Raw genomic sequence first — 288,358 nt, 5'->3', positions numbered from 1 at the left:
CTGTCTTCCAGAGTCAGAGATGGACATCAATGACATCTTGTATCACAAGAACACATTCACACAGAGGATCTGCATCATGTTCTTCTCATGCAAACAAAATGTGCCCAGTAAGACAATGGTTTAAAATAATATAATAATATATGATATATCATAATATAATATTAAAATATGAGTAAATGCAATAATGCAAACTGCTGACTGTACTGTCTATGGCTGTGTCCAAAAGCTTAGACCTGTATTTCTCCACCAGGGGGCCGGGGCCCACTATGGTGCCGCAGCAAACTTCAAAAGGGGCCTCAAGATGATTTACACAAATACAAGACATCAAATAAGCATCAAAATAAGCTAAAAAAAAAAAAAAATCATGATATTTCTTAATTTAATACAACCCCTCAAAAATATTATTTTCTATAAAAAAAGAACCAGGATTCCCACTGTCTAGAAAAACATGGATAAGTCTAGGCCTGGAAAAATAATGTCAATTAATCTAAATCTTAATAAATCGTATAACTCCATAGGGGGTTTTCATAATAATAAAAAAAAAATATTATTTCATTCTGAGGAGAAATCTTTTCTCATTTATCGTGCCTGATTTAAAGGGTGATGGACATTGCTGCGTGTAGATCGCCTATTAATGGACTAAAGTGTATCAAATGAGTTTCACATTTAAGGGTGATGTTTCAGTACATGTGGTTAAAGTGAATTTGCTGAACATACTTTATTCACATTTACCATTCAAGTTAATTTCAATAATGTTATGTAATTTGGTGAACTGCAAATGTAAGACAAAATGTCAAAATCAGATGCAGGTGCAAAGGAGGCAGATAGGCAAACTGATAGCCATCATGCAGAAACTCAAAATGAGAGTACACGCTGTTTAAAGCGCACATGTCCCTACTGAGAAAATTTTTTGCGTATCAGCAAGAAGATCTACAAAAGAAGAATAAAAGGATTGTATCTTTATATAATCAATGGAAAATAGAAGCTCGTAGTGCACTTGAACACCTTAAATCAGATGCACTGGGGACTCAATTAGCAATTTTGGTTGATACTTTGGAGGCGGCCAAAAACAAAGTTTTAAGTGCTTACAATGTATTCAGAGAGCGTGTATCACCTGCTGTTGAAATGAGAAGAAAAATGGATGCATGTGAAGCAGTTACAGCTGACATCATTAAAATCATTTATGAAAGAATAATGGGTGTAGATGGAGATTTTGATGGTTAAAGGGAGAGAAGCCGACTCGTACTACTTAGACCATCAATATGCCCATTCAATCTTTGGTTCAACGTTTTATGAGTTAGTCAGAAAACTAGTAATTACTCTAGTCATCGCTCTGTTGTATCAAGCTTAGAAGCCAAACGTGTAGATGCTGCAGCAGAAGGGGCAGCCAAGCAAGCTGCATATAATGTTCTACTAGAAGAAACAAAGCAAAAAGAAAAGATAAAGCAGTTAGAAGAACAACATAAAAGGGTTCTTGATGCCGAGTTGAAGGAACTAGAGCGAATTCAAGTGCAAAAGGATCTGAAAGCAGCTCAAGCTAAACTAGACATCTACAATCAAGAGGTTGAGAAAGAAAAGACTAATTTGTACAAAGATTGTAGCAGTACAGATCAGAATCAGATATCTCTCAAGCAAATATGAAAAGGCAAGAAACGTTTCAAAAGGTGTGTCATGAAACCAAAAAGGAGACAGTTAAAGCATCAGTGACTGATATACAGTAGGCCTACCTCTTCTTGTTCAAGTATTTCAAGATGGCCTGACCATGCTGGTGCCAGAGCCTCCTGTTTTTGCTGGTGACCTCATTCATTTCATTGAGTTTGAACAATCCTTTGCGGTGCTTATTGACAAGCAAACCATTTCTGCTGCTGATAAGATGTTTTATCTCAAGAAATATGTGAGTGGTCCTGCTAGAAAAGCTCTAGAAGGAACTTTCTTCAGAACAGATGATGAAGCCTATCAAGATGCGTGGTGCAGACTGAACAATTGTTATAGCCAACCATTCGTGATACAAAAGGCATTCAGAGAAAAGCTGGCAAGCTGGCCTAAAATTCACCCAAAGGATGCCATTGGTCTTCAAACTTTCTCTGACTTTTTAAATGCATGCCAAGGTGTCATGCCACATGTTAAAGGCCTTCTAATTTTAAATGATTACCAAGAAAATCAGAAACTTGTGCTGAAATGACCCGATTGGGCAATTGGCAGATGGAATCGTAAAGTCACGAAATCTGTTTCTGAAAATCACGAGTATCCCACTTTTAAAGAATTTGCTGCTTTTGTGTCCACTGAAGCAGAGATTGCTTGCAACCAAGTTACCTCATTGTATGCTCTTCATGTTGCAGAACCTGTCAAAAAAGGCAAATCTGAAAGAGACCACGAGAAACACAGCTAGAGTTTTCACTACTCAAACGAACATAGAGAGTTGAAAAGTTGTTAAACCAGTGAACACAATTCTTTGCCATAAAGATAACCATCAACCAGTCTGGCCACAGTGCAAAGGAGTGTTGTTATCGTCTCACTTGTAATACTTGCAAAAGGAAGCATCCAACTAGTTTACATGATGACAACTTTGTGAAAATGGTCAAAACTTTATCTTCTGCAGTTCAGACTCAAAGTGATCCTGAAAGTACAATGAACTGCATACCAGTTAATCGTAGCCACATTCCTACTTGTAAAGTTGCTAAAAACTGGAATAATCTTACAGTCATTGGACAAGATACCTCCATTGCAGGACTGTGATGTCGCTCTTTTAATAGGCTACAATTGTTCAAGGTCAATGACTCCCAGATAAGTAATAGTAGGAGGAGATGATGAACCCTACGCCATTTCGGACAGACTCAGGATGGAGTATAGTAGGTTGTTCTTCACCACACTCTGATTTACCTGGAGTCAGTAGATAGTGTGTTAAGGAGCTTCCTTCCATCACACCAGGTGATGTCATTCGTGTCTTTGAGAGTGATTTTAAAGACATTGAAGAAGAGAGCGCAAAGGTTTCCCAGGATGATGTTCTTTTTCTTGAGAAATTAAAGGAAGTTATACAGAGGAATGTTCAATGGCCATTATCAAATGCCACTTCCTTTTAAAGTGAGGCCCAACTTACCAAGCAACAAACAATGTGTTATGGTTAGACTCAACCATCTCAAAAGAAAGATAGCAAAGGATTAGTTGTATAAGAAAAGTTATAATGAATTCATGAGTGAGATCTTGCAGAGAGGAGATGCTGAGGAGGTACACAATGACGGCAAGGAAGGAGAAATATGGTACTTGCCTCACCACTGTGTTTTCCATCCGAAGAAGGCCGACAGATTGCGTGTGGTCTTTGATTGCTCTGAGGGTTAGTCCTTAAACGATTACTTACTTCAAGGTCCTGATTTGATAAACAGTTTAAATGGCATCTTAATTCGATTTTGTCAACACCCCATCGCACTTACATGTGATGTAGAGAAAATGTACCATCCGTCTCATGTCAACGAATCTGATAGAGACTTTCTGTGCTTCCTATGGTGTAAGGATGGCAATTTCAGCCAGCCTGCAAGTGAGTTTCGTATGAAAGTTCTATATGGATTGATGGAGTGATTAGTGTAGAAAATGCTGAAGAAGCTATTAAAGTTGCAGATGAGGGACGAAAGCTCTGTGCTATGGGTGGCTTACGGCTCCACAAATTTGTGTCAAACAGTAAAATAGTGCTGGACAGCTATCCCACTTCAAAAAAAGATCTCTGACGTGAAAAATGTTGATCTTTGATTTGATGAGTTGCCCCTAGAAAGAACTCTTGGTATACAATTGGAAAGAGAATACAACAGGAATTACAGTATGTAAGCTTGGCAGTGGATGGGACGATCCTCTACCAGATGCACTTAACCTAAGGTGGGAGCGATGGAGACCAGATTTAAATGATCTGCAGAAAATATACCTAGTAGCGAAATATGCAAACTCCAAAGTAGTATTGGGATATATAAGTAATGAGGCATGCAGATTTCATACTTTTATCGCTAATCGAGTAGAAAGAATACACCTCAGTACAACTCCCCAGCAGTGGAAGGATGTTCCAGCGGAGGAAAACCCTGCTAATCATGCATCCAGGGGTTTGACAGTGAAGGAGTTACTTGCATCATAATCTATTCACTTACCTGTCCAATGAAAAAGAAGCAACTTGGGATCTGTCCTCCTTGTGAATGCTGTAGGATGTTTAATTTAAATATATATATATATATACTGTATATATATATTTTTGTCTTTTATCAGTCTTTCACCCTACAGGTAGCCTACTGATTCTCCGATGTCCGCAGGTTAAACACGATGATAAGTATGTTAAGTATGTAATTCTCACTCTTCACATCACCAAACAACATTACGCTACAAGCGCATCTACAGAGGCAGCAGCCAATGAGAGAGCGGATTTGCTCAGACGTTTAGTGAAACACAGCGGGTCACGTCATTTCAAATGGCAGATTACATTAAATACAAAATACAGAAGGTGGACCCTCACCTTTTTTTTTTTAAGTCGTCGTATTCATCTCATGTAACTTTGTCTCAGAAGTGAAAGTGACATGTGAAGGCCAAGTATGGTACCCATCCTCTTCATTTAACCCATCCAAGTTAATACACACCCACACACAGTAGTGAACACACACATAGACACAGACACACACAGAGATTAGGGGTTTGGTGCCAAGGTCACCTCAGTCATCTCCTGCCGGTACTGGAATCAAACCAGCAACCTTACCAGTTGGACTCTCTAACCATCAGGTCACAACTGCCCCCGACTCTACACAAAACACAATTTATTTCTTAATCTGTGTAAAGCTTTTTAAATAAGCAACAAAATATTAAATGCACATTTAATTAAAAAAAAAAAAAAAAAAAAAAATATGTCATAAAATGTCACAATTTTCATTGAGGGGGGCCAAGATGGCGGCATAAGAAGTGGATGCTTTTGCTGATGCTCCTGCCTCACTCAATATAAAACTCATCATTTGTTCAGTTGAGTGCGTAATTTAATGCATGTTGGCAATGTAACCTGAGGTACTATGTCATTAGAAACTTTTTGGCCTGATTCTTTTGTGAAAATGCCGAAACCATCGAAGAAACTCGAGAAAAAGGATCTACCTGAGGGCGCAGCTAGCGAGGATTGCCACACGAGCGACGATGTTGGCCAACTTGATCCAGCGTTATCTAGGGCGCTACAGGAGATGACTGATAAAATCACAAAGGTGATTGACGAAAGGCTTGGGTCGCTTGCGCAGACTATTCAAGCCCATTCGCAACAACTTGAGCAAACGACGGGTAGACTTAATGAAGCCGAGAACAGAATTGCTGAGGCCGAGTCGTCGGTTGATACCGCGAACGCGCGGCTTCAGTCTCTCGCGCGCCAAGTTTCGTCACTCGCCGAACACCTGGATGATATAGAAAATCGAGGGCGGAGGAAAAATTTACGTATCATTGGCCTCCCTGAAAATGCTGAAGGAACTAATCCGACCGCATTTCTTCAGACCTGGATCCCAGAGTTCCTCGGCATTGAGACAAAGTCGGGGGATGCTTAAGCTGGAGAGAGCCCATCGCATCTCTATGCCGAAAGCCGACGCCAAGGGTAGGCCTCGTCCGCTTATTGTTCGCTTCCACAACTTTCAAGATAAGCAGCGGGTTGTGGATGCCAGCAGACGCGAGGCACAAAAGGGAGATCTGATGTACAACAGCTGTAAAATATCGTTTTATCAGGATTTTTCCGCTGATGTTCAACGCAAGCGAAAGGAGTTTTATGCGGCGCGGCAAAAGCTACAGCAGATGGGAGCTCAATATGTCATGCTTTACCCAGCCAAACTCCGAGTTACCATCGGTAAAGTTACTAAAGTTTGTGAGTCCCCTGATGAAGTTCTGGCCTTTATTGACTCGACAAAGTGATCATTTTGTCTTGAATGGAGGTGGACTGTACCTGATGGTTTTAGGTAGGCTTAAATAATTTTATGGATCGTTTTGTTTCCCGCCTGCCTTAGTGGTATGTCTAAAAAAGTAGGCCTATCCTAATTTTTGTGCTTGATTTCGTACTCTCTAATCTGTCAATGAGTGAGACAGGTTGCGTTAAAGTGCATGGTTTCTTGAGTTGTTCAGTGTTTATCAAGTAGCCATATCTCTTTGAGGTTTGCAAGAGCCTTTTGCGCTGAACGGCGCTTTGTTGGTGCGCATCGTTCCCCTTGTTATGGGGGAAATACCCCTTGTAAAAGTATTGTTCACTGTTTTTTCTGTTTTTTTTTGTTTCTTTTTGTTTTTTGATGATATTTGTTATAATGTTCACTGTTGAAGCTTGGGCAGGCTCTTTTTCATTTGAGTACTTAATCTGTTACTTTATATAGAGGGAGGAGCACTTCCATATATCTGCATTTGCTCTATACATTAAAATTTGCTCTATAGATTAATGTTGGGTAGTAAATTAAGAATATGCACTTGGAATGTTAGGGGTTTGCATGGAACACTAAAATTAAGGAGGGTTATGTCTGTTCTTGTTAAGGAAAGGGTAGATATTGCTCTACTACAGGAAACACATCTGGATGATGAGGCACATTTAAAGTTAAAACACAATTGGATTGGCCAAATCTTTTTTTCATCATTCACAACTAGTAGTAGAGGGGTTGCTATACTTATTAATAAGAACATCCCTTTTAATGTTGTAAAGAGTGACAAAGACCGATTTGGTAGATATGTTTATCTTAATGGGGTTCTTTATGGGGAAGAGGTATCGCTGCTAAATGTGTATTTTCCTCCAAATTTTTCCCCTGAATTTATCATCTCAACCCTTGTTAAATTCTCTGTATATCCCTCTGAAACACTTATAATAGGAGGGGATTTTAACTGCCTGATGAACCCTTTGATGGACAAATGGCCTGTTAGAAATCCCTTTCATACTAAGCAGTCAAAGGCATTAGTAGCTATCTGTGAAGAACTAGACTATTTGGATGTTTGGCGAACTTTAAACCCGACACAAAGGGACTTTACCTTCTATTCTGCCCCGCACAAATGCCATACAAGAATTGACTATTTTCTAATTAATAAGCTGTTTTTGCAATCGGTCGCTTGCTGTGAGCTGGGTAACATTCTGGTATCAGATCATGCCGCTGTATATTTAGATCTATTAGTTCAGGGAGCCCCACAACGAACAAGAAGGTGGCGTTTCAACACTAGCTTACTTAAGGACTCGGCTTTTCTCTCTTTTTTCTGTACAGAACTCAAAATTTTTCTTTCAATTAACTCTACTGATTCAGTGAGCCCATCTTTAGTATGGGAAACTTGTAAAGCATATATTAGAGGGCTGATTATTTCATATTTGTCTAGCAAGCGACACAGACAATTGGCAAAACAAAAACTTCTTGAAACTGAACTTGATAATACTAAGAAGGAATTTAATGCAACTTCAGATTCTAAAATGCTTGAAAAAATATCTAACATTAGGACCTCTTTGGATTTGTTATTAACACAAAAAGCTAATACAAATTATTTATTTTCGAAGCAGAAATTGTATGAGCATGGTAACAAACCAAGTAAATATCTTGCTCAGCTGACCAAGGTTAGGGCAAAACAACAATTAATTACCTCTGTGTTGGACACATCTGGCAAACGACATTTTGATAATCCTTCAATTAATGATGTGTTCAGGGAATTTTATTCAGATTTATATAAATCTGAAAAATGTGTGGACAGTGCAGAGCGAATGTATTCATTTTTTAATAATTTACCCTTGAAAACTCTCCCACAAACTTATAAGGACCTTCTTGATGCCCCAATCAGTAGAGAAGAGGCTATGCAGGCACTTCAGAGTCTCCAGGCCGGTAAAGCACCTGGCCCGGATGGCATAAGTTCTGAATTATATAAGGAATTCCATTATGTCCTGCGGGATCCCTTTCTTGAGATGTTAAACCACTCTTTTGAAAAAGGATTGCTACCTGATTCACTAAGAGAGGCTGATATCTCACTAATTTTAAAAAAAGGGAAAGATCCAGAGGACTGTGGATCTTACAGGCCGATAGCACTGCTCAATTCGGATTTGAAACTGTTATCCAAAATACTTGCACTTAGATTAGAGCAGGTATTGCCAATATTAGTCTGTGAGGACCAGACTGGTTTTATTAAAGGAAGGAGTTCTAGCCACAATGTCAGAAGGCTTTTAAACATAATTAATATCTCACAAAATCCAAAAACTTGATACTTTAGTTATTTCATTAGATGCCGAAAAGGCTTTTGATCGTGTTGAGTGGCCCTATTTAGTTTACACTTTGCAGAAATTTGGGTTTGGAGATACGTTTTTGAGGTGGGTGCAGCTGCTCTATAATAAACCCTCATCTGCTGTCATCACTAACAGCATTAGATCTAAAACATTTCTTCTGGGTAGAGGCACTAGGCAAGGCTGCCCACTTTCACCATTATTGTTTGCCCTTGCCATTGAACCCTTGGCAGAAGCAATAAGATATGATTCGGTGATTAGAGGGGTTACAATAAATGACAGACAACATAAGATTTCACAATTTTCATTGAAATTTGCTGATTTGGTTCTAAAACGCTTTTATAGGTTATAAGTATGTTGGACTGCAAGTTAACCCTTTCATGCATGAATTATGATAACCTCAGTCAGGATTTTTTTTCCTATGTGTTTTTATCGCTCTTAGGGCATGAAAAACAAGAATTGATTTTATTTTTTTTACAAATTTTTCAAAGAGATTTTCAGATGTCCACTTGAGTGGACAGTATGCGGTTATGGTTTAAACTGAAGATATACTGTATTAAATATAAGACAATAATCAAGTAAAGTATGTCAATAATCAAGTATCAGATAAAGTATGTGAATTTAACAAACTAATCAATACAATAATATCAAATCATGTGAAAACTATAAAATATATACAAAAAAATAAATGCGAAATATTGCAAAGGCTTCATACAAGTTGCACTTCGCGTATCTTTGGTATCAGACCATGAGGACGTGATTCCATCAGAATTTTCTACAGTCTGTCAAGGTACAACTGTGGAAACCACTCAGATGCTCCCTCCAGTGCACCAGAGTATAGAGATTTACCCTTTTTAGCTGATAATTCTGATTATGTTCAAGATGGACATGCACATTTCTATCATAGCCCTCCTCTGTGAAAACCTAGCGATACGTTTTTTCAATCTCATCTGAAATGATCAGTGTTGGGGGTAACACATTACAAGTAACATGCATAACGCATTCAGATTACTTTTTTGATGTTACAAGTAAAGTAATGTGTTAAAAGTAACATGCATTATACCTAATCAGATTACTTTTTGATCAAACAAGTAATTAATAACTACAAGTAATGTGCATTACCTAATCAGATTACTATTTGATGTAACGAGTAAAGAAACGCATTACAAGTAACATGCAGTACGTAATCAGATTACTTTTTGAAGTTATGAGTAAAGAAACGCATTACAAGTAACATGCATTACGTAATCAGATTACTTTTTAATGTTATGAGTAAAAAAACGCATTACAATAACATGCATTATAAAATCAGATTACTTTTTGATCTAACAAGTAAAGTAATGCATTACAAGTGTCATAAATTATGTAATCACATGACTTTTTTCGATGTCAATGAAAATTACATTCTAATAATACAAATACATTTATTTACAGTAAAAAAGTCACTGCAGATTAAGTTTTTAAGTTTTAAGTTTCAAAAACAATATTCATATTATAATTATGAATTGTAGCTGAAATATAGCAATTGATGCATGACGTCCACTACAGTGGACATGTGATTAATCAGAGTTTTCTCTCAATCTAAAATCAAAACTTGGAAAATTTTACTGTGATATGACTCATTAGATATTGCTTTATGCTGCAATATTTTTTTTTACCTACAAGAATCTTCTAGGATAGAAGGAATGTGTGGATATTCCGGAGCATTATGTAATCTGACTGACCCTTGGCCATCTTGGTTTGGAGCGGGAAAAAATCGAAACACAACGGCTTGTCACTTGGTTGCAATTTATAGGATGATGCACCAGGGTCCAATGAAGAGGCTGATGTGCAACTTTGCCAATAAAACCCGTGCAAATTTAAGAAAATGCTTTTTTGATAGCTGTCCACTGTAGTGACCACTATGCATGAAAGGGTTAATGGTTTATATTGTTTTGCTTGCTAAATTTCCTGAATTTGTTAAATGCAAATGTAAAAGTTGTTTATCGTCACAAATTATTGTTCACTCACTTTGTACAACAAATCAAAACACACTTAAATTCATTATCTGAAGCTTGTTGACCCTTTTCTGATGCAAAATGTGTAATACATCAAAGTCACCAATGGAGGGCTCCCTCATCACAGATTTGATGAACGGTTAACAAGACATTAGTGCTTTTTACAATGAGCTTTGGTTAAGTAAAACAAGTGTAAGGGAGAGCAGGGCAACCTAATGCTTTTTGACTTTCTCAGTTTGTGTTAACCTATACTTAGGGTTCAGAGTACTTATTTTTTCCAGCATTCATTTCACACGTCTAGTACAATTATGTGGTTTTGTTTCATTAATACAGTGTATTCTTTTTTCTTGATATACCCCGAAAGAATGGAAGTGAAATGTGACAACATGCCCCATAGCATGTTGTAACATGTAACATGTGAGGGGCACATTGTAACATGACCATGTAACAGATTAAAAAATATACAAGACAAACTAAAATATTTTGTCAATAAAATACAATGATTATCTTGTTCATTTAAAATAATGGCATTTTTTTAATAATTAAAAAGAAAATTTGAAAAACATTTTCAGTTTGACAATAAACCTGCAGGGCTGCCAACTCTCACGCATTGAGCGTCAGACTCACGCAATTGACACTTTTCACACGCTCTCACGCCGCACATCCATTTTCTCACGCACAGAAAAATTGCGGAGCAAAGAGGTACTTTTAATATTAAACTAATTCTCAGCTCTTAGATTCCGTCAATTTTATTACGAAATTCAGAATAAAATACGTTTGGCGCTAAATGTGACATGACAGATTGCTGAGCGCCTCAGTTCAAGTGCACGAGAACCGATCATCTGTTACTTTTTTTATTTAAAGATGCAGTACAACTTACCGAAAGTATACATAATATCGACCAATTAGTGTTTTTCAACCACGGAAAGAGGTCAATATTACAGCAGGAGAGCAATTATGTCACATAACGTTACATTTACCTCAGGAAAGCCATTTAATGACCATAGCATATTGAATAGAAAATATAGAGAGGAGATTTTGCTGAGCACTATATTGCATATTTATTATATTTTTACTTATGTCATTAAATAATTGTTATTATAACAAAAACTGCATTATATTTAATTTAATTTGTTATTTTTAACCTTTAATAATACCAGCAGAGTGGGCCCTCTATGTTTACAGCATTAGGTGAGATTATTTTTTTAAATAAAATTTCAAATAAACATGTATCCAAATTAGTCAATATTGAATAAAAAAATCACAAGAATGGAATTGACCCCCAGATTTGTATAACAGATAGTTATATCAGATTTGTATAACTTTAAATAAACACAAAAAAACAGATGAAAAATGAAAGTAAGAAATTTACTTTTGTTTAAATAAATATTCAGTGATATCTTCCAAAGAGTTTTGGCCAAAAAAAAAAAAAAGTCTACAGTATATAGTGTTGATATGGCTGCTACTGCTAGTATACACTAAGTTTCGTCATGCTAGCATGTGTGGAAGTATTTAAAACGTGTGTTACAACTAGCCCCGTGTTAGGTTGTCCCCGCTCACCCCTACTGGCCAGGGCTGCGTTTCGTAGAACAACTGCCACCCATGGTGCTTTACGATGCTTTTGGAAAAAGCAGCCCAGGTTTGTGGCATATGAATATATAAAAAAAATATATAGCCTACTAAGTATAATCAAGTAACCATTATTGTTAAAAGTAACATTGCTTTAGTTTTGTAGAGTTTTTTTATTATTAATATAAGGTATATTACATTCATTGTGTGTTCTGTAATTAACTAACTGGTGTACTTAACATACTGTATATTTTGTGGTTAACAGGCAAAAGAGCAAAGTGTTGCAGATAACAGTGTCTGTTTATGTGTTTTACTACACAGGCACTGTAATTAAACTACCTTAGGCACGACCAGAGTTTAAGTAATCTAGTTAGTCAAACAGAAAAAACAGAAAAAATTGCACACATTTAGAAAAACGTTCATATACATGATAATGTTCAACCATGGCTAAAGCTAGTGTTAACGTTAGCTAACTTAAAAAAGCGCTAATTTTGCTTTTAAAACAATGTTGCTCAATATGACTAGTAGCCTACAAACAAACCTTTACTTGAGGGAAAATGTACACATTTAAATGGGCTATTCTCTACTCTCAATTGCATTTTAGTTATACGTTTTAATTACCTTCACAGTGTAGAGCTCCATATCCTCAGCAAGAGACAAAATGGCAATTGCAGCAGTTGGGCGTTCCCTCGCAAAGCGTTTATTCCCAGGGGCGGAGTTTTCGGAGAAAACATATTTAGTTTTAACGTTACCAATTTTATATGGTTGAACATCCTAAACAATAAATATATTGAACAAGATTAAAGTATGTTTTGATGAGAAACATAACGTAATTGTGTCAGAAATAAAAAATGCAGATATTAGAAATTGAACAACCTCACCATTACCATTTTTTCAGTGTAAGTTTTCATCTTGAAATATTATTAAAAATATAACTAGAGTTATTTACCTTCTAAAAATCTGTGAAGATTTCACAACATAAAGACACATGAAGCACGAGCTGAAGGGGGACGTTTTGTACAATCATACTAAATGACTGTTTACTTGTTAAAAAAAAAAGTCTAAACAATCAATCAGACAATAGAAGGCATGGAGTAGATTGTGTGCAACAGGGTTTCAGCAAAGTTTTGATCATGTTGATCATTTACAGTAAATTGGAGTAGCCTATCAAAAATATGAAATAATAGGGTAAATCTACACAAATTACCTGATGCATATCAGTTGAGCTGGGTTTAGTCCAAATGATGGTATAAGAGTGTAATTTTGCATTCATTATAATTATTTAATCATCTAGTATTTCCCGAAAATTTGATTTAGCAACATTAAACTGGTCCTGCAGTTCCCATAAAATCCCAGCATTTCCAACAGATCTCAATTAGTCAGAGAGAGTGGGATTCAGAGAGGTGTGAAGTGTGGCAGATGTGTATGATACATCTCCAGGGATGATGTAATCCTCAGATGAGAGTCCTTCTAGAGTGCCTGCTAATTCTCCTCGTCTTCATGGAGGACACTGGCACCATATCATTATCATTATTACTCACATTTACTGTGTGCGCAACTGTATAGTTCAGTCTGAGCTGTTCAGTACTGATTAAAGATCTGTGTCTGACCTCACGATGTTTCTGCTTCCCTACCGATCAGCAGGACTGAAAGACCTCTCCTCTCCTCATGCCGCTGTGATGAAATACACCGTAACCTCACAGCAGTGTAGAGAGACTTCCTCCCTTGGTTAATTATCTTGAGCATATTTGAAGCAGATAAAGTGATTATGTGGCTGGAATAGAATTACAGCGAGACACTGAGTGGGAGAGATAGAGGTAGAGAGATATGTCAGCATGCTCACTAACAGAATGAGACTCAAAATCATCATCAAAAGGTGAATGTCTGGGAATAATCAAGTAAACCTGAGTTGCTTCAGTCCAGCAAGTGTAAAATATTCTGAGCAATATAACATTTATTCTTGTGTTGTCTTCATAAAAATCAGTGCAGATTTCACAGCAGAAAGACACATGAACCATGAGCTGAACATTCACATTTATGCTAAAAGAGTCTAAAGTATCAATCAGACGACAGAAGGAATGTAGTAGATTGTGTGCAGCAGGTTTTTCGGCTAAGTTTTGATCATTTAGAGACCTTAAAGGGTGGATATCTGTGAAAATGCACTTCTGATTGAGTTGTCTTGCCATTTTTAATAACAGCATTTCTAATCGCAATTTCACACCAATGGAGGCTGCACTAGTTCTTTGGTGCCACCTCATGAGCAACTGTGGTGAAAAAGGTTTTGGAGGGCAACAGTATTTTACATGTTTTTTTTGTTTTGTTTTTTCAGGCAATCAAAAACAGCGTCTGCTTTCACTTCCCATTCCCATAGAGACGCTAATGTCATCATGTTGCTAATTAGGCTCATTTGCGTCGGCATCTGCAGGCGGCTCATAGCTGCAGTCTGAGAGCACAACCTTCACCCTGAAACTCCATTTGAATTATCCTGTAGATTTCCCGTATGTTCCTTTACTAGCCAACAGATGTGAACGCAGTTTGCCTCCCGCTCACACCCATATGAATCCAACTAGTATGGATAGGTGGATTGATCTTTTTCTCCTAAGGATCAAATCTCACATAATATTAACCTATAAAGCCTACTGTATCATGTTTGATGAGCAAATTTCTAAGAACGTGTTAAAAACGTTGCTGAAAAACCTTTTGCACCCAATGTTGCACATGCCTTCTGTCGTCTGATTGATAGTTTAGACTTTTTTAGCAAGTAAAAGGTCTTTTAGTTTAATTCAGCTTTAGCTTGTGGTTCACATGTCCTTCTGCTGTGAAATCTTTACTGATTTCCTGGTCGTTCAGCGGTGGTACAGCAATTGTGGCGAAAGGACGTAGTAACCTTGACATTCTCTTTCAGTCAGTCATGTTCAACGTTACTTCAGAACGACTGACGAATTGGGATCCCTACCAAAGCACTACTATTGTTGCCCCTTCCAGTGCTCCACACCTACTGGGGCTGAAGATGGGACATGGCTTTACACAGAGAAGGTCAATCACTGCTGTTACGTCTGACCCACTCAGTGAGACTATTGGGTAAACACTGGGAAAGCTACCTATGGAGAGGGACATTACGGAGACCACATCCTGCCCCTAGGGAGGTATTATGTGGGAACTTAAACATATGGAATGGCCAAGAGGACAGTGCTACATATGGAAGGTCTCTGTGGTAGATCCAGACTAGTTAAGGTGAAGTCAATACTGACAGACTGCAGAGCAGGCCCTGCCAAGGCAAGTTTATTTATAAAGCACATTTTATACACTTTTGCAATTCAAAGTGCTTTACATAGAGAGGAATAAAAATAATCACAAAATAAAAGCAAGGAAAATTCAAACAGTTATAAAAGGAATTAAAAGAGATAAATGATACAGTTATAAAATGAATTGGAGTAAAATGAATTAAAATAGTAAAAAGATGATACATAGAATAAACTTCTCATCTGGCAAAACACCGGTGCATCTTATTTTGACTCTGAGATTTCCCCATGACGGTCAGTATTCTTCTGTGGATTTTCATATACCGTGGATTATCTGAGCCCAACAGATTAGTAATCTGTACCAATCCAGATCAGTAGTCTGTACTAGTCACCATAGTGTTCTCTTGATAATCCCTACCAGACTAGTAATCTGTACTAGTCACCAGTCACAGTGTACGAGTCAATCCCTCTCAAACTCCACCACAGAAAGGTGAGCACTTGCTCACAAATTTGGTCATCAGGACCATCGGGGTTTCCCCCACTACTACAGTACCCTTCACAAAACACTGGTTATCAATCAGTGCCATTTGAGTTCAGTTTAGAATCAAAGGGAAAAATACAGTAGTTTAGAATCAAAAGGAGAATGCAGAGATAAAATACAGTGTAATCAGTCGGACGAAAAGTGGCACAGTGCTCATTAATTTAAATGCACAGCTAAACAGATGTGTTTTGAATATGGATTTGAATGTGACTACTGTAGGAGCACATCTGATCTCCTCTGGAAGCTGGTTCCAGCTGCGGCTGGCATAATAGCTAAAAGCGGACTCGCCATGTTTAGAGTGAACCCTTGGTATTCCTAGTTGATGTGATCCTAATGATCTGAGTGATCTGTTGGGTTTATATTCAGTGAGTATATCTGCAATGTTTTGAGGTCCTATGCCATTGAATGATTTATATACCAGTAATAATACTTTAAAATCAATCCTAAATGTAACTGGGAGCCAGTGTAAAGACCTGAGGACTGGTGTGATATGTTCATATTTTCTGGATCTGCTCAGAATCCTGGCAGCAGCGTTCTGTATGAGCTGCAACTGTCTTATGGTCTTTTTGGGAAGGCCAGTGAGGAGTCACAATAATTACAATAATCCACCCTGATGGTGATTTAGTTATTGTTTTGACATGGCTACTGAAGCAAAGGTCTGACTCCAGAATCACACCAAGATTCCTGACTTTATTTTTAGTTGTTTGATCCCCAGAGTGAAGGTATGCGTTCACCTTGAGAACTTGATCTTTGTTTCCAAACGCAATGACTTCAGTTTTGTCTTTGTTTAGCTGAAGAAAGTTTTGGCACATCCAACTGTTGACTTCATCAATGCATTGGCATAGGGAGTCAATTGGGCTGTAATCGTTAGGCGATAGGGCGAAGTAGAGCTGTGTGTCGTCTGCATAGCTGTGGTAAGCAATTTGGTTCTTTCTCATTATTTGGCTCAATGGGAGCATATATAGGTTGAACAGGAGTGGCGCAAGAATTGAGCCTTGAGGGACTCCGCATGTCATGGATGTCCACTCAGACTCATATAATAACCTCTCCCTTCTAAGTATGACCTGAACCATTTTAGGACTATCCCAGAAAGCTCCTCCCAGTTTTCCAGCCTGTCAAGAAGTATATTGTGATCGACAGTGTCAAATGCAGCACTGAGGTCGAGTAGTACCAGCACTGATAATTTGCCTGAATCAGTATTTAAGCGAATATCGTTTATCTTTGAACGCTGTTTCTGTGCTGTGGTGTGGTCGGAAACCAGATTGAAAATGGTCAAAGTATCCATTCGAGATTAAGAATTTGTTCAGCTGATTGAAGACAACTTTTTCAATGATCTTGCCTATGAAAGGAAGATTTGAGATTGGTCTATAGTTGCTTAATATGGTCTTATTCAGATTGCTCTTTTTCAGGAGGGGCTTGACAACTGCAGTTTTAAGGGAGTTTGGAAAACTCCCAGAGAGAAGTGAGGCATTTACCACTTCTAGGAGATCTGCTTCTAAACAGTTTAACACACTTTTGAAAAAAGATGTGGGAAGTGCGTCAAGGGCGCAGGTTGATGTTTTAAGGTGCTGTACGGTTTCTTCCAAAATTTTGCCATCAATTTCTTCGAAATCAGACATAGTAACTACTTTCTCAGGTTGTGGTCTGATCTGTTTGACCCCAGCGGAACTCAAGGATGTGCTGATCACCTTTCTGATATTATTGATTTTCTCAGAAAAGGAAGCAAACTCACTGCATTTGCTGTCTGAGAGCAATTCATTGGGAATCTGGCTTGGGGGATTTGTCAGTCTCCCTACAGTAGCAAACAGAGTGCATGTGTTGTTTAAGTTGGTGTTTATAATATTCGAGAAGAAAGTCTGCCAAGCTTTGCCTAGTTCCATATTGAAAGCATTGATGCTGTCTTTGTAGATGTTATGATGGACTACAAAGTTTTGTCTTCCGCCACATGTGCTCTGCTTTTCTGCATTGTCTTTTCATCGGACAATGCAGGCCCGCAGGCTTTGGTGTTTGTGGGGCCTGACGTTTCTGGTTGATATCTGAGGGCTCGCAACAAAAGAGTGGGATAGTTTGGTTCCAGCATACACCAGTTCTTCCATTTTCTCTGAGAAGCACAGAAGTGGAGATGCTGGAGAGAGGGATAATGTGTCTGGTGAGAGGGGCTGTTGCTCTGGTATTATCGGAGGCTGTGATATGTTGTCCTGGTTTTCCTGGCTGTTTTCCAGGAAGTCGTCCAGGAAGTCCTGTGGTCATTCATACTGTGTCCAGGTGTGTGTGTGTGCCATTCAGATTGAGTGGATTGGCATACACTGCAGAAGGATGATGGAGGGAGAAGTAGATATTGTCGTTTAGCACTCTTGAACCAAGTTTGTTTGGGTGGTGGCCATCCTTTTGAAAGTTTTCAATGAAGTTCACTCCTTTTACATTGCAGGTTTTTTGCAGCCATGTATTAAGCCCAAGCAACTGTGAAAACCTGTTTGTTCCTTTTGCTGGGAGTGGTCCACTGATGAATGCCTGAACTTTCAGTTTTTTAGTGTTTCAAAAAGTTCATTGAAATCCTCCTTAAGGGGTTCTGACTGCTCTTTATGAATATCATTCTTCCCCACATGAATGATAAGTCGATTTGCAGTCTTATGTTCTGAAGTTCCCTGTTTACATCGGAAGTTGTTGCTTGTGGAAGGCAGCACGTAGTTGTATCCCTGCTGCTAATGTTTCTGATTATGGAGTCACCCACTATCAGAGTCCTGTGCTCGGCTGCGCTCTGAGCTGAGTGCCGCTGTCTGCTCAACCTTGAGCGCCAGTTAGCATCAGTGTTAGCTAATGGCTGATTCAATCTTTGTTTGATCGCATTCATCACATTTGGGGATTCCACATCTACATTCATTAATACTTCAAATCTGTTCTCAAACAGTAGCTGAGCAGGAAGTGCTCGGAAAGACACAGGCTCGCAGACAGGGAAACCGTACGGTGGAAGAATACAGATTGCCGTAGGAATCACAACATATGGGTACCTAGCCTAGCACAGGGATTGACCAAATGGGCATACTCACGAGTGCTAGGCCTAGCGTTGGATGTCTCCACTACATCTGACTGCCGAGGGTGCTGGAGGAACTCCATGCAGGATTCGCCAATTAAAATAAGCGCACATATCCAGACTTAGGAGGGCAATGGCGCTGCAAGCAAGACACCGAGCAGGTCCCCAGGGTCTACTGGCTACTTGTGGCGAGTAGCCAGTATCCGTACAGGAGGATACGGAGGTGGTAAAACCTTGCGAATGTGTTGGGTGTCGCCCAGATCGCAGCTCTACAAATGTCTGCTAATGAGACGTCTTGCCCCAACGCCCAGGAGGAGGCCACACTCTGAGTGGAATGAGCCCTCACCCCCAGGGGGAACAGCTGATCTTGGGCTTGGTATGGAAAGACTATGAAGTCCACTATCCAGTGGGGCAACCTCTGCTTGGATACAGCCTTTCCCCTTTGCTGTCCTCCATAAAAGACAAAGAGCTGTTCTGAGGTCCTGAAGCTCTGCGTTTGGTCTACGCACAGGCTCAAGGCGCAGATGGGACAGAGCAAGGGCTTAGTCTGCCTCATTCGAGGGCAGCGCTTGCAGGTTCACCACCTGATCACTAAAAGGAGTGGTGGGAACCTTGGGCACAAAGTGGGTACAAGGTGAGGGCGGGGAGGATTTAACCTTCTCGCGCCCCACAGGAACCTGATGATCAGGTCGTGCTTAACCACAGACTTACCATCTACTGCATCGTGATGTGCGGCAATAGCAGCAACATACACTTTCAGGGTGGAGGGAGACAGCCTTCGCTCCATCCCTTCTTGCAGAAAGGAAAGCACAGCTTTGATCAGGTTTAGCCAGGGGGAACTTCTGGACCACCATGGTAGATATCGTCCGGCTAAGGGCCTCCGCTGTGACTTCATCACTGTCAGTCATCATGTGCAGTTCCTGGCATAGTAGGCTTGCAGGGTGCCATCGCATGCAGGGCGGAGGTGGCCTGACCAGCAGCACTGTAAGCTCCAGCAGCGAGAGCCCTCAGTTTTCACAAGTTTTTTGACCTACATTACACCACATTGCTTGTTTTGGAAGGAGAGTTTTGTTTTTAAGTTTTCACCTTTTTGTTACAATAAAGTTCAAGTCTTGCTAAACAGGTTCATAGCGTCAAAGATACTTTCCATCACGGTTGTGGCTGAAAAGGAAAGGAAGCCACTACATTAAGTCAAAAAACTCCCAAGAAGGACATGTAGGCATGTGGTAGGCCCAATCAAGGCCTACATTTGGAATGATCAAGCCATGTGGCATGCATCAACAGCTTTCAAAGGATTCTGAAACTCATCCAATGCTTGAGTAAACATGGGTGAACTTATTTCTGCGAAGAGCTGCGGTTGAGAATTTTGGCTTTTATCAACGCATGGGACAAGAAGCTGATGCTTATGTGTTCATTGTGGACTGTTGATTCTACGGAAAGCTGGATACTTGATTGTGCTTGTTTGTGTCAAACATGGCTGATGAAATGTCCAAAAATTAAAAGGATGAAGTTGAACAAAGCATTGCATCCCTCAGTTCTATACGTTGGGGAAGGCTTGGTGTGTGCACACGTAGGATGAATGAAGTAAAGATGGTGATGTGGTGATTCTGATGGTGGTGATGTGGAATCAATAAAAAGAAGTACAGAGGCATTTTTTGTCACTTGGAGAATTTAAGACTGCTCAAAGGCTCGTGCAAGAACAACTATATGATGATATCAGAGAAAATGAGCGCATTGACTGGTTTGAGCCTAAAATGGCTACATTTGAGAAATTTATGAGTGAATATGAGATGTGGAAATGTTCAAAAGGATCCACAAACACTTATCAAGTCAAATTATAGTGTTTCGAAATGTGTCCAAAAGATCATATACATCTCAAAGTTCTTACAGTTCAAGTATATCATCATCGGTATCGTCAGTGAGGATAAAAGTAACTGCTGATAAAGCAGCCCTTCTTGCTCGCAAAGCTGCATTAAAACAAAAACATGTCCTAGAAATGGAAAAGGTTGCTTTGAATATGAGACTGGAAACAGTAAATTTGGAATGTGACATAGCTGCAAACGAAGCTAAACTGAAGGTTTTTGAAAACTCTGCAACAACAGCAAGCCCAAGTCTACAAGTTCAATCTGTTAATTCCCAGCAATTTTATGAACCTAAAGATGAAATGAATGAGTATCTTGAAAAGTATGGCGCCGAAAATTCTAAGACATCAACGAAACAGGATCAGACATCACCAGGACCATCGCCATCTTTTGAATTTGTTCAACTTGGAGCTATCCCGAAAACACCATTGCAAAGAATGTTTCAACCTCTAAAACTCAACCAAGTAGCCCACAGAAAGTCCAATGCTGAGGATGCAACAGCAACATCTGATAATCCTGCTACAACTTTTCAAAATCCATCTGTTAGTTGCACAGACGTGGGGCTTACAAATATGAATCTTTCGAATGTGGTGCGGAGGCAAAATGAAATTGCTGGACTTCTGGTTTTGCAGCAAAAACACAATTTACTCCCCTCTAGAAAGATTCCAGTGTTTGACGGAGATCCACAAAATTTTTGTCCTTTCATGCAAGCCTTTGAACATGGCATAGAAGATAATACCGACAATAGTAGGGATAGACTTTACTATCTGGAACAATTTACTTCTGGCCAGTCAAAGGAACTTGTCCGAAGCTGCTTACATATGGATGGGAGCTTGGAAGGGATTATGTTGAAGCTAAGAAGCTCCTAAAATGTAATTTTTGTGATGAAGTGACAATCACCAGTGCTTCTATGGAAAAGGCCCTGAGTTGGAGTAATATCAAGGCTGATGATGGAAAGGCTCATAATGCTTATGCATTTTATTTGAGAGGCTGTTGCAATGCTGCAGAAGATCTTCCTAACATGTTTGATCTTGATTTACCTTCCAATCTTAAACAGATTAAATCCAAACTCTCATATAAACTACGTGAGTAAAGTGGAGAAACACAGCATGTGACATTCTTGAAAGAACACACAGCAGAGCCAAATTCCAGGACATGGTTGCCTTTATTGAAAAACAGGCAAAGATACTTCAAATAATAATAATAATAATAAGTTTTATTTATATAGCACCTTTCCAGGGCTCAATGATGCTTTACAATGAACAATGATGGCAATGGACAATGAAAACAAACAAACAACAGTAGGTAGATTAGAGTAAAAGTACAGTAAAGGATAATTATGTAGACGGGGCAGCATACAGCAGAATACAATCAGATACAACAAAATGTAATACAACTTAAGAATGGGAATATTCAGAAATTAATTGGGTTTTGAGCACTTTTAAATTCAGAAATAGTTTTTAATACAACAGAGTGATTGGGGGAGAGAGTTCCATAGTTTGGGTGCAACAACACTAAATAATCTGCCCCCCATGGAAGCTAGGCGATGCCAAGTAACAACGAGAAGGCTTGAGTCAGAGGATCGTAGAGAGCAAGTCAGGGTGGAGGGGTGGAGCAGGTTACAAAGATAGGGGGGAGCCAAGTTGTGCAGAGATTTAAAAGTGAGCTGGAGTATTTTGAATTTAATATGATGAGCCACTGGAAGCCAGTGAAGATCGTACAAAATTGGGGTGATATGAGCAGACCGTTTGGTGTGGGTAAATGCGAAACAGTGTGAACTAACACAAACAGTCACCGACAATGAACTGAACACAAGCAGGAACTAAATACACAGAAGATAACGAGACAACAGCTGATGACAATGACGATGATGACTGGCAGGTGCGGGTAATGATGAAAGACTTGCAGGTGTGGGACAAGGAGGATGCTGGGAACTGTAGTGCAAATGACAGTGATGATGACGATGACGGTGACGATGACATTGACAGTGACAGTGATCGTGACAGACGGAGGTCCAGTAAAAATGATCTCAGTTTTGTCCATATTAAGTTTTAGAAAATTTGAATGAAGCCAATCTTTTATTGCATGCACACAAGCAGAGAATTTGTCGGTTGTGACGGATAGAGCAGGGGTACAGATGGTATATAATTGGATGTCATCAGTGTAAAAATGATAATTAAAACCATGACGGTGGAAGATCTGACCAAGAGGTAATATGTAAATTATGAATAATGATGGCCCAAGAACGGATCCCTGGGGGACACCTTGCTTCAGTAGGTGAGCGAAAATCTTGTACTGAAATGTAGAATTGAATGTCAGAGAGATAGGGAAAAAAAAACAAGAAAGAGCAGCACCAGAAATACCCACATCCGAAAGGCGAGAAATAAGTAGTTCATGGGAGACAGTATCAAAGGCAGAGCTGAGGTCGAGCGGCAGGAGTGTAGACCGAGAACCAGAGTCACCAGAAAGAAGTAGATCATTCAGTACCTTGACAAGTGCAGTTTCAGTTCTATGAAGTGGGCGAAATCCAGATTGAAAGGTATCAAAGATATTATATCTAATATTTGTAGCATCATTAGAGAAGCACTGGTGGACGGCATCTGTCTTTTCTAACAAGTGATTCAGGAATGAACAGCAAAGTTCATCTGAAGCTAGAGCAACCTGAGATGGAGATTTGGTTAGCTTATGTATTGTGTTAAATAATGCTTTTGGCCTGTTGCTCGACTTGTTAATTGTGGCAGATACAAAACTAGAACGAGCCAAGTTCAGGGCAGATTTGTAATTTTTTAGATGTTCAATAAAAGCTAAATAGTGAACAGTCAGGCTGGTTTTCCTGTAAAGACGCTCAAGCTGTCTACCAGTGGCATTTAGGATACGAAGCTTAGGAGTGTACCAAGGAGAAGAATGGACGGAAGGGATGCTTCTGGTCTTAACAGGAGCATGCTTTTGTAAGATTTCTGAAATTATGGAGTGATAGTTAGATAATACCAGGGAGGGAGAAGAGATATCAAATACAGATCAAATCAAGGGTAGGACCATGCATATGAGTAGGAAAATTAACATGCAGAGTCAGATTAAAACATTCAAAAATAGAAAGTAACTGATTAGTGTTAGAGCAAACAGCATTAACATTAATATTAAAGTCACCGGGCAGGAGAATGGGAAATGACAATGAACTGGCAAGGGTCAACAGTTCACTGAGTTCAGAGAAAAAGTTGGACAGGGCCTTAGGGGGACGATAGAGCAAGATAATTATAAGAGAGTCCGGCTTTAATACCATCTATTCAAATGTATTGGTGATGTGCAAGTCAAGTTGCTTGAGTCGAAGGTTATCACGATGGATGATAGCGAGACCACCCCCTTTACCGTGTAGTCGAGGTCTAGACAGATACTGGTGTAAGTAGATTTAACTGCAGAAAATCTTTTCGAACTTGCCAAGTTTCAGTGAGAAGAAAATGTCAAGCTTATTGTCAATAATTATTTCATTGAGATAAGGGGCTTTGTCTGAGATTGATCGACAGTTCAAAAGTGCAAAGTGATGATGCAAGACATTCAGGTCTGTTTCTGATTGCTACTAATGAGATAGATCAGAGAGCGCTGAATAGTGTGACCGGCAGGCAATTGTCTAGGTATGGACGACAATCTGTAGTTGATCCAGATGCATGGAAGAGCATCAGGCTGAGCAAAAGGTACGCTTGAGTGCACGCCACAAGCGGTGTGTGTATCGTGGGCGACAGAGAATCCCTAGTTTCTGACAGCATTTATGCGTCATAGGATCAAGACGCGGGCAGCAGTTCAAGGTCCTTAGTTGTGATGGTAAATATCCAATATCCATTACAGATGCGAGACAAAAAATAGGCAAAAGAAAAAAGAAGAAACAAAATGTTTTGCACAAGGCATGTTGATACTGAGCAAATGAGCAAAAATCACATTAGCCAGACCCTGAACGTCACAAAAACAGCAGACTAAATAGGAGACAATGCACCCAGATAGTAAGCAGTAAACAAACAGCGCAACCGACTGAGAGAGCAGTAACTCACCCATCTGAAGAGACAAGCGTGGTAGAGACGTAACAGGGTAGAGAGCTTGCAGCAGCCCGATGGCAAACGTATAGACAGCAAAGATTTCTAGTGACAACAGTCAGTTCAGAGATCAGCAGTGTAAAATGGAGTAATCCAACTAGGTGCGAAGCGGCTGGACAGACGCACACAGCATTCTAGAGGTCAAACTTACAGACAGCAGAGGTAGCTAGTGACAACAGTCCAGTTCAGAGATCATCAGTGAGAAACCGAGTAATCCACACAGAGTTCTGATTAAAATTATCCGAACAGAACAAGACCCTCTCTTCTGCAATATTCTAGATTTCAAGTCTGAAGTAAGAAAAGCTTTGCTACTTCCAGTATGAAAGAAATAAAGAGCCATGAGGCTACAGGTGTTGCATCACAGGCCCCCAGCTTGTTCTGTTCTGGCAATCATGCATTGGAAGCATGCCATCAGAGAGCGTTAAAGCCTCATGGAGAGAAAGTCGATTTTCTAAAGGGAAAAGGACTATGCTTTGCATGTCTTCTAAAGGGGTATATGAGCAAAGCGTGTAGAAAAAGTCTGGATTGTAAGACTTGTCACAAAAGGCACCCAACAATTCTCCATGTTGAAAGCATGCCCCCCAAACAGCAACACACTTCCCAGAAGGATAAAGGTGGCAGTAACTTAATTACAGTTGCCATGGTGTCAGCCGAACAGAATGGAGGTTGGTTCTTTAGACTACAAACTTGCTATTTTGCCAGTGAAGATTAAGGCCTGCAACAGGAGTAACATAATACAAACTTATGCTTTTCTTGATCCTGGATGTTCCGCAACTTTCTGTACAGAAAGTCTAATGGAAAAGCTGCATGTGAGAGGGAGGAGAACAGAATTTCTACTCAGGACTATGGGACAAGAAAGACCAATATGTACATACAGATTGGATGGGTTGGAAGTAAGTAGCCTCGACAGTAACAACTTTTTGTCCCTGCCAGAAGTTTTTACTCAAGCTTCTATACCAGTTGGTAAAGAGAACATTCCTACTCAAGAGGACATTCAGGACTGGCCATATTTCAAAAAGGTCAGTTTGAATACCATTGAAGCAGAAGTCGGTATGTTGATTGGAGTTAATGCTCCAAAGCTTATAGAGCCATGGAGGGTCATTACTAGTCAAGGAGATGGACCCTATGCAGTCCTAACTCAATTAGGATGGCTTATTAATGGACCATTGGGCAGAAGCCCATCTATAAGCTGAAATGAACGACTAAAGGTCTCCTGTAATAGGATTTCAATTTCCAGCATGGAAGAACTTCTCCTGAGTCAGCTAAATCATTATTTTCCGAAAAGATGACACTAGATCAGCTGTCAGGAAAATTCGGAAGAGTATGGTACATACCCCATCACAGCGTGAAAAAGAAAATTAGGGTTGTATTTGATTGCGGGTCCTCATTTCAAGGAACATCCTTAAATAAAGAGCTTCTACAGGGACCTGGTCTCTCAAACAGTCTCCTCGGAGTTATCCTTCGATTCCGTCAAGAACCCGTGGCAGTCATGGCGGATATCGAAGGAAGGTTTCATCAGGTTAAAGTCACACCTGAGGATGTTGACTTTCTGCGGTTCTTATGGTGGCCTAACGGTGACATTAGCCAACCACTGGCACAGTATCGGATGTTAGTTCACCTCTTCGGTGCAGTCTCTTCACTTAGTTGTTCAAACAATGCACGCAAGAAAATGGCAGAGGATAACGAGGGCAGCGTTGGTAAAGAGCTTCTTAGTACCATTCGAAGGAACTTCTATGTTGACGACTACCTAACTTCCCTACCCAATGAGCAGGGCCGCATTAAGAGCTCACTGGGCCCCGGGGCTATGAGTTACTGCAGGCCCCCCCCCCCCCCCACCACTTTAGGTCACCAACTATATATATATATATATATATAGAGAGAGAGAGAGAGAGAGAGAGAGAGAGAGAGAGAGAGAGAGAGAGAGAGAGACAGAGAGACAGAGAGAGAGAGAGAGGCATTTTTCTAAAACACAGCAAAGTTGTTTTACATAAATATAATCTAGAATCATTCAGAATAACAGTTGCCAATTAATTTAATATATACAATTAAGAAAATAGCTTACCTTAAAATCTTTTTTTCCTGCTTTTGCGGAAAGAGAAGTCCTTGATAATGTCACTGAAGTCAAGGGATCGGAGAATGTCATTTTCCAGGGACATCAAAGTAAGATGGTTTAGTCTCTCTTGTAACATGGATGAACGAAGACGGTTTTTGACCAAAGACAGTTTGGAAAAAGAATGCTCTCCACTGGCGTTAGTTACAGGCAAAGTCAAGAAAATACGAAGAGCTATGTCCATATTAGGGAACACAGACTGCAGGTTTTTCTTCCTCAGGAGCTGAAGCAAGGCTACAGCACTTTTGTTTTTCTCATTTTTGGTAAAGTCCTTGAATTGAGCAATTTCATCAGGGAAATCGTCTTGCAAATCCATGTGGTATTTCTTCTGAAGACACATAGCATTAGAATGTAGTTCCTCAGAGGTGATTGAATGCATGTTGCTCAGAAATCCAAAACTTTGCTCAAGATCTTTGTATGATTTGTAGCGCCGATCAAGCTGAGCCACAAGTTTGTCAATTATGACATTAAACACACAAACTTGAAACTTCTGTCTTCCTGACATTGTACTCCGTGAATCTGCCACAGATGACTCATCTGGTTGCTTTTTACGTCGTCTCTCCCTTTGTATGTCACTTTTGTATGTCTGAGATACACATGACGACATGTTTTTGGCTGTTGACTCAAACCTCTCAAACTGATCACGGAGATCTGCAATAAAATCTCTCAATGAACCCACCAGAGCAACAGCATTAGACAGGTCAAGGGCAACCATCTGAAGTTGTGTGCTTGTTTTTTGAACACGCTGCAGCACTGTGTTCCACACACTGCACAGAATGGCAACTTCAAGCTTCTCCATCTGCCTAGAGAGAGATGTGGCCTCATTGCGAGTGGTCAGGTTTTGATGATCATCTTCTGCTATTGTTTGAAGGGACTGGAAAATGTTGTCATAATTTAGACAAAGGGTGCTGGTTGCTTGTGCATGCGCACTCCACCTGGTGTTTGACAAGGATTTCAGAGTTTGAACACGGCCCTTCTCATTTTCTTCTAGGTTGGATGTAACAAACTGCCACCTCCACGTGGATTTTGAGCAGAAGTTAAAAAGACACTGTACAAATGAGAAAAACTCCTCAGTCTCAAGACAACAGTTTACAGCATTTACCCCAACTAAGTTCAGAGTATGTGCCGCACAGGGAACCCATTCAGCTAACGGGTTGACTTCACGTATGCGAGATTGCACACCTTTATAAGCACCAGACATATTACTGGCGTTGTCAAAGCACTGTCCACGGCAATTCTCTATGTTTATGTTCATCTCCGTCAGAACTGATATAACTGAATTGTACAGTGACTCACCAGTGTGACTGCTTATGGGTAGAAACTTAAGAAAACGCTCCTCTGTGTTTCCTTCTTCAGATACATATCGGACAATAAAAGTGAGCTGGTCTGAATGTGAAATGTCTGGGGTGGAGTCAACGATTATCGAAAAATATTTAGCCATCCTGATTTTATCCAGGATTACAGAGAGCAGCTTGTCACCCATCAAATCAATTAACTCCTCACACACAGTAGAAGAAAGATATGAAGGAGTCCCCTTGCCTGCATTGCCAAATCGTGCAATATGCTCTCTAAGAAATGGATCAAATTGACTGATTAGTTCAAGGCAACCCAAGTAGTTTCCATTCTGGGGTGATCCAAACTGTTGGTTGTCTCCTCTAAAAGCAAGTCCTCGCTCAGATATAAATTTAATAACAGCAACTACTCTTTTAAGAACCTCTGACCAGTACTGGCTCTCTGTTTCATACTGGCGTTTCAATTCATTGTCAATTTTACCCTGCTCTGCAGTTCTTGAAATCCACACAAGCATGCATTTGCGATGCGACTCAGATCCCTTGTGCTCGACAATCCGTTCATTTGCATGCTTCCAATCGTTAAAGCCATCAGCACATCCAAATTTTGAATGGCCGTTCTTGTCATTTACACCAAACAGCCGGCACACAAAACAATACACGGCTCCCTTGGATGGGGAATAGAGCAGCCAATCTCGTCTGACATTTTCACCATTCACTAGTCTGCGATTAAAAAGACTTTTTGAAAATCTTCTCTTTTGATTTTTATATTGTTGTTCTGATGCAGAGAAATCAGCAGTCATATTTTGACAAAGCTGTGGTCCTCTATCAGCCCAGTACGCCCGAACCTCGTCATTGATCTCTCCCCAAGTTCCAGGATCAGTGCTTGTGTGCGCTGGGGTATCAGAGGCGTGCAGGGTAGGAGAGGAAGCCGATGCAAGGCCGCTGATCTCAGGTTGATCTGCAGAAGGTGGTCTCAGTTCATTAATATTTGCATCAACCTCAACCGAAACGTTATCTCCTTGCTCAGTCTCATTATCTCCAGCAGCAGATGAAGTCGATGTTTCATCTTTCTGGTAATCTGGCCAGGATAAGCATGAAACACATTTTTACACATAAGCTGTTAGATTAACACTAACCTGTCAACATGGCTTGCTAATAGCAAATAGGGGTGGGCGATGAGCTAAATGTTATGTCATTATACGAGTCATTTTATCTATCTATGATATACTTCACAGTCAAGTTATATTACTTTTAATAAGATTTTTATCATATCAAAATTTAATGCCACTAAAATTTCATAATTTCAATATCACAATAAAATAATAGTAGCTTAAGAAAAGAATCTCAAGCTTACTGATGACAAGAGTCACAAATAACAATAGAACAAAGGCACATAAGAAATCAACCTACTTGAAAAACTTAAAGCACTGAATAATATTATATTGTATAAAGTAATCAAATACACAATACATAGTTTTCACTATAAATTCAACATTCATTCTTATTTTACAAAAGTGATTCAGTCAAGGGCAGTAAATTACTGTTGGAGCCAGTATTAATGTATATGTATTTCGGGCTGTCACCAGGTGGGGGCAGTATGTGCACAGAGTGTTTTTAAACCGGTGTTTTACACGTAGAGTTAGTTGGGCTTGGTGGGGGAACGCATACAGTTTTTACCACACACAGGGTGGGATGTTTACCGTCTCGAGTATGTTTAATGTTTGTATTTGATAAATAAAGAAACAGAAAAGAAGAAATGGACAACAAGACTGTTGATGTGCGTAAAAAGTGCGTTGTTTAACCAAGCCGTCGGCAGCTATAGGAGCTGCTGTAACATTAGTAAAAACTGTGTTCCCGTTGGATCGCGCCGAGGCGTTGAATGGATTATACGTGGAGCACTATTTGGACTGGTTTCCTGTTTTAACTCCAAACAAAGGGCGGTGAATGAGGATTAAAGGAATCCTGCTCGCTGTAAGTTTGCAACGTGGACATAGGACGGAAACCAAGGAAGGCCGGTGGGTGCTGTTTACTTTGTTTAAAAGGCTTCATCTAATGGAATTTGAAGTTCGAATTAATCAGAGACATGCCGTGCTGATATTACGTGCTGGTTGTATTGTTGTTCATGGATGGAAAGGAGAAATCAGACTTTGAGATGGCTGCTGGTGTTGATGTTGGAGATGTTGTTCGGAAAAAGGTTGCAAATAATGATTGTGCTGTTGATGAAAATGAGTCGCAAAAAAGAGTGAGAAAAATGACCGCTAAGGGGGTTACTCTGTTATTCGAAAATTTGCAAAGGACTAGAAAACAGAAGTTAAATCAAGTAAACAAGATCAAACAAAAGGTGAACGATCTGTTTTCTCTCAAAATCACATGTCAAACTGTAACCGATGTTGAAAGGCAAATTAATAAGTTTGACAAGTATTGCAAAGAAGCCGAAGAACTGCATAATTCAATCGTTGAAATGCCGATACCTCAGGATGAGTCTGACAAACAAAACAAATGGTTCTGTGCTAAAATGACTGAAAACCAGGAATTTTATAAAGATGTCAGAGAATGGTTGGCTGATACTGGAAAATCGTTGAATGTGAATAAAACTTGCGATGCTTCATCTATAACAAGCAGTGAAATAGGACCTGATGACAGCATTTCAAATGTGTCCACAAAACGATCTCATCATTGCAAAGCATCAAAAGGTTCAACTACTACTTCAAGTTCAAATCTTCTGCACGGATAAAGGCCATGGCAGAAAAGGCTGCATTATTACAACATGCTGCTGCTATGGAGAGGAGACATGTTTTGGAGGAAGAAGAAGAGAGACTTCGCATACAAAGTGAAAGACTCAAAAAACAAAAGGAACAACTTATGATGAATGCAAAAATAGCAGCCAACGATGCAAAGTTGTCAGTTTTAACAACCATGCATGATGGAAGTAGTAGAAGGGCACTTTCTGATGATTCAAAATGTAAAAGATCACATTCACTGAATGTACAACTACAGTTGCCTGAGAATTCTACTCAAATTCCAAAGCACTGTTCAACCACACAACAAACTTCAGATATGCAGAATTTGGCAGCTGCTGTTCAAAATAATCCAGTTTCTCAATGTCAATCACAAGTTCATTCTTCACAATCTTCTCCGCAAACTAATACTGGACAAAATATCTTGTACAACATCATGCAGCAACAGGCAAATATAACAGCCCAGCTTGCTCATCGGGGGGACATGGCTTCTTTACCTCCTCGAGTTATTCCAATCTTCGATGGAGATCCATTACAGTTTACTGCTTTTATTCAAACTTTTGAGCATGGAATTGAAAGAAAGACCACCAATTCAAAGGATTGCTTGTATTATCTAGAACAGTAGACTAGAGGACAACCGAAAGAACTGGTGAGAAGCTGTCAGCATATGCCAGCTGAACAAGGATTCAAAAAGGCCAAGGATTTGTTAAAGGAGCACTTCGGCCATGAGTTGAAAATTACAGCAGCCTATATGGAAAAGGCTTTGAATTGGCCTGTAATAAAACCTGATGACATCAATGGTTTGCAAGCGTATGCTTTGTTTCTAAGAGGGTATTGCAATGTGATGATAAACTTGCAGTATATGGATGAGATTAATGTTTCATCGAATCTTAAGAACATCATGTTGAAACTGCCTTACCGACTTAGGGAAAAATGGAGAGCCATAGCCTGTGAGTTACAAGAACGCAATGGTTGTAGGATTAAGATTACAGATATGGTGGACTTCATTGAACATCAGGTTAAGGTTCTCACAGATCCTCTCTTTGGAGATATTAAAGATATACAACCACTTATATCACATAAAATCAAATCTGCTCCTCCTTTCAGTGGTAAAGGGCAGCGTTCAGCTACAGTGGCTATGGTAAACACTGTTGAAGGGTTTCAGCCTAAAGTCCATTCATCACAGCATAGCTCTTCATCTTGCTGCTATGCATGCAAAGAAAACCATGTTCTGGAAAAATGCCCTTTGATTCAGAAGATGGCTCACAGTCAAAAGATTGAGGTTTTGAAGAATCATGGTTGTTGCTTTGCTTGTTTGAAAACTGGACACCTTACTAAAGATTGCACAAGTCGACAGACTTGTTGTGTGTGTGATCAGAAGCATCCTACTATACTGCATATCTCAGCTAAGAGTAAAACCTTTGAAGAAAAACCAGTGAGTAAGGCTCTTGTTACTCTGCAGACCTGTGCTCATACTGGGGCCGGAGAACAAGACTGTTCATTGTCTATTGTGCCAGTTAAGGTGAAGTCTAGGCTTGGAGACTTTACAGTAACAACATATGCCTTCTTGGATCCAGGGAGTACAGCCACTTTTTGTACTGAAGGGCTTATGCGGAAGCTGAAGATGAATGGGACAAAGAAGTGCATATTGCTGCGAACAATGGGACACGAAAATGTGGTAAATACATCTGTGCTCACTGGATTAGAGATATCAGGAATGTCGGAGGATAAATTCTTGGATTTGCCAGAAGTCTTTACTCAGAAGACAATACCTGTAAACAAAAGCAATGTAATTGATCAAAGGGATCTAAGCAGATGGAAATATTTGGATGTTGTCAATATTCCCAAACTGGATGCTGAAGTTGAATTGTTAATCGGTACAAATGCTCCAAAACTCTTGGAACCATGGGAGATCATCAATAGTGAAGGTCAAGGACCCTATGCCGTTAAGACCCTATTGGGGTGGGTCATAAACGGTCTTGTAAAAGAAGCAGATGATGGAAGGAAGACTGGCTTTCAAACAATCACTGCTAATAGGATCTCTGTTGCCAAGATAGAAGAATTACTGGTGGCACAGTACAATCACGATTTCAATGAGAAATCTTTAGAAGATGACTTCAAACCGTCCAGAGAGGATCAACGTTTTATGGAGATAATGGATCAGTCAATTACCACCGAAAATGGTCATTACTGTATTGACATGCCATTTAGGAAGCATGATGTTATCATGCCTAATAACAGATGCCTTGTGGAACAGCGTTTAATGACCTTGAAAAGAAAGTTCACTAAGAACCAGGAGTTTCAAGAACAATACTCAGCCTTCGTCACTGATGTTATCGACAAGGGGTATGCTGAAGTAGTACCACAAGATCAGTTACAGTGGGATGATGGAAAGGTGTGGTATATCCCACATCACGGGGTATACCCTCCTAAAAAAAGGAAGATTAGAGTTGTGTTTGACTGTAGTGCAGTCTTTAAAGGAATGTCCTTGAATTCACAATTACTGCAAGGCCCAAATCTTACCAACACATTGTTGGGGGTTTTGACCAGGTTCAGGCAAGATCATGTGACTTTGATGGCGGACATTGAGGCTATGTACCATCAAGTAAAGGTGTCACAGAAGAATGTGGATTTTCTTCGTTTTCTGTGGTGGCCAAATGGCGACATTACGCAAAGCGTTAAAGAATATAGAATGAAAGTCCATTTGTTTGGGGCAATTTCATCACCAAGCTGTAGCAATTATGCTTTGAGAAAACTTGCGGAGGATTACAAAGATTGCTTTCCAAACAGAGTCTTGAATACCATCTTGCATAACTTCTATGTTGATGACTGTTTAACATCTGTTCACACTGAAGAGGAGGCACTTCACATGGTTAAAGATTTAACTGCAGTTTGTTCTAAAGGAGGATTCCAGTTATCCAAATGGATGAGTAATAGTCGTAAGGTACTAGCAAGTATTCCAGAAAAACACCTGTCAAAATCAACAAAAGATCTCAACCTGGATAAAGACAACTTACCTGTGGAAAGAGCGCTTGGGTTACACTGGTGTGTGGAATCTGATGCATTCATGTTCAAGATTGCCGTAAGTGAAAGACCATACACAAGACGAGGCATTTTGTCTGTTGTCAGTTCTATTTACGATCCTTTGGGATTTCTTTCACCATTAATTCTGCCTTCTAAGTTACTATTACAGGAACTATGTAAAAGACACATCGGATGGGATGATGAAATGCCACAGATTTTTGCATGTCAGTGGTCAGAGTGGCTGCAAGATCTCAAAAAGGTAGTTATGGTGAAAGTAGACAGATGCATTATGCCAAAGGATTTTGGAAAGATCAGAATGGCTCAATTGCATCACTTTTCAGATGCAAGTGAGTGTGGTTATGGAACCGTTTCTTACTTGCGTCTGGAAGATGGAAACAAAAAGGTACGACTTTCCTTTATGCTTGGAAAGTCCAGAGTCACTCCTTTAAAACAGATAACTATACCTATACTTGAACTTGCAGCTGCTGTTTTAGCTGTTCGAGTTGACGAGATGCTCAAGAAGGAACTTCAAATGGATTTGGACAAATCAATGTTTTGGACAGACAGTCAAACTGTCTTGAAGTATATTGCTAATGATGCAAAGAGATTCCATACGTTTGTGGCAAACAGAGTGGCAGTCATCAGGGACGCAACAGACGTTGTACAATGGAGACATGTTGGAACAAAATTGAATCCTGCTGATGATGCCTCTAGAGGCATGTCCGTTGAAAATTTCTTGAAAGCCAACAGATGGATACAGGGTCCAGATTTCCTGTTGGAAGCCTTAGAAGAATGGCAACCATCCTATTGTGACCAGGTCTTAAAGGATGATCCAGAGGTTAAAAAGGACACAGTAGTAATTGCTACCATTTCCAAATGTGTCGACACTGCTACTAATCAACTTCTGAACTATTTTTCTGATTGGAAAAAATTGAAAATTGCAGTAGCATGGATTCTAAGGTTCAAGGATGTGCTCTGGAGGCTCAAGCAACACAGGAAACATATTCAGTCCTCTGTTACTTCTGGAACGAGTAATTTTATATTAGAACATGACAGAGTTAAAGAGGAAATGAAAAAGTTCCGAACTGGATTCCGTTGTCAAGGTCTTACACCACATGATCTTTCTCAAGCAGACTCAGCAATTATTGGATTTTCTCAACGTGGTTCATTCAAACAGGAAATTTCTTCTCTGCAAAGTGGAACATCTGGAGTTAAAAGGAGTAGTAACATCTACAAGCTTGATCCAGTATTGATTGATGGTTTACTTAGAGTGGGTGGAAGACTTAGTAGATCAGCAATGCCTGAGGAGATTAAATGTCCGGTTATCCTGCCAAAGGAACATCATATATCTAAACTTATCATGCAGCACGTTCATAAACAACTAGGTCATGCAGGGAGAAACCACATGCTGTCAACATTGCGGAAAAGGTACTGGATTATTAAAGCAAACTCTGCCTGTAGGAAAGTAATCTCTGAGTGTGTCGTATGTCGACGTTTTCAAGGCAAATTTGGAGAACAAAAAATGTCTGACCTACCAAAGGAAAGGATTGTGCCAGATTTGCCTCCTTTTACTAATACTGGTGTAGACTACTTTGGACCGATTGATGTGAAAAGAGGTCGCAGTGTTGTGAAAAGGTATGGAGTTCTGTTTACCTGTATGACTAGTCGAGCAGTACACCTTGAAGTAGCCTACTCTCTGGATACAAATTCTTGTATAAATTGCATTCGTCGTTTCATGTGTCATCGTGGGCAAGTAGTGCATTTAAGGTCCGATAATGGAACAAATTTTATTGGAGCAGAGAGGGAGCTTAGGGAAGCTTTGAAAACGTTGAACCATGATGAAATTCAGCGTACCTTTCTATCAGAAGGCATAAAATGGACCTTTAATCCTCCTGCAGGATCCCATCATGGAGGTGTGTGGGAAAGGCTCATTCGCCTTGTAAAGAAAGTTTTGTACTCCACTCTTCGTCAACAATGCTTGGATGATGAGAGCTTTCACACTATTCTTTGTGAAGCTGAAGTCATCCTTAATGACCGACCAATCACAAAGCTTTCAGACGATCCAAACGATTTGGAAGCTCTCACGCCCAACCATGTCCTACAATTAAGATCAAAACCACTTCTTCCACCAGGACTTTTTCAAGAGAGTGACTCGTATATCAGGCGTAGATGGCGACAAGTCCAATATCTGTCTGATCTTTTCTGGAAAAGGTGATAAGGGAGTATCTTCCATTGCTTCAGGAACGCCAAAAGTGGATGAAACCACGTAGAAACTTTGTTGTCGGTGATATAGTAGTCATCATGGATCCAACAGCTCCACGTGGCTCATGGTCATTAGGCAAAATCATCCAGACATATCCTGACAAAAAGGGATTTGTTCGCTCCGTACAGTTGAAGACAAAAACAGGACTACTGGATAGACCGGTTTCTAAGATCTGTTTGCTGGTTGAAGATACAAAGGACTGATCTTCATCAACAAGAAATACACATACACCTTTTTTGGCTCCTTTGATAATTTAAGAAATAATTGTAGTTACACCAACAATTATGGGGCCGGTGTGTTGGAGCCAGTATTAATGTATATGTATTTCGGGCTGTCACCAGGTGGGGGCAGTATGTGCACAGAGTGTTTTTAAACCGGTGTTTTACACGTAGAGTTAGTTGGGCTTGGTGGGGGAACGCATACAGTTTTTACCACACACAAGGTGGGATGTTTACCGTCTCGAGTATGTTTAATGTTTGTATTTGATAAATAAAGAAACAGAAAAGAAGAAATGGACAACAAGACTGTTGATGTGCGTAAAAAGTGCGTTGTTTAACCAAGCCGTCGGCAGCTATAGGAGCTGCTGTAACAATTACTTTCTTTCTGATGTTTGATTAACATTATTGACACAATGGCGACAGCAGCTTTATTAGCAGCTTCTGTCACTTTAAGACCTCAGGCTCGGAACTCATGTGCCCTGTGTTTCAAGTTCACCATGGTCTCAAAACGAGCATTTACAAAATGAATTCTCTCCCGCTGCTTACTGTGCCTGAGCAGTTTTAAATAGTTTGTATCTAAACCACAATGCTTAAAAAAAAAAAACGCGTTTAAATTATAAACTTACATCATGATGGCGCAGCACAATTGACATATTTATACCAGATATATTATTGCCACTTTTGCCACCCCTTTAGGCGAATATAGAGTTTGATCAAACACAAAAAGCAATATCATACATCAAGTTAATAATTGAACTTACCGAAAATTGGTTGGGTCGATGTCGATGATGACGCTGTGTCTTTATCTGCTCCAACATGTGCCCGGGCCACTTGCTGTTCCACAACTTCTCCGTGATCATCAGCTTTATTAGTAAAATAACCCGATAGCTTGGGGATTTTACTGAGTAATTCATGTTTCCTCTGCTGTTTAGCTTTTAAAAAATTCCTTTTTTGGGCCCCACTCGCACATGTTTTTTTTAAAGATGACATTTTTTAGCTATGCTATCGAAGACGATGATAATGCGTGACAGTTTTAAGAATAGTCTAGAATGAAGTGAAGAGTGGAGGCGATTGATTGGTTGATGCATATATTCTAATAAGGCGTAGGCAGGCATCATCTGATAGGCCTACTTGTAGCAGCAGGTCGGTCGTTCACAAGTTAAATATAGAATAAATGCATTTGATTGGTATATCAAATTAAAACGTGACGTTTCAATTCACCATGCCCTGCTGCCCACGATGGTTTGATTGACAGGCGACCTGACCAATCATAACGCTGAATAAGCAATTTTGTCCGACAACAAAGCAGTCAGTAGATTAACGTGGACTTGAAAACCGGTAATGTTTAAATTACTTAAATGACAATATTTTAAAGTTGAGACTTTGTTTCATATCAACAGTAAACTGCTCTGAGCTCTCTTGTATGTTGGCGCGTATAGTCACTCAGTGTAAAGTTAGTCTTTGCCCCACGTCCGCAATGTATTTTTCACTGCGTGAGTGAGAACGAACATGATGTGCGTGACTCGTGAGAGCGCCCTGGCTTGTTGTCACACAGTAACTAAACGAGGCGGGTCTTTGCAAACGGTCACTATAATATTAATGATAATGATTCCATGATAATGCATGGAATATACGGCAAAGCGCCACTAAATAACAGGACTAATTTGTGGGGGGTGTGGTAAGACTTAAAATTTACCACGTCCCCCACAAATTAGAGATGAGATGGCTAGTAATAGTCAATCTGCTCCACAGCCAATCACGGGCCCCCTCAATGCTCGGGCCCCGGGGCTTAAGCCCCGCCTAGCCCTATTGTTAATGCGGCCGTGCCAATGAGGATGCAGCCTTTGCCCTCATTCGAGACTTAAGAGCAGTCTGTGCAACCGGCGGATTTAGACTGACGAAGTGGACAAGTAATAGTCGCTCTGTCCTAGCTTCAATTCCAGTAGAGGAGAAGGCCAAAGAAGTGAAGGAGTTAGATCTTTATATAGATAAACTCCCTGTGGAAAGAGCTCTCGGAATTAAGTGGAGCACTGAAACAGACTCCTTTTTCTTTAAGGTTAACTTAAAATAGCAACAGTCCACCAAGAGGACTATTCTTTCCACTATGAATTCCATTTACAATCCGATTAGGTTTCTTGCCCCATTGATTCTTCCTGCAAAAAGAATCCAACAGGAACTTTGCAGAATCAGCTGTGGTTGGGATGATAAGATTCCAGACAAGTTAAACAAAATACTGGGAGGAATGGCTTGAGGGTTTGGAGAAACTTAACAACCTAAGCATTCACAGATGTTTCAAACCAGCAAATTACGGCAAAATAAAAACTGCCCAGCTACATCACTTTAGTGATGCGAGTGAATCAGGGTATGGTATTGCTAGTTACCTGCGACTTACCAACATCAGTGGTGATGTTCGTGTTGCCTTTGTATTGGGCAAGACCAGAGTTGCTCCATTAAAACCTGTAACTATCCCCAAGGCTTGAGTCGGCAGCCGCTGCTGTTTATACATGTGTTGACAGGATGCTCAAGAGAGAGATTGAAATTCCTCTCACAAAATCCGTTTTCTGGACAGATAGCACATCTGTCTTAAAATACATCTTTAATGACACAACACGATTCAAAACATGCGTTGCAAATAGAGTCGGCAAAATACGCGATATGTCTGATAAATCCCAGTGGTGTTATGTGAATGGCTCACTAAACCCTGCAGATGCTGCATCACACGGCCTTTCGATTGATTCCTTCCTTGGTTCAGAAAGATGGTTGAATGGTCCAGAATTCCTTTCACTACCTGAATCAAACTGGCCATGCAAATTATCATATCTTGTGACGACTTCGAGATAAAGAAAAAGGCTATGGCTTTCACTACAGTTTTAACAGGAGTCTCTGATACTATTAACAAATTCATAGAGCACTTCTCTTCTTGGAATAGCCTTAAAAGGTCTACTGCATGGATCCTGAAGTTTAAAAGGATGCTTTGGATGTCGAGCCAAAAGCAAAAAAATGCTCACTCAATTCTTCATCTACAAAGCACTGATCCTCATTATTCTGCCAGGTCCAATGACAGGAAAACTGAATTCAAAACTTAATTTGGAGATAAAGTGCTTTCAGTAGAGGATCTTAAACAAGCAGAGAAGGCGTTAGTAGACTTTATCCAGCAATAGGCATTTCAACCGAAAATTACGTCTCTGAGAAAAGGACATACTGTTAAGAAAGCTAGCAGTATTTACAAAATCGACCCTTTTCTGATGGATGGTATCTTAAGAGTTGGAGGGAGGCTGCATAAAATGTCAGTGCCTGAAGATTTGAAACGTCAAGTAATTTAGACAAAGAACAGTTATCTGTCCACATTAATTTTAGACCATATTCATCAATCAGCAGTTCATTGTGGAAAAAATCAGATACTCTCAAAGCTTCGCCAGAGATACTGGATAGTTCATGCCAATTCCGCTGCTTGGAAGCTAGTCAGAAACTGCCTGCCATGCAGACATTGGAATGCACCAGTAATGGAGCAAAAAATGGCAGATCTATCTCTAAGTCGTCTTGCTTGTGACTCCCCTCCATTTACAGTACATGTGTAGGTATTATTATTGTCACGGTTGGTAGATCCACTGTCTCATTCTTGTCTTGTGTGTTTGTGTGTGTGGGGTGTCTCGTTACACTGATTGTTTTATGTGGGCGTTACCGCTGATTATCAGTGATAATGTTTGTCAGATGGTTGTTGAAGCTTCCCGTGTTCGTGCCTGTTCCTGTTTTCCTTGTGTTTCCTGTTTACCGGATTGCTTCACTCCCGTTCTCACCTCTGGTTCACCGTCATCTTCGTCAGTCACCTCAGGATCGTCCATCTCAGTCCCTGTGTCACGCTCTCCTGCTGTCTGTGTTCCTGGTCTGACCCGCTCTCGCGGAAAGACTGCCTGCCTACACTGAGTTCTGCATTTATGCATCTGACATTTCTGAGTTTCCTGAGTGAACCATTGTTAATAAACACCATTGCACTTGCTATTGCTTCCGTCCTGTTTATCATTACAATTATAGATTATTTTGGCCCATTTGAGGTAAAAAGGGTCCGGAGCCTGGTAAAGGGATACGGTGTCTTTTTTACATGTTTGGCAAGCAGAGCAATCCATCTTGAAATGGCGTAATCATTGGATACAGATTCCTGCATTTTGGCCTTAAGAAGGTTCATTATGTAGAAGAGGTCAAGTTCAAGAAATTATATCAGACAACAGAACTAATTATGTAGGAGCCGAACGAGAGCTTAGAGATTGTCTCGCTCCACTAGATAACAGCAAGATCAAACGTGCAATGCTGTACGAGGGAATCAAATAGAGTTTCAATCCTCCCTTAGGGGCTTATCACGGAGGCGCATGAGAAAGGCTTGTCCGCATCAAGAAGTCTCTGTATTCCGTTTTAAAACAAGCCTTAGATGAAGAGGGATTACAGACAGCACAGAGGTAGAGGCTATAGTCAATGATCGCTCTATTACCACCATATCTGATGATATCACCAATCCCGAGCCTCTTACACATAATCATCTCCTACTGCAGAATGGAAAACCTATTCTGCCATCTGGACTGTTCATAAAAAATACTTGTATTCAAGACAGAGATGGAGACAAGTCAGAAATGGCATGAAGTGAGAAAAAATCTTAAGCCGGGAGACATAGTTCTTATAGTGGACGATACATCACCCAGGAACTCTTGGCCTATCGGACGGATCACAAAGACCTGGCTTGACAAAGAGGACATGTTCGTAGTGTTTTGGTTAAAACGAAGTCCAACATACTGGAAAGACCTATTAATAAGTTATGTCTTCTTCAAGATTAACCTTAATAGTAAATTCAGTTGTTTGCAGAGTTGACAAGCTCTTTTGATGAAGGTAACGATTGCTTTTTTTTTTCTTCATTGGACTATTTTTGAATCTTTTTCTTTGTTTGTTTCTCCATTAGACTATTTTGGACACCTTTTTTGTGCATGAACAGATTTAAAAATCTTGAGGTACATTGTAATATGTATTTATATGGCTCCTCAATATATGTATATTTTATATTAAATTGCCTTAACATCGTCAATTAAGGGGCCGGGATGTAGGAGCCATAAGGCTATTAATTATGTTACTCAAATGTCATTGCTGTATGTAACTATTTTCTGTACTCCCCCTGTGGTAAAGGGAAAGAATTGTACCCCTTTTGGGGATTTCCTGAAGGTAGCCATCTTAAACAGGAAGTTATGTGGCAAGGAGCACGGGGGAAGAGAGACAATTTTTTGACCTACATTACACCACACTGCTTGTTTTGGAAGGAGAGTTTTGTCTTTAATTTTTCACCTTTTTGTTACAATAAAGTTCAAGTCTTGCTTAAACTGGTTTGTAGCGTCAAATATACTTTCCCTCACAGAAGTGGCTAAAAAGGAAAGTGGCCGTCGGTGCAGAAGGGCCTCAGTCTGCTTCTGGGCGGTTGAAAACTGTTGGGCGCAGTCCTCAACCACACCACCGAAGAGCCCAGCCTGGGACATGGGGTAGCTGGGAAACGAGTTCTCGGACTCCTGCACATAAACCTGGTTGAGCCCTAATGGTGTTCCTGGACCACACATGTGGGCATCACCTGACCCAGGGATCACGCAGTGACCAACGTCGCCCGTAGAGCAAGGTCGGTAAAGTGCACAGCGGATCGACCAGCCCGGACATGGGAGGCATAGCGTCCTGGCGTGGGGGTGTGGTCAGATTCCGCGTTCTGACAGTGTAGGCCAGGGAAGGACGAGCGTTCCGCGGGGGCCTGGTCTGACAGAAGTACCGGGTCAGCACTGCCTCGGAGGCGCAGGCGAACCACAGCTCCATTTACCCACTCTACCCACACGGACTCTACCCACACGGAGATCATTGAGACTCTATCTATAAACACTGCGATGGTCATGTTCCCGCAATGAAAACATGACTCATCCACGAGCACTGCAGAGCGTGATTAAGCCCAGATGTGACCGTAAGGCGATCTCGCTGGAATGCGCCGTCGCACCAACACACTGAAGAGCCGCTCATCTCGTAGAGGGAAGATGATTCAGAATGGCTTGTGGGATTGAAGAGAACTCTTGGCTCCAAAGCGAAAACATATCTGCATGCTGCCAGCGTACTTCCTTATATACCCACGAGGTAAGGCGGAGTTACACAATGCAAATTCCGCAGACGCATGGCATTTCTTTGCCATTGGCTCGTTTTATTTCTCGAAGATGAGAGGCTTTCTAAGCGAAACCCCATTCGTCGTCACAACATAACTCGTAGTGACCACGAAAGGGAACTAAGGTTTACTTGATTATCCATACATAATTTTTTTGAAAAATCAGCATCTGCATGAAAAGTATTATTTTTATATAGTTTTTGCTCAGTTTGGGCCTCTGAATAAAACTGAGGTGTTTTTTCCTCTTTGAGAATGAGCTCCATATTCTCATTATATTATGATACTAGTTTCGGCATCAGGCCCGATCCTGAAGTCATGTACTCATACTCATTTAATGCTCCAATACCACGCAGCATGTACAGTCAGTGCTTGTGACAAAGAAACACAGATAACAGAGCAAACAGACAGTAGAATGGATATACTGTATCAATCAAGTCACATTTATTTATATAGCGGTTTTTACAATATAGATTGTTTCAAAGCAGCTTTACAGAGATAACAGGAAAATAATGCAACAAAGTTTGTTTCCAGACGAATGTTTCCAGAATGTTTCATTTTTGTTGTAAAACCGTGATGTCATCATCCAGCTCGGTTCAGTTCTCATATAATGGTGTCAATGCAGGCAGATTTTTATTGTTTAAAATTATTGTTGAATATTAAATTAAATGTTAAATTGAATGTCCCCAACTAAGCAAGCCGTGGGGTAAATCTGGACTGACGACTGTCAGGCAAGTAAATATATCGAATTAATAGAATGTTAAAGAACTTAAATATTTACGCCTATATAGCTGCTGTACACTAGCCTGGCAAGCCAGACCTACATCAAGATGTTAGGTCTGGCAACTCTCCATAGACACGGCTCAATCCGAGGGGCGGGATAAACGGCTGTCTTTCAAATTCACTCTGCACGCAATAGGACAGCGCTGCAACCAACCAGAGCGTTTTCCCAACAGCGGAGCTAACGTTAGTTGATAGATGCAACTTTTGAATCTGGCCGGCAAAACTACGAACACATCTTCCTTTTTTAAGAATGACTTAAGTGCCGTTCTTTGCTCTTTTCTCAAAGAAAAACTTAACTCCAAATCCTCCAGAGTCGCGGCCAAAGCCGATTCGAAAGACTGTTCGCCAGCAGCAGCAGCCATTCTTTGTTTTCAAGTAGCAGGGAACCGTCGCAACTCTGTCGTCATTATGTTAAGCCCGCCCCGCCTACTCTGTACACCAGGGATGGGCAACTTCGGTACTGGAGGGCCACTGTCCTACAGAGTTTAGCTTCAACCCTGATCAAACACACCTGAACAAGCTAATCAAGGTATTCAGGATTACTAGAAAATTACTGGCAGGTGATTTTTTCAGGGTTGGAGCTAAACTCTGTAGGACAGTGGCCCTCCAGGACCGAAGTTGCCCATCCCTGCTGTACACAATGTGATTGGCCTGACCCAATTTAGGTTTTTACAGCTCCGAAAGTCAACGGAGAGTTGCTAGACTACCCTGGCTGCAAAATACATTTTGCTGCCGCTAGGGTGCGTCAAGATTTCTAGGCTAGCTGTGCGCGAGCTGATTAATGAAACGCGGAGTGGATTGAGCGTGCAGCGGCACAGACACAGCTCGTCGAGCACATCCCTTTTTCACAGACATCGCTGGAAAGAAGGTAAAACGAGGAGCATATTACCATTGTTAACTAATGGTAAAGATAAAGCACACTTTTGTTGCATGCTCTTGATTGCTGATCGCTCACTAAGCACACATGCTTCAGTTACTTACAGGACAAGAAGTTTACTGTGCACAAACATCCAAAGCACGTGCCCAGAAATCCACGTCTCAGACAGCGCTTGAATACTGAATTGAATTCTCTTTCACGTTTTCTTGTGCTTGAACTGACGAATTCACACAAAATTATGAAGGAAACTAAAGAAAATATAGGCTAAACGAATTAAATCAACAAATATGATTCGTATTCTTTTGGTTTCTCTACCAAATGTATTTAAAAATGACAAATGCAGTGAAAATACAGGTAACGGTCTCGGTATCGGCGAGTACCAAAAATGGAAGTGGTAAAAAAAGTGGTATTGTGCATCCCTACTTAAAAGCATATAATGTATTTTCCCCAGTGTCCAGCCACAAATCATGAAAGCGCAAGATCGTCACCAGTGAAGGTTTTAGAGGACTTGTGCATGTTCTTGTGTTGCCATCAGCTAAACAGTGTTGTCAGGACTTCCTGCAGCTCCAGCTTGATTAGTCAGATGCCATCTATGGCTCAGGTGACTTATTTACAAAAATTGGGAATATACGTAAACCAGGGCTGCGTTCGAAACCGCATACTTCCCTATTATATAGTAGGGAAAAAGCAGTAGGCGAGTGAAAAAGTATGTACGAATCCTTACTAATTCTCGCGAGATTCGGACGCACGTACACTAATAGTGTGTTCGAATATGCCTACTTTCCTACTATATAGTAGGAGAAAACAGTATGTGAAAGAAGTAGTACGTTCAAAACATCAGTATTCAAAAAAGAGTAAGCGAGATGTCCCCGGATGGCTTACTCCTTCCACCCAGATTCTCGAGTGCTCATCCGATGGATACTTTCTATCCCAGGAGGCTACGGGAGAGGAAACGTCATAATCGAACATCGCGGAGATCAGCGATGCGGATGTTTTCAAATGTGAGTAAACATGATTCGTTTTGTTAAAATTGCATGTTTGTGTTGAACTACTGTTGAGTAAACTGTTGAACTGTTGAAGGTGTAATATAGTATAGTTGTGATTTTGCAGTAAAAACACATTTTATTATGTATAGCTAACAGGGGAACTCCAGTAAGGACACGTACATCTCTAAAGTGGACTTACACAGACCATATACATCTTAAAGATGCTTATTTCAAATGTCTATTTACATCTGACAGGAAAATCTTAAATAAGTATTGCAGATGAGCACATCACACCATGAAATAGACATCTGAGAATTAAACATATCATGTGTGCTATTATGTAATATAATTCACTTCACTGCTTACATTAGATAAATATGCTGTAAGTAAATAAACAAATCTATAAAGAAACTTAATATAAGTTATCTAATTAATTTGTCCATTAGTGCTGTTGATAAATTGAGGAACATTTGTGTTGGATAAAAACTGAATTAAAGCTGATTTTTAGTAAAAAACACTTTGTTCTTTCAAAATTAAACGTTCTCATTAATGTGTAATTACTTCTACCAACTAATCAAGTATTCTCGTAAGCGTAGAATCTGCCATTTAGAATACATACGACCAAGTCGCTCGAATGGCGGAAGCCATGTTGCGCATCCATCTTGAAAATATATTAGACAAAGAGGGACATACCCGGAAATTCAAGCTTCGCCTTTCGCATTTTTACACTCAGTGGCTCCGTGACGAATGCGAGGGGGAGATTACTCGTGATTTGAAATAATACAGCCACCGTAGGAGTTAAAACGCCCTCGGAATGGGAGGGGCTAGAAAGTAATATTCTCTTGGTAGTCATAAACAATTTCACCGCTAGATGGGAGAAAATCCTACACAATGTAGCTTTAACACATCAGCAACAACTTCAACATGTAAATGTAGCATAGGCGTCGATTTCGGGGGGGGGGGGGGGCGCGCGTACCCACCAGATTTCGTCATGAGTCATTTTCTACCCACCACTTTTAACTTCCGTCCATATTAATTCGACTTTTGGTTCGATTTTTTTTACCGTTTTCAGTGGTTATGAGGAGCAATATAAGAGAGAAATTTGGTAATCATTGTCTGACCCAACAAAAAAACATTATAATATTAATTTTATTTAATTTTTCGTGTTCGCATTTATGAGGGAAAAAGCAACCTGTCAGTCCTCGGGTACGGAGGTGAGCGCTCTGAAAGACCTCAAACAGAACAGCTGCCTTTCTTTAATTGAATTTCGTTTTGTATTAATTATATCTTAATTTTAATAAATGTTTCATGAACCAATTGCCTGGATTTAATAGTCTTTAATAGTAAATATAGCAGAATCACGACATGGAGGCGCCAGCGAGTGAACTGGAGTTCGTCTCATAAATGAACCGAAACTCGGCGTATAATGCACATTCACATTCACAGCGTATTTAGACACATTTAGACGCATTCATAATCATTACTTTTACCGGTTCTTTGTGGCAAGCTTTATGCGTGCGGTCGTGCGCTTGAGTGCGAAGTTTTGGGTGGGCCTGTTGAAAAGTGGGGCCGTGCCTGAGCTACATGACATCGTCTTTCAAAACAAAGGCAGAACAGGAACAGAACAGAACAGGCACTTTTCTGATTCTTGATTTCTGTGCATTTGATGCAGATCTTTTGTGGTAGAGCAGAGGATGCAAGGAAAAATGATGGCGGCATTTGTGGGGGGAAAAAAGGGTTTTAGGGATCTTACTCTATGTAAAGTAAGATCGTTTTGTTACTATTGTGTTACTATGTGCTGTTAAAATGACTGATTTTGTAATATGTTTGTGTATTTTTGTAGGATCTGAAATGTCTGCAGACTGGTGTGAGCACTGAGGATGGAGAGCCACAGCTGAATCCTGGAAATGGTATACTGCCATCCCTCCACCGGCCCTTATTGCCTCAGATTGTGAAGCGCATCGCAGCACGCAACGACCTCCGGCACAGAGGAACGGCTCACCTCTGGCGGTCAGCTGATTCATCAGAATAAAGCCACAGAATGGGAACCGCTGTGTTGCGATGGAAGTAGGATGATTGTTAGAACAATAAGTTTGAATAAAGCTTTGTTTCATGTGCTGTTGACTTGTATTATGCATTTGTTTATTGTGATGGTTACTTTTATTCATTCTTTTACTAATTTATTCATATTTCTTATTGTTGTCGGTATATAAAATATAATTATTTAATTAATGTAGGCCTATGCATTAATTCATTGCTTGACTGAAAATTTAGATATGTTCACTGCACTTATCTAGTGTGTATTCATGCCTAGCTATGTCATATGACATAACAAATTACATTTTGTTTGCTTTATTGAATTATATCATTTTCAGTAAAAAGTAATATAATTAAGTATTGGTCAGCATTTATCATTATTATTGTATGTTTTGGGGTAGACTAGCAATGCAATTCATTCTGGGGTAATATTAATGAACCTTAAAGTTTTCGAGTATAAAATCAACAGTTTTCTCCAAAGGCGAGATACTCGAGCAGCTGTCCGTCTCCTTTGTGCAGACATTACAAACATTACAAACGCTGTGGAAAACCATTCAGGGCTGCCGAGTTACTGATGTTATGAGGTGTCAGTGCACCTGTCGCTCACATCATTTTTTAATTTTTTTTTATTGCAGAACTTATACAAGATCAGGGAAATATATCCAGGTTGTATCTTTAACAATAAACAAACATATTGACAAAAAAAAAAAAAAAACATAAATATCATGGGTATGTGTACATCATAATATGAGATTTTATGAGAATAATTCATTATAATATATATATATATATATATATATATATATATATATATATATATATATATATATATATTTTTTTTTTTTTTTTTTTTATGCATTCTTTGCTATTTATAAGCCTGAGGGATGAAACGAGAGTTAAATTAAACAAGAAAGAGACGAAAACATAAAGAAGATTTAAGCCACTTTTGCTTGTGGGTGAAACATTTTGGATTTAAAATAAAGAAATTAAAAACATATTCAAGAGATGACGACTTTGGGATTTCGTAATAAAAAAATTACAGTGTAAGGATACAACTATGGGTCACATTAGAAGGGTTAAAGAACTTAAATCAACCCTAAATGTATTCACAAAATAAATGGGCAGCAGTTTCTTTAACAAGACCACAAAATGAGCAAGTTTAATCAATATCAAGATATTTACAGATAGATGAATTAAACGTGTCGTTCATATCTTTTAGGCTAAGTTGTTGCGCTTGTGATAACGTCATAGGTCACATGATAACGTCAACAAGGCAGATGTCTGGTTCGCATTCATACTTAACGTGATCAGGCTATACTATTTTAGCACTCGTTAAGTACTTATTCAAATTAAGGACCTACTCATTGAATTTGCGTTCGAACGCAGCCCAGGTATTATTATACACCTCACTGGTATTGGATCCCCACCCAGCATGTTTTTCACCACTAGGTGGCGCCACTCCCAAAAGACTGATGTCACTCTGCCTGCACCATCTCTTCAGTGTAAATCTCAGACCCAAAGCTTTTCACAATAAACCAGGCTACATTTTTCCATGAATCTGAAAGCAGATTGGCATTTGTTGTACCGTTCATGCTGATTTTATTGTAAATCCATATGTAAATAACTATTTTGTGCAAGTGTTATGTCTTCACCCACTGTTAAATAATGTAATGTTAATAAGAAAGGGTGTATCTGAGGTGTATCTTATGAGATTGCTTTTTTTATAGGCAGTAAGCAGGGACAGTGGGCAACCGGTGAAAAGGCTGAGTTAAGCCAGTGCGAGGAGGTAAATGTCATGCACTGCTTGTTTTTATTGGAGGTTCTGCCGCAATCTGCCCTTTTCCGTTCCTGGGACCTATTGTTTAAATAGGAGCTTTAATTGCAGGGCACCAGATGGGCCCTCAAACAAGTGTGGATAGAGGCATGTTTACCGGTCAGCGGTGTGTGCAGAGCAGGTGAAAATATTGAATACCCCGCACCAATGGCTGTGAGGCAGACGTGACACTTTTGCTTGTAAAGCTTTATTAGGCATATGCAATTGTGGAGAGGATATTATCATACAGGAGGGAGGATATGAGAGCAGATATGTGCAGCGATTTGAAAACACATTTAACGGCAGGTGAAGTTGTTCCTGCACTAGGCGGGATGCATGATTACTGTATTAAATAAATAAGAGAGTGCCAAATTAGCATAAATGTCTGAAGGCGAAGGTTTTATCCATCTTATTTTGCAACGTGGAAGTAAGCAATTTTTCTGTTTTGTGCAAGACTTCTGATTCATTAGCCGCCATAGGTAAATAACTAGAAGAATAAAAGTACAGTCAACACTACAACTATTTGATAACAAATACCAGTTTGCAAGTTTGCAAGACTGTTTTTGTACATCCAAAATAATAAGCATCTGACACCAGAAGCCTCACACATTCAAGTTACTAATGGCCACGTCTGCTCTTAAAGGGGTCATAAGATGCTTTTTAATGTTTTCATTTAGTGTGCAATCAATGTATCTGTTGTGCATGTATATAAGATCTGCAAAGTTACAAAGCTCATAGTTCCCACAAAGAGATTTATTCTGTCTAACAGAGAACAGCTGCAAACCTGCCTAAAACACCTCAATCAAAGTCCATATCACTTCCTCAAACGTCACAATGTGAGATATTAGCATAATGCCGCCCAAAGCCTTACGCAAAGAAAGAGGGCGAGGCTTCAGTGAACTGTAGTGTTGTCGTCATGTTGCGGAGACACACAGTGTGTTTGGATGCGAAAGCAAAACCTCTTTGTTAGGAATCAGTGGTTAAGATTTATATCTAACACTGTTCCAGAGCTGTATAAGCCAAAAGTTTGCTTGTGCACAGGGCATTTTACAGAGGACAGCTTCCTGAACCTGGGAGAGTACATTCCCGGCTATACACACCTAAATAAATGAGAAATATACACTTCAGAATATAGTTTACTATTTGATGTTGTCCCTTCAGAACAAAAAGTTGTTACAGTGAAGAAGATAAATTAAGCCATTATAAAATGCATCTGAAAGGTAAGAGAGTTACAAAATAAAAACTTACCGCTGTGAAATGCGAAACGTTCTGCTCAAGTCGCGCTTGCAAAGTTGGTTCCACTGGTCAATCTGCTTGATCATCCGCATTTTCAGACTCTTACTTGGGCCTGAGCTGATACTTTAGTACTGACAACATTATTAACTGTAGCTGAAGCTCACGAATTTAACAAGGGGCGTTACATTTCCAACACACGCTTGAGGTGTTTGGCCAATCACAACGCAATCAGAGCACTCAGAGCTTTTCGGAAGGAGGGGATTTGTAGAGATGTGTTTCAGACTGGGAATAGAGGAGCTGCAATAATGTACAGTATGTGAAAAAGAATCTGTTTCTTGAGCATTAATGCATGCTAACCTATTCTATTACACCCAATATAGAAAATAATGAACTGTTAAAATAGCATCATAATGTGTGATGTTTGTGATCTGCAGTGTTAATTTAACAGTGATGCATATTCCCGGAACAGACACGTCACATTTTTTGAAAGCGCTCATAAATAACACTATTATCTTTCTCTGTGAAGAATGCATTTCATATTACTGTGACATTTCATATAATCAGGGCGGCTCTGAAAAAGGGGTGGAATGCCCCAATTACTGTCCTGTGTTATATAGGACGTGTGTCGTGGATTGTGTGTGTTTGAGCACCTGGCTCTCTGTCAACACAGGATCAGGTCACTGTGTACATTACGCCGCTCACAACGACAAAGGCTGCTCGGTTTCCTGTGATTAAAACTGAAGGCCAATACTGACCACACCGGGCCTTTGATTAACTGCCTCGCTTTTCTTTCTTCTGTGGATCTTTTGAGAGTTTGTCCATACAATGAACGTCAATGGTAACCAAAACTGTTTGGATCCCAACATTCTTCAAAATGTCTTCTTTTGTGTTCCTCAGAAGAAAGAAAACATCATACAGGTTTGGAATGCCATGAAGGTGAGTAAATGATGACAGAATGAACTATCCCTTTAATGATGAAGCTGTGCTATAAACATCTAGGCAATAATGCACATGCTCTAACACCATGACCAGACCCCTCAAAGCCCCGATCCAGACCCAAGAACCAGGCTCTCCAGATTAATAACCAAAATAGAGAAAACTATGAACTTATTTCTTTCAAAAATGGATCTGTTTGGTACAGTTGTTGGCCACGGTTGAGAGCTTTACATAGTTTTACATGTATGCATCTGACAGACATTTTTTTTATCCAAAATGTCTTGTAGTGCATTCAAGTCAAATGTATTTGCGTTTGCCACAGCACTCATTGTTTCAAAGCAGCTTTACAGAACATTACATACTGGTAATGTCAATAATGCCATAGTGCGTCAACACAGAGTAAGTTTTAGGGCTGGCTTAAATCATGTCCCTTTCAAGCAAAGTCTGGTCATAGTGGCCATAGTTGCAGTTCCTCTGAATTTATTCCTCAAATAGTGTTAAAAAAGCTTATATTTCAGACTGGACCCGCCAATGCAAATGTGCTAAGCTTGAGTCACAAGACATTGGCTGCATCTGAAATCACATACTTCCCTACTATATATATGTGAAAAACAGTGTGTGACAAAAGTATGTCCAAAAGTATGGACATTGAACTATCCCACGAGGCCATCAGAGAAAGATTTGACAACATGGTGAATGTAGTACTTCTGGATTACATTCATAATACACACATTCATGTACTTTTTTAGTGGCCATGAAGTCATTACTTATTGTAAATAAGTTCCTACTCAAAAAAAGGATGTGATTTCGGATGCAGCCGCTGACTGTTTCTATGCTAACCAGATGCATGTCAATCCCTCACAGCCTCACTTTCATTCCCATAAAAAATTAAAGATGGCGCTGCTGTGAATAAGGTCAATTGGGGATTGGCGCTTTTATTTAGAAGGCGGGACTTATTCTGCCACTTCCACACTTTCTCCCATTCGTAGTAATACACCATATTGGTTTATCTTGGTTAGTCTTTGTCAATACGACAATATAAAACAGATATAAGATATAAGTGATCCTCTGGATTTAGATCTTATAGTGTTATCTAGCACATCTATCAGGCAATTATTAGATTTAAATATTGGTCAGTATTGTTCTATTAAGAGGTTTCAATTTAGGTTAAAATCTTCGGTTGAAAATATTTTGGTCATATTGCCAACCTCTAAGTAATTTTAAGAGGGATCTGCTCGAAAGTCAACATATAATGCTTTAGTTCCCTACTGAGTTGGCCTGAGGCGACTGTGGCAAGAAATGAAAAACTCAATTTTGGTGGTCACAACAGATGTCTTGGAGGCTGGTCTCTGATATACTGATGATCCATTCACAGGGAAATATTCTCTCAGGATGTGTGTTCCCTGGAAATCAAAGGTGGGATTAAAACCACAAGATCAGCTTATTTCTCATGCAAGTTCAGTATTAGATCATTTTGAGAATTAATCAGGATGCTCATCCTAACACACAGAGAGCCACCACCTTCTCCTCTGGCCTTACCAGCTGCCCTTTGACCGATGGCCTTTTATACTGGCCATGTGCTGCAAGACAGAAGGGTCTCCTCACATTACTCACAGGGACAGCCAAAGAATCCTCCCCGAAACCCCTCGGACAGAGACGGATGATGAGCAGGAGCCGTGTCCCTTCAGTGGCTGTCGGCATGGGCGTCCGTCACCAGCTAATAATGAGGAGAGTCAGTGGAGCAGGGCTCGGGTCAAGTTTGGAGACAGCAACGTGGGATTGTCATCCAGCAATCAAATCAATCATATTCCACATCAGGAGCCAATATCTCGAATGGTGAAGCTCTAATGGGATGCAGAGATCGGATGGACACTATATACGTGTGATGGCTATAGTTTGTGAAAAGACAATGGGTGAAAGGGTGAGTACAGACAACAAGATTTACAACACAAGCTCAAGGGTCAATAAGAACAGACACAATGACCATCACAACGCCCAAATGTAACGCCTTCTTGCCATCGCACAATAGAAAGAAATATTCACACACAAGAACATAGTATTGCTCAGAGGTTGCTCTTTGCACATTTATCATCCATGTGATCTCAGATGTTTCGAACAAAGGTCAGGAAAATAAAGGGAGGTACAAATTAGACTTTTTTTACATATAACTTTTTTTTTCTAAACACGATAGCCTGTGGCACCACCATTTCGGAATATCAGCTTTCTTATGAAAGTTAGTTCTCCTTTGTGAGCACTGAATGAGACGCAGCTCTAAATAATGATTTTTCAAAGTCGTACATAAAACAAAGAATATGTTTTACAGGAAATAATGTGAAATACTATTTCATACTTTATACTTTATATGTTTAATTCAATGTTTCTAATTATTATTTTCAGTGCATTTTTATTTCCCCAAAGAAGATTTCATGGAACAGACTCACTTTTAATAATCTAAAGAATGTATTTTTTCCACTATAAAGAACCTTTTGTGCAATGGAAAGGTTCCGTGGATGTTAAAGGTTCTTCATGGAACCATTTATTAACCAAAATAATCTTTTTTTTTTAAAAGTGTTTCTCATTCATTCTTTTTGTCAGGTCACAGAGCGTCTTTCACCTCCGCTGGCGATGCTGAAGGAATGCGGCCTCGGATTCGAGACACCTGTCATGTGAAATACCAGAGCCCATTGACATTTCAACATGACATTTGAGATCCACTCCATCTCACTGAGGGAGACCGTGAAATACACCTTCCTTTTGCATTGCCCCATTATGTGCAAAAGAACATTTACAGGAGAAAAGAATTGGCCATTGTGTTGATCACATTAACTGGGTAACCTTTAATATGCAACTGGCGCTTGAGCTTCAGTTTCCATTTTGTTCATTTCATGACCGTAAAAATGATCATAATTTTAACGGTAAAAGAATGTAAAAGTTCTATGGTAAAAAGCTATTAAAAGTTGTTGACAGTATATGTATGGTGAAATTTTTAAATAAACTAATGGGACATTTCATGTAATTTTACAGTAAAATACTGTTAAATTTACCGTTTTTGGAAGTGAAAAAGTCATCTTAAAATTTACTGTGAAAAAAACACCCAGAATTCCTGTGCGACACTTTCCATTTGATGGATTTTCATTGAAATGAACTGTTTCTTAGTTTTTTCTTATCATTTATGTAAATGAGGGTTTTATATTCCATTTTATGTTGTTAAATTAATGTTTATTGCATTATTTTAGTGTCATGTTTGTTACCATGATGATGTTTGTGTCACCCACATTTATATAACAAAATTGGTCCTGTAAATGAACAATAATTAGGCTACTGTTAATTGTACAGTTTACAGCATGTTTCTGTAATATTACCATGCACTGAATTAAAACCTGAGTTAACTCATTTAACTCAACCGATTGCCTTAAATTAAACTGCCTTAAAACTATTTATACTGTGTTAGTAATGTGAGTATATTAGAACTGTGAACTTATTTCATTTGATAAAATAAAATAGCACTTCAGTTCAACATTTACTCTCATTATCAGTGATTTAGTTCACTTTTTTTTTCTATTAAGTACAATGAAATGTAACTAATATTTGAGAGAAATGAACTTGTTTTGTTTAGTAAATTTGGCTGTAAGTTTTACAGCATATTGCTGTATTTTCTTAATTTTACAGTAAACTACTGGCAACCAGAACCAAGTTGCCAGTAATTAACTGTTAATTTACAGGAGAATTCTTTACAGTTACTTGTGATGAATATCAGATCATGTGGCTTTCTGTACTAGTTATAAACGTTATATGTTATAAACCGTTAGACCCGTGTAAACTTCAACATGGGAGCGTAGTCTTTCTTTACAAAGTGACATGCAGTCTGGCATGTAGTGTTTTTAGTCGTATCCGCGGACCCGTGTGAACGGGGAGTCGTTTAAGTTTTTAAATTGTAAAATTAACCAAAAAAGTTGTAACATATGTTTTACGGTAAGGCTCTGGCAACAAAAGCTGTTTTTTGTTGTTGTTTTTTTATCATACATTTTTTCCCCTTTTTTTATAGTGTTGAAAGCTTTTGTCTTTAGTAACTCTTTTGGAAAGAAGCAACTGCCCATTGATGCAGTTTTTTTTTTTGTGTGTGTGTGTGAAGCAGATGCTAAAAGTGGTATTTAATCAAATGTACACTTTACAATTTGTTTTGCAAATTTTGAAGTTTATAAGGCCTCTGAAGATATAAGATATGAATGGTTTTAGGCAATGGCACACCATAGACCCATTGAGGCAGAGATTGGGGGTGGGCTGCTCCGCTGACCTTTTAACCTTTTGACCGGTAAGCCACTATCATGCTAACCAACTAGAACACTCTAGCAATCATCTAGCAACACTCTAGCAACCACTCAGAGCACCTATGTGACTTATGAATGGGCAAATTACCACACACACATATAATATTAAAAATCTACTTTTTAAGTTTTGCAGAAAGCAAAATTACATTTCTGGTTTCTTGCGTCCTTGTTCATTATTTACCATTCTTCATCATAAAGCAGTAATTTTGAAACTTACAATAAGATACAATATAACATAATTCAAATTTTGAACTGCAACAAACAACATCAGCCGAATGACAGTGGGCTTTGGATTTGATTATCTAATCACATTCCTTGTAATCTCCATCAGTCCTCTCAGACCCTTCCACACGGCTCATCACGGATGATCATGTGATTGTGATTGAGAATCTAGAGCAGCGGATAGAGAATACTGGTGATTAATGTGCCCATCATGTGTTGGAGAATTGATTTCTGCACAATTAGCATATCACAGATTGTCTCAGATCACAGCTTGTTCAGCTCTCAAGGGTCACAGCACGGTGATCATGAAGAATTCAGTCGTGTAAAAACATAAAAATAATCGAAACTGGACAGACAGAGAGGCAGATAGATAGAGCCAGACTGACAAATATAAATAGATAGATAGATAGATAGATAGATAGATAGATAGATAGATAGATAGATAGATAGATAGATAGATAGATAGATAGATAGATAGATAGATAGATAGATAGAGCCAGACTGACAAATATAGATAGATAGATAGATAGATAGATAGATAGATAGATAGATAGATAGATAGATAGATAGATAGATAGATAGATAGATAGATAGATAGAGCCAGACTGACAAATATAGATAGATAGATAGATAGATAGATAGATAGATAGATAGATAGATAGATAGATAGATAGATAGATAGATAGATAGATAGATAGATAGATAGATAGATCCAGACTGACAAATATAGATAGATAGATAGATAGATAGATAGATAGATAGATAGATAGATAGATAGATAGATAGATAGATAGATAGATAGATAGATAGATAGATAGATAGATAGATAGATAGATAGATAGATAGATAGATAGATAGATAGATAGATAGATAGATAGATAGAGCCAGACTGACAAATATAGATAGATAGATAGATAGATAGATAGATAGATAGATAGATAGATAGATAGATAGATAGATAGATAGATAGATAGATAGATAGATAGATAGATAGATAGATAGATAGATAGATGGATGGATGGATGGATGGATGGATGGATGGATGGATGGATGGATGGATGGATGGATAGATAGAGCCAGACTGAGAAATATAGACTATAGATAGATAGATAGATAGATAGATAGATAGATAGATAGATAGATAGATAGATAGATAGATAGATAGATAGATAGATAGATAGATAGATAGATAGATTTTACTGCAATTGACAAGTTTTTCCAGCATGTTTTCGCTGTTATACGGTTATGTTAGACGTTATACGCTCTCACAGATCTTCTGAAATTGTACTGCACATACATTTGTTATTGCGGTGCATTGTGGGATTGAATGAGTGCACTTGATAACATCCACTACGGTTTCAGACAGCATTACAAATGGCTGTTCCCTCAAACAGTGCCCTAGGGAATAGTGATTTCAGACACAGCCCAGGAGCGGATCTTCCTGATCTACGTTTAGATCATCGCTCTCTGCTTTTTCTTTGAAACATGTTGATAACACGCATGAAGCGAGAATAAAATGTTTTCTTTGTTGTTGTTTGTTTAAAGGCAGAGGCTTTGCTCTTTGTGCCCTGAGTTTATATTGAACAGTCCTGATTCCAGCTTGACTAATTGGTTTTATCGAGATGGAAATGAGCTTGAACACGACTGCTCAGCGGATATCCTGCAAATGCTGCATCGCAATCCTTCAACACACACACACGTCATCCGCACCACGGCCCGCGGTGTCAGGAGACCTGTGCTAAGCGAGGGTCAAACTCTGTGTCGGTCCAGTTTAAGCGACATGTAAAGGCATTGCCTTCAGCTCAGCGTCTGATCTCATTTACAGGGTCTTATTATGCAAACCACTCCCTGACGCCCACTGGCTAATTAGGCCTAAATTAATTTGAGTCCAATCTTTTGTGTCTCTGGCCCAGGCTGTACCACTTCCCTCCATTTGCAGAATCATATTAATGTTCGTGTGGGAGCACTACTCCTGCAGATGAAAAGACTGATACAATTAATTAAGTCCTGCCTCTGTTCTGGCCTCCTCTCGGCAGAGAAACGATAAGTGCAATGAGCTGCCTCTTATTAACCCAATTATATGGGCTAATAAGGAAGATCATATACAAATCAAGGATGATTCACAATTATACGGGAATGCAAATGATGGCAGCTAACGAGCTGTGTGTGTCAATGTTGGAAATGCTTTGTTTGGGAAACGCGACATTCGGCATTCTTAACACGGACTCGTTTATTTTCACCAGTTGGAACGTGTTCCTGGATCGGCATCTTTGTTGATCCTTGAACAACATTTCAGTCAACCAATCAGATGATGAAATGAGGGACGAGTATAAAGTGTATGTCAAGTTTAGGCTTACAACCAGGGTTAGGTGCTTCTACATCAGTGCTATTCACCTCTCATTTCCCTCTGATTTCAGGGATAAGTTATGGGCAGGGTCAGGACTAAAGGAATGTTGATCCGTGAACATGTCTTACTTGGCATAATCATGGTGACGGTGAACATCTGTAGTTGTGTATGCATGCCAACGAGTGCTTGATGTTCTTCTCACATCTTTATTAAGTGTCAATGCAGTCAGGAAACGTGAGAGAACAGTGTTAATACACTCTGAGAAGCAAAGGCTGTGTTCAGAACCATGGACAGCAGCCAGCGAGTCTCCGTGTGGAAAACTGTGCAGCGCTCCAATGGATTTAGCTTTGCTTCACAATATGTTGCATTGGCAATATGGCTATCATGTTCTTACACCGACACAAATGTATGCACTGTGTGCACAATTTATCATAGCATATGAACATGCTTTGCTCATCCTATACGTCCTTCACATGAGCCAGAAACGGAACATTTTGCTTTTCTGATTTAAAGATGATTAAAGATGTATAGAAAACAAAATGCTCAAGTAGTGTTTTGATTGGCTGGTGCAGTGGCATGTGCCAGTCTGTAGGTGGAGCAGTGCCAATGACCCTATCACACACTTCACTAATACTAAACCAGTAAACATTTAGATGTGTTCAGTTATTTGACCTGTTTAGGCTGTGCATGTCTGTTTATGGTATGAATAACGTTCTTTTGAAACTCTCCACCACAAACAATAGTAAAACACAATGCTCACACAGATGCGATAAAGCCCTCGTATAGTCTTCTTTTGCCTTTGAACCCCGGAGCTTGTAAACAATGCCGTATTCGTTAAATGGCCACATTTGACATGTTATGGGTTTTGGAGTAATATGTTGATAAGTCTTTACTGTGATCCTCGTATTGAGAGGGGGCTCGTGGCCAGCAGGGGAGGGGCGCGCGCCGGCGAGCAGCTGTATGCAAATGAGACGCGACAAGCACGCGCCACACAACAAACACGCGCACAAGCGGCCGGGGCGCGCGCGCACAATCTCATTAAAATGCCATCGAAGTGCATTGTCCTGGGTAAGACCTAGATAAACAAACTTCAGAGAATGTTAACACAGAGGAAAACATGTTCTGATGATGAAAGGAAAACGAGTGAAGAATCAGAACTTCAGATTAGACGTGCGCACATGCATGATTTAAGCAAAACTTTAGACGATTTTGGGAACAAGCGACTGTGTGTTAATAACATTAATTAAAGAACATTTCAGTTAAAGTCCGCTGGCCATGCAATATTCCTGAAACTGCAGTGAAGGACGGTGGCAGTCGCATATCTGAATGCTTGAGCAATTATTTGACTCGGTCATACAGCAGCTTTATGCTAATGAGGGGAACAATGGATGAATGCAAACCCGTGCAACACGTCTGTCCAATTATGCGCGCAAAAGAGAATCTAAAGCAACTGTTTCACAGAGTAAAAATAAGATCTTTCTTTAGTAACCATTACTGTGCGTTCGCTGACAGTAAACAATTATTGAAATCAAGCGCAGTTTAATCATTTTGAATGCAGTATTTCTTCTGTGCTTATGGCCCAAAATGTACGACTGATGATTTTATTTAAAAGTAAACGAACACATTATGTAGAAGTGAAGGTTAAACACTGTGCAATTACTAACTGCACTGACTTTGTACGTGTTGTTCTTTACGATTGCAGCTCATTATATTTACAGGAAATGTGTGCAGTTGGCATTGCTCAGTACAAAAGCTCGAATGTCTGAGGTTGTCAGTGGTCACGGTGGTTTGAAGAAATGCAGTGCTGCCTGACCCTTGGCTTGACCTCGAGGTCAGCGCTCATCTTTGATGGCGTCCAGCACGCGTCTCTCTTTTGGCCAGATTGCTCGTGTATCCCTGTAGAGGTCAATTTGCTTTTCAAAGGCAGAAAAGCCTGTGACGGCTGTCCAGACGCGCCATTGTGTTCAGAGATGAGCCTCTTCTGATGACTTATGCATGCGTTAGCCAGCTGATTTATACTGCGCTCAGACAGACGCGTGGCCTTACAAATCGCCCCTATAATGTCCAGATCTGCAAGCTTTCGACAGACATGTTCGGATTTCATAAGTAGCTACTAATTAATCACATGCTTTGTGTAATTACTTTGTGGAGCTTCTTGAAAATACTCAGTTCGTTTTTAGTAGCCTATTCTAATCCCACTTATAGTCTACGCGTGAAACAACACAAAAAACAAGCCCAGCATCCAAATTGTTTATTACATTTTTTTTTATCCTACATAATATTCCATCTTTTACAAAAATGACAACGTTAATAAAACTCTTTTTCTTCTCGTCTACATTCACTTCTGTTCGCGCTTGTGTAAATAACTTGCATTGTTTACTGCAAATTATTGAATTAATGCAATTGTAATGTAATCACTTGTACATTTAAAGTAGAGAAAAAAGAAAAATATTATATCTAAATGTAGTTCATAGTCTAAATCTGCAGTCTGCAACAGTTATCGTCCCGCAATCATTTGTGGATCCAATTTTAAACATGCATTACAAAGAAATGCATCAATATTTAAGTTAAGACATTCACAGATCTAAACGAAGCATTCAGAAAGAACTTTCTTTGTTGTCGGTCATTCGGAATTCTGACGATGGCGGTGAGTGACATTTCCTTGTGTTTCCCTATAGCCGCGGCACGCGCTCCTCCATACATCTCCATCAGACCGTGAACGGAGCGCAGCGCGCATTACTACAATAAAAGCCAGGTACATCTGCTCTGTAGCGCCCGGTCCGAGTCTCTCAGCCCTCCCACGGGCAATTCCACAGAGATCCGCGCTCGTCCCTGATTGGATGAGGATGGAGCGGCGAGGGGCGAGAACAATAACATCATTCCAGCTTAAAAAGAGTGCAGCTATGCGTTGAGAAGCAAAAGCATCTCTCAGAGGGAGGGAGGCGGACGGCGTGTTTGTGGCTCTGGATCTCGTCTTGTTGTGCCTTGTCATCCTCGCCTCATCCATCCGCCGACATGCCCAAAGGATTCCTAGTGAAACGAAACAAGAAAGCATCGCTCGTTTCGTACCGGATACGCTCGGACGAGGATGGAGGATTCGCTCCGGAATGTCAGATCGCGCAGATCGCCGCGTACTCGCCCGCGCCCAGCGCATCCAAGCCGGACAGCATCATCTCTGCGCTCCCGTCGGACGGGGCAGAGGCGCCGGTGCCGGTCCACAAGCCGGTGCAGTTCGGCAACCCGGAGGCGGTGTACCAAGCGCTGTACAGCCCCACCCGGCCCATCAGCAAGGAGCACGACAGGAAATATTTCGAGAGAAGCCTCAATCTCGGCTCGCCCGTCTCTGCCGAATCCTTCCCAACTGCCGCCTCACTCACCAGCCTAGACCATCATCTTCTGTTCGCGCCGGTCGACTTGAAAATCGGCACCAGCAACAGTAACCGGAGCGGCGCGCACTCCTCCGCCATCCGACCCGGCGTTAAAAGACCTTCCTCTGACGCAGCCGAGCGTAAAAGCGGCAAAAGCGCCAAGAAACCCAAAGCCATACGCAAACTCAACTTCGAGGATGAGGTAACGACTTCCCCGGTGCTGGGCCTGAAAATCAAAGAGGGGCCCGTGGACCCGAAGCCCCGGGCGGCCTCGGGCAGCTCCAACAAGCCCCTGGGAGAGTTCATCTGCCAGCTTTGCAAAGAAGAATACTCGGACCCGTTCTCTTTGGCACAGCACAAGTGCTCCCGGATAGTGCGGGTGGAGTACAGGTGTCCCGAGTGCGAGAAGGTGTTCAGCTGTCCGGCAAACCTGGCCTCCCACCGGCGCTGGCACAAACCGCGCGTCCCGAGCGCGCCCAAACAACCCCTCCAACCCGCCAAACCTTTCCCCGAAGACCTGAGAGCAGAGTTCCCCAGCGACAGAGACTCCCCGAGCCCGGGTCTGTCAGAATCCGGCTCGGAAGACGGGCTCTATGATTGCCAGCACTGCGGGAAGAGATTCAAGCGCCAGGCGTACTTGAGGAAGCACATCCTGGGACACCAAGCGCTCCAAAATCAAATCATCGGAGAGGCTTTTCGCAACACAGAGAGCCCAGACATGGTGCCGAGGGAGGACAGCCAGAGCCCGGGTCCGCTCAATCTAAGCCCCGCGGACTGTCTCACGTGTCCGGCCTGCGGAGAGAAGCTTCCCAACCGGGCGAGTCTGGAGCGGCACCTGCGTCTCCTGCACGACGATGCCCAGGCGTTTCCCTGCAAGTTCTGCCAGGCCACTTTCTACAGCTCGCCGGGTCTCACCAGGCACATCAACAAATGCCACCCCACCGAAAACAGGCAAGTCATCCTCCTCCAGGTGCCCGTGCGTAACGCCTGCTGAAGAAGAACACACTCCAATCTGGCCTTTTAGAACGCTCTATTTTCTTCATCCAATCCCTCAACTAGAAAAGTCTGGAGAAAAGTATTAGTTTGGTCCTTACAAAGGTATTTTTCTAGAACCTTGCACACATGGTAATGTAATAGCTCCTAGACCTAAGATATGTTCCTGTACCTCTGCCTTGAATTCACATGCTGTGCGTTTCGCGTCTGTAGCTTTAATCTAGTGTGTGAATTACAGGACTGAAAATGTTCTCTCTCTCTCTCTCTCTCTCTTTCTTCGTACTCAAAAAACAACTACAACAAATCTTGAAAAGTTTCCCTTTAGTAGCCAGAAATGCCTTTAGAGAAATACATCAAACTACTGCCTTAAGAACTCTTCAGTGTAATGATTGTTTTTTGAATGTCGGCACACAATTACAACTTACTATCATGATGTAAAATTATTGTAATATGTTTATTCGTAATATTTTATTTATTTATGTATTTATTTATTTTCAATGGCTTTGTATAATTTATTGTGCGATTTTTTTCCTGTGTCACATGTTGCCGTCTAATCGTTGTGTCGAGATCATCTTGTCTTGGGTTTTGTGCGCTCCCTTGAAACGTGAAGCTCTTATAGATGCAATCTTTTTCTACGTATACAGCTTATTTTCCTAAATGTTTGCTACCTATCGCTTTATATGTGCGTCCGTGTTGTCTACTCAAATAAAATATTTTCAAAATGAAAAAAAAAAAGCAGCAGCTTTTTGTTCGTGCATATTTACCACAATATCAACAAAAAAGTGTAGGCTACTACTTGTGCAGTAGTTTATATGAATGAAAAAGGAAGTTCATTTCGCTCAGTCTCAGTCACTGTGTGTGAACTGTAGATGGCAACTCATCCCTTTCATATGAACCTTTAAACACAACATAACTGAGAACTATCCTCCATACATTAATGTTCTTCACTGTATTTATCTACAGACTTATACAAAGGTAAGAAAGACATAGTTGTTTTTTGTGATTGTGTGTGCGCAGCCTTTGCTACTGCAAAGTTAATGTGCGGCTGAGCAACTACAAGGTGTTTTTCTACAGGTGTCAGATGATATGAGATGATATAGAGCGGTCAGACAACCTCTGGCAGTTCACTTCTACAGTTTCTGTCCTAAACCCTTGTTCGTTCTGTAAAGTGCAGCAGTATTGATTTTATATTTGTCAGGTCGTTCTGAAGTCACCATGTAGCTCTGCTTGATCAGGGAAATAATGGATTTGGCCCTCTGTAAATCCAGCTGAAATCATTTAAAGGGTGACAACAGCCTTTGTGATTATGAACTCAGAAATGTACAAGGACATTAAGCCAGTAATGCATTTCACCACTGCCGTTATTGATTCTCCATTTTTCTATTGGTGCCATTTTTGTAAGATGTTTTTTTTTTTTTTTGGACAATAGTAACAAACACCTCTAGAAAAAGTGCTGTACAAGAGCAACTTGTGCTCCATTTACATAATAGGTTGCTGAGAGATTCAGATAACGAGCTGATACAGATGAAAAATAATGCATTATCAGCCATTAAATACAAATCACTAAAGAGGAAGGGAACAAGTTTGCAAAATGAGCATCGGATTGTTTCAGCAAACTAATTAGTGCACATTATAGTCATGTTTAAAGCTCTCACTGTGTTCTGCAATTGGCAATAAATGTAAAAAAAAAAAAAAAATCCTAAAAAGAGTTTTGGTCAGATTTAGAGCACACACACACACACACACACACACACACACACACGTTTAATTACTGACTCTGTGTGTGTGTGTGTGTGACGGAGGCCACCTGCAGGAGCTGTAGGTGTTGGAGTGTGTGCACCTGTACTCAGAGACTCATGGAGCAGCAGGAGAGACAGATGGAACGAGGGTCAGGTTACACTCTTATTCCCTCAGCTCCAGCAACACAACAACCTCTAACCCCGAGCATCACTTACACACACTCGCTCCAACACACAATATGTCCACGCATTCTCTCACAAGAGCACAAAGTCATGGATGGTTTCAGACAGATATAAAACAGTTCTTTAGTTCAGAAGCGTCCCAAAGTCAACGTCTTATTTTATGCATGAAACAGGGTTTCAGTAAAGACAAAATACTTACTTTCTTCTGTGGAACACAAATGGATTTGGACTCCAAATGACTTGCATTGTGTATGTTTGTGTGTGTGTGTGTATATATATATATATATATATATATATATATATATATATATATATATATAAGCACTTGAGGGTGAGTAAAACCCTTTAGAGGGTATAGTAATAGAATATTCAATAACTTTTTTTTTGTCAACAATAAACATTTAGGCTAACATTTTATTTTTGGTGTAACTGGACATTTTTGATTACTCGTTTTGCATTTTACTTAAAGGGATAGTTCACCCAAAAATGCTAATTCTGTCATCATTTGCTCCCCCTCAAGTTGTTCCAAACGTTTATGAAGTCCTTTCTTCTGCAGAACACAAAGGAAGATATTTAGAAGAATGTTTGAAAGCAAAAAGCTGACGGTAGCCATTGATCTAGTTTTTTCTACCGTCAACTGTTTGGTAAATTACCAACATTCTTTAACATATCTTCTTTTGTGTTTAGCAGAAGAAACTCATACAGGTTTGGAATGACATGAGGGTGAGTAAATGATGACAGAATTGTCCTTTTTTGGGTGAACTATCCCTTTAAATACACTGTAAAAAAAAAAAAAAACCTTTTCAAAGTGGCTATTAAAACAAATAATATTGGAGTGTGTTTTACAGGAAACAACTTTTTCAGTGAAAATTCTTTCTAAGTAAATCCTACAGCATTTTTGTCTTTTTCCAGTGCAGTGCTGCAGTGAGATTTGTGGGTTGTTCCATCAGTCTCTTTCTCTATCAGTGGTCAAAATAATCAGAAACATTGCTTAAATAAACCATAAACGTGCAGGACACTGCTGACGTCATGGCAACAACCCAATGAGAGCAAGAGACAATGAATAAAACAGAGCAAACAAATGCATCTAAACATGAACTTTAAATCGATTTAATGAAATGTTTCGACTTCTTCACATTTCTAGTAAAGATAAAGCGATTACTTTTTCTATTAAAAACAGTCTGATATGTTAACAAGTCATGATGAAATCTTCAAGCTTCCTTATCAATGTCTTTTACAAAGATTATATTACAGGCATTATTATATTTATATCCTTCAGAATTTAGAACATTCAAAAAACAAAAACAAAAAAGAGACACAATATACAGGGCTAGCAACAAAGTCTACAATAAACATATCGTCCTCAAACGGAAGTCAGGCTAGTTGCAGTATTTCAAAATCCGTATCAATCTGGGATTAAGCTGGGATTCGGGCCGTCGGTTTGCATACATTCGTCAGCTTTTTCATTCAGTGCACTCAGAGAATGCCTCCTACGTTACTTAGCGTTTGGGAGAGAGGGGGAAAGTGTCAGGCAAAGCAAGACTACAAAGACAAGTGTTCAGGTAAGGCAAAGTAGTGCAACATGTGTCCTGTTGCAGCGTGGGCGGAGCTTGCAGTGTGTAACACCTGGTCTCCATGGCAACCAGGCCGGTCTCTACGGCGACAGAGAGGGGCGGCAGGGCGTTGGCGAGCGAGAGAGAGATAGAGAAAGGGAGAGAGCGAGATGTAGAGAGAGAGAGAGTGAGCGAGAGAGATGTAGAGATAGAGATGTAGAGAGAGGTAGAGAGAGAGCGAGAGAGATGTAGAGAGATAGAGAGAGCGAGAGATAGAGATGGAGAGAGAGAGAGAGAGAGAGAGAGAGAGAGAGAGAGAGAGAGAGAGAGAGAGAGAGAGAGAGAGAGAGAGAGAGATGCTGCTGGTATGGTAAAGGGCACTCGGAGAGGCACGTGGGAATCGGGGAAGCAGGTGGAAAAGATCCCCATCCAGCATCTAATCTCACAGAAGCAGCTCTCACAAAACACAGACAATCTCATTCAATTTACTCCAGTGAAACGCAAGACTCGTGCGGATCTTTCTCTCGTCTGCTCTCCATCCAGGAAGTGTGGGATCAGTTAAAGTCGTGAAGGGGAAACACAAAGAAAAAAACCCCAGACTGGTTCCAGTTGGCCAAAGAGAAGCAGCGGACAGGCACTGTGAGGATCGCTTCATTCACAGCCAGAGTTCGGGTTTACCTGAGGCGCTTCCTCGGGCCAGTCTGCTACAACACGCCAGATCCTGCTCCGTATATACAGCATGACACAAATATATATCATCCAATCCAATCAAATCAAATCAAATCGAATCAAAATGAAAGCAATGTACAGTACATTCAAACACAGAGGGAAGAAAAGAAGAAACCACGGCATCTTCACCACCGAGAGAGTGCAAAAACGTTGGAATGTTAGAGTAGATTCACATGACAGGAACGGGAGCAAATCCCAAATTAAGAAGCACATTCATGCTACACCTCGACAGAATCACAAACGACAGGTGCCTTTTCAGTTCGGCACCTTGCATTGATCAGCTCCATAAAACAATCAAACCAGTTGCTTAAAAGTAATAATAACGAGAAAAAAGAAAAGAAAACATGATTTCATTGCTTTGAAAGACGTCACTGGTTACACGTTACTAAAGTAGTAAAAGCTGACGCTCTCTCTTTCCACGATTCAAGAGTGTCAGTGTTCTCTCAGACTGGCCAAAAGCGTGGCAGTGCCGGGACGACACGAAAGTCTCTCCCACATTCATCAATGCTTGGGTTTTCAGTGTTTGACATGAAGAAAAGTGAGTGTTCTGAACTAGATAAAGCCTCGGCCGTTTTATAGCATTATTCGAGTTCTGAATGCGGCATTTCTATGAAAGTCCTTTTCTTCAGCATACATTATTCTCTTGGTTTTTCTTTCTTTATAGTGACGACAATGCTACAAGGCTTCAACACATACACACACAAACAAAAGTTACAGGTGAAAGACATTCCAGTCAAATAATACATTCAAGCACAGGTTTAAGGACGCTGCAGTGTTCGGGCCGGAGGAAGAGCTCAGTTTGAGGATTTGCTGATGGCGCTGGCCGAGCGGCGGAGCTTCCCGGACACCCGGTGTTTGGATGCCCGTGGTATCGTGGGAGAGACCTGGTCACCGGTGTCGATGGTCATCACGGTAACACTGAGGTCAGCGCTCGTGCTGCCACTGAGGGAACCTGGGAAATGAGGACATATTACACGCAGAGTCAAGCATCGGCAAACACGGCATTAATAAGCTGATAGCATGCCATTCCTGAAGCAGAAACCCCTCTGATGGAGACGGATGTGAATGGTGCTCAAGTAAATCAGCCATTTTACTGTTATCGCCAATTACTGTCGTTCTACAAACTCAGGCGTTTAGATGTGAAAAGCAGTTCCTCTCTGCTGCAGGAAAGAAACAGAAATGCAAAAAAAATATGGAGACACTGGTACTCAAGAAAGCATCTAAATTAAACAAGCTTCCTGCTTTGTCAAGATGGCATCTGCTTGGCTATTTTCTTTCTTTTCGACCGTTTTCCTTTTTTTTTTTTTTTTACGGGCATCTCAAGTTTCTGAGAGCAGATGGTGTGGGGAACATGGACCTCCACTCCAGGGCTTCTCTGAAAGAGGGGGAGGAGAGCGGAGAACAACAGCCTCAGCATGTGAAAGGAGTCGGGGAGGAGTGAACGAGCGCGGGCGGTGTCCGTTCCACTCGTCCACACACACACCACCTCGGGATGCCAGCAGAGAGGACACACACTTATCCACAGGTCCCTCCTCTCCGATGCTGATTTCATCATTTATTGATCTAAGAGATGACTGTTTCCACACTGGAGCTGAGCTGAGAGCGTACCGACCCAACAGTGCTCTTCATCACAGTGATTGATCCGATCATCTTCAGAATTAACTAGGTGAGGTGTGTGAATCAAGTCAGTCATGCAAACCCTGAGAGTTTCTGTCTTCATCAGCACCTCTCATGTGTGCGGTTTCATGAAGTGCACTCAAAATTAAAAATAAGAGTGCACTGTGTTGCTTGTGAAAAGAAAAGCGTGAGTGAGAACAGCATATAAATATTACATGGGGCCAAACACAAAATAACTATATATAAATGTATAATTCATTTCATTATATTCTAATACATACATTTTTTTTATAATACATTTTAATTAATTATATATTAATTATTATCAAAAATACACACATTCTGAAAATAAAGTTGTAAATGCCAAAATGTTCAACATCACAGATGTATATTCTTTCTTAATACTGTTCATTACAATCAAAAGTTTAGACACATAATAATAATAATCATTTAAAAAAGTTCTCATATAGGAAGGAAGGAAGGAAGGAAGAAAGAAAGGTAGGAAGGAAGAAAGGAAGGAAGAAGGAAAGAAAGAAAGGTAGGAAGAAAGAAAGAAAAAGAAGGAAAGAAAGGAGGGAAGAAATGAAGGAAGGAAAAAGGAAGGAAAAAAGGAAAAAGGAAGAAAGGAAGGAAGAAAGAAAGAAAGGAAGAAAGAAAGAAATGAAGAAAGAAAGAAAGAAAGAAGAAAGAAAGGAATAAGGAAATAAAGAAAGAAAAGAAAGGAAGGAAAGAAAGGAAAGAAAGGTAGGAAGAAAGAAAGAAAAGGACGGAAGAAAGAAGGACGAAAGAAGGAAAGAAAGAAAGAAAGAAAGAAAGAAAGAAAGAAAGAAAGAAAGGAGGGAAGAAATGAAGGAAGGAAAAAAGGAAAAAGTAAGAAAGGAAGGAAGGAAGAAAGAAATGAAGAAAGAAAGAAGAAAGAAAGAAAGAAAGAAGGAAGAAAGAAAGGAATAAGGAAATAAAGAAAGGAAAGAAAGAAAGGAAAGAAAGGAAGGAAAGAAAGAAAGGAAGAAGAAAGAAAGAAGGAAAGAAAGAAAGAAAGGAAAGAAAGGAAGGAAAGAAAGAAAGGAAAGAAAGAAGAAAGGAAGAAGAAAGGAAGAAGGAAAGAAAGAAAGGAAAGAAAGAAGAAAGGAAGAAGGAAATAAAGAAAGGTAGGATGAAAGAAAGAAAGAAAGAAAGAAAGAAGGAAAGAAATGAAGGAAGGAAAAAGGAAGGAAAAAAAGGAAAAAGGAAGGAAAAAAGGAAAAAGGAAGAAAGAATATATTTGTGAAAATACTGTTGTGAAGTGAGACTGTAAAATTCAGTGTAACGTGTATATCCACATCCTGCAAATTTAAATGTATACAATTATTTCCTGTTTGGCCTCTATAATATATATATAGAGAAATATATATCCCAGCATATTTCTATATAAAGTAAGTGTCCCTCATTCCCAGTTGCTCCCCCAGCAGTCCAAACAAAAGCGTAAGTGACAAAGACATGTTCCAGTAGGGCAGGTGTTAGTGTCAGATGTGGCCTCAGGCAAACACACACACGCCAAAGGACAAAGACGAGGAGAAAAGAGGGAATAAAGCGGAGACATGCAGGAGAGGAGGAGAGATGGAGAGCATTCATGCTGCTACTGTGTTACGATTACTGCGCTTGAGTCCATAATCAGAACGGCCTCGCTGTTGCTCCAGAGGGAATAGAGAGGGGAAGATGAGTAGACGAGAGGAAAAGAGAGGGATCTCTGGGACAGACACCAGGCTTCCGCTCAGACCGAGACTCTTACCTTCAGTTACTGAACTCACACCTGTAACACACTTAATCTGAAGAGGAGAGAAGACAATAGAGCAACACGTAAGCTGTGCACCGTCACGAGTGTGTGTGTGTGTGTGTGTGTGTGTGTGTGTGAGAACGCTGTGGAAAAAGTGTGTTAGAAGTTACTCCTGAGGGGTGAAGGAAGGACAACACAAAATGTTCAAATACACACACAACAGTGATGAACTGAAAGGAATGTTTCAGACTGAAATAGGAGGTTTTATTCAGCCGAAAACAACGTTTATTTCATCGTTTGCATTTAAACATTTTTGGTAACACTTTAAAATAAGGTTCATTAATTAATATTAGTTAACACGAACCAAGAATGAACAATACTTCCTCAGCATTTATTAATCTTAGTTAATATTAATTTCAACATTTACTAATACATTATTAAAATCAAAGGATGTATTTGTTAACATTAGTTAATGTGAACTAACATGAACAATGAACAGCTGGATTTTTATTAACTAACATTAACAAAGATTAATAAATACTGTAACAAATGTATTGCTCATGGTTAGTTCACGTTAGTTAATATATTAACAAATGAACCTTCTTGTAAAGTATCACCACATTTTTATATCGACTTCTTAATAATATTATATTTCTACTCCAGTTGTTGTTGAAATATAAACATTTAAATTCAAAAACGTATTCTCATGAATTATTTATCCAAACATTTATTAAATAATGAAGTTAAGGTTAACTAACTATAATAAATGTAATACAGTGCATACATTTAGCAAAATGCTCTCTACATTTTTTTACATTGGCTTTTCTGATGTGAATGTAAGATCGCATTAAAGGAGAACTCCGGTCAATTTTAACATTGAGCTCATTTTTTTGTACATTTGGAGTGCTGTCAATACAGAGAACAACGACAAAAATCGGTGTTGCCTACACCGTGTTATCCTCTTTTTAAAATTTGCACCCTGTTGACTTCAATAGGGCAAGTACTAAACCTGCTTTTAGGCTCTTAACATCCTTGATGTGTCATTACAAGTGTACAGAAAATGTGAGTGATTCCTTCTGAGTGAACACGAGTGAATCTGATTGCAGTAGATGTGCACGATATGTATAAAAATGATGTTATTTAAGCCAGCGCAAATACCTGTTTACATCCTGTTTTTCGGTTGAAGTCCAAAGTAGTCGATTGCCGAGTTCACGCGCATAGGTTTAGTTACCTATGATCACGCGCGTGAACTCGGCAATCGATTACTTTGGACTTCAACCGAAAACAGGAAGAAAATACAGGTATGTGCGCTGGCTGAAATAACATCATTTTTATACATATCGTGCACATCTACTGCAATCAGATTCACCCGTGTTCACTCAGAAGGAATCACTCACATTTTCTGTACACTTGTAATGACACATCAAGGATGTTAAGAGCCTAAAAGCAGGTTTAGTACTTGCCCTATTGAAGTCAACAGGGTGCAAATTTTAAAAATAGAATAACTCGGTGTAGGCAACACCGATTTTTGTCGTTGTTCTCTGTATTGACAGCACTCCAAATGTACAAAAAAATGAGCTCAATGTTAAAATTGACCGGAGTTCTCCTTTAATGGAACTCTTCATCAATACACTGATTTTTGTCGTTGTTCTCTGTATTGACAGCACTCCAAATGTACAAAAAAATGAGCTCAATGTTAAAATTGACCGGAGTTCTCCTTTAAGACATTGTTTACAAGCGGAGTTATGGACATGTTTCGCCGTTACAGAACCTTAGGTTAATTTTCCACCCAATGTTTGCGGTTGCTGAAACTTCAGCGCATCACTGACACACAACATACAGTGCTCATGACAGACAAGCAGAAGGTGGAACATTTCTATTCACACCGTGTGTTTTCTGAGAATGAAAGAATGTTTAACATGGGAAAAGCTGTGGGATGCCAGACATGGAAGTGGAAATAGATGAATGTTCAAAACATGTGCATCAAACTTGTGTTCACCGAAATGAGTTTCGTTTAAACCCGAGCACAAGGCTATTTCTGAACAAAGATGATCAGGTTCGGTGTTTGTGCTGGAATAATGACGTAATCATATATAATATATGTGTGTTTTATATGAGGGAGGGTGTAAATGATATCAGTTCCTGGCCTACGTCTGTAATGAGACGATATATCTCAGAGCTCTTGTCCACCAACTATCATATTAAACAACAATTTAACTCAATCCTCAATTCCTGTCAATCCTCAATCAAAGAACTGAAAGGCCCAAACCAAACCCTGCATGGATACAACCAGAGATTTCTATGCTCTCACGTTTAGTTTGCCCTGTTCCAAAACCTAGTGAGCGTCCTACCTGGACATTGCTGATCCGAGGATCAAGAAACATTTCTGATTATTATCAGATTATTAAAAAAATTTCAGCACTTCAACTGAAAAAAATTGTAACAATTTAAAAGTATTTACCGTCACTTTTCTCAAATGAAAGCATCCTTGTTGAATAAAAATAAAAATCTTACTGACCCCAAATCTTAGAACGGTAGTTTACTTCGCTTTGACATTACATGATGTACAGTATCCTTCACAGATGAGGCAATCCCAGAATACACAGCAATGAGCTTCGAAAAAATAAATTGGCAGACAGTGTTGAGAGATACATCACTTATATCATCAATCAAAAACAGCTCAATCTGATACACAAAGTAAGGTTCATTCCAGTCTCCTAGAATGCTGCCTTTGAAGCTTTAGCTGCTTATCTGGTAGTGAACTAGGTTTTGGAACAGAGGTAACGTTTTTTTAAAATAATGAAATATGTGCCTATCCATGAGCTCACATGATCCACTGCGCTTTCCACAAGTACAACTCACATTTTTGTTTTTTAAAGTGCCTCTATTATGCTATATTAAAGGTCCCTAATTCAGTTTCGCAGGTCCCCTATAACAGGTTTACATGCATTCAGGATTAAAATACAATTTCTTTTTCTCAATGTTTATTGCAGCATCATGTCTTTTCGTTTTGGGGCTGTTTACACCTGGTCACTTCATATGTTTTCTGTGATCGGATAGCTATCCGATGGTGAAAAGACCAGGCGTAAATGCCCTCCGAAACACATTCGAGACGGATTAAACTCTGATCGCTCAAGCCACATCAGGAGGAGGTCTGGGCCGTATACCAGACCAAACTGGACAAGTGTAAACGCATCTGGTTGTTGAAACCACAAATGTAAATTTGACTAAATGCTAAAAATGCTAAAAATCCAACGCATTCTCATCCTAGGGCGTCATATACTGACGCTTTTGACATTTCGTCTACATCCAACGCACATGGCACCCTTTAGCGTCAATATGAGACGCACAGAGCTTTGTTCGGTTATGGGTAGGTTTAGGTCTGGTGTAGGGTTAGGGTTAGACCGCTAGGAGGCGCCTTCTGGCCCATATCTATCTGCGTCTCATATTGACGCTAAAGGGTGCCATGTGCGTTCGATGTAGACGAAATGTCAAAAGCGTCAGTATATGACGCCTTGGGATGAGAACGGGCTGTAAAAATCAATGCTAAAAAAATAAACGTGTGAGAGCGTGTTATATGTCATGTTATAGTCAGATATGACGACGCTACTGCAACACGCATCGCCACAGATGAGCAGCTGAGCATCTCTTCATCAACCCAACGCACAAACTATCGCAAATCAAAGTCACAGACGCTTAACACACAATCATCTTCATTAAAAGTAAATGAAGCGGCCTCCTATTCTCTAATCACGGTCTTTGATTTTGAAATTAGCTGATGATCAATAAAATGCAGCTCATATCTGTTGCTTTCGGTGACGTGAACTCCATTAAATCTGCATATAGTGCAGGAACTGAAGATCAGATTTATATCCGTTATACGAAAAACACATTTATGTGAGCAGGTGTAAATGGAATCGTTTTGATAAATCAGTAAACACTCATGAAGTGACCAGGTGTAAACAGGCCCTAAGTGTCTGAGACGGTTCGATCAAGGATTTGGTCTCTCTAACCCTTCCTGTCTGAGAGCCTGCTCTGCTCTGATGCGATTGGTCGAACGCTTACTGTGACATTGTGCATGACGGAAACGAACTGGCCATTAGCATCTCTGAATTTCAGCTCTTCCTCAGGACTTGATACACAGTGATATGAACAGTAACGATGGTGCCAGTTTTTCCATATCGACTTGAGCTTGAGTCCTCATCTGTTGGAAGAGCATGTGCTTTAACAGCGCAGAAACCAGCGTCTCGAATAAAACTCTTCCAGTCTCAGCTACAACTACAGTGTTTGAGGGCGGGTCAAAGTAGGCTTTGTTCGCGGACAGCCAATGAAAACCATAGGCGGGCATTATGCAAATGAGCTATAAACCTACAGGTTGGTGCAGGAAAGTGAGACTGGAATTGCTGACAGTTTTGACAGTTCAGAATCGATTCTTTCTTTTAGGAGACTTTAACTTTATTTGACGTGCACTTAGGTCTTTAAAACTTTGCAGATATTTTACACTCTACCAACAGCTATATTACACACGGCACAAAGGGTAATATAAAAAAAACAAACATAATAGGGCACTTTAAAAGAAACCGCTCCGGGAAAACAAGGAGGAAATTCAATGTACTCGATTGACTGTCATAAAAAGGGAACATGCAGGGTATTATTGAAAACGGAGAGAAGAAGAGTGAAAAAGACAGGTTTGTGTAACAGACGTGTGGGGCCACATGCCTAATGGAGGAAGCAGGCAGAAAGGCTTACAGTCCAGCTTGGCCCAGAGGTAGTCCACGTCCCAAACCATCCCTGGCCAACGCCTGCCTGCTGTCATGGGTGAGATGGTGGTGAAACATGGAGCAGGTCAAGAGACCGTCAGCCACACAACAGCTAAAGTCCTACTGGGTGAGGAGGTGTTTGAAATGAACTGCACTGGACGGTAGTTTAAGCATCTGTGAGTCTGAACATGTTAGTGTGAGTGAATCTGTGGCTCTGCTCCAGAATGCAGTGAGCTGTCTAATTGTCGCTGTCTACATAGGCAGTTATCTCATAAAAGTGTCAAAACTACTATGGCTTGATGTAGATGTCATGTCAGAATATAAAACAAAGAAAGTGGGTAAATTACTACTCTAACGTTCTTAAGTTTGGGTCTGTAAGATTTTTTTATGCTCATATGCTCAGCAAGGATGCATTTATTGGATCAAAAATGCAGTAAAAACAGCAATATTGTGAAATATTACTACAATTTAAAATAACTGTTTTCTATGTGAATATATTTGTGAATATATGTAATTTATTCCTGTGATCAAAGCTGAATTTCAACATCATTACTCCAGTCTTCAGTGTCACATGATCTTTCAGAGAAATATTTATTATTATTAATGTTAAAAATGCAAAACTTTATATTTTTCTTCAGCAAGGATGCATTCAATTAAATTATTTTGATCAAAAGTGACAGTCAAGATTTCAGTTTCAAATAAATGCTGTTCTTTCGAACTTTCTATTAAACAAATAATAATTAAAACACGTATAATGTTTTTCACAAAAAAATTAAGCAGCACAACTGTTTTCAGCATTGATAATAATCAGAAATGTTTCATGAGCAGCAAATCATCATATTAAGAGTGATTTCTGATGGATCAGGTGACACTGAAGACTGGAGTAATGATGCTCAAGCTTCAGATTTGATCACTGGAATAATTTTTTTTTTAAAATATATTCACATAGAAAACAGTTGTTTTGCACTATAATAATATTTCACAATATATGCATTTATCAAATAAATGCAGCCTTGATGAGCAGAAGAGGAGACTTCTTTCAAAAACATAAAAAATAAAATAAAATTCTTACTAACCCCAAACTTTTGAATGGTAGTGTTATGTCTCAACTTTATTTTCAAAGGAAATCCATAAGTGTAAATAATTAGAGTATATAATTACTACAACATTAGTTTTACAGAATCAAGAATTCAACAGACTCATGGTACAATCAAATGATGGTGTACCAGCCTTTGCTATGAACATCTGATGTCTCTAAAACGCTCTTAAACTGGACGGATCTCTAGGCTTTGGAACAGAGCTTGCATGTCTTGTATAGATACACAGAATCACCTCTTTCCATCTTAAGGCTACATTTTATGGGTATATTATTAATTTAAGTGTTAATTAGTAAATAAATATTGAATTTGTAATTTGGTTTTGGCGACACAAACAGATGGATTTGTGTTTGATGGAGGTACAACAAGAAACCCTGAGATGCAAAACAAGAGAAATTCAGAGAGATGGAGTTTGAAGTGTCTAATAGGGTCGGTCTCCCTCCCTCTCTCTCTCTCTCTCTGGGTTCAGTGGGTGTGTCTGTGAGCCGCTCTGTATGCAGCTTTTGTCATGAGTCAATAGAGGTCACCATAGCGATTTTCAACACCTTTCTAGGAAATAAATGGGCGTCGCTATAGAAATCAAAACGTTCAGAGGATTATTCTGCAAAATGATGTAAAAGAGAGAGTCCTGTACAGTGCACTCCACACCAGACCTGCTGCATTCAGGGACGGGGGAATTACCGTCCACTTGAAGAACAGAGTGCACATATTAAACAACTATTTAAATAACAAAGAAAAGTAAATAAACTCGGCAAAATGCACTACATGTCCAGCCAAACAAACACAACCGCTTTTGCCATTCTGTAAATGTAATAAAAAAAAAAAAAAAATCTAAAATTCTAAATCCTGAAAAACTGACGAAAATGAAGATACAATGTTTGTTTTGTTTTTAAAGAAAAAGGGAATGTCATGACTGTAGTATATGAGACAGGGTTACTATCATGAACTTAAACTAAAACCATAAAAAACATTTTCATTACGTGAAAAAAAAAACATTAACTGCAATAAAACAAAAAATATAAAAAGCTAATTTTATTAACTTATTTCATTTCAGTTAGTTGCAACATCTCATTTTCGTTTAGTTTAAGCTGAAGTACTAAAAAAAGCTAAAACTAAATAAATTTTACTTTTCAAAAACTAAACAGACATATTCACTACAGATATGTCCGTGATTGTTAAGATTAGATTCATTCTCATGACACCCTGGTTCTTTAAATAGAGTTATGGCCACATCAATTTCTCCTTTTCAGGTGTGTGGTTCATTAAGCTGTACAGCCGTGCAATTGTGGTTTGACATACTGCTTTCACAATCGTAGGCAGTATTGATTTTATTTTTGCAGTCATAAAATGTCGAGCCTGTACGGTCAGTTCAGGGACCTCATGGTTTCATCTAGACCTGTGCATTGCACACATCCATAGTCTTACACCACATGTGAAATGCAATAAGCAACCGTACCAGACAACCTATCCATTTTAGTGATTTCCCAATTTTGTAAACGGGGATGGAAGAGGAATTACTGAACAGCAAAATGAAAACTGCACTTTATTTTGCAGTACGTGCACTTAAAGTTTATTTACGCAAGAAAGTACTGACTAAAATAAGTTAAAGGAATAGTTCACTTGAAAATTTAAATTCTGTCATCATTTATGGACCCCAGTTACAATGGAAGTCAACGGGGTGCATCGACTGTTGTTGCTCATATTCTTCAAAATATCTTCCTTTGAGTTCAACAGAAGAAAGAAATTCATACAGGTTTGGAACAACTTGAGAGTGAGTAAATGATGACACAATTTAGATTTTTTAAGTGAAACTATTCCTTACATGGATTTAACATGGGTTAAGTTGTTAGGTTTAGGTTCTGGGTTAGTACAGTACCAATCATTAAAAGAAGGAAAATAAAAGGCTAGCGGTGGTGTCTCACCTGCTCCTCCCGTTGGCCAGTAGCTGGGGGAAGGAGAGAAGACCTGGGCAGCAAAGTCCTCGAAGGTCATGTTCTCCTTGTGGTTCTGAATGATGGCCTCCAGGTAGAGAGCTCTCTCCTCATAACTGACGGCCCATCAAGGAAAATTACATTCACATGACAGAAGATCATCACAGGGTTCACAAATACCCAGGAACAACGACTGAACAGTGAATACAGCACAGAAAAAAAGAGTTATAATGCTGTCAGCATCTAAAAAGTGATTCATGAAATCATCACAAAGTAGAAATGTTGTGTGAGGAAATGTATGCACGCATATTCAAAACCGGTGAATCAAGATGTTTGCACCATTTTTACGCCAATGATGCCAAATGCAACTGGTTCTCATGAGTTTTGTTGCCAACCAAATCTGAATATGCAAAAGTGCAAGGAAGCTTTATGAGATCTAACAGTAGATCTAACACATATATATGTTTTTAAAAGATGTCTCTTGTGCTCAGCAAATCTGCATTTATTTAATAATAAATAAATAAAAACTAAAAAAAACCTTATCCCCAAAGTTAAACATAACCGCTTAAAAAAACAAACATAAAAAACAATGCTGTCAATATGTTAGTACTGTATGTATACATATAAATACTCATAAGATCACGTTAAAATGCATCAGTTAGGGTTAGTGTATAGAATATACAGACTGCACAGTATTAAAAAAAATCATTATTTCTATGGAAAGTCCACATAACACATGGAAAAATGTATTTGTGTGTGTTTGTGCTTACTGTTTTTGTAAAACAAATAAGGAACACTTGATACTAATGCACCTTAATGTCCAGCAAAGGTTGGTTTAAAGCACTTAATTAATGACATTTTCTGATTTTCTGTGACCTAATGTAAAGTGAGTACTATTTACAGTTAATATGTTAACAAAGCATTATCTAACTCTTTATATATGAGCTAATTAAACAATAATAATTTGTTAATTGCATGAAGAACTCACTATATATATTTATATATATATATATATATAAAGCGCGTCTCTGCACTACCTGAGCGTGAACATAAAGGCTCCTCTGGCTACGGCGCTTGAAGTATTGATCCGATCTATGGGTCAAAGAAAAGGGCTTGTTGGCATAGAGTGAGAATGTAGAGAGGTTAACAGTATACAATATATAAACTATTAATTAACTATACACTAATAGTTTGCAAATGATTTGTAAGTACTTTATTACTGTATACTTTTTATAAAGTGTTACCAATGTCATTTATTAGTCCAGTTTTCATTGATCCTTTAGAAATCATTCTAAAGGTACAGTCACGTTTACCGCAGCTCTGCAAAATATCACAGGCGAAATCCAGTCATTCCAATGGGAATAGATTTGTGGAAACCATGATCACAATTTTTAAGAGACTTTGGTGAATAGAAAGTTCGAAAGAACAGCATTTGTTTAAAAAAGTTGTTTTTGTAACAATGAACAATGAAAAAGTTCTGATCTAAATAAAATAATCAATTTACAAAGAATCTCCTCAAAAAAGACCTCACATTCTTTAATGGTTCATAGAGAGTATTGTAATGTACATGTCTTGGTGAAAGTGCATTATTTTCGTGCATGGGCGGCAGCAGTGTGAACATACTGCTAAACTTCTCCTTTTGTGTTCCACAGAAGAAAGAAAGTCACACAGGTTAAGTAACACAGCGCTCAGTAAACGAGTTTTAATCTTTTTTTTTTGCACAGGCAGCTAAAAGTAAATCAAGGGAAGTAAATTAAAAAGGAGATGTAGTGGAAGACTTTTAGGTCTTTAGGAAAAAGGACAGTTAAAATTACAGTTTGCTTTAATCACAATCTAGCTTCAGGATCCGGCACATTCCACTTGGCATTTCAGAGCAAATGGAAACTTCATGTAATAGGTTGGGCACTGGTACTACGGCAGACGAAACAAATCAAATCTTCCTGAAGCCATTTGCACCGCAGTCATTACACACATGGTGAGCGTGGCCTGTTCAGTTACAGCCACAGTCCGTTAACCGTCCAAACAAACGCATGAGCAGGTGTTTCTGCCCTAACGTCCACATACACACCAACACAAGCCAGGCAATCACTCAAGAGCTAATACACGTATACAATCAGTGTGCATTGCTGTATGTATATGTGTGTGTGTGTGTGTGTGTGTGTGTGTGTGTGTGTGTGTGTGTGTGCGTGCGTGCTCTAATGTGTAATGAATATGTTGAGGAGTGGAGGCACATGCTTGCCTGCTGAAATTCTGGAGGGCCCGACTGATGCCATTCCCATCTCATTAGGGAGGCTGCTTATTCCGCCAGGCGCTAGGCTGTTGCCAAGGCCTTTGCACTCCATCATGACCACGCTGGCTTCGCCACACCAGTGTGTGTGTGTGTGTGTGTGCCACGTGCCGGCGCAGCAGGAGCTGAGGCAACCGTGACAAATTGTTGAAAAGGTCCGACTGAACCCAATGCTGACAAGCACCTGAGCCTGAGGGCTGCACACAAGGAGGGAGCGATCGGCTTCACTTCTGCATGCTTTCTGCTCAAAACACACAGCGGGAAGGGAGGGGGCGCGGATCTGGTGAAAAACTTATAGCTTAGCCTCGAAATAAAACCGACTGATCAGCAACAGACGGCACGCGGTGTTATCAATGCGTCCGTACAAATCTGAGTATTACAGGGGTATTATCTAAAAATGAAAGGTTTTGCTGGTATGGAAACATGGGCAACGTTATAGGAAAGAGCCTTTGTATCAGGAAGAAACACCTTATGCACAATATATCTTAGTCTCGAAATAAAACTGATAAATACAGCATGCATATACATAAACATAAAATCTAAAGATTGCTATTATGGAAACACAGTAAAGAGCCTTTATGGTTCATCAGGAAAGAAAACTTAACAGTGAGTACTGAAAACACAACTGAGATGTAAAGCACATTAAGTAATGGGTGCGAATGAAAAGTGTATGTGCGTGAAATAGAGGACAGAGGGAGGGAGGGAGGGAGGGGAAGAGAGGAATGAGAATAAGGGATAATAAGCCTGATCCCACTAGGTCAACAGAGCCATATGGCGTGCCATTATCAGAGATGCAGATGACTTAAGCGTGGCTCAGCTATTGAGATTCCTAAAACAAATATTGACCTCAGCCAGAGTCACTGCTGCCATCAGCCAACCTGCACTCCCACTTCCTGAGGATGGAAAAAAAAAAATCCTAACCTCCCATCTATTGAACACATTTATGCTGCAGTCACAGCACATTACATATCATGCATTCATCTGCGCCTAAGCGATGTTTGCGGCTTCGCCTCAGTTCTGGCACACCTCAGATTTACGTGATACTGCTCCCTCCGGCAGCTGTTTACATAAATGCACGCTGGTCTTTAGAAATAGGATTTGTGCTTTATTGTTCCTTGTATGCTTGAAATTATAGTATAAAAAAGGTGTTGACAATTAACTACAAAAAAAAAAGTGGTGTAGAAGCTATTTTCATTCAGAAATTGCTAGTAAATTTCACAAATTACAAAGATATGGCAAGTAACACATTGAATTAAACCTGAAATTTTCTTGTAAAACTTATCTCGAAAGATATTTTTTAAAGTGTAGAAGTCAAAACCATCAAGCTGCTTTTACTGACAGACTTGATTTATGATTTGTCCACCATCACTGCCCAACATCTCATCTCTGCCTCGGGTTTCTCTAATTGTTGTGGCACAGGTTGTTCCTTTGAGTGCACGAGGTGGGTTCCTGAGGGCTGGATGACGGTGACATGGACTAATTCAATAAAGCAGAGAGCAGTGACGCCGTCCAAGCGCTCGTCTCTGTCGGAAGCAGGGAGATCTGAACATACAGGAAACACGCTGAATGTTTGCACAGACTGAGGTCTTTTAGATGACACTGTTCCAAAATGCTAATGTTGAGAGAAAAACAAACACGGGACCGTTCTGTATTTTCCGCAGGCGAGCGGGAACCTATATAAAGTAGTCAATGATAATAAAGTTATCCGAAGTTTAGGGATTTCCCAACGTGATTGTAATTTAAGTCACCATTTCAGCACCTGTGATGGAAAAACTCTCCAGTCTGATGGAAACGAAACGTAGTGGGAATTTCCAAACCCGTGTAAGAACACGACTCCCAAAGTTTTACGCGCCCAGAACACTCTACACAAAATATTTTAGAAAGAGCTGGAATGGGATGAGGTGTCAAAAAGGCCAATTTAAAATCCCCCTGAATTGTAAAATAATGTGATGACCTCATTCAAGCACAGGTCAGATTGTGCGTAGATGGGAGAAAGGGATAAAGGGGAAAAAAAAAAAAAAGTGTGTAAACAAAAAGTACAATAGCGCTGTTACAACAGAGAGGGAAAAACAGACGAAGCAAATCCACTTTGGAGAAAAAATGTCCTCTAAGCATAGTGCGGAGGGGTTTTAACAGATAATGCTCTTTTACCACTATTTTAGAGGCCACTTTGCCACCCCACGGTGCACCAGGTGACAAAGGCGAGGCATTAAAGGCTGTCGAGAGCAGAAGCCCAGGGGACCGCACAGACTCATTGACTATTCAGGAACAGTCCAAAACAATCTATTCAACTGGGTCTTCAACCAGAACACTCTGAAGCAGAATACAGTCGTAGAAGCTTCAACTGGTCTGTACATGTTACTATTCAAGTATGAATCTGAATCATCACTTGTATAGGGGTGTATCTTCTATTATAATATCGTAATTGTTGTTTTAACGTTGTACAAGCTGACATTCACTTTGCCAAAACCAAACAATAAGATGCCACAGCACAAATATAAATGTGATTGATTACATAACAACAGTTCAATAAACAAGAGGTTGATATTGGGTTGCATTTTAAACTTAGTATTCAGGAAACACATTTCGTTACTGAATGAATACGTGCTTTTGAACTAATGGGTTGAGTCAATGATTCAATGACCCATTTATAAAGACAGTCACTCTTCATTCCTGAAAGAATCAGGAATTTGAATGAATGACTCAATGGCTCACTCATTACACAAACCTATAGGCAGTTTTAGTGTCATCTTTAAAGTATCATTTAATTAAAAAAATATATATATATATATATATATATATATATATATATATATATATATATATATATATATATATATATATATATATATATATATTCATTTTTAAAAACAATGTTTATTGATAAAAATTAAAGCATTTGATGCATACATCTAATTAGGTGAGAAAAAAGCCATTATAGAAGGTAAAATCGTCCTGGAAATCAATAAAAAAAGGAAATAAAACTGCTGTGAATTGCACAGAATATGAAGAATTTGAAAATCTTCAGGAGTCAGCTGTCCACGACAGGCATTAAACCAATCAAGGTACAAAAACACACTCAGCAAAATATCATGTAATTACTGATATCAACAAAACCCCAGAAACACGTTAGGATACAATTTGTGTCAATATTGCACACTCCTACACACATATTTAGTGTTTATTATAAGTCAGATGTTTTACCGTACGAGTAAGTCCATTCGTTTTTATCACCCTACCCAACTAAATTAGCCATCGTGAAATTATAATTTTTTCTGACGTGTGTGTCAGGGTGATAGAGCGAGATGAAGAGAGTGTGTGTAGTTGTCCAGATGGTAAGGGGTGGCCAGTGGGGAATTGAGAGGTCAAGCACTTTGGCAGATCAAAGCCAAGGTCAGGTGGCAGTAGTGGCCATGTTCAAGGTGCAAAGAGACTCCGAGGGCCTCAGATGGCTTCTCATTAGCAGTCAGCTCAGGGCCCAGACCCCAGGGACCGCCTTCTGAACCCATCCCGCCCTGAAACCCCTCCTCTCAGTCCACACACACAACAAAAGATCTCACCCCACAGGACACCTCAACACTGCTGACTCAGGGTCACAACGCCAGTTTGACAATGCGCATAAATCCATCATTTACATGTTGGTGGAGATAAGGAGGTAGCAGGGTAAATGGAAAGGACAGCCGTGGTTAAGATTACATCATGAAATATCAGAAAATGGTCCTGTTAATGGACCTTAGTCAGAGTAGACACCATTTGTGTGTGATGTGAACTGAAAACAAGACTGTGAGGGATGTGGATATCAGGGGCCGGATTCATGAAAATCATCTTAAGAAAGGTGTTAAGCAATTAGGATAAATTCTAAGAAATTTGTAAGAATGTTCCTTGGTGCAATTCTTGAAAAATTCTTAAGTTCTGAAATATATTCTTATTTTTGTTTTCTTAAAAAGAAAATTACAGGTTTTGGTGTTATCTGATAGTATGATGGTAATAATAGAAATAAACATTCACGTTATTTCCGTTGCAACTGGCTTGACTGGATTCAGAGTCGAGTTTAACGCATGTTTTTAATGCTTTTTTCAAAGATCTCTAAATATGGATAGGTCTGTTGCGTTAATAACTTCATTAAGCATCTTGGGGATTTAAGACTTAAGAACTAAGTTGGAGATTATCCATTATTATCCATAATTAACTTACAGTGCTATGCATAAGTTTAGACACCCATGCTAAAGTTGACTAAAAAGAGGAATAAAAAATCATCTTTTGGAAATTGAACTTAATGCCTTAATTAAAAAAATTAGGAAAAATCCAACCTTTAAGGACACCAATTTTCTTTGTGAATGAATAATGTATCGTAAATAAATAAATGTTCTTCCTTAAAATACAGGGTGCATAAGTTTGGACACCCCTATGTTAAATTCCCATAGAGGCAGGCAGATTTTTATTTTTAAAGGCCAGTTACTTCATGGATCCAGGATACTATGCATCCTGATAAAGTTCCCTTGGCCTTTGGAATTAAAATAGCCCCACATCATCACATAGCCTTCACCATACCTAGAGATTGGCATGGGGTACTTTCCATAAGATCATCTCTCAATGCAAATCAAACCAGCTATTAGGCTAACTGAAATAAAACCATGCCAATCTCTAGGTATGGTGAAGGCTGTGTGATGATGTGGGGCTATTTTAATTCCAAAGGCCAAGGGAACTTTATCAGGATGCATAGTATCCTAAAAAAACAATAAAAAAAATACTTAAAAATAAAAATCTGCCTGCCTCTATGGGAATTTAACATAGGGGTGTCCAAACTTATGCACCCTGTATTTTAAGGAAGAACATTTATTTATTTACGATACATTATTCATTCACAAAGAAAATTGGTGTCCTTAAAGGTTGGATTTTTCCTAATTTTTTAAATTAAGGCATTAAGTTCAGTTTCCAAAAGATGATTTTTTATTCCTCTTTTTAGTCAACTTTAGTATGGGTGTCTAAACTTATGCATAGCACTGTAAATATATGTTACGCTATTTATGATTTTAAGAATATTCTTTGCAATAAATTTGTTTAAAACAATCTTAAGAAATGTTTTGGGAATACAAAATATTCCCAACTGTATTCTTGAGTTCACAAAAAAACAGGAAAATAGCAGTTAAGAAGAATTTTAATCTTAAGAATGTTTTGTAAATCTGGCCACAGTTCTTATTTTCACAACCGTGTTTTCTGGAGGTTTTAATTCACAGTAAATTTTGTGGCGAGGCATATTTTCAATGTTTTGTTTGCAATCAAAAAAATAGTGAAAATAGTGTCTACCCTGACCAAGGTCTGTACGCATTTATTCTGTAAGTTTAATCATTAAGCCAATTTTGTATTTAACCCTACAAATAGTACTTTGATAAAATAGAACAGGTTTGTGACAAAGTGCAAAGAGCAGATGGACACAGTGACCCAGAGGGGCCTGAGGAAGAGGAAGAGGTGTAATGCTAGAGCTGTTTCAGTTGGGTTTAGAGCTCTATTAGCATCGCAGGGGTCAATTATCAGACAGAGGCTTAAGGCCTTGCACTGCTGTGTCTGGTTAAGCTGAAGAAAGGCCAGGTCTGATCAGAGATGGAGGCTGTAATTGAAACATAAGGAGCCTCTGGAGTTCTAGCCTGAGGACAGGCCACTTCGCTGCGCTTCTGCATTTAACTGCCTGTGACAGTGATGCTTGAACAAAAAAAGTGCAAATTGTACAATGCACTTAAAATGGAAGTCTATGGAGAAGTACACTAGGACAAAATAAAACAGTGTTTTAAATGTGTAGCTACAAGACACCTGTTGACATGAGACTAGTGTGATAAAAATCACTAATCAATTGTTTGAGCAAAGTTACAATACTGTTAAAAGGTTTGGGATGAGTATGACTTTTATTCAGCAAGGACACATTAAATTGATCAAAAGTGACAGTAAAGACATTTATAATGTTACAAAATACTTCAAATACATTCTCTTCTTTCCATTCATCAAATAATCTGAAAAGACACTGAAGACTGGAGTAATGATGCTGAAAATTCAGATTTGATCACAGGAATAAGTTACATTTTACGATATACTAAAAAAGACAACAATTATGTATTAAAGTATTTCACATTATAAGAAAGAGACGGTAGTGTACATCCAACTCCTGTCATAAGAATGTCCAAATCTGGCTACTTTCACATAGTCAAGTATCCCAACTATCCTTAAAAATATTTTAGGAATTACAACAAACGTTTACTGCAACTGCACTAATGTATGATGCACTAATCATATCATTTATTCGCTTTTACTACAAACGCTGTAACATTTTACTACAAAAAGTGACTGCTCAATGTTCATCAAAGGTCTTCCTCATTACACTGCTATTAAAAAGTTATTTTAATTAACCTCTATTATAGACAGAAATGATGGACAGGAACGTTTATGGACAGACATTTAAAGTTTAAAGAGCAAATGCAAATTTCCATCATTTCATTGCTGTAACTATCAAGGCACGGCAAAGGTTAACAATACGCTTCTGCTCACCCCTCTCTTATTTGGCCTCTAAATGGGCTCTTGTGAGAGGAAGGAGAAGTTGAAGAACTGGAGAGTGACCATGCATGCTCAACCTGCACTCCAGCCAAGCACCAGCCATTAACCTCCACCAATCACATTGACCTTGCCGTCTAGTCGGGGAAGAGGATAATTGGCTGGTTTAGAAAAAAGGCCCCGCTGCTTTTGGGATATTGTCCGAGCGAACGCACCGCTGACATTCTCTATCTGTGAATGGAATGTTCTGCATACAGATGCCTTTCCATTTCTGCTGCACTTGTGCTCTAATTAGGCGCTGACACCAGCAGTCAGATCAAACACACTTCCACAGTGTCAGCTACGCTACAATTATATAGTATCACCACCACAGACTTATATTGTGTCATGCTGTGTGATTGACCATTTGTTATGCTGAGATATGGGATAGAACAAAACACAAACTTGGTGAAGGTGTTATCTAACAAAATTGTATGGCAAAAAAGGCAAACCACAGTTCCAGGTTTTATTTTTCCTATGCACAAAAAATGCATAGAAAAACATAATATAAAAAAAATATTCATTCACTACAACATAATCAGTTATTAATATTTTTGTTGGTTCTCTCTCGTTTTTAAATGTCTTGGCCAAAAATTATGCCAGCACAAGCACAACTACACAAAATGCTTACAAAATCTTACATTTTTTAATAATATTTGACGCTGCAGATTCAGGGCTTGATCATACTCTTAAGCCCAAAGTTTACTTCAGTTTTGGCGCAAATACTTAGCATATGCATGCAGCCGAACACAGAGGCTTTTGAAGTATTTCACAGCATGTGCAAACGCAGGCGCTCGACACACGCCCACTTGAAAGTTTCATCTAGTCGCAATTAACATGAAATCGCGCTTAAACCGGTTTGGCTTATAGCGATTATGAAATCGCAAAGGCTGCGATTATTTGTTATGCGGAGCTTGTCAGTGACGTACAGCTCTGTGATCAGTAGTAAACGCTGCTCCATCTGAAAGCACTGCGAGTATGAGTTGCTTATAACGTAAATTTGAAAAAGCAAAACACGCCAAACATCTTTCCAAACATGAGAAGCATTTATGAACCTCGTCCAACAAAAGACAACATTTAATAAATCAATCAAAGCGCTTCAATCTTCTGTTTATTCGGCTACAGATAGTATGATGCCCATAGGGATTTCCTAATGATGTGCGTTATCGTAATTCTTTAGGGGATATTTGGAGTTTTTGCGCAAGTGCGCCTCTGGCGTTCAGATGGAGCAGCATTTACTACCGATCACAGAGCCGTACTTCACTGACAAGCTGCGCATAACATAATCACAGCCTTTGCCAAATCATGTGCGGTTTCATTTTGCTGAATCGTGCAGGCCTAGCTTCATCCTTGTCCAGTGTCTGCGCTATTTCCCTCCAGAAGTTATGACCGATAAAATGTCTTTGTGCACGTTTAAACTAGAGTTGCTTGTACCTCTTAACCCCCTCAAACATGCGCTCATCAATACATGCATTCTAGCCGCAAATGTTTAAAAAATATTTAAACGCAACTGAAGCTCAAATCAGATCCAAAAATGACACATTTGCATATGGTCGGAACTCCTGTATTACTCTCCACTGGACACAAATGATTTCCAGTCTCTCGTTCATGTGGGATAGAGGAAAGGCGGCTTGATTACACGGTTTCTGAACATGCAGCATTTATAGAAGTAAACTCAGCCTTAAATGTTAACTCAAAACGAAAGAATGAAGTATCGCTTCTATTACCAATTAACCATTTATGAGGGCTTTTATGGGATGGGAAAAAGTTCTCAAATCTGAGAAGAGCAAGCAGCAAGAGATGTACAGATAAAGAGAGAGCACAATGGACTTGATGCCAGTTCCCGTCAGCTCCAGGGCCCGTGGGATGGCAGGTGTTGATTGGTGGATTTCTATGGCACCGCTGTAAGGATACCTGTTGTCACGGCACTGGACGGAGGCGCGAAGCATGTCTCGGTGGAAAAGCCAGGAGGAGGTGTGAGGTGATTATGGGATGGATGGGGGAGGGGAAGAGAGGGAGAACTCCGGAGGGACGAGTGAAACAATGCTGCTGATGTGCTCGTCATTAGCTCAAGGCCCTGGCGTCTCATTACTCAGCTTGTTCTCAGAAAGAGACGATGATTACTGATCAAGAGTGCCAGAGAGAACGTGTGCATGAGACACAGAGAAACTACAACAAACAAGGGTGGGGACGCGTCAGAAAACATCCCTCTCGTCTTTCAGTCAGTAATGTCAGCTTCTGAAGGGTGTGTGTGTGTGTCTCTTCCACTTTAACACAAGACTAATTAAACCCAAAGCCCAGAGCTGAGGGGACATGAAGGGGAGTTGAGACAGGTTAATTGAACCTCAAGGGGGACGTTCACACCCTGCACATCTCACCTCTCCAGCATCCATCTCAGAAGGAGACGCAGCGACGTAGAGTTACGAGCGTGACATCACTTCCCATGCAGATTCCCGTATAGAGCTGCCAGGCCGGCCGAGTCTGAGCGCAGATTTACGACGGGTTTAAATCAAACGTCTCTGCACTACCTGAGCGTGAACATAAAGGCTCCTCTGGCTACGGCGCTCGAAGTATTGATCCGATCTATGGGTCAAAGAAAAGGGCTTGTTGGCATAGAGTGAGAATGTAGAGAGGTTAACAGGTTACACCGCACTGAAAGATACAGGTGGCACTCGTATTATGGATCTCAGGGGAATTGTTGATTAAGGTGAGGTGTATGTGACTCGGCAGTTTTCCGCATAAAGAAGACGCATATCCTGAACTCCAGTCCGTCTCGCTCTCTCACTAGAGAAAGCTCTGATAGGAATGGGGAAGTAACTTTTGAGGCTGTGGAAAGTGGGAACACAGGATTTTCGAAGACACAACTGGACGTGTCTCTCTGAAATTTTCACTGGTCAACCAATGCCAGCACTGCAGCAAAACGTTTTCAACCTCTGGTCACATGATGAAGCGTTGCTTTTGTGAACCTCTGTACTTCTCCTCTACCTCCTTGTGACAAACCATCGGCACTGAAATGAATGGCTTTACTGCATTCAACTCTAGTGCGTAGGCATCTAAAGACTTTGAGAAGATTGCACAGCCACACATTGCTTAACTCCAAATTCTAGTGAGCAGTCTTGCATTCTGCTCTATACATAACATGGCACAGACGAAACCTGTTGATCGTATTATCCAGCATGATGTCACACATTTGCTTATTAGACTAATGACCTAGAATCAAACAAACAAAACACTTAAAAAAAAAAAAAAAAACCCCAAAAAATTATACATTACTAGAAGAGTCCATTTTTATTCAAATGAACAATTTTTTTTCTCTGTCTTGGAGGATTTTGTAATCTTTCCAGATAAATGTTTTAACAAATTCAGACTGATAAGGGCTTTAATATGAGATGCGATGAGGGAAGTAATCAAGCCAACAAACCACTACTATAAAAGGCAATTGGGAACAGTGCCGCTTTTAAAAGAAGTTTTAATAAGATGGAGCCATCAAGGCAGACGCATCTCAAGTCAGAGGTGGGCAGCGCAGGTTCTTTGAAGAGCTCTTTTGTATCAGACACAGGCCTCTTTGTGATAAAAAGCTCCAGCATTTATAAAGCCCTCCACTGAGACAATGAGATTAATTCACATGCGAATATGCATTGGGCTCTGAATAATCAGCTAAACATGCGGTTCTGAATGGACATGGATTATAAGAGAGATCCTGTGATCCTCTTCTAAGGTATCAGACGAATGCATGGAAAATGAATAATGGTGTTAAACAATGATCCAAAATCTAAAAATCTAACTCTAGTTTCAGAGAGAAAAAGATGCCAATCTTTCTACAATATCAGTAGTACAGAATATCAAATTAATTAATTCAATACATGCCTTTACCACACATGCTGTTTATTAAGAACATGTAACCAGAAAAAAAAGAGAAAAAAAAGAAAATAATTAAATACAGTCAATAATAATGATTTGTCAATTCGTGAGATTTATATAATATATATGCATGTGTTATTTTGTTAACCCTCTGGGGTCTAAGGTGTTTTTGGGGTCCTTGAGATGTTCTGACATGCCCTGACATTTTTGCTTTTTTCAGTTGCTTATAAACATATTAATGGCAAAAAAAAATTACACACTATTTAGCACAAACAGGGCTACCATGAAATGTGAGCAACAAGAATGTACATGTCTGCATTTTTGAGAGAATAATGTTTATGCGTGGTTATTGAAAAAACTAAAAACTAAAGTTTCTGAAATAAGGCCATAAAACACATTCTAAATATGTGCCAATAAGACTTTTGTCTAAAAGATGTCATCGCCTAGTGTTTTTTCTTCAAAATGAAGTGAAAATCACCCTGCCTTATCACAATACATTGATTTGAATTTTGCAAAGCACTTTCTGTTTGGAAAGGCCATATGCGGAGTGGGCGTCAACGGTCATGTATATGTAGTGGTTCACACCTGAGGAGACAATGGGGCCCGCATACTTAATTAGCCATTCATTCAGGTGTCACTGAGCCACAAGAATGCAAGAGCAACAGTTGGAAGCATCTCAATTCTTTTTTATTTTTCCTCATATTGTGCTTGCAATTTGGCCTATAATATCCAAGGAAAACATGTCTAGTAATTGTGCAGTTAATTCTCATACTGTATTTTCAGTTTTGGAATATTTATGTGCTCCCCAAATTTGTCAATAATAAAACACAATAAAAGTTATTTAAAGAAAAGGCTTATATTTACCTTTTAATAGTTTGTTTACATCTACCTTGTAAATATATTTTTTTATTAAAAAGGTTACAATTACAACAACAATTCAAGTGTAATCTTTCTTTGTAAAAACTAAAGTATACATTTTATCATACATATTTCAAAGTTAAGGATTTGATTGATTATTTGATAACTTTATTTTTGACAAAACATATTATATTTAACATAAGCAAATATTGGCAAACAAAAGCTTATTTGAGGTGGCAGATATTTTACATTAAAAATGTATAATCTATCCAAAACTAATCAACGAAATGTTGTCTTTCATATGTCTGTAACATAGGTCTTTCATTTTTATTATAAGAAATATAAATGTTAATTTGCAGTTTAAATCCAGGAAATTTGTTAATGAAAAAATTATTAAAAGTAAGATACAATTGATACAAAACGAAATTCGTTTTAAAGAAAGGATTTGTACTTTCTGTTTTGAGGTCTCTGTGAAAGTTTGAAAGTCTTTTAGTGATTTTTTTAGAGCGCTCGCGTCCATAATGGAGAACTGTCACGTAATATTGTTTTTTCCTCATAAATGCGAACACGAAAAATAAAAGACAAAAGACTTTTAAGTAAAACTTACTTCGCTCTTCAATATGCTGCCGTTCGTCGTCTGAGTTACAATCTTCCTCTGAGGAAAAGGTGCATTCTTCCTCGCCGTCCAGAATCATCTGAAGGGCTCTTTATTACCGGAGAAGCGTGTCATACTCAAAACGCGATGAACTATCAGTAAGTCTGATGAAGAAACTTTTTATGGCATTGATCAGGGGGCGGGTGCGCTGCATACTAGATCATCTAACGATTTACATGTGAATCGCGCCGGGGGCGGGGCGGCCGCAGCTGATTATAGAGATAATGAGGCAGAAGGAAAAACGGTACCTCTCCTTGCTTTCAAACGGATTACATGAGTTGAAAACATTTGTTTTTTATATAAATTACTTCATTTAAAAGAGGAGATTTCAAGCTTCATAAAGACATATCTCACGTGCCTGTGTGAGAAGTATTCGCTGAGTTATGATTCATTTTCGGACGCGTTTCAGAATGGACTACACGGAGAGCGAGAAGGCAGAACTCGCTTCGTGTTTATTTTTCTTTATTTGGCGAAAAGCACAACACTTTGTTTTTATTGTGAGTGTACACAAAAATAATACACACTTAACAGGATAGATTGATGTATAACACAAGCATATAAGATAAAAATTAATATTTTTATTTTATTATTTTTTTGCACTCATACGGAAAAAAACGAGCCTATCGCGCCGGCGCGATAGCCGACCTCAGGGGGTTAAGTATCATATTTGATACATCAGACTGTATGGATGATATAGTCTGATATAGTGAGACTATGGAGATCATAAAAAAAAAAAAAAACACTTGTGTGTTAAAAATTAAGATGCAATTCTAATAGCTTGTAATCTAAATCAATGAGATCTTTATAACAATATGAATATTCTAGTAAACCTAATTTGCTTCAGTCCAGTAACTGTTCAACTATTTTACTAAATATTACTAAAAATATAAAAGTTATTTTTACGTTTACTTTATAAAAAATCTGTAAAGATTTCAAAGCAAAAAGACACGTGAACAACAAGCTAAAGGGGGAAGTTTTTACAATTACACTAAAAGGTCTTTTACTAGTTAAAAAAGCAAAAAACTATCAATCAGACGAAAGAAGGCATATAGTAGATAGTGTGCAACAGGTTTTCAGCAAAGATTTGATCATGTTGATAATTTAGAATCAAATATGATACAGTAGGCTATAAAGGGTTAATATTTATAGGGTTTGATATTTAACTTTAAGCATGTTTAGTAGCAATCTGGCTTTTTTCTGAGGCATCAATTTTCACTGGTATTAGTATTACCTGGCGAAATGTTGATATCACAACAATCTGAACAATCAGAAATGAGAGAAAATAAGAATATGTGTAGGTGGGGATGATAAACAGACTTCTGGAGCAGCAACTCTCTCTCTCTCCATCTTGTCTTTTGGGGGGGGGGGGGGGTGTGATTCCTGCCTGCAGGCGCTCTGTGCAGTCAAGCGCACTATTACGAGGCAACAATTAAGCGGGATGTGGAAGCCGGCACCTGGTCCAAGGCATTCAGTGGCTTTCAGCAGCAGCTGACTGTACAGTGTCCTCCACACCAGGTGGTCCTCCTTCAATGACATTAGCTAGTGACTCCAGGGTTAATAAAGGGCCCGCATTGGCCCAGTGTGCTAGCACAAATCCCATTCACTTAGCCACAGACACTGGCTCTTTAAATGGGCTGACCAAACAATGTGCTCTCACAACACACACATAAAGACAGCTCGAAACACACGTTGAGATTGTTACTTGTCATCAGAAAGCATACAGGCTGTCTTTAAAATGTAAATACATATTCTGCTGGAACAGCTGTAATGCTTCCTAATATTGGTCTCCTTTTCTGCACAATCACACTGCTGTGACAATACAAACATATCTATACTTCTCACAATATTACGGTGATCCTTAGATTGTTTTTTGTTTACATAATACGTTTAATCAATCATTTGTCCTTAGGGATTAAAATCATGATCCAACATTTTTAATTGTGATATATAGAGCCATCCACCACCAGTCAAAAGTTTGGAATAATTAAGATTATGTTCAGCAAGGCAGCAAAAAAACAGTAAAAACAGTGATATTTTGAAATGTTATAAGTTTTATATTTGATTTAATTTGTTCCTGTGTCAGAAATTATTCTAATATGCTGCTCAGTTATTATTAATTATTATTTGTGCTTAATTATTAATAATAGCATCATGTTAAAAAACTGTTTGTTACTTGAAAATTAGACATATATACATATATATACACTGTATAGACACACACTGTATAAACACACACACACACAATTCTCAAAATATTAGAGTATTAAATATTTAGTGCATATTTAGTTTTTAACATTGATAATAATCAGAAATGTTTCTTGAGATATACGTATATATATATATATATATATATATATATATATATATATATATATATATATATATATATATATATATATATTTCACATTATTACGCAATATATTTTTGATCAAATAAATGCAGCCTTGGTAAGCATAAGATACTTTTTTCAAAAACATTAAAAAACATGGTAATTATTCCAAACATTTGACCGGTAGTGTGCATTTATTTGTCGATACTAAATGGATAATTCACTTTATAAAATAGAGATTAAAAATCAATAAAAAGTTGTGATATCAATTGCATCATACTTGTGGGAGATCAAGACAAAACCCTGGGCTGGTGTGGGGGAGGAACTATAGACACCTCCTCATAAAGCCTGTGCATCCTCACCTCACAGCTTTGTGCATTAACCCTCAATGAGACTCATATACATGACAACAGCTATAGATTTGTAGTGGCTCTGCCACAGTAATTAAAAGGCTGTATGAACTGTTTGAAACCAAGACCTGCAAATCACAATGAGATGCTAAGAGCTTTCATTTCAGCAACATGCTGGATTGTCTGGCAATCAAAAGAAGCAGCAAAAATAAAAACCAATCGCAGACCCGTAATGACGTTCCAAACAGACGTTCAAAGATGAAATGGCCTCTGGTTGAGGCACTACTTTATAATGAGCATTTCATAAACAAACAAATGAATAAGAATCACAGGGGAAATGACGGCATTATTATAGACATCCCGTGTAACGTTCTCATGCCAGGAAAGCTAAGGGACATTAGCAGAGCTTAGCCCTTCACCAAGCAAACTGCACTCCTCTACTTCACAATGTAAAGAAGCTCCATTTCCACATCAAAGCCCGGATGGAAAAAAAGCATGATGCACACTTTTATGTTGCTTTGCGGTTTTAGCTGTTGTTTTGTTTATTCCCCCTATCCTCTTCGCAGAGACTCCGTTTTGTGTGAACATGCAAATGGAGAAACACAAGGACATCCTTTAGCTCAGAACAATCACAGGCAGCGCGTGGAGGAGCCGTCTCTGCCTTTGAACTGTTTAAAGTGGTATTAATGGCCAACTTATAAATAATCAACTAATTCCTCTTTAAAGATATCCGCCAGTGGAGCGCTGGAAACTGGGAGCGCTGCAGTCTTTAAAGCAGCCTCAGTGCGCAATGTTTTATTCATTTATTTTTTATGCAATGCAATGATTTGTTGCTTGCAAAACTTTATTAAACAGCTGATGCTTTAATCAAAGACCTTCCCCCAGGCACAACCAGATTTCTTCATTTGTCTTTATAAAAGAATAATTTAAATATTACAGGCAAATTCCAGGGTGCATTCAGCATAATCTGAGCAGCATCTCTGCATTCAGAAGTTTGGTGCTAATGTACATTAAGAAATAAATAGTGTTTTTGTGAAGTCACCTGAATGGTCTACTACACTCACTTGAGATGAAGACTGCACTCATAAGAGCTTTCTATAAAAAGCGCTTGATTGTGTATAGTGAAATGACAATGTACAGTTGTGATGACGTGACCCACTAAATCTCGGAGAGAATCATTGGCTGCCAAGTTGCTAATGTTGTTGGATTATACAAAGAGAGCAAAGTAGACAACGAAAGTTATTATCGTGAATCTGTACGATCGAAGAAGCAGAAAAGATCTGAAGCCAGAAGAGTAAAAGAATGACAAAAAAAGTGGAAGGTGGAAAGATGTTATGACTGAGAAAATCCTAAGTAGTGATGTTCGTTTGTACAATTATACTAAAAGACCTTTTACTAAACTATCAATCAGACGACAGAGGGACTGGAGTAGATTGTGTACAATAGGTTTTTCAGCAAAGATTTGATCATGTTGATCATTTACAGGACTTAAAATTTCTGTCTATCAAATATGATACAGTAGGCTTTATGGTTAAACACCTTTCCTGTACTTGTGCTCAACACACAGTCAACAGATTGAAAATACCCAAGGATATTCCTCGTTTATGATGGCCAAGTATTATATAAAGCTGGACCAACTAAAAGTGTTTGGTACATACATGTGCTTAATTAAATTGCTCTTTATACACCTAACTTTTTTTGGTGTGGTGTTTTATAATTGCTAAATTAGTGCCACAGCCGCTTGACAGAAACAACACGACACAGAAGCATAAAATGAACGTATCACGGGACGTACAATACAGTTGGCGGGTTATACGGTGGCTGACATTTGAGTGACATTTAGGGAAGAATTGGATATGTGTTGCATAAGAGAGGATAAGCAGTCTTCATTCAGGCCGAGAGAGCCAGAGATGAGTGACCGAGCTCTGGGAGATTGAATGGTAATCAGGACACTGCTGATATTCACCGATTGAAGACTCTTGCTCACCATTGGAGGATTTCAATATCACAAGAGCCCTAGAGGCAGTATTCTTATCAGCAACGGCCTCAGACAAAGAAACCCCCCGAATGAGATATGAGCTTTAACGAGGGCCAGTGCTAAACAACCATGACGATTAGCCAGAGAAGATTCAGGCATGCATGAAGACGCAAACACAAAGGGACGAAGCCCCTCTCCTGCAAACGTGTCCACAATCCATATCCTGGCACGCAATCGCACGCAAACGAACACGAGCCTTGAGACGCCACAACTCTTTTGAGAAGAATACCTCCGCTGCCGCAGGCAATCTCATTCTAATGAGCGAGAAACAAAACACAAACAAAACAAAGCAACAGTGCTCTGGAAAAACGCAGTCCGATCTTGCGCACACACACACTCTCGTACATTCAAATACTCCCACACTTAAGTGCCAAAGCTTGCCAGAATTGCTCATTATCACTCCCTTTACAAGACTATAGACAAAGCGCGCCAGAGACAAAACCCACACACAGCTCATCAATGCGAACGCGTTCATTGTGTACGAGGGCGACAAACAAAAAGCGGAGCGACATCCATTTGGATAACCTGAGAGGGCTAACAGCTTTCTCCCAGAGTTGGCAGCCTGAGGAGGGAGGAGAAGAAAGTTCATTAATTAAACAGGGCTTGGGCAGACAGATGGAACCGCTAGCTGGATGCTAATTACTCTGAGACGAGCAGGTTTAACACTCGTCCTCCCCTCCTCCGCTATCAATCACAATTAGCACGGCTCCGAAATGTCCATCCCGCTCATCGGATCACCAACAGGAAGAGTGGGAGACAGAGGCAGGAACTGTGACCGACTGGGCCACTTCATGTCTGCTTAGAACACTTTTCGCAGATGCACAGGTGTAGACTTGGGTACGGACCAGAGGATCGTGCACCAGTTACGAGACCAAGAATGTTTTATTGCAAATGAAATGAGCAAAAACTTTGGAGAATGCTTGCGAACTTGTGCACAGTCCCTTCTAAGGTGCGCCTGAGGCCGCTGAGAGACATTTATCCTCTTTGCATCCTCACTGTTCTGAAAACATATCAGCTGAACCAGCTATACTCAGGTAAAACTGTTCAAATACAGCAGAGGAACACAACTATCCACACTGGCTGTGGCTCTGGCTCTTAGTTGTGCTCAAGAAAATAAGCTCTCGGTGTCTAGCATTTATATTTATGTTTTTGATCGTCGCTTATGCTCACCAAAGCTGGATTTATTTAATAATAAAAAAACAAAACAGTAATAAATACTGTATAAACAGTAATATTGTGAAATATTATGGTTGCACTTTCTTCTACAGTGTGTGTACTTACAGTGTACTTACCTAAGAAAGTACTTAGAAATAAAAGGTAACTACTTAGATTAAAGTTAAGTTTAGGGGTACAGTAGGTTCAGGGTTAGCTACACAGTTATTGTAATCACTTTAATAAGTATATTAAAGGGTATAATACTGTATGTACATGCGAAACAGGACTGTAAAATTATTATATTATAACAATTTAAAATGTTTTCTATTCTAAAATGTAATTAATTCTTGTGATGGCAAAGCTGAATTTCCAGCAGCCAGTTGTGCGGCTTTATATTTTTGTCGAAAACCGTAATACATTTTTTATTTCAGGATACTTTTATGAAGAGAAAGTTTACAAGAAAAGTATTTTATTAAAATAAAAATGATTTGTAACCAAGTTAAGTCTTTAATGTCATTTTGTATCTTATATGTATCTTATGGAGCCCAAATCTTTGAATGGTACTTTTGCACTATGAAATAAATAAGAGTTATTTTCAACAAAGACCAGTCTACTGTGTGGTCACTGTACGCGACACTGTAGGGGACAAACATGTAAACAAAGAAACATTCTGTCTAAACAAGAACAACTGATCAGCCATGAGAGCTAATTTCACTGTGTACTTGAAAACATGATCTATTTGTACGAATATAATGTTAAACCCTTGCTTGGAGGCAACCGTTTATCCATTGTTTCGCATTTAATACAGTTGTCTCTTATCCACACAAAATAAACAACAACAAAACAGGAGAATACTCTATGCCAGAGTGCAAAAACACAAGCTGGCAGGAGCCAACAGGAGCCGCTCTCACGCTTTTCTCACGCGGTTTAGTAACGTCACTCCTGAGGGAGCATTAATAAAGGAGCAAGCTCTGTGTAACTCTACCTCTCTCTCTCACACGTACACACACAGACATACACGCACACACACATGTGCTGGGGATCACAACCCTGATCTGGCAATGGCTCCTCCATTCACAATAGTGGCAGAACATGGACAGATGTCAAGCATGAATGCCTAATGGAGTGCTAGTGATTTTTTTTCTTTTTTCATTTTGTGTGGGAGGAGACGGAGGTTCAAGTTTAAACGTAGATTGTCAAATTCAATCACATTGGCGCAAACGTTCTGTGACAGAAAAAAATATCAGAGCAACAAACTGGGTGTTAGCTGCTAAAAGAAGGCAACATTTTGTGGAAACTTACTCAACTAACCCAGTGCACTTTTAAACAGAGGTTCTTTATTGGCATCGATGGTTCCATTAAGAACCATTGGAACCTTTCCATTCTAAAAATTGTTATTTACAGTAGAAAAAGGTTATTAAGGTTATAAAAGGTTATTTAGTAATTAGGATTACTAAAATGTTCTTCATACTCAGAAAAAAATGGTTCTTATAAGAAATGTTCATTGTCAGTTTCTATTTTTGCATCACAGAACGTTTGCACAATGTGATTAAATTTGACAATCAACGTTTAAACCTGAACCTCCATCTCCTCCCACAAAAAAAAAAAAAAAAACCCTAGGCATTAGGCATTCATGCTTGACATCTGTCTATGTTCGGCCACTATGGCATCGCTGTGAAAACACCCTTTTAGAAACTATTTTTAAAAGAGCAAGCAACCACCAGAACACCCTGACAACTAGTCAAAATGAGTTCTGCATGAGCAAGCACTACTTACTTTGATTTCAGAAATGTTAATAATCTAATTTACAATGTTACTTCCCCATGCCTTCATCCTCTTGTCAAGAACATTTAATGCATTAAAATTCTGGTTGGAGAGCGGCAAAACCGAGAATATCATCAAGTGCGTATTTCATATCAGGTTGATAAAGTATGGAAGAGTTTGACCCAGTAGCATGCAGTACTCATATCGAATTAGACACAACTCGATGACCCCGGAGTCTTCCTGCTCCCTGCGGAAATTTGATTAAAAAAGCTATTGAGGATTCCGAGCATGATGATGATGTGCAGAAAAGAAAGCCACGGCTGTATGGATAAACATGAAGTACAAATTACATTTGCCACCTGTTTTTTCTTCTTTTATCCATTCCCTGAGTTGTTTACTGACCTGTGTTTAAGTCCTGGGTTTACCATAAGAGAAAATCCCCCACGGGCATTTGTGTGTGCGCGCGCATGTGTGTGTCACTATTCTTTGTTCCAGGCATCACGAGCAGCAGGAGGGGTAGAGAGAGCTAGAGAAGAGTAATGCTATGAGTCATTCAGTGTTAGAGAGAGAGGGTGGGTGGGAGAATACTTGAGTATTTCATATAAAGAGGCAGCAGTGAGACGCCATATGCCATATGGGCAAAACTGACTTTCCACTCATGGCTGGGCTTGACAGGCCTGTGGATGGGAGCCCCCCTTCATCGTGTGTGTGTGTGTGTGCGTGTGTGTGTGTGTGCGTGTGCGTGTGCGTGTGTGTTACAGAGGCTATGTTCAGAATAAAATATTAACTTACCAAATAAAATAAAATATTTACTTACTGTACTGGGCTTGAAACATATAAAGTGAAACAGTAGGTATTATTTCACACACCGCAAATAGAAGAATAGTTGAGAATATTTCATCCATTCAAAACACTTGAGCCATTCAGATTTTTAGGTTCTCTTACTTTTTATGAATATATAGTTTTACAGAACATCTAATGTGTGAAGTGAACAACCCTATGCAAAAATCTCTGGATATAGTTTTTGTAGAAGGTTGTACACAGACCTCAACATATGACATAAACCTAAAAAATGGTGACAATCAACAAATGTAAATGATGAGCTTGTAACAAAACAAACAAATTAATGAAAATCTGAAATAGAAGAAAGTGCTGTAACGTTGAAAAAAAAAAAGCATGCTGCCTTTAACATTTAGCAGCTGCAAATATTGAGTCAAGAAATCATTGTTTATATTGGAAATGGAAAGTTGAGTGCATTAACTTGTTCTATACATTGCATTTTAAATGCACTGAAGCAATAGCAAGGGTAGTATGGTAGTTTGATATTCTCAACATAGCCCATAGACTGTCTATGAATGTGTGCAGGCATGAACGAGAAGAAAAGCAGAAAAAGAGATGGGTGGGTGGTTGAGTTGGTGTAACTCACTGATCTGAACACACTGGACTTTGTCAGGACCTCCAGTAACAGCTGGCAGGTTGGGAGACCCAGGAAAGCAGACTAGGGAGGGGGACAAACATGAGGGTGGAGAAAGGAAAGTGAAAACGTGCTTAGAGACGCTGAACTGCTCTCCACTCAAAGATGCTCATATCAAAAGGGAATCTTCCCAGAAAGGCCAGAAACATTATTTATGTAAGGATGCAAAATGTAGGCATGAATGTTGGCCAATGCATTGGAAGTGCACAGTCCCGATGAACATACTGAATGTGCGCTCTTGCGTTTCTGTGGTGGCAACAAACCTCCGTGGTTATTGCGACATCAAGGGGGTTTCTAATACTGGCAGCTAAGCAGGGTTATTGAATTAAAACTTAATAAAAAATATTACTTTAAATAAAATAAACGTTTATTTATTTCATATTAAAATAAATATTAGATTTTTTCAAATGTTTCAGTAGTTTTATTGTTTTTGTCATTTTTGGTAGTTATTGATTTTTAATCTATCCATCCATCCATCCATCCATCCAATTAATAAAAAGGACAAAAACAATGAAATTACTGGAACTTCAATATGTAAGGGATAATGTATAGAGAGGCGGTCGTTATAGCGAATAACAACCCCGACAGGCTGAACAGGACCCCGACGCAAAGCGGAGGGGTCTTGAATCAGCCTGAAGGGGTTGTTATTCGCTATAACGACCGCCTCTCTATACATTATCCCGCTTATTACATGGCTACCTACAAAATAAATAAATAATTTGACACGAATTATTGATTTAAAAAGGAGTTTATTGATTTTAAAACGATTGTATTGCTTCCGCCAAAGAAAATAGTCCGTTCCGCGTCCATAGCAACGCGCTGTTTTTCATGGCAAAGGTCTGTTATACTTCGCAGCGGTCTGTTATCAAGAAATAACAGACCGCATTCTACATTGGAATTCAGCCAAGCCATGTAATAAAAAAATATACAATAAAAATGAATTCAAAATATGAATAAAAACTATAATAGTATCTCAATTATACTAAAATATATCAGTTATACTGAAACTTTTTACTTTTGGTCTACACTCATTTTCAACTGAATTTATTTAGTGTTGTCGATACAAACATGTGTAGAAACTGCTGCACCATTATTTGAATGCTGTTATCTACTATTATACTATGTTGGTCTATTATTGTGGTATCAGTAACAGGGTTCCCACACCTTGGTTGACTTCAAATTCAAGGACCTTTCAAGGACTTTCCAGGTCCAATACCCTCAAATTCAAGGACTTAATGCGGGGACAAATTTGTTGTGTCCAACAACAAACGATGAGGTACCATTGTAGTTTCATGCGCACATGAACTTCATGGCAAGTACCTCATGCGGGAAACACTTAACATAACTCCGGGTTTTTCCTGGCTCAAAATGAGGCGGAGGTGGTAAAATCCTATTAATGTATTTTAATAATAAGATAATAAAAATGATATTTTTTGTAGATCATCACATAGCCTATTGTGTTTCCCACATTGTTTGAGCTTGGTACCTCTAGGGGGGTCCGGGGGCATGCCCCCCCGTAAGAAAATTTTGTACATTTTAAAGATAAATTCATTAATCTGGTGCACTTTGAGTCACCCAAATCCACTGTTAAAAATAGATAATCCACCCGCAAACCACCTATATTCTCTGATTTAGATATCTGCATCTGATCATCTCATTACAATTATTCAGATTCTCACTGTTAAGCATGATAGTATGGTAACATATCACACTGAAGTAGGCTGATTTAAAATTAACATTTATTTAAAATAAAAGTTCTTCTTTTGGCAAAAATACATAATTCCTTAATAGCCTAAACAGAGGCTTTACTCCCTTCAAACTTCAATTGTTTAATTTCATTGTTGTTTCAATCTTTCATTACATTGCTGTTTGAATACACTACTTTTTTGTACCTTTTATAAAGGGCATTTTTCCCCTAATTTTATTAAATGTATGCTCCATCTTTCATTTCAAATTCTTAAATTTGATCAAATAAAATAATAAGACACTAGGCTGTTACCAATTCAATTAAATAATTTACATTGAAAAATAATAACTATTAATTTAGATTCTTTTAAATATTTTTGAATATACAAATAAGGAATGTTGAAAAGAATGATACTTTATGAAACTAAACCGCCAGTAGGAGGCGGCAGGCGACCGTCTTAATGGGCGAGTCATTGAGTCATTCATTCAAACGATTCGTTCAAAAGGCTGATTTATTCAGAATGAGGCAGTTTATGAATGGGTAATTGAATCTTTGACTCAACCGATTCTTTCAAAACGCTGAATCATTCAGTAATGCAACAACTGTTGCATGCCATGCGCGATGGTTCTGCGGTGATCTTTGTTTGGAACTATTTTCGCTGCTGAAACAGAACAAAAATAGTCATTGCGTCTAAAATGTAAGTGACTTAATTTTAACTATTTGTTTATTGAACTGTTATGAAATCCGTCTCGGTTTCAATCTTGATGGCATTCAGGCAAACAGCTCTCTGGTCGCGTGTAGCCTAGGCTATATTGTTTCTTAACTATAATATGTTATAAATAACTGCGCGAGCCTCAACAGCGCTACATTGTTACCGTCAGTACATTAGGTAGGACTATATTATTATCAACCATAGGCTATCAATCACCACTTACTTTAAATGAAATAAAACAGAATCATCCTCACGTTTTCGGTGATTCCCTAGTTATTTTTTATTGTCGAGAGACGAAGGCGGCCGCCTCATAATTCTCTATGCAGGAAAAACCCTGGTAACGTAACGCGTAAATGCGCTTAACTAGTGCAAATCAAGCAAACTAGTATGCAAAGGTCATGAAGTGTTGGCAAAATAACACATTAGGGGACTGGAGTGAATATGGAATTATTTCCAGAAAACTTCTTGCACAAAATAAATTCAAGCACTTTCAAGCACCTGTCTCTATGTATGTTTATTTTCAAAAACTTTCCAGGGCCTTGAAAACATTTTTTCAGATTCACAAACTTTCAAGGATTTCAAGGACCCGTGGGAACCCTGCAGTAATTGCAAATGTACATGGCCCCAAACGCCATGCAAAAAAGCTAAGTGTGGATGTCACTAGGACAGTCTCTTCCAGTTTAACTAGGTGGTTCTTAGCAAGAATAATCTGCAAATTGTCGGCAGTTGAATGTCAGACTCGGCCTCAACACAAGAAAGCATGTAAGCCATTTCATCACATTTGACTCAACCCTGACAAGTGACTTCAACATAATCTATGGATACTGTGCTTCAATAAGAAGCTACTATGAACACAGTAAAATTTCATATGGTGGGATGGCCACAATGACATCCAAATGATCACATTCATAATCCTCACCCTAAATTGCTGGTACTTGTAAAAAAGCTGAATCTCGCTTGACTGACGGTGGGTAGGAACAGATTATGGCTATTGATTGGTGCCTAGAGATGGATCTGAGCCAGGAGGAGAGAGGGAGTAAGCAGGCTAACTCCATCGATTCTTGTTCAGCAGGGAGGCAGCAAAGAGACTGAAGGTCAGTGAATCTCTGCCTCACCTCTTAAAGGCCACTGGACTGCCATCGCAAGCCCATATGGATTAAAGCATCTCAGCTTCATGCAGAGAATGACAGAAAGAAAGTGAAAAGACAGTGTATGACACACTGACCTTAGGCCAAGAAAGGTCATATGGCATTATGACAACACCAGGGTGAGTAAATAATGATCGAAGTGTAATTTTTGGATGAACAATCCCTTTAAAAGGACCCATTACAGTCCTCAGCAATACAAAGAAGGAGAATATGAAGGAACAAAAGGCTCTCGTATCAGCTGAAGATTTATTGATCTTGTAATATATCCTAAGTTTCGCTGCACAAGGCTTCATCATGGCCCACTTCAAACTCGCAGCAGCTGATGAATCAATAATCACGACGCATTATGCGCGACGTGAAAGGTGTCAGCAGGAGTGAGGACTCTCCATTCAAGCTAAGCCCTTTGGAAAAGCATAATCCCAGAGTCGGGCGGGACAGAGATCCATAGATTAGCTCCGCACACTCACCTGCATACACGCATTCGAACACGGACAATGGAGCGCAGGGGTGTGGGACAGCGCAGGGCACAGGGGTGGACTGCAGTGCCGCATGCCAAGCGCTGGTGGTCATTTCACCAAAACCCATCCAATTAGAGCTGAGTGATGGTGTACCCCGCTGGAGGCCGGAGAGAGACACCTGCTTTTATCAGCCTGTGCAGGGAGTACGAGGACTCGCTTTCAAGAAATATTCAACTAATTACGTTGGAGCACCAAGCACAACAAGCAGGAAAATTGCAGGGATCCCGACCCATTGTGAAGCAGAAAACTCCAGAGAAGATTTCATCTCCACACAAAAACAGACGTCTTTTTTCAGACTGCGAGGAAAGGTCATGGTTCAGACCGGGAGACTGTGAGTGAGAGAGAGAGAGAGAGAGAGAGAGAGAGAGAGAGAGAGAGAGAGAGAGAGAGAGAGAGAGAGAGAGAGAGAGAGAGAGAGAGAGAGAGAGAGGACCAAGACTATGTTCACACTGCAGTTGAATGTGGATCAAATCAGATTCCCCCCCTGAAAACTACCTGAGAGAAAAGTTGAAGTACTAAAATTACGAACTGAAAGAAAACTAAAACTGAAGCTAAAAATAAATTAAAACTATTAAGAAATATATATATATATATATATATATATAAACACAAAATATCAATAACATTAGGATCAATTCATAGAGAAAATAGGTAATGTGAATTTTCTTTTAATGACAAACAGAGGATTTTGCCCCCGCCTCTTTACCGTCATAATTAATTGCTGTTGTTTTATGTATGCGGGTCAGTGCAGGAGCACCGTCTGTTCAAGCCAATGTCTGACATGAGACACTTTTCAAAAGTCACAACCTTAAAAACCACCACCAACAACAACAACAACAACAACAACAACAACAAAAAAAAAAACCTGGAATTGGGCTTGTGTTTGAGAACTTGGACAAAGAGATGAGATGAGCAATGGAAAGACAAACAGAGACAGAAAGACACACAGAGAACGAGAGGATGCACTTATGTGTGTATGTTGAGCAGATGTTCTTGTGACGGACAGATAAGAGACAGTGGTGCAGAAGCAGCACCCAAAAGCAGATCAATTATTCATAGAGACAGATCAAGTCATTGCAGGAAGCTGTGAAAGCAGAATATCCTTAATGGCCTTTCACACCCTATTCACAAGAGACAATTAACAGTCACACACACACACCAACACACAATAATGATCATACTGATGCAATATCATTCCAGAAAGCAAAGAGCAGAATTAAAAAAAATCAGGCATGATGCAGCAATATCTGCTTACAGTTTGATCTGCAGTTTTCTCCTAAGCGCTACAGGTGAAATACAAGCTTATTACACAGGGATGGGAATACCAGATTGGTCAATTTTTTTTAGAAAATCTGTTAAATAGATGCACTATGCACATGCACTACCATCTTATTTCTAATTTAAATAAATGCGTTTTACTGAATTTACTGCATTTTTGTTAAAGCAAACGCAGCCTTGATGAGCCAAGAGACTTGATTCAGAAACATAAAAAAAAATCTTACCAACCCCAAACTTTTGAATGGTTGTCTAGCGCTCTTTCTTCTCACAAATCAAAATTATATCCCCTCAAATCAATATTTTTGTGACCATATTTTATTTATTTGATAAGAAGTCTTGTATTAAATTGGATAATTTGCAGTCAGCTGATCATTATCAAAAAGTAATGACCACTGTTTTATGTCAGCGTTCCTTTAAGGTTCATTTTGTGATAATTCATATTTTCCCATATACCACAGCATGTAAAACTGGTTGGCACACTTTCCAAGAGTGTTGATTTATTATTTACAGCTACACAACTTGACGTATTACATTACTTCACTTCTTGCCAAACACTTTCAAACTAGTAATGGCAGCTTACGCTGTTTTTAGAGAGAAGTTCTACATGCAGATGAGAAAGTTATGAGACAAACAAATAAACATTTAGTAACAGTATAAGCATAACAGTTGATTCCTGACCACTGAATTATTGATGATTAAAGCCACATTTCATGTTGGCCATTGATTTGTTATGATTACATAGCTGGTCTGTTTCAATCTGCTCATTAGTTCCATAGAAAATATGCACTACCTAGGAATTTATCATTGTCAAAATCATTCAATAAAACATTTGCTCACTGAAAATTCCCAGAATACACCATAAACACCAGAATATTTTGACTTACCGGAAAATGGTGCATTGTCTTCTCCAGAAATGGATGAGCTGTACTTTTAACAGCTATAACAAAGAACAACAAATGATGCCCCCCAAAAAAATTTGAACAAATTTGCTCACGCCGTATAATACAGCAATAGTGATAATGATTAACCTCATAATGGCGTTGTGAGAATTGAGGCATCAGTGTCCCGACATTTAGTGGAAGTCATGTTCACGATATAATGATCAGGGAACTACACACTCAGAGTGTCTTTTCTCCACAGGTACAGTTAGCACCAAAATCACATACAGATACCCAAATGCAGTGACCTGACAGTCTACTGCATCACAAACCATAAAGGTGAAAGGATACAAACTCTGGTAGAGCGGCAGTCGAGACTTCACTGCCCTGCTAGCATTGATGCACGTGGCCCGCACCAGACTGGGCAACAGCGTTCCAGTCACTATCGCCCCGTCGAACAGAGGCCCGAAGAAAGGAACCTGGTCAAGAGAGGGTACAATTTTTTTTTTTAAACATTAAATCCCTATACATGAAGTCTCAGCCTGATGTTGCATGTGATGTGTTGCAGAGTTACAACAGCTCGTGTCCTTAGCAGCTTGCAGACACGCACTAAAATGTCAGAAACTATTCTGCCTTTTATATGTTACGTGCCTCCCCAGTCTAAGGGGTCAGGGAGGCAGTAACAAGGAGTCGGACAATGATGGAGAGACTCAAGAAGAAGTGACAACATGTAGAAGCAACAGGACATTTCTGAATTGTTAATTGATGAATTTAGGTAGGTGATTTCGAGTTGTATCTTCTAGTCATTGATTAGCATATTCTGTCATTGATAATCTATGAAACGCATTACGGGGGCGGGGCTTATGTAAATTAAATTTTAGGGTTAGTGATGTCACTAACCCGGGAGGAAGCTCATTGTAGTCTCTACCAGCCGTTTGTTGCAGTCCTTAAAAAGCGATTTCTGTAAAGGACAATATCTCCCTTTGCTTTGAACTTTGAGCGTTGTAACTTTGCAGATGTTGTTTATGCTCAGACAGCAACATTACACACTAACTAAAGTTACAAAGGTGAATTCATTATCAACCACTCTTTTAAACATTAAATCCCTATGCATGAAGTCTCTGCCCGATGTTGCGTGTGATGTGTACGCCACAAACAGGAAAAAATCTATGAGCAGGACAGCTGAATCTAGTCGATGGATAATGCAGTACTTCCATTCGCCAAGGCTTGCATTTATCGAGCGGATGACACGAGAGTTAGTTGAGTGGAACGGCAGATAACAGTGACACAGCTGAGGGAATTTCACTAATTGCAGCCGGTGACATGATGCAGGAACCATATATATCTGACAGCATCCAGGCCACTCAACACACAGCAGTCAAGACTCGTAGAGGTGACGTGTTTACGAGAAATTACAAATGATGCACGCTTGGTTTCTCTGGGGATCTAGTGGCAGACGCGGGAGGAGGAAGATGAAAGGCAGCTTGACCACGATGAGAGTGGCGTGCCGACAGTGCAGTAATGGACTCTGAGCATTAGTGCTTTCAGGGAACAGACAGGAAGAGAAACCATTCAGCCACAATCCACATATCCTGACAATCAACCAAACATCGCACATCCTGGCGAAGATCTTAAGACGCCTCTGGAGAGGCATTTCACGTAATATATGAAAATCTGGCAAGTTATGGTGGACGGTTGTGGTTTTTAATGTAATGTAATGTCATTATCTTCACGATGGGGGACGTACCTGGGTTTTTTTCAGGATTTGAACAAAGAACATGTGGTTTTTCATTGGGTAGATGATGATGAGGACATCTCCGAAGTCGGTGGGAATGATTCCTCGTCTGTAATCCCGCGTGTGCTCCGACCACACAATGTGCACTTCATCGTTTCCCAAGTGACGAAGCTATGACCAACCAGAGGCAAAACGCATCAATAAATCTGACACAAAAAAATTGTAAACATTAGTCATGTAACTCACAAGGGCTTCATGTCGGAGAAAAACAAACAAACACAGATAATCATTTGAGTAAACAGAAAAACAGATTCTTAGCAAAAAACATTAAAAAAGGATAACTCAACCTCACAAACATGTGTGTTTTCTTAGTGATCAACAATAATTCCAGAAAGAAAATACTACATTTATTTTAGTACATAACAACTCCTGGAATTATTTTGGGAATTTTCAATCTGAAGACAAATGAGCTGGAGAAATTGGGTTCATTATGTCTCAATCATTTAAACAAATTGGCTTTTGCCAGAAAATTGGACAGATTTTCATTTTACATAAAAATATACATACATTTGTAGGAAATGCATTTTGCAGAAGCTCATTTTTGGCAAGGAACACGAAATACATGGGTGCCGAGAGTCTGAATAATATGTAGTTCTAATGGTGAAGCACCAGTAACATATTGCAATGATTTTTTTTTTTTTTTTTTTTGCAGTGGGTTCAGAGATGTGGTACTCTCAGCTGTCAAAGCTGTAAATGTCTTTAAGTTCAGGTAAAAATAGTATAAATTGTTTCTAGAACTCGACTGGTAAGGGTCAATGCTGATACAGATGTCTAGAGAGCTGGTAACATACTGGTAAATATAAATTAATTCAATAGTTATTCAAACCTCACTAAATACATGTGTCTCTATCCATTGACACAGCTGTTGGTAGATTTTTTGGTAGATTCACTGCTCATTTTTTTCAGAGACAGATGCAGTTTTAACCTAAACATATTATTTGTCTAGTTATTTAAATTTTGTAATGGTGTACTGCACCAGAGCCGTCACCTCAGGAGTGCGGCGAGCTTCAGTTGCGGTCGCCTTTAGGTTCAGATAACCAGTCTAATATGCTTTTAGAGCTTTTTGGATTCAAACCACTTTATTTTCCTTATTCATTTATGAATTAAATTATAAATAATCAGGTAAGCCAATATTTTTTTATTACGATTTATTTTAGTACGATAGATTCTGACAATTAAAACAAAAACCAGGCGTGTGTATCTATGACATCAATTACTGCTTTATTTGTTCAGAAACGGAAGTATCTTAAGATGTTATTTGTGTATTGTACTTTTCATATTTTTTGTATAGAACAGCAAAACTACAGCGCTTCCAGTAGGCAATTTTATGGAGCTGTCAACACTGGAAACCCCGACAGCATGCAATAATTTATTAAAACTATATGCTATTAAATTGTATACATAAAATTATTTTAATTTACAAGTTCGTGTAATGTTTTATGTTTTATGCTCATGTTTTCTCTGTTTTATTCGGTGCATCTGTTTCTGAATATTGCTTTATCCACACTGTTTAGGTTTTTTTCAAAGTTTAACACAGTAGGTGGCGCTTATGGAAAAGTAGAAATACACGCGTTCACACAAAGCAGTGCTGCGCTTATGAAAACTACTTTTAAAAATGAACTGCCAAAAAGAAAATGAAATGGATAAAAAAAAAGTAGTTTGGTAACACTAAACATACAATACAGTACAATAGGGTTCATTGGTTAACATTAGTTAATGTATAAACTAACATGAACTAACCATGAGCAATACATTTGTTACTGTATTTATTCATCTTTGTTAATGTTAGTTAATAAAAATCCAGCTGTTCATTGTTTGTTCATGTTAGTTCACAGTGCATTAACTAATGTTAACAAGATTTTAGTAAAGTATTAGTAAATGTTGAAATTAACATTAACAGATTAATAAATGCTGAATAAGTGCAGTTCATTATTAGTTCATGCTAACGAAGCATACTGTAAGTTTCTTATTGTGTGATACAGATACTACAGTATTGTTATCAACCAAATTAAGAGAATAATGTGCTAGACATATCGCCCAATCCAATAGTAATGCACACATGAATTGATGAAAATTATTTTTCATCCACGCCAACATTCACTGTTCCCAGTATTCACTGTCACTAAACAAAACAAAAGCAGGGCAGACAGACCATAAAGACTTAATTCCAAATAATTAACAACAATTAAGTGGAGTATTAGCAAAATAGTGAGAGATTAAAGTGACCTCTGTAATCAAGGAAAAGGAGTCTTGGAAGCATTTCGCTGCAACAGTGTGGCCTTAAGCGAGCTCTTGTCAATGGGTCGTTAAACATCTGCCGATGCACCCAAGCCTAATGAGCCATTACCAAAACATGTCCTCTTCACCAAAAATGCAATTACCACATTTCCCCATAAGCCCTTAATTATGCTAATGGGCTAAAATTAAACAAATCCACAACAAGATGATTGGGTCGGCGCATACCGATCCATTTGGAGAGTCAGCAGAAGAATTGGCGGCATGTAAACAGGTTGGGGGGAAGAGAGGAAATGCAACACACATTGTACACATATACCAGATGCCATTCTCAATGAAAGGGATCAGATGTTAAAGGCTGCAGACTTCTAAGAAATTCAAACTTTAGAATAGGGTGAAGTAGAAGGTGCTGCTGAAGGAGCTGTGGGTGGTTGCCATGCGGTTGCTATGCATTGCTAAGATGTTCTATGCGGTTGCTAGGGTATCTGGTGGTTTCTTCCCGGCCCAAGCCAAAAGAATCCCTAAGACCCTTTGATGTGCTGGTCTCTAGATATAACTCGGGTCATTCCACCAATTGAAGGCTTTGGGATTTTTTTCACCCCATTTTATCACTCCCCAGATGGAAATCACAGTGATGGCACAGCTTTTCTTAAAGCTACACTGTGTGATTTTTTAAGTTGATTCTTAGCAAAAAACACTTTGTTCTTTCAAAATATGTGCTCATTAATGTGTAATTACTTCTACCAACTAATCAAGTATTCTCGTAAGCGTAGAATCTGCCATTTAGAATACATACGAGCGAGTCGCTCGAATGGCGGCGGCCATGTTGCGCCTCAATCTTGAAAATACATTAGCCAAAGAGGGACATACCGGGAAATTCAAGCTTGGCATTTCGCGTTTTTACACTCAGTGGCACCGTGACGAATGCGAGGGGGAGATTACTCGCGACTGCCGGCTATTTATACTAATAGCTATCAATACTATTTGAAATAATACAGCCACTGTCCCGAGTTAAAACGCCCTCGGAATGGGAGGGGCTAGAAAGTAATATTCAGTTGGTAGTCATAAACAATTTCAACGCTAGATGGGAGAAAATCCTACACAGTGTAGCTTTAAACCACATGACTTGCGGTATCATGTCTGTGTTGGACAGGCCTATTTGCCAAAGTTTAATCAGGGTATCTGCAGATTTTTAAATTCAGACGTTTTACAAATACAATGAATAAAAAACAAAACAAAAAAAAAACAAACAAAAAAACATATTCTCAAAATAAATCGTGCATCTACAGTAAGATTCTTTTACTTAATTAAACAGGCTGGGACATATATTCAAAATAGGGTAAACATTTTAAAAATACTCAAGACTCATGTTTTATTTAAAATATACTGAAATTGGTTTTGTGTACCAATATATAAATACATATGAATTATAGGTCGACTGATATTGGATTTTTCGAATACGATAATGTGTTTTAAAAAAAGGTAAAAAAAATATTATTGTACCGATACTAGTAAAGTCTATATACTGAATGTATTAAATAATGTTTTTTAGTTTAGAACCAGAGAGAAGCCGCAAGAGTTTGTTAAGATGCCAGATACAGTTTACTGTCTAATAAAAATAGCAAAAAACAAACAAAAAAACAACAACAAAAAAACAACAACAACATTGTATGTATAATGCACGACTTATTTTTGTGTAATAATTTTCATGACCTTAAATTTGATCCAACTGAATTTAAAACTTAAGGCTTAGATCTAACTGTTTAATGCCAAGTATTGTTCAAGCGGCAATACCTTAAAGTTCAACTGAAATCAAAATTGACCCTATTTATTTTGTTAGCGCATATTACTAGTCTTGTGGTGAAAAATTAATCCGTGCAAGTTAAAACACAGAAAAAAATTGTTTGCCGTCGTAATCTTTAATCAAAGTCTGAAAAGTTACTTCCGGTCTGAAATGGCGTTCCTTCTCTGATGACGTCAGTTTGACGGCTTGGGTTGGGAAACGCTTAACCACTCCCCTCAAACCGATAGTCTGCTATGAGCAGAGATGGAGAGGAGGAGCGCTAGAGTAAAACCCTGCCCTATGTTCAATATTCCGTATCGCTGGGAAATACGTCACAACACTGGAGAAAAGTTGTTTGCAACTTCCGGTTCACGCGGACTTTAAATTTATTGAAAATCAAGCTTTTAATGTTGTTTGTATGTCTATGTGGTGTTTTTAATATGCTTTAAGACAAACCATGTGTAAATTCATAAGTCGACAGCATTGCTGAGTATTTTCTCCTTAAAACTGCAGTGAACTAGCCTAGAAATCTAGACGCACCCTAGCGGCAGCAAAATGTATTTCGCAGCCAGGTACGTCTAGCAACTCTCAATAAACCTTCTCGCTGCAAAAACCCAGATTGGGTCAGGCCAATCACGTTGTGTATAGAGTAGGCGGGGGCGGGCTTAACATACACGACAGAGTTACGACGGTTACCTGGCTGCTGCTACTTGAAAACAAAGAATGGCGGCTGCTGATGGAGAACAATGGTCTTTCGAATCGGCTTTGGCCGCGACTCTGGAGGACTTGGAGTTAAGTTTTTCTTTGAGAAAAGAGCAAAGAACGGCACTTAAGTCGTTCTTAAAAAAAGGAAGATGTGTTCGTCGTTTTGCCGGCCAGATATGGCAAAAGTTGAATCTATCAACTAAGCTCCGCTGTTGGGAAAACGCTCTGGTTGGTTGAAGCGCTGTCCTATTGCGTGCAGAGGGAATAGGCTCTATGCACGATCGCTTCCGCGTTTTGTCTCAGCCCGCCCAGTTACATCCGGTGCTGCGTCAGAAGCCGTTTTTGCATTAGGTGGAGATAATGGCAAATTACACTCTCTGTTTACAAGAACTTCCAGCGGTTAACGTGAATGATGTTAACAATATTGTGAGGCAGTTAACTGTCACAAATATGAGTAAGAAAGAGAAGTTCTTTAAATTAAAAATTTCGAGCTACATCGACAACTTTGAGGGGGAGTATTTTTCATATCACGCGAAATCCGACTAGCGAATCAGTTTCTAAAATCGTTGTCTCCGTTTCTGAGAAAATGAATTTTATTAAAGTGAATTGTCCTATAGAATGCGCTATGCGGAAGTAAAGACGCCGGCTGAGATCCTACCGGAAATATGTCAGCAGCATTCGTGCATAGAGCCCATTTGAAAGACAGCCGTTTATCCCGCCCCTCGGATTAAGCCGTGACTATGGTGAGTTTCCAGACCTAACATCTTGATGTAGGTCTGGCTTGCCAGGCTAGCAGTGAACCAAAGACAGTCTCAAAAACACACTTTGAAATCGCTGGTGTTTCTGACGACACAAACTACCTTGTAACCAATCAGATCAACGTATGATCGTCAACCAGTGGATCTCTGAGCTATGTGAGTGAGTGGAGGCGGGGCTCATTTGCATATTCATAGAACCGTGTATACTAAATGAGGCACGGGTGTCGAGTTACATTCAAGCTATTTTAAGACAAGAAGATTTTTTTTAAAGTAAAAAAACATTTAAATATGTAATTTTGGTGATCAAAAAATTGTTTTAAGGTATAAATTATTAACTACAGGGGGACTTTATATGAGCAATAGTAATAGTGGCATTTGGATCAGCAAACATGAAAATATGAGCATATTAGCAGCCATATGTTGCATAGAGTATAACATTTACACTGAAAACAATTCACTCAGAAATTGCTAGTAAGTCTCAAAAATGTACGAAGGATCAGCAAGAAACACATTGAATTAAACGTGAAATTTTGAAGTATAAAGACTGAAATAGTATTTTCTTGTGCAACGTACTCCAATAATCTTTATTTACAGCTTTAAAAAAACTATTTTACAGTGTACATGCAGATTGTAAACACACAGACGCTGAGCAGAGCAAGAGATGCCCTGAAGCTTAAACGCTTCCTTGTAAAGAAGCAGCGTCCCTCCCTCTGAAACAAAAGAGAGTGTGTGTGTGTGTGTGTGAGGTGCCTCCTGACACTGGGCCTCGCATGGAAACACCCTCCTAGTAACTGCATTACTAGCCTGGCCAGCTGCTCTGCTCGATCAGCCCCCAGCACTCAATTTGATTCAGGAATTCTTCTCTTTTCTCCTCTCTGTGTTCCTCGCCGTCGTCTCTTCACCCCTCCTTTCTCTCACTACCTCTGAAAGTTGCATTTGCAAATTAGAGGAGTTACTTCCTGTCTGCCTGTGGCTGATAAAACAGCCCTTTCACCCCTCCTCACACACGTGCCAGAGCGGGAGCGCGGCAATTACGGGGCCTGATGTCCAAAATGAATCGAGCATGGCTCGCGGCACACACACTCCCTCCCACTGGCTCACAGAGGCACGGAGCGTGGCTGAGATGGGCTAATATGAGCTCTGACGGTGTGAGGCTTCGATGTCCGGGAGCCTGATGAATTTTTCTCTCTGCAGGCCTGCGCATGATCGGATTGAGCGCTCAGAACTAAGCAGGATCCCACCGGCTCATTTTGCCAGAGTTAACCTGCTAACGCATGTCGATCGCCATCCCGCAGACACAGGGGGAATTCGATAGCAGGGCCCTGCTGGTATCCGGCAGGCCTTTGGCCCTTGCGGCGTGAGTTAATGTGCTGATCGGGGCCCCGGTCACAGCGCGCACAGGAGTCCAGAGTTACTAAACCTGCACATGCTCGGCTCCCTCTCTCATGACACACTCTCGCAGCTCGCAGAGATCTGACAGAGACCAGCGATCAGCAGCACGCGCCAGAAGTCACGCTTTACACGCATGTCACCCCTCATTAAGTCAACATTTTAAACACGATGAAATGTCAATAAGAGTTTTTCTTTAGGGGTAAGCAAACATTTGTCATTAGTATATATATATATATATATATATATATATATATATATATAAAGGTGTCACAAACAAATACATAATTTTAAGGAGGAAAGAAGAGGTGTGCACATCCAAAACTCTAAAACTGAGCTGCAGGATATCTGCAATTTAACAAGACAGGAGTGAGATTTCACATGGAAATGAAGAGGAAGAGTGAAAAAGGGTGAAAACACAACTAAGTGACTAACCAATCACTCTACGTGTCAGAGGTTATCGGCCCTGACCGTCACACTTACAATAATAAATAATACATACATAAATACATACATGTATATATACATAAATACATAAATACATACATGTATATATGTATATATAGATATCTTTTTTTTATTTTATTGACTTGTGTGCAAATGTGTACAAATGTGTGTTTTAGTGAGCGGGCATATTCCTTCTTTGTTTTGTGTTGCTTTTAATTTAAAACAACGTCCAAAGCACATACACACACACACATAGATATTTTACCTGTCAAGCATTTTCAATTGACTATGACGGATGCTTTCATTCTAAAGCTTCACCATGCATTTCTTTGTCCAGCTTGTAGACTTAAATGGCTTACTTGAGACTATCTTGGTGACTAGATATGATTGCTAGATTACAAATGCACTCAGTTTTCACTCGATTTGATTGGTTCTCTCTCACTGCTTGACAGTGGTAGAACAAACAGCAATAGAAAAGCTTGATAGTGATAGCATCAGTAACAAAGGAGGTGCAGTTTAACGGCAAAACCAAAGATAATGCACTTTTTTCTTCCTCATTTCCTCTCTGAATGTGACTGGAATGCCTGCACTCCTGACCAAGCTGTGATGCAATTTATGATACTGATAAATGACAAATTTCTACCAGTTTATTGTGTAAATCACATCTAAAACAACTATATTTATTTTAAAAGTGTATGGGTCATGTCAAGTAGGAAATGAGGCACTACCTTTTTGGTGATGGAGTCATCTGAGTCAGAAGGCATGCGAGTGGACACGTGGAAGATGACCTCCACGTTGGAGGTAGCGTAGTACGGCGCTGTGGTTCCTGTGCTGCCATTCCTCTGCAAACCACCCATAAACCCACAGTGTGACGCCAGATTCACCTGAAAGAGAGAGAAGCTTTCTGATGTAGTCACAGGACATGATCTCTGCTCACTACAGACGCATTAAGTGGATTTTATGTGTTCTTTCACCTCCCATCCCAGCCCAGAGACGAAGTCCTCATACGCCTGACTGCCCTCTGTGTTGGACAGAATGGAGCATTTGTCCTCTTGGCCTTCTCCAATGTAGAACACAGCGATCTTGTGCGTCTCTCGACTGGAGACAGAAAAACACAAGACGAACAGACATCATGCAAAAAGTTGTGACATCATGACATTTGAGGTGTCACCATATTTGATGTGTTCAGTGTATTTAATCACAGGCGATCCAGAGAAATGGGAAGCACCTGAGCAACATTTCAAGTGTTGTAGCAAAGGGTGTGAATACTTTTTTTTCTTTTTAATAAATTTAAATAAAAGTTATCACAAATCTGGTTTTACTTTGTCATTATGGGGTATGAAGTACAGATTAGTGTTATTTGTGTTATTTGTTTATTCACATATAAACATTCATCAACTCGCACATCAGTTAAACGAAACTCAAGCATGTTCGCTTGATGTGCGAGAACCAATGAGGTTCATTCTCATGTTACACAGCACGTTTGAGCTTCAGCAAGAACCAATGAGGTTCATTCTCGTGTTACACAGCACGTTTGAGCTTCAGCAAGAACCAATGAGGTTCAGTCTCGTGTTACACAGCACGTTTGAGCTTCAGCTAGAACCAATGAGGTTCAGTCTCGTGTTACACAGCACGTTTGAGCTTCAGCTAGAACCAATGAGGTTCAGTCTCGTGTTACACAGCACGTTTGAGCTTCAGCAAGAACCAATGAGGTTCAGTCTCGTGTTACGCAGCACGTTTGAGCTTCAGCAAGAGGTTTGTTCTCGCGTGTCAAGCAGGTTCGGTTGAGCTTCTGTTTATGTTCGCTGATCAATGATTATGTAAGGGATAATGTAGAGCAAGGCAGTTGTTATAGCGAATACAACCCCGACAGGCTGATCAGGAATCTTGAATCATTATGTCTGAATCAGCCTGAAGGGGTTGTATTCGCTATAACAACCGCCTCGCTCTATATTATCCCGCTTATTACATGGCTACCTACCAAATAAATCAATAATTTGACACAAAATATTGATTTAAAAAGGAGTTTGTTGATTTAAAAACGATTGTATTGCTTCCGCTAAAGAAAATAGTCTGTTCCGTCTCTACGGTTAGAATCCTGCGTCCATAGCAACGCTCTGTTTTTCATGGCAACGGTGTGTTATCCTTAGCAACGGTGTGTTATCAAGAAATAACAGACCACATTCTACATTAGAATTCAACCAAGCCATGTAATAAATGTGAATAAAATACTAAATTAAATCTGTTCATCATATAAAGCGAGATTTTCTTAAAAAATTGGACTAAACCGCTCAATTCAAATGGATTAGTTTTACGATCTCTTTATGAACTTTTTTGAAGCATTAAAAGTGGTAGTTAACAAGGCTCTCCCTAAAGAACAGCTGTGGCTTAAAAATTGTAGTCAAGTAATACGATATTACGATAACCTTTACATGGAACAACCTCTGTTATGCTCATTAAACTCGAACCTTAAAACAAAAACCTTTTGTAAAAAAAAAAAAAAAACAATTATGTTGTAAGTTCACAGCTATTGGCTAATACATACAATACTGGTATGCGCTGTGTATGTGTGAGCAGTGTGTGTCTCTTCGAGCAGTGTTGCTAATGAAGCCTCGTGCCCTTGCAGTGTGATGTTTGGCATGCTCAGTCAGCGGTTGCCATGAGTGGGCCGGCTATGCCTGCAGAACAGAACGCTGGCCCGATCCTGGGGGTATTCTTTAATAAGCCTCTGTAATTAGCCACTCTGAGTGCCTATTGATCGCTGTTGGCTGAGAAGTGTGGATCTGTGATCAGCCAGACGTGGGCAGGATTAGGCTGTGAGGAGCGGAGTATCTGAGAGTGTTCTTAAGACATGTCTCCTTAATAGTGCTTTTAAAGGATTTAGCCACTCTCTGTAGACTGACATTAGGCTGCACGATAGAGCTCTCCAAATGCATGCTGTTGTTTGCTGCTGATTTTTAGCGTTAAGTGCAGATGAGTCAGAAAGAAGATATAATTCAGTTTTCATGTCACTATTTTACTTGGCGTATAATTATGTATGAAACTTTAACTCTTTCCCCGCCATTGACGTAAATTTTCGTCATTTATGAGACAACGCTTCCCCGCCATTGCCTGAATTTTCCAGCTTTCCGTGTTTTCACTGTGACATGGTAGGGGGCGCTATTACGCATCTTCTGAAAGAGTAATGAATCTCCTGATCAAAACACAGGGGAAAAAGAAGCAGAAACACAAGCAATGCCATTTGTAAGCAAATGCATATGTAAAATAACACGATCATCAACATTAAACGGCACATAACATTAAACTTCCTAATGTTACCGAATGAAATGTCGACCCAGGACGGGCTATAGGACTGTGAAGCTTGGAAGGTGTTGATGGACTTGATCTACTCCATCTATGTTTTAATCATCATTCTGAATCCGATCTGAATGTAATCTTTGATAAAAATGCGATTTTCTCATCTTTTTGCTCAAAATGTTTTTCTTTTTATTAAACTATAAAAAATAGAATATTTTTTTTTATTGTTGTTGTTGTTGTTCAAAAGCAGAGGCTCTGTTCTTTCTTTTGATATATTGCATGTTCAGATATTCATACAACAAAATATTCTGGGGCCATGAAAATTTTGTGAAAATGATCAAAATTCTGGCAGTGGCTGGCTTTACTTTTTTTTTTTTAACGCTGGCGGGGAAAGAGTTAAGGCATGAAAGTCAGATGTTGTCCTCTAGCAACAGAAACCCTTACCACTGCCTCGAGTCCAAATTCTTCAGCTCTCTCAAGAGCTTGGAGTTCTTCTTTAAAAGATGAAAGCTCTTTCTGTAAAGAGAAAATAAAATGGAACATCATGGTGAGACTAAATAAAATCAAATTATTATTTTGTTTCCTCCTATCCCACTGCAACCAATGTCCAGGCCAACTAGAAGTACTGTATGCATTTAAAATATTTAGACACCACGTAATCATATTCACACATTATTTTGTGACACGCTCATATAGTTTGAGATGCAAAAAGGTAATAAAAAAAAACATACTAAAAAATGAAAATTCTTTAGTCATTTACTCATAATTCCACATCCATATTAAGAAGTATAGAGGAATATCTAAGCAGCTCTTTTCCATTCAAAAAGAACAAAATGGCACCATAAAAGTAGATTTGTTACCGTTATTCGAATAGTATATTAAGTATATGATCCATCATAAATTAACACATTTTAATGTGTATAATGTGAAAAAAAAAAAAAAAAAAAAAAAAAAAAAAACCCTGGAGAGGAAAGATAGACCATAGTGTTGCAATTGCATGACTTGTGTCTGTGTTTTTCTGTTACTTAAATACTATACTGTTCAAATGTTTGGGGTCAGTAAGATCTTTTTGAATGCACATTAGATTCTGGTCGATCCACCGATTAATATTTACTACACAGTGTGTATTCGTAAAACATGGGTCTAAACATGTGTTAAACATGCAGCCTGAAAAGTGAAGCCAAAGCATTTCGATCGCCCCCTGGTGGCTGGCTGCAGTATAGGTCATAAACCCCACCCTCTCCATGTAATCGAATGGGACGCAAACCAAACTACAAAAATCCAATCACACTTCAAATAAGTTTTTCCCAAAGATGGTTTCTGTCATTTTAGGTAGTTCTTTTGTTTAAGTGTTTTTCATTTTTCCAATAAGTTTGGGTTTACCGATAGTTAGTTATTTGATGCTATAAAAACTATATGTAACGTATAGTATATTACAACGTATATGTAACATATATGCAATATGTAACGTTATGATGCAATATGTAACCATCTGTTTTTAACAGTCTATGATAAACACCATAAAATAAACATTGTCATAATTAATTAACAATATATCATAAGCAATCATTTGGCATAAATGTGCGGAATTCAATGATTATGAACTACTCTGAAACCGTGAACCTGTAGAACGTGTAATAGCGCCCCATTTTTACTTTGAAACGTACAGCTCTCACATTTATTTCATTAAATCATCGTCTTTTAAAGTTTTAATCAACACATTAAGGCCTGGTTTCACAGACAGGGCTTAGAAAATGTGCCTTAGAAAAAAAAACATTACTGGTCTGTAATGCCCTTGAATTTGATCAAAGTAAATGTAAGACTTTTTTTTAAGGACCAACAGGAACCCTGTCTGACCCCTAAACGAAGAACGAAAAAGAACTTCACTTGAGTATATTAGGCCTTAAGAATCGATGTCCAATGATGTGGGAAAGAGTAGCATTATAAGTGGGTGAATAAATGACTGAATTTCCATCTCGAGATGGACGATTTATTTAAAAATGTTTACTGTGAAAGTTAATTACATTTCATGCAACTTTCATGAAATATTGTACCTGCGATCCCATGAGTTCATGCCGAGGTCGTTGAGGAGAAGTCTGCAGAGGTAAAAGGGTGATTTGGGCTCCTGGTGTGTGGGCTCTCTCTGTGTCTCTGCTCGGATGCTGGGGTCTTCGCTCTGTCTCCGCATCAGCTCCTCATCCTCTTGCTTCGCCTGTCTGTGGATGGCATCCATGATGAGCTCTTCCATCTCAGGGTTCATGCCCATGGGTGGAGCCGGTGGTTGTGTGAGCCTCAGCTGGGGCTGCGGGAGGCACTCGGGGCTGCTGTGGCCGAGATCTTCCAGTAGCTGGTCCAACACATCCACGCCATCCTCCATTTCCGACTCAGAGGAGCATTTACTGGAGCGGACGGAGCTCTGCTTTTCAGAGAGACCGGTGTCATGAGACAGCTGATCTCTACTGCCACTGGAGCTCAAGCCAGATCCGTCCAAAGTGCAGAAGAGAACACCGCCGTCCCACGAGTACTTTCCCGAGATGTCCCTGACAATGACGCGGACCTCAGAGGAATGATCCCTTGGGTTGGCACTTACAGTGCTGGAATTATCAGAGGGGATCTGAAGGTACGAGACTAGTGTGCTGTCATTGAAGACAAAGAGCTGTAGATTGGGGCTTTTGAAGACTTCAGAGGAGAGTTCGGAAGACTCTATGTAGGGGTTGTCGTGGTTCTCACTGACCAGGCTGTTTAAAAGAGCAGGGCCGCCGCTGAGAGGATGGTGTCCCAAATGATTGACCAGGTGTGACATTACCATCCGAGCAGTCAGAGGAATCAGCTCCATGCTTCTCCTTTTCTTTTCTGGGATGTCAAACAACTTTAGTTTAGTAAATTAGAAAAGATATGACTTAAAGGTATACACTAAGGGTAAGTTCACCCAACAATGTAAATGGTGTCATCAATTTATTTTATTTATTTAAAAAGGGATACTTAACATAAATACAGTTTATGTACCCAAGTTAGTCAAAACGCTAATTCTCATCGGCACCCATTTTTGCCAGAAAAGAAAAAAGGGGTACAATAAAAACAACATTCAGGTAAAAATTCAAGTCTTCTGAAGAGACACGACCGCTTTATACTGTATGAAGAAAATATTTAATTTAAGCTTTTATTCACATTTAAACATTGATCAACGCACATACATATAAAGCACATCAAATTTGCTTTAAAATGAAGCTCAACCCTAATTGCTCGATATTCGAGACCAAACTTCATTGGTTCTTGTGCTTCTGTTGATCATATTTGATGCATCCATATGATCTATATGCGTTCATCATATAAAGTGAACGTGTTTCCAGAAGACTTGGATTAAACTGCTTGATTTATATAGATTACTTTTATGATGTCTTGTGGAAAAGTCTATGTTTTTAGTGGACAGAAATCTCTCAGGTCTCATTAAAAGTAACTTTATTTGAGATTCCAAGAAAAACGAAAGTCTTAAGGGTTTGTAACAACATGAAGGTAGATAATTAATACAATTTTTTTTTTTTTTTTTGGGTGAACTAACCCTTTGAATGAAAAAAAAAAAGGTAATCCCCATTACTGTTATTTAGAAATCTGCCCATCACCCTTTTTTATTACATGGCTCTCTGGGATATGTGATTCTGATAGGTCAGTTGTGGTATTCTGTTGGTAAACTGACCATCCAGGCCAACTAGGTGGCCATTATTTGGCCATTTTGAGGTCTGCTGTAATTTGGCCATTTTAACCATTTTTTTATTTATGCATCGCACAGACTTTTTCGTAGCACAGCCCTGATAATGAACAGTCATCAACACAAATGATCACAAATCTCTTTGTAATATCTGATTCTGATTTGATATATTGACTGTATGGCTAACTTTTTTAGGGTCCTGGTCACCCTGTCAGAATTTATTTTGCAATAATGATTGGCTGACTGTTTTTTCCCTTACTTATCTTTATCAAAAGCTAGCTGGTATACTGGCTTTTAGCTGTCATGACCAATGGAGGCAGTTTTCCCACGTTCGCACCATCTATACGGGTGTCCACATAGACACCTTTAAAATATCTATTCATTCTCCTAAAACAGACTCAAAGGGCTGCACTAATGAGCATCACACCTTTTCGTGATGAGTGAATAGGGCTCTGCAAGCACTATGAATTAAAGTCCTCTGAATGCTGAACACCTCTCAAAGTGAGAAATCTAGTGTTGTCATTAGTGGATATTAAGATGAGGATGAGAGAGAGAGGAGGGGGAAAAAACGAAGTGCTCACATTGTGACAGTGCTATCAATACCATCATCCCCATATCAAAGTGGAAAAAGCTCTTTGCAAAGACGAGCAAGTTGCATTAGGGATGCACAGAGCTTTGAAGTGAACTAATCAATATGAGCTAGGTACTGGGATATTGCTTATGAGTTGCTCTTTGGCTGAGGTTGTTTGTTTTTTCGTACGCGGAGATATAAAAGGCATGTCAATGGATGGAGATGTTAGTGTTGCAGAAGCCAGCAGTCTTTTTCTTCCTCTACTCTGTTGATATAAATGTACTGTCACAAAAGGCATCCCTGTTGGAAGAGGAAAGATCCCCCCCCGCCCCCACAGCCCAACCAAAAACAGATGACATTTGATGACATGCCAAGGTAGAGAACACACAAGAAATATTGCCTAATGGATAAAGCAAGGTCGGAGGAGGAAAAAAAAAGATTTCTTTAATAATTGGCATAAATGGGCTTGCTTTGAGTGGATGAGGGAACTAATGCACACCTCTTTAAAATTCTATTTCATTTTACATTGTGCTACATTTGCTCTAATATGATTCACGAGAGCTCAGTATAAACTCAAAGGACAAATTAAAAACGTCCCTTTTTGTACTTTCTTTGCTTTTTCAAGGGAGATGCAGCGGTTTCACAATTTATGCAGGAAAAGTTGACATCATAAATTTTGTAAATTCGCCTTTACATTACAGAAATTACAAATTGATGTGTTAATTTGTAGCAAAAATGGTTAAATACGTAAGATGTAACAAATTAAAAAATAAAGAAAATATGGTTAATCTCACAAAAATATTTTTATGGCGACCATTTGTAATAAATTAAGTATAACAAATACTACTATGGTGTATAGATAAATAATATTTTACAAATGCACTTAAATAGAAAATACTGATCTTTCTTTTTTCTTTTGATTTTGGGGTGAGCAATGACCCAGCAGAGTTTTCATGGGATTTTCCTAAGCACGTTGTCAATAACGTGTTGTAGATAACAAAACACAATAGCAATACGATTAATTGGAAGCACAACAGGAAATCCTTACCTTCAGCCACAGTGAGGAGATTTCCAAAGTCTCCCATGACATTGTGTATGGGGGGTGGTTCAAAGCTCTTGACATTGCCTAGAGTAAGGAAGGGTTCGTAGTCTGTCGACAGATCAGCAAGGCTGAGGAGGTAGTGACTTTGTTGAGTGTGTAGGTTAGACCCTGATACACAAGTGTGTAGCACCTAAGACAGAAGAACAGTGAATTAAGTATACCAGTGATACGCTACAAAAAGTAAACAAAAATAAACTAAACTAAACTTTATTTTGACTGAACAAAATAAATAAAGTAAATAAGAAAAGTTTTGCGGGCCTAATACAGAACCCTGGGGAACACCTTCAGAAAAAAATTGAGATTTCAAGGATTATGTTTTAAATAATGAGCAGCTTTCTCGCTTGTTCTGTTGTTACAAAAGCACAATGCAATGCATAAGGTACTACTGAAATTGTTTAGATAAATCTAAACAAATCTAAGCATTTTTAAAATCTAATGAGGTGTATCAAATAGAGAACTCTGTTATGATCAACAACTCAGCCTTGGAGATTATCTTCTTGGCACACCACTGAGATGCATTAAAAAGAAATCTTTAATAGATTGAAACATTGTAGTTACACCCAGACGGTGTGGTTGAGTGCTGCAGGGCCACCATATGGAGATGGGACGATATTTACAATGCTAAGCCAGGAAACCCAATGAGAGGGGCTTTATGGGCTAATAATCTATTTCTCTTGTGATATGGGAGTGTATCGATGTGCAGAAACAGATGGTCATGGCTCTATTGGCTGGAGAAGATAAGACACGGTCCAGCACAGTTTATCTTAGTGCCTGAACAGGTTTGCTCTGTTTGATTTAATTAAGGCTTTATCCCTTGGCTCATTCTCAAACACCACACACTGACGCAGCGAACAATGACAATGTAAGCTACTTAAACATGATCTGATATAAATTCATGTCGTAAAAATACGTAAAAATAAAACCACAGAACTTTGATTTGCCACATAATCACCACCATAGAGCTATTAGTGCCATCTGGTTCAACTGGAAACTGCTGATATATCAGAGATACAGGTCATCCAAAGGTGTGATGGATGATCTCTCAATGTTTATCAGTCTACAGTTTTTCTGTAGAGGTGATTTATTCCGGGTGATTCCTGTTTATTACTATAAAGTTTCTTTAAAACAATCTGTATTGTAAACTTAATTGTATTGACTAAGGTACTGTACAACCCACTGCACTTATATCCCTCACATACTGATTGCTGCGAGCTGCGATACCTCGGCCATAAACTGATTGCTTTTCCTGTTAGATAAAGTAGAAAATCAAACTGACGAAGTATAAAGCCGTCACCTAGTGATAAGAGGAGAGAGGAAGAAGATAAATTGAGGAAAATTTAGCACCCAAAGTATTAAATGGCATTCGCTGGTTCAGTGTGATTTTCATCAGTTTATACATTTTCTAAGTGGCACTTCTCAAACTGTGCAGCATAAATGAACCAAGACTCCATAACCTTCATCAATTTATCATCAATTATTATTTGAGTAGTACTATGAGCATGAGATGCTAATCATTATTTCTCGCTCTTAATTGAGACAAGGCACTCAAAAACAAGAGTATTGATGTGTTGTCCTGGCGAGGGTTATGTACATGTGCTCGTGTTAGATGCTATTCAGCTCTGACAAATGGGAGATTAAAGTAATCCCACCGAGCATATAATAACTAGCAGAAAATGATTAACAGTCAAACGAGTGCAGAGGAAAACAAAGGACATTTATTCTTCCCCTTTCCCCTTTTGCAGCAGGTGCATTTTCTCTCATATGATGAACTGAATTCTTGAGTTTGGCATTCATTGGTGAGCTTATCAATCCAACAATGGGGCATTTAAATAATTTGGCCATTTTTTTCTGGGAGCATGACATCTGCACAAAGGTCCATGTCTGTCTGCATCTGCACAACAGCCCGGGACTAATATCTCATTTATTCTGTGCCCCTCAATGCCCTCTCATTAGCGTCTGATGACTAAATATGAGCTGCGAGGGGACGAATGCATTTATAATAGAACATAATGCGCACACACACACTGGAAGATTTCTGCTTTAATTTCAAGTAACAAACTAGAGTAACAGTCACTCTGCCGCTGTACGATTAATCGAAATAAAACAAAATTGCAATATGGCTTAGTGCGATTATCAAATCGCAAAGGCTGTGATTTAATTAAATAATATATGTGCTGTGTGTTTCAGCACAAGCGTGGCACTGTGTTTATACACATGATCTGTCAGTGTGATGTTCACAGTAAGTGCTGCTCCACCCGAACTCCATCTCTGCATCTGCTCTGGGTTCGGGTCACCATAACGTGCATTTGTGAACACAACGTGTGGCAACCATCTTCCCATACATGTAATGAGAAGCGTTCATCAACAAAAGACAAACGTTAGGCGCTCATGCGGTTTTGTGTCAAATGTAATGTTTGAAAATGAAGAAATTTAGGGTGTGTTCACACTTGTAGTTTGGTTATTTTAGTCCGGACCAAAAAATAAATTTATACATTTTGTCCTGGTTTGCTTGGCATTCACATTGAACCTAAGAACCTAAAGGTTTATAAAAAAAAGGTTTTTATGATGTTTATTTATTAGGGGTGTAACAATACCCTCATGTCAAGATTCAATACATCTCACGATACTGAACTCCCGATACAATATTATTACAATAAAAAGGTTAACAAGAAATTTACTATTGATTAAAATGCTAAATTTGGTATTACATTGTGTGTGTAAATGAATAGGCTTGGACTTGGTGCTGGAAACCCAAAGCACTGGACAATATAGACACCAGAATACAAATATTCATGCATCTGAAGCTGAATATACAGAATTATTTTAGACGAATATGCTTGCACTCTGTCACTGACTAGATATGCAGTATTTAAAATAACGTAGGCCACTTTTTACTGGTAACATCAGACATTTGGCATTATCAGGACCCACAAATATTCCCCCATTGCATTATTATACATTATATTCAACATTATATATATTAGTTTGTTTATATGACTTGTTCCAAACAGTAATGGGCAACATTGCTCCTATGATGAGAACGCTTTCTGTCTTTTGTAGGGTCACATATTGTGACATCAGGGTCCTGATTTTTGTCCGTTTAGATGTCTTTGGTCAGTGTTGCTGAGTTCCTTTGGAAGTAGACAAAGGCCCATCAGGGTTCAGATTGGCAGCGTTCACACTTATTCAAATGAATCAGAGCAATCAAACCATAGTTTGTTTTAATTGAACCAAACCTGCCAAATGTGAAGACACCGTGAAGGGCCGTTCACACAAAGAATGTTAACTATAAAGTCAACTATAACGATAAATATATCTGAGTCCACACCAACGAACTGGTCTGTTTATTCTAAGCTCACGCGCTACGGTTTCAAAGTGTGTACAACATCATTGAACATGCTATGTTTTGAGTGAAGCTAGTGTAATTGATCTAATAATCTATCAGTGAATTTAGCTGATGTAGTCAATGTAGTGAAATAAAAACAGTCATAAAAATAAAAAAGCATAAAAATAGTCTTTTTCACTGCAACTTCAAAGGAAGCAATGTTGTCGAAACGAGCGCTGGTTACCTGAGGTAATACTTCTCACCGTTTATTCAGAGGGTATGAACGGTTGTTTTCCATATCCATTTTCTTTATAAGGGGCTTGACTTGTCAAACAGTGGTGGATTTTTCTGGACCTCTGCGATTAACTTCTCCAAAATGTCGTCTGCCATTTTAAATGCGCAAGCCATTATCATTAGCAAACCTAGATTTTTTTTTAAATCGTGATTTTTATCAAAATCATAATAGGATTTTTTCCCTAAATTGTGCAGCCCTACTTCCTTAATAAAAGTCTCCGAGGCCTGTACCCACCCTGTAAATGTAGTCGAGTAGAGGGGCTTTCTGTGAGGTGGGGTCATCCAGCACAGGCATAGTGATGGGCTCCAGGAGGATGGAGAGGGGTACGGCCATGCACCAGTCCAGCAGGCACAGCAGTAGAGACACCATTAACTAGAGCACACGAGAACGCATTCATTTAGCACACTCATGACACCACTACAAAATAATCAATAAACCTGCCAAAGACAAGCTGTTAGGAAGGATGGAACAACAAGCACAGAGACAGAATAACCGGGAGCTGCTCATTCTGAATTCCCCTGTCCAACACTGCTTACACACACAGAGATCTGAATAAAGACGCTCGCTCAGTACTGCTTTGCTTACCTTTTTATCTGCCTCGACTGTTGAGTGTTCAGCACTGGGCAGAAGAAATGCTATGGTTGCTACAAAAATCTACAACAGAGGAAAAGCAGAGATTAATCAGGCGTCACATGCACATTGCACAACAGATGCATCATGCTGATGAAGATGCTTCATACCTCTATAATTCTTTTGGGAAGGGACGGCTCCAGTCTCTGTAAGTGCTGCCAGTGAGAAATCAGTAGCTGAAAGATGTCACAGGCCACATTTGCCACCACCTTATTTCCAAACTAAAAGACAAAATCACATTCACGCTCACGTTACTGTCTAGATGAGAATGAAAAAAAAATGAAAATAGAAATTACTGGTTTTCACGAAATGAACATGATCAGGAAGAAATATATTTATTAACTATTACTTATATGCAGAATTTGATATAAAGCTAAGTAGATGAGGCTTTACCGCTTGTGCTTTATAAACCTTCTATTTAATCAAAGAACCCCCCCATAAAAAAGGTTAATAAATGGTTAATACATACGAAGCATCACAATTAATAATAATTAAATATTTCATAATAATAATATTTCTTGAGCAGCTAGACTGGAGTAAATTCAGTTGAAAATTCAGATTTGCCCACAAAAGAATAAATAATATTTTAAAATATATTAAAATAGAAAACAGTTGCAACAATATTCCACAATATTACTGCTATAACTGTAGTTTTGATCAAATAAATGTAGCCTTGGTGAGCATAAGATACATCTTTCAAGAAAGAAAGAAAGAAAGAAAGAAAGAAAAAAAAATGACTGACCCCAAATTACTGACCAGTCGTGTATATTGTTGTTACAAAAGATTTCTATTTTAAAAAAAATTTTTTTTTTTTTTTTTTTTTTTTACTTTTTATTCATCCTAAAAGTATCACAGGTTATGAAAAAATATTAAGCAGCAGAACTGTTTCCAACTTTGATAATGAATCATCATATTAGAATGATTTCTAAAGGGTCATGTGATAGACTGGAGTAATGATCCTGAAAATTCAGCTTCGCATCACAGAAATAAATGATAATTTAAAGTATAATAAATTGAAAACCAATTATTTTAAATTGTAATAATATATCACAATATTACATTTTTTTTTCTGTGTCTTTGATCAAATAAATGCAGGCTTGATGAGCATTAGAGACTTCTTTCAAAAACATTAAAAATAGTAATGTTTCCAAACTTTTGACCTGTACTGTATGCAACTTAATAAACTCTTTTTACAAGCTTTTACAGCCTAACACAATTAGGTATTAACAATATTATATGTGATAAATCAGATGGTAAAAGATGATGCTGAAAATTAATATATGGCATAATACATCATCATGATTAAAAACACATGCCATTATTTGTGTCATTTCTATTTCTATGTTTGTTTTTGCTATTTAGCACCATATTATTCTAGAGAAACACATCTCTGGGAGGATTCCAGGTTAATGGATTCTGTCTGTTGCTCTACCCACAATTCTCTCTTGCTCTGGGCTTCAGTCATGTGGAATCTGAGGTGAGAGAGTGAGTGTTTGCTCAGAGTAATAGAAGAGAAGAAGCCGCACATAAACTCCCAACAGCTCGGCACATGCTTTTAGAGATGGAAACCCTGTTCCTTTCCCAAAGCTTTCTTCTGGCCTGACCTGCTGCGTGTCAACATGAACTGGACGTAATTACAGCGGCATGAGGAAGGGAACGTGAGCACTCAATCTGGAAGGTATCGTTTTAGACGTGGTTTCAAATTATAATAACTATGATTCAAAAAGTCTTTCCAACTATACTCCAATTTAATAATGCAGTATTTGATAACATTTGGATTTTTATATAATCCATAGATTTATGATAACTTTGCGTTACGTTATATTGAAGTAATTTTCTACAAAAATTAGACTAAATCTCTAAATCCCAAAATTAGACTTTAATTAAAAAAAATTATTAAATGATATTATCCTTTTTGTTTTCTTCCTGATTTCTGTTTCTTGTCACAACAGCTTTTCTACAAAAGAAGAAGAACATGAAGTTTTCAATACATAAAAACCATGCAATTAATACGAAATCCTTAACGCCTAAATAATTTATACGCAAATAATTACTGAAACATGAAAGTGTGTCATTAACGTAACGTCACACAGACGATGATCTTGGGGTCTGGTAGGTGGAAATTTTTATTCAAGCTATTTAACCTGATTTCGCTTCTCTGTTTGCGATCAGATCGGGACAATTTTAGTCCAATGATCCAGTAAGCAAATTCAATCAGTCAAAATCAGCACAGACAATTCACTCAATCAGCACAGACAATTCACTACATTCACGTTGTTTCCACACACATTCAGGATAATGTTTTCATTTGTAATTTTTCATGTTTAGTAATTCTACACCTACTATACACTATGAATTCTGAAATGTTTTTTTATGTCATTATAAGTGTCATAAAAGGGTGCAATTAATCACGATTAAAAACTGTAATCTACTGACAGCACTAACATATATAGGTCTCTATCTTACACCCGGTGCAATGCAGCGCCAAGCGCAAAGTCAAGTGTTTTTTTGCTAGTTTCAGCCTGAAGCAGTTATCATTTTCACGTCCTGCGCCACGTTGTTTAAATGGCAAATGCATTTGTGCGCCCATGGGCTGCTGGTCTGAAAAAGAGGCGTGTTCTGGCGCATTGTTGGCACGTTGCTATTTTGAGGCAACATAAATAAACTGCAACATTTTTTTGGTTATTTAAAGAGCGCGTTAGTAATGTGCGCCTATAGGCGGATCCACAACGCTCGTACACTCTGCTTATTAAACACACAGGGATGCACAGCAACACACAAACATGCCAAATATTTAAAATAAAAGGATTACAATGTGAAAGATTATTATTGTGTACACAAAGATATGGTGGAATCTGGCTCGTCCCGTGGATGGTCTGCTTGCGCACTTTTACCTCGTGCACGAGCAGATCCGTTTGCGCTCTGGAGACGCGTTCGGTCTTTTCACTATCAAATTCCGTCATGTAAATAGCGAATCTGCCATGGCGCGAGCGCAACTGGCATTTAAAGGGAATGGGAGATAAGACTCTGGTTGGTTTAATGCACGTAAATCCCAAAACACACCCATTGCTCATTAAGAGAATAGGAACAACCCTTTTAGACCATGCGCCTGGCGCGCCGACCATTTTTCCCCTCGTTAAACTAGCAAAAGTGGATTCGGACATGCGCTAAGTGCACTTGCGCCGTTCGCTTTAGACCATGCGCGTAGATCATTAAAATAGGGTCCATATACTTTATACACACACACAGACATGCAACTTCATTAGGTAGACCTTGCTAGTAATGGTTTGGACCCCCTTTGCCTTCAAAAGTGCCTTGTTTCTTTATGGCACAGATTCAACAAGGTGTTGGAAACATTCCTTAGAGATTTTGGTTCAAAATCATTGACATGATAATATCACACAGTTGCTGCAGATTTGTCGGCTGCACATCCATGATGTGAATCTCTTGTTCCAGCACATCCCAAAGCTGCTCTATTGGATTGAGATCTGGTGACAGGCAAGGCCGTTGGAGTTTAGTGAACTCATTGTCATGTTCAAGAAACCAGTTTGGGGTGATATGAGCTTTGTTATCCTGCTGGAAGTAGCCATTAGAAGATGGGTACACTGTGTTCATAAAGGGATGGACATGGTCATTCTGACCCTACCATCTGAATGTCGCAGCAGAAATCGAGACTCATCAGACCAGGCAACGTTTTTCCAAACTTCTATTGTCCAGTTTTGGTGAGTCTGTGCGATCTGTAGCCTCAGTTTTCAGTTCTCAGCTTCTCACTGTCACCGGTGTGTCTTCTTCAGCTGCTTCTGCTTCAAGGCTTGACGTGTTGTGTGCTCAGAGATGCTCTTCTGCAGACCTCGGTTGTAACGAGTGGTTATTTGAGTTACTGTTGCCTTTCTATCAGCTCTGACCAGTCCGGCCATTCTCCTCTCCTCTGGCATCAACAAGGCATTTTCACCCACAGACCTGACCCTCACTGGATATTTACTCTGTTAGGACCATTCTCTGTTAACCCTAGAGATGGTTGTGCATGTAAATCCCACTAGTTCAGCAGTTTCTTGACTATATGTAGACCAGCCCATCTGGCACCAACAACCATGCCACGTTCAAAGTCACTTAAATCACTTATCTTTCCTATTCTGATGCTCATCATGTCTAAGGGTATGTTTACACGACAACGATGTGCTACAGTAAAAAAAGTTTTTATTTGTACAGATGACAATGTTATCAAAGCGATCCCCGTTCACATGGATCCGCAAAAACAACTAATAAGGCTATATTATGCATGCCAGAGTAGTTGGTGATGTCACTTTGTAAAGAAAGACTACATGGCTGCACACTTAGGCATTATTTTACTAAAGTGCACTCGAGCCAAACCCACATGCCCATATACACAAATTACATAATGTATAATTTTTTTTAAAAACATTTTTTTTTAGAAAAAATTCTAAGGATGTTAATCTTGACAATACGGTTTTATTACTTTGTCTTCTGGGTAAATTTCATCTTCACAAAGCCAGAAACATTCACTGTAATCCCCATTTTAGAATGTTCTCCTCTTGATATAAAGTCCCTTTTTACTTCCTTTTTAGAAAATTTCAAAACCTTTGAACACAAAGGGTTCAAAAACATGTATTATCCTTGAGTCTGATCTAAGGAACCTTACATTTTTTCAGAATGACATAATGATTTGTGTAATTCTTATAACCACTTGAGATGACCCTTATTTCTTACTGTTGATATCTGTATCCTTTCATTTGCAAAAAAAAAAAAAAACAAAGACAAAAAAAAAACAAAGCCTAGACTAAACATGTAATAGCCTACACATGTGCACGACATCAACGTTTTCACAGATTTGTGTTTTTGGTAGTTTACACGGACACGATAAGTATTTTGTTTTCAAAACCTTGCACTTTGAAACCCATTTTCAAAAGTTTGCATTTTCAGGCCACCAGAACGCTGTTGTTGTGTAAATGAACGGCCAAAATGCTTTTAGTTGAAAACGATGTTGTGTAAACAGCCCCTTAATGCATTGAGTTGCTGCCATGTGATTGGCTGATGAGATATTTGCATTAATGAGCAGTTGAACAGGTGTACCTAATAAAGTGGCCACAAGTTGAGATATTAGAACTGATAAGAAAAAAAAAAAGAAAAAAAAAACCCTTTATATTTTGACTGGACAAAACAAGGCTGAACGTCACAAACATCACACACACACTTTTCAGTGTGTTTTCAGAGAAGTGAGATACAGTAAATTATTAGCTTAACCCTCAGAGGTCGGAGATCACGCCGGCGTGATCTGTTCGCTTTTTTCCTTATGAGTTGAATTGAGACCTGAAATACTCTTTTGACTTTGATTTTACAAAACAAGTTTCATACATCAATCGATTCTGTTAAATGTGTATTATTTTTGTGTATACTCACAATAAAAACAAAGTGTTGTGCTTTTTGCCAAATAAAGAAAAATAAACACGAGGCGAGTTCTGCCTTCTCTCTGCCAGTGTAGTCCATTCTGAAACGCGTCCGACAATGAACAATAACTCAGCGAATACTCAGTCAAACAGGCATACAGTCACACAGGCATGAAGCTTGAATTCTCTTCTTTTTAACGAAGTAATTTATATAAAAAACAAATATTCTCATCTTGTGAAATCTGTATTAAAAGAGAGCGATTCCAGTCGAGCTAATTACATCTGATTCAGATGTAATGTGACTCCTCCCACGGAGAGCGTGCGCTATTCAAACGCAAATGTCTGAGGCAATCCGCGCAAACCTGTGAACGCCCCCATATCAGCTCGAGAAAACACAATCATTACTTGTTCACACCGTCTTGCAGCTGTGAGGAATAATAATAATAATGGAAAATGTCCCTCAGAAGTGCGGGTATATCGAGGAGCGAGCTGAGGAATACTAGTAAGTTTTTTCCTTATCACGTGAATTTCTTCACGTGGGTTTCTGTTTATGAATGAATGAACGGCAGAGATGCGCGCTGTTTACCACAGCTGGCAAAGACAGTTTAAATTTAAATCGCGTTTGTGAATGAATGATGATGTTTCAGCAAGCTGTATTGCTATACTGAGATGAGTAAAAATCGACTGAAATATGTTGAAATAAAATGTAGGCTATTTGTATAAGCAACGTATTAAACTGCAAATTAACAATATGCCCTAATATTTCATGAAAACAACGTTACAGTCAGGCGAAATATGAAAGTAATGAATACATGGATAAAATGTAGGCCTATAATCATTTTTTTTTTACAAAGAAAGAGTACACTTGAAATATTGTTGAAATTGTAATATTGTTGTAATTGTAACCTTTTTAATAAAATGGCAAAACATATTTACAAGATAGATGTAAGCAAAATCTTAAATGGTCAATATAAGTCTTCTTCTAAATATATCTTTTGTCCTTGCATTGTGGCTCAGTCAGTGTCACACCTGAATGAATGGCTAATTATGCAGAGTCATTATGCAGAGTGGGTGGGACATTGTTGTAAACCACTCCTCGTTCACGCCTCCTCGCATATTGGCTTTCCAAGCAAAACCTGTTTTACATCAATTTAAATCAATGTATTGTTTTATGTGAACGATAAAGCAAGACTTTTTTCACATAATTTTGAAGAAAAAACACTAGGCGAGGACATCCATTATTCAAAAGTCTTATTGACACATATTTACTATGTGTTTTGTGGCCTTATTTCAGAAATTTTATTTTTTAGTTTTTTCAATAACCATGCATAAACATTATTCTCTCAAAAATGAAAACATGTACATACACGTGGCTCACATATTATGGTAGCCCTGTTTGTGCTTTATAGAGTGAATTTACACCTTTGCCATTAATATGTTTATAAGCAACTGAAAAAAGCACAAATGTCAGGGCATGTCAGAACATCTCAAGGGCCCCAAAAACAGCCCAGACCCCAGAGGGTTAACCTTTGTGGATGAATACAAACTTCATACAGTAGTAATACAACTAATACGGATTAGGAGGACAGACTAAAACAACTTCAGAGTGAAGAACACATCAAACATAATCACCTTCAGCGTGACCCCCAGGACGTTGATTGCATCTTTCACCTGATGGTGTGTTTCTGTGTGTCTTAGCTCCTCACACACCCATAGCCCCAGACTGCAGATCGCTACACACCTAAAACATGGTTAAAACACACTCAGATTACTGCCAGACCAACAGAGCAGCCATTCATATCATTCACAAGGTAAAACAGATCAGCATGGTTGTCATCATGCGTCTATGGAAGCTTGTTTCCACCACAGAATAAAACATAAAAGATAATTGCGACTTAATCTCACAATTGCACAATTTTAATCTGGCAATTCTGACTTTATTTCTCAGAATTCCGAGATATAAAGTCGCAACTGTGTGTTATAAAGTCAGAATTGTGTGATATTGAGTTGCAATTGTGTGTTATAAACTCACAATTATGAGAAATAAACTAGCAATTCTGACTTATTTTCTTGCAACTGCAAGTTTATATAACACAATTCTGACTTTATAACATACGATTGCGACTTTATATCACACAATTCCAAAATGTAAACTCGCAATTGTGAGAAAAAAAAGTCACAATTACCTTTTTTCATTTTTTATTCTGAGGTGAAAACAAGCTTCCATATGCACTGGATTTGAATAAGATCAAAATAAAATGTAAAAAATTAGTACAAGATCACTGAACACATAAGGCTCAGTTTCCTGGATTGGATCATTATAATAATAGAGATTGGTAAGAAAGTATGTTGTTGTACCTGGCTCCTTCACATGTCTCATTACGTGCAGTCTTCAGAAGAATGTTTACAAGGTAGTCCTACAGACAGAAAGCATGACAAAGACAGTTAATGCTAATACATCTGGCAGCATAATACATCTAATAGAAGGTCCAAGGTTCAGTTTTGTGGTTTTGGTAATGGCCTAGATAATGTTGGTAGGAATGGGTTTATATATTTGTATGCCTGATGTTTTGAGGTCACCCAAAAATGAAATGTCTGTCATAATTTACTAATCCCGTTTTTTTACTCCTTTTTTTTTGTTTTGTTTTTTCAATTTTATGAAAGTCAATTTTAATTTGTAAAGTGCTTTTCACACATATAAATGTTTAAAAGCTAAGAAATTCCTACTGTTCATGTTTATTACACCTTAATGCATTGTAGTCCACATTTAGCAGTTTTGGGCTGGATGATATGATTTTGGTGAAAATATAAATCAAACCAGTTAAGCTTTGCTATTTAGTATATTGTTTTATGTATGCGGGTAGAAGTTGGGTGATCAAACAATGGCTACAAAAAGTCTTTTGTACCCTTCTTCTGATTGGCACATCTTCACAAGATCCTTTCGAAAGCTCTTTACCTGCCCAAGATTCGACGGGGAAGACATTAAGAAAATCCAACGGACACAGTTAATCACTTAAATAATGACTGGAGGATTATTCTTACTTTTGTGTTTGGTTTATTCCAAAAAGAGTAACATGCACCATTAAAAAAGGGTGTGCACACTTATACAGCTGGGTAATTATAGGCTTATTTCAGCCAGAATTACCATTAGGTGATGTGTATCACTGCCATGATTAAATTATCTAATTGGTTTAAGATTTTGGTTGTATCGCCCACCCCTAGGTAGCTTCATTGAGAAGTCAATTGAAAGTCAATCCAAAGGCTACTGTGGCAGGGAAAATATAGTGCTCCATATGTGAGAAGACATTTCAATCAATACGAACCTAAAATGGCATTGACATGAGGAAATTAAATCATAAGGCTTTAAAATTTCAGAATTGTAATTAATGGGGGAATTAATCCTTTAAATAACACTGGGGCCTTCTTTATCTGAGGATTTTTGACAGTTTGAAACCAAAATGTGTAACCAGCTGATTGGAAAGCTAATATCAACTACAAAAGCATCATTAGATGTCTACATCATTAAAAGTCTGGAACAGAAAACAAAATAATTTCAGTTTACCTCAGACCTTGCATGTGTTCATTCACGGAAGGCTAAAGAGAAGTGTCCACTCAGAAGACGAGCAATGTGAGGGAGCAGGGCCTACAATTTACATTTGCCAAGCGCCAAATGCAAGTAAAATCGGTGTTGGTGAGTATATAAAACGGTGTCAATCGTCAGTTGGCCGGTAACATTTTTATGAATCCTATTCCTAACAATGCAATGTTGTGAGAACATGAACGTGAACAAAAGTGAATGACGCTCAGTACAGTTGATGGGGCAGTTCTGTATTGTCACGAAAGCCAATTTAAATATTCAAGCGCAAGAAGATGGGAAAGGGAACTCAATTCGATTCGATATCTGTGTACACACATCCGAATCTAGCGCACAGAAAGCCGCGTCTCAGACAGCGCGTAAATACTAGAATGAGCTCTCTTTCACGTCATCTTGTGCTTGAACTGACAAACTCACACAAAATTATGTACAAATAATTTAATAATTTTTTACTCTGCAAGTATCCTAGTAAACGTATTTGGTTATGTCTTAAGTGAAGGTAAACAGTCGAGAAAGAGAACGCATGTGTACAGTATTAGTATATTGGATCCCTGCATTATGTAATCACAAAATAAAAGACAAATAAAAAAAATCTCACACTGATCTTGTCTAAAAAACTTGTAAGTTTATTAAGGATTATACTACGGGCAGTTGAATGCTTGAATCTGATTGGTTTACGAATGTTTTAAGGTGTGCAATTATTTTCAGGGAAACGCACGGATAAAGTAGTTCCAGCAGGTCTTGACCGCATTACAGTTCCATATCACTTCACCAAATGATTTCAGTAATTTCAGAGTATACAACAGGAAAAGAGAACCCACAAATATAGTAAACAATCAGATAAAAACTGACAAATTATTTTCATGTTTTTTGCCACAAAATTACTTTTCTTTAAAAAGATGCTTAAAGCCATATTTAAGCATGACTGGATTTATATGAAATGGTAACACTTTACAATAGGATTCCATTTTTAGCATTAACTAAGGTTAATAAATGTTGTAGAAGTATTATTCATTGTTAGTTTGTTCATTTCAACATTTACTAATACATTTTAAATTGAGTATAAGTGGAATAATTGGCACCGGGCTGTTTATTGAAAAATAATGCACACCCGAGGTTCGCTTAGAGTCGTGGCTGCATAACCATAACCTTGGGTGTATGCATTATCTTTTTAATAATTCAACTGCCCGTCGTCAATTATTCCTTACTTAATCTACAGTAGTCAACATATGAAGTGGATTTAAACCTTTCATCAAAGTTATACACAAATTGAAAACAATACCCATTCTTGTCTTAGGACAACTTTGATGAACGTTTTTGATCCACTTCAAATGTTGACTACTGTATATTTAATGTATATTTAATGAAGACTAAATGCAATGTTATTTTACATTTGAATACTTTATTCAATTTATGTACCTGAAAAGTACCGTCAAACCTACATGAAAAACCTGAAAAGCACTGTTTATTTATTTTGTATCTTTGCTCTACTGTATTTATGTGTGCTATTGCTTGTAATTTGATTATTTGTTATGATTTTATTACTGACTGTTTACTTGTCTTTAAAGGGGTCATCGGATGCAAAATTAAATTTTATATGGTGTTTGCATATAAATTTGTCTTTGCAGTGTGTGGACACCAGAGTATGTGAGCAGTGCGGAGTGGGAGCAGAGTTGCGTGATTTTGCCAGGAGCGAGGAGCGAATTTTTTTTATGTCGGAGCGTTGTGATTTTCTCTCGCTCCAAAAACGCTCCACTATCGTTCAGGACCAAACCACTGTGAGGCAACGGAGGGGGACTGAAAATGTTTCTAATCATATTTTGCATTTGTTTGCATTTGTATTGTTTTACTAGTACTTTCACAAACATTTATATAAAGTATATATCATGTAATTAATTTTACACATGCTTTTAATGATATTTTTACCGACCCCCTCGTGATTTCCGCCTGTGCAACTCCATTATATGATGGACGATTTTATAAAAGTTGGCTTAAAGAGAGCTATATTTTTTCGTTTGGCAATTTGTTTAACTTCATATTTTAGTTTGTGATTTATTTATTTAATTTAATGTATGTTTTTCGTTTGATAATTTATTTAATATAATGTTTTTGATTTGATAATTTATTTAATTTAGCCTCATTCAACACTTATTTTTTATTTTGCTTTGTTTAAAAGTGAGCTAAAGGATAGCCTAATTTATTGGTTTGGGGCTGTTCAAAATTCCAATAAAGTATGTGGATGTTCTTCTCTTAGTACTGCGTATTCGTTTTACAGTAGCCTACATGCATCTTCTGATCAGAGGTTGGTGTTATTTATAAAAAAAAAAAAAAAAAAAAAAAAATTACTGTGGAGCGAAAACGGAGCGAGACGTATTAAGGACGGCGTGGGGAGCGAGCGAGGAGCGGAAAATTGTACACCCAGAGCGGAGCTTGAGCGGAGTAATTATGAAATGCTTTGAGAGTGGAGCGCAAATTCTTTCCACACCGCTCCACTCACATACTCTGGTGGACACAATCACAATACAATGAAAAAAATCCATTCACTCCTTTTTTTTATCCTCAAAAAGCCTAAACACTCTCAATAATCAAGCCATTTGGATTTCCTGAGCAATATGATGTCATATTGCTATGCTCCGCCCACGACCACTGATGGACTGTCCCGTATTGGCATATTTCCACCCTCAGCCATTTGTATACTGTCCGCCAAGGCAGCACTTTACATGTCTTGTGTCTACACACCCCCATGGAAGAGATCATTTAAAGAGACATGCACCGAAACGGGTCGCTGTGAACAGAGCTGTTTTTGAGGAGGTAAAAAGGGTGTTGTTTTACACAACCAGGGCTTGACATTAACTTTTTTTGCTCACTAGCCAATGTGGCTAGTGGTTTCCCAAAGTTACTAGCCACACAGCATTTTTACTAGCCACATTTTTGTTGTGAAATTACCTGATAAAAGTTGACTATGGCGTGCTAAAATTTACCTGAACTAGAGAACTAGATTTACAACCCTTTTAATGTCAAGCCCTGTACACAACCATTGAGGAATTTTAACCAAAGTATGCTACAAACTTTACATAAAGACCCCAAAGAATCATACCAACTTGTGGAAAATGGGCATCCGATGAACCCTTTAATAATGTTTTCAATTTATGTTAGTTAGGCTAGTAGTTTTAGCTGTGGTATCAAAATTGGAATTTTGATTGGAAAATTGTGAATTTTCACTGTTATCTAAAATTTTGGTGCCATTACTGCCTGTTTTTGTAAACAGTTTGTTTACCAGTACATTTTCTTAAGTCACCGGCTATTTGCAGGTTTGGCAAAATGTAGGTTTTAGGCCCTGTGAGGGAGTATTTTGACTTGAAAATGGAAAAGTTTTGTTGCATATAACAATTCAGCTTGGTTATAGGCTTGTTATACTTTCGATTATGAGGGACAATACCAGTTTTTACTGGTTTAAAAGGTAACATTATGAGTAAAACATATCCTACATCAATATTCTACCAAATTGACTGTTTTATTCACAGATTAATAAGTAAGCCATTTCAAATGCATATTCATATACAGACAGTTTTCTTCTGAGAGTTTGACTAGTCGACTAGTCAGTTACAAAACTTTAATTTTAAAGTTTAAACATTAATGACATTAGCAGTGGTGCACATTCCTAGTACCAAAACCTAGGAGGTTCAGATTTACAGGATTTGGTTCACCTGGATAACAGCATACCTTCATGTCCTCTTTGCCAACTACAATATCCTCAGATCCGGGGACAGACTGCAAAGATGGGATCTGTTGATACAGGTTAGGGAAGCACACCAGCGAACCAAGAACCGTCTGAGCCTCGATCCGTGGAGCCTGACAAGAACAAGAATGGAGAAGATGCCAGCATGAAGCAGTGTGCTCCTGTAGGTTGTGTGAGTGTGGATATGTTCATTTAAAGATTGGGCAGCAGCAGCATGTACCTCAAAGGAGTCTGTGTTCAGGACGCGAGCAGCTGCGGTGATGAAGTCTCCCACCAGCATGGTGAAGCCCGGCAGGCCAAGGAAGAAGAATCGTGGTGAACACCACTTAATCATCGTGTTCATCACATCCTGAGCAAACCAGAGCATGAGAGAGCAGGGACAAAAAAGACAAGATAACGTTTTAGGATATTCCGTGTGCCGCTTTAATTTAGAGGAAAGTAAAGAAGTGGTTCTTGAGTAGGAACACATAACCTAATAAAATGTGGTGACACTATTTCGATAGTCCACTTTAGACATTCTACTAATTATAACAAACATTGCAACTACATGCAAACTAACTCTCATTATTATTATCTCAGTATCTCATCATCTCAGTATCAGTAGACTTTTAGGTTAGGGTTTTTGTTAGTAAAATAGTTGCAGTTTATAGTCAGTAGAATGTCTGTTGGGAGCATCAAAATAATATTTTTTGCAGATATTAAACAGTCTACTGATCCTCTAATGACTGTTAGCAACATTAAATATGGGTGAATTCAGGTTGATTGGGACACTTTTTCCAGGTGTTTCCCAATCACTCAGAATTCACCCCTACGTATTGACCTGCAAATTAGCAAATGTCTTATGTCATATGCATGTCTAAAATCATACTACTAAAACATTAAACTAAATATCAATTTAAGTTACTGATCATTCAAGGTTGCAAACAAGTGAAAATAATGAAATATGTCCACATTCAAGCATTTCAATGCAATGGGCTTAAACAACTTGTTTAGTTCACAAATAACTCAACACATAAAATACAGTATATGTGAAATTCTGTATACTAAAATGCCCCATTAATAAAATTAATCACACCATCAGTCACCACAGACTCAAGTTTCAAGGATCTCATGGCACATTTGAGTCAGAAAGAAATGACAAATTTAGTGACTTAATGTCGCTCTGACTCAATCCCTGTTTTCATTTTCTTCATTTTTTGGATCAGTCCAATTTGAGAATGAATCATTCAGTGTGATTTGTGAACTGATTCAACAGGTTCATTAAAAAAGAATCAGCTTGCTAACAAATTGAACGTTGCTATCGCGTCTCAGAGCGGGTGTCCATTCCTTCAATTCAAAGAAACAAATTATATGTTTGTGTAAATATATGAGTGTAGATATTTTTATTTAAAAAGTACTTTAGTATAGTAAAATGACAGAGAAGAGGTTCTGGAAAGAACTCAAACTCAGATTCAAACCTAAGGTTACTTGCATGCAACGTTTCAAGGATCTATCCGCTACTCAGAAGGTGTGAAACATTACGTAACTCAGAGTGTATACGCATTAAACGCGTTATAAATCACAATTTGTGTTTCTCTCACATAAGTTCCTTTAAACCAACTGTGCCATGCACACGAACGAACAAACGAACAAACAAACAAACAAACAAACGCATAAACAAGCACGGCTGCTCCGTAACCGCTACATTCATCTTCCTTAATTGAATCCTTTGTAAACACTGTCAGACGAGGAAGAAAAAAACACCAATATGGGCCACCTCGCTGCATAAAGAGTCCTGCTGAGAGGGAGATGTGAAATTGGTGAAAGCGGTGCATCTGCAGGGACATTTTGCCCTCATTCTGCAATAACTGACCTTTGCAATGCTTAGCAACCAGTAGTAATTAACCGGCACAAAACTGCTGCGTGATTACCCAAAATGAGCATTTTGGAGGAAGCGGCAATTCTGCAAAGCGGGACTATTATGCAGCGGTAAATACAGAAAGCGCAATCTGAATCTACAGTGTGTGTGTGTGTGTGTGTGTGTGTGTGTGTGTGTGTGTGTGTGTTTGGCAGCTCAACATGGCCCAATGGTTTAAATTGTCAGAGCAGTGCAAGGAAATGTACATGTACAATACACACGAATGAAAGCGCCTTTGCATCTGGAGACTCTAGATGTGCTACAGCTTCGACACATACTTCAATCTCTGACCTTTATATTACTCCAAACGATGGAGGTAAAAATCAATGTGTGTGTACTGAATCCAGCCCGCAGTCCAACACCTGTTAGCACTGCTCTTATTTGTTGACTTTCCTGTCCCTATAGCGGCACACAACGAAAGGTTTAATCATTAACTACAGGTTCTGTGTGATTAGGGGTCTTGTTTACAGATACATTTTGTAGCAAAATAATATGTAATAATAGTTAAATAAATGCTTGTGATCATTCATTTTGAAGAATAAAATATAAATATAACAAAAATCTATAAATATTAATGTGTTTGTCATGAATTACTCAACGGTTTATTATATGCTTGTAATTCTATTTGTGAACCAGTGACTTACTACTGGATATAATTAAAGCCACTGTGAAATCAAATCCTCTTTTTTTTTTTTTATATAAAATGTTGCTTATTATGTGCAGGTCATTATTTAAAAAAATAAAATCCCGAAAAGAAAAGAAAAAGTGCTGCTAATCTTCAATAAAAATAAAAACGTCCCACCTCCCTCTGGCGACATGTACAGCGGCTCGAGGGCTGGGAAATAACTGTCCAATAGCCAGATGAGTTTCAGTCCTTGCCCTCCAATAACCTGTCACTCATACGCAGTTTGTAACAGCCACTTTATACCATCAGTCAAATCCCGCCCAGCTTTTTCTATCTTAGTACGATAAGCTGTTTCTCTCAGATATATGTCACAACAGAGAAGAAAAGTTGGTCGCAATTTCTGTTTTACTGACGACTTTAACAATTCCAAATCTGAACTTTATTTTTGACCACATGCTTTAAACAGTGGGTTTCATATTTCATTAGATTTACATATAAACCAGCGTGTAACTAGAAAAAGCACATTACTATCTGTATGTAATGTGGTACGGTGTTTTGATATTTGCCAGTTCAGACTGTTATTATTGATTTTTGTACTGAATGATCTTTAACACTGAAACATTTTGAATGTAACAAGAGTATTTTGAAAACGAAATGCCACATTTCTTTTCAAATTGGTTACACTCGATGGTCCACTTTAGACATTCTACTGACTATGAGTAACTTTATAACTACATGTCAACTAACTTTCACTAGAGGTTAGTATAATAAGTCGACGTGTACATGAAAAGTAACTTATAGTCAGTAGAATGTCTGTTGGTAATATATAATAAAGTGTTAGCAGTTATTAAGCAAACAGTCTACTAATACTATAATGACTGCTAGTTGACATGTAGTTACAAAGTTACTTATAGTTACTGTAGAAGAACATCTAAAGTGGACTATTGAACTAGGGAATGACTGACTCCTAAAATAAAATTGTCCATGTTCATAATATATTGCAGTGGGTAAGGATTAATTGGATATACATGAGACTCACTCTGTAAATTTACAATTTGCTATTGCTAGAAGATCAGTGTGTGGAACAGTCACAGAAAACTGCACATTGTACACAATGTAGCACTAGCGCAACAACAAACACTAACATGTGCATTGTGCTGCTTGTTCAAACTAATTCAAGTTACAGTATTCCATTGGTTTCAACCAATGTGAGACTAGATGAATGATTTTTAAAGTAGCATTGTAAAACAGTAGAACGTCATGTTTTGTACAGGACTGGACTGCACATGTGACATTTGTGTTTCGATTTAAATCTGTCACACTATGGTTTGTAAAGAATATTTGTGACTGTTTTGGAGGGGGTTAAAAAACGTTCTTAAATGTGTTGTTTATGGTCTCACACCTAACTTGTGAAGAATGTACATCACTGACTCATTTGAGCCCTGTGTTTCCACATTTTTGACTGGTGATGAAAATCAAAAAAAACTTGCCAAAGTTCACACTGTACACTTGTTTACACTTCTGCACTGAAACTCTATAGTTCAAGCTATTATACATTATTATTTTAACAGCTATTCAATTTTCAATGCTCCTGAAAAAAGAACTGACTAGCATAGGATTGCAGCTCATATCTAATGCAATTCAAGTCGTTTTTGCAGGTGGCAGAGAAACTGTATTGCTGTGAACATGAACAGTTGTTTCACAGGTGTATAAGATGTGAATGTTAAGCTGAACTCTAACAGCCCCATGGAGTGAGCGGTAAAACAACCGCAGAAAGAGACGCACTTCTAAGCTACCATTCCCATTGTCTCTGAGCTGTATCTGGGCTTCAAATCTGGCCCCATGTGGAAGTGGAGTGAGACTCCCAGCCAACAGTGACACACATGGAATCTATTATCTACAGAATAGTGGCCAGATGCACTTTCACAATCTCCATTGCTTTTTCATTGCATCTCCACATTCAGGGAGCTCTTATTTTTTTGTCTAGACCACATAAAACAAACACAAATAAAGTGTCAGCACACACACAGCACTGGACATCTGAGCATTTTACAAAAAATATAATAATATATTGACCATAAACAAAAAATATAATAATATATTTTTTTTAAAAATGTCTATAGTGCCTATAGTATAGAAAAAATGCCTATAGTATGACAAAAATGTTGAGTGTATATTAGTCACAATCAGATCAGACGTACTCTGTTTTGATGATTCAATAATGATTCTTTGCGCATGTTTAGGATTCAGGCATTTTATGATCTACAGCTTTAGAGAGCCTTTACTGCATCACAAACAAGACTGTTACACCATCTAGTGGTCAAATGCATGAAGGTTTATATTCTTCTTAAAGGAATATTTTAGCTTAAATACTTGTTCTACTGGAAGAATTGGTGGCATGCTGCCAAAACAAATAATTAAAAAAATAATCCAATAAAACAAACCTGTCCCTCACATTTTAAAAAGCAGAATGGAAAGCAATGTATTTTTTTTAAACTGAAAGTCTAACAGGCGTTGCTTGTTACTGACATGTAAATTAGTCTAAAACCTTTTTATTAGTGGAAGTACTTTTCTAATTGGATGAAGTATTGGTTATAATTATGATTTATGTAATTCCTGTGGAGTTCGCAGAACTCAGCTTCTCTGTCATGTCCCTTCTCATATCTTTAACACAACATTTTTACTCACTGAAATAACTTCACATAATTAACAACCCATCATTATGTGAAGTTATAATCCATAATTCGCCAAACAGAAATACAAAACGTCAACACAGGAAGTTTAAAACCAAGAAGGTTTAATAAATGCATGCATGCAGAATGAAGTGTACCTGATCGTCGCTGGTGAAGCCTTTGTGCATGACGTGGTAGAGGTGCACCAGGAAGTCACTGTTGGGCAGGACGTCTTGGTGTTTCGTCATCATCTCACAGATCAGCTTATATGCCTGTAGTTTCCCAGCTTTGAACTCTGATGGCAGCATGGTAGCCTGAACACACACATTACAGGTCGTTCGGTATTCAATGTGCCCTTCCTATTCAAAACAACAAGTCGCAAGTACATACGGCGAAACATGCCCACTGCATCATACAGTGTTTGCATTCCACCTAGTGTCAACTCTTTACATCTGTATGCTTCTCCCCAACTCTCTGTGCTCATTTACCACATCTTAACACAGACAAATTTTCAATAAAGCTGGTTTCATTTACATGTGCATTTGTTTTGATATTTGTTTTATGTGTAGCCTATAGACCTTATGTAGCCCCGCGCCTTTTCAGCGCTGCAGTCGTTGTCTTTTGTCTTCCGGTCTGTATTTTCACAGCGATCTTGCGTATTTATGAATGAACGTCTTGTTTTAAAATCTTCCCGGTCTCCTGACATTTGTTAAGACATCTGCTTTAAACATTACAATCCTCATGATAACTTTCGTTAACTTTACATTAGGTAAATCATGTCGTTACAAACCCGTAAGACTTTCGTTCATCTTCAGAACACAAATGAAGATCTTTATGATGAAACTTGAAAGCTTTCTGTCCCTCTGTTGACAGCTACGCAACTAGCACTTTGATGCTTCAAAAAGTTCATAAAGAGATAGTAAAACTCTTCTTGCTTTCTTGCTGAAGCTCAAACGTGATGCGTAACATGAGAATGAACCTCACTGGTTCTTACTTATCAAGCGGAAGTGCTTGAGCTTCAGTTTACCACAACTGATGTGTGAGTTTATGAATGTTTATATGTGAATAAAAGCCTAAATGCAATCTGTTCATCATATAAAAAGATCCGAGTCTCTTCAGAAAATTTGGACTAAACCAGTCAATTCATTTGGATCAGTTTTACGATCTCTTTATGAACATTTTGAAGCATCAAAGTGTCAGTTGTGTAACTGTCAATGGAGGGACTGAAAGCGCTCAGATTTCATTAAAAAGATCTTCATTTGTGTTTTGAAGATTAATGAAAGTCTTACGGGTTTGTAACGACATGAGGGCGAGCAATTACTGACAGATTTTTCTTTTTTTGGTGAAGTAAGCCTTTAATGATTTTTGTGGAAGCCATGATACATTTCTCAGGATTCTTGAATGAATAGAATGTTCAAAAGAACAGCATTTATTTGAAATAGAAATCTTCAATCTCTCTCTCTCTCACAAAAAAGAAAAAGAAAGACTGACTGAGCTCAAACTAAATCCAATCAGAAGTAGACACATCTGAGACACGTTATTATCAGGCGTGACCAGTACTGTTTCTTAGCTGATCACTTGTGAAACAGGCCAAAACTGTCGTAGTCTTAATTTCAGAGAATGCTCCTGATGGGCTGTTCTGAATGTGTGTTACCTTGAAGAGCCAGGAAGCCAGCATGCGCAGAGGAGGGAAGAACAAGGGTCTGGCCATGGCTGTGTCTGTATCCACTCTGATCCCAAGATTATCTCTGATCTGAAACGAGAGTTGGACATCAAGATCTTCTCAGGTAACAGTACAGAAGGCTCTGCAGGGAATGAAGGGAACGCACCTTGGCCAGCTTGTGCCAGAGCTCATAGAGGTAACTGAAGACCTTGGCGTGGATACGGGCACAGCGGATGCTGTTCACATCACCGAGAATCCCCAGGATCCTTCTCCAGAGAACGAAGGCTGAGTCTGCGTGCCAACCGGTCAAACTGCCACCGGCGATGATGCTGACATCATCAGCCAGAAACTCACTGCTGTCTGCGAGGAAGAGCAGGCGCACACACACAGAGACCATTACAGGGAGTAGCATTTATACTTAGAAAAGCCTTTTAGTATAATTTTAAAAATGTCCCCTTCAGGTCGTGTTCCCGCATCTTTTTGCTGTGAAATCTGCACTGATTTTATACAGTTAACTTTAGAAAAACTTCTATATTGTAAGTAATATTTGATGAACACTTTATATTTGATGAATATTTGATGAACACTTACTGGACTGAAGCACCTTTGGTTTACGTGATTATCTATACATCATTTTTTTGAAAAATCATGTTAAAATGTAAGTATCAAATATGATCTATCAGGCTTTTTATTAAGGTTTATTTGCTCATCTCTTAATCATCATTGCATGTTATGCGCAACAAACTTCTGTAAAACAGGTTGCATCTCTTCCGGTTCAGGTCTTTTGTACGTGCTTTTTAAATTTTTTTTAAAGTCGTTTTACTCAAGATGCCTTCAATGTAGCAACCAAAGATGAGCATAACCAATGTCCATTACATCTGCAGATGGATATCTATAAGTTTTTTATTGTTCTTCTTCTCACTAACATTTTGATATTTAAATAGAATAAAGTGACAATAAAAATAAGTAGCTAGGGCAGCTGATTACCTTAAAAGCCCATAGATATTGCAGTCAGTTTTTACTGCTGTTAACACTTTCTCCGAAAAACAGATGCAACGTGTTTGTTCCAGTTGATGTTCGGCAAAAAGCCAATTGCATTGCATTATATGTTTTAAAACTATAGAGCTTTGATCATAAATCTAATCGTTTAAATATCTGTACCACTGAGAAGCACAAAACTTTGTTGCACAGTTGTGCAATGTTATTAAAAGTATTCTTTTCTATTCTATTCTTACCTAGACATATTATTGGCAGATATAGAGTGACAACTGATATGTATAAGCATTTTATGCAAGTAGTCTGTTATACAGTTATAAAGATCTCATTGATTTACATCAGAATTTCATCTTTCATCACGCTGAGTAATATAATGTAGCGATTCAGTAGCGGAGCTATGTTATTAATAAATGTCATGGGGCAGCGCTGAGAAGTTTCTGTGCTCCTAAATGTGTGTGAGTGACGTATACGTGTGTGTGTGTGTGCGCGTGCTTAAATGAAAACAGCGCATTGATATATAATGTGATTAAACTGACTTGGAACTACCTGTGCATTAAACGGTTTGAATGCACTCCTTCCAGCCAATCAGAATCGAGTATTCAGACAGAGACCATTGTATAAGAGCCATAAAAGATAAATATGATACTTTATAAAAAAAAAAACACATATGCAAACTGTTCTTTTACATTAAAAAACAAATATTTTGTCTAAAGGTTTAATAAACTGTTCCATCTAAAAAAAAAAAAAAATTTGTCATGCTTTACAGGGTTAACTAGAGGCCTGTCCACTAACTCGAAAAGTCTTTTAATGTATCTATGCAAAAGTTCAATAAGGGTCATGAGACTTGTTTGCTCTAAGAGACTGTTCAAACTGACCCCTTCCCCTTATTTTTCCCCATATAGTGAATGTCATTCAGCCCACAACAGGAGAAAGGTGAACGAAAATGAACGAGTGAACAAGAACATTAATGTAAATATCGAGGAGGGCTGTGAAGTTAATGCATAAACAATTTCACTGCACGCGCACGCACACACACACACACACACACACACACACACACACACACACACACACACACACACACACACACACACACACACACACACACACACACACACACACACACACACACACACACACACACACACACACACACACACACACACACACACACACACACACAACATTATACAAAAGAAATATGGTCAAAAGTATCTCAATGGTACTTGCTCGAAGCAAGAGAACCTTAATTGGTGTGTATATCAAACAAGCATGTTTGAGCTTCTGTTAACTGCATCTGATGTATGTGTTGATTAATGTTTATATGAAAATAAAAGCCTAAATTAAATCTACACGTATAACTTTTGGGCCTCTACTGGTTCCAAAACATAACTTTCAATAGAAGATTGCTTCAGCTCTGTGTGAATGCATGTGGACCGAGGCACCAGTGAACACAGATACAGGATTGGACAAATAAATGATGGTTTCTTTGTGGTTTGCTGATCCATGGTCAAATTTCCATGTTCATTGTGACAGCAAACTTATATCTTCACACTATTAACACACCATTCACAGTAGCCAGAGCTGTGTGTAAAATCTGTCCTGACCACTCTAAAATATAAATCATTATTGTAGGTTTATCACAGTGTATTTGTAAAGTAAATACATGGTTTGCAAGATTTTTATTTTTTTTGTGCACTCTTCCTTTTAATTGGTTCATCATGTAACACAATCATGTCTCTTGGATTAAACCGTTACATTTATTTGTCTCACTTTTACGATGTCATAATTAACTTTTTGAAGTGTCAAAGTTGTGGTGGAATGAAATCTCTCAGGTTTCATTAAAAATATCTTTTCAACATTGATGTTCCGAAGATGAACGAAAGTCTTTTAGTTTGAGTGAATGACGAATTTTCATTTTTGGGTGAACACCTTTTTCATTTTTGACGTACACCTTTAAGAGGTGTACGTCAACCGATGTCTCAAAAGGAGAACTTTATTTTTAAATGAGGAAAGACCTCAGTTTAATTCTGTTAGAAGTATTAGTTTCTCTACTATATCTTCAGGACACTAAAAAGTTAATTGCTATATGGAGGGAAAACAAGAATAAGAAAATCGACAAGGGAAACAAGAAAAACGGGCTTAAACTGCCAACAACACTGCTGTAGATTCAGTGGCTCGGTCTAAACCCTCCCGGTTTAATATGCAGTAGATCACACTGAACACTACATCTGAGTTGCCTTAGCGCAACCAGCACAAACCTTCTAGAACATTATGGATTATTTTCCAATGTTTGTAGTTTGAAAATGTTGTATTTATGGTGTATTTTCTACCTTGCAGGAGAGAAATGCTGATAAACAAACTGACTGACTTCAGATCCGTTTTAGACCCTAGTGACTGATCCAAAAAGGTAAGCAGCAAAATAATGCTGCATTCGAAGATACCTAGTTTTAGACAAAATGTCAGGCAGAAATGCACGTATCCTTCATGGATAAGGTCAGGGAAATGGGAAATGCCATTTATGAAAATACACCGTAAAAAAACGATTTCTTGAATTTATAACGAAACAAAAAAATATTGGATTATGTTTAAAAAAAAAAAAGTCTTTCTACTTTAAAATTTTACATTCAATTCAATGTGTTATTTGTTTATTTTGTAAAAGTTACACTTTTTTTTGTGAAAATTGGATCAATGTAAATCCTACACCTTTCAGTGCACCTCATGCAATACTTTCCCAAAATATTTCTTTCTAATAACAAATGGACCATTTCACCCAATAACTGCATGTGATTTTTGCATTTCCTGCAGTTTCGTGGTAAGTGCTAATTCGTTGCCACGAATATTATTTCAAATCAGCCATTTATGAGATTCCATTTTGGCGAAGATGTTGTCTTAGGAAAAAGTCACCTATGCGAGGGTTTGGAAAAATGTAGTCTTTGAGGGATGGAGGTAGAATGAAGTACAGAGGATGAGTTTGGTCTGAAGGAGGTTGAGAGGATGAGTGCAATACCCAGATGGTGAGGCATATTCATGGCATCCTCCAGGAGCTGAGGGCCCTCACAGCAGCCATGAGGCAGGAGGAGAGCCGGAGACACTGGGGGACAGTGAGGGAGGGCTGCACAATCAGACCCTACACACACACACACACACACACACACACACACACACACACAACACAACACAACACAACACAACGATGGATGGCAGGGTGGTGGTGGTGGAATCACATTACACACAAACAGGGAAATCAAAACACTTAAAGACACAGACACGACAGCTGATAATGAAATATTCAAACCACAATATTCAAAGGCACTTCTCTGTATATTCAACTTCAAGATTTAGTTTTAAAAGCTAGATATTTTACAGTTGATTTACAGGATAAGAATTAAGAATAAGGATTTTTACTCTTTACAATTTTGACCCAATAAACTAGAAAAATGTACATCCATTATACAAATATGCACTGAGTTTTAGGATTTCACTAATTTACATGACTTTTCCAGGTCTAGAATTTATTTTATTAGGGTTCCTCATATATCCAAGGTTTTCCAAGACCAAAACTGTTGTCGAGGGGGTGAATTAAAATAAGAAAAATCGAGATTTTTTGCTGTTTTAGCTTATTTTAATACTCCTTATTTTACATCATTTTAACCCTCTGGTAATCCTCAGTTATTTTAGACCAAAACTTGAATTTTTAAAATGTTTCACTTCATCGGAATGGTACAAAACTTTTTAGCATTTACTATATGAACACAAAAATAATTTGTTGATATAATTAGAAAATGGTCTTACAAGTCACACTTGTGATCAAAAATGACACCATAGTAAATGAATGAAATGAAAAGAGCAATTGCACACTGTCTATTTTGAGCTCAGAGGTCTCAAGTGAAGAACAGTCATCTTTAGGCCCTTTGAAGGTCTGCTGAGGCCCCCTAGTGGAGCCCCGGGCCCCAGGTTGAGAACCACTGATTTACAGGAATGCTCTGGGTTAAATTCATCTCTCTATTCACAGAGTCTGTGGTATGCTGTCCACTACCACAGAAACCATTCCAATTATTCCAATTTAAATAAAGTAAATTCATTTACAATAGCACACTTACAATGGAAGTCTATGAGTAAAGAGTAAAGTAAATCTGCAACTTTATTCGGCTTCGATATTATTCAGCAAACATAATTAGGTAACACTTCATTTTAAGGTGACGCAGTTACATGTTACTGCATGTACTTACTTTAGTAATAACAGTAAACTATGCATAATTACTGTACAAGTAACTAACCCTGAACCAAACCCTAACCGTAACTCTATAGTAAGTACATTTAGTAAATTAATATCACTCAGTACTTATCTGAATAAGTACAATGTAACTAAGACACCTTAAAATAAAGTGTAACCCATAATTATTATTTGAGCTGAAAACTGTGTAAAAAACTAGGTAGAAAAAAGGTATTTTCTATAATTTCTCTAGGTTTTAAGTTATTCATTATAGACATACATACATACATATATACTCATAGGGCAAGGTAAACAATAGGTCGATATCGGGGTATTTTGAAATCGGTCAATGACGATGCCCACATGACCAATTAACAGTTGTGTTGAAACAATTCTAAAAATCTACCAAAAAAAACGATTAGGTATGCAGGTTTCTTCAAGCGTTTTGGAGACGTTGCTGCAGTACTTCTGGATTTAGTCTGTCTCAGTTTCTTCATGCAATCCCAGATGGACTTGATGGTGGTGAGAACAGATCATACCAGCTGTTGTCAGACTCCTTGTGCATACAGAAATCTCACTGGTTTATTACAATTATTGGCAAAGGAATGGTTGGCAATGTAATGTTTCCTACTGAAACACTACAGCAACATATATAAACAGCATTTTTCGGGGGTGAAAATACTAATGTGCTTAAGACTTTTGCACAGTACTGTGTGTGCTTCAAAACAGAAACATTTCAATTATGTTGAAATGTCTATATAATTCAATTACTTGATCGAAGACATGGTTTGGGGATCAAGAAACGTTAATTCTTATTACAGTATTATCAATGTTAAAAATGATTGTGCTGCTTAATATTTTTGTGGAAACTGTAATGTTTTTTTCAGGATTCTTTGATGAATACATAGAGAACAGCATTAATTTAAAACATACATCTTTTGTTTAAATCTAAATGTGTTCTTGCTTTTATTCTGGAGCTGTACAATCACCTCATAGACTTCCAGTGTATGTGCTGAGTGTTGAAATTATTGTCAATAAAATGACCCTCAATGACAGAATAACACAGACGCTGGTGTATTTATCCCGGACTATTCTTTATATCATATGCCGTGCTGCTGTCACCTGCTCACATGACAGATACTGACACCACAGTAACGGGTAACAATAACAAACACATTAAGAACGACACAGCTTTCAAGCGCAGAGGCTGACAGACTGACAGGAGGTCATTACAGTGGTAGTGTAGGAACACAGAGGGGTTCTGGTACCTGCCAGTGCTTCAGTGTGGCTGAGCAGGAGACTCCTCTGGCTCACTGTATCCGCTGTCACACTCATGCTCATACTCATGTCATGAGTAGAGGGAGAGTCCGGCTCCTCCTCGACCGCATGCCACGCCAGCAGACCCACCTCAGCATCGTTCAGATAACCATTAGACGTCTCGCTGCTCACACTCTCACCTGACAAGAGAGAGGTTACACTGACATTAACATGCATTCACTTATTGTTGAGTTAATACTGACAAGTATTTATAATAGAAAGGTGCTCCTTTTGATATTTTCACTATACTGTATACTAATGCTTGACCCCGTTTTTTTTTTTTTTTTTCAATTGTATCAGAGCTGCACGATTCTTGATAATTTAAGAATCACAAAGTTTTTGATAATTTACTTATTTTTACAGGTTCAGACAAAATGTTAATTGCTGCAGTGCAGTCTATTTTAAAATATTTAATTAATGAATTATTTAAAAAAATGGTTTAACTGAATGATTCAATGACTCATAAATACATTGAATTCATAAAGACATTGAATCCACCTTGTTTCATTACAGGATGAATCAGCGTTTTTGATCAAATCTCTTGCATGAATGATTCAATGACATATTTTTTTAAGTCACTTGTCGCCACCTACTGGTGTAAGCATGTAATTGTTTCCATCCAAAGTTGTGAATATGTGCACAACATTGGAATATCGCATAAAACATTAACGAATAAAGCAACATTTCCATTCCATGTGTTCAAGAGAACAAAATCGTCCCTTCCTGGGAAATTGGTGCAAAATATCGGTAATAAACTTGCTGCAATCGGGGAAGAAACTGTGGCTCCTTTTCCTACATCATAAATGACCTCAGAGCGTGCAGACGATGCCCAATAATCACTGACAAGTTCTGTTGTGTTGTTTGGGGATGCAATCATGTGAGACGCTTCTGGGAGGGAATTAAACCTAATCCTTTTGATGACAGACTTTGGCTCAGGCATTTCAAAATGATCAAAACAATATTTGAGATACTGTGCAATGAAAATTTTTTGTTGCGCATTGAGGGATTTATTCGGTAAATATGTTTCCATTGTAGTTTATGCCCGTCTTCTTATCGGATAAAAAAAAGTATCCACCTCAATTGAGAGCACAAGTTAATAAAAAAAATATTTTAATAAACTACACGAGCCCAACGCCGGTTTTGGTTTCAGCCTGGCTTTAAATTAGTTCATTTTGACTTGACGTTTATTTAGCTACTTTTGTTTTTCATTCTTGTTCTGTTCTGAATACCGTTAAATTGAAAGGATTTATTGAGGAGTAAGGGGAACTAAAATAGCCTTTAGCTATGTTTATAGCGTTTTTAATGTTTGTAAACATTTTGCTTTATTAACCAGTATTTTACATTAATGTAATCATAAAATGTGACATACACAAAACATTATTTCAATTCATACTGTCGATTAACCAGTAATTATGGGCATCCCTAGTTTTCATGTATTGAGGTATACGGGTACAAGCAAGCAAGCGGGAAAAAAATAAAGGCAGAAAGACATATATCTTCTTTAAAGAAGAGCAATAGAAAGATGCCAGGAGTGATGGTGGGACAACGCTCACTTTTCTCACGCAGTTTATTTTTCAGGAATGTTGGCGCTCCATCTCCTGGATAATCCAGATCTGCTGGACTGCTGCTTCGCCGGATCAGAATCTGACAATATCCACAAAACCTCTATGAAACTTGCATGTGAAGAATCATTTAATGAATCGATGCCAATGAGATGCTACTGACCGTGGGAGCGTCACTCTCTCTTTTCCCAGTCGAGCTGCTCTCTGACACACACGTTCTGCTCGTATCTGCAGACTCATCTCTCTTCTGACCTGCATTTCATTCAGGTGTCCCACATATTAGCAATCACACTACCTTCGATTTTCAAGCACATTTCTTCAAGCAGTCTAAAAGAGACACATTCTTAGTTTATGTTGAATTGGCCAATTTGACGACTGTGTGATCAATCCAACGTCGTGTTTAGATTAATGTTATTTTTTTAATGGCATCTTTTACTAAGTACTAAGAATCAGAGTCCTGCACGGGTCCTGTTTGGTAAATCCGCACCCGCCCCACAGTCGCAGTACTTAACAGAACACCCGAATTATTATCGACAGCAACACTCATTTAATTACGTACCTGACCCGGCCTGTTAGACATAAAGACCCGAACTGCACCCGCATTAGGGCCATATTTACTTACAACTTGCGTCAGCGCAAACCCTCTTTTGGCTTTAAAAAACTACTGCCAGGATTTACTAAAGACACGCAGTGAAAAATAAGCGCTGAAAAGGCATGGACAGGGTTTCCCTTTCAGACGTAAAATGTATGGGAGAGTTTTTAAATGAATCATGCAAGGTGATTTACTAATGTTTGTGCTAGTCAATTTACTGGTACCAGATACTAATTTGTGCGTTGGTCATTTTGGAAATGATCCGACTGCGTCTGTGTTCTTTTAGGGGCTGTTTACACAACACTGTTTTCAATTAAAACTTAAAACTTTTTATGTGTTTTGGCTGTTCATTTACACGACTACTGAGCGTTTTGGGTGCCTGAAAACGCAAACTTTTGAAAACGGGTTTCAAAGTGCAAGTTTTTGAAAACGGTCTCCGTGTAAACAATAAAAACATGAATCTATGAAAACGATCATGCACATGCGTATTACACAGTTTCATAGTGAACCAAATTTTTTAACTCCTCATAACAACATAAAAGGTGTTAAAACATAATATAGCCTCATCTATAGATCATCAAATCACAAAAGGCTGTGATTTAATGAATTAAGTAAATAGTCTATTGCGCTGTACGTTCCAAAGCGAAGCACGGCACTGTGTTCATGTGATTTATAAACCTGCTTTCACAGAAAATGCAGTTGTATACAAAAATAAAAGAGGGTTTCACTTTTGAAAAGTGAAGAAATTAAGACATAAGTAATGTATTTTACTATAAAAAAATAAAAATAATTATTATACTTAATATTATAAAATTATTTTTTCATTTGCAATTATTTTATAGCGCAGTTGTATAACAATAGTAATATATGTATTATAATAGTAGTATATCATTGCCTTAGAGATATGCAAAGCCAATGCAAAGGTGTTTTACTTTCTGTAAAAATAGCTGTCAGCATATTAATGTGTGTAGTTTGTGTGATTGTGCTGGTACCTGGGAAGGTGTCGTTGATCTGCTGTGTGATGTCAGAGGTGCTGCTGCTGCGGGGCAGAGGACTGTCTGCATCCCCCATCTCACACTCGGACAGCTGACACTCCTCCACGTCTAGCGGACAAAACAGACACACTGTCAGCAATACTGCACCTCATCCGATCACCATGCTGATTAGAGCTCGCAAGAAGAAAATTATATACATTGTCCATTCTATTTATTTTCATACTAATAGGGAAAAAATGTAATAACTGAAGTTTGCTACAGGCAGTTCTGAGGGCACTAATGGAAAACATTGTTTTTTTCGTCGTATTTGCACATTGATGGAAATAAAGTAAAAGAGTTGCATCATTTTATTTGCAGATTTTCGTGTGCTCTGCAAGGTTTTCAAACTCACTGGCTGTCTACACAGTTTGTATGCTTCTGCAAACACACTAAAGTTACTAGATGCTCCACATGCTTAAAGGAACACTCCGACTTTTTGGGACTTTAGCTTATTCACAGTATCCCCCAGAGTTAGATAAGTCCATACATACCTTTTTCATTTCTGTGCGTTCTGTAAGTGTTATTTGACGCACCCACTGCTAGCCTAGCTTAGCACAAAGACTGGATGTAAATGGATAAGGTAGCATACTAATCCCAATAAGTGACAAAATAATGCAGACATTTTCCTATTTACATGTTGTGATCTGTATAGTCACAGCGTGTTGACGGTTCCGTAAACAAAACAAACGTGACTAACTAGCTAGTAGCGAACGTGACTCGTGATCATGGCTGACTTTGAGGAATTGTCAGAGGAATTTTACTGGGTATCAAACCAAGATCCAGAACCATATAGTTTTGAGCCAGAATACACAGATGAGGAGTTACAAACTTTGGAAGCTGTAAGACAAGATACAGCGAACACCCATGATTGTAAACTATAAATTTACTATCTAGTAATTGCTGACTTTATTACTCCAACTCTGAGCGAACTCTCTGCTCCTCACCACAGGGCGTCTCGTGTGCTGCACTAATCACTCCGCCCAAGTAGCCACTCCGCCCAGGTAGCTGTGCTCCTACGCCTAGTGAGAATATAGTTCCCAGTATTTATACGATTAAAAATGGTCTCTGTCTCATATAGCCTTGTTATTTGTACATGCTGTGACTATACAGATCACAACATGTAAATAGGAAAATGTTTGCATTATTTTGTCACTTATTGGGATTAGTATGCTACCTTATCCATTTACATCCAGTCTTTGTGCTAAGCTAGGCTAGCGGTGGGTGCATCAAATAACACTTACAGAACGCACAGAAATGAAAAAGGTATGTATGGACTTATCTAACTCTGGGGGATACTGTGAATAAGCTAAAGTCCCAAAAAGTCGGAGTGTTCCTTTAAAGCTGCAGTCCCTAGTTTTTCCTCTTTGTTGCCATCTCTGTTCGAAATCTGCAATTGCAGTTATTCGCGGAATTATCAAATTTACGTGGATTGTGCCTCGGCACGGCACAGCACGGATGAATCCAATGTTTTGAGGAGATTGTGCGGCTGTCAGTCGGTGTGGATACTGTCATTCGCAATCACAGATTCTACTTTTTGGAAGTACGACCAACATAAGAATTTTCACTGGAAAATGTCGTCTGAACAAGTAAGTAACATCCACTTTTGTTCTGACCAACTAAGGGGAAAAAAGCTTTGCAGTAAATCGCGCTGATTAAATCTAACGATCGCTTATATCACGTCAAACCATGCAAATTATACTTTGTTCTCAAATTGTTAATGTTAACAGCATCAGCATTGCGTGACTACATTTAATGCCCTTCCGATATTTATCCTTGTTTTCACATGGGCCGGTTGAAGTCTCTTTTTTTTTTCAAAGTCTTTTGCGTTTTACAACAGATGAATCTCCAGTTGTCACTGGTGATTGTAGTTTGAACCTTTCTGGATCCGCCATCAAATTGATAAGTTTAATTATATAAAGTGCTGTGAGAAAAGGCTATAAATCTCCACCTCCAACATCCTCACACTCATAGCCTACTAGCCGAGACTCTTCTTTATGTGTACAGATGTGACGTAATGACGTAAAGACATGCTCAAATTTCCCGTGGAAATCCACCAGTACCACTGGAATTTAAAACATTATTACAAGCTTACCGTTTTGAATCGAGTTAAGGCAAGCAGAGAGTTTTGAAAACTGGCTGGTTATGTATTTGCTATACACTATTTTATTAACCCAAAAAAGTTACGGATTGCAGCTTTAAGGACACTTTAATTGAATCTATGAATAAAGCATGAATGAAGTGAGCGAGTGTTTCCATCAGTGCTCTCAGCACGGTCTGGAATGAAAATAAACCGTGTCCTTATAAAAACATGCACACAATGAATTATCTGCCTTTTTCCTGACAATGCTAAATCTTGAATGAAAGCGAACGACAGCAAGATGGAAAACGGGAAAAGAAAGCTCTGTGAGAGAGGAAAAAGGAAGTTACCTGAGAGTCTGTGAGAGCAGTGAGAGTTGTGAGAGATACCAGGTAAGAAAGAGCTGACAGTGTGGAGGAGCATGGGCACACTCTTAGTGGCCGGCAAAGCCTCGCAAAGATGCACACAGTTGCTGATAGACTGACTTCGCTTAGCTGCCCACAGAAGCAGGGAAAGAGTGTGCAGGGGAGAGAAAGAGACAGACAGACATACAGAGAGACAGGGAAACAAATCAATTGCATTCTACAGCTGTGGTAAAAGCCAGACAATTTATTAAAGTTGAAGTGTGTCATTTATGTGCCAACAAAGAGACCACTGAACAATCAAACTCACACCAATAGAGCTAACGTATCAGAGAAACAAGCGCACAGCCATCTTTAGAATTTATTTTTTAACGTCCATTTTTGCGGCAGCTCCGTATATTTCCATGGCATCACTGTCGAAGAGTAATTAGCTGGTGAAGTGGATTTACATATTGTAGAGTTAACGAAAGTGATCATGAGCGTTGTAATGTTTGAAGCAGATGTCTTAATAGATGTCAGTAGACCGGGGAGATTTTAAAACGATCGGTTCATTCATAAATCTGCAAGATCTTACCTTTATGCTGTGGAAAAACAAACCGGAAGACAGAAAACAAGTGTAGCGCTGGAAAAGGGAAGGGCTATATAAGGTATTTAGATCGATTAAGGGTTGATGTAGTTTTGTAGCATAGCATTTTAGCACTTTTAATTCCATCGTCTTAAAGTCAATGTTCTTTTTTTGTTTTTTTTTTGGTGGTTGTGTTAAATATATAGAATAACGTAAAAACCATCTCAAGATTTTCGAAATAAAATCAGTAAATATATCAGTAATGTTTAAAAAATATAAAATTATCTAGCTAGTCATGATATTATATTATTATTCACATGATATTAATATTTTCTTTTAATTAATCCGTTTGAAATCGAATTGATGATTTGCTATAAATTACAGAATCTGAGGACTAATTCTCATTTTTCTCAGTTATTTTTCTTTATTTCCAGATTCATTCATAGACTTGTTCTTATGTACTAGATCACATACACACATGCACACTCTTCAAAAACGGCTCTTTAAATCTCTTGACAAACTCAAAGATGTAAATCAAATTTATATATAATTGAAATGAAAATATAGATTGTGCTGAACTTCAGCTTGTTCATTTTGCTCAAAATAAGGATTTATTAAGTCAATAAACAAAATTAAGTCATGCAAACAAGAAACTATGCTTCTAACCAAAGGTGGAGAGAACTTTTCGATGCTGTTTGCGAATGTTCATTGGTACTATGGTGTCGGGAAACACTGACTTGAACTAGGCTGATATTAACAATGGAAATTGCGACCATAGTTGAATGCATTTGGGAAACGCACCCCTGGTAAACTTATACACTCACTAGTCGCTTTCACAGCCTCATCGTGTTTATAATTGCGCTCTTGCAAGCTACTCTATCTCGAACATTCAGGGAGAGAGTTGTTGAAGCTTAATGCTGGTGATGCTGAAGTCATGTGACCATGGTGAAGCTTGTTTACATCGTATGTCTAGATTTTTAGTTCTAGCGATTGGATTTTGGCTTCAAAATGTATTAAAGTTGTGTTCATGTGTGAAGATTATCATGATGAACAAAACATGTTAAAAGATTAACATTTAAGTGCAAAAATGCTGTTAATTCCCACATCGTGCTCTTAGTTTTGATTAGAATGCATCACATCTGGTCGTGCGGTCGCATAATATTTCAACACAGCCGAAGCTCAAATTAGATCTGAAAATTCTACATTTGCATTTATTTGCATACTATTCTCCACTGGAAATGAATGACTTCGGTCTGTTATTCTTTGGAAATAGTGGAAAAGCTGGATAAGAATGTCAGTCTGATGCAAGACATTCAACAGTCTACAACTACACAAACTGTCCATTAAAGAAAACAGCTGAACAACTTTTACCTCAGTGGAAAATAGAACAAAAGCACAATGAATTTTCTTCATGAGCGACCAGCAAGTCTTATTGGTTAAAGCAATACTACACCTTTCCTCTCCTAGAGCCTCAGGAACTAATGTATCAGTCACGTCTATGAACTATGCAGGGACAAGAGGTCCTTCTAAGCCGAAGTATGAGAATCAGTAACAGTGAACGCCAATAAAAACGCACAGACTAAAATATAGATTCTGTTCCACGACCTCATGAAAGCATCACATCAAAGCACAACCTGAATGAAAGCTGCAAGCGTTCTGTTCTGTAAAGAGCATTTTCACCAACCCGTATTGGTATTTTTAAGCTGAAGTCTAACAGAGGACACACTTTGAGGATTTCTAACCGTGCTCTCGTTCGGCTCGTGCCGTCCTTTGATACTCAATCCCCGAGCAGGAAATATGAAGCACATTATTTCAAGTTTTCTCTGCCAGCTCAGATAAGACAAAATATTAGCATTGTGTTTTTTGGCCACTCCATGTCACGTCTGGAGAAGAGCCGAGAAAGCGGAGGGCTCTATTATTCCTTCTACGGTGCGCTTTAATTACTGCCTTTTCTTTCTAGATTACATCGCTTTCGCTGAGTTACCTATTTATGCATATTAATGAGCATTAATTACGCTCTTAATGAAACTATCAAAAACAGGCAGGCAGTCTGATGAGGCGGCTCTCCTAACGAGCAGGAGAGGACGCTGGGCCGTTTGAAGAACAATGTAGGAGAAATCCAATTAGGCAAAAGAAAAGGAGGGAATTTAAAGCCACGCCGTTTCATGTGCGCGCACACACACACACACACACACAAACACAATCGAGGATGTTTCTGGGGGCGGTGTGTGTGAGAGGCATCCTTCAGTCTCAAACACATCTGCTCCAAACTCAACAAGCTCTCCACTATAAAGAGATACAATCATCTCCAAACCAGGAGACAGTCAATGGAAAGTGTTTCTGCGCATGTCCATGCAAGGAGACAAAGAAATTCATGCTTGAGAGAGAGGTGAACTCTAATCAGGGGTTGAAGTGACTAGTTGATGTGTGTGTGTAAGTCAGCTAGACTTGGATCACATGTGTTCAGCTGAACTTGTTGTATAGATGGTAATAGCAAGAGGAATATTCCTCTGTCCCAGTAAAGCTCTTCGCTCAATGTCATCTTCAGGGACATATGATTTGCACAATGCTGAAAATGCAGACAGAATCAAAGAATCCAGTCATTCAAATGTAATTTACAGTATAACGCAGAATGTCACGCAATTTGGCAAATTTTGTATAAATGTATTAATAGCAGAGCTGTGCACTTAATCAAATTGTGATGTGTCTGTAAATATTAAACTGCAAAAACACTATTTGTTTAAATATGAAGTCTGCATATTCTTGGAGATTTTGTGTGAATGAGCGGCACAGGTTTGTTATCTACAAATAATCAAGCTTGGACAAATCGTGACGGAATTAAATGTATTACTATTGTCCAGTAGAATGTACTTCTCAAAGTAATAATAATATAATTTTTAGCAAAACTTCTTATTTTTTTAAAGAACATCAAAATGTTTTTTTCCAAGTTTTAATTTTAACATTAAACCTCTGTTGTGCTGTTTGTTTGCCAAAATATTAATAATTATAATAATTTAATTGCATTTTAAAGGGTTAATTTGATTAAATTTTTTATTGAAAATTAAATGTAATGTTTTAAACCTTCATTTAATTACCAGAGTTTTTGATAATAAGTTTGTATTAAATCACAAATCCAGAAAAAAATTAAAGCCAACAGAAAAATTCGTAGTGCCCTATTATTATATAAAATATATATATATATATATATATATATATATATATATATATATATATATATATATAAAAAAACATTTAATAAACTATTATAATGTTGATCTGACATGCTTTTTGATCATTAGAAATTTAATTAAACCATTAAAACAGAATCTATAAGAATTAAAACAGATTTTTGGACATAAAACAACATACCGGTAAACAGATTTCATAAGGCCCTAAAAATGTTTAATAAAATGCTGTTAAAGTGTATTTTCATGATCAATTAGACATGCTTTTTGATTACAATCGTTTTTCTTTAACCATTAAAATGGAAAAAATAAATGATTGAAATTATTATTATTATTATTATTATTATTTTTTTTTTTAACAAAAACAGAATTTGGGATAAAATAAATAAATAAAACCGATTTCATAGAGCCCTACATGGAATGATGTTATCAAACCACCATGCAGACACCTGAGACGGTCTGAGCTCATGAGTCCTGAAGCAGGTTCTGACCTGAAGCTTTCTGCCTGACGTTGTTGCGAGCTTTCTCCACGGCAGGAGCTCCAGTGGTGGTGGCGCTGCGAAACCTCATGGGCTCCTGAGTGCCGCTCTGCTCTTCAGAGTTCCTCCAGCTCAAAGAGAAGGTCCGCGCGCTATCGGCAGACTTCTGTGAGTCCTGCATCACTCCTGAAACACACACACACGTTGGGTTTTCATGTTTTATAGGGACATTCCATAAACAATAATTTGTATACTGTATAAACTCTATATTATATCCCCTAAACATCAAAAAAATTCCACAAGGACAAGGATTTTGGATATTTCCATCTTTGTGGGGACATTCTGTCCTCATAACGTAGGGTTTACCTACACACACACACACACTGATTCCACTATATTTGTTTAATCACAAAGTTACCTTAAAATGGTGTTCACGATCCACTTTTTATTAGCCTGGTTAAAACCAGACCCTTCTCAGTTGAAACTGAGTGTAGGGTCTGGAGAAGCTATGTAGACAAATCATTTCCAAAGGGGCGTCAGCAACCGACGTAGCTCAAATTCCGACCCTTCGCAGGGAGCTTGATTGACAGGTGATCTGACCAATCATACTTCGCCATCCGCCATTTTGTCCGACAAAGCAGTCAGGAGAGTAGATTAACTAACATAGGAGGATTTGAACTTGAAAAACGGAGTGTACTGACGCCTTTCCGTGGTTAAAACAACATTCCTTCTTATGTTTGTTCATGTTTATTTGAGGCTATAAATTAACTAGAAGGAAGAGATGATCGGTTCACAAGAACAGCTTTAACTGATGCTCTACAGCGATCTGTCACGGCACATTAAAGAGCAACAAAACGGTATTTATTGTTTAAATTTCTTTTAAAAAATTACCAAATTTGAAAGCTGAGACTTTGTTCAATATGTTTAATATCAAACGTAACCGAAAAGTAGCCTGCTCTGTCCTGTCTGCCAGCGTGTTGTCAGTCTCCTCTCTGCTCCGCAATGTATTTTTCACTGCGTGAGAACTCCTTCAGCATCGCTGCGCAGTCGTCATCATGTAAATCCCTCCCCAAACGTTTCTGATTGGTGCCGCGATTTCGGCGGCACAGAAATGAGTTTGAATGGGCTCTTCTCCAGACTATCCTGGAGAGAGAATTAAAATTCGCCAGAAGTAGTCTGGGTTTTCCCAGGCTAACTTTTTATGACATTTCTGTGTAAAAGACATTCCATTTAAAAATAAGAGTTAATTGACCAAAAGGAAAGCCTGTGCCATTTTAGAGGAAATACATTAATATCAATATATTTAATACAATAAATAGTGTCAAATATAGTCAAAACCAGTGATGTACACAAGTGAGGTCTGTTTCACACTAGACATAAGTAGAGCATAAGAAACAAATATTTTTCAGTAATAGGTCAAGTAGGTCAGTAATAGGTCAGTAATAGGTGCTGATGCGCTGCGGCATCGCGCTTTTTTTTGTGTCTATTCTTGCTGCATGACAGTGCATTAATTATGGTCAAAATAATTATGGATTAACTTAGAAAAAGAAGCAATTTCACCATAAAAGTGTGTAAGTGAAGTCTGATGTGTCTCACATAGTTACTGTATGACTTTCAGCATTGTGTTAAAAAAACAAAAATCAAAACAAAACAAAACCAATATTGTACCAGGAGTTGCAAAAAACACAAAAGCACGTTTAAAATAAATTATATCTTAAGTTGAAGACAAATGCAATCATAAAAACTACATGACACCGCATGTCATACACTACCAGTCAAAAGTTTGGAATAATTCAAATGTTTAAATGTTTTTGATCAAAAATGTCAGTAATATTGTGAAATATTATTACAATTTAAAATAACTGTTTTCTATGTGTTTTCTATTTTACAATGTAATTTATTCCTGTGATCAAATCTTAATTTTTCAGCATCATTACTCCAGTCTTCAGTGTCACATGATCCTCCAGAAATCATTCTAATATGATGATTTGATGCTCAATAAACATTTCTTATGATTGATCATAGTTGTTCTGCTTAATATTTTTGTTAATCGTGATAGATTTTCTATAGTCAGCCTCAAGCTAAGAAACAGTTTTGCTTATTTTGAATAAGAATATAAAAGTATAATATCCTTTATAGACCTTTTTATTATGCACTGCCCTAATTAATGCATTATTAATGCATGTTGTTTGTTTAATATTTGTGAATAAAACACTAATTTTAATTTTATAGTAATAAATTACGCAGGTGTTTGAGTGCAAAACTCAAGCTACATTTTAGCTCCATCAGCCCGCCCAAATACACTCCATGTAGTTTACACACACACACACACACACACACACACACACACACACACACACACACACACACACACACACCTCTGCCACGCTGCTTCTTTTTCTTCTGCTCTGAGAGTTTGTCCAGCGGCAGGTTGTGGAGGTCAAGACCGTAGACGTAACGGGCCAGCACTGCAGTGAGAGAATCCATGATGCTGGCCCACTCGAACACCAGCTCCTCCCAGTGGCTGAGAGACGACAGCACAGCCAGCAGGTCGTCCCACAGCTCACGGGATATAAACACCGTCAGGTTGGCCCGCACCCACGCCACGAAGATCGTCTGCAAATGACAGTAGCACACAAATCAAACATCAGATGATATCATGGATATCAGGCCTTTTCAACTATATCATCACAATCACAATCACAATCTTACACGTGTGATGAAGGGTAAAACAGTCTAGCGCTTTTCAAAGATTTTAGTTCTATGTACAGATTTGGTAAACCCTATAGGAAGACATCTTTAAGGAATTTTAGAATTAAAGAACATTAGCTTGATGTTGAAATTCAATGTTCAAATCGATTCTTACGACACAGGATCATAAGAGCATTAACAGTGTAAACTACCATTCAAAAGTTTGGGCTTAGTTTTCTATTCAGATTTCTAACATTTTTGATAGCATTCTCTTAGGCTGTGTTTCCACCAAAGCATAGCCAGCTGAAAACGCTAGGCGCTCTGCTGAAAACGCCTAGCTGTGTGCGCTTGAGAGCGTTTTGGCAGCATTTTGTTTTTTTCAGTTGAGACTCTGCTTATGATACGGGATATCTGTGAAAGTGTTACTAGTATCTCATTTCACACATATTTTGTTTCTGTGCTGATTCTATATTAAAATGTTGATACAATGTAACGTATTTTCTCTGGCTCTTGTTTTAAATGAGTTTGTTCTGTTATTATGCTTGTTGCTGTCATCTGTTGACGTTGTACAAGCAGAATGTGGCGGTTGGTTGGTGTGGTATTAGTCCCACCCCTCCTCCACTGTGATTGGACGGTTGGGTAAAAAGTGACAATGATGAGCGCTGCGTTTTACCCAAAGTTGAACATTCTTCAACTCTCGGCGACCTGTAAAAAACGCATAGTGCTCAGCGCTTCAGCGTGAAGAAAACGCTCAGCGCCTCGTTACGCTCATGGCGGTTTAAAAATGCGGCGCTGCCATTGAAAACAATTGAAAAAATACGCCAGCTGTGTGAAAAAACGCTTTCGGCCTCATGCTCACCAAGAATGCATTTTTTTTTTTTAACTGTCCTATTTGAATATATTTTATTTTATTCCTGTGATCAAAGCTGAATTTTCAGCATCATTACTCCAGTCTTCAGAGTCACATGATCCTTCAGAGATCATTCTAATAGGCTGATTTGATGCTCAAGGAACATTTCTTATCATTATCAATGTTGAAAACAGTTGTGCTGCTTAATATCTTTTCGTAAATATTTTTTATAATGAAATTCAATTATATTGGCACAATTTTTTCAGGACTCTTTGATGAACGAAATGCCATAGTGTTTTTACCATAATGCTGTTTAAAGAGAAGACAAAGTATTATACAAATATCAGTCATAATCCTACCCTTACAATAACTGTTCTGTTAATAACTCTCATTCGATCCGAATGTCTGTGGGCGGGGAAGTATAATCTGTAGATTTCACAGTACCACAATTCCAGTAGTCGGTACCAATACCAGTAACATTTCACGGTTTTATGTACCAATTTCGGTACCACAGCAAAAACTGTTGGAACTATTTTATTTAACCATTTATTTTACCATCTTATTTAACAAAAAATATAATATATAATGAGTTTAGTATTTACAAAGAAACATATTACATATTACAGAGAACAAGTGGCAGGTCTATTATTTTGCATTTACTCTCCAAGACTTAATGCACAGATCTATTTTGACATACAGTATCAGACTGTATGCTATGCTCATACCACTCTCAATCATTGCAGTTTCGGATTCAATCGCGCATTTTAAAACAACTGTAAATCCAGAAACTCTGTAGTGTACTTAGTAGTGAGAAAAACAAAACTTTTATTCAAATTGTACATGGGTTGAAAACAAAAAGCGAGTAAAGAATGCTCCCTTTATATTCACTGAAGCTGTCAATCACGCCTGCTCACTGAGAGCTACACTCTTGTGAAAACTCCAGCTGTAATCAACAGAGCTGTCTAGAGTCTACAACGCACAATCAAATAGTGTTTAGACTTTGTTGGTAATAATGAAAGGATTTCCAAGCATGCAGAACTCTAAAGCGTGCGGTTTTTAGAGCAATGTTGAGCTGATTCTGACTAACTTAAAAGCCTCTGATTGGTCATTGCGTGCACGCGCTCAACAGATATGTCTGTGATTGGCTACAATGATCAACACACTGTAAATAGAAACCTTAGAAGCTCTTCACAGAGCACTTACACAGATACAAACGGCGCAGCTATCAGCGGGCACTGAATATACCTGGTACTCTGTACTCAGTGTTGGGAAAGTTCACTTTCTACATGAACTAGTTCAAAGTTCAGTTCACAAATTTTAAAATTAACTAGTTCAGTTCATAGTTCATACTCAAAATTTTGAACTAAGTTCGCAGTTCCAAAAATGAACTAGTTCATAGTTCTTTTTTTCCATGTTGCTGCGAGATATTATTTTTCAAAATGATTGCCACAGCCCATATAGAACCAAAGACAATTATTTTATCAGTTTTAACACTGAAGCTATGCGTCAGATTTTTCCCATCCTCACCGACCTTGTCATAAAACTCGTTTAAATGATCATACGACGCATCCTTGCTGCTTTTTGTTTTGATTTGTAGCCTAACGTAAGTGATGAGTCGTTCATGAACGATCCATTCATTGCGTCTGTCACGTGACAAATGAACGAAAGACTCGGAGGTCAAAGTTAGGGCTGCAGCTATCGATTCTTTTTGTAATCGATTAATCTAGCACTTAATCGATCGATTAATCGAGTAATCGGATAAAAAACTTTTAGTGTGTTTTTAAACAACCAAAACAAATAATGCATAACGAAAATGATGTGGCTGAAAAACTCCAACATTTGGCTTCAAAACTAAGCCTATTTATTGTAATTTTTACCCATTTAGTGTTTATAAGTGCCAGTGCCAACAATTATATAACAATACAGTTAAGTCAACTTTATACTGTAAAACATGTAGCCTATAACATGTAAAACTATGAAAACAAACTTAAATAGTAATGGCCATTTGGCCTTAGTTTTGTCTTCTTAATACAACATTACAAAAAAAGGATTGCACCTTCTGCAAATTACCCACCGGAGAACAAAAATAAATGAAATGAATATAAAATATGAAGCCAAACAGGTACACAATGTATACAATTTATATAAAAAAAATAAGTGCAGCTTTGAAAAGGGGAATGTTTTATTGCAAATATGCATTTTATTAAATAGAAAAAGAACAGCATTTTGTTTTTCACTTAGGCTAGTTGAAGAATATTAGCACGTTTTGTAGTATTATTTTTTTTTGTTAATTTAAAATGTTCTATGCTCAATTACTTTGGTAGCCGATTATGTCTTCCCCGAAAGTACGAGTGGATTTGGAGAAGCAGGCTGGTGGGGAGTTTCATTTTTTTGTTGTTGTTGTCTGTCACTATTTGGTAGACGTGACATAGACAAGGTCTCGCAAAGACTGCAATACAATATTTGTTCCTCCATCACGTCTCGGTGTATACAGTGAATGCATGCTGAAATTATTGTTGCGTGGCTACATAAAAGTTTAAGCAAGCATATGTGATGCATTGCCGCAATTGGTCTGACTGGCGCGTGAGAGAGGGTGCATGTGTGTGTGTGTGTGTGTGTGTGTGTGTGTGTGTGAAGAGGTTCTTTCTTTAGGCTATACGTTTACTTCTTAAAAACATCAAAGCTAAACATCTTATCTAGTCAAACCGCATCACGACATCACTACAAATACAGTGTGGGATTAAATTCAGCGAACATCATAGGCTTCGGCACGGGCGAAAATATTGGCGCTGGGTCAAAAAAAAATGCGGGGGACAGAATCGTTACCTTGATTCAGCGACGCTGAAAGGAAGCGATCCCAAACTTTAGCCATTCTCTGCCGTTTATGGACATCTTTACTCTCCGCCATCGCGGCAAATAAATTCACAATGTATCACACGCTATGGTGTGCTTCCTGAACACTGAACAACGGTTCGTGTGAAATCAGATCCCTGCGCGTATAGTGCGCGTCATAGGAATTTAACGAGGCTTCGAGGCAGAGTTTTTGCCTCGAGGAATTTTTGTAATCGAGTAAATCGAGTAACTCGATGAATCGTTGCAGCCCTAGTTAAAGTAATTATTTATCTTCCCTGTAAACGATTTTTGACTGCATTATAATGATTTCTTAATTCAGAATATGATCAAGATTGCGTAGGTGGATGTGTTCGGGGAATTTGCCAGTTAATAGTATAACATTTAAAGCCCCTTAAATGAACGAAATGACTCGAAAAAAGATTTGTTCATTTTGATGAATGAGATCGAACAAGAGAGTCAGTGGACACTGGTGGCTGGTGTTGCCAGATTGGGTGTTTTTCCCGCTACATATTAAGGCCGGTTTACGGTGTGTTTTAGCCGGGTTTTCGCCTGGAAGGCTCTATCTGGCACTCTATTGAACGAAGTTAAACTGAGAGAGTGTGCCGTTCACAGACACCAGAATGAACGAGTTCACAGTAACGTTCATCAGGCAGTAATGCGGTACGTTCAGTTCACGTTCACCCAAAATATGAACGAGTTCATGAACTATCGTTCAATGAACGCGTTCAGGCACAACACTGTCTGTACTAGCGGTCCTGGAGAAATGCTGGTATCACCACATATTTCAAATTTCAGAACCAATTTGATACCAAAGTACCGGTACTTTAGACAAAAATCTGCCGTATTATGCAAAAATTTTGCTGACAAAAAACCTTGAATTTCTCTGTCCAGGTAACACGGAGAACGAGTAAACATAGTTCATTTACATATACTACCGACACTGTAACAATATAAAGCGGGTTAAATACCGTCTTAAGTTCTTCTTTAACCTCAAACTCACTTTGAAGAGGATGCTGGCCAGGCTGTGAGCGAACGTGTCTTTTCTTTGGTTCTCCTGGGGTCTCTTCATCACTGCCTCTGTGATCCTCAGCAACACCTGCAGCAACTGCTCCCTAAAACACCCCACAGCCTCAGTCAAGCGCTTTTGCACACAATATGCTGAATGTTTCTGTATTCATAGTAAAGCAGAGCTGCGCTCCACACAGACTGACCAGGTCTGGCGGTTCATGTTCTGCTCCATGATGATGTGCCGGTAGACGCTGAGCACAGCTCGGCACGCCTCCAACTGGTTCTCCAGCAGTTTGGGCACATCCTGACATGGCTCCAACAGGAACACGTTGGCAGAGTTTGTCAGGAACACCTAAAAACACAACAAACAATTCAGTCTCTCAAACAACTCTACCGGTCAGAAGTTTGGAATAATTCAGATTCTTTATGTTTTTGAAAAGAAGTCTACTGCTCAACAAGGCTGCATTTATTTGATCAAAAATGCAATACAACAGTGATATTTTGAAATATTATTACAATTTTAAATAATTGTTTTCTATTTGAAAATATTGTAAAATGTAATTTATTCCTGTGAGTTTTCAGCGTCTTCACTCCAGTCTTCAGTGTCACATGATCCTTCAGAAATCATTCTAATATGCTGATTTGGTGATCAGTTATAATAAATTATAATTTGTTCTCAAATATTAATCAATATTTTTTGTGGAAACAGGATTTTTTGGGCATTCTTTAATGAATAAAAAATGTATTTACTGTAAATATATTTTATTAGGATATTATAACATAGCATTTATGATTTTTGATGAATATTCAAATATTCGTTCGGTGGGTTGGTATTGGATTTGAAAATTTGACATTCGAATATTCGTTTTTTTGTTTGTTTTTTTGCACACCTGCCATCCCCCTCAAAACGGTTCTCATTCGCGCTTGAAAATGTTCAACACTATAAAATCTGACGAAATACAATACTCTTTTTTTTACAGTTATCTTATATAGCCTAGCCATTTTTAATAGGATGGACAGTTGAAGGAACCCAACCTCATTATACTTAATAAATATATTTACTGCTTCTTAGCCTACTAAAGTGTTCCTGCAACGGGAGTGTTCTCTGGCTAGAGCGCAGAACAGCGGAGTGTGTGTGTCAAGATTTGTTCTCATGTTGTGTGTGCAAACACATGGCCTGTGTTTTGGGCTATGTGATTGCGTTGTCTTGTGTTGTTTACCACGCCCCCTTGTTCTCCTCGTTAGTCTTGATTGTTCATCGGTGTCACCTGTGCCCTGTTAGTTCTAGTCTATTGTTATTGTCAAGTTTATTAGTCTAGTCCTGTCAATGTTCGTTTGCCCCCTCGAGGGTCTTTGTTTTCTGTCTGTTTAATAAATCCATGTTTTATTTATTACTGTCTGCGTTTGGGTTCATTTCCGTATCCCGTGACAGTGTGTGGACAGAAGTGCATGCCTGAGCTTGTGTTTTGGGTTAAGCTGCGTTGCTTTGACATTGTGGAAAACAGAATAATAGAAACAAATGTATTAAAGGGTTACTTCAGGATTTAGCATTAAGCTTTGTATTAGTAGAAAACCTGTAGTATTTTCGAATTACCATGCTTTCCCCCCTCATATCCCCCTGAGACAAGAGATTTATGTATTTTTTGTCTGGAAAAAATCCTCCGATGACGCAAAAATCGTCATTTTGCGTCATCGGAGGATTTTCTGTCCAGAGGCTAAAGACTACAGCCAGTAGATGGCGTTGTTCCGCATGTTTTCAACCCGCCCATAGAGGGTGGGATCTCACTCACAGAATGTACACACAGTGTCAGCCGTCTTTCTTTGGAAGCTAAGCTAGCATGCTCTTGTTCTGTGGAGAAAGCTGAATAATAGGAGAAAGCTGAGTAAGTAGGGGTTACCATCTTCCTTTTCCCGGACTTGTCCGGCGGGCGAGACTGTTAAAAATGTCCGGGATTCGGCTTTTGCGTTCTGCGGTCGCCATTCATTGTTTCCATGCACACCTCTCGTTTCAATCTAACGTTAACTGAATTAATTCCGATCGGTGAATCTGACTGTAGTGTTTACATGAACGCTAAACAAGTGATCGGTTGATGTGCGTTTTAACATTGCTAAGAAAATTCCCGCTCCTCCGTGAGAGATGCGAGACCCGGCGCGTCTCAGTATGAAGCCACCGGCCTCGCGCCATTCTCCCGCGGCCGTCAGCCTCGTCCTGCTCGCCACAGTAAACATGATGAATGGCGACTGTAGAACGCAAAAGCCGGATCCCGGACATTTTGGGTCTCTAAATCCCTGGCAAACTCATCACTTACTTAGGCTAGCCTTGTTGTTTTCAACTGTGCTCTCTAACCGGTAGGCGTGGCCTCCTAAGGCAGCGAAGCAAGTGCATTCTGGGAGTTGTTGTCTTTCATCCACATAAGCCAAAAATACATTTTCTGGCTTTTCTCTGTCTAGAAAGCTCCAAATTCAAAAATTTCTCCACATTTCTTCTACTTAAATGACCTATTTTAAATACACATTCATCTTCCCAGAGGTGAAGTATCCCTTTAAGCTTTGTACCCGTTATTATCAATCTAAATTAATCTCGTTTTTCATTTAACTTAATTTAGTTTTTCTTTATTTAAATTTCGTTTTTCTTTATTTAAATCTACCCTTTACTGTGTCAGTAATTTGTTAGTCAGAAAAATATTAGACTACCTTATTAAAAGTATTGCTTGAGTTAACAGACCTGTGTGTGTGTGTTACATTTAGTGTGTATTTACTTTGTGTTGTTCATGGGGAAGAAAGGTATTCGGACCAGCCCTAGATAATAATAATAATAAATGTTTCTTGATCATCAAAACATCATATTAGAGTGATTTCTGAAGGATCATGTGACACTGAAGACTGGAGTAATGATGCTGAAAATTCAGCTTTGATCACAGGAATAAATTATATTTATAAGTAGAAAAAATTTAATATTGTAATAATATTTCACAGTATTCCTGTTTTTACTGTATTTTTGATCAGATAAATGCAGCCTTGGTGAGCAGAACATTTTCTGCTCTTTTGACCAGTAGTGTACATTCTGTATCTGAAGACAAACAGCATTTTCAACACCTTTAACATCTGCCTGAAGCAGTGTGAACAGTGTGAGAGCTGAGAGTGTGTGTGAGCACCTGCAGAGTGGACTGGACACCAGCCTTCACGTCCTGGTTCTGTTCTTCAGTCAGACAGCCTCTGCTGATGGCGCTGCTGAAGGAGTATGTGCGCCCCCAGCTGGACGATCGTTTGTGCCCATGAGTCTCCAAGACCTGAAGGTTCGATACAGGGCAGGTAAGAGGGACCAACTTTATCCATCAGCATGAACCATATTTTGAGTGTGTGTGTGTGTAACCGTGCCTCCACATGCACATTGTCCGTCTCTGAGACCATCTGTTCTTCCTCTCCATCTTCCTCCTGGCTTGTCGTCTCAGGCTCAGCCATGAATGTGGGTTTATCCTGAAGAATCCACTTCCTGTAGACTTTGATCACTTTGCGAGTGGCTGAGGCTTCACAGGACGGCAGCAGGAAAGCCTATGCAGTGAGACACACACACACACACACACACACACACACACACACACACACACACACACAAAATGATGCACACTCACACAATTGTCACGGGCTTTCAAACTTTTTGATACCAAGGATTCCACGACATGTTGTAAAATATTAAACAACATTTATACATGTTTCCAAAATGAAATAATGGGCTTTTAAGATTTTTTATTTTATTAATTTACTTAAATAACAACAGAAAATCAAATATAACAGAAAATAAGAAAAACAAATATAATTCTTGAAGTTATTCAATTTTTTTCACACATTTTTTCACAAAACTTCAAGCAGACTTTTTATTATTATATATACACATTTCTTATTGTTAAAAACAAAAGCTCTCAATTAATCTCATGACCAAACTAGAAAGGAGAATGAAACAATAAAGTCAGAAAAGCTGACATTGAAAACCCCTGGGGCCTCATTTATAAAACTTTGCGTAGGATTTGCGTCAGAAGTGGCGTACGGATGAAACATAGGACGTGCGTACGCACAGAAATATTCGGATTTATAAAACCGTGCGCACGCACATCCTACGCAGTTTTCCCTTAATAAATCACAATCAATTCTAAATGTAGCGCAGCTTTTGCGGCTTCATGTCACGCCCATAGTTGCCCATAAATAGACCGTGAAACGCCCACAAGTTAATATTCATCGACTGCGAAATTATGGCAAACACAGAGGAAAACCAAGGAACGCAACTTCACTCACGTGCAAGCGTGAAGCGCATGATCAGCCATTGTGCGTCATCTTTTTTTACAGTCTATGGTCATTACACATTGTGATGGCATCATGACATTTTATTACCATCCATTTGATTGCATCTGACAAGCTACAGATGTGTTATGAGGATGAATTGCATAACATGCTAATATTATTGCAGAACATATTTATATCTTTTTGCAAATATGTGTTAATTTGCATTTCTGTTGTAGCTAATCTTCATTTGATTTTGTTTGTTTTACACTGCAGATCGATCAAACGGGTGTTCATGTAGGCTGTTAATTGTAAGACTTGATTTGTGAAGTCTTCATGTTATTTATGAGAGGCAGTAGGCCTATTGCCATTTCTTTTACACAACGATCTACAGTTTCACACACTTTCACGTGTTTCTTCCATCTGCCGACGGTGTCGCCATTTCTCATTTCACCCGTTTTTGTGCGTACGCCTGGGTCAGAGCTTGCGTGAAGGACCGCATATTTTACCGTCAAGTTTGCTTTTTATAAATACCAATTATTGCGTAGAGAGTGGCGTACGCCTGGCGTACGCAACGTTTATAAATCAGGCCCCTGGTCTGTAACACACATGTGCTTTCTGGTTAAAATTCTTAAAAACTTTAAATTGCATGTGACTCTAGTAGAATAGTGATTCTTTATTGTGATTCACACGAAAATGTACTAAACAAATAAAACGACTAAATCTGCTGAAACAATTATTTTAACATGATGACCAGATTCTGGCCACAAGGTGGCAGCAAAAGACAGAGCAACTGAACATCCTACATAACAGTTTGTGATACAAATAAACAATTAATGATTTAATACAGTACCTCAAAAATATGGACACTTCTTTTTAAGTTGTTAAACTAAGAAAAATAGGTAACACTATTTTACAGTGTTACATGTTACAAGTACATATGTTACACATGGTTAGTGTAGTAATAACAGTAAATTATGCATAATTATACAACTAACCCTAAGCCAAACCCTAGCCCCCCATAGTAAGTACATGTACTTGCGTGTATAATTACACTGTAACAAAGACACCTTAAAGTTTGTCACAACTGAATCAAATTTCATTGATAAACTGAAGACGATTAGCGATTAGTTCTATTGGAACAGTTTCATAGCTAATGTGATGAACTACACCTGTGGTTACTGAGATATATTTTAAAGTTACTAGCCTGTGTTTTTCCACAAGAAATGTCAAATATAATTGTATTAAATTTGCACTTTTAATAACATTTAAATATTAACATTTAAATCTAATGTGATGTGAATATGATAGTATGATGCTTTGTGATACGTCACAATATGATACACATGTATTGTGAGGCAGTGGACAATATCCAGCCCTAGACAAGTGTCTAAATACTTTTTTGGGGTCACTGCATCTCTAACCAAGTGGAGAGTTTGTCTAAAAATGTGCCAACATGAGGCTGCAGATCTGATCACACTGTCTCTGACCTGATGGAAGACCTCGTTGACGAAATTGACATTGTCCCGTGTGGAGAGCAGGATGGACTGCACCATGTCGTAGACGCCTCGATGCTCCTCCTCGATGCTACACACACTGGAGTTGCTGCCTCTGCGGTCAGACAGTGTGCTGCTGTTTGAGTGATTCTTCTCCTGCTCCACAGGACCGTTGGACTCAGAGTCTGAGCTCTTCTCCTGACTGATGCCGCCCGCAGTCACAGTCTGAACACCAACACACACATAACAGAGATCTGGCTCACATTCAACTATTTCCACAGACTATAGTATTAAGACTTATGAAAGAGTTACAAAGAGATCCCCCATAATCAGTATAAAACATGTGTATAAGTGTTTAAACTAATGTGGGAAAACTAAATTAAAATTAAAATGTAAATAAATAAATAAAATAAAATAAAATAAAATATTTCATCTGTCACCTTTTACTAGGAATTGGCCAACATTTCACCCTCTTGGTTACGGTCACAGGTTTGTGCAAAGGTTATGGGTAGGGAATTCTAGAATCAGATACTTGGATAGTTCAACCAAAAATAAAATTTCTGGCATCATTTACTCATGAGTTTCTTTCTTCTGTTGAACACCAAAGAATATATTTTGAAGAATATGGGTAACCAAACAGTTAATGGACCCCATTGACTTCCATGGTATTGAAGAGAAGGAAATACTATGGAAGTCAAAGTGGTCGTAAAGTTTCTCCAAAGGAACAACTTCGTATTGGCTCACACACTTCCAGAGGGTGTGACATCTTCACACTTTAACGATCACTGGTCACAAGATCACGGGGATTCTGGGAAATTCTGATGTAAAGATGATGCTGAGCTAGAAGTCTTCTAAGGAGCCCTAAGTTTGTGCCAGGCTGCAACCTTGTCTTTCCTCTGTCTCATACAGGTTCTCTCTCATCAAGAAAACATCAGCAAAGATCAACTGGAGCCTCAACAAATTGCATCAGGACAGTTTAATGCATATGGGCGAGACATGCAAGTATCAAACTTACATTACATTAAGTATCCCAACCCATTTTAAAGAAGGGTGTGTTGAACTTCTTGCTTTCCTGTATTCTGCTTCAGCTCTCTTTCCATTGCTAAACTGTGTGTGTGTGTGTGTGTGTGTGTGTGTGTGTGTGTGTGTGTGTGTGTGTGTGTACTTGTACAACTATCTTTGTGAGGACCAGTTTGAGTTTTAGACCATTGGAGTGAGGACAAAGAGTAAAGTGAGTACATTTAGGTCCTCACTTTCTGAGAGCCCTTTAAAGGCCTGTTTGAGGGTCAAGACTTGGTTTGAGTTATAAGGTTATAATTAGGTTAAGGGTCGGTTTAGGGTCAGGGTTCGTGTTAGGCACTTAGTTGTGATGGGTAAGGTTAGGGTAAGCGGCTAGAGTTTGCATTGTGTCAATGAATGTCCTCATAAAGATAGATGTGTGTGTGTGTATGTGTGTTAGATTAGACTAAGTGTTCAGTCTTGTTAGTAAAATCATGTTCGTGTGACATGTAAAGTTGTTTGTTGTCCATGCTCAAATCCTGGAGTCTCTAATCATGCAGATTTTGGCTACATGCGCTAAGTAGTTCTGTACGGTAAGAAAGTTATTTCCGTTGCCCCGGAAATGAACATTTCTCAGAATTAATAAATAATTAATACTGAGCGTTCGCTTAGTTGACTGGTATTAATTCTGCTACATCAAGTTAATTCTATCAACTGATACAAATATTTATAATTATTTATAATGAGTCTTAATTAATTGTCCATATTTCCCTTTCGCTAATTTGCTACAGCTGATTTGGAATTGATAACATTCAAATGAATGTGTAACACAACATGTCATATAATACATTTTGCCAATTGGTTTGTATTCTTAAAGGGTTAGTTCACCCAAAAATTAAAATTCTGTCAGTAATTACTCACCCTCATGTTGTTCAGTGTTTAAGCGTAGCGCATCTGTGTTGCACGTCACCACGTAGGCTCACTATTGGGCGACTCTGGTCATGTGTGATACATGGTGACGTGAAACACAGACGCGCTACGCTATTACACAACGTAAAAAAAACTTGAGGTCCAGAGAGAAGGAAATGAAATGTATTCTCGTCGCTTTATAAACTCAAGATTGAGCCACTGGAGTCACTTGGACTATATTAACAATGTCTTTAATACATTTTCTGGGCCAGCAAGTTATAGTGTCCATAAGCCTGCAGGAGCAGTGATCCAGCTCTCAGATTTCATCAAAAATATCTTAATTTGTCTTACGGGGTTGGAACAACATGAGGGTGAGTAATTACTGACAGAATTTTCATTTTTGGGTGAACTAACCCTTTAAGCATCAAGTTTGTTATCACTCAAAACATACAATATTAATGGCATTTGTTTTGGGTAATTTTTTGTCATTTTTGGAGCTTGACAGCAAGTGGTATGGAAAAGAACAGCTTAAAAATTCTGCTTTTGTGTTTTTAAAACAAAAAGGTGAGTAAATGATGACAGACTTTTGGCTGAATTATGCCTATAATGAAGGTGTCATTTGAGTGAGAATGCTTCCTCAGAAGATATCTGTCCACATTAGCTAGTAGACATTAGACAGTGAGGCAGCTTAAATGAGGGAAATCCATATGTTTTTTTTCGTTATCAAGCTTCCTCCCACCTGGATTATTTTAGGAAGGACCTCTCCTCCATTCTTAGAGCTGCTCGTGGCCGAGTTCACATACTTCTTCTCCAGGAAGAAGTTAACAAGCCACGTGATGAAGGCCACGCGGGGAGCCAGATACTGATCCCTAGTGCAGTATGTACTCTCGCTGTTGCGTGTCACTTGGATGTAGAGGGGCTTGGGTCTGTGAATGGGAAGATCTGAGAGACAGAGGGAAAAGTATAACTAAAAATAAGGAGTAACAACAGTGTTTCCAGTTAATTGCCCAGACAGTTTCATAATGAACCGAAAATATTTTTACACTTCTCATAATAAGTATTTCACCATTACTTTGACACAGCATCTATCAATCCAACTAAAATTGTGACATGGCTTAATGCACTTAAGGTTGTGGTTTAATCAACTGAGCATATAATCTCAGAGCGGCTCAGTTCACAGTGAATGGCACGAACTCCATCTCTGCGTGTGCTGAGAGTTTAACACACACTTCAGAGGGCCAGTTATGTTTTCAATTCACATCGGTATAATTTCCAGCATTGTTGTGGATGGATTGGGATTGCAGCATTTCACTAGACTTTTAGTAATGAGAAGTCTGTTCTGTTGAAAAGAAACAAAGCTCTCCCTGCAATTTTCAATCAAAGTTAAAGCTCAAGAGTACAGAGTAATATCATTTTACTACTGAAAATTAATGAATATGCTCATGAAATATTCAATATATGCATTTAAACAGGGTTCGTACAGATACTGTAAAAATAAATTCCAGGACTTTCAAGGACTTTTCAAGCACTACTTTAGACTACAATAAGAGATCGCACTTATCAAACAATATCTTTAGGATTTTTTAAGGAATTCTTAAAAACAAATTACAGACATATGGTGTGCAAAATACAACTTGCAACATATTCAATAATATATATTAAATACAGTTTATAATGGCTATTATTGCTCAATAATAATAATAATAATATTTTATATTATAATGTTGGCGTACTTCATATCCAGAAACGGTCTGATGGGGGTTTATCAGATGGGCAGCAGTGTTAACTTAGTTTGAAAAGATTGCATTTGTGTTTTTTCGAAAAAATAAAATTTCATATATATATATATATTGTATTTAAATAAGTAAAGCACTTTTCAAGTACCTCTTCATAAATATGTCTGTTTCAAGGGTTTTCCAGGACTTAAATTTCAAAAAGTCAAATTCAAGTACTTTAAGCACCTTGTACGAACCCTGATTTAAATGATCAATTATATAAATTATTGCTGTCATTAATATAATTATTATTATTATAAAAATTGCTTGGCTTTCTAATAACACCAGTGTTGATGTCAAGTGGACTGAGACATTATCACAACTAAAAGGAGGTTTGAGACCACTAAAGTCCAGCATCAAGTCAATGCAAAGACATTTTTTTTTTATTTCGTTCAATTTGGCCACTGTAAAGGTTTGAGCTCTTTACTTGCTCTCAAAGTGCATTAAAATTTAAACTGCAGGAAATTGTATTATGGTCTAACAAAATCCTGTGGGAAACACTGAACAATATATGATGTGACGGATCGGATGCCTCTCCCTTGTAATCAGCGCCACCCCGTCCCTTAATTCGCCGCCCTGATTGGAGAGGAGTGGCGCTGAAGAGGAGGATTGGTGGCATGTGATGAGGCACACCTGAAGAATATGAAGCCTCATCACCACCGCTGTTAAATGCTGAGCGCGCCTCTCCTCGAAAGACCGGTCTCTTCCCTGTGCATGTACACTGGTGTCCTTTATTTCACCCATTTTTGGATATTTTATGTTTTTTTTTTCCTTTAATAAATGGGCTGACTGGGACGATTTAGACGGGCTTATAGCAGCCTTGGACTTTACATTAACACCCATCTGTGTGGATGCAGCGTCACACAATACAAGTGTTTTCAGCTACAGATGGCACTTAAAAATGGCCTATTCACGTGTGTATTTGTAGTCTCCATCAATCTAAACCATTCCATCCTGATTAAACACCCCTCATACTGGCATTCCTACTTTTCGCATCGTGTTAAAGTTCCTGTTCATTTTCTTGTCAGTGTTACAACTTTCAGAGCCAGAGTTTAACCAGAGCATATATGCGCATGCGTCGCGTCTGAGCGCGTTGTTGTCTTTGGAGCTCCATCGATTGATTTATAATTCTTGATTTCTCTTTAAACTCACTTACAACGAACATTTTCTACTTTTCCTCACCTCATAGTTATAACGCGGATTGTTGAGCAGACGCGTCTCAAGCCTTGTGATCCAACGCTGGATACTCTTATAGGTTACGTCCGTGGATCACGGCTGAACGCGTCTTCTCCGCACTCATTTAAGTTACAAACAAACATTTTTTCGCCTATTGTGCGTCTACTCTACACCCGTACCACTGAAAAGACGGATTATATCCAAGACTTAAGCCATAAATTAGTATTAATATTGATAGCACCACTGGTAGCGTCGTTGCTAACTTAACTTACTGTCCATCTGTTAAAATGGCGAATATATCAAATGTAAGTAGTCTACCTTTTGGTGCAGGTGAGGACACATTTGAGCTGCACGCGTTGCAGTCTGAGCTGGAAGCTGTTGAGAAACAGATCCACGACCTTTTAGTAAGAAAAGCCGAGCTGATAGACCGGCGTTTGGCTCTCGAAACATCACGTGCCGAGGCACACAAATCAGAGATTAATGTTACTAACCCGCTGACTCCGACCTCGTCTACTCCGTGCGTTCCTCAACATCGGTCCCGAACGTCGAGGTCGCGATCAGCCATGGTCTCGTTCACTCCGGCTCCAACATGCCATCACGAAGCCTGGATTTTTCCGCAGCGGAAGTCGCGAGTCAGGTCTAGACCAAGAAAACTCTCTCCGACCCTCCCGGTTTTCGAGATATCCACACAAAACCGCTTCTCCCCTCTTCGCGAAACAGAACGCGATGCTGTGATCATCGGCGATTCCATCGTTCGACACGTACACGTTACGTTAAATAAAAGTAAGGTGCATAGTCACTGCTTTCCTGGTGCTCGTGTTTCTGAAATCGCTGCTCACGTTCCCGAGATTCTGAACGAGTGCGTCGGAGCCGTTGTCCTGCACGCGGGAGGGGCCGACATCAGACTGCGCCAGACGGAGGTTCTGAAGAAAGACTTCAGGAATCTGATCGATACGGTACGCAGCACATCGCCTGATATAACGATTATTGTGTCAGGACCGCTTCCCACGTATCGACTAGGTCATGAAAAGTTTAGTAGATTATTTGCGCTTAATGAATGGTTAATGTCATGGTGCAATGAGCAGAAACTTCTCTTTGTAAATAATTGGAATCTGTTTTGGGAGCGTCCTAGGCTTTACCGTGCTGATGGCTTACACCCAAGCAGATTCGGATCGGATCTTCTGTCAGATAACATCTCCAAAATGTTAAATACCTTTTGACTAGTAAACAAAAGTCCAAATCATAGTCTCTGCTGCACCAATTTAACTGATATAAATAGTGTAGAACATTGCATAGAAACTGTGTCTATTCCTCGTTTAGTGAGATCAAATCATAAATCTACTGCAGGATCTAGAAAAAATCTAATTGTTATTAAACCAGAAAATGTTGCTATTGGTAATCAAAAACAATTTTTAAAGCTAGGTCTTCTAAACATTAGATCACTCACACCAAAGGCAGTTATTGTAAATGAAATAGTCACAGATAATAGCTTGTACTTTGCCTTACTGAAACCTGGCTTAAACCAAATGATTATTTTGGTTTAAATGAGTCTACTCCAGCAGGATACTCCTATAAGCACGAGCCCCGTCTGAATGGTCGTGGCGGCGGTGTTGCAACAATCTATAGAGATTTTCTCAATGTTACTCAGAAAACGGGTTATAAGTTTATTTCATTTGAAGTACTTTTACTAAATGTTACGCTCTTAGATGTTCGAAAAACATCCCTATTATCTCTAGCCTTGGCTACCGTATATAGACCGCCTGGGCCTTACGCTGATTTCCTAAAAGAGTTTGCAGATTTTCTCTCAGACCTATTAGTTAACTTCGATAAAGCATTAATTGTTGGAGACTTTAATATCCATGTAGATAATCAAAATGATGCGTTAGGGGCTGCGTTTACAGATTTATTAAACTCCTTTGGGGTCAAGCAAAACATTACCGGACCGACTCATCGATTTAATCATACACTCGATTTAATTATATCACATGGAACCGATCCAACCGATATAGATATCATTCCACAAAGTGACGATGTCACTGACCATTACATGGTAACTTGCATATTACGTACTCCTGTAATATATCATGCTGCGCCGCGTTATCGATTAGGCAGAACAATCCTTCCATCCACCATAGATAATTTTTCAAACAGCTTATCGGATCTGTCTCAGCTGCTCAGTGAACCCAAACAAACAGATGAACTTGAGGAATTAACTAGCACTATGAGCACCATTCTCTCTGGATCATTGGATATTGTTGCGCCCATTAGATTAAAAAAGGTCAGAGAGAAAAGTAAAGCACCATGGTACAACAATACTACGCGTGTTCTAAAGAGAGAAACCCGTAATTTAGAGCGTAAATGGAAACAAACCAACTTAGAGGTCTTTAGAATCGCATGGAAAGACAGTATGTCACGTTATAAAAAGGCCCTAAAAGCGGCCAGGGCTGAGCATCTACGCAAACTAATAGAAAACAACCATAACAATCCTAAGTTCTTATTTAACACCGTGGCGAGACTAACAAATAAACAGATGTCTCCTGAACAAAATATTCCATTACAGTTTAGTAGTAATGATTTCATGAAGTTCTTCACTGAGAAAATAGAAAACATCAGAACCACAATTGTAAACGTTCAATCCTCAATCGCGCCTTATAATTCAGCCTCAATTATCACGCCACAAGAACAATTACAGTGCTTCACAACTATAGAACAAAAAGAGTTAAATAAACTTTTTACTTCATCTAAAACAACAACATGTTTATTAGATCCCATACCAACTAAACTATTGAAAGAAGTGTTACCTATAGTGGAAGAGCCTCTCCTCAATATTATTAACTCGTCTTTATCTTTAGGTTATGTTCCAAAAACATTTAAACTGGCAGTTATAAAACCTCTCATTAAGAAACCACAATTAGATCCGAATAATCTAGTAAATTATAGACCCATTTCAAATCTACCTTTTATGTCTAAAATACTAGAAAAAGTTGTGTCCGCTCAACTGGGCTCTTTCTTACAAGAAAATGACACCTATGAAAAGTTTCAGTCTGGGTTCAGGCCGCATCATAGCACTGAAACTGCGCTCGTTAAAATCACAAATGATTTACTTTTAGCTTCTGACCAAGGCTGTATCTCAATATTAGTTTTACTTGATCTTAGTGCTGCGTTCGATACTATAGATCATACAATACTCTTAGATCGACTACAAAATTATACTGGTGTTCAAGGACAAGCATTAAGCTGGTTTAGATCATATTTATCTGACCGCTACCATTTTGTTTATTTAAATGGAGAAAAATCTATCATAACTCCAGTAAACTATGGAGTGCCGCAGGGATCTGTGTTAGGCCCTCTATTATTCTCAATATATATGCTGCCACTTGGAAATATTATAAGGAAACATGGAATTAGTTTCCATTTTTATGCTGATGACACTCAAATCTATATTTCATCACGGCCAGATGAAAACGCTAAATTATCCAAATTGACAGAGTGTGTTAAAGATATAAAAGATTGGATGACGCATAATTTTCTTTTATTAAATCCAGACAAGACAGAGGTACTACTTATCGGTTCAAAAAACCACCCACAAAACCTCTCACAATACAACTTTAACATAGTAGGATGTCCTGTTACTTCATCCTCTACAGTAAAAGACCTGGGTGTTATATTAGACTGCAACCTGTCTTTTGAAAATCATATTTCATATGTTACAAGAACAGCCTTTTTCCACCTTAGAAACATTGCTAAGCTACGTAATATGCTATCAGTTTCTGATGCAGAAAAGTTAGTTCATGCATTCATGACCTCGAGACTAGATTACTGTAATGCGTTATTAGCCGGTTGTCCTGCATCCTCAATAAACAAGCTACAGTTAGTCCAAAATGCCGCCGCTAGAGTTCTAACTAGATCAAGAAAATATGATCATATAACACCGATTTTATCATCCCTACATTGGTTACCTATAAAGTCCCGTATTAATTACAAGGTATTGCTACTGACTTATAAAGCCCTAAACGGCTTAGCTCCAGTCTATTTAACGGATCTTCTATCGCCCTATAATCCATCGCGCTCTTTAAGGTCACTAAATTCGAGGCTTTTGGTCATACCTAGGATAGCTAGGTCCACCAAAGGAGGGAGAGCATTTTCACATTTAGCACCAAAACTCTGGAATAGTCTTCCGGATACTGTTCGTTGCTCAGACTCGCTCTCCCAGTTTAAAACTAGATTAAAGACGCATCTCTTCAGCCAGGCATTCATATAATACTTTTAATCCTACAGTTAAATCCGACCTCTAGTTCATAAACGCCAGAGGAGAACTGGCCCCCGACTGAGCCCGGGTTCTCCCAAGGTTTTTTTTTCTCCATTAGGTCACCTGATGGAGTTTTTCGGTTCCTTGCCACTGTTGCCTTTGGCTTGCTCAGTTGGGGATATTTGGGGATATTTAATTTAATTAATCAATCAACGATACTATTGATCAGCATTACCAAACGTAGACGTTCCACTAGAAACAAACATTGATGTATTGTTCTAATTTATTACTGTGAAGCTGCTTTGATACAACCTGTGTTGTGAAAAGCGCTATATAAATAAACTTGACTTGACTTGACTTATATCTGGAAGTCTGGTATCTGCTTTTATAGAAATGTTTCTTTAAAAGCATACTTTTTTTAAAGTTAGACAGTACAGAAATGACTAGGGGTGTGACAAGACGAGACACGAGATTGAGTTCACGAGAACGAGACGAGAGAAGATTTTTACACAATATTTTTATGAAATCCTCAATGCCAAAATACATGACTAGAAAAATAATCTGCGGGTGCATTTGAAACTAATCATCTTGTATTGAATGTCATTTAAGTTCTACTTTCTGGGTATGAATTATCAACAAAACTCAAGCACTGTTAAAGGTTTTGCCACAAACTCAGCTGATTCGCTTCTCTCCTGTATGATTTCATGAATCTCTTCAGACCTTAGCGCTGTACGTGATTCATGAGTTTCTACAACTTTTGATCTCCTAATTGAACTTCTTTCCACAAATTGATCATAGGAATAAAAACAGTAAAAATAAAAATTAATAAAACAGTTTTCTCTTAGTCTTAAGTGCAAACAAAAAGTGCAACCATAATCAAAGAACTCTCTCAATATTCAAAGAGCAAATAGAGACCAACTTTTTCTTCAAGCATGACACAGAGCTAAGAGATGGTTAAAACTATACAGCCCAGCCTAAGGTAGCTTTAATATTGGGAGATATTTGCATGCATCAGGGAGTGGCTTTCAAAATGTGAGATGTTGAAATTGCGCACATTATACAAGATCAGACATTTGTCAGACGCGTAGACTCTGTTGTGCAATGAATCCTCCGCCATGGTCTTGTCAGTCATCTCGTCACGTGATCAGTGAACTCTGATTCCTGCTGCACTACGTACGACTCTGCAGCTCGTACTGGATGAGCTGGATGGAATTGAAGCGACTGTTATCCAACTAAATTAAATGGTTTTTATTTCTATAAAAAACAAAACGAAAGAGGAGGCATAATGTAAATGTAGAGATGGCATATTCTATCCTAACTTCACCCTCACACTCCGTGATGAAAATATCACGAGACAGCTTTTCAACTCGACGACAAATCTCGTCACATTTTAATCTTGCGAGATCTCGTGGCACGAGATCATGTCACACCCCTAGAAATGACCCATGTATTGAATTATCATGTATTAATTGCTTTTTGTATTGCTAACGTGTGAACAGCTTGAAATGAAACTTAAAAAGCAAGACCTTCCCGACTTCCTAGGTTGTCTTTACAAGCCTGTAGACTGATTTTTGTGTATAGGAATCCAAAGGCTCTGACGTTTCGCACGCTCACTAGAGCTTCTTTTTTTGTTCTCGCTTATACAAATGCTTATACAATGTCCAGGATAATGCCAAAAGCGCTATTCTGTACTTTAATGTCATTGTGTCATGCAAAGAAAATTAGGTCATTCAACGCCGTCTCTCGTGATGCTTTGCAGAATCTGCTGGTCATGTGTTTCGGAGGAGATGGGGCTCTCTTCTGAAGGGGGGATGGGATCTCATGCTTTCAAAGCTAAATAGCTTTTGCTAACCTCTCTGCAATTGCCTTCCCTACCTCTAACTGCAGTTTTCCCACTGCTGTCATTTTTGTTGTTGTGTTTATTTTGTTATTGAGAGAAAAGCATGCAGCACATATTTACATATTTATGTAAACGGCGCTCTCAGCAGCGTGGATGGTGGCAAGATGTTTAGCATATCGCTGCAAAGGTATTTTCACTCCTTTTTATCCCTAAGCGAAGAACGAAGAAGAACTTCGTCACGAGTATATCAAGGCACTGAATTACGCTCAGTCTCTTGTACGTAACTCATGTGCGAGTGCGAACATGGGCAAAAAGTTGCTGGCTGCAGTTCACTCGATGGCCACCGGTGTCGGTGTTGCTTTAAAGTGAAACGTTTCTTGTCTCAAACTCACCTAATTGTGGCTTGTAGAGGTTGGTGTGTTTTGTGAAAGAAGGGAAGAGATGAGGCAGGTAGTACTTCTTGAACAGGGAAAAGAGAAATCTGAAGCCTGTGTCCTGGTTCTCTTTGTTTTTCCAGTCCAAGCTGGATGCCTGTGGGGTGAAAACAAATATCAGGGGTTCAGAGTACATCACGGTAATCCAGTTATGAGAAACATGCCGATTTCCGACAGAACACTGATGTGAGCAGCTCTCTCTCACCTGGAGAACCATGACCTTGAGCACGATCTGGAGGACAGAACAGGTGTGGTCGTCTGCCACCTTCTCTCCGGGAACCGCAGGCACCAGTGGGGTGATCTCCTCCGGCACAATCTTGGCTACAACACCACAAACACAGAGTATGATTTTTTACTTATTAACATAAGTAAAAAAAAATAAAAAATCATATACATTAAAGAAATTTCCAGTTTTCCAGGTCTGGAAATTACACTTATATATCCAGGTTTTCCAAGAGCGTGAGAACCCTGGTTTTAAATAAAAATGACAGTTGTTGAGGGAAAAAATTTAAATAACAAATATGATCAGTTTACAACTTTATTTTTTAGCAATTTATCTTATTTTAAAACCGGTTTTTATCTTATTTTAAATCCTTTTAAGCCCACTTGAGGCCCCTGTGGAAGTTTGCTGAGGCGCCCTGCTTGAGAACCAATGCTCTAGATATTTCAATGCAAGTCTGTGGGATTTTTTTCACCTGTTTTATCACTTTGGAAATCATATGTTCAATCACACTCCACCCCTCAACAAGCTGCAAAATATAACAATACTTGGATGAACGTTCAAATCCTAATCTTAAAGAGGCCATATTATGCCCTTTCACAAAGTCTTGATTTTGTTTTTGGGCTCTACTAGAATAGGTTTTCATGATGTTCAATAAAACACATTTTGCCAATATTTGACATTGTTGTTGCAGCTCCTCTCTTCCCAGTCTGTCAGTAACGCTCTTTTTAGTTCCTGTCTCTATGAAGCTCCTCCTCCTGAAAAGCACACTGTGCTCAGACTGGTCAGCTGGAGCAGTGTGTTGTGATTGGTCAAGCGATTTGAGCGTGTTTGGGATATGTCACGCCACTACTTTACTACACTATTTCAACACACTACTAACTAACCAGGCCTCTGCCCTTTATTCCGCGTATGCCTTTGGTGGGAATTATTTAAATTAGGAATATTGTGACGTGTTCGTTCCCGGAAGAAAACTCTACAATGGACTGCAAGACTACAATGGATACATTTAAGAAAAAACATTTAAGTGCACTGATATAGAGAATAACTCCCTTCAGAGGGACTTCACAGACGTTTTTCATGCTCAAACAGCAACATAACACACCAAAGAAAGCTGAGAAAGTAAAAAAAAAAAGAAAAAAAGAAAAAGAAAACCGCATAGTAGAAAAAGAGATGCCTCAGCACACAATAATATTCCTACTCCTCCAACAACAGGTAATCCTGCACAAATTATTCACATCACTGGTTGAGCCAGAAGTTTAGAGTGTGCTTTGTCAGCACCACATAGTCTGTTATGGTGTGCATGCTTAACTATTATGTTTGAGACTTTATAGAACCCTTTAAGTCATATATATATATATATATATATATACTTTTTTAATAATAATTTTACATCTTTTTTATTTGACTGCTAAACAGAAAGTGGCTGTCTCACTGACATGTAGAGTTCTTGTTGTCTTACATAATGTTTAGGTATGGCAAAATCTGAAATCAATAATATCACAAATAATACACTGTTGTATAAAAATATATTTTTTTTTTGGTGAAGTTCCCCTACATTTGAACTGCTTCTGGATCAAAATTTGTGGTGACAGCATAAAGTTATCAAAAGTCACAGCATTTGGAATCACTGTAGCCTTTTTGTTTAGCTCTTGACCCCCAAATGGGCAGTTTTTAAACTGTTGAAAATCTCATGATCAACGCAATGGATTATGTTGATTTTGGACTCATTTCAATCGGGAGCATCCACTTAAAGTAATGATGTGCCATTTTCTACGATCTATGCATGTTTCACAAAGTTACAAGTGAAAATGCCACGTGAAAGCTACATTTTATTGTACTAAGCTACATGTGCACCTGTGGAGTTTTATCTGTGGTAACTCCATGAGGAATATCTCATGATCAACACAATGGATTGTGATGATTTTAATTTTAATAGTGAGAATCTGCTGTAAATATTGAAGTGGCATTTTCCACAATCGGAGCATGCTTCATGAAGTAACGCGCAAAAACATGACATAAATGCCGCATCTGGATATTATTTGCATATGGGTCTTGCGGGGCTTCAAAGTACAAAAACTCGCTCAAGTTTAGTCAAAGCCCAAAACAATTATGCATGTTGTATTCTATTCTGTGAGACCTTTCAAATGACATATGACACGTAAATATCTGAGCTGTATGATGTTTTTGACACATTAAAGTACATAGTACAAAAAAGTATTTAATAAATTATGAAAATTTGTATTTATATATCTGCAAATAACTCAAAACTACTTAGGAGTTAATCAAAATGGCTACATTCATTGTAAAGTTCAGACTATAAGCTTTCAGATGACAACTATTTTGTGTTGATCAAGGAAAAATATGAATTTTTGAAAAATATGATTATACATTTTTTAGTGGCTAGGTGGCGCCTACAGGTGGTACACTCCGTTTAAGAGGGACTACTCAACACTCGTTAAGAGTTGAACAAAATGGTTAGATGCATTAAAAAGTTTCTAATCTTTAAAATTATACCTATTTCGGGGGTACACTTTGGGTTTAAAGGGTTAACATCCAAAAAAAATAGCACTCCTCACCTTTCAAGTAAATGAGATAATTATTTTAATTAGAATTTTTTGATTCATAACTCTTTCATGACACTTTGCAAGATCTGCATCCGGCTTATTTTTATCAAATGGATTGCTTTTTAGGTTGTGTCACTACTGCCTTTGTCGTTTCCGAGGGCTGAACAACCTTCAGAGCCGTGAATAGCTTGGGTTTCACTAATGAAATCTATTCAGACATAAATCACGTCAGCACAGACAGAAAGGATTCACTGATTTCAAATACATGTGAACACATGCACAGTGCTTTGAAATTAATGGGTCATTACCAGTTCAAGGGCATCAATAAAATCTTTTCCGAGAGAAAACATCAAGGGAAATCATTCCTTTAAGCATTTAACAGACTCTGACCTCCTTTTCTGAGTATGCTGTGTCGCCATTTGATTATTACACTCTAATACTAGATTTAAAGTGCCTTTGTGCCACAAAGAGCATTAATGGCTGCCATTAAAAATCACATTCTCAGACATGAACATAGTACTGTAGATGTGCTGTAAATGGTGAGGGAGGAAATGAATGAAGGACAAAGTTGTGAGCACAGAAAAATATCAGGGTTATTGGGTACTTCAAGTGCACGTACAGCATTCGTTTTTGAGTTCAGCTGATTTGTCCAGGAACTTCTTTTTAAAAGAGTACAAGCATCTGGAAATGAGCACTAAAAGTCCTGCCAAACTCCAACCTTACGTTGTCATTCCCAGCAGTCACTACCTTACCAACAACATTTGTTAACAATGTTAAAAACATTTTATTATGTTATCCATCTCAATTTATTTGTATTGTTCTATGTCATGTGTCTATGCCATGTTTATTTGTACTTTACTGTAAAGCGACCTTGAGTTTTCTGAAAGGCGCTAATTAAAATAAACGTATTATTATTATTATTATTATTATTATTATTACCAATGCTGAAGATTAACAGTCAACAAGTTCATGGACCATACGTCACATAGAGTGCTGCAGGAATGACATATTTTTGAAGACCAAAACCAGAAAACAAGCATTTTAACACTTCTGGTCATTTTGAATGGGTTTTTTGGTTAAATGCCTGAAATAAGGTCTGTAGTGAACACAAGTTCAATGTATTTTCATGTTTTATATTATGACATGAAATCCATCAGTATTACCATTTTGTGATTTTTTAAAAGCTTTGCTAACTTGTTAACAAGTGTCTAAATGGGACTAAAGAGGCTGTCAGGACATTTCAAGATTTCTATCCACCTTATTCTTACGCCCCATGACGCTTTGCCTGAATTATGGGTGTAACTTCCGTTAAGCTGTAAACAATCAGTGAAGCTCGCTCTATAAACACAATAATGTTTTTTTTTTTTTTATTAACTGGGTACAATGATGACATTATTCTACTCACCCTTCTGGTTATCGAACATTAAAAGGACACTTTAAAAGTGTAAAAGCATCAACAAGGTACCTTCAACAGACCATGAATAACCCCAAAAGTGTGATTCTTTATATATTCTTTTTAAAATCTGTTTTCTGTAACATATGTTGCCTTAGTCAAAAATATTCATTAACTTCAGCATTGCGTGATACTATTTCAATATGATTTCCGTCATTTTGACAGATCAATGAATTGTATTTACCTGTGAAAACAAACCTGGAAAGAGACGAGAGGATTTGAGGAGAAAAACGAGAGTGCATTTGTGCATTCCAGTGAATCATTAATAGGGGATATATTGTAAATTAAATCGGGAGAACTGTAAACAAATGTGCAAGATATGTTGTCCTTTTTCATACTTTTACAGCGGATTGCAAAGGGGAAAAATATATTATTTTATATTATATAAAATAAAATTTATTATTATTAAAAAATAATTATGACGAAAAGAATGCAGTGACTGAAAAGAGCTCTTGCCATAGATATTCTTGTTATAACATCACGTTAAAATACCAAGTGTTACGTTATTCTCATGATGTCTGAAAATAAATCATGAAGGAAAATGGACAGCGCATTGAGTCAAACTGACAGATCAGCTTTATTTGTAGGGCAAACTTATGATTTGAAATGATTCGTTTCAGCCTTTTTGAATGGAAGTTCCCCAAACCGGAAGTGCCACCCATAAATAAGGTGGATAGACATGTTTCTCATGTCTGTGTGGCAAGTATATGCTGAGTTTTAGTTCATTTCTGTGACGTATTCGCAATTATCGATACTTGAGCAAAAAAATACTACTAGGTTGACTAATATATATATATATATATATATATATATATATATCCTCAAAACAGTTACATACGATAAATAAACAGTCAGCAATACAATAAGAACAAAGAAACTAATTACAAACAAAACCAACAAATAAATACAACAAAAATACAAATGAAATAAACAGTGCTTTATGTTTCTCAGGAAGATGTACTAACAGTGGTATACAGATCTACAACAGATATTGAATAAAGTATTCAAATGTCAAATAAAATAACTGCATAGTCTGCAATGTATGCATTATTAAATATAGACGAACTCTTATTAAACCTACAACAGTTATTAATTCAAGAGCAGTGAGTGATTTTTTCTTTTACTTTTGTTGTTTGATTAACAGTAATGACAGACTGAAGCAGTAACATTGGGCTGCAGTCACTGGATCCAATATACTGTTACACACACGTGTTTTCTTTCTCAACTCTTTACATTCACTTAAGACATAACCGACTGCGTTTACGAGGATACTCACCAAAACGGCATTTTGACATTTTTGTGTGTAGGCTATTTGACCATTTATGCGCATACTTTGCATCTTGGAGCGTGCACACAGAAAGCCGCCTGGGGAACAGTGTCTCTTTCACGGCTTAGTGCGTTTTTAATAACACTGTTTAATATCAAGCAGATCCCGTAGTTTAACAACTTAACATTCTGATTTGGAAAATCAATTTCGATTAATCACACAGCCCTGATTCTTACTAATGTTGTCTATACTTTCTTTAAATCAGAGATTACTGGTCTATTATCTGAATGATTTATCTGTTTTGACACAACAGTGTGTTATTTGTGATATTATTGATTTCAGATTTTGCCATACCTAAACATCATGTAAAACAACAAGAACTCTACATCTCAGTGAGACAGCCACTTTCTGTTTAGCAGTCAGTTTATTGTCAGATTAAGATGAAAGTGGATTTTATGCAGGTAGCCTAGAGACTAGGATTAAAACGTTAGATCCCACTTTATATTAGGTAATGCATTGAACCTATGTCAAAAAAAAGTTGGTTGTGTTCATGTCCTATTGCAAAACACAGTAACACTTTATGTTAGTGTCCTTGATACATGCATAATTGCAAACTAACCCTAAACCAAACCCTAACACTAAGTACATATTGGTAATAATATTACACAGTACTTATTTGTGCAATTACAATGTAAAATTGACAAATAAAGTGTAAACCAAAACACCTTTGCTGGTATTGAGGTGGGATACAGGTAAGAGTAGGCACAGGTTTGGTGGTATGGGTTTAAGGGTTAGTTAAAGTGTAAGTCAATGTTCAACAGTGTAATTATAGCTGAAATTCATTTTGTACCGACATAGTCAATGTGTGTATATGTTTGTTACCGTCAGGCGGGTTGGAAAATGGGTTGTAAATGATGGTGTCCAGTGTGCAGGGTCCTCTGGATGAGGCAACAGCAGGGAATCCTGGGATCAGGCAGGCGAAAATGAGGAGCTGCTCTTCTGCACAGTTACTCTGCAGAGCCTCTAGCCAGAGCAGGAACAGACGCATGCCATCACAGCGGATCTGCACACACAAACAAACACAGTTTCCTCTGGTTACACATCGACAACAGAGATTCATCTCATCATTTTGGAGGTCTTCTGATTCATAAACTGACCTACCTTAAAAGAGTTTCCAGTGTGCAAAAGTTTTTTGAGTATAGAACCTATAAAAGAAAAGTGTTTAAACACAGACACGATCAGTAACTTGATCATTACAATGCAGAAATTATGATGCACAAACCTAAAAGCATTTAAAAAAAAGGTTACTTTTGACTATGATCCTTAGACCTATATCATGGTTTGAGTGATTTAGATCATGGTACTGGTATATATATATATCAAAATATAGTTAAATTTGCTGGAAATTCAACACTAAATGTTTTAAATATTACACAACTCAATTGTCTAGAGGCTTTACTTTATAACAATTGAACTGGCATCAGAGTACAGACTGTTTCAGATAGGGATGCACAATATATCATATACATTTCTGTTCCTATATACACAATCATCATCTTTAAATCATTAATTTATATTTCTCCATCATTTTAAATTTGATTATGTAGTATTGAAGGCGTCATGGGATTGTTTTTCTTTCTTTCTGTTAGGTACACAGTCTTGTACCTTTGTCTTTCTGTCTGATTTTCACACACGTTTTTGCTATAAATCAAAGTTTGTAATGTTGTGAATCCACAGTTACACAGTGGTGGATCAGATGTGGTGTGCAACAACTTCCCTTATAATCAACTAGCTTATGTTTTGATACTTCATGACACACAGAGGATTACGAGTGTAAGAAAATAACAACACATGCGTAAATTAAATAAAAAAATGATAAATCTAGAAACTGTTGCTTCAATTTTTGCTTGAATTTCCCTCGGGGATCAATAAAGACGGTCTGTCGGTCTGTCTGTCTCTATGTGGAGGGCTCTAATTGAGGTTATTGACTCCTTTGAGGGTCTTCCTGTACGGAAGACTGAAACCACGAGACGCATAATTTAATCCAGTAATTTGCATTTCAAATGAAGCCTCTCATTTGCATTTCTCATTTATTAACCTCCTGCTCTCACTCTCTATGTAGCTAATTATTTTCTCTGAGAAAGTATTAAACCAGGTTACACTGACTCTCTCCTGAACCTGCTTTAACAGCAGAACTCTTACACACCGACTCATAAATAATTATGCACAAAGAAATAGTGATACCGTAAGCAATTTTTCAATTTCAACAGCTAAACCTTTGGCATGAACCACGTCAGTGTAACATGGTCTCTCTGAACAGCACTTACCTATACTGTGAAACTGCCATCGACTGTTGATTTTCTCAGGTAGAAGTTGAAGAATTTTCTGAAAAAAAAAAGAAAAAAAAAAACACAGAGTGAACACATTAAACTTATAGCAGAAAGAGCAAGAGCTCAATGTAAGTGATTTTCTACACCCAATAATAGTGAACTGGTGGAAATCAAAAAAGCCCATGACACTTTTCTATGCCATTCTGTAACGTCTTTAATGTAAGTTTACGGTTTATTGTCCACCAGGCCAAAATACAAAGAATGATGATCACAGAGAAGTAGGCCTAAAGCAAACTTCTCAATTATCGTTCATGTTATTCCACAAACTACGGTTGAGGAATATGTACCGTTTACGATAATATCGTAATTGTTGTTTTGACGATGTGGATGCTGACATTATCAAAAATGTCACTGCAAACAAAATAAAAAATAAATAAATAAAAACATGTCTAAAGATTGCACGCTTTCATTGTGTAATGTATTCTAGTAGAACGCAGTTAAAATGACCACAAAATTTAAGATATTGTGACAAAAATGGCCCTGTGTGAGTTTATTTTTGTGTCTTTTTCTGTTTTTCCCAGAAATCTGCAAATGTGATGATGTATTTTGAGTTATAAAATGTATTATAGTCATTGTAAATACAATATTTTATTGTTTTTACTCTATTTCGCCAATGATAATAATTCCAAACAAATTCATAATGGATCTGCATCTCTGAACAACAAACAGTGGTGTTTTGTTCCTAAATAAATCAGCATTTATGAAATAATCAGTTGAATAAATGGCTCAAGGACCCATCTACTGGAAAGTATAGTTTCATTTAAAAAAATTAAAAATTGTAAATATTCCAAATATTTAGAAAAATCTCAGCATTAATTATGCAACTGTAATTGTAGTGTAAATACTGCAAATCTAAATGTTCCTTTAGATGCAGCTTTTGTTGATACTGATTTCATTTGATTGGAAACAGCCTAAAGTGTCTCAAATATATTAACTGAATTTATTGATTAAAATGTATGATTTTGACATAAAAGATTATACATAATCTAATAATGTTAGATAAAAATGCCCCTAGAAATGAAATCATCACCCACAGATTATGAAGTAAATGAAACCAAAACAAAAACACTCAAAATATAGTTGAATTATCATTATCAACAAATTATTCTTTTGCTTTTAGTCCTAATTCATCTAATTTGTAATTGTCTACAAATGTCTAAAGAGCTCTTGGTTCACCAAGACCCCTTTGACACCATGTCATCAGTGTCTATTCACAGACAGTTACGTGTGTCCCTGTAGGGCGATACATACTGAGACAAGTGGGTTAAGATTCAGACTAATGGACAATGGTAATCATCAGTGGCAGTGCATCATGGGTAATGCCATTATAAGACACTCAACCAAAAACAGCAACATGGGGTCAAGTCTGTCCCCACGCACTCCCGTCCACAGCTGGTTAAACTCACTCAAATAGTGGCAGCCGTGACACTCCACGAGAAGAGGACACCATAAAGTCACCATAATCTCACGCGTTACGTGACAGCCGTCACTCAAGGTGCAAACAGACCCGTCTCATCGTGTCAATCTCATTTACGTGCGGTGTTGATGTGGAACGTGATGACACATGAGTATGAGAGCATTCAAGCACCTCAGTATTGATCTTCAGCGTCTATCAGGACAGCTCTGGATTACAGCCTGTCATTGTCATGAGGAAGCAGACAAATACCTGGAGCTGGTATCCAGTGGTGGGATCTGTTTAAGCCTGCGCTCTCGGGGTCCGCAGAGGAACTGAGGTTTCGGCAGCGGGAACGGAAAGCGCTCCCCTGCTGTGCCGCTATGGCGTCGGGGATGGTGGATTTGAGACGGGTGGCGTGGAGCTTGTGAGTTGCTGCCGGTTGCCAGAGTCTGTGCTAATCTGCAGTGTCTCTCCAAGCATAAGGATGAAGCATTACCGCAGGCTTTCCTGCATCTGCGTTATCCACACTCAGTGTGCTTATCACATGGTGAGCATGACTGAAAATACACTGGAGCCGGGCGGTATATCCACTCTGATATATATCAATTCATTTTAAAATCAATATGACGTGACGTGTAGCAAAGTATGGTGTCCCATATTCGAATTTCGTGCTCTGAGCTACACCCATCCAAGTGCACACACACAGCAGTGAGTATTGAACACGCACACACACACTGTAAACACACACCCAGAGAAGAGGGTGAAAGAGAGTGGAAGAGAACGCTGTTCATTCACTCCCCCACCAACATTTACTGCCGTAATGTAGAGAGTTGTCAAAAGTGGCCAATGGCCAATCAGAGGTGATGATCAATGGCCAAACTCTAGGGAAATGAGACTCGAACCTGCAACCTTCGGGTTACAAGTCAGACTCTCTAACCATTTAGGCCACAACTGAGCATACATACACAAGAGTAAATACAAACAAGAGTTTGTTGTTAGTTGCCAACAGCACAGCAGCTCCAGACACACAATGACACTCAAACCTTGTTACTCAGTGTGGAGCGAATCAAAGCAACATCCGCGTCTGTTTTCAGGCCTTCCCGCTTCGCTCTCCCCAGCGCTGAAAAGCTTTTCTAATATTAATGCGGGTCCTAAAGTTCTTTCCTGAACATAAACCCTAATTTTCCAGTGATATTCATCTGAGCTTTTCTCTTTTGTAATGTCTCTCAGCCATCTCTCTTTCTACAGTCTTTCTTCAAATCTCCCTCTTGATCGTTCTCTCTCCTCCACTGTCATACGCCCACAAATGCTGATTGGCTACACGTTTGATGTTGTGTCTGGTTGTGTCGTTCTGACCAACTCATAAGCATATAGTAAAACGCGGCTTGCCCTTTCAGGTTATGTAAGCAGACAGATGTGTTATGCAAGCATAACTTACATTCATTTGTGTATTCTCTGGTATTTCCATTTAGCAAAAAGACTTGTCCTGACAGCAAACGGGTCATTGAAGGAGAGTTGCCATGCTCGTCAAACAGATGGAGTGCACTTGAATTAAATTGAATAGGCTCAATAATTCTGACTAAAATAAACATTTTGCTAAAATCTTTGTTGTTAAGGCTAATTTACACCACATGGACAGGAGCCAAACCAACGTCGATATTCACCAGACTTCTGTTCCTCACTTCTCAGATATTACAGGATCCGACATACACCAATGTTCAATCTGTGAAAACTTTTTCCATGATCATTAAGCTGCGACCCAAATTTTTAGGAATTTGAAACAAGCTAATTATTTATGAAAAATGTTTGACACACACACACACACACACACTTTACTTAAAGGACAAGTTCGGTATTTTACACTTAAAGCCCTGTTTACAGATCGTTTCTGATGAAATAGAACGGTTAAGATTAAAATGTGGACACATGCTGCTGTCCCGAGAATTTTAGGTTTATTTTGCTTCCCCCCCCCACCTACACAATGGCAGCCTATGGGCACTGGAATAATCCTTCATAAAACGCATTAAACTTTCGTTTACAAAGACGTGAAACTCACCGAGTGGTCAGGGGTGTTCAATGATATGCTCACAAAAAAATCGCTGCAAAAGATGCTTTCCACCAGGTGTTTTACCATTCGTTGTAAAACTGTGGACCTATTTTTCCAAACGTCTCACACCCGTAGATTCTTCCGTTGAGAGCTTGAATAATAAACACTCCAGCCCAGTTGGTGGCGATAATGCACCTTTGCCAATTACAAGCAAACCACTGGCATTTCATTGAATACACAGAAGAAGCAGAAGAAGAAGCGGCGGAGTAATACCGTACCGCACACAGCCCATCCAATTCAAGTCAATGGAGTTGGACAAAAACTACGATAAAACCTGTTGGAAAGCATCTTTTGCAGCGATTTTTGTGTGAGCATATCAGTGAACACCCCTGACCACTCGGTGAGTTTCACGTCTTTGTAATCGAAAGTTTAATGCGTTTTAGGAAGGATTGTTCCAGTGCCCATAGGCTGCCATTGTGTAGGTGGGGGGGAGAAGCGAAATAAACCTAAAATTCTTGGGACAGCAGCATGTGTCCACATTTTTATCTCAACCGTTCTATTTCATCAGAAACGATCTGTAAACAGGGCTTTAAGTGTAAAATACCGAACTTGTCCTTTAACATTTACATAAATTGCAAGAATATCACTAACAATGGTAAATAAAGGTAAGACTTTTAAATATCAGTCCTAAACTAGTTTGTGTTAATACAATAAAGTTGGTATGGGCCACAGTAACCAAAATATATAGGCTATAACAACATGAGGTTGAGTAAATGATGACAATTTTCATTTTTGGATGAACAACTATCCATTTGAGACCAACTAGCTGTTCAGACATCCCACAGACTAGATGATTTTGATAATGTTTAGTTTTATATATCCCAAAGGCACAGTAGAAATCAAAGATGGGTCATAATTTCAAGCAAGTCAAAGTCCATCCATGTAAGGACAAGAAAGTTGATGACGCAGAAATGGCAGTCATAAGACACAAGGACCAGCGAGCAGTTAAAAACATAACCACTGGAAGGTCAGAGATCACAGTCTGTAAGCACATGGTTTGTACAGGACGATCAATCTCATAAATTTATGATAACAATTTATCCCTCAAGCCACAGCATAAGAAACACTGAAAACAAAGAGAGACTGCAAACATGTAGCCTACACTATGAAAAGCCTCAACAATGTTTTTGAGATGTTAAAGATGTGTTGGTGATAATGAATTACAATAATAACTATTAAGTTAGTTATTATTAATCTTTTTTTAATTATTGATACTTTTAAAGAGAAAAATTATTAATTTATTTTTTTGTTTTTCAGGTTTGAAATCAGCATTGAGTCAATGTCACATGGTGCCCTGCTGAAACGTGGGTCACACGTGTTCGTTTGCATGGCCTTGATGTTGACAGAGCAACAGGCTTTCAATCAATGACAGACACCTCTGGCATATTTATGGAGAGGTGGAAGTTTTTAAATATTAATATCTTACAAAAAACATTGCATAACGTATTTGTCAAATGTGTTGCATGCATTTGTGAGAAGTTTTAATTGTGAGTTACAAAACAAAAGAAAATATCATTTGTATTATTGTAATATATCTGGATGTCTGACTTTGAAGTTGTTCATATTTTTTTCTTTTTTTAACACTAAAGTATATGTGTGTCATGTTTAGGATTTGTAACATTTCTTTAATTCATGCTAATTAACATAAAACATTTGGGGGGAAAATTAAGAAAAAAAAGTACAGACAAGAACACTAACATACGGTAATAAATGTACAACACTTTAAAGTCAAATTAAATTAAATTAAAATTAAAGTCAAACAAATGAAAGAAAAGAATCTAACAACTTTTCTTACTGAATTCATATCTGACTCTCTGATTGAACCTTAATGTGAAAATTAGTTAAACGATATACGTAAAAAAAAAAAAAACCTTAATAGTGCAATACACTGATATGTAAAATGTTTATTAAAAATGCATGGTCCTGTATTATTTATTTTGCAGTGATATAAAAAAGAATGTACAAAATTTATTTGATAGCATTTTGGTGCAAATACTGTGGTCTCAATTTAGGAAAGAAAGTGTGTCTACAATGCAAAATCAAATCAACACAAAAAAAAAGTTAAAGTAATTGCCATTTGTCCTGCTACAATAGTACAGGTAGCTGAATGATCTGAATCCCTTTACTGATTAAGTTATTTTGGATAATGTGCCAGGGACAACCTACGAATAAACAGCATTTTGATGGATGTCTAGATCAACCAGTGATCAAGAAATATCTTGTTTAAAATGAACCACATGCTTCTCTGCAGGTTAGATTTTAGGAAACATCACTGCATTACCCAAACAATCCAGAAGAGGGAAGCAGCTCTATACAAATCTCTCTAATACAACAAACGTTTCAATATTTGCTCTACTCCAAAAAAGGGACGTCAGAAAGAGAAACAGGGGAATAGAGGAACAGGACATGGCAGTATTTCTCCATCATTAACTGAAAATAGTATATTGACTTTATATTAAGGCCACGCATATTGTCAACATGAAATCAAAAATGGCCCAATTTATTTGCTTGCTCTTTCCTGCTCTTATTGAGGACAGTTATTTCACATTGGTTATTAGTACCGACTAGGTCATGAAAAGTTTAGTAGATTATTTGCGCTTAATGAATGGTTAATGTCATGGTGCAATGAGCAGAAACTTCTCTTTGTAAATAATTGGAATCTGTTTTGGGAGCGTCCTAGGCTTTACCGTGCTGATGGCTTACACCCAAGCAGATTCGGATCGGATCTTCTGTCAGATAACATCTCCAAAATGTTAAATACCTTTTGACTAGTAACCAAAAGTCCAAATCATAGTCTCTGCTGCACCAATTTAACTGATATAAATAGTGTAGAACATTGCATAGAAACTGTGTCTATTCCTCGTTTAGTGAGATCAAATCATAAATCTACTGCAGGATCTAGAAAAAATCTAATTGTTATTAAACCAGAAAATGTTGCTATTGGTAATCAAAAACAATTTTTTAAGCTAGGTCTTCTAAACATTAGATCACTCACACCTAAGGCAGTTATTGTAAATGAAATAGTCACAGATAATAGCTTCGATGTACTTTGCCTTACTGAAACCTGGCTTAAACCAAATGATTATTTCGGTTTAAATGAGTCTACTCCAGCAGGATACTCCTATAAGCACGAGCCCCGTCTGAATGGTCGTGGCGGCGGAGTTGCAACAATCTATAGAGATTTTCTCAATGTTACTCAGAAAACGGGTTATAAGTTTATTTCATTTGAAGTACTTGTACTAAATGTTACGCTCTTAGATGTTCGAAAAACATCCCTATTATCTCTAGCCTTGGCTACCGTATATAGACCGCCTGGGCCTTACGCTGATTTCCTAAAAGAGTTTGCAGATTTTCTCTCAGACCTATTAGTTAACTTCGATAAAGCATTAATTGTTGGAGACTTTAATATCCATGTAGATAATCAAAATGATGCGTTAGGGCAGGGGTGGGCAAACTTTTTGGCTCAAGGGCCACACTGGGTTTTAAAAATTTGACAGAGGGCCGGCCCAGTAGCAGATTATGAAGTACGATCTCATGAAAGTGCGTATCTATACCACAAATTTTATTTCTCGTGCCATTTATATGCCAAAAATGTTTTTTTTTTTTGTTTTTTTTTTTTTTGTTTTTGCGTGCATGCTACACACTGTAAACCCCTTGGTTAGGATTAGGGGTGTGGAGTGCGTGCCTATTACACGCCATAAAGTGCATATCATATGCACACGAAAACATTATGCACTACAAATACAATTCGTGGTATTCGCACTTTCATAAGATCGGGCTGAGCAAACAGACAACGTTGTGTCAATGTCTGTGCGAAATTCAACAACTGAGAGACGACATTCTGACAATACATTTTTTTATGCTAGATATCCCCCATTTAGCATGTTTTGATGTTAATTTTTAAAGATGTTAGATAATTATATCCTATACTTTTTAAATATTGTTTATGCTTATTATTATTTAATGGCCTAACAGTAAATTAGAAACAAAACATCTGCAAGTGTACACTTAGAAGAGTAAAAAATTACAGGTTACGTTAATTCAGCTTTATTAAAATGGCAATTTGCACTTCCAAAAGTCATACATTTGTGGAAATAAACGAATATACAAATTTATTTTAAGAATAATAAAATAAAAAAACATAAAAGGCAAAGGCAGATCAGAACATTTAATAAAAAATAAAAAAACGGGTTCTGTACATGGCAGACAGGGTAGCGTAGTCGAAAGCCGGACGATAATGGTCGGTAAACGGAATCGGGCAGGATTAGGATACATCCACAAATCCAGAGGAGCAAAGAAACTAAATAGCAGACAAATCAAAGGAAAAACTAAGGTGTGCAAGCGGTTACCAAACATTTTTTTTCTCTCATTGAGTTACCAAAAAAGGAAAAAACATTAACGTGCTTGAAGTCTCTGCGCTTAAGTTGCTGTCTGTTTGGTTTCCATGGTGACGCGCTTGTTACGTGACACACCGCAGCCACAACAGCGCTGAATGAATGATCTGCTTTTATGCCATTTTTCCTTTTTTACATTTGTTAGCTATGGCATGCAATATATGATATTCCGATTGTCAAATATATGCAACGCAATATATATATATATATATATAACGCAAAGTATTGCAAGAAAAAAGGCAAAATTAATGCGATCTTAAGACAATTTTTTTAAATACTCGGCGGGCCGGATTAAACAGCCTAACGGGCCGCATGTGGCCCGCGGGCCGTAGTTTGCCCACCCCTGCGTTAGGGGCTGCGTTTACTGATTTATTAAACTCCTTTGGGGTCAAGCAAAACATTACCGGACCGACTCATCGATTTAATCATACACTCGATTTAATTATATCACATGGAACCGATCCAACCGATATAGATATCATTCCACAAAGTGACGATGTCACTGACCATTACATGGTAACTTGCATATTACGTACTCCTGTAATATATCATGCTGCGCCGCGTTATCGATTAGGCAGAACAATCCTTCCATCCACCATAGATAATTTTTCAAACAGCTTATCGGATCTGTCTCAGCTGCTCAGTGAACCCAAACAAACAGATGAACTTGAGGAATTAACTAGCACTATGAGCACCACTCTCTCTGGTACATTGGATATTGTTGCACCCATTAGATTAAAAAAGGTCAGAGAGAAAAGTAAAGCACCACGGTACAACAATACTACGCGTGTTCTAAAGAGAGAAACCCGTAATTTAGAGCGTAAATGGAAACAAACCAACTTAGAGGTCTTTAGAATCGCATGGAAAGACAGTACGTCACGTTATAAAAAGGCCCTAAAAGCAGCCAGGGCTGAGCATCTACGCAAACTAATAGAAAACAACCATAACAATCCTAAGTTCTTATTTAACACCGTGGCGAGACTAACAAATAAACAGATGTCTCCTGAACAAAATATTCCATTACAGTTTAGTAGTAATGATTTCATGAAGTTCTTCACTGAGAAAATAGAAAACATCAGAACCACAATTGTAAACGTTCAATCCTCAATCGCGCCTTATAATTCAGCCTCAATTATCACCCCGCAAGAACAATTACAGTGCTTTACAACTATAGAACAAAAAGAGTTAAATAAACTTTTTACTTCATCTAAAACAACAACATGTTTACTAGATCCTATACCAACTAAACTATTGAAAGAAGTGTTACCTATAGTGGAAGAGCCTCTCCTCAATATTATTAACTCGTCTTTATCTTTAGGTTATGTTCCAAAAACATTTAAACTGGCAGTTATAAAACCTCTCATTAAGAAACCACAATTAGATCAGAATAATCTAGTAAATTATAGACCCATTTCAAATCTACCTTTTATGTCTAAAATACTAGAAAAAGTTGTGTCCGCTCAACTGGGCTCTTTCTTACAAGAAAATGACACCTATGAAAAGTTTCAGTCTGGGTTCAGGCCGCATCATAGCACTGAAACTGCGCTCGTTAAAATCACAAATGATTTACTTTTAGCTTCTGACCAAGGCTGTATCTCAATATTAGTTTTACTTGATCTTAGTGCTGCGTTCGATACTATAGATCATACAATACTCTTAGATCGACTACAAAATTATACTGGTGTTCAAGGACAAGCATTAAGCTGGTTTAGATCGTATTTATCTGACCGCTACCATTTTGTTTATTTAAATGGAGAAAAATCTATCATAACTCCAGTAAACTATGGAGTGCCGCAGGGATCTGTGTTAGGCCCTCTATTATTCTCAATATATATGCTGCCACTTGGAAATATTATAAGGAAACATGGAATTAGTTTCCATTTTTATGCTGATGACACTCAAATCTATATTTCATCACGGCCAGATGAAAACGCTAAATTATCCAAATTGACAGAGTGTGTTAAAGATATAAAAGATTGGATGACGCATAATTTTCTTTTATTAAATCCAGACAAGACAGAGGTACTACTTATCGGTTCAAAAAACCACCCACAAAACCTCTCACAATACAACTTTAACATAGTAGGATGTCCTGTTACTTCATCCGCTACAGTAAAAAACCAGGGTGATATATTAGACTGCAACCTGTCTTTTGAAAATCATATTTCATATGTTACAAGAACAGCCTTTTTCCACCTTAGAAACATTGCTAAGCTACGTAATATGCTATCTGTTTCTGATGCAGAAAAGTTAGTTCATGCATTCATGACCTCGAGACTAGATTACTGTAATGCGTTATTAGCCGGTTGTCCTGCATCCTCAATAAACAAGCTACAGTTAGTCCAAAATGCCGCCGCTAGAGTTCTAACTAGATCAAGAAAATATGATCATATAACACCGATTTTATCATCTCTACATTGGTTACCTATAAAGTCCCGTATTAATTACAAGGTATTGCTACTGACTTATAAAGCCCTAAACGGCTTAGCTCCAGTCTATTTAACGGATCTTCTATCGCCCTATAATCCATCGCGCTCTTTAAGGTCACTAAATTCGAGGCTTTTGGTCATACCTAGGATATCTAGGTCCACCAAAGGAGGGAGAGCATTTTCACATTTAGCACCAAAACTCTGGAATAGTCTTCCGGATACTGTTCGTTGCTCAGACTCGCTCTCCCAGTTTAAAACTAGATTAAAGACGCATCTCTTCAGCCAGGCATTCATATAATACTTTTAATCCTACAGTTAAATCCGACCTCTAGTTCATAAACGCCAGAGGAGAACTGGCCCCCGACTGAGCCCGGGTTCTCCCAAGGTTTTTTTTTTTTTTTCTCCATTAGGTCACCTGATGGAGTTTTTCGGTTCCTTGCCACTGTTGCCTTTGGCTTGCTCAGTTGGGGATATTTGGGGATATTTAATTGAATTAATCAATCAACGATACTATTGATCAGCATTACCAAACGTAGACGTTCCACTAGAAACAAACATTGATGTATTGTTCTAATTTATTACTGTGAAGCTGCTTTGATACAACCTGTGTTGTGAAAAGCGCTATATAAATAAACTTGACTTGACTTGACTGACTTGACTAGTTATTCCAAAGCAAACGTCTTCATAATATAAAGCTGCATTTTACAATGGTCAACTTTGTACCCACCATTTGAAACACTATGACACTGTTTGTGTCAGGGATGCATTTAATACAGAGGAAGCATTTTCAATACATTTTCAATAGTGTGTAAAAATTGAGCGGAGATTTGGCGGTATTATTTTTGATGTTGAGTAGTTGTGTTTTAAGACCACTTGATGTGGAGCGGACATCATCAGTGGCAGAAAACGCACTTGATACTGACATAAAGATGCAATTCTGGTTGATTTCAATAAAAAAAAAAGTTACATCAGGGCAGATTTTAACCTGGGATTTAGATCACCCCATACCAAAGCAAAACCTTCACTATCCATCAGTGTTGAAATTAACAGGGGCTTGGGGCAAAAATGAACAAAAAAAGGGACATTCTAAAACTTTTAACGTGAAAAAATGCTTCACGTGGCTTAATGTACTAAGACAGTGATATTGAGGGCGTGTGTCCACTAAAAGCGTTTTTTTTTTTTTTCACACAGCTGGCATATTTTTGGCGTATTTAGCATCTAACTTATCAGCTTGCTATCTACTAGATGATTACATTTGTATGTGATATTTGCAATTTAAACATTTAATAAATATATTTCCCCATAATAGCATCAAAACTTACTTCACTTTGTTTAGTCCACAGGCTCAAATGTGTGCCTTCAATAGTCTTTGGGCTTCTGTACATGTGATGGAGGCATTCACAGTGCCAGTAGGGGGTGTGGTCTCAATAGCCATGCAGTATGCAGTGTGCTATGTGCTATGTGCATGTGATTGAGGAATGGCATGGATATTCAAGTGTATTTGAATGGCATCTGTTTGTTTTAGTCAAGATTATGCTAAAATATACTTTCCTCAACTATATTTAAGTTCCCTATGAAGAGCCAACCCTCAACTTTGAAATTTCCCAGTTTATTCCCGTTTATTCCCATAAATTCCTGTTAATTCCCTTAAATTCCCATTAATTCCCTTGGAAAGTTTCCATCTTTGAAAATTCCCATAATTTTGCAACCCTAGGCGGGACTAATACCACACCAACCAACCGCCCAGAGTCCTGCACGGGTCCATTTTTGGAGACCCGCCCCCGCCCGTACCCGCAAAGTTCAGCACCAGATCCGACCCGTCACCCGTGATAATATCAAAATTAAATCCGCACCCGCCCAGACCCGTTAATATTCGGCCCGTTACCCGACCCGTGCCCGCGATAAATCACACACAAGCTAAAATCTATTGAGCGGTGGGGACGCGTTCATAGGGTGCGCTGCCAATAACGCACCTAAAAGCTGTCACAAAGAACTGGGAAAAGTAATGATTATTAATATGTCAAATATATCAAGGAGACATTTCAATTGTTTATTAATAAACAAGTGTTTTCTGTGTCAAAGTTGAAGTTGACGATGCTGACTGACTCGCGATCTTCGCAGTAGTGAGCACGCCAGAGAGAAAATCACATTATGGATTGCATAAGCAGAGAGCAGTCTGTTTTTTTTTTTTTTTTTTTTTTTGTTTAGGCTAAAAGTAGACATTTCATGATTTCTATTTCTCAGGTCTGTGAGGCAAGTAGCTTATACGCTGAGTTTCGGTTCATTTAAGAGACGAGCCTCAAGTTCACGCGCCCACGCCTCCGTGTCGTGATTATTGCCTGCTATATTTACCTCCTATTTATTGAATCCAAGAAATTGGTTGATGAAACATTGATTAAAATTAAGATACAATTAATACGAAACGAAATTCACTTTAAAGAAAGGTTTTCTACATAAAATTAATGAAATGTTCAAAATCATGTCTGCCCACTGCATTTGTCTCCCGATATTCGGGATCATCTTATCTTATTCATGCTTTTCACTTTTCATATAATCAACATGAAATGTAAAAAAATATATTATTTTATTTAAACATGAATATGAAACTAAATCGTTTTTAATGACAGGGCTACAACACATACAGTACAGAGAAATTTAATGTCGGAGCATTGCCGGTGAGCATGTGGAGGGGGAGATAGGCTACGATTTTCGATCATTTATCAATATTATTTTGCTTGATATGCCAATTCTTAATATTTGGTGTTTTTAATGTTTGTTTGAGATCTCTGTGAAAGTTTTACTTGTAGGTTCGTGGCCCTGAGTGTCGCGATTTCGGTTTCATTTCGCATATAGCCTACAGCCCTTATAATCATAGATGACGCCATTTTTATTTAAAAGAAAGACATATGTATATATGTTTGTATGTAGGCCTATATATGGGCAATTTATATACACAATAGCCTACTTACTAAAATATAATTAATATAATTTTATTGCATTTGTATTAGTTGTTTGAAGAGTAAAAAAAAAAAATCGGTAGGTCTTAACACAAGTTCACTACCGGCAAGTCGGTCGGACTAAAAAGGGAAAAAAATAATAATTGGGTCGGTCCTAAATTGACAGGGTCGGTCGGGTTACGGCAAACAAGAATATTTTTAAGGACGGCCTGACTAAAACACATATTTGCGTATGTGTAATGGTAATTTAGACATACAAATATTGAACATATTTTTCATCCGTTACCCGCCCGCAAGGAGTTCATTATCCGCCCGCATCCCCGCCCGTGAATTTTAGTAATGTCACAATCCACCCGTTTTAGCCACTTTTATGCGGGTACCCGACCCGTTGCAGGACTCTGCAACCGCCACATTCTGCTTGTACATGTTGACGACAACAAGCATAATAACGGAACAAACTCATTTAAAACAAGAGCCAGAGAAAATACGTTACATTGTATCAACATTTTAATATAGAATCAACACAGAAACTAAATATGTGTGAAATGAGATACTAGTAACACTTTCGCGGATGTTCCGTATCATAACAAGCAAAGAGTCTCAACTGAAAAAAACGCAACGCTGCCAAAACACTCTCAAGCGCCCACAGCTAGGCGTTTTCAGCAGAGCACCTAGTGTTTTCAGCTGGCTAAAAACGCTTTGGTGGACACACGGCCTAACAGACCAAACTCGGTAAACTATAGTGCTGCACGATTAATCGTATCGCAATCGCGATGTCAAGCCTACGCGATTATATGACGCAAAATGCTGCGATTTTATATTAAATAAAAAAATTAGTGCTATTAACGCAATTAACGCAGCATCTGTTAATTTTTGGCATCCTTTGGCTAGTGTTACATGATCCCGCTCTTATTCATGCAAATGCTTATAACCATTCATGCGCGATAAGACAAAAAATAACACGCTGCCTGTGAATGTCCTCCTGACACACACACACACACACACACACACACACACGAGTCGACCCACAGATAGACGGGCGCCAGTATCAAGTTCTCTTTCGCGGTAGAACGAACAACACTGTATGCCATAATGAACGCACTGCCTGTGAAAGTCCTGACTGTGACGCACAGAAAGACTTGCGCTAATATTGTGCGTGTGCACAAAACAGCATGCCAGAATACAGTTTGAACGAACAATAACACACACAATTATGCCAAAATGTCTTTTTGTTGAGTATCTTCATAACATAAGAGCAGTCTTATGATGAACGTGTAGAGTTGTGACTCGTGAGAGAATGAGGCGTGTGAGATCCGCATCTCTGAGAGCAGCGGCTGGTCTTAAAGGGACATTACACAGCAGCCACTAATTATATCTGTCGCTAAAGTTAATCAAAGAACAAAGGGAACAGAGAAAAACACTCACTGCTCTTGACTAAAGAACTTTTTTCTTTAGGCAGATTATCACTAATCTGTGTGTGCATTTATTTTCCTTGAGAACCAAGCTAGTTGACTCATGAAACCATTTGTTTATTATATCGCATATCGCAATCGCAATATTGGCCTCAATCATCGCAATATGACATTTTCCCCAAATCGTGCAGCCCTACATTATACAAATAAAGAATACTATGTACAGAAAAGCAGATGAGCCCAGAATATGAACGCAACGCGTTTAATTACACGTAAAGAATTTTCCTCCCTTTCAAAACCCTTATAAAGAAAACGATTGACGCTTAGTATTACTGTTACGTCCTTGGGCTGTTAAGGTTTTTTTTCTTTCACCGAGTCTTTCTCTTTTACTTTCTTAGTTACGTCCTATTGGCCCACGCCGCTCACCTGGTTGCAATGTTCCTGTGACATCACTGACCGGCTCTCCAATCAGATCAGTGCACCAGTGGCATAAAACTTTGAGGTTGGAGAAAGGGACAGGTAAGGAGGTCGTGCAACATACATTGTGCACACTTAGGAATTTCCCTTTGAATTAGATACACTAGTTTAGGGGCGAGTTCCACCTGTTGTATTTTGCGTTTGGGTAGTTAGAGTAGGTAAGGTAGTGCATCGGAGGACACGAAGACTTTTCATTTCATTAATTTCTTTTGACAGTTAGGTTAGAGATTGGGACACAAGTTAGCTTAGTTTTGTTTTTGTTTATTTCTTTGATTTGGAAGCTGCCCGCGTTCCTTCTCCAATTCTCCCGATTTTTATAATATTTGTAAGTGCCTGTTTGTTATCTGTATTTTTCTTATTTTTCAGAAGCATAAAAGGGGGAGCGACGACAGTGAAGGATGAGAGAGGACCAGGCCTGGACTTCACGTTATGTTTTGTTGTCGCTTTTACTTTCGCTTTGTGTTTATTTTATTATTATTAAAGTATTTAAATGATCGCCGGTTCCCGCCGCCTCCTTCCTCCGGATTTCGGCACCAGTGTAACGAGGTATGTTGTTATGGGAAGAAGGAGGCGGGAACCGGCAAATATGATATGATACGAATATGATACTTTGATATGAAGAAGTCATTTCAATACACTGTGAAACAAAAATAAACTTCTTGTTGTATGTGTTGGTTTTGCAGAGTGTAGGTATAATAATAATAATAAAAATAATAAAAATAATAATAATAATAATAGTGATATCTGCTAATACCATAACAATAAATCTGATTGGTTTGCATTGGTGACGTAATATGTTAAAGATATGTGGCCCGTGAGACTTGCACTTGGACCATAGTGAGGCCAAGTGGAAAAAAAGTTTGAGAACCACTGTCTTGAGATATAAATCACTGTGCTTACTTGCATGTCACTTTGACTCATTCATAGGTATGTGTATTTAACCGTTCAAGCCCAATCGGGCAGCGAAAAGCACAGTTCAGTTGGGTTCTCACGCACTTCATGTGCGTCTCTCTCTGACAGCGTTGAGAAACAGTCTCTCTGACAGCGCACGCATATGATGAGTATACTGAAATGAGTTTTATTTCGCTGCTAATTACGCTTCAATGTTTTAAAATCGGGTTTTTAAACCTCAGTGCTTAAAAACGCATCTAGCTCGACTAGCAGCAACAGTATTGTTTAATCGACTAGTCAAATAGTCTTGCGCATACCTGGTAAATTACATGTTTTAGCAGAATTAAAATACACCAGTGAGTAAATAAATATAAATGCCATGTCAGATGCAGCTTTTGTGCCACCTTTACAGCATAAATATGGCTTTTGTTGGTGTTGATGAAATGTTTTTGGTAGCAGCCTATAGTATTTTGATTGACGGAATTAACAGTTTAAATTTTCGAAGTATTTGTCATAAAAAACAAATAATAAAATATACCCTTATATAATAAAAATTACCATACAATGGCAAAAAATAAATAAAAAATAAATAAGACCAGAAATCAATTCCAGGGGACAAATATTGTCCCTTAAATGAAAAGTTAATTTCTGACCCTGGTATCCATTAAGTCATACTTGGCCTTTGAATGCTGCTCCATGAATTTATTCACTTACAAACAGCCATGGCAAATATTCTTCTACAGACAGTCTCCAGATCAGCAGATCACATAGACAGTTTATCCAAGCAGTGAAAAGACCACATTAAATTAATTGTGCATAACCTAATAAATATCCATTAGTTGGCTGACATCACGACCACCACAACTGTGTTAAAGCTATTAAAATGCAAGTCCTTAATATTTGTATAACGTAGTAACAATTTTTAATTTAAAATGAATAAGAGACAAAATATCAAAACCCAACAAAAGCAGCAAAAAAAAAAAAAAAAAATCCCAGTCAGACAGGTGGATCTGTTCTGAAATCACAGGGTTACTTAAGGTCATTTATACTGATGAGCGGAAGTGAGGAATGAGGAGAGAGAGAGAGAGAGAGAGAGAGAGAGAGAGAGAGAGAGAGAGAGAGAGAGAGAGAGAGAGAGAGAGAGACAGAGAGAGAGAGAGAGACTGAGTTACAAATCCTTGTTCTCTTATTTATGACCTTTTAGCTCCATTTGCATACTGATGCGTCCTAATGTGCCTAAATGGACGTCACTGATGGCCAATCGGCTGTTCGTGAAAATGGGCACAATTACAAATGGATTGTTCAGACTCTGATAACATTTGGTACAGAAGTTATCATATTAACTCGCTCTCATCTTATTAGGACTGTGCTGAAACAATCATTTAGTTATATAGTATGAGTATTTTTCTACTTACTGCACCAACTCTTTAGATCTTTGTTTCTATGCATTTTAATTTATGTGTGCATTCGTGAGGAAAACTAGTTGTATATCAACATACTCTTAAAACTGTCCTGAAAGAGTCCTGAAAGTCACATGAGGTGGAGGAAATGATAAAACGTGTAATTTTTCTTCAATCTATATTGACCCTATTCTCCTTCCAAATGTGCATACCTGGTTAGTTGTGCAAATTATTTCATAGAAGACCAAAAAAAAACAAAAAAACAATTATAAGCCAAGTAAGTTTTAGAGTGTGGCGGTCACTCTCTTTCATAACCTAACTGCACATGACATGAACATAACCATATGTAACACTCAAACACACAACATATGCTGTGGTGCGGTCAGAGGCGCTTCTATGAGGCTCCATACTGGATAAAAGTACAGGAACATGTCCATCAGCAAAGTGCCCCGTGTTCACTAGAGACTAAGCAGTCAGCAAAAAAAGGCAAAAAGTCAAACTGCGGGACAGCCCTGACCCAGGGTCACACCGGTCAGATGGGCTTCAGGAAGGAGGCACAGGACATGAGATTAGAGATTCAAGGATCAGAGGTCTGGTGATGTTATGGAGACAGAAGGGCCTGAGACCACAGCGTTCAGGAATGGACCAGTGAAACCGGGTCAGGGATTCCCGCAAGTTTCTCACAGATGCTGATGCAGTCATATTTTGATGAAATTTCATGCACTGTTAAAAAAATAAAAATGCTATAGTAAAAGCTTGTTGATCGGTTAACTGAAAGTTACCTTACCATATACAGTAATGGTACGAAAAAGTAGATGGTTTAACATCGCATTACATATCATTTCAGTGTTTAATTCACTGTTTTTGCAAGTAAAAACTATGATTTATTATATAAAAACAGTAAAAAAAAACTTTCCTGGAAGTCCCTGCTTTACACATCACATATGATTGTAGTTGTTTTTTTTAATAAATAATTGTGTTTCTTGTTATTTTTGTTAGTAATGGTAATTAGTGTGTTTTGTGTTATACCTATTGATTATTTTCTGATTAGTCGATTAATCCTTTGGTTAACTTGCCAATAAATAATAAAATGTCAAAAGGAAAACAACAAACGATACTAAAATACTCTCACGGTGTGCGGTAAAACTACTGAAAAATCACAATCCTGACCTTAATCTCCATACGGAAATTCCAGATGGCCAGACAGAGCTTCATCTTTTATGTATCGTTAAAATATTTGTGTCCGGGATGCAGTGAGCCCGGAGACTGTTGTATATGCACTGTGAGTTTAAAAGCTTACCTTGTATGTGTAATATGAGTAAATAATGCTCATAAATGGCTAAGACAAAAATGGCTAAATGCTATTCCTTAAGTGGATAATCATAACTTCTGCAATTAATCTTACAACATGTTATTCAAACAGAGCAGGTTTACAGAGAATGTGGTTGTGTGTGGAGTTCTGAACATGTGTTAGTTCTGCTATAGAACACCACTAATAAAAACAAAATGATGCATGAACACAACGGTATTTGGCAAAAAAATATGGGACTTCACCTTTGCTTCCCTTTAGCACTTGAACGGACAAATTCACACAAAATGATGTCAAAATCCCCGTCTTGGTGAGTATCCTATTGAACAGTCAGTTTTGTCTTAATGGAACATAAAGAGTAGAGAAAGAAAATGAATGTGTATCAGTATCAGTATATTGGATCAGTGCATTAGTCTGAAAGTGACAGCAACCTAATGTTCCTGCTGCCATCTGTGTATTCAAGCCACAAAAGACAAAAAGAAAATCGCTCACTCCTATTGAGTGAATAACTTTTGTAACTTTAATTGCAAGGATTAATCTGCAAATCTAATAAATCTAGTTTAGTCCCATAACATTATTATTACAGTAAAATATTAAATTGGTCAAAAACAACAAAAACAATAACTGTTTTATTTGATCTATTTATTACTTTTTTTGTGGTGGAGCCAGTGAAAATTTTGGCAGGACAAATAAAAATTTGAATCACTGTCCCAACTGAGCCATTAGAAGAAAGCCTTAACATTGAGGCCTGAGAATGCACAAGCCGTGTTGACAAGTGTAATGATACTTTAATGGTGCTTCAACTGTCCCCAGTTGCCTACTATTATTGTACAGAAGTGAGTGGCATGAAAATTATTCTAAATATCGCCTCATATGTTTCATGAAGTCTTTCTGCTCATCCTCAACATCCATTCTAGGGATGCTCTGTACGATCGGCTGCAGATCACTATAGACCAGGGTTTCTCAAACTCGGTCCTGGAGGGCCAGTGTGCTAAACAGTTTAGCTCCAACCCTGATCAAACACACCTAGCTGTGAGTTTCTAGTGATCCTGAAGACATTGATTAGCTTGCTCAGGTGTGTTTGATCAGGGTTGGAGCTAAACTGTATAGGACAGTGGCCCTCCAGGACCGAATTTGAGAAACCCTGGTATATACCGATAACCATACTCTATGACTGATCGTTCGATCGGATCTCACCAACTGATTGCAAATTGATGACGTCAGACTTCATGCAATCATGTCATGTTAGTCATGCCATTACCAGAGTGAAGTTATTACACGGTCTCAAGAAAAAATGCGTTTTAAAGCCTTGCGATATAAGAACAAGTTATTGGAAACCGCTCACGCGCAGTAAGCAGAGAAACGGCGCTGTTTCACGCGATATGTGTGCGCGCTGTGTGAGAGACGGGTTCTGTGCACAGTCAGCACACACACCTGACGCACACACGCACATAAAGCTGCTGCTCATACAGCGCGTAAGTACTTATCTCACTGGGCTTGAACGGTCAAATACACACACTTATGTGTCAAAATGTACGCGAGTATCTTCGTAAACACAGTCGTTTGTCTTACCAGAAGGTAAACGGTGCATTTGATGTTAAAGAGAAAGCTGACTAATAAAGCTGATGCTGTCCTTGCCTTTCATGTTAATCAAACAGTCTCTTACCCAGAGCATGTGTGTGAAGCGGAGCGGCTCAATATATTTCACTCTATGCCAGCACGATCCACTCAGTCGCTCACGGCACAAGCGAACGCTCCACTCATGAACCGCTCACGCTCACCGGTAAAACAACGTTCGCTCAAATCCCACTATGACAAAATGTCTCTGTACTGTACTATAAGTGATATAGCCATTAAAGAAAACATATCTAGTTTCATATTCATTTTTTCATTTTTATTTCATCTATGTTGATAATGAAAAGTGAACAGCATTAGAGCGCTTAGCTCTGCTCACATGCGATCCACTCACGGCACACGCTCACGCTCTACTCATGAACCGCTCACGCTCATCCTGCCAAGAATCCTGCCTTACCTACTTAAGTAGGAATTAGGAAGGAGGAACACAAACACTCAGCACTTGCTGAATAATATTCCTGATCATTTTTGTATCAGACTACTCATTTTGTTCATTTAGGAGTTGCAGTGTTTCGATTTGTTTTTGTCCTCAGTCACATATTGGATAATGTTTAACTACAACTTATGGGTTGTAATTAAAGTTCAGTTTGACATCAACTCTTGTAGCCTCTTTAATAAGCCAGAGTATCCTAATATGGATAGTGTTTTGCATAAGCCCAGTTTTTAAAGGCCTGACAGAGAAATTAATTCAACAGAGAGCTTAATTATTACTTACATAAAGCTTGAATGATCAGGATCGGTATAACCCAATCATGATGAAAAAAAAAAAAAAAAGGTAATCTGTATCGGCTGCAAAGATCCTGATCAGAGCATCCCTTACGGTTTCAGTCAGAAATACATCAGATTATGGAAATAGTTACTTTGCGTGTATCTGAAGCCAGTCATAAAGGGAAGATCTCAGATTTCATGCGGATCTGAAGAGAGACGTTTGGGACCATTTAAGAGGAGATGGGAAGCCATGCAAATGTGTCCATCTCCGTTCTTCTATAAGAGGCTCTTTGTGTGTGTGTGTGTGTGTGTGTGTGTGTGTGTGTGTGTGCGTGTGTGGCACCTGTGACGGGTCGGTCGGCAGCTCACAGCGAGCCCCATTATGTACCCATCTAGATGCCAAAGGAACTGCCTTAAGCTAATGACTATCAAGGGTGATAACAGTGCTCTCATTCATCATCCAAGTAGTTTCATGAGCAGCCAGCATGAGTGTGTGTTTGAGACAACAGAACGCTTGAGTTAAATTCAGACCGTAGTGGCTGTATTGAGTCTCGAAGAAAGGCGAGAAAGTTGATCTGTTTATTCTACAAAGGCTGATTTTACTGCACATGGAATAACTGTAACAGCGTGTCCTAATCAGTTGAAAGGCGATACGTTTCCAGCATCACGTTATATGCCTGTCCACACTAAACACTGAAATGCTGTGTGAATCAGATTCAAAAGATACTTCATTTTCAAAATAGATCTATGTGATTTTGACCAATGAGATTTCATTGAAGGTATGTGACAAGAAGTAAAAAGCAACAGAAATAAAAACCAAGTTACCATCAAAATATCTTGGCTTGCACAGAAACTCTTGGTTAAAGGTGTGTTGGCGCAGAAGATAATCACATTTCTGGAGGTCGCCAAGTTGCTGTAGTGCTCTCAACTGCGGTACCCAATGATACCAAGCGCCAGATCACGTGACCTTCACTGCCTGCATTGAGTTGTCGTAACGCTGTGCATTTGCATAAAGCTGCTAAACTCTGTCAATCGTTTTTGTGGCCATGTTGCTCAGACTCGCCACCACTCAAACCATGTTGAAAAATGTTGTCATAGTGAATATGCCTGGACAAGGCTACTATGGGCTGGCTACACTCATTTTGTGCATTCATATACTTGTGCAAAAACAAATAACAGGATGTTGAGCTGTGCAGGGTTATTTTAGTATTATTACATTATAGCTTTTTGTTAATATTTTGAATTACATTTTATTTTTATATTTTCTGTTTCCACTTTAATTTTAAAGTTTTAATTTGTCTCTGTGTTATTATATATATATTAAAAACTAATATAAATGACAATAACATAGAGTATATTATATTATAATATACATAGATTTTATTAATTTTCAGTTTTAGTTAATTTAGTTAAATAAGAAATGTTGCCTTGGCAACTAGCAGATCGCAATTAATCGCATCAAAAATAAAAGTTTGTTTACATAATATATGTGTGAATTGTGTATAATTATTTTGTATATATCAATACACACATATGCATGTATCTATTTAAGAAAAATGTTTCTTAAATATATATATGCATAATGTGTGTATTTATATACACAAAATAATTATACACAGTTCACACACATATATTATGTAACAAACTTTTATTTTGGATGCGATTAATCAAAATAATATATATTTTTTATATATATATTTTATTTCAGCCACCGTTTGTTTCAAACTGCAAAGGTGCTTTTATGGTTTTAGTTAATGATAATAACCCTGGTGCTGTGTCATCAAGCACGATCTTCAGCTTACACATTAACAAGACATAAACATGTGTGCATGCTTTTGAAAGTGTGTTCACCACATATCCACACTCAGGAGAACGCAGCCATGATCCACGAGTGCACTGGATGTCTCGATGGTGCCAGACACAAAGAGAGAAGAGAAGAGGAGGAGGAGGAGGAGGAGGAGGAGGAGGAGGAGGAGGAGAACAATACCAGCCCCCCACACAGAGCGATCATCTCTCCTCTGCCGACCCATAAAAAGGGGGTCAGACACCCACATGGAGGTGTTCGGCGTAATCCCTTCCAGTGCGGCACGACACAGAACAGCAGCTTTGCCAGGACGGGTGTGACACGGGATGAGTGAGAAATGAGGGTGTGCTGGTGGAGATGGGCCTGTGTAAGATGGAGGTTGTGAAGCTTTCATGCTGCATTAACAGCGTGAATCTACTAATGGCTGGTCTCCTGCTGTCGCTGTACGCAGGCGCTCCACTACACAGCATGCTGATGCAAACGGGAAAAGCTTGGAAGAAATGTTCAAGCTAATGAGATGTTCAGTTTGAGCACAAAGTCCATTCTTCTCATTTGCTGTCAAAAAAAAAAAAAAAACAGTGTCTCTTCATACGGCAGCCATGTTATTGATATTTCAAAGCTCATTTTTATGATGCTGTAAGAACATTATACTCCACAACAATATAGTTATTGTGGTTCTTTCATGTAATTCATTTTTATCTAAATACGTTATATTCTATAATTAAATTAAAATAATTTAGTTTCAGGTTGGGTTTTTATATGCTTCAGGTCAAGTTTTTATATAATTGTGTTTGCTGAGTATTAGCTCAGGAATCATCAGAATATTTCCATCTAAAATAAGCATGACCTTTGAATTTAAGGGCAGAAAAAGCTACTAGAGCTGGTATTTTAAAAACATCCTAACGTAGGAGGATATATGTTGAATATATACACAATTTGCTCAGCAAACTAGCTTTTTACACCACTGACTCACCTATAGACACCCTGCATTCAAGCTATCTTTCTAGGGCTGTAGCTATCGATTATTTTAGTAATCGAGTTTGGTCGGCAACCTATGGCACTCGTGCCAACACTTGAGCAAAAATGAGAGAGATGTACAATGGGGAGAACAAGTATTTGATACACTGCCGATTTTGCAGGTTTTCCCACTTACAAAGCATGTAGAGGTCTGTAATTTTTATCATAGGTACTCTTCAACTGTGAGTGGCGTAATCTAAAACAAAAATCAGCAAAAAAAGTAATTAATTTGCATTTTATTGCATGACATAAGTTTTTGATACATCAGAAAAGCAGAACTTAATATCTCGTACAGAAACCTTTGTTTGCAATTACAGAGATCATACGTTTCCTGTAGTTCTTGACCAGGTTTGCACACACTGCAGCAGGGATTCTGGCCCACTCCTCCATACAGACCTTCTCCAGATCCTTCAGGTTTCGGGACTTTCAGCTCCCTCCAAAGATTTTCTATTGGGTTTAGGTCTGGAGACTGGCTAGGCCACTCCAGGACCTTGAGATGCTTCTTACGTAGCCACTTCTTAGTTGCCCTGGCTGTGTGTTTCGGGTCGTTGTCATGCTGGAAGACCCAGCCACGACCCATCTTCAATGCTCTTACTGAGGGAAGGAGGTTGTTGGCCAAGATCTCGCAATACATGGCTCTATCCATCCTCCCCTCAATATGGTGCAGTCGTCCTGTCCCCTTTGCAGAAAAGCATCCCCAAAGAATGATGTTTCCACCTCCATGCTTCACGGTTGGAATGGTGTTCTTGGGGTTGTACTCATCCTTCTTCCTCCAAACACGGCAAATGGAGTTTAGACCAAAAAGCTTTATTTTTGTCTCATCAGACCACATGACCTTCTCCCATTCCTCCTCTGAATCATCCAGATGGTCATTGGCAAACTTCAGACGGGCCTGGACATGCGCAGGCTTGAGCAGGGGGACCTTGCGTGCGCTGCAGGATTTTAATTCATGACGGTGTGTGTTACTAATGGTTTTCTTTGAGACTGTGGTCCAAGCTCTCTTCAGGTCATTGACCAGGTCCTGCCATGTAGTTCTGGGCTGATCCCTCACCTTCCTCATGATCATTGATGCCCCACGAGGTGAGATCTTGCATGCTGCCGCAGACCGAGGGAGATTGACCGTCATCTTGAACTTCTTCCATTTTCTAATAATTGCGCCAACAGTTGTTGCCTTCTCACCAAGCTGCTTGCCTATTGTCCTGTAGCCCATCCCAGTCTTGTGCAGGTCTACAATTTTATCCCTGATGTCCTTACACAGCTCTCTGGTCTTGGCCATTGTGGAGAGGTTGGAGTCTGTTTGATTGAGTGTGTGGACAGGTGTCTTTTATACAGGTAACGAGTTCAAACAGGTGCAGTTAATACAGGTAATGAGTGGAGAACAGGAGGGCTTCTTAAAGAAAAACTAACAGGTCTGTGAGAGCCGGAATTGTTACTGGTTGGTAGGTGATCAAATACTTATGTCATGCAATAAAATGCTAATTATTTATTTTAAAATCATACAATGTGATTTTCTGGATTTTTGTTTTAGATTCTGTCTCTCACAGTTGAAGTGTACCCATGATAAAAATTACAGACCTCTACATGCTTTGTAAGTAGGAAAACCTGCAAAATCGGCAGTGTATCACATACTTGTTCTCCCCACTGTATATGTATTTAATTCAGATAAAGTACCTCGTACCTGCATACAGATCTACATTTTGATGTAATCATTCCTCATAGTAACACAGCCTGTTATATTAAGGTAGGAGTTATACATACTATTAAAAGTGTGAGAATTAAACTGTGCAAGTCAATAAAAGTGCGCAGCTCTGACAAACCATTAGCATGTGCATCACGCGCACACAGGTTACTGACTGGCAGCTTACAGCTTGTTCCGCTGTACATAGTCAATATTATAAATAAGTATTCTAACACACCTTTGCTCCTCCTTAAAAGCCCAAACTTAACATGCAAATAAATTAATTAATGTAACGTGATTTTCGTAAAATGGGACATGCTTGATGTTAAAAAGAGTTATTAAAAGCACTAAACTGTTTCTCAACTGGTGGGTCGCAAGACTGTTTCGAGTGGGTTACAATAGACCCCTTTTCAGTTAGTAAACATGGTGACATTTTTTTGTGGGCGGAGCTTAGGTGGAGGCAGAACGATCCCTCTGGCCACTTCACTAACGTTAGTTTGCAAGTTTTGTTAGCTTGTTTTTTAACAGTGACTGGAGAAAATCCGATTTTATCTTAATGTGCAAGGTCACTCACTGTCCAGGACCGCGATTGTTATTTGCAAAAGTTAATTTTAATGGACGGAACCAGATTGGCTGACCCGTACACACTCAGTCAATGGATGGACAATCTGACAGGATTAACGTTAACGCTACCTCCGGTTGAGTGGCCTGACTTCTACACCTCCCCGATAGAGAAACCGAGGGTAAAGAGAAACTGAGGACATATAAATATATTTAGATGCCTATAATATAACTATGTGCTGAATGGTCATATAAAGACTTGTGTGGTATGATCCGCAGTTCTGCCTAGCCAGCGCCAAGAAGACGACAATGTAAAGAGTGACATTACGGTGCAATTTTAATGATATGAATATTTTCTAGAAATAAAAATTCCAGATACAGCATACTCATTTTTCATCGATTCTTGCACCCAACAACACAACAAGATGACATTTAATAATAAAAATAATAATTTAAGCTCCTTATTATGTAGCCGAATCTGTGCTGGTTTGTATTGGCCGCCTCCAGTTTTCCCTTTTGTTTTGCCTCCAGCTAGCGCCGTGACGTAATTGTGACGTCGCCGCAAAAGGGGTCTATACATTACAGAAGCGATAAAAACAAAAAACGTGGACAAAACGGTCACTCTTTGAAAACTTTGTTTAATGAGAGTGCTGCCGTATGCTCGAACATGACGAGGTTTTGAGGTTTTGATAACACGCGAGCGCAGGTGAGACCTGAACAGCACAAACTAAACTTATTTAAGCCTTGCCAATTTAAACATTCGAGGGCGTGGGCGTGGCGTGTCCGTCATTAAAATTAAAATATTTTAAGACTGTTATTATGACAATTCATGTTGACAAATAAAAATATGACATGAAAACATGTCTATGAAAACATGAATGTATGAATAGAAAAAAAGAACTGCTAGATTATCGAAAAAGAAACATCTAAAAGGAATAGCTGCTTGAGGTAAAGCTGAAGAGTACTGAAACCCCTTCTATGACACATCCTAGATTAATAATCAGATATCCTATAACATGAAAGTAATATTACAACTTGCATCTACACAAAAGGACGTGAATGCGCATGTGAACTAGCCTAGTTTTTTTTTTACAGTCTATAGTTCTATCATGATCCTGTTCTCATTATAATGCTATACTGACGCTGCACATATTGCACTTAATTTTTATTTTTCATGATAGAAAGTGATTATAGTCATCATTGCGCATTTTCGAAGCCATAACAAGAAACAACTTTAAATAAAAAATGTGAAAAAAAAATAACACGGCTGCATTATTAATATCATCAATTATGTTTTCCTATCAAGTCGATCTAAAAGGAATATGACCGTCTCAAATAACCCAATCATAGTCAATAATGTCGGACATTCCATTTGAGCTGAAACTGAAGAGTGAATTAACGGTCGGTAAACTGCAGCGTTTTGCTAGCTGGTTATTAAACTCAAAGCCAAACGTTTCTTATTTGAGATTAATCAGATAGACAAGATAAAAGTAATCTTACAACTTACATCTGCACAAAAAGACGCAAATGTGCACGTGACCGTGCTACTCTGATGATGCACAAAGAATTTACAAAATTCTATTACAATCGTGTTCTCATTATAATGTTAGGCTATGATAGATTGGCGCTGCACATCTTGCACTAAACTGCAATTCATGATCAAAGTGATTCACTGCAGTGCGCGTTTTCAAATCCAGTTTCACTTTATTTCGCCAGTCTGGAAGGCGTGCTGTCTAACGCTAACAAATCAGACCTCAGGAACTGCACCGAAATGCCGCAATAACCAATCAGAAAAAGAGATTAATTTTTTTTTTTTTTTTTTGGGCGATCATCGTTTTCATGATTGATCGTCGCTGTCGCGTACGTACTCGTGCCCATCCCTAATGCCAACATGCCCGTCTTGATAAGTGTCCAAGATTACTTTATTCAAGTTCTGTAGCTGAAAACTAATGTCAGCCCTACCTGAAAAACCTGAAAAGCACTGTTTATTTTATTAGTATCTTTGCTCTTTTGTATTCATTTGTGCTGTTGCTTGTAGTTAGATTATTTGTTCTTATTTTCTTTTTTTTTTTAAGTGACAGAAGTCCTTTTTTCCATGAACATATCACATACCGAACCGTACCGAAACCGTGACCCTAAAACCATGATACAAACTGAACCGTGAGCAATTTGAACCATTACACCCCTAGTCTACAATTTGGCAACACAGGCCCTGACTGTTGTTTCACAATCAAAGAAGAAACAAAGAAGATGGAACAACAACTAGAGACCACAGCAATAACGTCCATGTTGATGACTACTTGTGCAAGGAGGTTAGGAGAAAGCCACAAGACATTTTAGCAGTCATAACTCCAAGAGAGAAATAGCACAGACACTGGACAAAGACTGGAAAAGGTTTATGATACTATTGCTGTCATATTTTATTACTGACCTGAAACATGTTAGACAGGTTCTGATAGTTTCCCTATTCAAGTATTGTACACATGATCTATTCATTTTGCCTACATACAATAGCAGCTCTGGGGTGTAACCAACTTGCCTCAAAGAGTAGAAAGACTGATATATTAAGGTAATGGTGGTTATTCAGTATTGTTAATATAAATGGGGATACAATTGTTATTGTTAATAAACAATAGTATTGTTAATAATATATAGATTTAATATAAATCTATATACTATATAATTATCTAAGTTAATGTCAGGAAATTATGGAGTGCCACACTGTTTTAGGCCCCCTGCTATTTTCAATATACATGCTACCCCCCTTTGTTATATAATTAAGAAAACAGAATTAGTTATGACAATGATACTCAGTTATACTGTATATTTCATCACGACCAGATCAAATCTCTAAATTATCCAAGTTGACCAAGCGTGTTAAAATTTTGATAATACATTTTTTTATTAAATTCAGATTGAGATATTACTTATTGGACCAAAACCCTGTACACAGAATCTTCAGGAATACAATTTGGTAGAAGGATGTAGGCTATTGTTATTTCATCCTCTAAAGTTTAAGACCTGGGTGTTATTAGACAGAAACTTGTCTTTCAATAATTGCATTTCAAATGTTACAAAAACAGCCTTCTTCCACCTCAGAAATATCACTAAGCTACAGAACATGCTATCAGTTTCTGATGCAGAAAAGCATTCATGACATTTAGACTGGATTACTGTAATGAACTAGTAGGGGTTTGTCCTGCATCCTCAAGATGAAGCAGCTAGAGTTCTTATCAGTTCAAGAAAATATGATCATATAACACCAATTTGATCATCTTTACACTGATTACCTATTAAGTTCCGTATCGATTACAAACTATTGCTACTGACCTATAAGGCCCTAAACGGTTCAGCTCCTGTGTATTTAGCCTAACTGATCTAACAATCCATCATGCGCTTGTTAGTACCTAGAACATTAGTACCTAGAAAGTCCACAAAAGGAGGGAGAGCGTTTTCACATTTGACTCCTAAACTCAGGAACAGCTTCCTGATAATGTTGGAGAATTAGACACACTCTCCCAGTTTAAATCTAGATTAAAGACACATCTCTTTAACCAAGCATTCACATTAGGGCAGTTGTGGCCTAATGGTTAGCGAGTCCGAGTAGTAACCCAAAGGTTGCTGGATTGATTCCAGAACCGGCAGGAAATGACTGAGGAAATGACTAACCCCTAATCGCATAATGGCTGCCCACTGCTCCGGGTGTGTGAATGGGTTAAATGCAGAGGACAAATTGCGAGTATAGGTTACCATACTCAACCTTCACATCACCTCATAGCCTTGTACTCCAGTTATATCAGATCAAATGCACATGATTATCTTTTGCTTGAAATATTATGAACAGCAGCTATGCTAATTATTTTCCATCTGTCCCATCCCAAGGTAACTAGAGAGTATGTCAGCTCCAGTTTGGATCCAGCCTCTTATGAAGACTTCAGATGCCCAACACCTGAGAAGAGGTGACGCTAACCCCCCTGTGAGGACTTCAGATGATGCCAACTCTGAATCAACATGCACCACTGCCTTTTCTATATATGCACCACCATTTTCTATATTTGTAATCATTATGAATTGGTAATAATTTCTTTAATGAGATCATTATTTCTGCCAAAATGAATACATGATATTAGCTAACTACATGATTTGTATTAGAACTGTACATTTTTTATAAGTGGACATTAATTTGACACAGTCACCTATTGTAACAGATTATTCTAAATTGTAATGTAGAAACATTCACATACAAATAAATGTGAAAATGTGACTTATTCTGATTAAACATATTAAAGGCATTTCCCCAGGGTGACCTTTCAAGTCAATGTCTGTTTATGCAACGCAAACTCTTTTCTCACACCGAGACTCTATTTTTCCTAAAAAAGAAAGACTGTTCAACTCCCTGAGCAATGAAACCAGAGAATGCCCTGCCTGCCTATTTGTATTGCAAACTAGAGTCTACTTTTCAACCACGCGGGAAAAACACAGGGAGGACGGCACCTCCAGGAAAAGCAAGAGAGAGAGTGGAAAAACCTGCTCTGTGAAGAAAACCAGCATCTATGCAAAACCTCCTTAGAGCTGCAGGTGAAGCAAACATCAACAGATCCAGAGATACCAAAAGATACTCAACAGCAACAAACAACACTAAACACTAATGAAGTGCATGCTAAAGGTGCATGCTGAAAAGACTTACTTCAAAAATAAAGAGGATGGAGTCCAGCTCCTCCCGTTGAGATTTGTTCCCTGAAAGAAAAGCAAAATAATTAGTAATAATTAATTTCAGATTCATTCTTGTTGTTCACAACATGTTGACCTTCAATGAATTAGGGATCGGCATGAGTACCCGAGTGCTCTAAAGTGACAGTGACACAGATGATCAGTCATGAAAATGATGATCGTGTGATGATCATACATTAGGGATTGAACGCGGGTTGCCTTGTGCACAGCTACGGCATATGACACAGTGCTGCCTACAAGACTATTGCTCCTACATAACAGCTTATTTTTTATCAGTTCTTTTGTCTTTGGGTCATTATATTTCTCACAGAATTCTGCTTGTTGTAAATCAGACACAGATAAAGTAGCACAGTAAAGATTACATTTATATGACTGCAATAATGAGAGAGTGATTGCGCGTGAATTCGTTCTACCTAGCAGTGTCTCTCTACTAATAGTGAAGCTGTGGGTTTTAGTTACTAAGAAATATATGTTAGAACTTTTCAGTTTCTAAGCTATTTTATTGATAAATCACAGAACAGTGTTGACAATACATTTCTGAGCTACTAAATGATTGTGTGTGCGTGCGATCTGCGCATGATTTGCAAGCTACTGTATGCGTTTCAATACAGCACCAATTAGTTTAGAATGGCGAGTAACTTCCAGGTCCAATAAGCGGTTTAAACATGCATTCATCCGATCAATTTTGGGCATTCAGATGGTATAATCAAACATATGAAATGGTTCAATGTTATGCAAAAGGAATGAAAACAACTAATATTGAAAACTGAATGGAGATTATCGAACTATCATACAATTTGTGAGTAATTTACAGCACAAGAGAACTCGGTCAGATAAAGGCTTATTAAGGAAAGTTTCTGTCAAAAGAAAAAAGAAAAGTATTAAAAGGACAGCTATAAAGAAGCAACTGTTGAGCAGCGAATGGGTATTTGAAGCTGCTGGTGTCTCTGGAGTCTCAAGAACCTCTTCATGCAGGCTTACAGTTGTGTGTTAAGTAGAATTTCAGCCACATCTAACCAAAGCTCACAAAGAAAAACTAAGTATTGCCGTGTAAATGCAAAAAAATAGCAGCTCTGCCACTTTTTTCTTTGTAATGTGTAACTGTTCATTTTATTACTAACTTTTCAAATCAGTTACTCAGTGAGTCTGTATATGTAAATTTACAGATTTTTAAATATAAACTAATACTAAGCACTTTGTTTTATGATCTGTCCTGATCCTTTTTAATTTTAATGAATAAATAGGATAAGTTAATAGTAAAAACTGTTTCTTTGCATATATTTTGGATTTATTGTCAGTACTAGGCTCGCAGGTCACAAGGGTAAAGCACTCTGTACTGTGTGTGTGGATGACCGTGTTCGTACGCCACCACGAAGACCATTTTTGGCCCAGGACAGAGTTAGGGTTTGGAGTTTGTTCATCTTGAGGGTGATACTGAATCTTAAGCTCTTAAGAAGGTTAATGTAGTTGTTATATCAGCACCGCAAATCTGTGTTCCAAGATTATTATTCCTGTCCAAAAAGTTACTAAGTTAAAAACTGCTCAGCTGAATCACAACACCACTCTCCTCAGGGAAATAAAGAGGTGTACGTTTCAAACAAATACTTCTGCTGCAGAATTGTGTTTCAGCATGAAAGACAGGTGACCTTCACTGAATACAGTGCAGAAAAAAACACTTTGGTCAGAGATGGGATTCAACAGAAACAAAAGCCTCATTAACTTCACACGAGGGGGCATACAGGCAACAGCGAAGCACGGCTGTTACGTCAAGCTGAGGAAGTGATGGACTGAATCTTTTTTTTTTTTTTCTGGAAGAATCATGCATTATTCAACAGCTCTTTTTCAACTTTTGTGAGCTGCCTTTTTATCCAAGCTACCTACTAATGTAGCATGAAACTGAAATAGAGCCTTTAAGCTATACAGTATGAGACTGATTGGGAACGCCCTACAATAGAAGCACAATTGGATTTTTCCTAATTTTTTTAATTAAAGGGATAGTTCACCCAAAAATGAAAATTCTGTCATCATTTACTCACCCTCAAGTTGTTCCAAACCTGTATGAGTTTCTATGTTCTGCTGAACACAAAGGAAGATATTTGGAAGAATGTTTGTAATCAAACAGATCTCGGTCCCCATTGACTACCATAGTATATTTTTTTCCTACTATGGAAGTCAATGGGGACCGAGATCTGTTGATTACAAACATTCTTCCAAATATCTTCCTTTGTGTTCAGCAGAACATAGAAACTCATACAGGTTTGGAACAACTTGAGGGTGAGTAAATGATGACAGAATTTTCATTTTTGGGTGAACTATCCCTTTAAGGCATTAAGTTCAATTTCCAAAAGATGATTTTTTATTCCTCTTTTTAGTCAACTTTAGCATGGGTGTCTAAACTTATGCATAGCACTGTATATATATATATATATATATATATATATATATATATATATATATATATATATATATATATATATATTTATCAAGACCTTATCAGTAATTAGCTGATTGATGATTTCTTGTTTTAAATAAATCAGTAACGGATGATATTCAATCATTTAAATCAGTAATGGATGATATTGCATATTTATCAGCAGATATTAGATATTTAACTGTAGGCTCCAACTATATTTTGATTTTGATCACTTTTGCAGTCATTAAAACTGAAGGGATAGCAGCAGTTTTATGGAAAAGATATAACCTTTATAAGAGCAAACTCTTTTTGGGTAATTTTTTTTAATGAATTGTATTTACATGCACATAGAAACACATGCATTTGATTCATTTGCACACAAGTGCTTGATTTATTTAGATATTCTGATATTTGGAAATATTTCAAGTATATATAACTGTTCTTAAGAAAAAAAAAATCTCTCTCCGCTAATTCTGTAAACTATAGACCAAGGGCAGCCAAGAGAGTTATAAACACATCTCCCCTGATCTGATCCACTGGCAGACACATGAAAATAGGTTTCCATCCAAGGTTTTTTTTTTTTTTTTGCGTAAAAAGGTTTAGAGCATCAAAATGTTTACCTATATAGCAGATGGAAACGCCAATTATCGAAAATTTTTTTGCAAATGTCAACACACTTTTACTTTGTAAAAAGTAACTTTAGCGCTTAAATTAGAGGTCGATACTTCAAATATCGCGAAAAAATTATTTAGAAACACCTTTTGTCAATAAAAAGTGCTTTAAGACACATAAATGTGGTGACAGACATGACAGAATTAGCCTATACAGTGCACAATTTTATAAATACCATTTATTAATATAGCCTAATGTATTTTTATCTCAAATAAATTAGAAAAATAAAGTGGGTTATGTGGGGTATATGATGTTTTTGATCGATTTGATGTTACTAAACTTTGAAACCAGCTAGAATAACAGTTTGAATGATCTGAATATGTTCTCGGCCACATCAATCCGCAACTCACTTGACCGCATATTCAAGGCTCACATTAAATATTGTTGCTATATGACCGAACATTTCACTGTACTGCCAACCTTTATTATGAACCCTTAAATTTTGCATAGGCTACATGACAAATGAGTTGCCCTGTGTCCAAATGGGCTTCGTCACATAAAGGTTACATGCAGTCCAGTCAGACCGGCAGTCCCACTTCGACGTGAACTTCTGATTTCCTAATATTTCCAAATTAATAGGCTTATTATCCGTGAAAATATTAAGCAGTAAACTGGCGAATTCCAATTGTCTTATTACTCTGCATTTAAAAAAAAAATAATAATAATGCAAAAGATAGCCTACAATGGAAACGACTTGAGGGCAGATTTTTAGCGATACAACAAAACTTATGCAACAATGCTTTTTTTTAGGGATGATGTCATTACGCACACCATTTTAATCGGTAAAAGGCCAATTGGATGGAAACAGGCCGGAGACAGTAAATTTCGCAATCTTTTTTTTTTTAACGCATATACACTTTGTCGATAACAAAACAGCGCAAAAAAGTGGATGGAAACTTGGCTAATGACTCAGCCATTGCATTTTAAGCTCCAGAAAGCAGACAAACATGTCTTACCTTTTTGCTTTAAGTTGCTTTCCAGTGTAATGAAATTTTCATAGAAGATAAAATAAATCTGTGAGCAGTTGATTTCAAAAAACGTCCTCAGTTCATTCCTGTCAATAATATCTGTGGAGAAAATAATCAAAAATAAAGAATTAGACAAAAATCACAAAATAATACACAAGAAGTCCAGATGACACTGCAGTTATATATGATATGATTAAATGCTGACCAAAACATTTAGAGACATGCATATAGATGTTGACTGTTAGTAGATTTCATCCCGACACAAAAGCTTTCATGAGATCGTAAAATCAACTGGTTCAGACTATGGCTGTCACGGTTTGAGTTTGTTTTGTCATGTTTGTAATTGCTTCTGGTTTGATCATTAGTTCTGTTCCCTTCGTTCCCCCACCTGTTAGTTTCTATAGTTACAGATTTGATTAGAGCCCTTAGTTCAGGTGTGTCTAGTTAGTTTCTCCCTTTGTTTTCTGTGTCTATATAAGCCCTCGGTTTCAGTTAGTCCCCTGTCTTGCATTGTTAGGTTGGTTGTTTCTTTCTCCTGTGTATCCCTGTAAGTTTGTAAGTCCTAGTCTAGTCATCTGCAAATGTGTGAAACCAAACATTTGTGACTCGTTTATCACTTTTACTATCTTGTTTAATAAAGTCAATGCAACATACAAGCAATCTGAACATAAATTGCGCTCACCTTTAATGGAGTAACACAGTCATAGCATTAAACAGATATAGGCCTACGGTATAATGCAATAGGGCTGCATGATTAATCATACTTTAATCGTGATTATGATTTTAGCACTGCAAAAAGTAGTTTGGATGATCTGAAAACACTGGTATGCTGGAGTAAGGGCTAGGCGGCGTGACGATATATCGTTACCACCAGGGTCTGAAATGAACTTTTTCACTCACCGGCCAATTTGGCTACTAAATTTTTAACTTACCGGCCATTCAGATCTTCTACTAGCCCCCCCAAAAAAGGGAAAAAAGAAATAAACTACATCACAGCTTACACACACCCACACACACACACACACACACACACACATGTATATATATTATAAAATTTGGATTTCATACATTCATTTCTTATTCAAACAAAATCCTGTCATCTAACATTCTCCTCCCTTCCTCTTTTATCCTCATCACCAAAAATGTGCTTTAGGTGGACAGATCAATTCAGTACAAAGAACATAAAAAAAATTAGGATTGTTGGGAAATAACAATGTCTTTTCTGTTAACCAGATGCTTTTTAATCTTCGCTATTGCTTCAATGCAAATGAACAAGTGTGCCGTTATTTGTTTAGTGATGTGTGTGTTCAAGCAAGCCAGATATGCGCAGATTCTGCGCAATACACTGTATTTAATATGACTCACGAGTTGAGTTTTTGCATATTTATATCTTTGTTCCATAGTATTTATTTATGTTATTGCAATTTGATTATCTTATGTTATTACTGACTGTTTACTTGTCTTTAATAATGTTTGAAATTCATATTAGTTGGCCTAGTATTTTTTGCAGTGGTCTCGATCGACATTGGAATTGAGAATTGTGACATTTTACTGGTATCTGAAATTTGGTGTCATAAACCTATTTATTACAATACATGGGTCAAAAACTACAAAAATAATAAAGATTTCATTTTATGTTTTACATTTTTGGGGTGGGCCCAGTAAAATTTTTGCAGGGCAAGTAAAAAAATTCAACCAAGAAAAATAACAATAATGACAACAAAACATTTGGATTTAGAAAAAACTCTTTAGCGTTGAGCACTGCTCTTTCCTCTTTCCTAAACAAAACCATTAAAGCAGCCCAAAGCTGCTCCAGGGGAACTGGCATTTGCAACCAATTTGTAGTAGTGGCACTGGCCTGATTTTTAATAGCAGTAGGGACAGATGATAGATGATGACAAGGAATGGATTTGATGGCTGAAATAATATTTTGCCTGGAGCCGGACTGACAGAGCTGCGGGAACACAAATGTGGATGTAGTCGTTACACAGGGCCAGTGGTGCTTACACACTGTATCTTAGGCAACTGCCCACCGAATATTAACAATTCCTGAGAAAAAAAATATGAAAATCTAAATGTAAATGACATCTCTGGCACTGATATTACCATAAAAAGCTATAAAAGCTGAATGCCATTGTGATGGGTGGGCTAGCCCAGGGAAAATCCACATCTGATTAAGGCAAGTAGACATCCTAAATAATGACAAGATGTAAAATCAGGATGGATACTTTAGATCTGTCATTAGACTGGATCTACAGGCCGAAGAGTAATTACTTGCACATTATAATCTGGCACTGGAAGATGGATTTAAACTTTTCTGCCTTTCTCCTCACACAGACTTTGTCTGTGTATTACTTTTGTGTTTCAGAGAGAGAGAGAGAGAGAGAGAGAGAGAGAGAGAGAGAGAGAGAGAGAGAGAGAGAGAGAGAGAGAGAGAGAGAGAGAGAGAGAGAGAGATATTATACTCTCAGGACTCATGGCAAATATTGACTTTAAATTCAGTCGTATGGGCCTCGCTTTAGTCTGCATGATGGGGAAATATATTAAATATTTTTAATACATTCACATAGATTTAGCTGGTAATATAAAGTTTAATTAAGTTTATATTTCCAACGTGTTTTTGCAGTGTTAAGCTTTGTACCCAATCAAAGACATATCTGTTTAGCATGTGCACAATGGCCATCAGATCCACTCAATACTGCTCGAAACAGCAGAGTTTCTGTTCAGCGCCAGTTCTGCACTCTCGTCAGTTATAAACACAACGGCAATAAGAGATTCATTGCACAGCTTCATTGATCATAACGGGAGTTTTTGCAAGAGCGCAGCTTTGTGTACATCACGTTGTAATTTGTATTACAGTATATGCTTTCAGTATATATTTTGCTTGCTGCTAACTACATATTGCAAAATTTCTGGATTGACAACCATATTTAAATGTGCAATTGAATCCAATAGACACTGATAATCAAAGCAATGGATTGAGCAAAACAATCTGATACTGTATGTCAAATGATCTGAGTTAAGTCTTGGAGTGTAAATGCAAAATAATAGACCTGACACTTTTCTATGTAATGTGTAATGTTACATTGTTGTTCACTTTTCAAATCAGTCACTTTTTACATTTAAATTTTCAGATTTTCAAATAAAAAATAGTTCTAAGCACTTTGTTTTATGATCTGTCCTGATAGTGATTCTTTTATTATTTCATGAATAAATGGGATAAGTTAATAATACAAACTTTTATGCGATTATTCGCATTTATTTTGGATTTATTGATTGGCTGGGTAAGGTACTTAGTACTGTGTGTGTGGATGAAGTGTTGGTCTGCCACCACCGAAGACCATTCTTGACCCAGGAAAAACCTTGTTATTATTGTTGTTTATTGACGTTAAGAAACTAATTCTATCCTGAAAATAGTGTGTAGGATTTACCTTGAAACTATTTTTGGTAACACTTTATTTTACAGTGTCCTTGTTACAGTACATATGTTACATGTACTTACCATAGTAATAACAGTAAATTATGCATAATTACATGCAACTAACCCTCAACCAAACCCTAATGCTACCCTAACCCTATAGTACGTACATGTAGTTGATTAATATTACTCAGTACTTAAATATATAATTACACTGTAACAATGACACCTTAAAATAAAGTGTAACCCAATTTTCACTCAGAAATTGCTATAAATTTTACCAATAATTGAAAAGAAACGGCAAGAAACATTGAATTAAACATGACATATTTTAGTAGAAAAGACTAAAATAGTATTTTCTAATCTGTTTTATTTACAACTTCGAAACATATTTTTTACAGTGCATCTCAACCGCTGTGAATTGCAAGTTCAGCAAATGTGTTTGATTTCTTCTACTCATGCATCAGACACTGCAAACCCATATAGAAAAAAAATCTGTCGGGGAGCGAGAAGGCCTGAAAATGGAAGCAAAGGTTGCATTGTTTCTGCCCCATACGTGAGTAACATTGGTTTGGCTATGTTTCACAGACCCAATATATGCTGTTGTTATAATGTTAGCTATAGTAAAAGAACAATTTTGAGTGTCATTGTGTGTCTGGAGCTGGTGTGCTGCTGGCAACCAACAACCAGCTTGTGCACTCGTGTATGCATGTTTATGTTCATCGGTCATTTGTCATCTTCACTTTATTTTTTTGCGAAGCATACTTTTGCTTCACTTCTGCTATGATAATGAGACATTATCTCATGGATTGGATGTTTGTGCATTTTAGAGGCAGAGCAATAAAGGGAGTGTGTGTTCGTTTGGGTTGATTTGAGATATCAACAGTGTTTCTCAGAAATCGCAAGCTGCACCTTTAGAAATTTAGAACGATTATACATCTTTGGACTTACTCTCATTAACGGCCATTAAACCACAACCATATCAAGGTTATAATCGTTAACGAAAACTAACGAAAAAACGAAAACTAGGTGGGACAAAACATTGTCGTTAACTGAAATAAAAATAAAAACGAGGCATTACAAAAAAACGATAACTAACTAAAACTGTAATGTGTGTTTGGCAAAACTAACTAAAATAAAATAAAATTATAGAGTAAATGTCCTTAGTTTTCGTCTTTGTCAAGGTCTTTCATTTTTAACGCTATTTAAAACACGCAGCGTATTCGTTCAGCTGCATTTCCTTTCCCTGCTCTCCCTCCGTCTCTGTCACTCATGCGTCTCTCACATGCGCGCGCGCGCACACACACACACACACACACACACACACACACACACACACACACACACACACACACACACACACACACACACACACACACACACACACACACACACACACACACACACACACACACACACACACACACACACACACACACACAGCCCCTCCCCGCCGTGCACACCGCGTCTCCATGAGAACGAGTGATCTATTTCGACCTCACTCAGACCGTCACCACGGTCTTACCTTGAATGACGCCATTCCTCCGCCTATCCTCGAGACCTAATATCAACAATGTCAGGTGACTGACCTTAGGGGTTGGCTATATAACATCCAGGTGAACCAACCACTTCCTCTTGCCTTTCTCGCCTCATCTGAGACCGACGCGGTAGAGCGTATTGTTTTGATTACAGGAGAGATTTGTTTCAATCCGTTACGTTTTCGTGCAGGTGCTTCACGTCCCTGTAGGATTGCAGTGTTTTTTTCTCCTCATTTAAAATATCTCGACGCGTCGTTGGAACGCACGTCGGTGAGTATTTCTTTATTTTTCTGTTTGTTTACAGGTATTTGTTGATTGTTCTCAGGTCGGCTGTTCGCAGCAGACGAGAGTTTTTTCCATTTACTGCGTGTGCGCACGTTGAATGATGGATAATTTTCTATGATTTTCAAGTGGTTCTGTTCGCAGACTTATTTTGAAAGATGAATATGAAGAGTGATTCGTCACAGTCTTTATATTAATTGTACCTGGTTAATTGTATTTAACTAATACCAGGCAGATTTTTGTTTTTGTTTTGTTTTTTGAAGAATTACAGATTAAGGAAGTGTTTTGATTTGATTAATGATCTGTGATTCGTCACAATCTATTTGTTTACGGCATTATTGTTTTTGTTTCAATTAAATGCTGAGTTATTTGGGAATCTTGCAGTTCAACTTCAAGAATTAGTCAAAATACTGTGATTCATTACAGTTAATCTTTTGATAATTGTTATTTTTCATAGACCATTATTATATGAGTGATCTGGCTTGTTGTCATGAGTCACTCAAAATGTCGTTTTTGCCAAACTAGCATACACCCAAGAGATGGGCATCGCGAATGTCCCTCTTGTTTGGGTATGCAACATGTCTTAGACGATATCGAAAATCCTTGTGCAGCTGCAATAGAGTTATCTTTGCAGGAAAGAGTGCAAAGAGCAAAGTTTCTAACTGGTGGCAATAAACAAATTATTCCCAATAGTTCCTCTCATAAACGCAAGAAGCCTGATGAGCCCATCAGGTCTTCAGGTTCTGACATGCCTCCGGATAAACGGGAGAGGCCCACGGTAGTTCAAGAGCCCAAGGATGACACTCAGTTGCAAATCTTGGCAGCATTACGTAACTTAGCTGATAAGCTTGAAACATGTAATTCTTCAGTAAGCCCACAGCCATCTGCATTCCGGGCTGCACCTTCTCCTGGAGATGAGTTAACATCACATCAGGAAGAGAGGGATGATTATGCGGATGCCGTGTCACTGCATGCAAATAACTCCCTTTATGGTAGTGAGGAGAATGCAGATGAAAACGAGGAAGATGAATCCAGGTCTGAGGTTTCAGAAGGAAGCCTGCATTCTGATGTTCTTTCACGCATTTTAAGTGCAGCAAGAATCCTGGGCCTTGATGCTCAGGGAGAAGCTCCAGCTCCAGCCCCCACACAAGGTGTATGGGCGAGTATTTCCCCTGCACAGCCTACTGTGTCAATTCCTGTAGCTGAGGATTATTCCCAGATGCTGAGGAAATCCTGGAATAATCCAAAAGCCGCACCCCAGTTTAATGCAGGTTGTAGACGGTTTGTTAAGTTGGATTACCCCCCTGAGAGTGGTATGGGGAACATGCCATCAGTGGAGCGAGAGATCGCAGCTTTAACTGCTTTGGGACCTGATAAGGTTACTGACAATCCTCGTTGTCCCGGTAAGGAGTGCCAAAAGACAGACCGGCTAATGAGCCAAGCATATAACGCAGCTACTCGGGCAGCCCGTTCAGGAAATGCTTTAGCAATAGTTTTGGCTGCTTTAAGAAAAGTCGTTAATAAAGAAGAGCGTGATGTGATGAGTTTGATCGACACAGCACTCATCACACACTCACAGCTTACCAGGGACATAGGGGCATCTATGTCTTCAGCAATTTTGGCTAGAAGACAAATCTGGTTGGCTCAGACATCTTTACCTGACGCTATTAGGAAAGATCTGACTAATATGCCAGTAGTTCCAGGTCGGATATTTCACACTGATTCACAGGCTTTACTGGATACGGCTGATCAGGCAAGACGCAGAAGGGAGTCAGTTCAGCAAACATTTGGTGGCCCTACCAAGTATGGCCATAGGGCTGCTCATTCTTTTCAGCCCCCACACTTTCCTCGTTCAGAAAATTGGGGGTATGGCAGAGGACGATCTAGGGGTTACCAGTTTCATGATCGAGGAACCAGACCTTTTTACCAGGCTCCCCAAACCGACCAGGCTCATAATCCAGTCAGGGGAGGACCACTTAAGAGGCGTACTTCCAGGGGTTTCAAACCCCGGGGAGGCCAGGCATAGCAGTCTCGGAGTCGTCGGAGAATGCTCCCAACTGTGCCTGGACAGTTGGGAGAAGGTAACATCAGATCCTTGGGTTCTAGACACCATCAAGATAGGATACAGGATACAGTTCCGGCGGCGTCCTCCTACTTTTTCAGGGGTTCATATGACCATAGTCAGAGACCCAGTCCAGGCACAAATTTTGGCCAACGAGATCACGGTCTTACTTCAAAAAAAAGCGATTGTACAGATAAGCACCAGCAAACAGCGCACTGGGTTCTATTCGAAGTATTTCCTAGTGCCAAAGAAGGATGGGGGACTTCGACCCATTCTGGACTTACGAAACCTGAACAAATTCATAAAGATATTGCCTTTCAAAATGCTGACTACAACACAAATTCTGGAATCCATAGAACTGGGAGAATGGTTCACTTCCATAGACTTAAAGGATGCCTATTTCCACATACGCATCTGTCAGGATCACCGCCCGTTTCTTCGCTTTGCCTTTCAAGATCGAGTTTATCAGTTCAGTGTCCTTCCATTTGGCCTGTCTCTGTCTCCAAGGGTCTTCACCAGGGTGGTTTCAGCAGCCCTTCGTCCTCTTCAGTGTGCAGGTCTGAAAATTCTATCATACCTGGACGACTGGCTAATCTGTGCTCCTCGCAGTCAAGTCATGAAGGACACAGAAATGGTGCTTCAACATGTACAGTCTCTCGGGTTCAAAGTGAACTGGGAAAAGAGCAATCTAAGTCCCAGACAACAGACCGTGTTTGTGGGAATTTCGCTAGATTCCCAACTGATGACTGCAACTTTATCACCCCAGAGAAGGGTACAGTTGGTCAATCTAACTCAGTCATTCCGTCTGAACAAGAGAATGAAATTAATTCAATTTCAGCGATTGTTGGGCATGATTGCAGCAGCAGCAACTGTGGTCCCACTCGGCCTTCTCAGAGCCCGTCCGCTACAGCGTTGGTTGAACAACTTTCACTTACATCCCAAATTTCACAGACATGTAAAGATAAAGGTTACACGAAGGTGTATCCAAATGCTACACCATTGGAAGACATTACCATCAAAAGGGGTTGCTCTAGGCAACATCCCAGCGAGGCGGTCTGTGATAACGACAGATGCCTCTCTAACAGGGTGGGGAGCAGTCTGGGAAGGCAGGTCCATCAGGGGACACTGGAAATTCCCCTGGACCACAGAGCACATCAACGTGCTGGAACTCAGGGCAGTCCATCTCTCCCTGAGGGCTTTTCTTCCGTTGTTGCAGAACAAACACGTTTTGGTGAGAACGGACAACATGTCTGCAGTGTACCACATCAATCACCAGGGTGGCACCAGATCACTGCGGTGTCTCCAGGTGACAAAGGAACTACTTTCTTGGGCGTTTCCGAAGCTCTCATCACTCAGAGCAGTATACATACCGGGAGTAGCAAACAGCGCAGCAGACCTACTGTCTCGAACTGGGCCTCTCCCGGGAGAGTGGCGTCTTCATCCCGAAGTGGTGAGATTAATATGGAGACATTTTGGTATGGCAAAGGTCGATTTGTTTGCAACCACAGAGACAACTCATTGCGATCTATGGTATTCTCTGAACAGCCAGGGAGGCCCCTTGGGGATCGATGCACTATCTCAAGAATGGCCGGAAGAATTGTTGTACGCTTTTCCTCCCCTACCCTTGATCCACCTTGTGCTCAACAGGGTAGCTTTGGGCCGTCACAAGGTTTTACTTGTGGCCCCGAGATGGCCAAAGAAACATTGGTTTCCAAACCTTGTACGTTTGGTCCAAGGTTACCCTTGGCAGTTACCGAGGAGAGCAGATCTCCTCTCTCAAGCGGAAGGCCAAATCTGGCACCCAAGTCCAGAGACACTTCAACTATGGGTATGGCCCTTGCTCAGTCCCTCTCTGTAGACTTGGATGAAGGTGTGTTAAGGACAATAGGTAGTTCTAAGGCACCGTCTACTTGGAGTAACTACGCTAGCAAGTGGCGAATTTTCTCAGAATGGTGTCAAGACCAAAAACTAGATCCGGCCAAGTGTGACACCAGTTTGGTTCTTCGGTTTCTTCAAACATTGATGGATTCTGAGAAATCAGTGAGTACCATAAAAGTCTACATTGCAGCCATCTCACACTTTCATGTGTTAGTGGATGGTGCAAATATTGGTAAACACCCTTTGGTGTCTCAATTTCTCAAGGGTGCAAAACGTTTGCGACCAGGGAGAATTATGAGATCACCTGCTTGGGACCTTTCTATTGTCTTACACTCACTAGCCAAGGCACCTTTTGAACCTTTGGAGCAAGCAGATCTCAAGTTCTTGACATGGAAAACAGTATTCCTACTGGCGATATGTTCAGCTAAGAGAGTTGGTGAATTGCACTCTTTATCAGTCAGTGAAGACTGTTTGAGATGGAAGGCAGAAAAAACAGGGGTTTTTCTCTGGCCAAACCCATCATTTCTACCCAAGGTCCTTAAACCTAGCACAATAAATCAGGTAATTGAGCTTGATGCTTTCCATCCGGATCCCCTTTGTTCAGGTGAAGAGCTGGATCATTTTTCTCTATGTCCTATTAGAGCATTGCACACATATATTGACCGTACTCATCAGTTACGACAGTCACACACACAACTATTTGTATGTTTTGACAAGAGGTGTGCAGGCAAACCTGTGTCTAAGCAACGATTATCTCATTGGATAGTGGATACAATTTCACAAGCTTATGTCAACCGAAATCTACCTATCCCTGGTGATCTGGTTGCTCACTCTACCAGGAGCATGGCCACTTCCTGGGCGGCACTGAAGGGGGTACCGCTCTCAGACATCTGTGCTGCAGCCTCTTGAAGCAGCCCATGCACGTTTACAAGATTTTATAGGATTAATGTTGCAAATCCAAATTCTTTGGGGTCTGCTGTTTTATCTGTCGCTAAGTAAACAGGGGAGGGAAAATATGCTAGTCCCTCGTGACCCTGGTGATATAAGTCATCCAAGGTAAGACCGTGGTGACGGTCTGAGTGAGGTCGAAATAGATCGTAAGTTATGACTATAACTATGGATCTATGAGACCGAACGATGACCGTCACCATCCCTTGTCACTCGGGACGAACTGGGCGTTCCAGGCAAGAGGAAGTGGTTGGTTCACCTGGATGTTATATAGCCAACCCCTAAGGTCAGTCACCTGACATTGTTGATATTAGGTCTCGAGGATAGGCGGAGGAATGGCGTCATTCAAGGTAAGACCGTGGTGACGGTCATCGTTCGGTCTCATAGATCCATAGTTATAGTCATAACTTACGTTCGTTCGACGTTGAAAGCAATTTCGCTAAAGGTTAGTATCTCTATCTCGTGAACACCTTACAATCACACATTAAAAAGTGGTATCAAAATATTTTAAATTCTGAATATAATTTTGTCAGTGTGTTAATGTCGACCCGAGAAGCGATTGCGCCTTTTTTAGAAAGTTAACTAGTCGCAAGTTTGAGGTAAAATGCACTTTTTGGTTGTGGTTGTCGATGTCAAAACACTATATAAGCTTTGATTCAAATATTAAATAATGTTATGTCATTTTTTTACTTTTACACTTAATGTTTGCTGCTTCAATCCAGATGAGTAGGCTATTGACTTTAGGGAAAGTGGGGTGAGTTGTGCCAGTTTTTACTCAAAGTGACTTTAAAGTGAGGCCATGGCAGTAATTCCTTCAACTTAACGATGTACATATATTTCAGGATGTGGTGCATCCCTGAGAACAATAACTTTGGATCTGAAATAAATTGTTTCAGAAATATAGCTTTTGGGGAAAAAGTGGTCTCATGGCACAACTTGCCCCTGGTGCGGGGGAAGTTGTGCCTTTGGGGGAATACATTGGGGGTAAATTGTGCCAGTGATTTCTGAAGTAAAACAGAACATTTTAATGTTATGAACTGTAATGCTATATGAAAGCAAGATAAATTCAATACAAAATTACTCATTTAAGGTTTATTTAGATATTGTCACCCTGGAATACCATAGCATGCGTTTTTCCTACTATGGTCAATTGCATAGGGATTTTGTATTGAACATAACTCTGGATCACAGTGTCATAGAGACAAGGGGGCGGGGCTCATTTTACTCAGACGACCAATCAGTCTCTCAGGATCATTGTGATGCTATCAAGCTACGCCCTAGCAACCATTTAGAGCACCATAGCAACACAATATATGATATTTGTGACTCATTTCAGGCAAAAGGGCTTTGGCAATAGATGCCTGTTGACATAGCGCTGTCTGTCAATTATGTAACATATAAGAATAAAGTTACTAGGCTAATTTCTAAACATCCTATTGTGACGTAGCCTCTTAAAAACTGAATAAAACTTCTCTTTATTAACATAGTGCAAACTGAAAACTGAAATCAGTGTTAGCTAAATTAAACAAATAGCAGGCAGGCCTAAGTCAAACACTGATGAGGCATGCCCATCTCCTCACTTCTCAAGATTATCCCCTGTGAGTATGTAGGTCTAGGTGGTCTGGATCTGGCACAACTTAACCCACGCCCTTTGGCACAAATCACCCCAGACCCACAAGTTTGAAAAACTAGCATGATACAGCAGTTGAGAGCTAACATCATGCTAACTGTATAGACTCATTGTGTAGCCTACTAAAGCACTAAAACATGTGTGAAATGTTTTCAGACTTGTCTATAATTGTTCAGACACTACAATCAAAAAACCTTAATCATAGAAATTTTACTTTGAAAGGGAAAAAACAGTTTTTTGCACTAAAATATGCTTAACTCTCATGCCATGTGTCTCTCTTCTTTGGAGGACGAGTAAAAGTGATTGCTTTTCAAAATGATATGGTCACATGACCAATTTCTTCTATGGTTTTCCAGAAACAAGGGTGGAACTACTTCCCCCCTGGCACAAATCACCCGACTCTCCCCATAGGGTAAATTTAGTATAGGGTGTGAAAATTGTACAGCTGTGGTATTTGTATAGGGTGTGAATTCTGTATAGAAGATGTGTAGATTTTTGGTACAGCGTGTGGATTTTGTAAGAGGTAAAGGAATTTCAATGGGGTGTGAATTTTTTTCTAAAATTGTATTATGTTTTTATTATTACACAATACTTTTTCTGACTTTTTTTAATCTTTCCCCTGACAAATAACCCAAATTACAAAAAAAAGACTAAAACTAACACTAAAACTAATAAAAACTAAACTAAAACTAAGCATTTTCAAAAAATAAAAACTAGACTAAACTAGCAAACCCACTTTAAAAACTAATTAAAACTAAACTGAATTTGAAAACAAAAAGTCAAAACGAAATAAAAATAAAAACTAATGAAAAATGCAAAACTATAATAACCCTGAACCATATCCATATCTGGTGTGTGTTCAGATGTGTATTACAGTAGTGCGCTCATGAAAGAGTTGACACAGAGATCAGGGCAGAAGAGCAGCAATAACGGCACAGGCGTGTCTCTTATCACAGCCGCTCACATGCTCTGCTTTTCAACCAGGCCTCTTCCTGCTGCCCAAGAATACACACTGACTTATTGACAAAACCTGGGGTTTGCCTGAGCATGTGATGGAGAGTGATCGCCAATAACAAAGACTTTAGAAAGACGGTGCACTCATATTACTATGAACGGGAGAACGTGCAATACGACGGAATAAGTCTCGCCTTCTAAATAAAAGAACTAGAGATGCACCGATATTACATTTCTCATTTGGCACACTATAATATTGGTTGCAATTAACAACAGAGGTATATTAAACTGCTTTTTACTTTCAGATATAATAATTACACCCAAATAGTTTTCATAAGCACTTGTCTTCATGGCAAATTTGTTCAAACATACATATATAATTAACAGTAAATAAGCTTCTCTTTAGTGTTTTTTTCATAGCTGATTATCAGATGGATGACTTTCCTGAGGTAAATGCAACATTAAGTGATATTGTTCACAAGCTGTTTAACTGGCATATTTCCGTGGTTGAAGCACAGATTGAGTGATTACATGAGACATGATACGGATTTTGGTAAGTTGTACTGTATCTTTCAACATACCTTCTGATGTTCATACATGTTTTTCTAGATATAATTTGTATTAAAGTGAAAGAAAAGACTTGCGCACAACGATCTGTCACGTCACATTTAAGAGTTAACACATTTAACGCCATTTATTGTTTGAATTCCGTGATAAAATGGACAGAATGTGAAAGATGACACTTTGTTTCTTTATAGAAGTAATAAAGCACAGAGCTATTTGCGATTATTGAATGAGAGGCGCACTACAAATAATGTTTAGTATTGGGGAAAAACTGCAACAACTGCAGATCTGGCAACCCTGGCTTGAACTATGAGTGATTCATAGGGTTAAATAGAGCATGCTTTTATGCAGCTGTTTCTAAACTGTTAATGCGTTATTGACGCATTAACTTGCCCTAAATTAAACACGAGAGATTTTCTTCACACACAGTGGCCCTCATTTATCAAAAGTGCGTACACCAAATTTCCAGCGTACACCTGGCGTACACCCAAAACCACGGTGACTTTGAGATTTATCAATATGGACGTTGGCGTACGGCACGCTCAAATCCTACGCCAGCTCAGGAGGTGGTGTACGCACGTTTTGAGTGCAGGAATGTGCAGAAAAACAATTCCTAACACCACAAAACGCACTGACAAACTAAAAGATATGTTATATTATGACCCACTGTAAAAAAACAACAACATAGTAATTATAAACTTAAGTGTTTATTTTTGTGCAACATGGACTTCAATGTTTAATTTGTGTGATTTTACCAAAGCATTTGATTTGTAGGCATATGTATTCCTTAAGTTGCGAGCCTGTGCGCTTTACCTGACGTTTCAAGCCTTGTTTATACTTTCGCCTGGCTCCGCAGTGCGAGTCTCCGCAGAAGGCGCGCGCACCTCCCCAAACGGACGAGGCGTTTATACTCGACGCGCTCGCCGTTGTAGGCTACTATTCTTTGAAACGATGGTTAGGCCAGGGTTAGGCCCGGCAGGTGTGCACGGACTGGGTTTAGTAATGAAAGGCTTTCAATGACCAAAAAAATTATTCAGACTGACAAAATAATAAAAATGACATTTTCTTCTTTTAAATAATAATAATAATAATAATACAAATAATAATAATAACGACATTCTTCTTCTAAATAACAATAAGCGTGATTAATAATAAAAATCTAGAAATCAATTTTGTTCGCTTTCTCTTTCTCAAAGAAGTTTCTCTTCTTTGCCGTCTTCCGTGTGTCCATGGCGTAAAATGAGGGCGTGGGGGGAGCGGAGACTTGAATATATAGGGGCGTGTTATTCTAATGACGATCGTTTTCAGCCGCGGCATTTATCAAGGGCAGGTATTGCGTACACCTGGATTTCAAAGGTACGCACAGCTTCATAAATCAGGCGATGAGAGGAGTGTAAGCATAATCTTACGCCAATATATACGCCCGTTTCTACGCAAGATTGATAAATGAGGGCCAGTATGAGTTGCAGGACAGACATTGACAGGATATAATCGGCCCTGATAATTGGCTGTTTTTAGTGAAAATAATAGCGTTTATCGGCCGATACCGTTTATTGGTCTATACATCGGTGCATCTCTAAAAAGAACCAATCAATGATTGATAAAGTCATCATGTCACTGCAGCTGCCGTCAGAAGCTCCGTTTGCAATAGAAACAGTGAATTTTGCTTTTTTTAACGCTATTTTAACATAAGAAACCACATTCATAAGACACTTATTGTCAGATTTCATTCGCGATTTAAAATATGAAATTTAATTATAACTGCACTTGCATGACTGAAATAAAACATCTGCCCGAGAGGTGTTTCAAAGATGGCCGCCGGGTGAAATTACTCGTCTTAAAACCATTGGTGGTGGTTGAGGAGATCCCCCCCCCCCCCCTTCTATGTAAAGTGCTTTGAGTGCAGAGAAAAGCGCTATATAAACGTAATGAATTATTATTATTATTATAAAGGGACTTTGCTAATATGTAATGACAGTTGGATGTCGAAAAGATGTCAACATGCCTTTGAGATGTGAATGGGACTGTCCTAAAGGTCACTTCATCTTCCCTCAATCAGTAACAGTCAGGCAGATATAATCCTATTGTTGACAGCGCTGTTAAAAAGAAATGGCCATGTAAGCAGCATTTCCTGATTGTCTTGACAGAATGTTCCAGGTTTAATTCAAGTTAAACTCAATCCACAGCATTTGCCCAATGACCCATACATAAATGTTGCACTGGAAAAAAACAAAAATTATGTAACACGATGTAACAATAAAAAAATAATTACATACAGTATGTGACACTTAAAGCAGTACATGAGCGTGACAATGGGAAACAATCCGACTTTGACCCCATGGTAGCCATTTAGGGTGCACAACTGATCTTATTAAAACCTGAATAGCTATATGAACTTGGACATGTACCACAAAAACTATATACTCTGCATTTACTGCTTCTGTTAGATTGAAGAAATTGTGCTCTGTTAGCATGTAGGGCTCTTAGCAGTAACACGAGATGACAATCATAAACCATTTTTTGCAGAAACAGAATCAGCAAAAAATAAATAAATAAATACATTTTCCTTCCCAAATGTTGGCTGTAAATGCAGTGAGCTTAAATAAGACCACAGAATTAGTCAATGATCAATCTGAGTCTTCATTAGGGTTGGGTACCGAACTCTGAGTACCGATTCACATTAAATCAATCGGTGCCAAATTTCATAACTGAGAACGCATTTAAATGCAAGACTATTTTAATACGAATCCTTCACTTGAGACAGCCATCCGGGAAAAGGTACAGGAGCATCTGCTGCAGATCCAGCATAATGCAGAATAGCTTTTTCCACAAGTAATCAGGATGGTAAACAAACTTTCCCTCCCCCATCACACACACACACACACACACACACACACACACACGCACACACACACACACACACACACACACACACACATTAACATTCAATCCCATTGTACCTCCTTACCATTGTTATAACATGTTGACAGCTAGTCATCTGTCAAGGTGTTTTCTTATTAAAGCACTTTATTAAAGGACATTAAACTAACTGTCTTATGCTGCTGTAAATTTTTGAGTGTGTAAATATGTTGTTATATGTTAGGTTATGCTAAACTGTACGAGTGGAATGTTGATGTTTTTTTGTAAGAGATTTAACTTATTCTGACTTAGTGTATTTTTGTATGTATCTTTTAGTGCACTACAATACGCATGGTGAGGAACGGTATTTTGCTTCTGTGTGTATGTAAATAAGGAATTACAATAAAATGAACCTGAACTCTGATGTTCTGCTTCTCTGTGTGATTTTAACAGTATAAACCTCAGTTGTGCAGCATGTTGTTTGACAAAAAAAAGTTGCATATGATTAAAAGATAGGTTAAATCAATGTTTTATGTCTTCATCTGATTACCAGAAAATACATAACACAGAATTAGGGCTGCACAATATATCGAAATTATCGAAATATCGCAAATGTATATATCGTGATATGCATATCACAACGGCTTGCAATAATAACTGGGGTCATGAATAAAAGACAAAGAGAAAATCACTCACTGCTCTTGGCTGAATAACTTTTGTAGCTTTAATAAGAATCAGGATATATTTAATCCGTACAATGAAAACTAAGCAGTGTTTTGATAGGATAACCTGAAACCCTAAACCAGCGTGGTTTACACTGATGTTAAAATAACACTTCTTATGATACAGTAAAACACTGCGGTTCACTTTCAGAAGTTGCAGGGATGTTTTCTTATCACAAAAATAATGTGAAACACGTATGTAGGTTATTTAATTTTAAATATATTTTAAAGGTAATTTAAGTTCATTTTGCACACTTTAAGCATTATCGTATCGCATTTCGAATATCACATTATTTAATGAGTTATCGCATTTCGCATTTTTCTTCAATATCATGCAGCCCTACACAGAATTTGTGGAAAACAAAAAAAATGTTTTAAAAAAATTATTAAAATTGTTGTTTTTATGAATATTCAAACATCACAGACAATGGCAGACAGCGACCAAGGCAGCTCTGGCATAATATATAAATGACTTCTATAAATAACTTACAGTTTCTTTACAGTTATTGAGGTAAACATGCCTAAAGTACCAAAAAAAGAATTTCAGGTACTGGTTAAAATGTGATCGTACCCAAACCTAATCATCATTGAGCTGGAGCACTGGAGGTTTGTAATTATCCCACTGATGTCTATATGATTTCATTTGAAGCTTTCAAAACATTCAAACACAAGTAAGGAAAATATATAAACTGTCTTTTGATCTCTCTTCTGAAAGCATGAAATGAGGCTGGGAGAAAACGTTATTCTAGTTTTGGTGTAAACCTCATGTGCACTTTACTAAAGAGTAAAAACAAAGAATATATAGTATTAACTACTAAAGACACATTTTGTTTTGTCTGTAATTTGTGGGAAATGCATTCAGGCGTTTCAGGACCGTCTCTGCTCACATTGATGAAAGATAATTTTATTTTTGTTTCAAATAATCATGCAGCCATAACACAAACATCCAAATAAACATAAGAAAGTACAACAGTGAAAGTGAGCAGTAAGGCGTGTGTGTGTGCGTGTGTGTGTGCGTGTGTGTGTGTGCGTGTGTGTGCGTGCGTGTGTGTGTGTGCGTGTGTGTGTGTGTGTGTGTGTGTGTGTGAGAAACTGCTCCAGTGGGATGAATGTCAAAAAACCATCGGAGCCTGACATGTCCCTTTCATGCACATCTACATCATCCTCCACTCACAGTATTCAGACTTCTTCATTTTTTTTTTTTTTTTTTTTTACATTTTGTTATGATGCAGCTGTATGCAAAACTGCTAGGGCTGCGTGATTAATCTTATTTTTATCGTGATAACGTTTTTTGCTTCTCTCGATTAATTAAAAATAATCGTTGCAATATTTTCCCAGCTGATTATTTGTCCTGAAAATGCTTTTTTTTTTTTTTATTTAGACATTTCCATTATCATGCATTGGTAACTAGTCTCCACTATCTTTCCTGCTTGGGGTTGCCAGATCAAGAGAATAAATCTCCCAAAGTGGGCTTTTCCTTTAAAAGGATACATTTTCTGCCCAGTGTTTGGGCAGAATCTAGCAATAATGGAAAACTTTCATGGTGCCTTTCACCCAAGGTTGGCACAAACCATTTGTAAATAAAGAATTGCGGGATCAAAAACAGCAAAAAACGCACTGTAACCGACACCGACCATACAGCTTAAGTTTTTCCCGGAACATAAAATGACGTCATAAAGACTGACGGGAAGTTTCTGCACATGCTTAACTACAGCCTAGTGTGTTATTCTGTCATGTATAGCTATGTTGAGGCCAAAAATCATTCAGTTCATCAGTGATATTCTCTCACGGACAACGTCGTTGCCTTTTCCATTACAGCAATTTCTGATTCTGACTAATCTAATTCCCGTTACTCGTGTCTCCTGCTATCCTGATTATTATTAGCAGTTCCATCTTCGGGATCTCTTTTGATCAGAAACACTACCAGCTTTACTCGTGGATAAGGAAAATGAAAAATATGCTTGACTGTCTTTTTGACATTTTGGCGATATTAACTTATTTATATTAGAATAATTCACCAGGGATATATCTCTCTCCAAACTTGATCCTACTCTCAAAACACTACACTTTACTTTGTGCAAATGAAAGGTGCATTTCTCTCTATAGGCGTGCGTTCACTACACTGCAGGACTGACGAGTCAGCATCGTCATCTTCATCTTTGCAGTCAACACTGACTCAGAAAACACTTGTTTATTAATAAACAATTAAAATGTCTCCTTGCTATTTTCCCCCCACACATTCATAATCATTAGGCTACTTTTGCCAGTGCTTTGTGGCAAGCTTTATGTGTGCTTGAGCGCGAGGCATATATTCCGCCCCCAGTGGCCTTTATGAGTCATTGAGTCTAAGTAAGTCAACAAACTGAAAAAATAAACCCAAAGTTTGTTTTATAATATGTAATGCAATCTTGATAAAACGGATTTCATAAAATTGATATCGAAAAAAAGTATCGTTCAGGAACCGCTATCAAAGTCAAGGTATCAGTATCGATATCGGAAAACAAATTAACAATACCCAGCCCTACATACGACACTACAGGGAACTGAGAGATGTTGGCTTAAGATGTAAACTGCACCAGGCAACAAGACATTTTGCTTAGAAACTATTTAAATAGCCTTAAAAAATTTTAATTGATTCAAGCAAATTCACAAGCAAGGTACAAAAGGAAAACAAGTCAACCACTGTACAAAATGTTTACTATGCAGCTTGGTTATGAGATATGCTTAACAGCAGAGCTCATGATTTGTTTTCAAGCCCTTAACAGAGATATTGCTTTCTACACACCCAAGGCCAAAAATTCCTTCTCCTTCTCATTTAACCATTCCATTGTTTGACACCTCACAAAAAAAAAAAATACAACAAAAAATCTCATTTTACAAAACACAGACCTGATGGCATGTTTTGCACAGAGTGCTCAAGTCTGCAGAATGAGTTATGAGCTGTTTCCTAATGGGCTGGTTGTTTCAGGACGGCTGTTTCCTGCAGGCACGACCATGGGCACAGCAGCGTCTGTTGAGTTATCATGTGGGAACGCTAAGTGGGAAAAATAAAACCTACAGCAAGACCTGACGGGCATATAAAAAATTCAGACTGGGGCATTCAGGGTGAAAATAACAGCTTTTCAAAGCGAGTGGATTCGCTGTGTGATCAAACATATTGAAAGCAAAATAGAAATATCAGGCTAGAAATCATAGACTATAGCTAGACTGGTCTGTGAAACGCAGATATATTGGTGCTTTAAGCAGACAGTTTCAAAGCATTTACTCTCATATAAAAAAAGAAATAAGACCTGAGCCACTGATTAAACGTTAGAGCACACACACTTTGGACTAAATGCAAGCAAGCGAACACAGAGGCGCATGGGAAGTAGAATAGTGTGATGTATATATCATGCAATGGCACAAATGTGTCAACCGAGAGAGATCTGAGAGACTGTATCTTTAATTCTTTGATTTTAAAGGTGCATTTTGCAGTGGGCGTACCAACGAGGCTATTAGTGAGAATTTTAGCCGACATGTAATAGCAACACAGAACCATAGAGAAATGTGGGAAAGAAACGGAACGGGTCCCAAACAAGATGATGTGGAACTTGTGCTCAGTGGTGATTGCTAATTACTGCAATTCGAATTATTATAAATAGGGATCAAACTAACTCTTAAAGTTGTAATGTAACACAAGTAGTGACAGATCTTTTCTTCCATATTGTAAGATACATCCGAGTGAAACAAATGACTATCGGAAAAAGAAAAATAATGTAGGGCAGGGACGACGATTCATCGGTTGTTGATTGGTTGGAGGCGTCAGAATGGGAGCTTGCAGTCGATTGTAAGAAAGGGGTGGAAAAAAGCGATTGGAGAAGCCTGATGTTTCACTGGATGGTGGAGATTAAAAGCTACAAGCTTAAAAAAAACAAACAAAAAAAAAAAAAAAACTGAAACATGCCGAATGAATCATTCACCACAAGATCAATAAAATGCATTTGGAAAACAGATAAAAGAAAAAAGAAATGTCCATTTCATGCTTTAACTCAGCACCAGTGTTTTTTACTTCAAAAAAAAATGCAGTGCTCACATTTATTTTATTGATGACTGAATTAGGATGTTTATTCCATCCTAAAATTTAAGACCTCTTCAAACGATAATTAAGACATTTGTTATACCGTTTAAGACTTTTTGTGACCCTAAATTTCATAAAGCTTGACTTTTTTTTTTATTCCCACACGTTCTCCTAAATCCATTTCACAGTTCACACACACACACACACATCTATTTTTAGCTGTAAACGCGAGTGCAGCGCTCACTCATGGATGTCATCCCCACTCAGCTGATGTGCGGTCATTCCTTGCCAATATGTTCATATTACCCACTACTAAAGGAAAACCTTATTTATACATTCAATGCTGCAGTTTTTCTCAGCTTACCATTTAATACAAATAGTTGTCCACAACAACAACAACGACGACAAAAAAAGTAAATGCAATAGACCAGCAGAAAAAGACAACAGTAAAGCACAAATGTGCACTGGCTCACAATGGGAGTCAGGAGCTGGTGTCTTTCTTCAACAGACTATTAAGTATTGAGAAACTGACAGAGGCAGCCGCTTGTTAACCACACTGTGACAGGGGTTAATAACAAATCCATGCCTGTCAGCTGGAGCTAAACAAATATGAACGCAGAGGGCAATAAAGATATGGCGAACTCTGGGGCTTTTACAGCACTCTAATACAGTGAAAGTGAGTGCTGATAGATTCTTGGAACGGCATCAAATTCAGGATGTGAATAATCAATTCTTCATCCTCACAGTGGAACAGACAGCTTTCATCACAATGCCAACTAGAGGCCACTCTTCAAACTCCTGCATCTGAAACACGTAAAGCTGTGCGCGACGACGAGTGTGGCCTTCATAAAGCTTCACCTGTCAGACAGAGGAGGTGAAGAAAAGAGCCCTGTTAACACACACAGTCTTAAAGGCAATAACAGTTTAACATATTAATATCAGTTTGTTTGCTGTTCACGAGTACTACAGCCTGATAAAGAGGCGAATCTCCCTGCTGAGGAAAACGTCTTGTTTCAAGGTCCCGCTGACCTTGTAGTAAAGTCAAACAACAGAAGTGTCGGTCACATGCTGCCTCGCATGTGTTTTTAACTGGCAGCGTTTGTGTAGTCATCAGACATTTAACTTCCACTCCCAACACTCACAGACTTTATGTGATGAACAAGGCTGTTGTTCATATTTTTGTAGAACATTTGCAGTGTTTACCAACAATATGACCAAGAGCTGGGAAAAGTAATTTGAGGAATAAATTGAAGCAATTGACTGAACCCATCAGTAAAGCTGTGCCTCTTTTGTTTATAGTCATTGCAGATAGTAATTCACTACAGGCAATATCTGTAATAGCAAAGAAATCAATTATTTTATATTCTCTTGCCAAATTCAGCCATTTCAATCATTTTCAGATTTTTTTTTTTTGTGACATTATGTTTTATGTAATGCTAAAACACTGCTGTTCACTTTCAGAAGTTGTAGGGATACTTTCTTTTCCCAGAAAGAACGTGAATATTGGTTAGCCTATATAATTTTCAGTCTTTAAATATTCTGAATATAATTTTATTTGATTTTACACACTTAAAGCAATATCGTATCGCATTTCGAATATCACATTATTTGACAAGTTATGACGTTTTTCATCAATATCGTGCAGCCCTAATATCAGCTTAGTACCAAAGTAATGATATATTCATATATTTCAGGCTACTGAAGGTCACTGTTCCTCACAGAGGGAATCTTAATGCTAGTTGACATTTAGGCTTGTTAAATGAGTTATAGCCTCATAGAAGACAACACAGTCCCTACAGAGCCCAACAGTTGGGTTGCAGAAGGAAAAACTTAAAGAGAAATTTATTTTTGAATGATAAGTTATAAACCTTTAAAGACAGACAGTTGTGAGACTTAAAGACTTATTTTTAAAACAATCGTGATTAACAGTGAAATTCATGGAAAAAAATTCATTGTATGCATATTTATCAATAAACTTGGTTACTATAGGTACAATCAACAACTTTAAATTAATCGTTTTATATTTCACCACCATTTTTAATTTGACTGTCATTCGCTCAATGCCGAAGTTGGATTGAGTTATTTTACTCACTAAAGCCATTAAAGTGCCAGATTTACTGAAAAGGACAACTTAGCATGAGACCGCAATCCCATAAAAAAAAAAAATAAAATAGCGTAGCATGTCAAACACCAAATGGGTTAAGAGTAAGACATGCTTTATTGGGCGTTAAATAAATGGCACAGATACCAGTAAATTGACTACCACAAACCTTAGTAAATCACGTTATTTAAATACTTTTCTCCCATAATTTTTGTGTCTGAAAGGGAAACTCCTACAAATCCATATTCAATAACGTGTCCACACCTTTTCATTGCAAATTTTTCACTCTATGTTTTTAGCAAATCATGACAGTCATTTATTCAATGCCAAAGAGGGTTTGCGTGACGCAAGCAGTTAGTAAATCTGGCCCTAATACCATTAGACATTTTGTTGTTTTGTTTTTGTCCAATTTTCTAATTCTTTTTTGCTTCAAATGTTTTTAATGCCGTGATTCACCTCATAACTGGTTGGTTTGGCATATGGCTTAAAAGCTTTAACAAAGACTTAAAAAAAGACTTGGAAAAGTGGGTGGGCACTAATGCGCTCTACTGGTAAAGTCAGCTGAGCACTGGGTAGGCCTATGTGTGTAAAATTGGACAGGAGTGGCACCACAGCCTGTTGAGCAGGAACAGGAGGGGCGCTCAGTACCACTCCCTCGATCTATTCCTATAGCATTCCTATTCCCTAAAATCAACTCATCATGATTACAGTTGCCTTTAGAGTGGGAACAGCAGGTGCACGACACTCCTAATGTCTTCTGAAGTCACCAAACCTGTACAGCCTGTCCTTTCACAATAGAAAGCCAATGTACTGTGAAATGAGTTTTGTCAACTTCAATATCACAGCAAATACTTTCAAATATAACAGCAGAAGATTTGATGTGAGGAGGATTAACGGACATGGTCTTGGACTCACAGACTACTCAGTGTCCGTCAACCAGTCAACCACTTGGTGCATACACAAACATGGCAAGCACTGTTCTGAATGGCTGGTTAAGATGCAATTTCCGGGAGCTTGGGTACAAAAATGTTACTGGTCAGCCAGAAAACAAAGGCGTATTTACAAGGCCACTAGATGTGCCAAAGTTGCAAGGCTAGTGGCATCAAATTTATGAAGATAGCAGCACATAACGGCCACTAAAGGGTGAATTACTGGCAACTATAAGCATTCAAAACTTCACTGATTCATATGAAACTGTATATCAGATGTTTGCCAGATTGTTTTAAAAATACAAATGTGTGAATTGTAGGATGCTGGTTGTCTTAAAGTTATTACAGTAATGCTTCTGACTCACATAAATAGAAACAGAGAGGACAAACATACTGAAAATGAGTTTATGTGCATGTGCACGATCTCATTCTCACTCAAACGTGCAAAATATTATATAATTTATGTATTTCTCTTGTTTTTGAGCAAATCACTGGAGCACTTTGATCTCATGGTGTTCACTGGTTGAACACAATGATCTTGTGTGTTTTGTGTGTGATTGTGTGAGTGTTTACTATCTTAAAAAATGTAAATTGTCAGAAATTTTAGAGTGTTGTATATTTTGATGTAGCATATATGCTGTACAGCATATCTAGAACAGATCTGTACAGCAGATCTAGAAGAAAATAGTGTCACAATCCAGCTTAAGTTCAGTGATGGTTCATTTCTGTTGTAAAAAAAATATGAATTTAGTTAATTTATCTATATAGCCGCTCTGGAGAAAACAGTGATGTTCAGTTCTCATATAATGGTTTCAATGCAGGCAGATCAATAATATTGTTGAATATTGAGTGTATAACACCACTACTAAACTAACTGTAGTTAGTCACTTCACATGTCAGTCATATGTACTCTTCCCATTTGTACTGTATGTCAATAGTCTAAGTCTGTCTATTAAAGACTTTAACGGTAAAAAAAAAAAAAAAAGAGTTCACCACCAGGTGATAGCATTACTAATTCACTTTTCATATAAAGCACAGCTGTCAGAATATCAGTGGAGCGCTACAATAAAAGACGAAATTACAATTAAAAAATAATACTCATAACATGCTTTGTAGTGACATTTGGGGCCTTGAGACTGATGGATGGATGTGTGTGTGTGTCCTTAACCAAATCATCCAAGGTTTGCAGGGACTCCTAATGGGACGGAGGCCAGACGATGATTTGCATCATTCAAACACACATGTAAATGCAGGACTCATGTAAATAGATTACAATCAGCTTCCTGGTAACCTTGTACTGGGAAACAAGTGCTCAACTATCCCTATATAACCGTATCCATCTTATTTTCCATCACAATTGATCACATTTTTTAATTATATTTGACAAAAGCCCAAGACAAAAGATGAAGATAATGTAGGGCGCATTATTGCGCAGAAGGATTGTCACATTATCCTAAACATATTGCGGTACAACAGCAGCTAAGTATATTACATTATTACCATGTTTCTTTTCAAATACTATTCAATTGCAGTAGTATTTCTTACTACATGGTAAATAAACCTATGCTACTGTACATAAAAAAAAAGTACAGTTTATTTAACTTGTATCCAAAAAGAATGTGTGTAATGATTGTAGTCAGCTTAAAAGGCATTTGTTTTATAATATTGGGTTGACTAAAATGGGAAGAAAAACTAAATAAAATGTCAAGGTTCACATTTAATTCAGTAGGATTTTTTCCCCTTCTAGACGTATTAAACAGTCTACAGCAGTCAAATAAGAAAAGTAACAGAAAACAGAAAACTACAATAAAATCTATGCACATATAGGGCTGGGTATCGAGTTCGATACTTTTCTATCGAGTATCGAAACATTGTCTTGTTTTTCGGTACCAAATTTCGATACCTATGGTTAATCTCGTAAACGTCAGTGCATGCGGAATGAATGGCAGTGGCAGAAAAACACTAGATTGTGTGGTTGCCCAAAAATACCTGGTTCGCACGTGAGGCTGTAGTGTGTGTGTGTGTGTGTGTATGTGTACGCATCCTAACCCCACAACATAGATGGATAATATGTTGAAAAGATTAAAAGTGTAGCTACGTTTCACCAGACTCGATGCCAACAGCGCGCGATGCAATATTTGCGACAAGATGATTGCTGCAAAGATCGGCAACACAACAAATCTGATGAAGCACTTGACAGTGCACAGAATAAACTTGATCAGTCTTCGACAGCAAGAACTGGAGCGCATCACAAATAAACCGACACTCAGCGTATAGGATACTTGCCTCACAGACATGAGAAATAGGCACATAGAAAGCTTGAAATGTCTACTTTTAAAATAACCAATTCGAAACAAATTGTAATACATTGTAATCCAAATGAATGGTGCATTTCTCTATAGGCGTGCGTTCACTACACTGCAGGAATGACGAGTCAGCAACGTCAACTTCATCTTTGCTGCCAACACGGACTCAAAAAGCACTAGTTTATTAATAAACAATTAAAATGTCTCCTTGCTTTATTTTCCCCACACATTCATAATCATTAGGCTACTTTTGCCAGTGCTTTGCGACAAGCTTTATGTGGCATATACTAGGCATATATTCTGCCCCCCAGTAGCCTATTTAATTCAATTCACATTTATTGGTAGCTATAGTATTTTTCATAATACATATCATTTCAAAGCAGCTTTACAGAAAATGCATGTGTCTGAATTACAATTTAGAGTGATCTGTTATCAGTAGGCTAATGCATTTCAATTAAATTTTCATTCAGTTTCATTGTTAATGCATTAACAGTTAAGGCAGAAACAGTGAGCTCATTTAAAGAATACATGTTAAATGATTAGGATACATAGAAAACTTAAGCATTGGTGCTTTTTTACAGACTCAAAATATGAGCGTAAAAGTCAACAAACTTTTTTTTTTGAGGTAATGTAATGTTGTTAAAACAGATTTTATTTTTTTATTTTTATTAAATTGGAAAAAGTATCGTCCAGGAACTGGTATCGAAGTCATGGTATTGGTATCGGTATCGAACATTTTTTAACGATAGCCAGCCCTATGCACATATCGAATCAAAATTTAATTCAAAAATCGAGAATTGATTTTTAACCAAATCATGACCTCAACAATCGATTTAAATCGAATCGTGAGGTACCAAAAGATTCCCACGCCTAATAAATAGCCTATTTAAACAGATTTCCTCAAATTAAAGTTAGTCCACATAAGTCAGAATGTAAAGGTATTGTTGTTCGTACAGCAAACACTTGTGTGTCTGGGTTTGAAAGCGCTTCTCGAATATGAAAAGTATCTGTACACACGCAGGACGGCAAATATCACAAGAAAGGCTTGTCGTGAACTGACAACTACTTTATTTAAAAGTATTTTCTTCGCTAGGATGTTGATATAACAACTGTTCAAGTGTCAAGTAAGTTTCATCTATAATGTTTTTCCTTTAAACCGTATTGTCCCTCATAACCGATAGTTTAACAAGCCTATAAGCAAGCTTAATTGTTATACTAGTTTGACATGCCATAGAAGAAAAAGGAAAAGCTCGTCTTGCGAGTGGAGGTTTCTCTGAACCCTCTGCGAGTCAAGACCAACGCATGCAAAACCTGATGTAAAATTAAATGATTTTGTTTTGCTGCAGATATACACTTTTCAAAATAATTATATATTAATTTCAAGATGTAACATTGACATGACAGTAATTTAAACACAGCCTTTGTAAAAATATAAAGCAAAACATTAAATGTGCAAAAAAAAAAAAAAAAAGTAAACGACTAGCATTTCCAAGTCGACTAGCAGTAGGCTATTGTTTAATCTACTAACCGGCTAGTCTCACACATCCCTAATCACGTCCTCCTGTGTGAACAGCCCATAATGCAGCATTAAGCTCAAACAAATTAATCATTTAATTTAAACCACAAGCATAACTCTACAGCTGTGTTTAGCTTCAGTGCCACATTTAAGATTAATCAGTAACGTGCATCGCCATTTTGAGGGCATTTCATTACCTGTTATTATGTGCAAAGAAAATGGCAAAGGTTTAGTTTGCAGACCTAAAAGTGGAATAATACTTCTAGGGTTATATGTGACCCTGGATCACAAAACCAGTCACAAGTCGCACGGGTTTATTTGTGGCAAAAGCCAACAATACATTGTATGGGTCAAAATTACCAATTTTTCTTTTATGTCAAAAATCATTAGGATTTTAAGTAAAGATCATGTTCCATAAAGATATTTTGTAAATTTCCTACTGTAAATATATACAACATTTATTTTTGTGAGTGAATGCAGCACAATCGCCAACATGAATGGACAACTTTAAAGGTGATTTTCTCAATGTTTAGATTTTTATGCACCTTCAGATCCAGATTTTCAAATAACGTCCTATCCTAACAAACCATACATCAATAGAAAGCTTATTTATTCAGCTTTCAGATGATGTATAAATCTCAATTTGAAAAAATGTACCCATGTGACTGGTTTTGTGGTTTACTGCGTAAAGCATGCATAATATCCACCCGTGCACTAGAAGCAAAATGATTTTGCCCTTCTACAACTGATTAGAGACGAGTCAGTGGAGTGGGTCATCCCTGCGACCCGGACTGTGGTGTTGACCGTTGTCCTGTCACGCTGATAGTGGCCATGGGGGGAGTGAAGGCAGGCTGTGTGTGATCAGGTGCTGCTGTAATTACAAAACCAAACCATGCTCAACCACGCATGACCAGTGAACGCACACACAGCAGCTCTCTGACTCTAACCCACAGACACAACATTAATACTGATCAAAACATGTGTTTTTGGTACAAACTCAACAACTATTGGAACTATTTAACTTTTTATTTAACTGTGTAAAAAAAAAAAAAAAAAAAAAAAAAAAGATTATTAGGGATGCACCAATGTGAATTTTTTTTGCCATATTTGAAAGTGGATAACCGTTCTACATTGTCCAATAAATCTAAATCCAAATGTATATTTTTAAGAGCCTGATTACAAAAAAAAGGCTCACCATTAAAAGCTGTGTGCCAAACAGAAATCAAACACTGTACAGTACAGTAGCCAGTAGTGTACCAGTGTAAAACATTTATTTTAATAATTTTACACTCCTATGGCCACATTGCCTTATCAAAAATAATTACTGCCTTACAAAGAAATACAATAATGTCCTATTAATGCAAACAAGTCACGGCAACCCGTCAAAATAAAAGTTCGGTTTAACTTGACAAATGTATTACTGTTGTACAGTAGGATTTAGATATGTCTCAATGTAATAATAATACAAACACTAATAATAAGAAATTGTTATCAAAACTTTACTTAAGGAATAATCACAATTCTTCCATGTTTTAATTTTAACAGTATAAAGCTCAGTTGTGCAGCATGTTGTTTGACAAAAAAATAAAGTGATTAAAAGATAAATTAAATTAATGTTATATGTCTTCATTTGATTACCAGGAAATACACAATACAGAATTTGTGGAAAACAAAATATTTCATAGATTTTATATATATATATATATATATATATATATATATATATATATATATATATATATATATATATATATATATATATATATATATATAATTATATATTTTTTTATGATTTCAATTAATTAAGTAGCTAGTAGCCTCTTATTTACGGGTAACTATTACAGTATACAAACATCACAGACAATGGCAGACGGTGACCAAGGCAGCACTGGCATAATGTATAAATGACTTACAGTTTCTTTACAGTTATTGAGGTAGACATGCCTAAAGTACCGAAAAAAGGTATCGTTGGGTACCGGCACCGAATTTCATGTACAGGTACTGGTGCCGGTTAAAATGTGAACGGTTTTGTTTTTATAGGCACCAACGATTTGGCATTAAAACGTCAGCTCCTTTAGTGGGCAAAAGGACACTGGTGAAGGTTTTGCTTGGGCAGATTTGTCAGTGTGTGATTCATTAACTAGGCCTGAAATGTCCTGAACACATGACCAAATCATATTCAATAATACAAGCAACCAAACACATAAATAGCAGCACAGAGAATCAAAAATATAAATAAATAAAATCAGGCCACTAATGGCACTTCTCTATAACATCATTACTCATCCTCACTTCCTGTCCACACAGGAAGCAGCCTGTGAGAGGAAGTTCTTCCTTTTATGAAAACACTGGACAATGTCACACTGCAGCTGGGTGATAGTTTGGAGATCCTAATAACAGCTGATGTGCAAAACACACCGGTTTTATCTAGCTCTGAATACACCGACCACAAGAACACACTAGGAAGTCCCAGACAGCATCCTCTGACCTCTGACCTCTGCTTACTTGTCTTGACACTGAACCAGAAATGAGTCAGCAGGAAAAGCACTGATAAACTATTCATATAAAGACAGCTTGCAGTGTAAAAAAAAAAAAAACAAGATTAAAAGGTGAAACAAAGACCAAGTACAGAGATTTCATGTTTCTCAAAACCCAGTGAGCTGCAAACTAGACTGTATTTGTGGACATCAAAGAGAGCGCAGTCCAATGAAAAGAGTGGTAAAGTGTGCAGCACGTATCTGTGAAGGAGAGCTGTGAGGGGCGATTCACTGTTTATATATGTCAAAGCACTGAATCGCTATCAAATCGCAATCAATTCGATTCTTACAATTTTAAATCGATTATTGATAGAAATTTACGATTCCAAAATGCATGTTTCAAGGTCAATGCATATTAGGGATGCACCGATTGATCGGCTGGTGACCGGAATTGGCCGATTTTCACGTGATCGGCCGTGACCGGCGACCGGCCGGTCAGTCTGACAAATGCCGATTTTATGCCGGTCAAATGCGCTCGGGCGCCACATGATTAACATCGCGCAACATCAGAATCACACGTGCACACGGAACACACATGTAGGAAACCTCGTGAATTACGTCCGTTCAGACCGCAAGCGCGTATTTTTTTTCAGCGTGCATGTTAATCGATGAGTGCTTTCACAACGGGAGCGGGAGCACTGCGTGAGCGTCAAGCAGGAGCGTCGCGAGCAGTGAAGCGCGCGTTCGGCAGTGAAGCGCGTGTTCGGCGCCGAGTCTATTTGCTGCACTGCTCACGCTCAATTAAAGGGAAAGCACACTTTTGATGGATAAAATAGCCTAAATAGGGTTTCACAAAAAAGCGCCCAAAATGCACAGAATTTGCGTGTTTTAACAAGAACTGGAGTAGGCTATGTCAGAAAAGAAAACGAAGACTAATATTTATAGAAAATGTACCCATTTAAACTTGTTTTATTATTCAGTTTGTACAAGTGATTGCAATAGGCCTGTGTGTGAGTGCTTTGAGAAATATCTTTATACTGCAAGGCTATTTATTTTTTATTTATATATTATTTTATTGCCATTCCCTGTTTTCATACAGACGTTTAGTTTGCTAAATACATTTATAAAAAATTATTGGATATTGAATGTGAAAAGGAAATAGTTCTTCCATAACACTGCACTTTAGATGTTTGAATTACCCACACCTGGAGTAATTTATATAGTTCTATTTTATAGCGTTTATCTGTTCAAAAAAATATGTACTATGCAAATTGTTAAATGTTCTATTACAGAAAAGATATAAAATAAATATTTGTGTGTGCTGTAAAGTGGTTAGAAAAAAATAAATCGGAATCGGCTAAAATCGGTATCAGCAGGTCAAACTGAATGAAAAATCGGAAATCGGAATCGGCCCAGAAAATTGTAATCGGTGCATCTCTAATGCATATGCATCGTCAGGATTTGTAATCGATGCAACGAGAAAACGAGTGAATCATTACAGCCCTATCCATTAGTAATTGTGATCTCGACTTCAGTGAACGTTACATTATTGTCTTTATGAGTCAGTAGCAAATACTTTTATATTGAAAGGGACTGAAACAAGAATGTAAACAAGGACATTTATTTTTACTTTAAACAAAGTCTTATAAGACGCAATTTACAATTTTGACTAGCGCTGTCTTGGACAAAGACATCGCTTTCCTCAGAGGGCATTCAAACTGATTTTGTGATTATGAATAAGCTATATGATAGACTATCTGCAGGTAATGCACTCGCATAGTCTCATAATACTATACATAATACAATAAGCTGAAGTAAATTAGGTAAATCTTATATATATAGCACATTTAAACACAGCAAAGTGGACCAAAGTGCTGAACAGAATAAAGAAAATATTAAATAGAAAAACAGAATAAAACAAAGTAGAAGACAAACAATACTAAATACTAAAATTAGATTAAAACGCCTGGAAGAAAAGATCTAGCTTCAATGAAGCGACTCAGCGTTCCTTCGTTGCTTGTTGTAAAGTGACGTTTAAAGGCAGGGAGGTCATTTGTTCCAGAAGCATTTTTTATAACGCTGGGTGAAGGAGTAGGACCATAAAATGTCCGTCCAATCACTGCATTCGGTCCGAATGCAATGATAAGATGTTCTACCTGTCTGTCAACGCATGCATTTCCATACCTCACAGACATCACACGTTTTTATTAAGCCGAGTTAGACAGACGTCAGTCACAGAGCACCGCATCCAAAACAGTTCCTCCTGAACCCAAACAACGAGCTCATGCCGCGTTCACGCCAGAACTACTGTCATTTGGAAGAGATTTACTCGGAGCAGTTCATGAATCCAATTTATGCGTTTCAATGGCAACACTATTAACTCTGAAAATAAATCTGCAGCAGTTTTAGTGTTTTACTTGATTATGTTCATTATTATTGTAATGTTATGTGCTTTGAGATACGGCTGAACAATACATTGAAATTATTGAAATATCGCAAATGTATATATCGTGATATGCATATCGCAACGGCTTGCAATAACTGGGGTCATGAATAAAAGACAAAGAGAAAATCACTCACTGCTCTTGGCTGAATAACTTCTGTAGCTTTAATAAGAATCAGTATATATTTAATCCATACAGTGAAAATGATCTAAGTTTAACACCATCTCTCATGGCACTTTTGTGTGCTCCTGCTGTGCGTGTTCATGTGTTTTGAAGGAGGCGTGGCTTTGGAGACGCACTGAATGGAGGGATGGATCTCATGCTTTCAAAGCTAACTCGCTATTAGTGTTAATTGTGTTGACGAAACGTTAACGAAAATGCTCATTGACGACCTTTTAGATGTAAAATGAGACAATAACAAGACGATAACGAGATGACTCCAACGTCATTAAACGATAACTGTGACTATATCAATATGCAATATCATTGATGAAAAAAGACGAGACTAAAATGTAGTTCAAAAAATAAAAACTTGACCAAAATCACTACGTTTTTGTCGAATGAATGAGGAAAAAACATAACAGACTGTTTTTAACAATCTTTCATGATTACGGTTGCCAGATTTGAAGAATGTAAATCCCCCAATCAGAGCTTTTCTGTTAAAAGAACATGTTTTCTTCAGTGTTTTACTTAATATTTGCAATCTGGCAATAATGCAAACGTGCTCTGTCTACACTCCGGAAGAAGCGTGAATGATCTGAAAACACAGACAGAAAAGTAAGCTGCAGTTCAGCGATCTCCATTTGAGATTTTCTGCTTAAAAGAAAGTGTCTACGAGCCACTTGCGCTCTTTGCTGCGACTAAATCTGCGATCAAACCTTCTCAGTGATGAACTGTAATAAATCCAAACATGGATCTCGACTATATTTTCAATTGTGGTTTTCATTTTTGATAGAAGTTTTTTTTTGTTTTACAAGTTGGCCTATATGAGAAATAGACAATAATAAACCATGTTGGCTCAACTTTTAAACTGTCAACTTGAGATCTGAATCCGTGGCAAAAGGAAGTAGTTTTAAGGGTTTTTTTAAAGACACTATTGTTGTTTCTTACTTATTTACATACTTGTGCTGTCCAAGTTCGAAATGTTGTATAAATGTTGTGCGATACGGCTCTATATCAGCATTTTCTACCATACGACAGTACACAATGGCGGCCAAAAGTGATGTCTAGAGGGGATATTTGTTTTAAATGACTCTACAAGTTTGATTATTTGGGAAAGAAAAGGCAAAAAAACAAGAACCTCACAGCAAAAAGCATAAATTGACTACAACATAATCAGTTACTAATATTTTGTTGGTTCTCTCTTGTTTTTGGCATGTGTTCATAATTTCTTTCATAGCGTTATCACAAATAATGTATAAAACAATTGACTGCAAGCACAACTACGCAATATGCCTATAAAATCTATATATATTTGGTACAGATATTCGCACATGACATACTGTCAGGTCAGTTTTTTTTACATATTCTGTATATATTCAGACACATGTCCCTATATATATATATATATATATATATATATATATATATATATATATATATATATATATGTTTAAAAACATCCTTGTATTATGTTTGTTGTTCAAATGTGTGTGTGTCATTTGTGTTATTTATATTTTCTGTATATATTCACACATGTTTGTGTGTCATGTCTGTTGTTTATATATTTGGTATATTCACACAAACAGGCTGTCAGGTCTGTTGTTGATGATGTAGCACGATAAGCTAGCTAACGCTAATCATTCAATCCATACATTATCGATCACAAATGGAGTAACACGCACATTAAAGCCCCTTTTTCACATTCAAACACCCATTTGAACATCTCTGTGGCATTTAAACCCTGAAACCAGCAGATTTGCTGCGGATAAATCCGTGGTGTAGGGAATATATGCCTCTCAATGTTCCAGTCCTGTCAGAGTCTCACTCACCTAACAGCGCGCGTAGATGCTTCAAACGCGTGAAAACATCCTTCTTTGGGTCCAGAACTTTCTGTGTAGATTTCTTGACGTCTCCATAACCCCTTCGAGTGAACATTCCGGTGTAAAAGGCGATTTTGTAGCCGGTTTTACCTTCCTTTCACCATTCAGACCTGTGTGTGTGTGAAGAACAGCAGCTGCCTGACTGACTGACCGAACCGACCGACGGCAGGGCGCCAGATCCGCTGAAAAAACTCCCCTCGATCACTGAGAGAAACAAACAAACAAACACATTTAGATCAATATTTTCAGGCTTTCTGCTGGCACGGATGCCCATTTCTTGACAAAACAAAGGTTGAGTCTACGAAAAATATGACATATTTACTGAATTTACATTCAGTAGTTATATAGCAGTAGCAGTAGCATTACAACATCCCTAAGCGTGCACTGAGGTGTATTGACAATATACTGTATATTATATACAAAACTATATAGAGTGTTTTTGAAAATATGGCAACACATATCGCCGTTGTGGGTGTGTAAATACGGAAGTATACTTACAGATACACTACCTCATGTTGTTGTTGTTGTTATAATTATTATTATTACTAATACCACTACTCTTTACCTAGCAAAAAATAAATAAAAAAATAAATCACGCTTTCAAAAAATTGTTTTAAACATTTGCCATATTTAACTATTTTCATAAAATTATCCAGATAATTTATATGTCATAATATTATGTGCCCTTATAATTAAACATTTCAATTTCAAAGATATTTGAAAAGATAAAAGATATGATTGCATCCCGTTCGTCATGACGTAACCCGGGGGTTCAGATGTAGCAGGTGTACCTGAAATGGTAGATTATACTCGCGCGCCATCTGGGGATTGATCTTGATATTGCATCCACCTGCTGCTATTACTGCGCATGTGCACCACCAATCACAAACATGCAGTATTTAGACTTCTGCTCAATTTAGATGTAGATTTAGATGTAACATAGATTTAATAGCATTCATTTTTTAATATTAGATCATACATCTATAAAATTATACTTTTGATAAGAAATGTGTTTTCGAAAATGTTTAGTAAAATGTTTAATAGCATATTTTTTTTATTAGACCATACATTCATAAAATTATACTTTTGATAAGGAATGTGTTTTCGAAAATGTTTAGTAAAAATGTTTATTAAAGCTTGTACAGCAAAAATTATTTATTTAAAAAAAATTATGGAATATCACATTCTTTTTTCCCTTTCCTTTTCAATGAGCTGCACTATATAAACAAACACAAAATTGATTAAAAAGATAAATAAATTAAAACAACATTACTTACAATGATCATGGGGACATCTAAATGGGTTTCTTTCATTCAAAGAGTGTGTAAAATAATGTGTTAATTACCTAATTCTATTAATTTACTTGCCAGTCATTATTAAATTATTTGGCTTAATTGTCAAAATGAATTCATTTACACATAACCTGCCTGGAACAATAGTCAATTATATAATGCAAAAATATTTGACTCAGTTTTAAAGAACCCTTTATGCCAAAAAGGTTCTGTATAAGGAGAAATGTCTTTGCATAATACTTTCATGTTTATTTGCATTTTTTTTCAATAAAGTATGTTTACGAGCTGTTTAATTCATAACATTTGATTCGAAATAAAATTTTATTATAATAGAATTAATTAATTAAAAATAAATCCATAAAATGATGACATGATGGAACCCCTAAAAGGCTCTCTGCGTCTGACAGAACGCTTTAAGGTTCTATATAGAACCATTTCTTAGTTTACTCTTTACGAGGAGTGCAATGGGATTTTTGCTTCGTTTAACGTCTCATGCAGAGGATGATGCTTGTTTCAGTCTCTTGTCCCATCATTAGGACCCACACAGAGCACAGGTCGAGCGCCCCCTGCTGGCCTCAAGAACACCTCTGCCAGCAGACGCCTGGTTTTCCCCAGGAGGTCTCACACAGGTATTACTGACCAGACTCAACCTGAGCTTCAGTGGGCAACCACGGTCATATGGATGTGTCCATGTGTTTGTTGCTGGCCGGCGTCTGCGTGTCATTTCATTTCAATCAATTAGTTGCAAATTAACATTATGAGGTTTACCAGAGAGCAAATGCATTTGCAAATTGCCATACAAGAATGTGCATGCAAAGCTGGTAACTGAATTAAAGCTAAAATGCCATCTTACAATATGCTTGATTTGAATTCTGTACTAAAGCTTTAAAGGGTTTGTTCAGCCAAAAATGAGAAATCTGTCATCATTTAGGCTACTCACTCTCATGTCGTTGCAAACCCATAAGGCTTTAATTTATCTTCAGAACACAAATGAAGATCTTTTTGATGAAATCTGCGAGCTTTCTGTCTCTCCATTGACAGCAACTTTGACGCTTCAAAAAGTTCATAAAGAGAACGTAAAACTAATCCTATGAATTAAGCGGTTTAGTCCAAATTTTCTGCAGAGACTCAATCGATATGATGAACAGACTGAATGGGCTTTTATTCACATATAAACATTTATCAGCGAACATAAATCAACCAAACCTGCTTGACACGCGAGAAAGTGAGCTTCCGTTTACCACAACTGATGTGTGAGTTGATGAATGTTTATATGTGAATAAAAGCCTAAATTCAGTCTGTTCATCATATAAAGTGATTGAGTCTCTTCAGAAAATTTGGACTAAACCACTCAATTCATATGGATCAGTTTTACAATCTCTTTATGAACTTTTTGTATTGTCAAAGTAGTTGCATAGGCTGTCAAAGTGACAGAAAGCTCTCAGATTTCTTACAGGTTTGGGACAACATGAGGGTGAGCAAATGATGACAGAAATTTCATTTTTTGGGTGAACTATACCTTTAAAAAAATGAATTGGATAAATGGTTAGTTGTCCTCTAATTTTTAATCTTATCCTGCCTGAATATTGATATAAATAAAAGTATAAATGAGAAGGTGCATGTTGTCAGCTTATAGTAAAAGTGTATGAAATATGTTTGTTTTTGTGTGCATAAAGAGGAATTATATTGACCATTGTTCACAATTACAACAGAGGCGAAAGAAGATATTTTGAAGAATGTTGGTAACCAAACAATTGCTGGTCCACATTGACTTCTATTGTATGAAAGAAAAAAATAGCCTACTATGGAAGTCAATGAGGACCAGAAACTGTCTGGTTACCAATATCTTCTTTTGTGTTCAGCAGAAGAAGAAAACTCACACAGGTTTAGAATAACTTGAGAGTGAGTAAATGACAGAGTTTGTATTTTTGGGTGAACTATCCCTTTAAATGTCCCCTTCACTGATGTGACCTATACCTTCTAATTCAGACGTGATATTGTAGAGAATGGGTGATGAGAATATAAATGCAATTTTATTTGTCTGAATTAAACCAGACAACACAATTTTTCAGAATTACTTACAGAAGTTCAATTCAATTAAATTCAATTCAGTTCACATTTATTTGTATAGTGCTTTTCAGAATACACATCGTTTCAAAGCAGCTTTACAGAAAAATCATGAGTCCACATTACAATTGATTACAATATAAGTTAACAATTAATTGAAGTTTCGGCTACTTCTGTCACATGCACTGATAAAGACAGACAGCAGATGGCGTCTTTGAGACACCTGAAATAACGCATCTTCAAACTGTTAGAATAAAACCATTAAAAAGAAAACATTCAAAATTGTTTTGGAACAATTGCTGGAATTGTTTAGTGTTCATAATGTTCAATCACAACTGTCTGTCTAACCTCTAGGCTATTTAACCTGTTAACCAAAAAACAAAAACAAAAAAAATGCATTTTACAGTTATGCATTTAGCAAACGCTTTTACAAGGCGACTACAAAAGAGGAGCAAAAGCAGTTTGTCAAAGTATGCAAGCTTAAGAAGAGGTTTGCTATATTTGAATGAGCAACAGATCGCTGTAGAGTTGTAGAATGCATTACAAAATGAGCAAATGTAAATTTGTTAGTAGCCTAATACGTGAGGCACAACATTTCCCAGACATCATGTAAGTATAGAGTGGTAGATCTAAGTCTGTTACCTTTATATACCTTTATAACTGTCACTCTAGGCTCCTATACTTGCAGGATGTCTGGGAAATAAGGCCACAGGGTGGCGAGATGACTCCATGAAAAAAACACTGCTTCAGCTTTACAAAAACACATTAATGGAAGGCTTGAAAGCACTTGTCTCTACTAAATTCACATGAAGAGCTTGCAAATACTTGACTTTTGTCTTTGTGTGGTTATGTTTTCTCCTTGATGTGAATCAAAGTGTCGTTAAAAGTAAACGTATCCGATTAAGATTAAAGGACAGCGGGGCTATATTTTTCCTAAATGTAGGACTACCTGCTTATAAACGATTCTTCAGACAGAGAAATATTCCTGGACTTAGTAAGTAAGTAAATGCGTGCTTTGATGCTGGCTGACTTTAGTCTCACACATTTATTAGGCCTGGGTGTGGAATAAACCGTAGTAACAATAGGTTACTATCATGACCCCGGTTCTGTGAAACATCGAGTGGAGAGATCCACCTATGGGAAGGGCATCCGTACCTGACCTCTGCAGAAGCATCCAATTGCACCAAGTCTGACTAGACTCAAGTATTGCAAATACTTGACTTTTGTCTTTGTATGGTTATGTTTTCTCCTTGATGTGAATCAAAGTGTTGTTAAAAGTAAACGTATCCGATTAAGATTAAAGGACAGCGCAGGAATATATTATTCCTAAATGTAGGACTACCTGCTTGTGAACGATTCTTCAGACAGAGAAATATTCCTGGACTTAAAGTAAATGCGTGTGTTGATGCTGACTGACTTAAGTCTCACACATTTATTAGGCCTGGGTGTGGAATAAACTGCAGTAAAAATAGGTTACTGCAGTTTATTCGTAACCCCGGTTCTCTGAAACATCGAGTGGAGAGATCCACCTATGGGAAGGGCATCCATACCTGACCTCTGCAGAAGCATCCAATTGCACCAAGTCTGGCTAGACAGACAGAAGCCAATGCCAGGTAAGGTCCCTCCCCCTTACCTGAGGGCATATAACGCCTGCAAGCCTGCACTGCTATTCTCCAGTAAGTATGTTCGCTTCTCGTGCAGCAAGCGAGGCAAAGCTGGTGGATCTCTCCACTCGATTTTGCAGAGAACCGGGGTTACGATAGTAACCTATTGTTCTCTTTCATCATCTCGTGTTCGAGATCTACCTATGGGAGAGACATGGACAGCTCCCCGATTACCCAATACACTCACAGCGAGGTTCTGTAAGCCAGAGAAGGACGGTCACCCCAGGTAGCTCTGATGTCCCCTGGGGGCTGCACTCCCTTAGATTCATATGCCAAAGCTATAGCATCCACAAGCCAATGTGAGAGGCGTTGCTTAGATATGGGACTCCCTCTGTGAGGGGGCACCCATGAAACAAAGAGCTGGTCGCTCTTCCGGAAAACACTGGTCCTGGTCATATATATGTCTGTAAGGCACGGACAGGATGCAGAGCATTCAGCCTCTGATCCTCCGATGAGGAAAAAGGGAGAGGGTGAAAAGCGGACAACTCTAACACCTCCGATGTGAACGCAGGGAAGCATTTCGGCATGAAGGCCGGATTAGGCTTAAGGGAAACCTTATCTCCACTAAGAGAGAATTTAGTGCACGAGGAATGAACCGAGAGTGCATGTAACTCACTGACACGTTTAGCTGACGCCAAGGCCAAGAGCAACGCCGTCTTGAAAGACAGCAGCGTTAGGGAAATACTTCCCAGAGGCTTATTGGATACTGAGACAGAGCCTCCAGCACCATGGAGAGGTCCCACTCAGGAACAGTTCTCCTGACGACTGGCAAAGAGCGACGGGCACCCTTCATAAACCTGTGGATTAAGGATGCTGCCCGACTGTTGAGCCCTCAAAACCCACATGACAGGCAGAAATCACAGCCAGGAAGACCTTATTGTGGAAAAAGACCACCCTTTTTCCATGAGGTCTTGAAGGAAACACAAAATATCAGGAACTGAACACTGATATGATGTGAGACCATGCCCATCACACCACTTTTCAAACACTTGCCACTTACAACCATATAAGGACCGTGTAGAAACGGCCCTGGCATTCTGTATAGTTGCAATCACACTTGACGAAAGCCCCAGCGCGCTTAGGTTCGTCCTGTCATGGGCCAGGCCCAGAGAGCCACCCTGTCCAGGTGTGGGTGATGCATTTCCCCGTTTGCTTGGGACAATAGGTCTGTACGGAGGGGAAGGCGCCACGGCTCGGCATATAACAGAGGGATTATCTCCGCCAGCCATGGTGCTTTGGGCCGCCTGGGTGCTATCAGAATGGGAGAGAGGCCCTGCTCTCTTACCCTGGCCAGTGTGGGAATTATCAGGCACAGGGGAGGAAAAGCATACAGCAGCACTTTGGGCCATGGGTGGACCAGTGCATCTACCCCAAGGGGCGATCCCATGCCCTTTAGTGAGAAGAACATAGGACAATGGTAGTTTTCGCGCAAGGCGAATAGATCTACGGTTGCCTGTCCGAATCTCAACCATAACATATCCACTATCTGAGGGTGAAGGCGCCAATCTCCGTAGATTGGGTTTCCCCTCGATAGAAGGTCCACGACCGTTCTGCCCTCCTGGGTGGCACCCCAGCCTGTTAAGGACGCATCTGTCGCCACAACTTTAAAAGTCAAAAATTCGTAAAAGTCTGCGCTCTTCCAGTGGTGCAAGGCTGCCGAGCAGGCGCACGTCACTGTTACAGAGCGGCAAAGATCGCATATCGGGCTTAAATGTAGTGACAAAACCCATTTCATGAATGCTCTCATTCTCAGGAGTCCCAGCGGCAAAACCTGGATAGATGAAGCCATAAGACCCTGCAGTCTGAGACATGTGTGATATTGTACTTTTGCCCCCTCTCTGAACTCATTAGAGAGAGAACACGCTCTGGAGAGAGACTCCCTTGAATTGCTCCCTTGTTTAGATAGGAAGATATTTCCTCTCTTAGAATTTGCGTGGCGCTCTCTTCCGTGTGTGAAGAGAGAACGCCGGGTTTTATTGCCAACTGCAGTCTGTAGCCCTGCACTATTGTACGCGTCACCCACTCGGGAGCCGAAACAGTTTGCCAAGCCAATTCGTGACTTGCGAGTGTTCCCACCCGAGCCGGAGCGGCGCTGTGCACAACGTCCAGTGAACACATGGGCTGGGCAGCCTCGGGAGGGGCCTTTCCTTGCCCTGATGGAAATTTCATCCCGTGACAGGATAGTTAGGCAAACGCACAGGGGGCACCTGGCGTGGGGCCGCCTTCCTAAGAAGGCATAACTTGAAGGCCTCATCCTCCCTCTTTTTGTCGTCACATAATTGCTGCATCAATGCGACGGAGTGGCCAAAGACAGCCCGGCCGGGCGCTACTGGAGCGCCGGCAATGCGCCTCTTCTCACTGTCAGGAAGGCCCGACAGGTTAAGCCAGAGCGTGCGCTCTCCCACCACAGAAAGCGGCATAGAGCACCCGCATGCTTGGACGGCCTGACGAGCGTTACGGAGGACGAGGTCGTTAACCGTAAGGATCTACTTCCACAATGGTAGAGAAGGGGTTCCCTTTTCCAGCTGTTGCCCTAATTCATCGAAGATCTCCGCCTGGTAAGCAGAGAGGGGGGAAGAGACGTTCAGGGCCCTAACAGCCAAGGTCGAGGACTTGTAAGCGGTCTGGTGAACAGAAAAACGGACGGCTCGATAGCGGGGGAGTCACCCATGCCAAAAGCCACCATACCCTTCACCTCAAGGCCCGTGAGACCGTGCTTGAGATCGAGCGGGTCGCTCCAGTTGTGCCTCATGTGCTTTGCGCACGCTGGAAGGATGGGGAAGAGTTGTTTCCTTGGACAGGGAGGGGGTCCCAGCACTTTTCCATCGTAAATGTCCCTTTCCTGGTCGGTGGCACTCTTTGGAGCCGACCACTCAATGTTGAGGCGAGTGGCCACTCGCTCACACACTTCCAGGAGGATGGACTGAGGCAAGGCCGCGGGGGCGTAGGCCTGGGGAACGCCAGAGGGCGGGATGGCCTCCTCGTCCTCTGAGACCCCAAGAAGGGCCGTGTCATCCTCGTCACCGGAACTGGCCGGTTCGTCGACGAGCGAGAGGTTGCCCGCTAAGATGTCCTCTTCGGGGAACATAGGATTGGGCTGGTCAGCCCAATTAAGTGAAGTAGCGCCCCGGGAGGCCCCCGGTAGCACGTCGTCAGTGTAGCTAAACCAATCTAATCAGAGCAAATATAAATTAAATAAGTAAATTAAATAATAATAAAAGGCCTAAATAATGTGCAATCGAATAAATAGGCTACCTCAAACAAATATATACTTAAATGTATAGGCTATAATACAATAACTTTTCACCCTCATGTAGCCTAATATTATTCCTTCATATTTTTTCAGACATTCGTTTGTCTTCCAGAGGGCTTTTTCAATATGTTTCATTTATTAAAAAAAACAGCTGCAATATGACAACATTTAAGTTCTTTTTCACTTTGCTGATCATATCATCCTAACACGTTGGACATCTTTAATCAAAGCTATATCCCAATACAACAATAAATTTGAAGTTTATTTATTTGCTATATTCGTGTATTGTAAAATTTGAAAAGATGCACTTCTGGTTATTATAATGGATTTGATGGCACAGATAAACACGTAGAAAGGCTACATTAAAAACTACCTAAAACTGTAATTAAAATTCATTCATTAATACTTCAGTTCAACCTAATTCTATGTGCCTACTTATAAAGCCAAGCACACAATTAATTAAGCTCTGTCCCAAAACACAAGATGTATCTGAGCAGATAATCTACTGTGAAATTAATAAGCATTAGAGAGGGGAATTCTTATAATGGAGAGAAGGCGTTTTTGGTCATATGCATGGCAGGGGTCTCTGTGTTGAATGTGTAATAAAAACTCTACAGCAAATAGATTTTCAGTTTTCTTACTCTATAATCTGATTCCAATTAAATTTGTCATCAGACACTTTGGAAACAAGATAGTAAATGTGTGATCCAAAACATCTCTGTCATAATTGAGTTTGGTTAAACGTAACATTACCTGCCCTGTGACCATAGCTTAGCTTTTAAAGGTTTGAACCGTACATCAGTTAAACTGGGAAGTAATTTCTCTCTTCATTTATTCATCTCAGAAAATAACAGACTAGCAGCCTCGCATTTCAAATAGCAGTGTTCATCTGACAAACAGATTGTAGTTTTCAATGAGACTGCTTGAAATTCAATGTCCTTCGAAATGAGGCAGTTATCAGTCAAGTTTTCATCTTCTTTATTGTGTGCTTTTTAACAACTCAACATGTGGTGGGATTGATTCAGTCAGACACACAAAACAACCATCATAATGTGTGCACATGCATTTTGTTAATAAACGTACACACACAAACAGAAATCAGCAGCTCTGATTTGCTATAAGAAATCTATCCATGAAGGCCTCTGAGTGATTCCACCCGGTTTCATCATCACTGCTCTGGTGCCATCTTGAATTGGTAACACAATCACTTCCCGCTACCTCTTCACCCCCCGATCCTCCACACCGTTCCTCCACCACTGATTGGTGCACTGGCAGTTTGAATACTAATGCCTGCTGTGTCCATCTGACCCGTGCACGTATGCGATCCTGATGGCTTCAACGGCTGAGAACAGAGTAGTATTTACACCATCAGTATTTCCAATCCATTAATGAATGTTGTTTCCTCTCTTACTTGCATTCACTGTAAATAAAGTTTAACAAGTAAGTAAAACAGATTAGTGGAGTATGTTTTACAGGAAAATACTACTTTCACTAATTTCACTTCCATTTCTTTGTAATTGTTTGTGCAATTTACTAGCAACTTCAGAGGGAAATCTTTTTCTACACTATTTATTTTCCAGTGTGTGTTACATGGAAGAATTTCATGTACAACCAAACTACGACTAATATTAGAATATGGATTATGTAATCACATTAACCAGATAAATCCAATACTCTGACTTCTAGAACACCTATTGTACAAGACAGCTGGCATGTGCTTGTATTAACTGGATTAATTTTGGGTTTCGAAATATCAACTGCAACGGGATATTCATTTAAACATGCACGTCCAAATGAAAGCGAGCAACTGAGGACATTTTTTTTTAAAGAAATGAACACAATTTGGTGCAGATGACTGAAAGCACCATTACAGTCCAATGACCTACATTTTCCTCATTGTCAAGGACATGAATGACAATTATTGAGTTAATCACAGCACTGTGCAGAATTATTAAAAGAATTAATAAACACCAAAAGCGTGAAAATAGCGGAGGAAAAACTTGCTATTCTTTGATTATTCGGAATATGCTCATCACAAAAGAATATTAGGTGTGAAGCATGTGAATCTTTTTTCAGAATAAAGCCTCAAGGAATCTAGAGCTTAATTGTGAAATGATGTGGATGCAAAAATGGTCACTAATTTATGGCATTCATTATTTTCATCAGATTATTTTTGTATCATTGTGCAACACCATTATCCAATTGGGCTTCCCATATTTCTTGGTCCAAGTCAACAAAAACCTAAAGATTTAAGTGGCTCTTTAGGGACCTATTTGGATGGCTAAGAACAACAGTCTTTTCAGACTCAGATTAACCTTGTCACCCCAGTAAGTTTTATTGCTAGTTTTTAAGGGATTGTTGTCAAACTTGCAACCACAGGGGTGTGAAATAACAAGCACCAGTGGGATTTCAGACAGACCATCATCACAAAACAACACACACAACCAGCCAGTGCTCTGAAACTTCAGAGTTTAGCTTCTCTCATTTAAAAAAAAGAAAGAAAGACAGTCACTTCAGTGAATTATTTCTTTATGTTGACTCAAAATGCTAGAGATCTCAGCATCATCATTATCGTTCCTTTCCTCCACATCTCCAACTGAGTTTGGTGATATACCTCCTTTTTTAGGTTTGTTTTATTAGTATCTTCTTGTCTGTGAAAGGCACGGTTTATCACCGCTATCGTGAAAACAAAGGGCCTCTTTTCTTATGTGCCGACAGAAAATCGATACCCTGCTTTCCCACAGACGGCTAATTAACGAAGCACTTATGTCATGTTGGTTCACAGGAAGAGGTTTTATGTAAGACGATTGTATCGGTGCGAATGCATGAGACACTGAACTACAGATTAAAGTGTCAAGAGGTGAGAAGTAAACACACGTGTGCACGTGCACTCGCGTACAAGATAACATATTTATTTCCTCGGGTTTCGACCGGAGAGTTCTCGAGCTGAAGATTCGGCAGTCAACGGTATGTGTGTGTGTGGGGGGGAGGGGGGTGGGCATTGGAAATGACCAATCCGGTACATGCCGCAGAGAGTGACACTTGCGAATTTCCAGTACGGACAAGGTGGCAGTACAAACGCTTGATAGATGGCAGGGAATAAAAGGGCTTCTCGTGACAATCTTTCAGCAAATGTCAGCCTTTCATGGTGTTGAGAAGGCCCATTTCATATCTATTACAGCAGGCTTTCCATGGCCGATATTTCAGATTTTAGTGCACGCCGTGCAGCAAATCCTCTGCCAATCTTCCCCATTAGAATCGTTTGCCAGCTCCCCCACCCGACGCATTCTTCCCCTCTGTACCTCCCTCGCTCGCGTCTTTGATGTGACAGAACAAACCACGACCTATTAGGATTAAGGCTTTGAAAAGATCTTTGATGCTGCTCAAGGTTCCTTTAAACTGGCAAACTGACAATATGAGCTGTGTGGAGGCAGGCTTGAATGAGGAGATTGGTTGTCCTCGCTGAGGTCCGCAGCAGCACCTCCGTTCCCCCACCTTCCTTCTCAACCCCCAAGAACACCCCTGAACCCTGCAAAAAGAGGAGTCTCGTATAGCCACAACCTGGTATAAGACGCCTACAAATATGTATTTTGCTGTGAGTTTTTGTCTTGCGTCGCTAGCAAGCGCTTGGCTCGGTGCCCTTGCCATATCTGAACTGTTGCCCGGAATCAAAGGAAAACAATAGCTCATTTTATTTTCTATCCCCCCACCACCACCCCCACCTTCTTTTTATTCCTAAGGACACATAAGCAACGTCAAAGGCAGCAGCAGACTACAGAGCCGAGGATATGTGAAGGACAGGGATAAATGCTGTGCCACGTTATTCAAAAGAAACGAGCTTTGGAAAAAAGAAGCCCTTTTTAAAAGAAGAGGGGGGAGAAACCCTCAGTCAATCTTCTATCGCTAAATTGAATTCGAAATGCACCGATGAGGGCTCCTGCATATCCTCCAAACATAACGGCCCCCTGTTTTGATAGTTGTAGAGACTTTGCGCTAAAGGTGTATGACTCCTCACACCAGCAATGTGGAGGATGTGGAAATGGTAGTTTCGCAAGGAACGGATGCTAGCATCTATCTATAGCGCATTGCGTCATTGCATTCAAGCTAGAATCTGCTGCCAAAGGACATTATTTGATCTCTCAAGAATATGCTAAAATCATACTCGTTCCAAGTCTTTTGGTAGAAATATCCGAAACAAGATTTGCATGCAAAGCATGCTGAGCCTGAATCACACTTAATGAGACTGATGACTGCTGCTAGACGTTTCAGAGCAGTTCTCTTCTTTAAAACATGCCCTGCCTCTGTAGTTTTAGTTTTGACCTTATCTTCGTAACCTTATTGACCTTATCTCTCAAGCTCTGCATTTCAATTCTTAACATTGCTTGAAAGCCTCTTGGGTCTAAAAGAGAGGTTACTGATCTTTTTGAAGAAGAGCCTGAAGTTTCCTCTCTGATTTGGAAATCGTATTTTTAACAGAAATATTATATTAGATTATCCTGCAGCCACTTAATTGAGATTAGATTTGCAAATTATTTGTTTTAAAGCGACGGACGGACGGATAGATAGATAGATAGATAGATAGATAGATAGATAGATAGATAGATAGATAGATAGATAGATAGATAGATAGATAGATAGATAGATAGATAGATAGATAGATAGATAGATAGATAGATAGATAGTAGATAGATACATGTAGATAGATAGATAGATAGATAGATAGATAGATAGATAGATAGATAGATAGATAGATAGATAGATAGATAGATAGATAGATAGATAGATAGATAGATAGATAGATAGATAGATAGATAGATAGATAGATAGTACAATTGATTGTTGATTTGATGTTTCCTTCTGTGGTCTTTTTCTCATAACATAAAAAAAGAAGTTGTTTAAACTCAATATTTAATAGCCGTGTACTGCAGGGTAGTGTTGGCAGAGTGCAGCCCTGTGTTTGCCTATGGCATTCATAAAACATTTGTAATACAGAGCACGTTTCACCGCCTTATGGATTAGCTAATTAGATAAAGACCAAAAAAGCAAGATTTAGGCTTCAGCAGAAGCTTGATCAATCTGAACAATGTACCAAACCGGTGGTTTTATTCCTTCTAGAGATTCGGCGCAAGGAGAAGCAACAAGCCTTGACCAGGCATTGTTTCTGTTCAGAGAACTAGAGAGGCATGTTTGTTTTTAGGCCCCGTCTAAAAGACCCAGTGGTGCATTTTGTTAGTCCCAAACAAACAGCAGCCCCACATTACTGGCCTGTGATCCGCATCCTTCAGCCATGAATGACCATTAAACAATAACAAAGTTACCGTTCCAAGGTTTTGAGTAGCACTGGTTGGCTGCAGATGACTTTTGTGTATAGCTCCATTAAAATCCCTGGGTGGAAATCCATAATCCATAGACACAGACATGGGCATATACTGCCAAATTCCCTCCTCTTCAGCCTGTGTCAATTTTCAGCTCCTTTTAACGCGAGATTGCTTGCATAAAGTGGGTTCTTATGCCATTGTTCAACTAATCATATCCTCTTCTGTAATTTCATTAGATGTGAAAAGATGAGATAGCAACCATTAATCTCTTATTGCTTCATCTAAAATTAAAATAGAGCCAAAAAAGAAAAAGCTCAGGAGAGAACAGGGAATCAATTTGTCATAGTTAGCACATTCACTTGAAAGGAAACATTAATTTGTGCCATTATCTGTCTGAAATCCCATTAAAACTAGGTTAATGTGGTAGCAGCAAATTTCAACATTGTCAGATCACTTCTTTATTGATATCCTGTGGACGTGTTTCTTCGCAATTCATTTATTTAGGGTTGCAGAATGTTAATCTGATTTTGATGATAATATCAGGTCAGAGTACTCTGTAGAAAATTGAAAGCCACAGAGCATGTTCTGTTTGTTAATGGAATATAGAGAATATGGATCAACAATATCATATAGGGCCCTTTCATACAATGGCAATGCAGCGCCAGTCGCAACAAGTGTTTTTTGCTAGTTTCAGCCCGACGCAGTTATCATTTTCACGATCTGTGCCACGTTGTTTAAATAGCAAATGCATTTGCACCCATTTGAGCGCCCATGGGCTGCTGGTCTGAAAACAAGGTGTGTTCAGGCGCATTGTTGGCGCATTGCTATTTTGAGGTAACTGAAATAGACCATTGACCAAAAACAACCTGGTCTAAAGTCAATGATGCAATATTATAATTTTTCATTATTTAAAGCGTGCATAAGTAATATTTACCAATAGGCGGGTCCATAACGCACGTACACTCTGATTATTACACACACATGGACAAGCAGCAGCACACAAACATGCCAAATATTAAAAATAAAAGGATTACAATGTAAAAGATTAATATTGTGTACCAAAGATATGTTGGAATCCTGCTTGTCCCGTAGATGGTCTGCTTGCGCGCTTTAATCTCTCGCACGAGCAGATCCGTTTCCTCGCTAGAGAAGCGTTCAGTCTTTCCACTTGCAAATTCCTCCATGTAAATAGTGAATCCGCCATGGCGCGAGCGCAACTGGCATTTAAAGGGAATGGGAGATAAGACTCTGGTTGGTTTATTGCACTTAATGCCCAAAACACACCCGTTACTCATTAAGAGAATAGGGACAACCCTTTTAGAACATGCGCTGGATGTGCCAACCATTTTTCCCGTTGTTAAACTAGCAAAAGTGGATTCAGACATGCCATACATGCACCCAGAGGTGTCAAAAGTATTCACATTCATTACTCAGGTAGAAATATAGATACTAGGGTTTAAAAAGACTTCTGTAGAAGTTGAAGTATCAACTAAAGCTTTTTACTCAAGTAAAAGTATAAAAAATATTTTTTTTCAAAACTACTTAAAGTATAAAAGTAAAAGTAATGTAAGGAAAAAAATCTCTCTCTCTCTCTCTCTCTCTCGCTCTCTCTCTCTCTCTCTCAATATTTGACGCGATTTGCCCCGATTTCTCCCTCGCTTACCTGACGCGATTTGCCTCGATTTCTCCCTCGCTTACCTGACGCGATTTGCACCGATTTCTCCCTCGCTTACCTGACGCGATTTGCACCGATTTCTCCCTCGCTTACCTGACGCGATTTGCCCCGATTTCTCCCTCGCTTGCCTGACGCGATTTGCCCCGATTTCTCCCTCGCTTACCGCATCTAGGTTTCCTTCGGAGGACTTTTGGCGCTGCGCACAAAAAAATGTGACTACAGCCTCTCACAAGTTAGAAAGACACCACAACGCCAATCAGTTTAGCGATGTGTATTCAGGAGGCGGGAGTCAGGTCTAAAACGTTTGTGTAATTGGCCAATTTTTTTTTTTTTTTTTTTACGATGACAAGCCGAAATTAAATAGGAGTAACGAGGCTATTTTTAAAATGTAAGGAGTAGAAAGTACAGATAATTGCGTCAAAATGTAAGGAGTAGAAGTAAAAAGTCGTCTGAAAAATAATTACTCCAGTAAAGTATAGATACCCCAAATTTCTACTTAAGTAAGGTAACAAAGTATTTGTACTTCGTTTCTTGACACCTCTGCATGCACCTGCACCCTGTGCTTTAGACCATGAGCTTAGATCATTAAAATAGGGCCCATAATATGTGAACACAGTAATGTCAAGACAAATATGCATCATCCACGAAGCACGTCATTAAACACTTCAGCTACTAAAGGCATTATTCAGTTATATGTGCAGTTTGCGTCTTGCGCTGCGTCGACTACGCTTTGGGAACGCCCCTGCATGATTGCATCTGAAGCATGTATGCCAACTAGTCTAATGGTGAACGAGTGAACTTCACGACCAGGAAAGGATAAAAGCACATCCGGTCTGACTGTCTCCATCCTCCCTCAGCACAGGAAGTTCCTGAGGTTTTCTTTCGGGGGCAAAGAATACCAATATCGGGTGCTTCCATTCAGTTCACGAAGTGCGTAGATTCAGCTCTGGCCCGGCTCAGGCCGCAGGACTATATCCTGAACTATATCGACGACTGGCTCATATTAGCAGAGTCGGAGCAAGTGGCGGTTTGGCATTGAGATGTTGTCCTCGCACACATGAAAAAATTGGGGTTGAGATTCAATGCCAAGAAGAGTGTGCTTTCTCCAGTACAGAGAACCACTTTCCGTGGTAGGCCGTCCTATCGCCTGCTCGTGTACAGTAGCTGCTATCCTCACAGCCACGAAAGAGTTAAAGCTAGGCCAGTCACGCACTGTGAAACAGTTTGAGAAACTGTCCAATGTGATACCCTTTGGCCTGCTGTACATGAGACCTTTGCAGTGGTGGCTTAGGACCAAAGGGTTCTCCCCAAGGGGAAACCCACTTCGTATGATCAAGATCACACGGCGGTGTCTCCTCGCCTTGATTATTTGGAGGAGACCTTGGTTCTTATCCCAGGGTCCAGTGTTGGGAGCCCTTTGCCATCGAGTTGCGCTCTCGACAGATGCTTCCCTCACTGGCTGGGGGGCGGTAATGGAAGGCTGCTCAACTCAAGGTCTGTGGAGGAGTCATCATCTCTCTTGGCACATCAACTGCCTGGAGATGATGGCGGTCTTCAATGCATTGAGACACTTCCTCTCAGATCTGAGGGGCCAACATGTGCTTGTCCAGTCAGACAACACATCGGTGGTCTCTTACATAAATTACCAGGGGGGTCTGCGCTCACGTCCACTATGCAAACTGGCGCACCAGATCCTCCTGTGGTCCCTAGGGAAGATACTCTCCCTGAGGGCAGTGTATATTCCGGGGTACCAAAATATAGGAGCAGACATCCTGTCGAGACAGGGGCTGAGGCCAGGGGATTGGAGACTCCACCCCGAGGTGGTGGAGTATATATGGGAAGTTTATGGCCGAGCGGAAGTGGATCTGTTTGCGTCTCAGAACACGGCGCACTGTCCACTCGTACAGACGTGGCAGAGGCTGCGTCTGTATGCATTTCCCCTAGTTGCTCCGTCCCTGGAGTTCTGGAAAGAGTCCTCCGGGGTGGATTAAGGCTACTACTGGTAGCATCACGCTGGCCAAGCTGATTCTGGTTTGCGGACCTCTCATCTTACCTCACATCTCTCTCCTTGATGGCTCTCCCTTGGAGATTCCGATCAGGAGAGACCTTCTATCTCAGGTGGAGGGCACAATCCTTCACCCCCGTCCAGATATTTGGAACCTGTGGGTTTGGCTTCTGAGAGGGCCTAACTCATAGATGCTGGTCTCTCAATCGAGGTTGTGGAGACCATGCTTCACTCTAGAGCTCCAGCCATGAGGAAATGATATGCTCTGAAATGGAAGGTTTTCGTTTCAATCAGCGTCAGTGGGATCCAGTTAACTGCCCAATTGGTACAGTGCTCGAGTTCTTGCAAGATCTCATTTCAGCAGGGTTATCTCCTTCCACCCTTACCAGGTCAAAAGTCAATGGCGACAAAGGCAAAGAAAGGTGAAAAAGGTGAAATTATATTTATATTATCTATTTCGAAAATATATTTATATTACTGAATATTATCCAGCTCGATCTTGTTGAAGATCAAAGTAATCACACGCGTATGGAGACGAGTTTGTTGAGGATCAGTGCAGATGGCTCCCGTGATGGTCCTAGAAGGCCTATCTGTGGCTCCCTTCGAGCCCCCTGGAATCAGTTTCAGAAAAGTTTCTGACTTTTAAGACCATTTTTCTTCTGGCTATTTCATCCCTAAAGAGAGTTGGAGACCTTCAGGCCCTTTTGGTTTCTCCCACCTGCCTTGAATTCGCACCTGGGATGGTCAAGGCATTTCTTTACCCTAAGCAGGGCTACGTCCCTAAAGTGCTGCCCAATTTACCAAGGCCTATCATGTTGCAAGCTTTCTCTGTCCTCCTCCTTTTACTACTCAGGACCAGGGAAAGCTGAATCTTCTATGTCCAGTGCAAGCACTTGGCACATATGTCCACAGAGCTGCCCCGTGGAGAAAATCAGATCAGCTGTTTGTCTGCTTTGGATCACCTAAGAAAGGTCTTCCAGCATCTAAGCAGACAATCAGCAAGTGGATAGTTGAGGCTATTTCTCTTGCTTACGAGTCATCTGGCCAACCGTCACCCTTGGTGGTCAGGGCGCATTCTACTAGGAGTATGGCGGCCTCTAAAGCCTTACTCTCAGGGGTTTCCCTACAGGAGGTGTGTGATGCAGCAGGCTGGTCTTCCCCGCTCACATTTGTGAGGTTTTATAGCCTGGACCTGGACACTGCCCCAGGGTCTCAGTTGCTTATGACTTAGTGCCACAGTTTCCCATACAGGCATTTGTAAGTCTGGCGTTTGGCTATTGTCGTTCCCAAAGCGAAAGGGACCGTCTCAGGTTACGACTTTAACCCTAATTCCCTGAGAAGGGAACGAGACGCTGCGTTGCCCTGCCATACTTCCTGCATCCCTGTGATCGACTTGCTTCGGCTATATCGAAGCTAACGCCGGTCAGACCGGATGTGGTTTTATTCTTCCTGGTCATGACGTCATCCGCCCATGACGTTCACTCTCGCCATTGGACTAGTTGACATATGTGCTTCAGATGCAATCAATCCTTCTCAGGGAACTAGGGTTACAGTCATAACCTGAGACGTTTTATAGAATTATTTCTGATACTTTATCAATTTTCTGGGATGTCCTGCATGAATTTCAGAAGTTGAAAGGTATAACAACAAAAACTACAATGAACATGAACAGAAAATGTCTGATTAGTAGTGTGAGACATCTATTGAAATAAACATATGATTTGATTTTATGAAAGAATAATGTAATATTATACAACTTTAGCACCTGCTATTTACAACAACGTCAAGCTAAGAAAAAGTGGGACTGGATAAAGTATCATTTAACACAGTGATCTACGCATTAAAAGTTTTGTAAGCGGTGTTGTGTAAGCGGTCCCTAAGTTAATAACTAATGATTTTTACAACAGTAATGAATCATTAAAAAACTTACTTAAGCTGGACAAATTACTTTCTTCTAGAGCTGCTGTACAGCAGAAAAAAACTCTGTTGCATTAATTTCCTGCTGCATTAAAGTGCTATAAAGGTGACTTGACTTGACTATTTTGTTAGCATAAAAAACCTTGCCAAAAATTCTTGCACCATCCACGTAGCTTCATTCTTGCCGACTCTTCTGTTTTTGAATGTTAATTTTTAAAATGATCACAAGCCATATCAGGAAGCAATCAATGAGCATGATATGTACGGTGGCCCAGTAGTGCACAACACAACGAAATGTAAAAAGCAAACATAAGTTCACAACACAACGAAATAAAGCCACAACACAACGGAAACAAGCCACAACACAACGGAAACAAGCCACAACACAACGGAAAATCCACAACACAACGAAATAAAGCCACAACACAACGGAAATAAGACACAACACAACGGAAAATCCACAACACAACGAAATAAGGCCACAACACAACGGAAATGCTCCCGACCACTAGAGGGCTCTCGGAGCCCAGTAAAGTTAGTTTTCCAAGCCATTGTTCATTAGAGAGTCAGCAGTCTATAAAAATATATCAACACCACGATTAGTTTTAACAGTATGTAGCTAACCATTGTTTATCGACATTTATTAATTCAAAATCACCTACGTGCATTATAGCTGCATATTTATACTCTAGAATGCTTTGACGCGCTACCACAGCGCATTATCCCTGAGGGAACGTCTACCAATTCCTCCAAGTTGTTAAAACGTATAATTTGTTTTAATTAAAATTACTTTTAACATTCAAAAACAGACATATTCAAAATCCAAAGCTTGATTGTATTTGATAGTAGACTGACTTAATATGACTTTTATAATGACTTAATAATGACTTTTTTTCCAATACCCTTCATGTATTTACAGTAATTAACAATTATTTTTTTTAGGAAATTTCTGTAAAAGTTTTTTTTTCTTTTATCATGTTCCTAGTGACCAGACTGACTTATTATAGGTGGAATTGTGCCAATTCCTTCCTATTTCACCAAATGGTTTTTATTTTTATTTATCAAATTATATTATAATAAATTATACGTTTTAACCACTTGGTGGAATTGCCAGACGTGCCCTGCGCTGTGGAAGCGCGTCCAAGCATTCTCGAGTATAAATCAAATACGCAGCTATAATTCATGTAGGTTATTTTGAAGTAATATTTTATGTTGATATACACTGTTAAAACTAATCGTGGTAAAGACTGCTGACTCTAGAACAATGGCTTGGAAAACTAACTTTACTGGGCTCCAAGAGCCCTCTAGTGGTCGGGGGAGCATTTCCGTTGTGTTGTGGCTTTATTTCGTTGTGTTGTAGATTTTCCGTTGTGTTGTAGATTTTCCGTTGTGTTGTGGCTTATTTCCGTTGTGTTGTGGCTTTATTTCGTTGTGTTGTGGATTTTCCGTTGTGTTGTGGCTTATTTCCGTTGTGTTGTGGCTTTATTTCGTTGTGTTGTGGCTTGTTTCCGTTGTGTTGTGAACTTATGTTTGCTTTTTACATTTCGTTGTGTTGTGCACTACTGGGCCACCGTATGATATGGCAACTTTTGCAACAAAAAAAAAGAAACAAAAGAAGAAAAACATAAAAGGTTATGCTCAAGAAAGAATATACACAGATTTGAAATGTCCAACAGTATTAAGAACAAGCCATCCACCTTCTTGCTGAATTACGGTCAGCGAAACCGAGCCCTTTGAGTGGCGTCTCAGGATATTTGATATCAAACACAGCATATTTTCTTATATACATTAAAGTCGAGAGGTTTTATG

The 288,358-nt window shown here is 38.5% G+C and overlaps 2 protein-coding genes across 8 annotated transcripts; one reads left to right on the top strand and one right to left on the bottom strand.

The window, feature by feature from the left end:
- Positions 1–60,921: 60,921 nt before the first annotated feature.
- On the top strand, positions 60,922–62,268 carry insm1b (insulinoma-associated 1b; the record flags this gene model as incomplete). The annotated part of the gene is made up of 1 exon (XM_081347458.1): positions 60,922–62,268. One exon carries the CDS (start codon positions 60,922–60,924, stop codon positions 62,266–62,268), a length of 1,347 nt encoding a protein of 448 aa, XP_081203584.1.
- Positions 62,269–65,272: 3,004 nt separating this feature from the next.
- On the bottom strand, positions 65,273–267,530 carry ralgapa2 (Ral GTPase activating protein catalytic subunit alpha 2). 7 transcript variants are annotated; one of them, XM_081347449.1, is made up of 43 exons: positions 267,308–267,530; positions 232,620–232,730; positions 228,535–228,584; positions 197,610–197,667; positions 196,444–196,487; positions 196,165–196,345; positions 189,981–190,096; positions 189,734–189,872; positions 181,041–181,243; positions 178,388–178,618; positions 176,001–176,174; positions 175,778–175,912; positions 172,826–172,974; positions 172,615–172,726; positions 167,599–167,836; positions 165,233–165,406; positions 160,980–161,123; positions 158,511–158,621; positions 157,090–157,178; positions 156,918–157,008; positions 155,316–155,504; positions 152,842–152,961; positions 149,002–149,195; positions 148,827–148,925; positions 147,331–147,486; positions 142,199–142,327; positions 141,963–142,091; positions 137,003–137,061; positions 136,277–136,385; positions 129,350–129,460; positions 129,195–129,263; positions 128,844–128,981; positions 124,936–125,119; positions 121,665–122,463; positions 120,055–120,126; positions 117,288–117,411; positions 117,042–117,197; positions 108,949–109,107; positions 107,553–107,680; positions 77,621–77,745; positions 74,591–74,650; positions 69,857–69,893; positions 65,279–67,423 (listed from the first exon to the last, which is right to left on the bottom strand). In XM_081347449.1, the coding sequence occupies exons 1-42, from the start codon at positions 267,411–267,413 to the stop codon at positions 69,889–69,891; spliced, it is 5,970 nt and encodes a 1,989-aa protein (XP_081203575.1). In that variant the 5' UTR covers positions 267,414–267,530; the 3' UTR covers positions 65,279–67,423; positions 69,857–69,888. The 7 variants fall into 7 exon arrangements, with proteins under 7 accessions (XP_081203574.1, XP_081203576.1, XP_081203577.1 ...); XM_081347452.1 differs by lacking the exon at positions 74,591–74,650; XM_081347454.1 differs by lacking the exon at positions 160,980–161,123.
- Positions 267,531–288,358: the final 20,828 nt, after the last annotated feature.

This window comes from Scardinius erythrophthalmus (genome assembly GCF_964197995.2).
Source record: "Scardinius erythrophthalmus genome assembly, chromosome: 19".
Lineage (NCBI taxonomy): Eukaryota > Metazoa > Chordata > Actinopteri > Cypriniformes > Leuciscidae > Scardinius > Scardinius erythrophthalmus.
The sequence above is the reverse complement of the archived record's forward strand: the minus strand, read 5'-3'. Positions and strand labels throughout refer to the sequence as shown.

What these genes read in the sequence shown, in the direction of transcription:
- ralgapa2 (XM_081347448.1), bottom strand. Translation starts at nt 267,413, where the DNA reads ATGTTCACTCGAAGGGGTTATGGAGACGTCAAGAAATCTACACAGAAA. An exon ending in ATTTTCCAACCCGCCTGACG is followed by an intron (nt 190,097 to 196,164) that starts GTAACAAACATA and finishes GTGGTGTTGTAG; the next exon opens with CCAAGATTGTGCCGGAGGAG. An exon ending in TCAACGAGGTCTTCCATCAG is followed by an intron (nt 176,175 to 178,387) that starts GTCAGAGACAGT and finishes CTCACTGCATAG; the next exon opens with GCTTTCCTGCTGCCGTCCTG.